Source organism: Ursus americanus, chromosome 26 (assembly GCF_024610735.1).
Source record: "Ursus americanus isolate L20-20 chromosome 26, mUrsAme1.1.p, whole genome shotgun sequence".
Classification (NCBI taxonomy): Eukaryota; Metazoa; Chordata; class Mammalia; order Carnivora; family Ursidae; genus Ursus; species Ursus americanus.
In genome coordinates, this window is record NC_142152.1 from 34,379,612 (window position 1) to 34,610,733 (window position 231,122).

The following is a 231,122-nucleotide window of genomic DNA, read 5'->3' on the forward strand; positions in this document are numbered from 1 at the left end:
TTTTAACGTCTAACCAAGACCCCACAGCAGATGATTTAAACAAACAAACAGAAAAACAATTGTATGGACTTAGGAAGACATTTCAGCAGAACATTTCCTGATAAGAAAACTCTACTTCTAGAAGATCTTCATGTACCGTCAAAGTGGCTCATTATCTCTAAAGCAGAATTCGGGGTGTGTTCAGCCTAGGGCCCACGGGTACTTCACTTGGCAAGTGGTGTCAAAACAGTCATAACTGTCAATGATAGAATTTATATAGCTCCCCTGGCATGCCCCATCAGTGTCTTTGGCTCCCAGGTTTGGTGCTAGAAGGACTTGGATTCAAGACCCACCTCAGCTACTTACTAGCTCTGAAACCTTCAACAAGTCCGTTTACTTCTCTGAGACTTGATTTCCTCATCAACAAAATGGAAACAAATTTATCTACTTCTTAAGGCAGTCTTAGGGCTCTGCTGCTTCCGTGGCACAGCTGTGGTCATGTTGTCCCACTTACACATTTCCATTGGCTTCTTGTCACCTCGCCACTGGTTCAGTATGGTGGCCACTAGCCACATGTGGCTATTTCCATTTCAACGTATGTTAATTAAGATTAAATATAATGAAAACTGTAGTTGCTCAGCGGCACTAGCCACATTTCAAATGCAGTGTGGCCACTGCTCAGATACACAACATTTCTCTAGCTGCAGAAAGTTCTATTGGACAGCACGAGATAGGGCTAGTTTTCAAATTTCTTGCTAAAAGGAAACCTTGGGAGAAAGTCCCCTATGTGAAAGAGGTTCAGAGAGATGTTCTGAGACGCACCTGTCCTCCATCTCTCCTGACAGTCTCTCTGGAGGTTGTAAAGAACCCCGCAGAGCAGTTTGAGGACCACTCAGCCTCTATGTGCTCTCCCCCACCCCCAAATGTCCTCCTCCTCCCCCGCACAGTGAGTTTCCTCTCCCTAACATGCCTTTCCCTCTGCTCTGCCTGTTAATCATATTAACCATCCTCCGGGACGCAATTGCTATGTCACGAAGCAGATCCCACTCACACAGGGGCTTAGTCACTCTCTGCATCCTTTACTAGTGATCGGCTGCCTTGGATTGGGCCTGTCTCCCCAGCGAGGAGGGCAGGGACCAGATCCTGACTTCATTGCATGCGTGGCACACAGGCAATACTCAGGGAATGGTAGTGGAATGGATGAACACAAGTGGGGCGGGACCTTGCAAGGGGCCCATCTCCCCAACTGGACAGTGGGGCCGGGGTGCTATTCTGTTTCCTCAAGAGAGCAAACTCACAATGACCTGTGTGAGCACAACTGGGTCCTGTTGCTGAGCAATGTGGCCGCCTACAACCCTCGGGTCTGTCCTAGTGCTGGTGGGGAAGGACACTGTGGCTGGGCAGGGCCTGGAGCTCGCAGGAGCTCCGCACATTCTTCCCTCCCACATATACTGGTTAGGTACCCACTGTATGCATGGGAGCGGTGAGAACTGGGGACGGAGCCCTGGCAAAGCCACACAATCCCTTGCCTTCATAAAGTTCAAGTCCTAACTCTCAGTGTGACTATCTGTGGAAATGAGGTTTTTAGGAAATAATGAAGGCTAAATGAGGTCATACAGGTGAGGTCCTCATTTGTTAAGATTGGTGGCCTTATAAGAAGAGGGAGACAGAGAGAGATTGCATGGATGAGGTCACAGCAAGAAGACGGCCATTGGCAAGCCAAGAAGGTTCTCACCAGAACCTGAGCAGGCGGGCACCCTGATCTCAGGACCTCCAGCCTCTGGAACTGTGAGAAATAAATGTCTGTGCTTTGAGCCCCCATCTATGGCATTTGTAATGGCAGGCTGAACAGACTAAACCACTTCTGTAGGGACTTTGGCTTTTGCTCTGAGATGGGGGCCATGGGGGTTTTCAGTAAGGGATGTGGACTGACCTCTGCTCTAGAGGGATTTTTCTGGTTTCTGTGCTCAGAATAGAGGGGATGAGGGGACAGGTAGAAATAAGGAGACCTGGGGGGAAGGCTATTACAAACATCAGGCAAAGTCCATATGGCAGGATACCATTCAGCAGTAAAAAAGAAACAAACTGATACCTGCCATGACATGGAAGAACCTCAAAAACATTATTCCCCCCCTGCAAATATTCATTAGGCACCTACTGCATGCATGACTGTAGTTAGTATTAGGGATGGAGCCCTGGCAAAGGCAAAGAAAACCAGCCATAAAGACCACATGTGTATGATTCCATTTATATGAAATGTCCAGAAAAGACATGATGAAAATGTCCCAAAACAAAATTATAGTGATGGTTGCATAATTATAAATTTACTGAAAATCATTGGTTTGGACCAGGGCCGTAGTGGGGTGGGGTGAGAAGCAATCAGATGCTATTTTGTGGGTGCAATACATGTTTGCTGACATATTGGACATGAGATGGGAGAGAAAGAGGAGCCCAAGATTGATCTCTGTGCTAATACTTGTAGCACTTACCCTGTTGCAGACCCGGGTCCAAGCCTGTTGCAAATATTAACTCCTTTAATCCTCATAAAAATCCTATGCGTTAAAAACTATTTTCCCCATCTTTTTTTTTAAAAAGATTTAATTAATTTATTTGAGAGAGAGAGTGGGCGCATGAGAAGGGGGGAGGGGGGAGGGAAAGGGAGAAGCAGACTTCCTGCTAAGCAGGAACCCCCCCCCAACATGGGGCCGCATCCCAGGACCCCAGCATCATGACTTGAGCCAAAGGCAGATGCTTAACCGACTAAGCCACGCAGGAGCGCCCCTCTTTTTCACATCTTACAAATGAAAAGCCCGAGTCACAGGAAGGTCAAAGCACCTTGCCCACGGTCACATACTTAGGGCCACTCCAAGGATCTAGATGAGCGGAGCTGACATGTACTAAGATGAGACAAGGTGGTGAGAGCAGCTGATTTGTGGGCTGAAAGATCGGAAGGGCAGCGTGGACACATCAAGGCTGAGAGGTGCCCGGCTGCGTGCAGTGAGCCGTGGCATGATCAGGTCCAGAGCTTACAGGAGGGGGCTGGGGTACAGACATAAATTTAGAGTCGCCAGTGCATCCGTGGTATTTAAAGCCATGAATCTCAGCCAAAGAGTGAGTGTAGACAGAGAGGAGAAGGGGTCCTGGAGCCCTCTACCATTGAGAGGTTGTTGAGACGAGAAGTGAGCAAGAGGTTGGGGGACCGAGTGGCTGGTGGGGTGAGAGGAAACTCAGCAGAGCGTGGTGCCTGGGCAGCCCAGGGGGTGAGTGTCTCGGAGGACCGAGGGCCTGGCTGCCGCTGGCGCAGAGCTGCATAGAGCCCCTGCTCCAGGGCCCCTCGTCATCGCATGAGCTGACACAGGGAGGTTGGCGACCTCAGAGATGAAGGGACCCAAGCACTCTGAACCCTATGGAGGTTTAGGCAAACATGAGATTCACCAGGGTGGCCCTTTTCTGAGGTCAGATTTAGGGAAGACCACCTGTCCTAGGAACACTCTCGCCTCCTCCCAAACCAAGAGAGGAGAGCAAGGACTCCGAACTTGCCCGTGGCCTTGGCACCAAGGTGACAGGGTCGGAGGGGAAGGCTCAGTGAAGCAACTGGTCAAGGAGCCAGATGGAGGCCATCTCCCAAACTGCCGTGTGCTTTGGGAGAAAGTGTCCGTGGGTGTGTGGGGATGAAAGGAGTTGGAACATTGGGGCTCAGCTCGCCTTGTCGCAGGACTCCCTTGCCTAAGCATTAAACAAAAGGCGTTGTTACTTAGAAAGGCAATTCCGAGCTGTCCCAGACCGAAGGGATTCTGTGGGTTGGGTCAGAGCCCTATGCGTCGAGGAACAGGATGCTAGGGGTGGTAGTGGGTTCTCTCTGGGGAGTCTGCCCATCACAGGGCACCGGGTTTTCTGCCCCACCCTCAGGACAAACAAGATATGAGGACAGAAATTCCAGTTTCCAGACATGAGTCAGCACACCTGGTGATTCTAAGAACTCCAGGCGATGACTAAGTCTCCCTTTAGCCAGACAGATGGAGCCTCAACACAGAGATTTGGGTAATTAATGTAATTTGGGTAATTAATTGGCCTGTTTGGTCTCATCTGGACTACACAGTTCTCCCTAACATTGGAGATACAATTAGAGGTTGTCCATGTTTCCCTATTGACCCGCCTGAGGGAGACTCTTTCTGAGTTTCCCTGGCAGGGTGTGAATGACTTCAGACGGCTGATAGAGTGAAACGCGGTGTCTGTTCCTTTCCGCCCTGTGGTTGGTGTGTGGAGAACAGCAGACAGGAGACCGGCTCCTGGCAATCCCAAGGCGATTTACACGGGGGCAGGCAGTCAGGCTAGACGGTCTTCAAGGTCCCATCTGTATGAGTCGGCTCAGGCTGCCATAACAAAGAGCCACAGACTGGGCGGCTAATACAACAGAGACGTATTGTGTCACGGTCCTGGAGACCAGAAACCTGAGATCAAGGTGTCGGTGGGGCTGCTTTCTTCTGGGGCCCCTCTTCTTGGCTTGTAGATGGCCTCCTCCCAGCTGTGTCCTCACACGGTCGTCCCTCTGCACCTGTGTCCTGATCTCCTCTTCTTAGGACTATATGACACCAGTCAGATTAGTTTAGGGCCTGCCCTAATGATCTCATTTAACTTAATCCCCACTCCAAGACCCTATCTCCAAATACAGTCACATTTCCTGAGGTACTGGGAGTCAGGAGTTCAACACAAGTCAGCCCACCACCTCATCAGTCCTGGATTCAGAGGTTCGGGGTCCACTCTCTTTTGCTAACTCCCCACGAACGGAGGTGCGACATTCCCTCTCTGGGCCCGTTTTCTCCTCTGCTCTGCCTCCCTCACTTGGAAGGCACGAATCAGCGAATGTACAAGAAAGAGCTTTGTCAAGTCCACAGCTCTGGTCCTCGGAGGGACAGCACCACCCCTAGGGGGCACTTTGGAAATCTGTGGCTGTATGCTTTGGGTTGTCACAAAAGTTAGGGGACCTCATCGCACCTAGTGGGCAGGAGCCAGGGAGAAGTCCGGCTTCATGGGGGACGGTCCTGCACCATGAACTGCCCTCTGTGGCTCACAACTTTTTCATGTCCTCTGTGCCTTCTCGTAGGTAAAAACAACAACCCATCATCATCCGAATCTAGCACCGAATTCTATTGCATGTATAAACACCAAGTACTGCTATTTTTTTTTTTTTGCAAAGTTTAAATGTATGCTTTTTTATGGGAATGCATTGCCAGGCAAAGTGAGAGAGGGTTGTGCTTTATTTTGTTCAGAACTTTATCAAAAATTAGCCTACACTTCAGAAAACTCACATTTTCTACAGCACGCATTTAGCCACCGAATCTCTAACGCAACTCTATTCGTGGCGCTTGAGTCATTGATACAATGTCCCTATGCCAGGCTTTGCATATGTGCCGCTGTCTCATCCGTGCTAGTTAGAGACGCAGGTGTCTACCTCATTATGTCTCCTGGTAGAGCCGTGAAATGTATTATTCTAATTTACTGTTCTTCCATCCTGTCTATCACAGACAGGGCATCATATATTTTCTGGAAATTATGAGTTGAGTGGTGATCTTATCTCCAAAATTCACTTAAAGATTTTAAAGGGAGTACAGAATATTCTTAAAAGGGGGCCTATTACACAGGGGTTGAGAAATTCTGCTTTAAGGCACCGTGTGGGGGCTAACTTTAGCTGGGCTGGTCAGCCGTGGCAGCCTTGGGGGTTTCACATTTCTTTTTTAAGGTTTTATTTATTTATTTGAGAGTGAGTGAGCAAGAGAGAGCAAGCAAGAGAGAGCAGGAGTGGGTGGGGGTGGGGGAGGGGCAGAGGCAGAGGGAGAAGCCGACTCCTCGCTGAGCAGGGAGCCCCATGCGGGGCTCGATCCCAGGACCCTGCGATCACGACCTGAGCTGAAATCAAGAGTCAGATGTTTCACTGACTGAGCCATCCAGGGCGCCCTGGCGGGAGTGGGGGAGGGGGTCGCATTTCCTCAGCCTCTTGCCGTAGCTGCACCTGACACGGCCCAGGGTGACCTCGTGTCAGTGGAGCACCTCAGAAGGAAGGGAACCTCTTTACTTCTGCCATTTCTTCTGCCTCCAACACCAGCAAGGCTCTGGCACCTGCATTGGCCACCACTCCTTACTTTAGACAACAGGGCTGGTCACCACCAAGGCTCCGGACCTCTGTCACCCTGCTGCCTGGCACAGGGAGCCTGTGAGAGACAGGGCCTGGCTGAGAGAGCAGCTCCCCTGGCTGGCTACCCTGTGCCAAGCAGCTGGCAGCAGCCTGAGAAGCCAGGTCACCTGGAGGCCCCGAGCTGGGGCTCAACCGTGGGACTGTGTCGTCACTGGCAACGTCACCAGGCGGAGTGGGGCATCAGCACGGCCGGCGCCCTGGGGCGGGCCAATTGCTGCCTTTGCCACTTGTTTGTGTCCCAGCTTTGCTCCCAGCCTGGGTGCCAGCCCCTCCCAGGCTTGGGGCCTCGGGCTTCATTAGTGGCGCGGTGCACAAATGAGGTCTGGCTCCCCTGGGACAGCCACCCTCCCCCAGGCGCTGCCGACGAGCAGGCAGGCTCTGCCCCAGCCTCTCCCCCTGCTTTTCCTGGTCTCACTGCAGCAGGTGGCATGGCAAGTCCACTAGAGACAGGCCTCCAGGGTGCCACGACAGAGGCGGGCCTGTGGGCACCCCCCCACCCCCCGAGCGCCACTCTGAGTTTCTTGTACTTCTGTGACAATCCAGTCTCCACTCCCTCCTCTTCCAGGTCATTTCCCACAGGCCTCCAGCTGAGAATGGCCAAGCAGAAGCCGTGCCCCTTCCTCGACGTGCACCCCATCCGCTCAGCAGTGTCCCAGCTCTTACTGAGACACACTCCTCAACTGTGTGGGCCACCTTCATTGGTGCTCATCAAAATGCAGGTTTCCTGGCCACCTTGGACCTAGAAAAAGCACAATTTCTGCAGCCGTGGCCCCGGAATCTGTATTTTAATATGAGCTCCCTAGGTGATTCTGTGTTCCTTAAATTTGGGAAACCCTGAGCTACAGAATACAGCCTAAATGTCTTTATGGCACCGGCGGCTTCCACAACTGGGCTCTGGCCTACCTGTGTAGCTGCATTTTCCATGGCTGGACTCACACTGAACTGCGAGTATGCAATAAATATTTATTGGATGGGTACAAGGATGGACGGATAAATAGTTGGATGGATGGGTGAATAGTGGAATAAATAAATAGGTAAGTGGATGAATGGCTAGAAGAATGAATGATTCAGTAAGTGGAGGGAGCCAACTTAGAAATATTTAGATCGATCAATCAGTCAGTCAATATCTAGGGAACGTCTTCCATACCAGTATTGTGCTGGATAGTGGAGAGGAGTGCTAGGGGGAAAATGAGCTGCTTACAGAGAAGTAGGTACAACCTTTGTCTTAATGTTTCAAACATGCTGGACCCAAAGCCATGCAAACAGTGTCCTCCTTCTCTAGATCTGGTATTTATTGACACCTGTCATACCCAACATCGTGGGCTCTGCCCCTCCCAGTTCCTCTACCTGCACGTGCTCTTCCTTCTCCCCAGAAGAACACTTCCTCCTTTTCCCCCTTGCAAACTCCTACACACCTTTTAAGACAAGATCAAACAGCACCTCTTCTGGAAGCTTTCCCTGATTCCCTCCTGGTGAGATATATTTTCACAGCACAAGGTCAGACCACGATCATAGCACATCTCGCCCTGTCCTGTCCTCTTCCTTTTAACCTCACCTGGTAACCCCACCTGTACCCCACATCGTCAAACCCCAGAGGGCAGGGAGCGTGTCTTACTTATCTTTAAAACCCCAGCAATCAAAACTATTCCTGGTACCTTGCAGGTGCTCCGGAAATATTTATGTAACCTTAAGTGGTCTCTTGGACACTAATTTCCCATCTCTTCTTAATTGGGGTTCTGCCTTCGGCTGCTGGGCTTCATTGAAACCTTGGTCATTAAAAAGCAGTTCCTTTGTTTCCTCTGCATGGTTCATATTTAGGCAAAGAGATTTATTTCTCCAATAAACCTCGCTCTCCAGCCGCATTCATCTGCTCCTCCTACTGAGAAATGAAAGGAAGTCACTAGAACTCTGGTGCTGGGGAAAGCAGAAGAAAGGACCAGAGAAACTTGTTTAAACCTCACTGCCAGCTGTTGATCAAGGTCGTTTCTCTGTTATTTGCCTCCTGTGTTTGCAGAGTTCAATGAGATTCTTTGGCAGGGGGGTGGGAGGAACCTCAGAATTCCTTTCTTTGTTCTATTAACTGCTTTAATTTTTGAAAAAAAGGAACACTCGGGTTTATGTTCCAAGAGGGTGGCTAACCCCTCAGGAACCGTAGAGATGACAGGTGTGGTTGTTAGCAAACCCAATAGGCTCCAAGCTCCAAGCTTCAGAAATGCAGGTGGGGGATGTGTCCCAGCTCTTGGTGACCCAAGACCGCTGGAGAATTTCTGCCCGACACTGTAAATTCAGGTACAAATTCAGTCTTACGGGGTGGGCCTGAAATCCATCTGATTTTTTTTCTGTTTTCCTGGTTAAGAATTTTATATCTCTAAGGATTCTTGCTCCCAAACTTCTTTCCTAGATGCAGACCAACTGATCTGGTGGAGAGGCTACTGTGTTCTCTGCCAACTTAGCTCCCGTAGAATTAAGGGGTTTAGGGGGAGGGGAGGATGCCAAATGCTAAGTGGGCTGTCTGGGCACTGAGTTGGACACAAACACTATAGTCTTGCTCCTAGAATTCTGAAATTCAAGGTGAGAAGGAACTTTGAAGGTCACCTTGTCCAATCCCTCCTTTCCATGCTTGAATTCCCATTGTGACATTCCCAGCAAATGATGATTCTCTAGCCCTCGTACAATCGCTTCCAGTGCCAGAGAACTCATTACCTCTCTGGCAGCCCATCCTGTTTTCTGATTGCTCCACTAGCCAGCTTGTTCATATGTTAAGTGGATATCCATGTCTCTACAACTTCTACGCCATGGTGGCCTTGCTGTGCCTGCTTGTAGAGAAAGTGTTCAAAGTCTCAAGGTTCCGCTTGTTCAAGCTAATCATTCCTGATTCCCATAGTCTACTTCTGTGGGAGATAGGGCCCTACATTATTTTTACCTGTTTCCCACGTTAGTGGAGAGCTCCTCAGTGGCATCGTTCACTTACTTCTCCCCAGGATGGGCACATGACATCAAGTGGTGGCTGTCACTACGTCAGTACTTGACATAGTGCTGGGCACATAAGGGTATGCAACAATATTTATTGAATGGATACAAGGATGGGAAGATAAATAGTTGGATGCATGCGTGAGGGTTGAATAAATAAATAAGTGGATGAACGAATGAATGAATGAATAATTCAGTTAAGTGGGAGGGAGCCAACTTAGAAATATTTAGATCAATCAATATCTATGGAACGTCTTCTATACCAGTATTGTGCCAGGTAGAGGAGAGGAGTGCTGGGGGAAAATGAGCAGCTTACAGAGAAGAAGGTACAATCTTTGCCTTAATGTTTGAAACAAACTGGACTCAAAACCCATGCAAACAGCCTCCTTCTAGACCTGCCATTTACTGACACCTGTCATACAGCAAGTCAGCAGCAGCATAACGTGGTTCCCAGAAATCCCATCCTATGATTTGGGAGTGAGAAAGTTAGAGCTAGAAGGGATATTAGTGATCAGTTGGTTGAGCCCTGTCTCTTACAGGGGACATGGAAATGGAAATGTCTTAGCCTCACTCCAGAAGGTTAGTGCCAGAGCAAATTTTCTGGATCTCCCAGACCAGCCCCTCTTTCCAGTATTTATTCTTTGTTCAGAGATTGTCTTATTCCACATTTCATATGTATTTGCTCCAAAATGTCTGCTTTGCATTGACCTTGCAGACTTGGCTGCTTTTGGATTCCATAGATATCATTTGTTCATTCATTCACTCATTCATTTATTATTCACTCTCCCTCCAGCCATACTTGGAGAATATTTATTATGTATCAAGCCCTGTGCTAGGCTTTGAGGGTAGATGAATGAGACAGGGTCCCTACCATGGGAGAATCTAGCAGGGGAGAAAGACCCATAAATAAACAAAAGGCAATGTACTCAAGCTATAAATTGGGAGTGAGTGCCAAGAGGAAGAAATAGCTATTTCTGCTTGGGACATAGAGAGAACCCCTTCAGGCTTGATAACAATGAATGGGCCTTGAAAGATCAGTAAGAGTTTGCTAATGGATAGGTAGGGGTAGGCATTTGAAGCAGAGAAAACTATTTGCTAAGGCAAGAAGCTTGGAAAGAGCCAGCATCAGCTATAGCCCAGGGTGGGAGAAGTGGTGTGGAAGGCAACAACACAGGTAGACTAAAACCACTACTCCCAAGGGTCTCCTAGGACCCAAGGAGTGGCATAGAATGGCTTAGCCATTCCATGATGATTTGTTCTTGTGTCCTGATGAAATGCTGATCAGCAAGAGCTTGAAAAATGAGCTCATTAGAGGGAGAATTCTCTCAAAAACCTCAGTATAACTTAGCAGTTAGGGAGTGAACTACAAGTCTTCTAACTAGTTGTGGGAAGTGCAATGTTTCTGCAGAAATTATTTAGATTTTTTTGGCATTCCCTTTGACCATTAGTATTAAGGATAAACAATGCTTCGTGTGTATATTATAAATAACTTTGAAGTTAGTCTCCTTAGTTTTTATGCAAGGCTCACAACAATCTCTGTTGGAAGCCTGTACAGAGTTGAAGAAAGATACATACGATTTAAATTTAAAGATGAGCCAGATATGACCTGTGATCAATTTTCAGTGGCTGTTGTGCACTTGGGTTGCAGAGACATTAAGGAAAGCTTGTAAACTACCTAACAGAGCACTTAAAAATCTAATAAATAAGAAATACAATGCCACTGTCAGAAGTCTTGATGGAGGTCAGAGGGAGCCCGAGAAGTAATTTGTGCAATAAATCCTGTGAATTCCCATTACTTTTTTTTTTTCCTTCAGACAGGCTAAAAATAGAAGCCCCAAATAAACATATATCAGAGGTAGAAAAAAGAAAATGGTGATTTGGAATGAGCTGCTGGATAGCTTAAGCTGACAATGTAGAGATTAGAATCAGAGATTACAGGCATGGGGGATTCCACCATCTTTTTCAGGGACCCATATTTGATTTGACAAAACTTCTGAAGAGTCAGTTGGAGGAAAATGTGTCCGCTAGAAGCAAATCAAAGCGAACAGGGTAAAGATCCAGACGAGTATAAATTTAGTCCCTCCTTGGCTGAAGTCTCCTGGACATTCCATGGTCTGACTTCTTCTTTACGACCATTAATGACTATGACTATGACTATCTCAGTTCAGATGTCTCAAACCATCTGGCTTCCCCTCCCATCAGGCAACTACTCTTTTGATGACCACCAATGACCTTCTTGTTGGTGAGGCCAATGGAAACTTGTTTTATTGTACCCCTGCTACATGTGGCTTTGTTATTGGCCCCTTCTTTCTTGAAATGTGCCGCTCTTAGCTTTCAAGATACCCATATCTTATGTTTTTCTTCCTGTTTCTCATTCCCACCTTCTCAGCATCCTTTGCTGTTTCCTTTCTTCCACTTGTACTCGAACATCGATACGTGCTGTCCCTCACTCTCTTCTCTTTCCACACCCTCTGAGAAACTTTGAGACCCCCAAGTTTCTGTCTTTGCCCAACACGTGTCTTAACTTCATGTTTTCAAAGTCTTTCTAGGCCTGTGCCATTCAATAGAGTTGCTGCTAACCACACGTGGCTATTTAAAATCAAAATCTTAAAATAAAATAAAATTTAGCATTTAGTTCTTCATTCCCATAAGCCACATTTTAAGGGCTTGATGGTTGCATATGGCTATCGTGTGGGACAGGGTAGCTATAGAACGTTGCCATCCCCGCAGAAAGTTCTATTGGACAGCACTGTGCTAGTTACGGCTACCTGAGTATTCCACAAGCACCTCAAACTCATCATGCCTTGAATATATTATCAGAAGACTGTTGGTGTGGATGGGAAATGTGTCAGAGAAATAAGGGAGGGGAAAAAGATTTTTTCACTTGTAAGCAATATAAAATCCATCTCAAGAGGCTTAAATAATAAAGGGAGCTTATTGAGCTGTGTAACTAAATGGTACAAAAGAAAGATACGTTTTGCACGAGGCTTGATCTAGCCTAGGGACCATCTCTCTACCCTCCGTAGCTCTGACTTCATCCGAAGTAGCAGCAGTCGTGGACACAAGATGGCTGCCAGCAGCTCCCAAAGTCAAAGTCTTCCTCCCTCCTGTCTAAAGGGGGATAGAAGATCTTTGTCTTAGCATTTTCAGTGTAGGTCTTGAGATCCACTCTGCTTGGACTAGCCTAGGCCATAAGTCATGTCCGTGCCTGAACCCATCACTATGGCCAAGGGCACAGAAAGCATTGACAGGCTCCGTGCCATGGTCCATCCATGGAGCCCACATCATTTGGGATGAGATTGTCCTGACTCACAAGGCTGCTCAGACAGAGATTGGAAGCTGCAGGGAAGAGAGAAGGGGAATATGGTTGCCGAGGAGACACCTGCAGATGTCTGATAGCAGGGGGAAAGCATGATTTTAGAAGGAGATTGAAAAGTGGAGTTTACATTGAATTACCATTGTCTTCAAGTTTTAGAATCAGGAGGTAGGTACTTGGGGTTGCCTGGAGGGAAGGAGCAGGACCATGTTTCTTTCATGTGACTCACTGTTGACCCGGGGCTGGACAGCACACCTTCTATCCTGTGTCTTGTCTTTTTCCTTTCTCTTTTCTTTTCTTTTTTCTTTTTTCTTTTCTTCTTAAGATTTTACTTATTTATTTGAAGGAGAGAGCAAGCACAAGCAAGGAGAGACAGAGGGTCGAGCGACAAGCAGACTTCCTGCTGAGCAGGGACCCTGGGATCATGATCCGAGCTGAAGGCAGAAGCTTAACTGACTGAGACCCCAAGCGCTCCCATCCTGTGTGTTTCTTAAGGAAAGTTTTTTGCTTTGCAGCTGCAGAAATGATCACATTTTCTGGAAGGGGTCAGAGGACTAGAAAATGGGGTTGTTTTTTCAAAGCCCAAAACCAGGTGGAGAGAATGGGTATTGTCCATCTACTGCAATATTTTTTTCCCTCAAGAAGGGAAGAAAAATACAAACAATCAGGGGAGGGGCTGGAAGCAGAAAGAGATAACACAAGTGAACACAGTACCATACATCTCCTTTGAGACTGTCCAAAGGTAAAACTGCTTCTCTACCAGCACAAGAAATTAATATATGCCCAAACTGGAATAGACAGCTTTTCTAACGTGTTCACAGTGCTTTATTGGTTTGCCAGTGATCCATATCACCTGTAAGGAAGGCAATATGTTCTTGAAAGTTCAGGCAGAACTGTACTTCCTTTCATGGAACAGAAATTAATAAAGTCATGCCTTTCCAGCAAGTGTGAATTAAGACCCAAACTGCTTTTTCATAACTACACATAATGAGCGTCTTAAGTGCGGAGTGACAGCAGTCCCACAAACTCCATTAACACTTTATTCAGGGAGCCTTATAAACTGCATTTAACTTGAAGTATATCGTCACACCTGGAGCGTCTCCAGTGGAAGGGTTTCACCTTTGTTTAAGTGATGTGGTACTGGAAAAACCGTGACCACAGCATGTTGAAATTCTCTTCCTGCACAAGTGTAGAAAAATATTTTTTTCCTGACTTAAGGTTTTTTTTTCCCCCCAAAGCCAAAGCACTTGAAATGTGTCCACTGAGGGAAGCCCTCCTGATAATTATTTATGAAACTCAGAAGTGAGGGAGGAGGGGGCAGCCACCTGCTCTGGGTTACATTGTGTTCCCCCCAAAAGATATGTTGAAGCCCAAACCCCCAGTATCTGTGAGTGAGACCTTATTTGTAAGTAAGGCCTTTGCGGATGGCAAGTTGAGATGAGGTCATACCAACTTGCGGTCGGCTGTAATCCAAAGACTGGCGTCTTTACGAAGAAGAGATCATTTGGACACAGAGACGGAGAGAAAAACATATGATGGCAGAGGCAGAGAAGGGGGGGGTGCGCAGGGCAGGCCAAGGAAGGCTGAGGATTGTCTGCAACCCTCTGGAAGCTACGAGAAGGCAAGGCAGGATTCTTTCCTAGACCCTTCAGATGGCGCATGGCCCTGCCAACACTTAGATCATGGACAGGTGGCCTCCAAAACCACAAGTGAAAGAATACGTTTTTGTTGTTTTAAGCCACCCAGTTTGTGGTACAGCCACCGTGAGAAAAGGCCCCAGAGCAACACCCAGATCCTTTCCCTCCCTGCTGTTGAGAGAGGCACAGGCCCTCAGTTGCCAGATGGACTCAGAGCGACTCGCCAATATCCCACATTCTTGCAAGACCGCCTGCCAGAGTCTCTGTGACACTTTCTGATCCTCAACCTTGAAAACCCCCTAACCTTCCGAGTTACGTCTCCCCAGCCACACAGCACAACTCAGTTAGGAAAGGGGAGAGAGCTAAATGGAAGAGTAATACAGGATCTGGTTCTCTGGGCCTGAATTAACTCCTGAGCCCAAGGAGTTTTGCATGTTCTGGCCAAAGAGCCATGAGACCTGCTTCAGAACTCTAATTACCAGGGTATTGGATGAGGCACTTAAGCCCAGTGAACCTCAGGCTCCTTGTCTGTAAAATGGGTCTATAACGCCCACCCTGCCAATTTCCTAGGGTTTTTTGGAATCAGATGAGAGAGAATGTGCGAGAACCAGTCTGAAATAGAAATTGAGTACACGTCTAAGGCATTGACATGCCCGGGGTGGGGGGCACAAAACCCGGTTTCTTAGCGAGGGAGGAAGTGGGCATGGGAGGCTCCTGAGATTGAATACCAGTGGGGTTCTAGAGTGGGGCTCAAACCCGAGGGATCTGCTCAAGGACAAGTGGCAAAGCCAGAGAGCTGCAACCAGAATTCGGGTCTCTAAAACCGAATCCTCTGTCTTCTCACTGAAACACCTCCCCCCACCCCAATGGGCCCAGTGCATTTTCTTCTCTAAATTATTTTTCTAATTTAGGAAATTTCTGTCTCACTTCTCCCCATCTTAATTCTGGTCCCTCTGTCTGTCTTCCTCTTTTTCTCATCCTCTTTCTTTCCCTCTCAAACCACATCTTTCTTTTGAAAAGTTTCGAGTAGAGTGAATGCAGTGTTCTCAGCCATCTGGGCATAAAGAGCTCACTATGCACTTCGAAATTATGTCCTTTGAAGAATCCCCTCTTTAATCTCCTCCAAGGCAGGTTTTTGTGGTGTTAGAACAAAATGACACAATACTCTTCAAACTAAAAGCCTCATTATGTAGCATTCAGAAAATCTGGCAACTTCCTCTTCTTACCTTCCTGATCACCGGAGACCTACTTAATTGGGTGAGTTTAAAAGATTTTTTGATAGCATTTGATAATTAGGACTAATAAAATATTCCAGAATAACTGTCTCAACTTTTGGGAGGGACAATTATTATCTTTAACATCATGATGATGAAGAAAATACATCTTGGTTAAAGCATTGGTCTATATAATGCATGTCTCAGGGGGTTGGAACCATATGTGCTGAGCCAACAGCCTTTCATGGCAGCTACGGTCACAGCAGGTGACCCCAACCTGGGAGAGCATCTCTTTCCTCTGAGGTCTCTTGTGATGCAATGAGAAGCTTGATTGTTTCGGGGGGACCTGTTTCAAGACCTGATTATAGGTGTGGAACAGAGACAACTGGATTAGACCATGTTATGTCATCTCACCATGGAGATAATAAGCACCATCCCGGACTGGAAACCCCTCCATCCCTCGATAACTGTTGGACTTCAAAAAGTGTGGGGGAGGGGTCACTGGGTTCTCAGCTGGGGAAATAAGCACAGTAATTCCTGTCTTCACCTTCGTCATCCGCGTGAGAAAATGAGTGTGAACCTTAGAATCATATTGCAAAACTCTATATGCATGGGAAATGCTATTCTCAGCGCCGAAAATGCTCCTAGAGAGACCCAAATGGGGTGGGGACAGCCATGTACTATCGCTTTCTTTGACATAAACCTTAAATGAGGCCCTAGCCCAGCCCCTTCTCGGGAGCCGGCCTTGGCATTCCAACCCAATGGGACCCTTTAGTCCTCTTGATACGTCCTCCCCCACTGTATTTGCACCACTCCCAAAGACAGCGTACCCCAGGGTCTCCCTCGGTGAACCTAGTCCTCTGACCCCCCGAGGTTCTACTGCTCCCACGGCATCTCTGACCCTGCTCACTGAAGGGTCTGGCGCTCTCAAGCACCTACGGCACCTGCTGGACTCTGCTGCCCCTCCAGCCAGGACCTCACCCGCAGTCCAAGCCACGGCTGCCTACCATGCTCTGATTTCTCAGACCAGAAAGGTGAGAACAAAACAAAGCTTGGCCTCCCGAGCACACACCTAACTCCTGTCAAATCGTGCTTCTTTCCTAAGGGCAGAGGAAACGGGGGGCCCTGTGCTTGGCTCTGGAAGGTTCCAGGGCCTTGGTCCCCAGCAACTGTGAGATTCCTGCTGTGCGGCTTTGACCTGGCCTTCCCTGCAGGGGTGGGAGGAGCATTCCTCCAAGGTGCTCTTGCCACCATTGCTGGGGCTGTCACTCTCCCTCATTGGCACCCTGATCCATGGGGCCAGTGTGGGCAGAAGCAGCGAGGACACAGTGGACCTGGGAAGATTTAGGGTGACTACTCTGTAGGCAGCCTTCAGAAGGAGAATGAGGCATCTTCACCCCTGCCAACTCCTGCCTCCACCCAGACTCCTGAGGGCAACCTTCCAGCAAATTCCTCCTTGGGCAGCTCTGGTCCAGCCTCTGAGGGCACGTGAAAATCCCCTGAGCCCATCCCCTTCCCCGCGCGGTTCTAGACTGGGGATTCCATTGCAAAATTTGTACAATCAAGACAAGACCTATCTCTCTCGGTCACAGTGGGACCCGTTCAAGGGGCAAGAACTGAGCCGAGGCTTCGGCATCTAGGAAAGAGAAGGTTTCCTGAGAGCCCCTCAGTCAGAGCATGTAGCCGGTTCTTCCAGATGCCCAAGACAGGAGCCTGGGAGGCATCCCGACACCGCCCTCCTCTCCCTCTGCCCTGGGCTTCTCAATCAGTCAGCAACTCTGCTCACCTCATCTCCGAAATTTCTCCTGAGTCCACGCCCCCGCGTCCTGCCCCACTGTCAATACCCGCTTCCTTGGTCTGACTCTCCTTCCAGAAATCTGCCCCTCTGCACTCCCTCTCTCCACACAGGCCGCCCGGTGGGCCCTTTAAAAGCCAGATCCGACCACGTCACTGGCCTCTTCACGCAGAGTCCCTCAGCCTGTTATTGTCTCCAGGATGATAGTCGAATGCCGTGGCCTAACTCCCAAACCCTCGAGGCCCTGGCCGCAACTGGCTTCTCCAGGAGCACGTTAGCCATTATCCCTCACCTTCTCTGCTCCCCTGATCCTGTCGGTCCTCAATTCAGGGCTGTGCCTTATTTTTAACGTGTGTAACATTTCTGAAATTCTGATGTGTTTGAAATTGACATATACATCTAGTGTTTTGATCCCTTCCCCAGAGAAATTGTCGATAAATCAGTGGTGCTTTATATAATCAATAGTGTATTAGATCAGAGGAGCCACATGGCAAGCGGCAGAATCAAAGATCAGTTTGGTGAGTGAGGCAAGGAAGATGTACTCTGGGATTTGGACTTTATCTAGTGCAGCCCCCTGAAAAGGATGGAAAGGGTCAAATTGGTGTTTCGATGTTAGGATAGGAGAGGGAACTGCACCTTAGAAATAGAAGTCTCTAGGGGCGCCTGGGTGGCTCAGTCAGTTAGTGTCCAACTCTTGATTTCGGCTCAGGTCATGATCCCAGAGGCATGATCTCAGGGTCATGTGATCGAGCCCCACATTGAACCCTGCCTCAGGCTCTGCGCTGGGCATGGAGCCTGCTTAAGATTCTCTTTCTCCCTCTGCCTTCTCTCCATGTGCAAGCTGGCTCTCTCTCTCAAAAAGAAGAAGAAGAAGAAGAAAGAAGAAGAAGAAAGAAGAAGAAGGAAGAAAGAAGGAAGAAAGAAGAAGGAAGAAGAGAAGGGAGAAGGAGAAGGGAGAAGGAGAAGGGAGAAGGAGAAGAGGAAGAAGAGGAAGAAGAGGAAGAAGAGGAAGAGGAAGAGGAAGAAGAAGAAGAAGAAGAAGAAGAAGAAGAAGAAGAAGAAGAAGAAGAAGAACTTTCTAAAAGACATTCTGCATGGGGCGCCTGGGTAGTGCAGTCGTTAAAGCGTCTGCCTTCGGCTCAGGGTGTGATCCCAGCATTCTGGGATCAAGTCCCACATCGGGCTCCTCTGCTGGGAGCCTGCTTCTTCCTCTCCCACTCCCCCTGCTTGTGTTCCCTCTCTCGCTGGCTGTCTCTATCTCTGTCAAATAAATAAAATCTTTTAAAAAAAAATAAATAAAATAAAAGACATTTTGCAGATGGATGTTAAAGTAATGGCCTATTAATGTAGAGTTAGTGCAAAGCAAGGGCGGGAGGCAAACTTTTTCCGTAAGGGGCCAGATGTAAATGTTTCAGGCAGTGCAGGCCACTCTGTGTGTCACAACTACACAATTCTGCCAGTGCAGGGATTTGGAGGCAGCAATGGACAATCTGTACATGCATGGGTGTGGCTGTGTTCCAATAAAGCTTTATTTATAAAAACAAGTGGCATTCCAATAATTTAAAAAGTGTTTTGATGATACTATATTTATAAAAGATATGACCTCTGGGTTATAGTTGGCTGGCCCCTGGGTACAGCAGAGTGATACCCAGCATTTTCGTAACCAGAATTCCAGAGAAACTAAAATCTCGGAGTCGTACAGTGGGTATCAGTCAAGGTTTTTAATGGATCTTTTGAAGCCAAAGGGCCCATTCATAAAGGAATGAGTGAGATGAGGGAAATAACAGGGGGTTGAGACTCCCCAGGGACACACGCAGTTGGAAGCCATCACCATCCCAGTGCCTGAGGGGACAAGGGGAGAGAATGGTGTTCCTGGAACCCAGATCAGAGCTGTGGCCTTGGGGCAGGAGCCAGCTGGCAGAAACGGTGGCCATAGGAGGACCCAGCCACCATGGGGACTGTACCCAAATCAAGAAGAGAGGGAGGAGGGGAAAAAAATAGACTGGGCTTTCTCTCTATGGTTTGTTTTTTCCAGAGTTGATATTTACCCAATCGCCCATCCTCACTGCCATTCTGCTTTTGGTCATTCTGCCTCCAAGCGCTTCTGTATCTCAAACCAAAGAATGTCTTTAAGATACACCTGAAAGGCTGTTCCATAATCCTGCCTTAACAATCGAGTGCAATGTCCAGTCTTTTCCACCCAGCTAGCAGTCCCCCCACCCCAAACCTCACATTTGATTGGTATTTATATCCTTTTGCTTTAACATTCACAGATGCCAGACACACTTTTGGGTACACGGTGGATCACTTGAAAGTAATTAAGACCCAAGGAATTCAAAATCTAGAAGAGATAGACCGCTAACTAGCCAGAAGAGGGATTCAAACACGCTACCTGTGAGGTCTGAGCCGAGGGCCATGAGAATTACAGAGGAGGGAAGGCTTAGTTCCATCTGGTCCAAGGGAAGGCTTTGCCTTGGGGGTCACATCTGAATTGGATCTTGAAGGATGGAGTAGAGGTTTTCTAGGAAGGGGAAGCAGCTCAAGCAGAGGCACAGAGCAGAAAATGGCATGTTCTGGAAGACAGGGGACTGGGGGGGACGGAGCAGAGCTGGCGCAGTGAGCTCAGTGCCTGGTGGGATTAGCAAGGCAGGTGGCGCTGGGCCCTGAAGGGGCCCGCATAGCCTCCTGAGATGATTAAATCTGAGTCTGAAGGCACAGCAGACTGAATGGAGACAGATGACAATTGGTCCCCAGACCTTGAATACTCAACTTTCATCTTACAATTTTAAAAAAATATATTTTTCTCTAGAACCCACTTCTCTTGCCTTCTCTGCTCTGACACTTACCTGAATGTCAGCTTCAGCTTTGTCTCAGAAGTAGACCCTGCCCTCACCAGCCCCCCGTTCTGTTCAGCTGCTTTTTTTCAACGAAAACTGTTCTTCCAAACAGTTAAATGTGAATTTGGGATCTCATTTATCAATTTCCATTTATTACCAACTGTGGTTGAAAGATTTGCATGATGAGAAGTGGGAAGACGGAATTGTCTTCTCCTTGGAGAAATAATTTGTGCACCTGTCATTTAGAAATTATTCCAAGTTCATGCTTCATGAGAAAAGTTACAAATTGCTCCCTGGGATGGAGCTAATGTACCCATCCACAAGCGACCTCAGACGCGAGTCTGGGTGTGTTATTAGCTGGAACACCTTCTCAGTGTGGCCTCGGGGAAGCGAATGAAGAGTCATAGATCAAGACCACGGTTAGGGCATTTATTCATTCACTTATTAAATATTTATTCACCACTGATTAGGTATGCATCCCTGGGCGAGATGCGCTGGGAGGTACAGTCACCTGTGTGGAAAACTCAAGTCTTCCCATACTGGAAGGTAAGCTCCGTGGAGCAGGAACTTTATCCACCTGATTCACTGATGTGTTGCCAGCCCAAAGTGGTGGCCAGTCGATATTTACTGAATGAATGAATAAAGGAACGAAAGCATGTATGTTGTCAAGGAAAGAATGCTAGGTGCCTGGGTCTGAATCCTAGAATCTGATTATAAGCAAGCTAGTTTCTTTATGTATATAAGCGACTTGCTTGACCTGTGAAAAGTGACAGCTTTGATCCTAATGCTGTTGAATACATATCGTGTCCCCCTCTATCTTTATCCTTCTGAACAGAAGAAACCCATCTAACAAAATATGACAAACATCATGGTTTCTAAAAAGCCATCGTTCACTCTGTGGACCCCAGATAATACTAACTGATCCTGGAAACAGGGAAAGTGGAGAATCCAGCAGAATGGAGACAGTAAAATATAGAATGAGTAACTGCTTTTTTTTTTTTCCTTTGTTGGCATGGTTTTCAAGAGCCAGGAGAAGAACAGAAGCCCTACCCATTCCCACTCTGCCACAGACGTCCAATGCCAGCTGATGGAACTTTCTCTAGTCCCCTCATTATACAATCAGCAAAGTGAGGTGATCAGCAGAGAGCTGGCCTCACCACCCCACCCCCCTTTGCTTTTTGGTCAAGTGAGTCCCGTTGGTCAGCAAGCCTGCTCTTCCCGGGGCAGTTAAAACAGTGCAGATAATAGGCCCACAGACGTCAGCCCTGCATTTATCCGCTTACAATGGCTCAGTTCTGCACCGCAGCATTATTCGAAGCCCACTTTGAAACAAACGCGCCTTGAAACACAGGCGACTGTGCCCTTCCACCCCCACCCCTGCTGGGAACTTTAAAAGACACCTCAGCGAAACCAAGCCGGGCTGTAATGAGAAGGGGGTTTTTCTGAGCACGAGCCGGAGGCCGGCAGAATCTTAATCAGTCAACTCCGACGTCAGATGAGTGTCGGCTTGGGGGGCAGAGCGGGGCTGCCACGGCCTGCGGAGCCCCAGCTGGTGTGGCTTCTCCCAGACTTGGTCGCAAAGGGAGACGCCTGAGATGTTTCACGATCTCCTGTTCAGATCCTCTTCCTGACCATCTCCCTTCATGCCTGAAGGGTCTCACTCCCAGGAGGCCCTGGGTTCCCACACCTTCGATCTCAGTAATCGAAGTAGCAGTTGTGCCACCACACTGTCACCATCATCCTCAGCTGTGTCTTCGACTAGTACGTGCAGTTACAAGGGGCTTTCACGGGGCGCTGGGTGCCTCACTTAGCTGAGCAGCTGACGTTTGATTTTGGCTCAGGTTGTGAGATCGAGCCCGGCGCCGGGCTCTGCAAGGGCTCTGCTTGAGATTCTCTCCTTCTGCCCTTCCCCCCCAAAAGATAAATAAAATCTTAAAAAAACAAACGAGGGGCTTTAGCTATTTTGTTATTTGACCTAAGTGATACCCAAGAATTGCATTTCTAAGGAGTGATTTCCCACAGGCCAGGCTGCTCTGAACCACCCCTGAAGATTGGTGAGGCAGGGAGACGAAGCTCTGTGGAGCAGGGCCGCCCCACCGGCCTAGGCCGGTCATACGACGAAGGAAGAGAGAAATAAATCTCTCTTACGGTTGCCAGATTTAGCAAATTAAAATAGAGAATGTCAGAGAATCAACAAATAATTTCAAATATGGCATGAGATAGATTTTCACGAAAAAAATATTTGTTCTTTATCTGACATCCAAATTTAACTGGGTGTCCTGGGTTTTATCGGACAGCCTGGCTCTTCTTTGTAAATTCGGGCCGGTGTGGTTTGGAGGTTTCTTTGGCCCCGATGAGCCTTCCCCTTCACTCACACAACACCATGGACAGGGGCTGAGTGCTGGCTCCCACAGCGGGGGCGGGGGGGGCGGGGAGGTCCTCCGAGCATCACACCTGCTCTTGCATCGTGCTTCTTGTTCTTGTCCGTCCTGGGCCCCACTCCTTATCCCTGGGCTTGTGCTTTCCTCTCTGGACCCACATCTTGCTCTAGGAACTGCCTGGAGGCCCCGTTTCTGATAGAACTGGGGCCATGGTCGTCCCTTAGCACCGTTCCTGGGGTGTTGAGGACCTGGCCCAAGCTCCCATTCTGTTCCTTGTTATTGCTTATACCGTCTCCCTTCTTAGGCGGTGAACATCCCGAGGGCAGAAACGTGTCTTTTTAGTCTTTGGCTCTGCAGGGCCCGCCAAGGCCTAGAACAGAATGAGGAGACAGCACTGGTTTAAGTGCAAAACACTGGATTTTATGCCTCCCGCACCCGCAAATTCATATGTTGAAACGTAATCCCCAACGTGAGGGGGCTGGGAGGTGATTAGGTTATGAGGGACGAGGCTTCAAGAATGGGATTAGTGTCCTTATAAAAAGGGACCCCGGAGAGCTCCCTTCCTGTGTGAGGACACAGCAATTAGATGGACATCTCACCAGACACCAAATCTGCTGGCACCTTAATCTTGCACTTCCCAGCCTCCAAATATGACAAATAAATTTCCGTTGCATGGTCATTCGTTTAAGATCTATTTATTTATTTTAGTAATCTCTACACCCAACACGAGGCTCAAACTCATGACCCTGAGATCAGGAGTTCTCTGCTCTTCCGACCGAGCCGGCCAGGTGCCCCGTGTATGGTGTTTTTCTTAGAGCAGCTCAAACGGACGAAGACCTGAAGTCAGTAGATGCCACCAGTGCCCGACAGGTCTCCTGCTGGCATGCTGGAGTTCCAGGTTTACCAGGACAGGGGACCTAACCTGGGCTCGTGTTCGGACTCCCGGAGCAGGTGCCATGCCCCCAACCCAGCCATCTTAGGCCGAGCTGGGAAGTTGCCGGGGAGACCTGGGAAGGAGCAGGGTGCTCCGTTTGAGGAAAAGGGCCCAAACCCCTGACCCTCCCCTTTGGGGGTGACTCTGATCAGGTGGCAGGAGTGGCCTCTGCCATCGAATTCTCCAGAAGGGTGGTGCAGATGGTATCCACAGGCTGACCCTTGACAAGGGCCAGAGGCCAAAGGGTAATAGAAGTTCAAGCTGTACAAGACAACCATCCCAGTCAAACTGTGGGGGGTTGGTGCCCAAGGGAAGTGGTTGTGGAGGCGGCTCCGCAGGACCGGAACGCTGGCGGGGAGGCCGGATGTGCAGTAACTGCAGGCGGAACATCCCGCCTGCTGGCGGGCTGGGGGGGACCTGCCGCAGCCCGGCCGCAGAAAGCCCTCGGGGTCCCCCGCAGCACTGTGGGCTCTGCCTGCCTGGGGGGCTGCCTGGGTTTATGGGCACGAGACGAGGACAGCTAGGGCTGGGCCTCAGGCCTGGGTACACAGAGTCAGTCACCTCTGAGGGATTCCTGAGCCTAGCAGGGCAGGGGCCCAGGGCAAAAGCCTGGGCATGCTGTCAAGCTGGCTTGTTGGCACGTCTTCCTAAGTTGGCCTGGAGAGGTGTGAGCTGTGCTCTGGCCGTTGCTGGGCAGGGAAGCTTTTTTGCATCCCAGAGCCTGTGAGGCAGGACCTGCCCGTGACTCGATTTTGTTCGTTTCAATTCTGTGAGGCTGGGTTCTGCTCGTCTGATGGGACCTCGGGGAATCTCACCTCGGACGTGGGGGGCCGGCCACCCTGACCTGCAAGGCAGAGCTGCTGTTCCTCTTCCAACCAGCAGAACATCAGCTGTCAGCCCCTTTTTGGTCCACCCTGGGCTGTCTATGGCTCGCCTGGCCACAAGTCCCCCACACTGGCTTGCTGGGGCACTTGTCGGGAATCACCAGGAGCAGGGGCCTGCGGCATGCCTCCTCTGCCCCCGGGTATCATGCCGAATGTTCTCTGTACTTCCTCCCATTTCCATCCTGTTGTTTATTCTCTTCATACAGTTATATGGATTCGCCTCAAAAAGATTTTAAGGTAAATTTGTTTTCCAGCCCTCACTAAAACCCTGTGAGGTAACGAGTATTATTTCTAAAGACGGTGAACTGCAGCTTAGAGAGGGGACATCACACAGCTAGTGGGGACAGCTAATGGCAGGACTGGATGACAACACAGCCCATTGTGACTCCAAATCAAAGTCTCCGCCCTCGCATTACAGACTGAATAGCTATGAAGGATTCGACACATATAAAAGAACACATACAATGTCTGTGAAGGTTGTAAGCATAACAATAAAGTGTCCCTCTGTGAACGCGCCCCTGGGGCTCTCCATGGGCCAGACTGCTTCTGGACGAACAGGGCAGGGTCCCGCCAGGAGCCACACTGAGCCCAGAGCTTTCCACGCTTTTGTCCTGTGACTCTCACCGCCCCTGGGGGGCAGGGGTGGGCACTTCGTCCTCGATGTACAGATGGAGAAACTGAGGTGCTGGGGCTTTTCCAACCAGGCCCTGGTGCCTGCCAGGACAGAGCTCAGACTTCCACATCTGGCTGCTTGTCACACTCTCTGGGGACATTTTTCAAAATGTAGATCCCTGAGCTTTATCCCTGACCTTGTAGAATGGAATTTCCAGAGCTGAGGCCCAGGAAGGCATTTTTTTCCAAAGTCTCCCGGCGACTCTGAGGTAGCTGGCCCGCAGCCCGGGTTGGGGACTAACGTTCTCCAGCACCGTGGTCGGGAGTGGGGGACAGAGACGCAGAGCTGCAGACACACCTGCTTGGCTTTGCCTGCTCATGATTCTCAGTGACCTGCAGCCCATGGGAGGGCCTCGGGACCCTCCTGAAACAACGCACAAACCCTTGCCCCAGGCAAAGGGCACTCCTCCCCGAAGCCTTTCCTTGTCACAGACCATCAAGATTACCTAATAAAAGAGTATGGAGGGTTCCTAATATCTGGTGTTTATAAGGTAAAAGGAGTCTGTCGCTAGCATTTACTGAGGACTCTAATTCCGCGTTCTACTAAGGAGTCTGGCTGCCACCCAGCTCTTGGCAACAGAAATGGCTGGGAATCCTGCAACTTCAGGGAAGGATACCCACTGCCAGCGTCCCGTCGGCGCTGCCTTGTGTTGCCTGTGCTTTCCGGCTTCACCAGTATCCATGGAGCTGGTGGCAGGCTGTGCGGTTAACCCTGCAGTGTGTCGCGATGTCTGTTTGCATTGGCCGTTCGGGGAGTCTATAATTTTCCAATAACTAGATGCTAACATTTCAGATGTTACAATTCATTTGCAAATCATCCACACCCCCGGCCAAAGGCAGGTGCGTTCGTGCACCTCTGGCTCCGTCCAGTTTGCCTGGCTGGTGGTGTTGCAATAGCAACACGGTTCCTTTCCCACTGGAAATCGGGAAGGGTCGCGGCAGGTGGACCACGGGATCTTTAATCCAAGCAGGGCCCCAATCGACCAAGTTTGAGAGCCCCTGGCCTAGAGGCACCAGCTCTTATAGCTGGAAGGAATCCTGGCCCCAAATCAGGGAGCCTCAGAATCGGCTACGGTTTCTTTAACAAACTAGACCCAGGAGGTAGTTTCTTCCAATTTCGAAGACGAAGGCTGGCCACACGGGCAGTGGCTGCCCGCCCGATAACATGATATTTAATTTACAGCAGCGCAAGAGCATAGCTTGTGCGTGTTAATATTGGATTATTTCTCTTCATAGTTAGCTGCCTCCTCACTTCACCGTTTCCATGGCAACCCTTCTCAAACACCGCTTCGTACTCTGAATACACAATGTAAACAATCTGCAGTTGAACATTTCCCAATTTAGGGGTTTGGAGCCAGAGCCAGCAGGCCTGCCATTAGGGAGAAAGGTGAGCCTCCGATCCCAGGAAGCCACGAGGAGCTGGCGGGGACTCCTCTGTCACTTAGCAATGAGGGGCCAGAGGCTCGGAGAAGGGAAGTGACTTTCTTATCGCCACGCAGTTTGTGAGGGAGCCCCCACCAGAACAAGGGCGTGTCCGGGAACTGCAAATGCTCCCTCGCATGCTCGTGGCACACACCGTTGGTCCATCCTGGTCTTCCTCCCTCTCGAGCCCACTCTCTCTCTCCTCTGTCTCAGCGCGACGCTCTGGGAAGTCACCGCCAGTTGATCAGAAATGGTGTGTAAGACAAAGTTCCTTGGCCATTCCGGAAGAACCAATACTAGACCCAGTATCGCAAAAGGAATGGCATGTGTGTGGGTCACTGGTAGGTTCCAGAAGCCAGGAGATCCAAGAACTAAGAAGATAAAGCAGGAGGAAAGCGACTCAGTGAGCATCTTCCGTGTGCCAGACATGACAGAGGTTAGTGCTTCCGTATGCATGACCTTGTCTCACCTGCGGAACTCACCAAATCCCCATTCAGGGGGAGTCAGGGGTGGGCTCAGGGCCAGACAAAAATCAAGTGGAGGGGCAGAGCCAGGTGGAGAATGTTAGACACTAAGGGTGGCCAGAGCCAGAGGCGTCCGTCAGAACAAGTCCATAAGGTGCTCCAGGGAATGGGTAGGGAAGCAAGACCCACTGATTAGCCTAAGGACAGCAGCGGGAGCCCAAGCCCCGAGCTGGGAGCTGAGCGCGGCCGGAGAGGAAACACGAGTTTGGGAGCACAGCCGGTGCACCCCGGGGCTGTGTCGTGAGTGTGGCTGGTAGTGTCCGTAGATCACCCTCGAGGGCTTTGGGGCGTGTGGCGTAAGAGAGAGGCTCCTACCAGATGTTCAGAGCTCAGTGATTGGAGACAGAGCTTTAAGGAGAGACCAACCCCATTGTTCACAGCCAGGAAACTGAGGCACAAAGAGATGAAGGGACGCTTTCAGAGCCACCCAACCTGTGAGGCCCATGTGAGGCTGGGGCACAGGTCCGCACACCCCAAACCCTGCTTGCTGTCTTATGAATCACTGCCTTGTTGCAGATCTTCGTCTTCCGGTTCAGAGTCATGAAAAACTAGGTGGGAGCGGACAGCATGGACAGTAACTGGGGGGTAGGGTCTGAGAAGGAGTACAGCGGGCAGGCAGAAGTGGGGAGGGGTGCGGTGGAGTGGAGGGACCCTGAGGAGGCAGGAGGCTGGCCAGGGAGCCCCCTTTTCTCCAGGGATCTCGTGCCGGGGCCATAGTGATTGTCCAGAGCTGCCTGACCCGGGACTTCTCCCGCGGTTGGTGGCGACAGTCTCTGTGCCTCTCCTTTTGAGATCTGCCTCGTCTTGGCTTGCTGGCTGCAGAGCTGATCCCTGACGCAGCCCAGACTGGCACCTCTCCCTCAGGGAAAGGCACTGATCCATCCAGGCAGTGGTGCCTGGAGAAAAGGGACACCTCTTTCTCCCCACTGTGCATCCTTCCAGCCCTGAGGGCCACCATCGCCAGGGGCTTCTAGGGCCTCCGTGGGCTCCACGTTCAGGTAGTTTCATCCGAGGAGTTGTCTCTACTCAAGAGAACAGAGACGCAGCCTGCGGTCCAACGAATGGCCCAGAAACCCAGGGAAGCCATTGATATTTTCTTTTTATCAAAGGAGCTATTTTGACTTCCAGTCTCTGCCCACACATAGTAATGCACACATTTTCTTCATAGTTATAAGCATGACAAGGAGGATTATTGTTTTTTTTTTTTTAAATAGAAAAATCCCAGACCTTTTCCTGTCAACTTCATAGCAACTCTTAGCATCTTTTGATTTCTGAGAGAATGAATCACATGATTGCTGCATCTTTAGGAATGAACCAGAGGATGCTCTTGGCCTCAGGAAGATGAACAGAGGCTCAGATGGCATGTTTGGGAAAATGCCACCGGTGGGTGTCCTATGGGAGTAGGGCTTTGCCTAAGGGTCAAGATTTGGGGAAGTGATAGGGGAGGGCTCCCCATTTCTCTGCCAAGCAGGCTTTGGAGCAGTGTGTGTGTGGGGGGGGGAGGATGCAGTCCGTCATTTGTAGGTTTTAACAAGCAAACAGAAAGGGAGGTTCATTCCTAGCCCAGTCGGTGCAGAGTTTCTGCCTTTCCGCCCACATCCTGGGACCCAGAGCAGCCCCACTCACCCATCGGAGCCCTGGCTGTTCTTTTGAATTTGCTTTCACTGGTTGCCAAGGTGTGCTCTGGAGGTGGGGGCTTGCCTGCTGTCTGTACTCCTAGGGATGGCCCATCGGGTTCCCCTGGCGACGCTAGTAGGGTCACCAGATCTGTAAGAGTGTCCCTGAGAGCCAGGGCTGTCCCCCAGGTCCCATTCTGCAGCCTGTGCTGAGCTGTCAGGCTTTCAGAATATTATCATGGAGCAAAATCCACACACACTTCCAGGCTCTGGGCTGTAAACCTGGGGCCCTGAAAATGCTCTTCTCTGCTACCCCCACCCCCTCCCCAGCCTCTGTGACTAGGACATAGTTGTTCTGCCTTGTTCTGCAGTCTCCTCAGAGGGAAGAGGGGGCTGAGAGCTGCACCGTGCCTCCAGTCCTTAGAGGAGTCCTCATTACTATGGCCATTTGCTACATGGAGAGAGCCACAAACCAGGAGACCAAGGACTGGCTCCACCGCTGACTCACTGTGACCCTGGGAAGGTCATGCCCCTTCTCTGGGCCTCAGTCTCCCCATCTATAAAATGCAGGGATTAGGCTACATCAGTATTCCTCAAAACACCAGTTCTATGGGAACCTAACTGGGGATAGGAGCAAAAGGGGTTCCAGGGCCAAATAAGTTTGGGAAATATTGGATTTGGGAAAATGAAAGATGCCCATGGTTGCAGATCTTCTCAGAGCCTTTAATATACCTTGTAGATTTCCAAAAGGGGATTGTAGCATAATTTCGAAATTTATTTGAACGTAGAACATCTCAGTCTTTCCAGCATGAGCGTCGGAATTCTCTCTCTCTCCTTGGAGAGGCATTCACTTCTTCGAGCATCTACGGCTGTTTGGTCTTTCAGTTTTTGTCTAAACTACGAATAGGCCTGGTAAGGTCTTGGAAGTAGGATGAGGGTCCTTAAGGGTTCTTGAGAGTCCTTAGAAGAAGGGTTTGGGGGAAGGGTTCCAGTCTTCCAGAATTTGTATTTAAACTCCCATGTGTATAGTTTCTATACTTCCCAGGGGGCATAGGGCCTCTAGCATTCAGCAAATTACCCACTGCCTTTAGACTCTTACCTTGGTAGAGAGGAAGCTTGACTACGTAAGAGTTTGAATGTGAAACAAACCAGGTGGGACTTTGCTATCTTACTGGGAGTCAGGGCCCTGGGAACAGGGAACAGAAATGACAGGAAAGTGGGCAGAGAATGGGGGCAAGGAGAGAGATAAGCAGCACCTCCATCCCGGGCAGGCCCTGGCGCCCCTAGCTTCTTCCCCTGTCTTGACACTCACCCCCTGGTTCTTAGGTATGCAGCTTAGCTGCTGAATACTCATGTTTGTGGCAGGGAGAAAATTACTGCTGTCTCAGAAAGGCTCCATCTCTTACAGGTCAACAGGGCTCCATTCATGAAACCGTTGCTCCAGGGTACCAATGTCCTGAAAGTGTGTGTCTCTTCAAGGCCAGACACTTTCTCTCATTTCCTCAGAGACGCTAAGGCCTCCATCTTGGACTCTCTCCACGCGAACCAGAGACAGATGTTCAGAAGCCGAGAACTGGTTGCAGGAAACCACCTCCTCATTACCGAGCACAGCCCGCATAGACAGACGTGTCCCGAGGCAGTGGGGCATTCCCGAGGTGACCAAGAGGAGGTTCTGGTGGAACCGGGACCCAGAGGCGTGAAGTCTGGATCCACAGAGGGAGCCTGTGAAGACTTCATTCAGAAGCTGAGTTCTAAAGTTCACCATTCTGGCCGCCTGCTGTCTTTTGATCACTGGCCTTTGAAACAGAATGCTAATCATAAGTTTATACATTATTATTTACGGGCAGCCTGAGGGATTAGAATTCTCTCGGCTCGAAGGGCCTCATGACCGCTCACACGCATGACCCAGCCGAGGACGGTTCCGGCAATTGTCAGAGGGGAGAGCAGAACTGTGTGCTGGTCACAAAAGCTCTTTTCTTTCCTTTCTCGGATATCTTCTGAAGTATCTGCGTGTCCCTACCCGAAATATCTCCACCCTGCAGGTAAGAATTTGCTAGAGAGTTTGCTCTTAGAGCCCAGCTAAAAGGGGGAAAGAGAAAGGAGAGGCCCCAAAGCTAGCTGACCGCATTCATCAGAAATCCTTTAAATTAATTTAAAACGCTGAGTCATACAGGCCCATCCACATTGCGTAACAGCCATTAAAGTATTAGTACTACTTTGGGGGGCACTTTATTATGCAACACAGTGGTAAATCTCCTCTGGGCCTTTTTTTTTTAATTCCCCAAAAGACTTGCAGTTTGCGAATTTATTTTTCAAATGGGTTGAGTCTGTTGTTCCGGCTTCCTAGTCAGCCTTTCGCCTCAAAGCAAGGGTCGTGGTCCATGTGAAAGCTAGTAGCTAACATGAAAACCTTCCTTGATATTTTAAGAGCACTTTGAATCATGCACAAAAAGAGAACCACCAATCCATTCATTTAACAAGTGTTTGCTGACGGCTTATACGTGTGGGAGAGTAAGCTCTGCACCTGAGCTCCCTTTGTCTTTTCTGGGTCTCTGTTTCCTCACGTGTAAAAGGGGGGCTTGGATAGGAAGGCTCGTTCTTGAGGCAGGACGGTGAAGAGCAGGGATCCTGGACCCAGACTGCCTGGCTCTGAATCCCAGCTTTGTCACTTAGTCGCTGTGTGACTTCTGGCAAGTTACTTAACCACTCAGAACCCTTGGGCTCCTTCACCTGAAAACAGAAGAGGATAATGGTATTTACCTCCCAGAGTTGCTGGCAGGATTAAATGAGTCAATAGATATAATGTACTTGGAACACTGCCTGGCCCAGACTGAGGGGAGGTGAATATGATACCCTGTTAGGATGGTGTTTGTTGAGGCCGGGGCCAGACGACTGCTTGTGCATGGCCCAGACTATTTACCACGCCACTTCCTCTTCTCCCTGGGTGCACAGCTGGACCTCGTGTCCAGCCTCCCTTGCAGCCGTGGCCATGTGGCTGAGTTCTAATCCATAGGGGGGACGTCGCCACGTCCAGGCCTGACTTATGAAAACCTTCCGTTTGGGACTCTCCATGTCTTTCCCCCCTGCTCTCTCAGTGCAGACCAGCTTGCACCCCCCCAACCTGGAAGCCACATGCTGAAGATGGCATGGCCATGATGGAGGGGACCGTGATTCCTGGCCAACCGCATGGAGAAGGGCTGCCGCCCCCTATACCCGATTTGGATGTCATTTGAGTGAAGAATAAACTTCAGAAGTGCTAAGCCAGTGCGATCTGGGGGCAGCCGAGTTACTATAGCAAGGCACCGGGCTAGGTTTGGAATTCGGTGAAGACCTAGACGTCTTTCCTGAGGGGCTGAGCCTCGCTGTGACTATTCAGTTGCTTGACTCCGAGTTTCGGATGTTATCTGGGTAACCGAACCAAAGGACGTCCAGTTCTCTGGCTGGGGACAAGAGCTTGCGTGTCCAGCAAGTGCTGGCCTGGTATCTGGCAAGTTCCCTGCAGACAGCTGCCCTGGCTGGCCGCCTGGGCTCACTACTCTTGCTTTCTGGACCATGCGTTTCTGCCCAGACGCCGCAGGGAGCGCCTCCCATTCGCCAGGCGGCACACCATTTCGGTCCTCGGATCTTGGTCTTCTCCCGACTTTCCAGCCGCGGAAATTAGCAGGAATGTTTGTACGGGAGCCTCTGAAGTGGGCAAAGTGAAACTTTCCCTCATTAAAACCCCAAAGCACAGGCTAGAAGGATGCTCACCGAGCAGAATCGGCTTCTGGTGCGGAGTGATTTGTGGAAACGCACCTGGACGGGAGACGCGCCTGCCAGGCTGTCCCTTCGGGATTTAGTGACTCCCCTTGTGGCAGATCTGCACTCCCTTTGATGAAAACCTCTGACACTCTATCTTTCCTTGTCTCTCACCACTTGTCATCTTACTTCTGGCATAATTGTCATTTCTTCCCGTATATTCAGGCCCTTCCAGAGCTACAGAGAGGCTGGGGCTCCTGAGGCTCAAGCCATTAGAGAGAAATGAAAAAATGTGAAAATAGGGCACATTCACAGGAAAACAAAAACCCATGCTGCTCTCACCTTTGGCTGTGCAGTACGCTGATTGTAAAGGAAAATCTGGCTTTTGTGCAATGTCATGGCTCCTACTGAGCACGGAGAGGCCGATCCAATAGCAGAAAATTAGCAAGGGTCTACACCGGAGGCGTCTTTGGAGCCATGTCCCCTGCCAAATAGCCCTTCCTACTGTCCCTTGTGGCGATCCGTCCCTGCCTTACGTCTACTCTCAGGCCGACAAGAGCTGAATGACCAGAGGGGCAATGAGTAGACGGCGCCCAGTAATCCGCGTCCTGGGGAGGAGGCTTGCATCTGTGACTTACTACCTGGGGCATCTTGGACAAATCCCTTATTCTCCTTGGATCCCCATCCCCTCGGCGGTGGAGGCCTGTAGCTGTCCACTGAAACCCCCTCCTCGGCTCCCGCCATCACAGATTGTCCCGGGCACACGCTGCCCAGCCAAGCATTTCGTAGCCTTCCTGGGTGAGGTGTGCTTATGCGGCTAGGCTTCCACCGACAGGATACGAGGAGTGATAGAGCCTGGGGCTTGAAACACTGGGCTCTCCTCCTCCTTCCTGTTGGCTGCAACCAGGAGTGGTGGTGAATTGGCTTCAACCCCATAGCTGACGACCATGCCCGAGGGGATGGCAGAGCCACTAGGTGGCAAGAGCCTGGGTCCCTGTGTGGTGATGAGGTGCTGAGCCACCTTACAGACCTGGACTGCTCTAGCGGACTCTCGTATTAAAGAAACTGATTGTCCTTTAAGTCACTGTAGTGCTGGATTTCCTTGACACAGCCGCTCACTGCACTCTCACGGACGTATTCTGCGGAGGCTTGCGGCGTGGTGAGGTATTTAAGCCTGAAGCGATACTGAGTTAGGTGCTCAGTGAATGTTTGCTGAGCGGTGAACAAAGTGGTTTGGTAGTTTTCATATTTAAATCCAAAGAATCTAAGAAGCAGACTTGCAAAGCGTGGAGCAGTGACATGGGTTGACTTTAGGAGACCCAGGTCTACTCTAGCTAGGCATCTTTCCTCCTCCAATCGGCCTGGGCCGGGAGTCCCCCCCATTAGTCAGTAACCAGGAGATGACCCAGGCAGGACATAGCGCCATGACACGTAGCCTTCTGTCTCTCCTTAGAACTTATCCAACAAGCTAGTTAGCATGCCCGTCAGGAGGCAGAGCTGTGGCGTGCTGTAGTGGTGAAGGGTCTGGCTAACGGGCAGCAGCCCCGGTTCAGATCCCGGCTGTACCTCTAACGCCTTGTGCGAGCTTGAGCAGGCCGCTTCAGTGTGAGGGACCTTATACAATGGGGGTGCTCCTTCTGGCTCTGCCTCCTCGTGGGGGCTATGACGGGGATCAAAGAATGCAGCAATGAAAGCACTGTATAGGACAGATGCCGGTGGGAGCAACACAATGGGCCGAGTCACACATGCTGAGTGTGGGCCAGGTATGCTTTCTCTTCCCTCCATGAGCATTTATTGAGCACCTAGTATATCCAGGTCGTGAGCATGGTAGGTGTGGCTCCCATCCCCACAGAGCTCAGAGTCTGCGGGAAACTATACACAATAGGTCATTAAATATGGCCTGATGAATTATTTGATAGAAATACAAGGCACCATAAAAACACAGAAGAGGGGGGCTCTTAACTCAGACATCAGTGGTCCTGCAAGGCTTCGTAGAGGTCATGATATCTTCCTCATGATTGGATGCAAAAGAGTTAGCCCGGTGTCTTAGTTCAGGCTGCTCTAACAATCCCACAGAGCGAGTGGCTTATAAACAACAGACATTTAGTTCTCACGGGTCTGGAGGTTGGAATGTCCAGGATCCCGGTGCCAGCGATTTCGCGTCTGGTGAGGTCCACTGCCTAGTTCCTAGACAGCCATCTTCTCATTGTGTCCCCAAGGGCAGAAGAGGAGAAGGAGCTCTCTGAGCCCCTTTACTAAGGGCGATGATCCAACTAATAAGGCCCCACCCTCACAATCACCTCTCAAAGGCCCCGCCTCCAAATGCCATCACATCGGGCAATAGATTTCAACATATGCATTTTGGGGGGGAAACAAAAACATTCAGTCCATAGTGCCAGGTGAAGGGGGCTTTGGAGGCAGGAAGGCACGATCCAGAAAGATGGGACAAGGGTCACCCCTGAAGAACAAGAAAGGGATTCTGAATGGCTGGAGCCTGGAGGGAAAGGAAAGGAATGATGAAGGATGGGGAGCAAGGGGCCGTGAGGGTCTGGAGCAGGGTTCACCACCCTGGCTGCGGTTTGGATAAAATACCAGTGCCTGGGGGCGCCTGAGTGGCGCAGTCGTTAAGCATCTGCCTTCGGCTCAGGGCGTGATCCCGGCGTTCTGGGATCGAGCCCCACATTAGGCTCCTCCGCTGGGAGCCTGCTTCTTCCTCTCCCACTCCCCCTGCTTATGTTCCCTCTCTCGCTGGCTGTCTCTGTCAAATAAGTAAATAAAATCTTAAAAAAAAAAAATACCAGCGCCCAGTGCCCAGCCCCAGGAGCTGAAAAGCTCTCCAGGTGAATCGAATGTGCAGCAAATGTGGAAAGCCCGGATTAGGTCACGCAGGATCCTATGTCAAGCTAACGAGCTGGCAGTCTACGCTGAGAGCAATGGGGAGTCTCTGAGGGTTTCATGGAAGAAAGGGACATAATCGAATTTTCCTTCTTTGGCAAGATTACTCTAGCGCCCAGTGGAGACAGGAATGTGATGGACAGGCTGGCCTTCAAGATACTGGTTAAGAAGGCCACTGCAGGGATCGGGTGAGGCCCAGAGCCCGTGGTGTCCACGGTGATGGCAAGAAGCGGACCCATCTGAGGTCCTAGTGGTGACAGACCGGGCTGGGAGAGGAAGAGGCGGGAGGACAGGGTGAGGCCCAGATTTTTGGTTTGGGCAATCTCCTGAACACACAGGTCTACATTCCTCAGAAGGCCCAAGCTCTGGACTTCTGAGTCAGCAGCAGAGGGCAAATCACGCCATGCAGAGAACTGATGAGCTCTCCGGGGGAAGAGAGGAAAGAGCGAGAAAGACGAGGCCAGGACAGAAGCCCAGAGGGCTGAGGGAAGAGCTGGTCAGAGAAGGAAGAGAAAACCCAGAAGCAGGTGCCATCCAGAAAGTTACAGATGTGACTACTGATAGAAAGGTGCGTTCGAGCACGTCAAATTCCCCTGAGATGTAGCCACAGGTCGCTGGTGACCTTGACAGTGACCGTGAATGGAAACTTAAGGTGGCACGAAAGGCTTCATGAGAGCAGGCGCCACCCCACAGGGGCAACTCTTCTTTATCTCCTTCACATTGTAGCCAAAATGTGTTTATGTATTCACTCCCTAAATATTTATTAAGCACCTAATGTGCTGGGCACAGTGTTCAGAGCGGCAGATAAGACAGCAAGTCCTTGAGGCCTTCACTCGCCAGCAGGAGATGGATACTGTCACTCCTATCACAGGCCATGTCACGGAGATGCACAACAGCGGCTTTGCAACACGCTGCCCGTTCTGCCAGGGAGCGGCGAGGGGCGGGCAGGAAAGATCCTGTCTAGCAGGGGAGAGGGATGTGAGGTCTGCACTGTGGTTTTCACTGGGGCCATCCACTGCGGAGTTCAGATGGCAGCCAGCAGGGGAAGAATGGCACTGCAGGACCTCCTGGTGCTTTGGTGGGCACCTGGGACTGGCTTTGGCTGATGAGTGGCGGGTAGCAAGCAGTGAGCATGTCCCTTCCAGGCCAGTGTGCATATTCCCGTGCCAGTGCAAGATCCTCCAGAAGTCTCCCTCTGGCTGCTCCCAGGTACCTGAGCACAGCGCAGGGGAAGAAACACTATTTCCCCTTTACCCATCTTAGATTCATTGGCTGCAGGCCTATAAATTAGATCAATGAAAGATCAACGAGAGAAAGACAAACAGAAGCGTATGAACATTCGCATCGTGCGTACATACAGGAGTGTGTGCACTCAGTAATGAGTAACTCAAAGGGGTGATTAGAACTTAGGCTTGTATCACCTCTGAACAAAAGAACAATACATTTTTAGCAAAGGGACAAGACAAAGGAAAAAAGACCGAGCTTCTAGGGGTGGCAAATTGTGGGAAGGCAAATAAATGGTGGAAGATAAGGGCTAGTTCTAGCAAAATTTGTTAGATCCCTCTGGCGCTGTCTCTAGGCTGATAAGAATCTAGAGTTGTCACCTGTGATTAACTTCTGTCCTTCCTGGTGGGGGGGGCACCTTTACAAATTTATGTCCTGCTTTTATACAAACAGGGGAAGGGCAGAGAGTTTTTCATGTATCTGCTTCTTCCCATTTGTCTTCAGCACAAAGTAATCCTTATGCCAAAGTGGCATATTTGGGGGTTGCGGATTTTCCACCAGAAGGAAACTTTCATTGTTTGCTACGGTCACCATGACATAACCTAGCCCAGTGGTTCTCAAAGTGGGGTTCTCAAAGCAGCCTGAGTTCCACCTGGGAACTTGTTAGAAATACAAATTATTGGGCACCAACCTCGAACTTATTGCACCTGACTCCCTGGGGTGGGGCTCAGCCAGGTGAGTTTTAATACGCCTTCTAGGAGATTCTGAGGCATGCTCAGGATTGAGAACCCTGCCCTAGGTGGTGCTGACTGCCTCCAGTCATCTGAAAGGCAGAGCGAGGGGAATTAGAATTGATAGGGAAGGCCGTTCTAGTAAACTTGAAAAAACCAAGTAAGACAAATGGTGAGGTTCTTCCCGTCACCGGGCAGAATTTTTTAGAAAAAGATGTTGTCTCTATCCCCCACCGACTGAGCCTTCCTACTAAAATGGCCAAAACCATTTGGCTTGTGGAGAGTCTCCCACTATGCCACCGCAGAAGAAAACAGAGGGGATTCTCTGAATCCAGTGGCATGGAAGCCAGACCGGGGTCTGAGATAAACCCAGAAATGCATTTTCCATTTGTCCCAATAGCCTTGCTGACTTAGAACATGCTCCTGAATGCTTTGAATCTGAAAGGTGTATAAAACCCAGTTATCTCTTCTGCAGGGTGAGTCCTTAGAGCTGGAGTGGAGGCTATTTGGTAATGGGCACTATTTCAATGAAGCAAAAAGTACAATTCAAATGAATTGCTTTTTAAACTGTCAAAGAAGAAGAATCCATTTGTGCATGTGAAATTATTCCAAGGTTCTATTAACTGAAAGCAGGTGGAAGCTGTCAAAGAAAACAAATGTTCTGTAAAAGAGCCGGCTAAACGTTTAAAGGCAGACACCTGATGACTCCTTTGGCCTGTTTCGGATTCAAAAATTTGTTTTAGGGGCGCCTGGGTGGCTTAGTCCTTAAGCATCTGCCTTCGGCCCAGGGCGTGATCCCGGAGTCCTGGGATCGAGTCCCACGTCCGGCTCCTCCGCTGGGAGGCTGCCTCTTCCTCTCCCACTCCCCCTGCTTGTGTCCCTTCTCTCGCTGGCTGCCTCTCTGTCAAATAAATAAATAACATCTTCAAAAATTTGATTTAAACAGCCCTAGGTGGGCTCCACGGACAGACGTTTTAAGAAAATACTAAATCCTAGTAAGCAGGTGCCATTTGATTTCTTGGAGTTGTTTCAGTCAATGTGACCCGACGGCTGTCTTATGGATAGGACAACATGTTAACATTTTAACTTTTTCCTTCGGCTTCCATTTGATGCCAAAGGCTCTTGGCTAGCTTTCCAAATGATGCATTTCCCACATTCTAGGGTTTTCTATTTGCTATTGATAAATGCATCCGTGTATGGCCAAGTCAATGAGAAGAAAACTGTCATCGTATGAAAAGTTTTGATCCCTGGCACGCATGCTTGGTAACAGTCACGCACATGGAGGAGAAGCCTCCATGGTAGGTAAGGTGTCTCTACAGGCCACACAGAGCCTGCACTGCTCTATACGAGACCAACACTGGCCTTTTCCATTTCATTTCCTCCAGGGGTTGCCGCTGCAATTAGTCCTGTGTTCATGCCTTCAGTATCTGTGTAGGCACTGAACTGGGGTTGCTAAAAAATAATTAGTGAACCTTCTCCCTCCCCTTGCCCTCTAGGTACCTCTTATTTGTGCTACTGTGCCAGACTGACACAAACACAATTATCCCTGCTTAGACCAAGAGGAATCATGCAGATGGTGACCAGGCTCCATGCACGAGGACAGGCTCAAAAGGGCCATGCTTCTCATACTTGGGTGTGCCCACAAATCTCCAGGAAGTCTTGCGAAGAAATGCACATTCTGGCTCAGTAAGTCTGGGCTGCAGCCTCAGAACCGGCATTCCTTGCAAGTTCCCAGGCAGCGCTCACGCTCTCGCGGACCACATTTTGAGTAGTGAGGGAATAACGCATGTTGTGCATAACAGTGACTTTTGGAACTGACCTATTAAATAGAGGTTTAGACTATGTACTATGAGAAACAAACTGAGGGCCTCAGAGGGGAGGGGGGTGGGGGAATGGGATAGACCCGTGATGGGTAGTAAGGAGGGCACATATTGCATGGTGCACTGGGTGTTATACGCAACTAATGAATCATGGAACTTTACACCGGAAACCGGGGATGTACTGTATGGTGACTAACATAATATAATTAAAAAAAAATTTAAATAAATAAATAAATAGAGGTTTAGCTGAGGGTCCTGCTCCCCTTTGAGTTAGGGTTCCTTGAAAGCAGGGACTGGATCTTACACATTTGTTTTGTTTTGTTTTGTTCTCTGGCTGGCACTTGGCACAGGTCCCTGCACTCGGTGGGTATTTATTTAATTAAACAGATCTGGCCTTGTTCCAAAAAGGATTTTAAGTGGACTTAACCCCTAGCAGGTCCTAACTAGGTGCGTGCTGAACTGGCCAGGGAGGGAAGTCCGTCCCAGCGTGTAGTCACAAACCCTCCGGGCTGAAGCCCTTTCTGGGCTGGGCCCCACCGCTTGCTTGCACCTGGATTCCACTCCAGCTGCTCCTCTTCTGAAATTCTCCCTTCTGCCCCATTTTTAAAGCGGTTTCCACTAGAGAGTTGATCAGAGCCAAGGAGGAAAAAACAACAAAACAAAACCAGAGAGCCCTGCGAAGCGGCGAGGCTGCAAGAACCTCAGAAGCTCAACTCTGGGCGGCGGGGCCGTGGAACTCTTGGGTTTCTGCCTCTGCCTGATCTGGAGCGTTTTGCAGGTCGGCGTTGCGCCCCAGCCGCCGGCTCCCCCGCCCGCCCCGAGAGCCCTGCAGGAGCGGGTCCCGGCGGGCGCGGGCGCCTGTTGGCTTGGTGCAAGCCTGTTTGTTAGCTCTGTTCGAGCAATTAATCTTCTCGTGCATCTCCCGCCCCCAGTGGAGGGGGGAGGGGGGCTCGGGTCGCCTCGGGGGTCGTGGGGAGCCTGCATAGGAGCGGCCGCGCGACAGAAACCCTTGTTCCGAGAGTCCCTGCGTGGCCAGAACCCGTTCCTCTCTGCAGCGGCCTTGGAGGGTAGAGAAGGGATTGTTTCGGCTCCACTGGGGAGGGAGGGGGCGATTATATTGGTCAGTAGTTGAGCCTCACGGGGGGAAGGGAGGAGCGCACGGGCGAGTGCGCCCTCGGGGAGGAGTACACGTGCTGAGGAGGGGGGTGAGAGGCGGGCGGGAGGGGAGGAGAAGGGAGGCGAGAGCTGCGGGCGGGAGGCGCCACGGCCTCGCAGACGCAGGCGCCGGCAGCCAGAGAGAAAGTTCCCGGGGAGAGCTCGCCCCCGGGAGGGCAGACGTCGAGGCCATTCGCCGCGAGGGTCGCAGGTCCCGTGGGGGCCAGCCTGCCTTCTCCCCGCGCGCGCTGGGCCGCCCGGGTTTGGCTCGCGGCGAAGCAGGGGAGCGGTGCTGTTCGGCGGCCGCCGCCAAACTTGGAGGGGGAGAATGCTGCGAGTGGGAGCGGCGGCTCGGGGCGCGGGGGCGCACTGAGTGCTCCCCGCGGACGCCCCCGGGCACTGGTCCCGGCGCTGCGGCCGAGCGAGCGCTCAGAGGCTGAGCGGGCAGGTAGCGGCTTCGGCGCCGGGACTGCGCCAGCCTTACGAGCCAGGGCCGCCAGCGCCACCGTGCCGGCGTCGCCTCCTCGCCCCGGAGCCATGGTGCGCGGAGCGCGCACCCCGCGCGCGGGACTCTGAGCTCCGGCTGCCCCGCGCGCCCCCACCGCCCTTCGCCCGGCTTCCCCGCCGACCTTGCCCGCGGGCCATGAAGCTTTGGCCGGGAGACTCTCGCCTCTGAGCTTCGCGTCGCCCGCTCCAGCGCCGCTCCTCCACAGATAGCACTCCGCCCGCCGAAGCTCCCCATCCTCTCCCAGGAACGGCACCTAGGCGCTCCAGGATGGTCCTCCGCGGGTCCCTTCGGCCGCGCAAAGTTCGCAGGAGGCGAGAGATGCTGCCGCAGCAAGTTGGCTTCGTGTGCGCGCTGCTGGCCCTGGTGTGCTGTGTGTCCGGCCTCTTTGGCAGCTTGGGTAGGTGCCGGTGCGGGCCCGCCCCGGGAGTTGAGGGGCTTGGGCTGGGAAGCCGCCGGGTAGCTCCGAGATGTCTCCCCTTCCTTCCCCGTCAGGTTGGTCCCAAGGGTTCATCCAGCCCCGTCCCCACCCCACTGGGCAGGTAGAGCGCACCCAGGAGGGCTGACAGCGACGCTTTGAGCTGTGGCGCTCTTTTCCCTGAGCTGCGCGCGGCCCCTGGGGGCTCAGGACGCGGCTGCAGGTCTGTGTTACCAAGATGAAAGCCTGAACATCGAGCCCCTCCGTGCCAGAGTTCTGTCCCCAGAGTGCGTGGGGGAAACGGGCGGCGCAGAGGCGGGCGGGGTCCAGGTGTGAATTCTCTTAGCCTGGGGCGAACCAAACTGAGTGGCCCGGTTCCCAATTTTGCGGAGAGGAGATGGTTGTGCTCCGTCGAAAACCCAGATACCGAGGCTGGGAACTGAGTCTCAGCCCTCCCCTCGCCCCTGCCAAAGGAGTGCCCTGGGTGTCCTGACACATCGTCTCCAAACCCTAAAAACGTCGGGGGCAGTCGCCTGGGGAGGTTGCTGCCATGTTTCAGCATCGCTTAACTCCTCTTAATCCCCACGGTAGGAGAGCCCTGGTGTCTGGAACCGCAATTCACACTCCTTCATCCAAGACTGAGGGATTTGGGAGTCGCTTAGGATATGCAGATTTGAGAAGAGAGAAAGAAACTTAAAAAAAAAAATTGGGGGTGGAGTGGGGGATGTGAGCCCATGCAGAATCTTCAGAAGACATTCACTTGGCTAACACTCCCAGTTTTAGGTGGACACTGTGGACGTTTTACTTCTTTACATTAAAAAAAAGCAATAGAGGTGATTTTGCAATCTGGACATGGAGATAAAGCAGGGGGTGCCTTTCTGAGCAATGAGGGACAATCTAGAGAGGTTTATAGTGATAGGTAAAATCAGGTGGAACTGGATTAAACTCTTAAACTGCTTTTCAAGCCCCCAACTTGTGATTTGAGGATAGAAGATCAAAACCTGGCTCTTTCCTACAGAAACCCAGAAAGGTTATTTGAACATCTTAACCTGGTGCTTTGCAGTTGGGCAAGCCAGTGTATTTCCCCCCCTCAGTTACACACCAGAAATAACAAAATACTCAGAGGCTCTTCAGTGTCAGCACTATAGAAGAGGTATTGTTACCCAGCTGAAGCAGTGGGCACATCAGGAGAGGTAAATGAATACTTGGAAGCTCTTAAAAGCGAGAATCGTTTGTATTTGCTGGATCAGGAATTAAGTTTAGAAGTTTAACTGTGTGTGGTCACTGGCATCCACACCACTGCTCTCCCTTGTTACTCTGTGGCCCTTGGACCAGGAGAATTAGCACCACCCGGGAGCTTGTTAGTACAGAATCCCGGGGCCCAGCCCAGCCCTACGGAAACAGAATCTGCATTTTGACAAGGTCCCCAGGTGGTTTCTGTGCACATTCAGGGGTGAGAAGCTCTGGGCCAGACCCCATCAACCTTCTCCAACCTATTTGCTGACCTAATAGCCACCTGAGCATCTTTATGGGACAGTTACCTCTCTAAGCCCTTGGCCAAGGTCAGATTTCGGGCTGACGCATCTGGGACTAGAAACAATGGGCCAGATCTAGGAAACAGATTACTATGTGTGAAGCAGGTGATACTGTGCTTCCAATCCTTGTATCACTCCCAACAGGTGGCTCTAAATAGTCACACAGGGCTGTTGCTGGTGCAGCCCGATAAATACATGTAAGGTCATTGGAAGAATGCAGGCCCCATATTGACCTAATGGTATTTGTGACTTATTTTCCAATACAGGGCATAAAACAGCTTCCGCTAGCAAACATGTTCTGCCAGACACATGGAGAAACAGAAAGCTGATGGCACCTGTGAACGGGACTCAGACAGCTAAGAATTGCACCGATCCTGGTAAGAAATCGATCTCCCCCTTGCCTCAAGGCATTTGGCCTGGAGCTGGTGCTTCTGTGGACATTACAGCCAGAGCTGAGAAAGGTGGTTTGATGAAATCGTGTGGGAAAGGGTAGCTGTAAGGTGTAGAGAGGTAACGTACAGACATTAATCGGTTGTGCTGCTAAGCAACTCAAGTACTTTCTTTACCCAGCGATGGAAAAGGTCACATTGGAGAGTTTAAAAATTTCATTTTTTGTTCTCATGATGCTCCTAAAGGCTCCGTGTTTCCCCTGCTGTCTTGATTTTGCTCGCCCGGGTGTCTTTGTTTTCTTTCCCTCTTGCTCACGGTATCCATCTGATGGAACTCGAGGGGCAGCAAGTCCAGCTGCTCTGGCAGATGGCTGGCACTTTGGGATGACCCACTGACCAGGGTCGCAACACGCTGGGGCACCCGCAGGGGTAGGACACTCTGGAGTGCCTGGGTCCTATCTCTGCAGTGGGAGTTCCCAGGGTATTTCCAGATCCCAGCTCGGGGGATGGATTCTGCTTGCTGTGGGAGGTGGTCTTACCGTTCCCCTTCAGAATTCTCTAGAGGGTCGGAGGCTGTAGGGACCCAGAGATGACCTCTTATCTGTCCTGCCAGAGACAGATTTTGCTTAAATGGGTGAAGAAGATTCTCGGGAGTGTGCCAGCAAGCAGTGAGGCAAATGGAAGCTGCCCAGGCCTTAGACAGGGCAGTCCTGGGCCAGAGCTCTGGCTCCAACACCTGGGGTTCTTGTGGGAAGGGTCCAGTGGGCTGGAGCATTCAAAAGCCCTCTGAGAACTCTGTCTTACTGTAGATGGATACCACTTGGCTCTTCCACCGCGTTGCCCGGCATGTCAGAGCATATTTCTGGGTCTGCTTTCCCACCTGTGAAATGGGCAGAATAGTACTTCCTGTTCTGGGGTTGTTGGGGGAAATCTGCTATGGCCCTGTGTGGGGCTGGGTGGGAGTGGGAATGGAAACCCAGGTTTCGATGGCATTCTTCACTTGTGCTCATAGGTAGATCTTCTATGCATTCTATGGGTCAGGAGACCTGTAGGGGAAGACATGAGTTGCTCAAGTCCTAAGTCTTGTAAGCGGTGAAGCATGGGGACCTCGGCCTGTGCTTGGTTCTATGGGCATAAGGAGGCCAGGGCTCTCCCTCAAAGCCTGACTACTACACCATCAACCCCCCTTCCCTGGAGATGCCTTCTAAGAAGGGCTTGTGGGGCATGGAGGGTAGGTGAGTCCAGGCTTGCAGAGAAGCTGCAGGGATTCCCTTTGAACTTGGACCATCCATTTCTGAGAGATTCCTCGTGAGTGACTCTGCAGGCGCTGTGCCCATCCCATCATTTAACCTCCCTCGGGCATCTTTCATTACCAGAAGTGGTGGAGGCATGGGCTGGACTGACAGGTGACCTGTGTAAGGCCAGAGGCTAACATTGGGGTCCATGTCCTCCAGGGACCCGAGACGTGAGGGTCAGCACCATCCGTGGGGGCCGGGGACATTTTGCTACTGTGGGTAGAGAATCCAGGGTAGTGCCTCTTCAGTTTCTGGCTCTCTGGTGCCCTCGCCTTGGACAGGCTCTGCCCTCCTCCTGTAACTTCTGTCACCTGTAGTCTGGCCACATTGGCTTAGACAGGGCCCTGTTTCTTGGGATAGAGTCTCGTGGGCTTCCTGGTTGTCCAGTCTCTTCAGTGTACTTTCTCATCAAAAATTACCCTACTGACTGTGGAGCAGTCAGTCCCATTTGTCAGGAAGACCTGGCCTTGTCCCTCTTATGGAGAAGGAAACAGAGGGAAACCGGCCATATCTTTAGCAATAGTGAACGCTTGGGTTATGCTTTTTTTTTTTTTGTATTTTTCTTAAAGATTTTTCATTAGAGCATGCAAGACAGCATAAGCAGGGGGAAGGGCAGTGGGAGAAGAAGAAGCAGACTCCCCACCAAGCAGGGAGCCAGACCAGGGGTTTGATCTCAGGACCCTGAGATCATGACCTGAGCCGAAGGCAGACCCTGAGCCACCCAGGTGACCCAGGGTTATACTTTTTTTTTTTTTTTTTTAAAGATTTTATTCATTTATTTGAAAGAGAGAGAGAGTGAGCACAAGCAAGGGAAGGGCCGGAGGGAGAGGGAGAAACAGACTCCCCTGCTGAGCAGGAAGCCCAACGTGGGGCTTGATCCCAGGACCGCAGGATCATGACCTGAGCCAAAGGCAGCTGCCCAACCAACTGAGCCAACCAGGTGCCCCCCCAGGGTTCTGCTTTTGTTGGTTGTTTCTGGGATAGGGCCCTGCCTATAGAAAGGACTCCATAAAGTTTGATCGAATGATGGAATGAAAGTATGTTTTGAGGGGCGCCTGGGTAGCGCAGTCGTTAAAGCGTCTGCCTTCGGCTCAGGGCGTGATCCCGGTGTTCCGGGATCGAGTCCCACATCGGGCTCCTCCGCTGGGAGCCTGCTTCTTCCTCTCCCACTCCCCCTGCTTGTGTTCTCTCTCTCGCTGGCTGTCTGTCACATAAATAAATAAAAATCTTAAAAAAAAAAAAGTATGTTTTGAGTATGAAGCACTTTTATCCTTTCAGTGTTTTTTTTTTTTTTAAGATTTTATTTATTTATTTGACAGAGACACAGCCAGCGAGAGAGGGAACACAAGCAGGGGGAGTGGGAGAGGAAGAGGCAGGCTCATAGCGGAGGAGCCTGATGTGGGGCTCGATCCCAGAACGTCGGGATCACGCCCTGAGCCGAAGGCAGACGCTTAACCACTGTGCAACCCAGGCGCCCCCTATCCTTTCAGTGTTTTTGCAAAGATGAGGAACAGGGGGGCTCAGAAGTTTAGTGACTCCCCAAGACCTCTTGGCGGGCAGGCACATTCCTGGTTCACCTGGGTCCAGATCCCATGGCCTCCCCCCTCCATCGCACCTGCCCTAGCTTTCTTTCCTGCACAGGTGGGGCTGAGACCTGACTTCCCTTCCAGCCACCTGGTGCCTGGGCCCCCTTACCAGTTCACAAGCATGTACATAGCACGCATTCGCTGTTGGCCTCTTGCCCTGTGGTGGGCATGTGGGGGGGTGGGGGCGCGGTATAAGCAAGCATATGAGGCAGCCCTTGTCATCAAGTAGCTTACAATTGTGGAGAAGACCGGCTCCTGACACAGGGAAAACTCCATGATGATGAAGAGGGACACAGAGGTCCTGTAGTCAGCAGCCCCCCGAGGGCTACTGTCAGGGGCTCAGAGGAGGATGTGACCAGGTCTGATGCGGTTTGTGGAGTCTTCGAGGCAGGCCTCGAAGGCAAAGACTGAAAACTTCCCCAGACTGGGTTTAGCGAAAGAGGGAGCGCGTGAGACCAAAGTTTAAATGTCATGACTCAGTTTCCCTCTGTCTCTGGACTCCGGAGTCCTGTAGTGTGGGAAGGTGGTTAGCACGGCTCCAGCCTTCTGGCCTCCCAGGCCTCAGGATGTGGGCAAGTGGGCCAGTGGCTGGGGGGCTTCTGTAGGAGTTCTGGAGTCTTGTTGGCTTGGGGCGCATGGCCCCCTCAGCTACTTGCCGGGGGTGGGGGGACGGCTGGGTGTGGGCTGGCTTAGACCTGCATCTCAGGCTCTGCTCCTGGAGGGTGCAGCACTCGGTTCTTTCTCGCCGTTCGCTTACAGAGTCCCGTCCTAGGGCTGCTGCTTCGGTAAAGGTGGACCCAAGCTTCCTCGTGCTAAGTTTTGGAGTGTGAGGGACGGTGACATCCACTGGCTGCCCTCCTCCCTACACGGGGAAAGGAGCTGCCCATGAAGAACCATGGGGGGGGGGTTCTTGCACCCTCTGAGGCTTCTGCTCTGCACCTGTTTCTCCAGCTCGAGGGCCCCCGGTCCTGGTCTACTCCGTGAGCTCTTCTAGGGATGGGGGAAGATGGAGCTTGAAGAATTTCCGCTGTGTCAGCATCCCGAACTAAAGTGTTCCCCGTGTCCCCTGCCACAGTAGGCTTTCAACAAAAGTCCGTTCACGTTTTTGTAAGAACCTCTAGGGTGGGGACCATGTCTTATTTTCGGTAGCCTGAGTGCTCCTCCTCACCTGTGAGAGGAATAGCTTCTCGTGGGAAAGGCTGCAGGGCACCCTGGAGACTCGGTGTGGAAAATGGGCTCTTTGCTGCACCCGGGGTCACTTCCCCAGGTCCTGCTGGTGTCCATGTCCCGTGAGCTGTGTTGCAGCTTAAGCGCCTCCCCCATCACGTTATCCTATGTTTTTAGGACCTGTATCACCGTCTAAAAGGAGCTTACCTGTCATCTGTTCCCTTCGAGGGCTCCCTCGCTCACTGTGCTCTGCCCAGAAGAGTGATCCCTAACCCTGCCCGCATCTTTCAATCAGGGAAGAGGTTCCGAAACACCCAGGCCCTGGCCCTGGAGTGGCTGCTGTCACTGGTCTGGGATGGGGCCCGGGAATCTGTACTTTTTAAGAGCTCCCAGATGAGTCCAAGATGAAGCCAGGGTTGCTGCTCGCTGGGCCAGAGTCCTGCTGTCCGGGGGGGTTGGCATCACCTGGCCGCTTGCTGGGAATGCAGAGTGTCAGGCCCACCCCGGGCCTCCTGCATCAGAATCTGCATCCTAACAAGATCCCGGGGCGACGCGCACGGGCACCACAAGCAGAGGAGCACTGGGCGAGGTCGCTGCCTGACCCTTCGTAGGAGTCCAGCAAGTGTTGGGATGTTGAATGAAGGCCAAGACTTGGTGTAACAGAGATTTTCCTGAAAACCAGTTTGGTCTTGTTTTTGAATGTAGAGAAACTATATAGATCTATATCTGTATGTATATATAAATCTTCATTTTTAACTACTGAGGTCTGTGGGAAAGTCATTAATTTATCTTCCCCCAGAGATCTGTGCCTCTAGGACTTAGATTTTTATGTCATGGTCTGCGAAGAGCAAGCATTACAGGAGAGAAGTGGGTCCCTCCACGTAAAATGCATGAACGGGTGAGAGGCTGCGACTTTGAGTCTTCGGGGATCTGTGTTAGCTCAGGCTGCCATAACATAGTGGAGACGGGGTGCCTTAAATGACAGACCCGTATTTCTCACAGTTCTGGAGGCTGGGGGGGGGGTCCGGGGTGGTTCCTGTTTTGCAGATGGCCCCCCCACCTCACTGTGGGCTCACTGGGTAGAGAGAGAATCTGAGCTCTGGTCTCTCCTCCCCTTCTCATGAGGGCACGAATCCCATCATGGGGAGACCCCACCCTCATGACCCCCTTCAAACCTAATTACTTCCCAGAGGCCTCACCTCCAGGTCCCACCACCTTAGGAGAGGAGAGCTTCCACTCAGGAATTTGGAGGAGACACAAACCTTCGGGAACCAAAGAGTTTCCGCGCATCTCTGGCGGTGGCATCGGGGGTAAGAAGGCAGCTGAGGGAGGAACCGGGGATTCTGCTGGTGAGAAACCCCTGGAGGCTCTGAAAAATCCAGATGCCTGGGCCTACCTCCGAGCTGTGAAATCAGAACTGGTGGTGAGCACGTTCCGGGCTGACTTTTGGGGCTTCGGGGAACCATGTTGTTCCCCCCACCCCGAGATCTTCCAAGATGGGCTCATCATCGACACATCCCAAGGGGCCTTCTCTGATCATCTAAGCCAAAGTAGCCTTCCGGTCGCCAGTTCTCTTGTTCTAGCTCTTTGCAGACCCAGATGTGCATTGTGACATTGTTGCTTTGCCTCCTGACTAGAATATAAAAGGTGAGCATTGTTTGCTCTTGAAACCCAGCGTCTGCTTCAGTTTTTCCTTCTGGGATAGGAAAAGGGGGGATAATTGCATCCATCTCAGAGAGTTCTTAGAAATAAATGAGTTGATACCCACGAAGCACTTACACACATGCTCAGACGTGAGCTTCTGCTTTCATTATTTTTTTTCTTATCTGCTTACCTCAGGCATGATACAAGGCCTAGGAATCGTGGGTCCTGGAAAACTATTTGTTACTTGAATTTTACGAGGACAAGTTAAAAAGTAAGCATCTTGCCAAACACTGGGTTTTAGTTTTAGTTTTTTCTTCTCCTGGAAACAAACTTTTTGTTTTGTTTTTTAATATTTTGAGGATTTGGGACGTTGGAGGATGGCCCACCTTGCAGAACACGCCTCTAAATTGAAAAACCATTTTTTTTTTTTCCTGTCTTGACAATGAGGCGTTACTTTACAGGTTGGCTGTGAAGCTGGGGTGGGTATGTCTCCCCCCTTCTCCCGCTGCCTTTTCCCCTCACATTTGAGGCTGAATCAATGGTCTGTCCTCCACGATGCCACACCTCTTCATTTGGGTTCCCAACATCCTATGCCCATATTCGAAAAAAGAGGGAAGTTTGTCCCCTACCACCCCCCCATCGATGTTGGAGGGATTTGCTTCATCATGTTTGGTTTTCTGCTTTTCACATAGCCTTTGGAAATGCCCGCTGGCCGTGTGTCTGCCTTTGCTCAGACTGCCATAACGGGATTCCGTAGACCGAGCAGCTTAAACAGCAGAATGTCTTTTCTCACGGTTCTGGAGGCTGGGCGTCTAAGGTCAGGGTGCCCGCCTGACCAGGTTCCGAAGAGAACTCTTACTGGCTTGTGGACTGCCCTCGTTTTGCTGTGTCCTCCGTGGCCAGGAGGGAGAGCTAGTGAGAGACGGTTCTCTGGCGCCCCTTCCTGTAAGGCCCTTGATCCCATCGGACCAGAGCCCTGCCCTCATGACCTGGTCTAGCCCAGATCCCCTCCCAAAGGCTCCATCTTCAAATGTCATTACTTCGGGGCTTTGAGTTTCAGTGTAGGCATTTAAGGAGGACACAGACTTTCGGTGTCCATAGAAGGAAGGCTAGGAAGAGAGGGCTGCTGGGGTGAGGGGTGCTTGAGAGTGATCTGAGGACGGGGTGGTTCCTAGGCTTTCAGGGGAGCAGAGGAGGGGATGTGGGTGTTGGATGGAGGATCTTCTGTGGTCAAGCTGGCTCTGATCTACCCTCACCTTTCGTTCTGTACCAGGGCTGATGCACGGCCACAGTGGGAAGAGGGGGGGAGGTAGAGGCAGTGGGGCGGGCCCACGCACAGGAGTTGGTGTGGAGGCTGGGTGGGAGGAGATGAGGTCACTGAGCAGGTGGGCGCCACGGTGGCTCTCTGTAGGCGCCCCTGTGTGGGGAGCAGAGGTGCAGAAAGCATGAGAAAGCCGGGGTGGGAGGCACGGACCTAGAGCTGCAGAAAGTACATCAGGATGTGGCTGTGGGGGTGCGGCGCTCCTGGGGACATGGTGCAGCGTCTGCGTTCTGAACCGGAGTCTGTTCGAATGCTGCGTCAGCACGCTTGGGAGATGAGTGGCACATCTGAAGTTTTAAAGTCGTTATGTAAAAGCAAACCCCGACTCGGAGAAGCAAGAATTGAACTCGCTACTTCGGGCAGCGAGCTCGCAGTCTAGTTACGGTCCGGGAGGGCGAGAAGGGAGAGGAGTTCCAGCCCGAGGAGGGCGTTTTCTGGGTGGGGCAACCTCCAGAGAGCCAGGTGGCTTCTTGGGGAAAGTGTCACCAGCCACCTGGGGACGGTGATAGGCTCGCATGAGACACCAGCCTGATCACAAATGGAGGCCAAGGAAGATGGCAGCCCGTCATCTGTGATCACTTTTCGTTTTCTGGGAGCTTGGGGGTAGGGATGCTTTACAGAGGATCGAGTGGCTCAGGGACCAAAGATCTGGGTTCTAGTATTGGCTCTGTCTCCAGCAGCCAGAAAGGGCTCCTGTCCCAGCAAGCATCCGCTCTTTCTTGGAGAAGACAGTTCGATGTGGTGAAGGCAGGTGCGTGGGTGTGAGTCCCAGCTCACCCTGCTGGCTGGCTGTGTGACCTTGGGCCCGTTACATAAGCTCTCTAAGCTTCACGTTTTCTCTTTTGTAAATTGAGGATAGCAGCAGTTCCTACCTGCCTCACCAGGCTGCTGCAGGACTGGAACCACATGATGTGTGGAGGCAGTAAGTATTGAAGGCCTACCGAGCACATGGCAACTGCTGTTGTCATCGTCATCACCGTCATCGTGGCTACCACCAGCATGCCCGTACTGGGTGCGGTGCTAAGTGCTTTCCCTGCATTAACGCACTTGCTCCTCCTGACAGCCCTTTAGGGGTGTGCTGTTAGTATCTTTATTTTGTAGATGAGGACAGGAGACCCAGAGAGATTAAGTAACCGGCCCAAGGTCACCTGGCCAGCAAGAAGCAAGGCCGTGTGTGTGTGTGTGTGTTTAACAGACTACATTTTGGTGCAGTTTTAGGTTTACGGAAAAATTGAGTGGGAAATAGAATTCCTATATGAATCCCTCCCCCCACCCCAGCTTCCCCTGTCTTGCATTAATGTGGTATATTTGTTGCAATTGTTGAGCCAATATTGTTATTAACTGACGTCCACAGCTTACATCAGAATTCACTCTGTGTTGTACTTTTGATGAGTTTTGATAAATGTACAATGACCTGTCTCCACCCTTACAGTATCCGGCAGAATAGTTTTACCGCCCTCAATACTCCCCGTGGAGCCTTTTAATTTGGACGGCCTGAACCATGAGCTTGTAGACGTCTCCATAATTGTCAAGGATGGGTGGAAAGAGACCATTCGGAGATGAGGCCTCCTATTGTAACTTCTAGTCTCTGTCTGGCTATCCTACCGTCTGGGTACCCCTCTGAGAAATGGGAATGCCTGTTCATTGCAATGGCAAACACCTGGCTGGGCCCTGCTTCTTGGTATGTTTCTTTTTTCTTTCTTTTTTTTTTTTTTTTTTTAAGATTTTATTTATTTATTTGACAGGGATAGAGACAGCCAGTGAGAGAGGGAACACAAGCAGGGGGAGTGGGAGAGGAAGAAGCAGGCTCATAGCGGAGGAGCCTGATGTGGGGCTCGATCCCACAACGCCAGGATCACGCCCTGAGCCGAAGGCAGACGCTTAACCGCTGTGCCACCCAGGCGCCCCTTCTTGGTATGTTTCTAATACTGATTTGTTTGCAATCAAAGCTTTCCCCTTCCTACTTTTACTTGAGAAGTAATTGACATACACCACTGTGTAAGTTTAAGGCTTCAGCATGATGGTTTGATTTGCATATGTTGTGACATGATTACCATAGTACGTTCAGCTAACATCCATCTTCTACAGATAAATAAAAAGAAAAAAATTTTCTCCTTAGGATGAGAAGGCATAGGATTGTCTCTCTTCCCAGCCTTCCCGTATATCATGCCGCAGAGTTTGCTGAGGTCATCACATTGTACACTCCATCCCTAGGACTTAATTCTCCTTTAACTGGAAGTTTGTACCTTTCGACCACCTTCCTCTGATATCCGCTGTCCCTGCCTCCACTTCTGGTAACCACAAGTCTGGTCTCTTTTTCTGTGAGTTGGGCGCTCTCCTTCCCCCACATGTGAGATCGTACAATATTTGACTACTCAACTTATTTCATTTAGCACAATGCCTTCAAGGTCCATCCACTATCACAAATGGTGGGATTTCTTCCTTTTTTGTGGCTGAATAATATTCTGTTAGATATATTCCATATATGCCTATATATGCAACTTTATCCATCCAGCCATGGATGGACACTTAGGTTGTTCCCATGTCTAGGCTCTTGGGAATAGTGCTGCTATGACCATGGGGGTGCAGATATCTTTTCGAGTTAGTGTTTTCATTTCCTTTGGCTATATTCCCAGAAGTGGGATTGCTGGATCCTATGGCAGTACTATTTTTTATTTTTTGAGGAACCTCCGTACTGTTTTCCACAGTGGCTGCACCAGTTTGCATTCTCCCAACAGTGCCTGGGGTTCCCTCTCTCCACATCCTCGAGGATACTTGTTACCGCTTGTCTTTTGGGTAGTAGCCATTCTGACAGGTGTGAGATGGTCTCTCGCTGTGGTTTTAATTTGCATTTCCCCAGTGACTAGTGACGTTGAGCATCTTGTCATGTACTTGTTGGCCTTTCATTTATCCTCTTTGTAGAAGTATCTATTCAGGGCCTTTCCCATTTTTCATTGGATTGTTGTTGTGTTTTTTTTTTTTTTTTACATTGAGTTGTCTGAGTTCTTTATGTCTTTTGAATAGTAACCCCTTACTTTTTTTTTTAAAGATTTTATTTACTTATTTGAGAGAGAGAGACAGCCAGCGAGAGAGGGAACACAAGCAGGGGGAGTGGGAGAGGAAGAAGCAGGCTCATAGCGGAGGAGCCTGATGTGGGGCTCGATCCCGGAACGCCGGGATCACGCCCTGAGCCAAAGGCAGACGCTTAACGACTGCGCCACCCAGGCGCCCCAGTAACCCCTTACTTTCTATCTAGTTTGCAAATATCTTTTTTTCATTCTGTAGGTTGCCTTTTCACTGGTCGATAGCTTCTTGTGTTGTGCAGAAGCTGTTTAGTTTGATGTAGCCCCTCTCGTTGATGTTGGCTTTTGTTGCTTGTGCTTAGCTGCTGTATCCAAAAAATCATCGCCAAGACCCATGTCTAGGAGCTTTACTCCTGTGGTTTCTGGGAACTTCATGGTTTCAGGGCTTACCTTTTAAGTTTTTAATCCATTTTGAGTTAATTTTTCTGAGCGATGTTAAGATTCAGGTCCAGTTTTATCTGTTTACACATGAGTATCCATCATTCCAGCACTTACTGAAGTGCTTTTTTTTATTGAAGACACTCTTTTCTTTCTTTTTTTTTTTTTTTAAAGATTTTATTTATTTATTTGACAGACAGGCAGTGAGAGAGGGAACACAAGCAGGGGGAGTGGGAGAGGAAGAAGCAGGCTCATAGTGGAGGAGCCTGACGTGGGGCTCGATCCCATAACGCCGGGATCATGCCCTGAGCCGAAGGCAGATGCTTAACCGCTGTGCCACCCAGGCGCCCCTGAAGACACTCTTTTCCCCCATCAAGTATTCTCTTTATTTTCCTTAAATATTTTATTTATTTATTAGAGTGCTGAGAGAGAGAGAGCAGGGGCAGGGGGAGAGGGAGAGGGAGAAGCAGGCTCCACGCCGAGCAGGAAGCCCAACATGGGGTTCAATCCCAGGACCCTGAGATTATGACCTGAGCTGAAAGCAGATGCTTAAATGACTGAGCCACCCAGGTGCTCCCCACCATTGAGTATTCTTGGCTCCCTTGTCAAAGACTCGTTGTCTGTATATGTGTAGTTTACTTCCACAACTCTCAATTCTGTTCCACTGGTTTATTTGTCTGTTGCTATGCAGTACCATACTGTTTTGATGACTATAGCTTTATAGTTTAGCTTGAAATCGGAAAGCGTGATGCTTCCTGCTTTATTCTTCTTTCTCAGGATTTCTTTGGCTATTAAAAGTTTTTTTCTTCCCCCTTATCCAAACTATTGGGGCCATCTGCTAGCAATCTCTCCTCCCTGCTGGGCCATCTGCTACCCCCTGACTTCCAGATTCTCCGCTCTTGATGCCATGCGGGCGTCCCGCAATCCTGAGCGCGCCCACTCGGCTTCCTCTTGAACTCTGAGAAACGTTCCTCCCTGAGTTAAAAATGGAAATCATTAAGCATTGCCATGTGTTGCCTTGGGTGGAAGAGAGAGAGTCCTTCAACTCAACAGAAAAGGTTTAAAAACTTTTTTTTTTTAAATTAAACATTGTCCATTATTGAAGAGGACATTGGAACATAGCATTTTACTAAAAAATACGAGAATGTACTAGAACAATTTACAAAAGTTTCTCCTGAAAAGACAATGGATATCCCCCTTGGGAAAGGGACAGAAGTCACTGTGTGGCTGAGAAGTGATGGTGCTCCCTGCTCAGTGGGTCGTTCTACCCGGATGGGGCCACACAGCCAGTCCGTTGGTGGGCCTGCAGTGCCCTTTGCTCATTGAGCGCCAGGGGTCCAGCCCTGGGTCTCCTAGTAATCACCTGAGGAATCCAGTGCAGCATGCATTTCTGAATGTCTCCACACACTGCACCCTGCTGGGCTCTGAAGCTGGGAGGGACCCAGGGCTCTGTTGTCAGGGAGTGTGCAGCAGAACTGGCGGGGGGGGGGGGTTCAGGCTGGGGTCTCAGATAACACAGAGCCACCTGTGGCAGTTACCTCGAGGGAGAAAGGGGGGAAAGAAGGCCCTGGTTCAGGGGAAGGTGTCCTCCCTGGAGATGACCTCTGATCCCAGCCTCTAAGGGGAGGAGGTGGCGGTGGAGGACATTCTAAGAAGGCACAGTGTATTTGAAAATGCTGCCTGGGAGATCGCTGCATCATGTCTGTACCTGGAGCCGTGCTTGCTAGCAACCGCTGCGTCTTGCTCGCTGGCTATCCGAGGGGAGAGAGACAACAAACACCTCCTAAGATTACCATGCAGGATAGTACGTAATTAGGCTTTGGGGATTTAGCAGGAGTCAGTGCTCAGCCAGGGCTAGGGCTGAATCAGATTACTTTTTTTTTTTTTTTTTTTTTTAAGCAGAAGGAGGGGGGCTGGGAAATGTACTGGGGCCCCGGGTGAGGTTGGCAAACTGGTTTGCAGTGGCCCCGCTGAGCCGCAGGTAGGGCAGTCCCCCAGTTCCCGGGTCGTGCCGGACTCTGCGATGGCTCAGGACAGACGGCAGTCGTACTAACGGAGATGTTTGCCAGCCTTTCCCCACTAGCCTGTGAGCTGCTGGAGGGCAGGGCTGTGTCCCTGGCATCGTTGGCTCTGGGGCTGAGGCTGGAGTCTGGCGTAAATTGAGCTTGCAGCAAATGGTGTCTAGCAGGACAGACCCTCTCAATCTACCTGTCAGGGAGCTGTGCCCCACAAAAGTGGCCACGGTCTCCCTGGCTGTCCCTGCCAGCCTGATGCCATGGGACAGATCAGAACATGCGGCGGGAGGGATTAAGGGTTAAGAACGTGGCCTCTGGAGCCAGACTGCCTGGTTTCTAGTCCTGTGCGTCCTTCCTAGTTAGGCGACCTTGAACTAGTTACTTGCCTTTGTGTCTAACCTCAGGGAAGGGGCAGGCTTTGTTTTGTTCACTGAAGTAGCCCAAGCTCTAGAACGGTGCCTGGTGTGTGTGTGGGTGTGCGTGTGTATGTGTGCACGTGTGCGCGTGCGTGCATGTGTGTGCGAGGCCGTGCAGTACCACTCACTGTGGTTAAGCTAAGTAAACTGCTCACTAGAGCGCCTGGCACAGAGCAAGTGCTATACAAATTTTTGCTGCTGAAATTACCTCTGAAAAATAACTTGCATTGAACTATAACTTTATAGGATAAATTTTTAGAACGGATCTCTGATGAAGGATTGAGGGTGAAATTTGTAAATGCAGTACTTGCTTTATTTCTTTTTTTTTCTTTTTTTGATTAAAGATTTTATTTATCAGAGAGAGCACAAGCAGGGGGAGCGGCAGGCAGAGGGAGAAGCAGGCTCCCCGCTGAGCAAGGAGCCCAATGCGGGGCTTGATCCCAGGACCATGGGATCACCATCTGAGCCAAAGGCAGACGCTTAACCGACTGAGCCACCCAGGCGTCCCAGCACTTGCTTTATTTCAAGTTCAGATTAAAAATGAACATCTGGACTTACATTTGCTTCTTGTTAATTCTTAGAGGACAAGAAGCTGTTGACTTTTGAATGGCTAACGTTGAGACTGCCCAGCCCGTGCAGGCCGCAGCGGGCCTCCCCACGTATTCTAAATCTGGTCCCCCTGTTGGTGATGGGGGATATGATGCATGAGGCCTTTGGAGACCAGTTTGTGTCCTGGCCCTGATAGAACCTGTGTGTGTTTTGCATAAGCCACTTTGCTACGGGAGGCTTCGTGTCCCACCCGTGAGCTGGGCAGAAGGATGATGCTCTTGATTCTGCAAGCTTCTCAGGATTCAGTGCAAAGTGCTGTGTGAGTATCATTACGACCGTTCGCACAACTGTGGTGGGTGCTTGACCCTTTGAAGAATGTTCCTTCCTTGTGGAATGGAGAAAATCAGTTATTTGGGATTTTTCAGAATGGATCCATGAAACCACAACGAGGATTTGGTGAAAGGATTGTGTTTGTCTCGGGTGAGGCAAAGGGCGTATCGATGGAGGGTCTGGCCGGAGGTCATTTTGATCACCCCCCCCTCCCCCCCCACGGCAGCTCGGAGGAGCCACCATCGCTTTCTCTCATTTCACGCTAGAAATGTCTCCTTGGAATCCATGATACATGCCAACTTCAGGGACCGGCTTTTTAGCTGGGCCGGCTCTTTACCTAAGGCCTGTTAAAATAATCACATGTTTGAAAAAATTAAGTAGACCTCCTGAGGGCAGCTTGGAGCTCAGCTAGGAAGCCATCCCTTGGCTTTAATATCTGGTGGCTGAGTGAGTGCTGACCAAGCGTCCATGTCTGCTGGGCCCATGGGGAAATTAAACCCGACCCAGACGTGGACCCAGCCTCCAGGGATCTTCCATTCTCACTGAGAGGATCAAAACTGGGAAAGCTAACCTGTAATACGGGGGAGTGGGGTATATTAAGTGCCGGAATCCCTGTGCTAAGAACAGAGGAGGCACGGTAAGTCCTGAATGGCAAGATCAAGAAGGACACCACATTCAAGGGGTCACTGCTGATGGGCACGTCGGCTTTTGAAGGATAATTATGGCGTTGACACGTGGGTAGCACTGGTCTCCATGCCTTATGTGTACCCCCTTTGCTGGCCCCTATAGGCCTAGGAGGGTAGGTACCCGTTTTACAAAAGATGTGAGTAGTAGGGATTTGAACTCGGGCAGCCTGTCCCCAGAGCCTGTGCTCTTTGGGGGGGAAGATGAAGGGTCCCCTGACTGCGGGACAAGTAGGAGCCAGATAAGCTTGGGGCACAAGGCATGTGGGCAGCCATGGGAGGCGAGTTGTCCTGTAGTGAGCACGTGTTGGACCTCGAGCCTTAAGCACCCGGAGGCCCTTCCCATGCTCCCTTCTGAGCAGCTCTGTGTTTTAGGAAGAGGCCTCTGCTGGCGACATGGGGGGGAGTAACTTCAACTGAGCTATAGGTGAGAGTTGTTGGCATTATGCTTGATAAGCTTTTGAGGACTCCCCCCCCCCCAAAAAAAAGAAGTGAAGACCAAGAGAACAATTGGAAGTATTGCTCCAGTATTTAGGCAAGATGTAGGCAAAAGTAATAGTCTTGTGGGGGAGGTCGAGGAATAGATTGGGAGCCCGAGTCTACAGATCTCAGCAGATGTTGGATTTGCCAGCTGGAAAGGGGGAGTTACCTCTGCTCACGGATCCAGATGGATGGTCCCCGGTACAGGGGTGCAGATGGGGGGATGGGAAGCACTCCTTCCTTCTTTAGATTCAGACCCCTCTCTTGGGGCCCCTCGCCCAAGAAGAGCCTTGTACCAGGCACAGTGACTGGTTTGTGTCCTGTATTTCATTATTCCTAAGTACACCTCTGACTCTTGGGACATCTGTGGGTGGGGCACTGGTGGGATGTTGGCCCTGGGGAGAGAGCTCCTGTCCTCGGTGAGCCCCCGGGTTAGGAGGAGAAAGTGGACTTGTAATCGCCACGTGTGACCTGGAGTGACCCCCCGGAATGCCCAGCATGGCTGGAAGGCGTCACGACGCGTGCGGCCTTTGAGCGGCGCTTTGATGCAAGTGGGTATTTGCTAGACAGATGGGAGCGTGAGAAGTTCCTGGCGGTGGATACGGTGATCGCAGAAATAGGGTGCTAGGAGAGAACCTGGCCGGCGCGGGGATGAGGGTGGCATTTTCAGTTGGCCTTAGGTTTGGGTCCTTGAGGGGACATGGGAGGCCCTGTGGCGGCATCGTGCCAAGCCCGAGGTGCACCGCTCCGGGGTCTGGACCGCCTCTGGCTCAGGTAGGGTTTGAGGAGTAGAAAAGCTTAGCCTTCCCTCCCTAGTAACTGCTCACCCTTCTTTCCACCCAGGCGCCAGGACTCTGGGCACCTGCTGGGCAGGGCGCTGAAGGGCTGCCGAGGTGCGCTTAATGCCCTCAGGGAGCAGGGCTGAGAGGAGCGCGGGCCACTACCGTTCTCATGGGCCTTCTGCACATTGCCTGGAGTGTTGGGACACCCAGTTCATTACACTCTTCATGTCAGCGTGGCTCATCCCAGTAGGACTTCACAGGGCCTTTTACTGTAAGCAGCATGTTGGCATTTAAACAGAACCACAGGGAAGAGTCTATAAAACGCCGAGCGTAGTCCATACCTATGCAGGGGAAGGCTCTGGGGTCCTCTCTCGGGACAACTGCTACTCAGAGTCCCATCCTGGTTTCCTCTTCTCTCTCTCCACCCCCTCTGATGAACAGGAAGGGGGGAGCAGCAGGCTCGAGCTGAAACAGGATTCCCGTCACCACATGGGCACCTGGCTGAGGGGCAGTGGCCCAGCCTCCCTGTGCGGTGTGTCGTGGTGGCTCTTGTGCCTCACCTTATTTGGAGATGAACACCAGAGCCCCGGGGACCACACGTGCTGTGCTCCTGGTGCGGAGGGAGCCTCCCCGTGGTGGCTGATGAGGGCGTGGATGCGGGGCTGGGTCCTGCAGGGCAGGAAGGGTGGACGAGAGCCAGAAGTAGTCCCAGCCCGGGCCTGCAGCCCGGCCTGCAGAAACCTGGTACCGAAAAGAGGTGGAAATGCCCCCAGAGGTCCCAGGAGTATTGATAAAGGCGATTAATGGAGTAGATAGAATGATTTACAAGTGAAGATTAGGGAAGCTAAGTGGATCTGGGCAATTAGCTAAGCCTCCACGAAGGAGCACTGTGGGAAGGGGCCCTGGGATGGTTTCGCAGTGATTTACTGGGTGGCAAGAGGCTGCACCTAGGGAATCTGCAGACCAGGGAGGGGAAGAAAGAGGGCAGCTCGCCTCCCCTAAGTGCCTCTTAAAGGAAATCTTGGCTCCTCCGACAGCCTCCCCAGGAAAATGGGGGAAAATCCCATGCCCTGGGGTATTTAGATTGGGCAGTGGGCTGGAGAGAGAGAAACCCCCACGCTCAGTGGCCTGGCTGTGCTCTTGCTTCTTTTCTCTCTCGTTTCTGGGTAATTCTTCTGCAGGCCTCAGAGAGGGCAAGCCCTTGAAAGAACTGCTTTGAAATCATTTAAACTATGCTTGTTTTTCCTGAGCTGGCAAAAATCTCACTGTAGTGTGGTGTGACTAAGTGACTTGTGGGCTTTGGGTGACCCAAATGCATTAGCAGGACGAAAGGAAAGGGGGAGGGGGTGCAGACCACGTGCCCCGGGAGGGTGTTGCTGCTGCTTCCGCAGACACCCCCCCACCCCCAAGCTCACAATGAATGCTTAGAATCACACAATCCAGTTGGAAGGGACCCGAGAGGAAGGGGAAGGCAGCAGGTTTTAAGCTCCAGCTTCTGCGTTTTTCATGTGCCCAAGAGCACCTGGGGGCCTTGTTAGCATGCTGATGCAAGGAGGAGGTCTGATGTGTGGCCTGAAGCTGTGCATTTCTGACAGGCTTTGGGGTGGTGTCAGTGCTGCTTCTCTGGAGACCACACTCAGAGCAGTGAGAGCCTGGAGTCCGCCCGACTGAGCTTTGGGTCCCAGTCCTGCCTCGGGACCCAGTCGAGGCCTGTGGCCTCGGGCACGTTTCTTGGCCTCTCTGAGCCTCTGCTTTCGCCATCAGCGAAATGGGGGTCCAGATATTTACCTGGCAGGATTCTTGGCAGAAATAAGAGAGCATGCCTGTCGGCCGCTTTGCTTGGTGCTGTGACGGCTGCATGGCCAGAGCCCGGTGATGTAAGGCTCGTACTCAGAGCTCGATCTGGCATTCCCCATGCTGCTTCGAGGGGCCCTGGTCCGCAGCTGGTCTGCCCCCTCTCTCCATCTCCTGCTCAAGAAAGCTTCCATGATCAGAGAAGTCCGGGGAAGACTTGTAAAATCTGCCTCTTGTGAGGACGAACTGGGTCACAGTAACATGTTCAAGGTTCTGGAATATTCTGTAGTAAAGAGCCCTTTACGTGTACAAGCGTTCTATTGTGATAAAATGCACAGAACTTAAAAATTACAATTTTAACCATTTAAAAGTTAAATGCCACTGTAGTTGGGTGGCACTACGTACATTCGCGTTGTTATGCAACCATCACCACCATCCGTCTCTAGAACTTTACCTTCCCTAACTGAAACTCCATACCCATTAAACAATGACATCCCTGTTTTCTCCTCTCCCTAGCCCTTGGCAGCCACCCTCCTCCTTTCTGTCTCTGATTCCCACTACCCCAGGCACCTCATTGTAAACGGAGTCACGTGGCATCTGTTCTGTTGTGACTGGCTTATTTCACTTAGGGTAATGTCCTCACGGATCACCTCTGTTGTCGCACACGTCAGAATTTCATTCCTCTTTAAGGCCGAATAATATTTCATTTGCTGTGTATACCATATTTTGTTTATCCATTCATGAGTGGACACTTGATCGTTTCTGCCTTTTTACTATAGTAAATAGTGTTGCTACAGACATGGGTGTACGAGTATCTGAGCTTTAAACTCTTTAAACCCAGTGTTTCCCAAATATTTGGGGTGGGTGGGTGGGTGTGGACGGAGAAATGCCTAACAATCCAGCCCAGGATCCCCACCCTTGTATGTTTGTGTCCCCACACCCTTTTACGTTAGAGGATCCCCACCCTTGTATGTTACAGGATCCCCCGCACCCTTGTATGTTATAGTATAAGGGGAACTCTCAGGTCTGTAGCTGAGGGGTTCAATCCTGGCTGTGCTTTAGACTCACCTAGGGAGCTTAAAATTTTTTTACCCATGCCTGGGCTCTACCCTGGACGGATTAAATCAGAATCCGTAAGGCTGGGACTTGGGTGGGGGTATTCTCAAAGTTCCAAGGTGATGTTAAGGAGCTGCGGGAGTAGGGAGCCATGCAGAGCTTCACTCCCAGCTGCAGCACGGCGCCGGGTCGAGAGCAGCCCTGGCAAGCCCCGTGACCTTGCCTGCTGCAGCCTGCCAGGAGTCTTCCTCACCCAGATCAGGCTCCTACACTGGAGGTCCTGCCGCGGGCCTGCAGGGTACAGGGTGGTGAGAACGGTGTGCCCAGGAGCAAGGGCATGACCTTGTGGTTAGCAGCCCTCGGCCTCAGGCTTCTGTAAATCCAGACTTTGTTGACAAGTGTCAGTTGTCCGCCTCTGCTCGGGAGGTGACAAAGGTCCCGTCCTCCAGGAGCAAACCCGATCAGGAGGCAGGCCCACATGTGCATGAAATGACCCACGACACCACTGAGTGCCCAAACGTGGACTTGCCTGACCACAGTATGCAGAGCTAAAGGCAGATCAGATGGGCCATGTCTGATTTTGGGGTTTTATGTACAGAGGGCGTTAAGAGCACCACATTCAAATATTTCTCATCCAGGGAGATCACACGGTTGATTCTCCTTGTCACTCGATCGAGAGAGGGAGTTTCTGGCCTTCAGGTTATCAGGCAGATGGCCTCGCGTGTAAATGCTGCCCCTCCCTGAGCCCGGGATTTGTCTCTGCAGGACTTCACCTCGGGAGCTCCTGTTCAGTGGCCTGCTGTCCCTGTTTAATTTCCAGGGCTTAGCAGTCTTGATTGCCCAATCTCACTTTGGTCTGATGTGCAGTAATGTGGAGGAAAGACTTAAAGATGTTTACATTATTATTATTATTATTATTAAGATTTTATTTATTTATTTGACAGAGACAGCCAGTGAGAGAGGGAACACAAGCAGGGGGAGTGGGAGAGGAAGAAGCAGGCTCCCAGCAGAGGAGCCTGATGTGGGGCTCGATCCCAGAACGCCGGGATCACGCCCTGAGCCGAAGGCAGAGCTTAACGACTGCGCCACCAAGGCGCCCCTACATTATTATTTTTTAAGTGTATCATGGGCCTGGGAAAACAAGCCGCAAGTCCGTTTTTGCTCCAGGTTCAGTCTTCAGTCTGGCTTGCTCTTCTCTTTCCAGGAACGTACGATGCGGCACTTTGCTTGATAGCGTTTATCATGGCTCGTCTCTTCATTCACCTCTTTCTGTTCTAGAATCGTATCTTAGGAGTCGTCTTTGGATGCAGTCCCATGTCTTAAATTGTACCCGGCCGTCTTTTTCCGGGGGTAGTTGGCAGACAAGGTAAAAAGCAGTTTGCAGACGTATCAGAAATTCACTGTCACTCCATTTCATCGAGTCATCATTATTCGGAGTTAAGCTAATCCTCGAGGCCAGATCTCCCCCTCCCCCCCACCCCTCTGCTGCCCCCTGGCCTCTCAGGCTGATGGGGTTCTCCACTCCTACCTCTGCTCCCTCTGGGCTTGAAGTCTGTTCTGGCTCTCTGCTCACTCATTTATGTACCCATTTGTTCATTTATCCAAGAAATTCAAGAACCTCTGATGTGGGAAGCACTTTGGCAAGTGTAGACGAATCAAACAGGGCTCACCCTAATACAGGGCGGGAGGGGGGGAGGCAACGTGAATCCAAATATCAGCGGGTTGTCATGAGGAAAGGAACTCTTTCTGCCAAAAAAAAAAAAAAAACAAACCCAAAAAACAAAACAAAAGCCCCAAACCCCAAAACTCTCTAAAGCCAAATGGGAATCCAGCTCTCCGTAAACTCATTCACTGAGGATACACAGCTTACGTGCCTCCTTTATGCAGAACAGCCCGGTTCAGAAGACTGACTCCGCTTCCAAAGATGCTAAATTATCATCCAACAGGGAAGGTGAATTGCCAAGAACTGAAATGCTCTCTGGGGCTTGAGGGAGATTGCCATCTCCATGCGTTCAGGGGCTCAGAGCCCAGAGAAGCAACAGGCGCTTCCTTCTGGGTCTTCACGGAGGGTTAGCCTTGAGGGTATTGCCAGCCTTTGACCCTGTGGATGGAGGGACCACGTGGACTGAGGCCTCTAGTAGTGCTTTCTGTAATGGCTTGTGTGACTCCATTTACCTACCTGAAGAGGTGGGGATGTGACTTGCATGATAGCGTGTTCAGTCCATTGACGTTGGACATGGACACCTGACGTACTTTGGCCAAGGGCATGTGTGCAGATGTGGCTTAGACCATGTCTGAGTGGGAGCATTAAAGCCATGTGTGTTTCTTCCACCTCTTGTTCTTTTCCCCTTCTTTTCCATGAGGGTGGAGTGTCCTGGATGGGACTCCTCCTTCTGCTTGGATTCTAGAATGGGAAGACACGAGAAGCCAACCCGTAGCCGCCAGTACACGATGTGAATAAGAGCTGAGTGTGTGTGTTGTGTTCTGGGGGTTGTTTATGACGGCACCATAACCCACAGTTAGCTGGCGAAGCCTGATGGATACAGCCTCAGCAGGACAATAGTGTGGTTTGCTCATGAGTCGTGTTCAATGAAGAAGACTGAGGGGGAAGAGAGAGCATCTCAGAACCAGATGACAGCGGGCTTCTACTGTCCAGCTATGAAGTTTGGGTTTCTCGCAAGGTCGTGGGAGTCGGGGAAGGCTTCTGAGCCAAGGATTGATCGTAGGAGGCACGTGCTTTGGGAAGATGACTCCAGCCTCGGGGCAGAGGATGGATGGTTCTGGGCTGATACTTGACCCCGTTTAGGGCGCACACACAGGGAAAGGAGGGCAGTGTCCGTGGAGAGAGGGTCCGATTTCAGAGAACGGGTCGTGGTCCCATGGAGATACACATGGCAGCTGCCTGATGGTGAACGAGGGAGGCAGGCAGAGGGGCCGGGTTCTTGCTGGGGAGGGAGCTCTGTCTTGTTAGCCCTCCACAAGCGAGGGGAACCCGGCTGACCGCACGTGTGCCTAATGTCTGGCCAGTGCCCTGTGCGGTCTGTTTCCAAAATGCTGTGCTTGGCTGTGTCATCATGAGATGTCTGGTGGGACATGCCAGGTGTTGGGTGGACTTCAGGTTCTGTGCTGGCTTTGGGATGTCCTAACGTCCCGTGGCTGCCCAAACTGTGGTGCAGATAGTATGTGAAGCTTTGATGGTGCCTGACTGAGGAAACAGTGCTGGGGGCCGGGGTCTAGTCAGGGTGCACTGGACCCCAGGTGAGCGTCAGGGCAGCCCCGTGACGGGCCTGCTCCGTTCACTGACTCATTAATCATTCATTCAGCAAAGCGGTTAAGAGGGCAGACTCTGGAGCTGACCTGCCGAGGTTTGAATCCTAGCTCTGCCACTTCCCGGCAGTGACCTTGCACAAGTTGCTTATTAACGCTCTGTGCCTCAGTTTCCCCACCCGTAAAACAGTGCTGACAGCCCCGAGGTGAGTAGTCTCCGTGAGCAGCGTGTTAGCAGAAGTAGATCAGTGGGAAGAGGGTTCGATAACATAACCAGGGCTGTCGCAGTGGTGGGCACCGAGCACCTGCTACGGACATGCCCCGCACTGGGCATATGGCAGGGAACAAAAAGGCCCGGCCCTCGCAGAGTTTCCTTTAGGGCGGGAGGCAGAAAATAAATCTGTGAGTAAGCAGATGCAGAATGGGAGGTGACAAATACCATGAGGAAAAGAAAGGATTAGGAAGGTCGTGACCAGGAGGGGTTTGGGGATCTAGAATAGAGCCCAGGGGAGGCGCTTAGGGGGCAGACGAGTCCTGCATGTGGTCAGGGGAGGGCCTGAGTAGCTCTCTGCCAGAGGAGAGGACCCACTGGGAGCTGTGTTTCTGGCCAGGGGCACAGGAAGTGCAAAGGGCCTGAGGGAGGCTGTTTCTGGGGCAGCCAGGGGGCTAGTGTGGCAGGAACAGAAGGCCCTCGTTGACTGTTTCCCCTCCTTTTGTAAGGAGATTGAAGCTTTCTGCTTCTATTGCTGGTTGGGATTTTAAAGCAAATGGGCTAGAAAGTCTTGCAGGGATGGAAAGAGCTGCTGTTCTCCAACCTTACACTGTTTTGGAGCCTCACTTTTTCCATCTATAAAATGGGGCTGGTCCCCCCGCCTCTCTGGATGGTTGTGGAGAGCACCTGAGGCCACGTGTCCCCCGTCTGTGCAGACAGGAGGTGCCCAGTAAACATTAATTATGGGAGAGCCTGCTCCGAGGGCAAGGACAGAAGGCTGTCTGGAATGTAACATGTTGGGCTGACATCTGAGGTCACGAGGGAGTGAGGGATCATCGTCGTGACCGCCTACTTAAAAAAATTAAAAGGGTCTTAACGTCCAGGCTCTTACTCATATTGCAGTAATGGCTGCTTGCAGGGGTCATTGTCCTCGTGAAAGAGGAAAATGAGCGTGACCTCGTGACTCGGCACTGAGCTCAGGCTGTGGTTTTTGACGTTGGCTGTTCATTAGAGTCACCTGGGGGATTTAAAAACCCTGATGCTGAGGCCAGACCCCAGACCCCAGACAAGTTAAGTCCGAATCTCTGGGTGTGGACCCAGTCTGCGGTGGTTTTTAAGGTCTCCCTGCCCCCCCCCCCCGCCACAGTGATTCAAATGTACAGCCACTGTTAATAAAGCACTTGAGCTGGGTTGGGTGGGGATGCAGCCTCCCTGGCTCTGGAAGATTCCAGAAGGGAGACTCGGGGGCCCCTGTGGTTTGGGACTGTGGTGGGGGTGTTGGAGGGTGAAGGTGGAATAAGAATGACCCCAAGAGGGGCGCCTGGGTGGCGCAGTCATTAAGCGTCTGCCTTCGGCTCAGGGCGTGATCCCGGCGTTCTGGGATCAAGCCCCACATCAGGCTCCTCCGCTGGGAGCCTGCTTCTTCCTCTCCCACTCACCTGCTTGTGTTCCCTCTCTTGCTGGCTGTCTCTCTCTCTTCAAATAAATAAAAATAAAATCTTTAAAAAAAAAAAAAAAAGAATGACCCCAAGAGTCAGGATCCCACCAAGCTTCTTCCTTTGTAATCCCAACTGCGAGTGTGGTTCATTTATGTGGCTGGACATGATTTTACGTTTCACCTTCTAAACATTTTATAACAAATGCGAATGCTTTACAATGGACTCTGTCAATCTCCTGTTTCTTCCTCCTTGGGAGCCAGTATAGTGATAGGAACTGACGGGGTGCATTCCTGCTCCCATTTAGCGTCCCACACTGGGCTCCTTCTGCCTTGCTCGTGCTGGGATGCTTAAGGTGTTTTGAGGAGCCAGAGGCCCTGGGACCCCAGTGTATCACTTTGTGGCCTAAGACCTCACTGATGACAGAAGGCAGAGTTGGGGACGCCAAAGGTTCAACTAAATTAGCAGCCAGGAAGGGATGATTCGTCTCATTAGGTAGCGACAGCCTCATTGTTTACCTTGTTTCCTTCATTGCTTTGGCCGCCAGGAAACTTAAAAGTATTTTTATGCTCACTTGTCTAGGATTCCGTTGGCATTTTTTAAAAAATGTCATGATCTAGTCTGTCTTTATCATTATTTTTGCATCCTGTTACTTGGCTTTCAACCTTTCACTCTGGTCTCAAGCCTTTCTGGAAGTAGCTGGGTTATAAAAATACTCTTGTCTTTTTTTGTTTGTTTTTGAAGAAAATGATAATACAAATTTTATTCTGTGATATAGAATATATACACTAGATAAAATGCAAAGAACCAGACTAAAATATCAAAAGAATCACAACTGTAAAAATTATTATAAAGATGAGGAAACAGATTTCATCCAACTTAATTTTCTCCAAAGTAACGGTTTTCTGATGAAAAATGGCATTTGGTATCTACAAGATGGCTTTTCTTTCATTATACTCATTCTTTTTTTTTTTTTTAGCTTGTTTAATTGAAGTAGAGTTGGCATACAGTGTTACACTGGTTTTAGGTGTACAGAAAGTACTTTTAAAGAACTTGATCTAAGTGTGGACCATTTGGGGCATCACCCTGGTCACTGATACCTGACTGGGAAAGAGTTGTTCTCATTAAATTCAAAGGAGAATAAAATAAATTCAAAGGAGTAGTTGGGGTGTTAGAACTTCATTCGTGACCCTGCCGTCCTCACAGGTGAGGACCTGGTCCCGAGGGGAGGGCTTGCTCAGGAGGTGATGTGATGGAGAGAGCTGGACACTCAGTTATCAGATGCACTGGAATTTCTGTCATCGCTTCTCCATTCACTGTTACCTCCGGGCAGGCTTGAACCCCCTTGAGCCTCTGTTTCCTTATTTACGAGGTGCAGACCATCCTAGCTTTGCAGGTTCATTGTGTGGACTGGATGAGCTAAGGTGTAAAAAGCAGTTGGCATGGTGCCTGGCACTCAAACACTCTGGGAGGGTAGCGAGCATTTTTAGCATGACGACTGCTCTGAGGCAGGGCCAGCTGACTGGTCATGTAAAGGGCCAGATAGGAAATATTTTAGGCTTTGCTGGCACATGGTGTCTGTGGCAACTGTTCAGCTCTGCATAGGGGGAAAAGCCAAGGAGAGTGTGTGGCTGTGTTGCAGTAAAACTATTAACCCTGCTTGCCGGCACCCTGCTTGCTGACCCCTGCTCTGGGTCACAAAGTCACTGGGCGGTTTCCTGACTCCCAGCCCCAGGAGCCCAGAAATGGACGCATGAGAAATGGAGACAGTTCAGTAATTAGTTTTCTGTTGCCTGCGGCTCAGTTTTCTGGGTTAACTTTTTCCCTAAGCTTCATACTAAGGCAGAGTTTCATCTAGAGAACTCCAAAACGGGCTCAGCATGCCTGTGTGTTTTCTCTGGGCCCCATCGGAGGTATTTGAGGAAAATCCTTCAGAAGCTCAGTGTATTAAGGGCCCCCTTTGGTGAGGGCTTTTGGAGCCCAGGGCCACCAAAGTGTGGAGCCAGGCCTCTGTGAATGTGGGAGCAGTGATTACTGAGAATGTCACACGGAAGTGACAACCTCACCTCAGGAAGGAGCCCAGACTTCACAGAGAATTTAGCCACTGACCACGGCTTCTGATTTGGAGTTCCCAGCTCTCAGAGGGGGAGAAAATCCTGCTGCGGACTCCAAAAGGCTCATACAATGAACCATCATGCCACAAAACAAGAGGGAAAGAATAGGGATACCCCCAATTCCAAGTAAGAAGGCTGATAGAGTGATTGCTGTGAACCCCCCACTTGCCAGTTTTCCATGTCCTAAATAATAAAAGTGACTAGGAAGATTTTTTTTTTTTTGAGTATAGAAGTCATATTCTTTTTTAGTTTTTAGGGGTTTTTTTTGTTTGTTTGGGGTTTTTTTTGTTTGTTTGTTTTTAACTAAACTTTTCGAGAACTGTAGGGTCCCATGCAGTTGTAAGAAATAGTACAGGGAGCTTCCTTGTACCCTTCACCTTGTTTTGCCTAATGGAAATATTTTGAGAAACTGTATCACAGCCAGGAAATTGACACGGATACAGTCAAGATACAGAGCCTTTCCATCCCCACAAGGATCCCTCCTGTTGCTGCAGGGCATTTTAAAATATAAGCTTCTGTTGAATTTGGAGGCATTGGAATAGGGTGGCATACCAGTCATTGTTTTAATGACTTGCTTTTTCAAATACTCTCCATGGCCGAGAGGCTTATTTCCAAAGACAGAATGTTTCGTTTCCGAATTGCCGATGAAGGAGCGACTGTCTTCCTAAGAGGCAGTTCTCGGAGGGTGCCACTGCACTGGTCCCACAGGGCAGCCACTTGCCACTCAACCTGGCAGACATGTGACCAAAAGGGATCATTTAGGGCTCATCATGGGGGGAAACTTGCCCAGGCTCAGAATAATTCATTTATGAATGGTAGCTACAGGCTCATAGGTGCACTGGACCCTATTAAAGTCTCTGTATCTAAAAAGACAGCATAGAGTAGTAGCTGGTGGACTGATCCCACCAGTTTCATTTCGTGCAATCCTTTGTGGGAGCTGGCAGTGGTGGATGGGAGCCAGCCCCTCCTTAACACTCCTGTAACCAGGTTATAAAGAAAGCAGTGTTAATACATTCTGCCACATGTCTAACCTTCAGTAAGTGGAATGAAGTCCCAGCACTCTCTTTTCAGGTATTCTGAGCACAGCGTGCAGGAAGGATTGACTCAAGGTAGAATCAATAACATTCAAGTGTCAGGATTCAGTTAACCTTAGAGTCAGGATCAGACAGGCAGAAACCACCCAAGCCAGTGGCCAGACTCGGGACCATTTGGGGAATCAGGTGTTGGCACCATCCCTAAGGACACAGGATACAGGCTTCTCTCCCTTGTCACCCGTGGTGGGGGCTGCGGGTGGGGATGACCTCTGGGATCCCTTATCTTTTCCCCTCATCTCAAAGGCCATCCAGTTGCTCAGGGAGCGTCCATTTCCAACAGCCACTGTGCTAATTATGGGGTCATTAAGTTACCAGCAAACCTGACTCATTATGCAGATTAGCAGAGTCGCTGATGTTGATGGGAAATGGAGGCAGCTGACAGATTTTGGAACTTTGCCAATCATCCTGTTAACTTAGGGCCCCTGTGGTAGGAATTCGGGTTTCGGCAACTGACCTCCCCTAGAGCTTAATTGAAACCACACACACCCACACACCCGTCACGCTGTCCATGTGAAAAGCTCAGGGTGAATTATAGGCATCCTAGAAGTGGTTAGCACAACACGTTGGGCTCCAGAATGCCGGCTAACACACATTGTGCGACTATGGGTTTTTTTTTTTAAACTGTTCTGTTTCCTCATCTATGGAATGGGGATAATAAGACCTACCTCAGAGGGTTGCTATTTGAGTTCAATAAATGTTAGCTGCTCTTGTTAAGTGGGGAAAAAAAGAAATGCCTCTCAGCTTTTCTCTGCCTCCATCCGTATGAGCGAGACAAGAGTCTTTTAGAGTCTTCCTTAGAGGCTCCTTCTCTTCCTGGAAAGTTACAGGCTTCCTGTTAGTTGGAGGTGGGCGTAAGAATGGCAGAGGTAAGCAGAAAGGAGGAGGGTGAGTCGTTTGTGAGCCCCTGCTATTTGGTCAGCACTGTTGCAGGTGGCAATGAGTAAGGGACCTGATCCCCCTAGGGAAGTGGAGGGTCTATAGGGAAAATAGACCTTGAAGGAGCCAGCAGTGAGATGAGCTATGAACCAGTGCAGGAGACAATCAGAGCCTGGATGTGTTCGAGCTAACGAGAGAAAGCCACCCCAAAGCAGGGATGTTCAACTTGAGACATGTTAGACAAGTAGGAATTACTGTGGTGGAGAGTGACAGAAGAGAATGGCAGGTACAAATGCCCTGGGGCAGGGAAGATTGTGGTCTGCTACAGCAACACAGCTGAGTTTGGGGTGTTTGGAGTAGAGCGATGGGGGAAGGAGGAGGGAGGTGAGGCCATAAGGTTGCAGGGACTACGATGAGCAGGACCTTATGGGCCAGAGGACTGAATTTGGCCTTTGATGGAGGGCTCTCCCCTTCTAGGGCTTTTCATTGCCATTGGCTAGATCCTGATTTCAGAAGATGGTGCCAGATGTGTGGCAGCTTCATTTTGCTGAGGAGTTGAGACCCAGGAGGTTCAGTACTTTGGAAGCCAGAGAGCTGTCCCGAGACTCCTTCATTCCCTGGGCCTTGTGTCTCCATCTGCTGAAAAGATGTTGTAGCTGACGTCTGAGGTGCATTCCAGCTCCGTTAGAGCAAGTTAGACTTGCCAGGGGACTTACACGGGGTGGAGGGGGGGATGTGAGACCAAGGTACCAATTGGAAATTGAGGCTGCCTGTAAAGAAAAAATGAAATCTACTCTTAGGAAACGCTATCAGGGATCAGTGGAGGTCAGTCCCTATCTTAGTCTTTTCGGGCTGCTCTAAGAATAGCACAGACTGGGTGCTTACAAGCAACGGACATTTCTCACGGTTGCAGATGCTGGAGGTCCAAGCTCAGGAGCCAGCATGGTGGGGTTCTGGTGAGGGTCCTCTTCCAGGTTGCAGACTGCTGACTTCATTGTGTCTTCACATGCAGAAAGAGGGCAAGAGAGCGCTCTGGGGACCCTTTTATAAGGGCAAGAATCTCCTTTGTGGGAGCTCCACCCTCATGACCTGATCACCTCCCAAAGGTCCCACCTCCTAATACCGTTGGGGGTGGGGGGGGTTAAGATTGCAACATGTGAATTGGGAGTTGGGGGAGGAGCCTTTAGTCCATAATAGTCCCGTTGTCTGAGAATGTGATTCTGCAGAGGTTGGGAAATTGTGAATTAGAATCCCTCAAAATTCTGATTAGGATTTCCTGATGGTGTTTTTAAGATGACCCAGGAGAGTAACTTCAGTTCAATATAGGAAATTTTTAAAAACCTAGTCTTCAAGTAAATAATATAATTCATGCGATTCAAATTCAAAAAGGACAAAAGAGGATATAATAAAAATTCTCCCTCCCAGCTCTCTCCAACAGTAGCCCAGTCCCTTCCCCAAAGGCACCCCATGACCAGGTGTTGCCATGTGTGTCCCAGAGCACGGGGCTGTGAAAACTCCCAGATCACACCCAGTTGCTAGCATAGCATGGCATACATACCGTTCTGTACCTTTCCTTACTGTCGAAGGCCAGCTCCGGTCATCAGTAGATAGACCGCTTTCTTCCTCTAGTATCCTGTTGTATGAGGGCTGCGATCCGTCTAACTGGCTCTCTACCACCTGCCCGTGTAGCTTGTCTGAGCAGAAGGACGCAGAAGCAGTGTTGTGATGAGTAGCTGATAGGTGGAGTTCCTGGGCCAGAGGGCATGTGAACTTGTGGTTTTGATAAACAGTGCCAGGTGTCCCTCCAATGAGCTTTTGTATCAGTTGACAACCTCTGTCCTACAAGCCCGGGATGAAACACACCATGGTATTATCACACCTGTGGTTGCCAGTCGGGAGGGACAGTCCCAGTATCTTGATGGAGTTTTTGTTTGTTTCACTCCCGAGTGAGGTCGAGCACCTTTCCTGTTTGGTACATTTGTGTCCGCTTTCTGCTGGCTAGGGCTGAGGTCCTTTCTGTGCAGACCGTGGAGCAGGGACACTGTGGAGCCCTCACAAATGGGACTCTTGCCCTTATAAGAGGGTCCCCGGGGAGCTCTCTCGCACACTCCTCGGGCTGTGTTGTCGGAAAGGGAATTGCCACCATTGGGTTTCCTGAAGATAAGCTTAAAGAACCTCGGGATGGCAGGGCCTCGTCCAGCATAGCCGGCGGGGAGGGAAGTCCTTGAGCACTAAGTTTTCTGGGGGCGCCATGACCCTATAGCAGATCAGAGCTCCAATTCCACCTGTCCCGCCTGCGTCTCCCACAGCGTTCACACGTGTCTTCCACACAGCTGGCCCAGAGAGGTCGGTCACTCCGATGTGCCCGCACAGCACTGGAGTTAACCAGTCCCTGATGATGAGAAAATGAACCACCTCACCTCCTGGTTTTCCCTGCCCCTGCCAGGGAGCTCGGTCCTAGGGACCCGGCTGTCAGAAACCCAAGGCCGGGTCTCCCACCTCAGTGAGCTCACCTGCCCCCTGGCAAACCCCACCTCGAACCCTACTCTGCATTATCCCGACCTTCACTGCCTTCGGGGTCTTCATTTGTTCGTTGTCCATTAGCACATCCGCAATGCGGCAGCTACCTTTGTAGTTTGGGGACCTGGTAGGGATTACAAGGGACAAATGCCTGTCCTCGCGGAGCTTGCAATCTGGTGGAGAGGAAACAGGCACAATAAAGAAGCAAAGCGTATAAAGCAAAGCTAGAATAGAGTTTTTCACACTCGAGTGTGCACACAAATCCCCTGGGGCGCCTTGTGGAAATGCGGACTCTGATCCAGCGGGTCTGGGGTGGCCTGGGGGTCTGCATTTCTCCCAGGCTCCCAGGGGCTGCTGTGGATATTGGTTCCCAGGCCACACTTGGAGTAGCAAGGCCCTGGAAGGTGCTCGTGGCAATTTGGGGGAAAAAGAGCAGGGTAAGGGGACCCCCCCCAGATACTGTTGGGGGGTGGGGCAGCTGGTGTATCCTATAGACTGCCAAGTCACGGCCCTATTGAGAACGTATGTGAGGCATCTATGGGAAGGGGGCAGGGGACAGCTTGCAGACACGGAGGGGGCAGCCGGCGTGTAGGCTGCAGGGGAGGGCGTGGTTGGTGGGGAACAGCAAGGAGGCAGGCATGGCTGGAGTACGGTAGCAGGCAGTCGGAGAGGGAGTCGTAGATATGGGAGAGAGGGCAGATGAAACGCAGGGTCTAGTGAGCCATGGGAACACGGAGGGACACTTTATTTGGCCACTGACAGCAGTCTGCTGGGGGCGCTCACTTTCAGGGAGAAGCTGGGGCTGGAGAGATTTCACCACTTGCTGACAGCTAGCCCTGTGTGTGGGTCCTCGGACTCCAGGTTTCATACGAGGAGATGCTGACCTGCAGGGTGTGGGAACTTCGTCAGTTCCTGCAGAAATTGGTCTGGTATCTTAAAATACCTCTTTGCCCAAATGCTAGGAGCCAGGACTGGGCTGGGAAAGGGGTAAGGGACAGAGAGGGAAGCTCAGGTTGGCTGGGCCTGGGAGCCCGGCCTGTCTGAGGTTCAGGGCACCTGGCCAGGCCCAGTTCCCGTGTTTGGAGGATCTATCTCCATTCTGTAGCCGGAGGTCATCCAAAGCGGTTATGAGTGACACTGGCCACACGAGGCAGCCAGGTGAGACGTTCTGAGTGTGGGAGCTTGGCGGGAAGCCTTTCTACTTGTGGGTTCTTGTGGAGCTCACCCTCTCCTGTCCCCTGAGTGGCAGGTGTCATGTATGCTTGGGGAGGGGGTGTGCACATGCTATGGAAAGTAGGGGGGGCTGACCCACACTGTATACTTTCCTTGCCCACACTTAGTCCACACAGGAATCACAGAGCTCTGATGGAATTAATGTGACCTTTTCCATGATGGTCTCTCTTCACCGGAAAACGCCTATCTCCATGCCTCTAACGGGCTGTGCAAACTGTTACAAGGTAGTAAAGCTTCATGGTAAGAACACAGGCTCTGAAGCTGGAACAGCTGAATGGGTAGCCCAGATCCATTGCTTACTAGCTGTGTTACCTTGGGTGAGCCATTTGACGTCTCTGTGTCTTCATTCCTCCAGCAGTGATGGGGGATGGCAGTGCATGGGTTGTGAGCATTATAGGAATTAATAGAATAGAATGAATAGAATGCATATCACGTGGCACAGTGCCAGGAACGTGGGACATGCTCAGGAAATTGTCATGGCACACGCCATGTCCTCCTCCTCCGTGAAGCTTCAGCAGGTCCCAGCGGTATGGGATGAAGTCCACATCAGCAGGACACATTTCAGTTCCCTCTGGGATCAGGCTCCTCTCCCCTCATGTCCCTCGCCTCGCTGATAACTCATGTGTGCTGGTCACTGTCACACACGTTATGGCTACTTGTCCTTGACGATTGAACACGAAGCCAAAAAAGGCTCCTCTCGACTCCCACAGGACAGAGATGCGCTCTCCGTGTGGAATGAGCCTTACAGAGGCCACCCGAGGCTGAGCAGGTGTCTCGGGTAACTGGGGGGTGGGGCATCTCTTGGCGCTGGGGCTGAGTGGCGTTGTTGCCTTTGTATTTTACTCTACCTTACGTCTAGCTCTGGGGGAGTGTTCGTTGGATAATTACACTCTCCCTTCAGTATTGGAAGTTCACTTCTCTGAGACTCACTGGGGCTGTCTCCTCAACAGAGGTTACAGATGTTACAGCCTTGGAAGGGTAAGAAGAAGATCATTCCTGGTAGAACTTGGCATCATTAACTCCAGGGAGAAGTTTTTCTGAACTGCATAAAGATCTGTCTAGAAAACTTGGTTGTAAGAAGGAATTGGACATCCTGGGATAAAGCCTGGTGTAACTGGTCAGCTTGGTTAGATGGCGTTGAGGAGACGAGGAAGAATCCATGTTGCGTTTCGGGTTTCTAAGAGACATCCACATCCTGAGGGGTGTGGTTCCCCACAGCCAGAAAGTGAAAGCTGCCCAGGTGTCCTTCAGTGCATGAATGGGTTAAAGGTGGTGCGTACATCCAAGGGAATATTATTCAGCCCCAAAAAGGAAGGCCATTCTGACAAATGCGTCAACACGGATGAACCCGGAGGACATTTGGTTAAGGGAAATAAGCCAGTCACAAAAACACAGTTGCTGGATGATTCCACTTGTATCTGTTACAAAGAACAGTCAAATTCGTAAGGACAGGGGAAGAATGATGGGTGCCAAGGGGCAGAGGGCAGGGGGCATGGGAAGTTGTGGGCGCTGGGGACGGAGTTGGAGCCTTCCAAGGTGGAAAGCATTCTGGAGATGGGTGACGCTGATGACCGCGCAGCACTGTGAACGTACGTTATCCGCTGAATGGAACACTGGAAGCTGGTGACCGGGGCAGATCCTGTGTCCTGTGCGGTTTACGGCAATGAGAAACATTTTTGTGAACGATAGGTGTCGCACGTGGCAATGGTGACAAGGGAAGGCAGTTTGCTTCAACCCGTCTTAGGCTGCTTGCGGGGGAATGAGATAAATGGAGAAGTCTCCTACGTAGAGGTCCTTAAAGCCCGAAAGTGTTTGCTTTCAGAACGATACCTTCTAAGAATCTGCCCCTGGAAGGCCCGCTATCTGGGGCTGCTTTGGCAAAAAGTGCGGAGCAGAGAGAGAAATTAAAGTTGGTTCTTTTCTACTCAAAATTCTCTTCTTCCTAAAATTACGTGTTTCCGTTCTGCATGGAGGGGACATAAGGTGGAAATACTGTGTAGGAGCTGGGGGAAAATGTGCGTTCAGATAGGCCTGTTAAATGCTTTCAGCTGGGATAGGCCCCCCCCCCTTTTTTTGCCTCCATCTAAAGGGCAAATGATGACTACCGTTTTTGAAACATGTTTATTTCTAATGCAGTTGACCCTTGGCCATGATCTAGTACTTGGGGTTTCTGCTGTTTGGGATCCCATGCTCAGATCTCCTCACATAGAACAGTATATCGGTTGGTCCACACACATCTGGGAGGTGCTGGGAGGCTGGTGTGCAGGAGGGGTGAGTGACTTATCTTAGCGTGGGGAGCTCCAGGCTCCACTCTCTGGTGGCCTCCCCACGCCGCCTCTGGGATGTTCAGTAGGGCCCCTCCAAGTTGACATGATGCATACGGATTCTTGATGTCCTCCTGCACCCCTTTCCATGCCTGCCTCCATTCTTGCCTTCCTAGTGCCATTACCAGCTGTCCAGGTGCGCAAGCCTGTACCCCGCCCATCTGACCTGCTTACCTCCAAAACCTGTCCTGTCTCCCTTTCCCTGTCTCCATTGTGATCTCCCCAGTTCCAGCCACCATCCTCTCTGATATAGTCTAGGGTGATGATCTGGTGTGTAGAAAGCTAAAAGCCTAGAGTGCTCGTCCCATCTTGTCTAGGGATCTAGTCTGTTCTAGCCTTAGCCTAGCCTTGGAAGGGTCTGGCCTCCTCTAGCCTCACCTGTTGGGCTCCTCTAGAGCAGAGGAAGGGCACCTTACCCAGCATTCTGCTTTCCCTTTCCCTGACAGTCCACTCCAGATACAACCAGGATGCTTTGTTAAGACCTTCTTAAAACAATGTGATATTACCACAAGCAGAAATGTGCATAAAACAAAAATGTACGTGTAACAAAGTGAAGACCCTTGTAAATGTCACTCAGGTCAAGCAATAGAGCATTACCAGGACCCCCAGGATCTCCCCAGCATGCTTCCTGCCAACCACACCCTTTCCCCTCCAGTAACTAGCGTCCTGACCTACCGGTAATCACCAGTTAAGTAAGGTAAGTAGGTAAAACCAGTTAATTTTGTCTTTAAAAAAAAAAACCTTTATATTTAGGAAGTTATACTAAAATACACACGTCTGTCTGCTTTTACTGGTTTCTAGTTTTGTCCCTGTGTTCCTTGTAGCCGTAGTTCATTGTCGTCATTGTGAATATCTTACACAATGGAATACTAAACAGTTTATCCGTTTGCAGTGGTTAGATATTTGGGTTGTTTCCTGAATGGGGCTAATACCAGTAATGTTCTTAAATACAACTTTGTTCATGTCGCCTGGTACATATGGGTACCCTTGCTTCTAGGGTAGTTTCTAGAAATACTTAGAAATAGAATTACTGGACCATAGAGCCAAGTGGTTTTCCAGGGCATTTGTATCCATTCATTATCCCTGGTATTTATTTTCCTGGTGGCATCTGTGAGTTCCGGTTACTCCATATCCTTGTCAATGCTTAGTATTGCTGGTTTTTGGTAGCTAGAGTCGTTTTAGATGTGTGTGTGGTGGTATCTCCTTGGGGTTATGCTCTTCGGATCTCAGACTGATTTTCTTCAGTCTGATGGCTACTTGCTATCCTCTGTGTGAAGTGCCCGTTTATATCTTTTTAATCCTTTTCCTATAGGTGCTCTGCCTTACTGATTGTAGAAGTTGTCCGTGTATTTCGGATCTGAGTTCTTTGGTTTTTGCTGCAAATATCCCCCAGTTTGTGTCTTGCTGTCTTTCTGTTAAGGGTGTCTTTTGATAAAGAGAAGTTAAGTTTTAATAGAGCCAAATGTATCAGTCTATATACGTAATATTATTGGTGTTTTGTTAAGGGTTGATTTCCCTACATCAAGGTCACAGAGATATTCTTCTACTTTATCTCCTCGAAGCTCTGTAGGTTTTCATTTCACATTCAAAGCTGTAAGTTGCCTGGTGTAGATTTCTGTGACTGTTTTAAGAGAGGAATCCAATGTCACCTTTTCTGGTACATAAACCCAATTGTCCTTTTAACGTAGGGTGATCTTTTACAAATGTAAATCATGTTGTGTTACTTCCCCACCCTTTCATCAGCCGTATTAAACCTTCAAGTGGCTTCTAAACCCCTTACCTTTTGTCACCTCACTCTATAGCCCTCTTGTCTTTAGTTCTGTTTTTCAAATAGGCCAAGCTCATTCCAAACCACTCACCTCTTGGTCACCCCACTCTAGCGCCATCTTGGCTTTGGATCTGTTTTTCTTTTTTTTTTTTTCTTTTTTTTTTTTTTTTTTAAAGATTTTATTTATTTATTTGACAGAGATAGAGACAGTCAGTGAGAGAGGGAACACAAGCAGGGGGAGTGGGAGAGGAAGAAGCAGGCTCATAGCCAAGGAGCCTGATGTGGGGCTCGATCCCATAACGCCGGGATCACGCCCTGAGCCGAAGGCAGACGCTTAACCGCTGTGCCACCCAGGCGCCCCTGGATCTGTTTTTCAAATAGGCCATGCTCATTCCTGCCTCAGGGCCTTTGCACTTGCTGGTCTCTTTCCCCTTTCCCCAGAGTTTTACGTGGTCATTTCCTTTGTGTCTTTAATATCACCATCATCCTCTCAGAATGCCTTCTTTATTTACCCTATAGATACCCCCCAACCATTTCTCCTCTTATATTAAAAGTACTGGTCACTATCTTAATTTTTTTCTTTAATTTCTTTACTCCCCTCCCCATTAGAATATTTTTTGAAAGCCAAGATCATTTGACTTGTCCTCTGCTGTGTTCCTGGTCTCAAAGCAAAGCTCAGGTAACAGTAGATACTCATTCGTTGTTGAATGATTGGATAAATCCACCAGAATTTTGTGAAATGAGAAATTCTGTGAAAAATGACCACCGAATGCCATAAAGGACTCTTGCACATTGAAAAGGTTATTGATGTGTGTTGTGAGGATTTTCTTTATTTAACAAACATGTCGTGCTTACATTTAGTAGACACTTCTGAACTGCTTACAAAATATGAACTCATTTAAATTTTTTAAAATGTAATGCAATTTCATTATAATGACATGGATATTGAATATAAAAACAATCATTTTTCCTCTTTATTGGCTAAATCATAACATTATTCTCTTATTCAGAAAGTGGGATCCCATCCTTTGAAGTAGGTATTCTTATTGTCCTCATGTTGCAGATGAGGAAAACGAGGAAGAGACCATTAAATACCCAGGAGCCTCTGGGATGTTGGGGGCTGGGATTCAAACCCAGGTGTGGGATCCCTGTGAAATGGGAGATACAGTGAAATTGTGACCAGGGAAGAGTGTGGAGGGAGTAAGTACCAGTATCTCTCCAGGGACTTCCAGGGGTCCCTGGTAAACAGCACAGTTTACGGTAGCATCTTCCAAGGTATTCCATGACATTCTGAAGATGATCTGGTGGTAAAGGACATTTGGAAATATGTATCTTTTTTTTTAAAGATTTATTTATTTGTTTGAGAGAAAGCGAGTGAGCACACGCAGAGAGGGGCAAAGGGAGAGGGAGAGAGAAACTTTAGCAGACTCCTTGCTGAGCTAGGAGCCTGAGGTGGGGCTTGATCTCATGACCCTTGAGATCATGACCAACCGGGGCCCAAACCAAGAGTTGGATGCTTAATGGATGTGCCACCCAGGGCCCCCGGGAACTGTGTATCTTTTGTCCTTTGGAGAGTCACAGCCCACCTTCACATGGTAGAAAGAAATTCAGCAGGAACTCTCCTATCGAACCCCCCATTTCTTTAAGCACAGCCCACCTCCCCCATCAATGTAACTATGAACAGATCTGTGTTGTCACAAATGGTAAGATTTCATTCTTTTTTATGGCTGAGTAATATTCCATTGTATATATACTACATTTTCTTATCCATTCATCCATCAATGAAGACTAGCTGTCTCCACGTCTTGGCTATTGTAAATAATGCTGCAGTGCATTGGGGGGCATGGGGGGTGCTGATATCTTTTAAAATTGGCGTTTTTTATTTTCTCTACATAAATACCCCGACGTGGAATTGCTGGATTATATGGTAGTTTTCTTTTTAATTATTTAAGAACTTCCATATTGTTATCCAGAGTGGTTGCACCAATTTATGGTGCATGAGGGTTGTCTTTTCTCTGTACCCTCGCCAGCTCTTATTTCTTGTCTTTTTGATACTGGCCATTCTCATGGATGGGAGGGGACATCTCACTGTGGTTTCGATTTGCATTTCCCTGATGAGGAGTGATGTTGAGCATCTTTTCATGTGTCTGTTGGCCATCTGTTGTCTTTTTTGGAAAATTGTCTATTCAGGTCCTCTGCCCATTTTTTAATCAAATTTTTTTTCTATTGAGCTGTATGAATTCTTTATATATTTTTGGATATTAACCCCCCATCAGATGGCTGATTTGCAAATTCTTTCTCCATTTACTAGGCTGCCTTTTCATTTTGTTGATGGTTTCCTTTGCTGTGTAAAACCTTGTTAGTTTGATATAGTTCCACTTGTTTTTGCTTTTGTCACCTCTGCTTTTGGTGTCAGATCCAAAAAATCATCCCCAGGATCAATGCCAAGGAGCTCACCACCTATGTTTTCTTGTAGGGATTTCATGGTTTCAGGTCTTAAATTTAGGTCTTTCATTTTGAGTTAATTTTTGTGCACGACGTAAGACGGTGGTCTAGCTTCATTCTTTTGCATGTGGCTGTCCAGTTTTCCCGACACCAGTCAATGAAGAGAATGTCCTTTCCGCATTGGCTCCTTTATCATAAATTAATTGGCCATATGCGTGTGTTTATTTCTGGGCGCTCTGTTCTATTCAGTTGATCTATGTGTCTGTTTTTATACCAAAGATTGCTTTGTATAATTGCATTATGTCCTGAAAAGTGTCTACACCATTAAGTAAACTAAACTATTGACTTAAGTCATTAGATTTCTAGGTGGTTTCTAACATTTGCTGTCCTAAATAAAGCATGGAGATAAATGTCTTCCGCAAAAATGCTTTTTAAAAAAATATTTACAATTGTTCCTTTAGATACTTTCCTGAAAACAGAATTACTTGGGCTGAGTACACACACTTTTAAGGCTTTGATCTCTCAGACTGCTTTCCACAAGATGCTAGTTTGCCATCTGCAGGATATAAAATTCTTTGTTTTTAAACAAACTTTGGTGACCCTTTGTTAATTGGAAAATTCTATTACAAGGTGACTAATTAGTGCTATAAATGGTTTATATCCTTACCATTAAACTCGTTTCCCATGTGTCAAAGTAAGACTATTGTTCAAGAACCGTTCTCGGAGTGCCCCTGGGTGGCTCAGTCAGTTAAGCGGCCAATCCTTGATCTCAGCTCAGGTCATGATCTCAGGGTTGTGAGATCGAGCCCTGCACCCTGCGGGGAGTCGGCATGAGATTCTTTCCCTCCCCCTCCTCCTCTGCCCACCTGACCCCACCCCCGCTCCCATGTGTACTCTCCCTCTCCCTTAAATAAATAAATCAAAAAAAAAAATTCTCATTTCAAGTTTTTTAACTTCTCTTTTCTGTAAAGTAAATAACTGATCTGTTTGTTCCTTATCTGTCTGGAGATTTTTTGCTTCTAGAACAAATGTGTATTGTGTCCTTAAACAGAGTATGGAAAGGTCTGACCAGAAGCTGAGATTCAGCTCGGCTGCTGGGGGAGGGGCCTTGGCTCAGGGTGGGAGCATGTAAGAGCTGGACCATTGGTATGGGGGTGCACTGCTTCCAGACCAAGCCCAGTCCAGCATCTGAGACCCACCCCCCCAAAAGGCTCTGTACACAGCTCTTTCTCCTGCTCACAGCTGAGCTGATGAGGATACAAGTTTCTTTGTTCTAAGGCCTCTACTTTTTAATAGTGTCTTGAGGACTCCCTACCCCAAACCAATACCCTGACACATATACTCCCTTCATTTTATCCTCGCTGAAGCCCTGGGAGGGAGAAAATTATCCCTGTCTCCATGCATGGACAGAGCGATGCCCCATTGGACCGGTGAGGAAGTGGCTTTCTGGACTGTCACCTCCACTTGATCCGTGACCTTTCGAGGACGCTCATCCTTTGATCTGTGTGATCCCAGCACACTGCCCATCCATCTGGTTCGCGCGTCGTTTGCCACGGTGACCTGCTGATGAGTGGCAAGCTTGGCCCCTGGCTCTGCCATCCCTCCCTTGGCACCTGCCATGCTCCCAGGTCACCATGGAGCTCTTTGTTTCTGTGGTGCAAAGGTCGCCAGTGCCTGATGCAGCCGCACGGTGTCCTCTTGCATTTCAGAGGACCAGCCATTCCGCATGTGAAAGTCATTAGAATAAAGCAGTCGAGCCTTTTCAGTAAACACTTGAAGTGCAAGGGAACATTTCCATCTTATAAAAAGACATGGTGTTGCCATGCTCCCGGCAAGTGCCGGCCTCAGCTTTCAGGTAGGAGGTGTGGGGATGGAAAAAGCCACAAGTGTTCGTGGCCAAAATCTGCCCATGGCTGTTGAGTGGCTCAGGTTTTCCTATAGTTGGCAGCATTCCCCACACGTTTCTTCTCATCTTGGGGTTGTTGACGGATTATGTAATAGAACATTTTTTGCTGAAGATAGCATTTGAAACTGCAAAAATGTTCCCTGCACTAGCTAAAAACTATTAAAAAAAAAAAAAAAGAAAAAACTCCAGCACAACCTTTGGCTTCAGGCATTCTCCTTGGAAAATGTCACAGGGGTGAAGGAGCAGAGCTGGGGAAGGGGAGGGGGCTTGGGAAGGTAGAAGGGGGCACAGCTTAATTTTCTGAAAACCTTGAGATCTCAGCTGCGTGAATTTCTGGCTGTGAGGTCACTTGGTAAAAATCAAGCAAACGAAGGTTGAATTAGGAAAGACTGAAGGGAGAGAGCTTTCAGATCAAGGGGAGCACAATTAGATTCATTCAGTCAACACGTTTGGTCTTTGCTAGGTGCTGGGGACAGTGATAAGCCCTAACAAAGCCCTTGTCCTCATAATGCTACAATCTAGCAGGCAGGGGGAGAGAAATCCTAGACGAATATGGTGTTCGGTGGGAAAAGGAAGCAGGGTGATAATTGGGGGGGGGGGTCAGAATGACACTTGAGTCAAGGTGTCTAGAGTGGGGGCGGGCTTTGCTCAATGTTAACGTGAGGTTTCCGTGGTCCCCCAAGTAGGAACAGGTGCCTACCAGCTGGTGACTGGACATGGAGCCTAGAGAAATAGGGGCTGGGTGTTAGGATCTTTGGGGGGTGTATGTGTGGGGGGAGTATGTGTTGGGGCAGGCAAAGTGTTGTAGCCTTAGGAAGCCTCTTATTCTGGGGCCAGGAGGAGAACCCTGTGTAATTGCTGGCTCACAGATGCTCAGGAAACATTTCTCGAAGTAATGAGTGCTGGTAATGGCCTAGAACATGGGGAAGTTACAACAGGTGTGGTTCCCTGACTGCGATATGGGCACGAGGCCTGGGACTTTCCTGTCCTTGCTTGGTTGGGCTAAAATAGAAACCCCAGGGCCTCAGCTTCCCTGTCCAACCCCAGCCTGATTCAGGTGGCCCTGGTGTCTGACCTCAGGGGCCTCTGAGTTCACTCGACTGTCCCTCGGGTCCAGCAGGTGGAATGGACGCCCTTGAAAGGTAGTTATCAGTTCAGTGAGCCGATCAATGCACGCAGCCACTGCACAAGTGGGCACCCATAAAAAGGCCTTGGGGGCTCCTGGTAGAGATGGCTTCTAGCTTCCAGGTAAATGGAGTTTCATCTTAAAAATCAGAAGCCGTTTTCTCAAGTTGTCGAGGCCGTCACTGTGGCAAGCCCCATGCAGCACGGACGTCTGTGCTGGGGTGAACATGTTCGCTCAAAGACTTGCGTGGAATAAATGTGCAAAGAGAGGCAGCAGCTCCAGGCCGAATCCATAATGCCACTGATACTTGGTCAGCAACCATGGGATACCTGCTGTATACCCGATGCTGCCCTCGGGGTTCCTTGCTCTGCAAGGAGTACACAAGAAGCAGCTGTCAGCCTAGCCGAATTTCTCTTGGCCAAGTTAATGAAACTTGGAGTGGGTTGGTTTTAAAAAACTAATAAAGAGGAAGGGAGAAGGAAAAATCAGGAAGGGAAAGCTTAGGTTTTTTAGTTCTCCACCGTTCTCCCTGTGGGGCGGGTGCTGCATGGTGATGCGAGGAACACGAACCAGACGGCTGAGCTCCGTCTGTGCCTGGAGGATAAGCCTGTCCCCATCTGAGTCATGGCCGTGGCAGTGACAGGACATGAAGACAGTGCAGGCCAGCTTGGGGCTGAGTGCGGGGTCGGGGCGTCGGGAGCTCACTGCCGGCAGTGGGTGCAGACAGCTGGTCTGGAAGTGAGTCTCTGCCTGCGTGTCGTCTGAAGGCCGGTCTGTGTGCCCTGGTCAGTCGGCTACCGGCTCGTGGCCTGTGGCAGCCGCTTGCCCGACACCCGCAGAACGCGAGGACTTCTCACCGTGTTAATGGCACAGACTGACAGGCTGTCATTCGTGTGCCCACGAGACGGCCCCTCTGAGAGCTCCCCTTGTCCACGCCCCTCCTTTGATCAAAGTCTGCAGAATTCTGCACGGCCCTTAGGACGAAGAAGAAACTTCTCAGCCTGGCGTCTGGAGGCCCCTGCACCCTGGCCCCCTGCTGCCTGTGTTGTGTTGCTTCACCCACGTGGGGTTAGGGCCACCTGAACCCTGATGGCATCACCCTCAGACGCTTCCGTGTCACCCTCCCCTTTCTCCTCTCCTGCGCGGAGTCCTTCCCGGCATCCCCTGTCTGGTGACTGCAACCGCATTCATCAACATCCAGCTTAAACTGAGCCTCCCTGCAACACTCCTGAAGCCCTTGGGCAGAGTTACTCACTCTTTCTGTTTGTTTCACTGCTGCTTTCATGACATAATTATAATTATTAATGTGTCACATAGGTGTTATCCTAATAACTGCCTTTCTCGACACACTGTGAGCTCCTCCGCTCCCAGCCCAGCCCCCAGCCAGTGGTGGGCAGGTGGCGGTCCCAAACTTTCACAGAATGGACTGGATCCATGACCTAGGCGAACCCCCCCCCTCAACCCCACTCCAGGCAGAGCTCTATGGTAGGCTTTTGGGGCCACAGAGGGGTGGGAAGGACAAGGGGCAGGGCAGAGCTACAAAGTAAGGAGGGTGGGATCACCGCCCTTGGGGAGGAAAAGGGAGAGCCAGAGAAAGCACCAGTGGTTATCTGTAAACACATGGCAGGAAACAGGTGTATATACAGAACACCTGCGAGGGCTTAGGGAGGAGACAAGATGACGGTGGGGGGGGGGGGAGGTGACTTTGGAGCACACAGCCCAAGGGAGCATGGCCTCCTTCCTACTCCCAGAGGCCCCTTCCGCCCCACCCCCATCACCGGAGGCTGGAATTGGGGAAGGACGGAAGGACTCCAATGGGCGTTTGCCATTCCCTTGACCAGGCATGGTTTTCCCTGGTCTTTGTACAGCTGCCTCCTCCTTCAATCTCTTGTCCCTGATTGCCCAGAGAAACTCAGAACCTCTGCATCGGCCCCCCTCCGAATGACAAACTGGTGACCAAGACGGTCGTGGCTCCTGCTTGAGTGTATCCAGCAGAATCTCAAACGGTATCTGGCAGGTGCTCAGGAAATGTATGTCGGACGAAGCACATCTCCTGCCTCCTGCCCTCCTCCCCTGGTGCGGCCAGGCAGCCCACTCACGTGCCCTCCTATGGGTCCCTTTCTTCCTGCCTTGCTCTTGCCCTCCCCTGCGCCCGATCCTTCCAACGTTGCCTGTGTGGCCTACATGAAGCCTCCTGTGTACCCCCTGGCCTGAGCTGGGGGCTGCCTGCCTTGGCACAGCCAGGCCGCTGAGCATGGGCAAACTCGTGGTCTGCCCACTGCCTATCACCACCCCTGTGTTGGAGGCCCCCAGGGCAAGGACCACTGCTGGTGCTCACTGGCGCTCGCTGCGGGGAGGCTTGTGTTGACCTCGGTTCACCTCACCAGGCAGTTGGAGCGTTGATGAGAGTGGGTCTGTAGGTCAGACAGATCTGAAAGCATCTACCGGGATTCTGGGCTGGTTCCCATCCTTACAATCCCCATTGGGAGCAAGCTTCTGCACAGGCTCATAGCTTACGCTCAAAGCCTTCGTGTCTGGATGGGCCAACCCAGGAGGGCTTGGGGTGGGGCTCCCCACTCCCCTGAGCGCTGGCGTTTATGAAGATGAATTGCAGCCTGTGGGTACGGGTTTGTGCTTCTCCCCCACTCCTAGACTCTTTCCCTGCCCTCCCCCATCTAGCCGATCTTACGGTGTGAGGCGCTGGTGACCTCCTCCTTCCCACCGTGGGACTGGAGCTGCTCAGCCCTCAGCTCCCAGGGCCTGAAGCTCAGAGGGAACAATCTGAAGAGTGGAGCCAGCCTCCCTTCCCTGGGTCCCACAGTCCCCCGGGGTTGGTAGGTATGGTGACGTGAGGTCCCCAGGAGGTCGGAGAGGATTATGATCGCTCACACTCATTGGTCCCTTGCCATGTGTTGGCCACTGTCCTTAGAATTTCCTATCTGTGAACTATGTTTATTTTTTAGCTTTCTCATATTGTAAAACTCACCCACTTTGAGTGCACGGTTTGAGAACTTCGGCGATTGCGTGTGGTATTTGTGGAACCACTCGATGCTCAAGAGGGAGCAGTTTCCTTCATGCCCCAAATTTCTTCGTGCTGTGTTCCGTCTCTCCCTTGCCCTAGGCAATCACTGATCTGCTTTCTGTCCCTAAAATTTTGCCTTTTCTAGAATTTCGGGTAAATGAAATCCTATAGTATGTAGCCTTCCTCTTTGATTTCCTTTATTTAGCATGAAGTTTTACAGATCTGCCACTGATGACGTGTGCCTGCCTTTTTTTTTCTTTTTAAGATTTTGAAGATTTATTTTAGTGAGTAGAAGCAGAGGGAGGTGCAGAGGCAGAGGGAGAGAGAATTCTCTAGCAGACTCCCCACTGAGCACAGAGCCTGACCCGGGGCTCGATCCCAGGACCCTGAGATCATGACCTGAGCCGAAGCCAAGAGTCGGCCGCTGACCCAGCTGAGCCCCCAGGAGCCCCTGTGCCTCCCTTCCCATTGCGGAACCCCGTTCCACGGTGTGTATGTACCACGTTCGTTAATCTCTACATTGGTCCATGGAGATGTGGGTTTCCAGTATGAACTATTCCTGCAGCAAGACCGTGAGGAAGCTGGAGCAGAGAGAGCGAGAGAGAAACTTGCCCAAGGTCACACGGGGTGAGCGGCAGAGGTGGGATTGGAACCAGGAAGCGTGTGTCAGAGCCCGTGTTCAAACCAGCACACCGTGCTGCGATTCACCAAGTGTCTACTGTGGTCTGGGGACTTCCGGTCCTGACTTACACTTGAAGCTTCCCGCGTGCCGGGCACCGCTGTAAACCCTTCACGTGCATCAGCTGGGTTGCTCGGCCCAGGCTTTTGTGGGATGGGCACCGCGATAGTCCCATTTAGCAGGGGAGGACGTGGAGGCCCTGAGAAGTTAGGTAGTTCGAGCAAAGTCTGACTGAAGTGGGGAGGGAGGCCCACTTTTCCTTCTGGACATGGGGCTGGCCACCTTGGCCTTGGCCTGGGAGCACTTGATCCTGGGGCCAGGCCTCCGGGAAGGGGTCAGCAGAGTGCGCAGGTCTGCCGGTGCATGCAGACCTCTCTGGTGGGCAGGCGGTCACAGGATGACGGGTTGCCAGCAGGTGCTCAGGATAAGCTGCTCTGGTCCCGGCCGGAGGGACGAGGTCGTGGCTGCCTTGCTCAGGCAGGAGCAGGTGCCGGCACAGAAACAAGGATGACCTTGTGCCTATAGCAGATGTATCGACTAGCTTGAGGTTTATGGGGCCACCCCGTGACTTCAGCACTCAGGGTGGAATCTCCTCGGCCTGAACCGTGCCCTCCCCTTTGAATGTCATCAGCTGGGGTTTGGAGCTTAGATGTGAAACAACAAGCCAGCGCAGTCTTAGGACAAAGGCGGGGCTTGCTTGCATGACAGAGTTCATCTGGTGAACTTTGTGGAGCTAGAGGGTACTTTCTAGGAGCCTGTCTCCACAGCCCTCACCACCCCCAGTCCCTGTCCCCACAGCCTAGGTTCACGTGTAAGGGGGTCCCCTCCACAGACACATCTATGTGTGCCCATTGCTGCCACTCCTGTGAAAAACAAAACTTGAACTGGAAGGAGGCCTCAGGCACTGTTTTCTTTTAAACGTGTCTGATGTAAGGAGCACCCGGGTGGCTCAGTCAGTTAAGTGCCCGACTCTCGGTTTTGGCTCAGCTCATGATCTCAGGGTCGGGAGATCGAGCCCCACCTTGGGCTCCATGCTGGGCGTGGAGTCTGCTTAAGATTTTTTCTCCCTCTGTCCCCCACTTTCTCTCTCAAAACAAAACAAACTGAAACCTTGTCTGATTTCAGCCTTAGATTTTGGTGACAGTGGGCAAGTCAAGGGTGAAGTTCCCCAAAGCCAGATTTGCTATTTATATTCCTTTTATTTCTTTAGTATCTGTCTAAATATTACAAACACTTAAACAGTTAAGCAGGGGTACCTGGATGGTTCAATTAATTAGCGTCTGCCTTTGGCTCAGGTCATGATCCCAGGGTCCTGGGATCGAGCCCCACATCGGGCTCCCTGCTCTGTGGAGAGCCTGCTTCTCCCTCTTTTCCCCACTCATGCTCTCTCTTGCGATCTCTCTCTCTCTCTCTCAAATAAATAAAATCTTAAAAAAAAAAAAAAAGCACAACAGGTATAACCCCTCTGTTGGCTGGATTATGAAGATCGTGGTGATAACAAATCTCGCTGTATATTTTCCTGTGAGCTTGCAGAAGTATCATCTTTTTAGGTCTTCAGAATGACCTTGGAGTAGATAGGGAAGAGGTGATTAATTCCACTTCTTTTTCAACCCAAGGCTCAGAGAGCCTGAGTAACTTGCCCAGGGTCACACAGCTGGTGAGCAGTACGCTGGAACTAGACTGAGACCATTTGTTCTGGGTTCAGTGTCTTTTTGGCCACCCTCCAAAACCCCCTGCCTGACTTTGGTTGAGGAATGAACTTTCTGTCTGGCTTTGAGGTGACACTTTCCCAGGAGTGGGGTGAGGGGGCAGGTGGATGTAGGGTGCCATTCAGGAAATGTGGGAGCGGTCCTCACATGTCACCTCAATGCCTTCTGATGCAGCAAGAAGAAAGGACAAGTCATACCCAGGCCTCACTAAGTCAGAGGCTGGGAGGTCTGTCCTTTGACTCTGATCGTGAGAAAGCCAGAGTTTAACCAAGCGTTTCCGCCAGCACTCTGCCGTTTGTGACTCAAGATGGGGATTTCTACGTCCGGGAGCTACTGAGTGCTTGATGGGTGCTGGGCACTGTTTTAACGTGTGTCGTGCTAACTCACAGACTCCTCAATGAGCCAGAAAATCAAGGCAGAGCAAGGTCAAGGTTGCGCAGTCAGGTCAGAGCTGGGCTTCCAGCCCCTATGCCATGATCAGAACCACAGAATGGGATTTTGGTTGACCCCAGCCCGGTTTGGAAGATGATATGATTTGAGGTCCTAGCGAGCAGAGTTCTCTGCCTGAGAAACAAATGAGAATGCAGGGTTATCCGCAGCGGGAAGGGAGCTCTCCCGAGGAGAACCAGCACAGAAGAGAGCACAGCGAGCCGCCAGGGGGGAGGCGGCCCATCGTGCAGGGAATGTTCGGGGGTTCAGAGTGGTAGCATGATGCTCCGATGCTCCGTTTCATGGTGTTTGTAATACCAAGCCTTCGGTCACCGGCCGCCCACGAGGGCCTTGAGGGTTGGGGTGCTTTCAGGGATGAGAAGACAGAGGAGGTGATATCAGAGTGCAGGGAGAGTGGAGAAGAGCTGGTATTCACTGCCTGTGAGTTGCAGGGGAGAGAATGAGCCTTTGAGAGGAACAGAAGCCCTTGAAGGGCTGGCAGTGTATTTTTGAAAAAGTTAAACACATAATTCTCATACAAATAGACAGCCAGCATGTGTCAAAGACTTACTGAACACATTGATGAGGGAACCGGAGGCATGATGAAGCTCGCCCCAGGAAAGATCCAGAAGACCCACCTTATTAGTGAAAGGCTGCTGGAATCCGATTCCCAAGTGAGACACGAAACTTGCCAACATCCTACAGGGCCATGAAGCCATCACCTTTGGGATGGTCTCTTATCCCAAGACAGAAACGAGTGGCAGTTGACAAGTCAGCCGCTAACTTGACAAAGTCTGAGCCACAATGAGGAGGGAATTATCAACGGGATCTTCCCGGGAGAGTCAGATGACCCTTTGCTGGGCAGGTTCGATGATGCTCCCGTGTGACATGGAGAGGACGGCCGACATCCACCTTCCTGCCTTTGGAGCTCTGCATGGTGCTTTTCCCTGTGTCTTTGGAGGCCTCTGGGGAGAAGTTCCTCTGAGTTTAATATGGTAGAGGGTTTTGGGACTCTACCTGTCACTTAAGTATTAAAGGATGCAGGCTCACCATTAAAGGTGGTGGGTTGAAAATACACATCGCCTTGTCTTCTTGCCATTGTGAGTTCACCAAAAAGGTTTTTTGAAAAGCTAAAATTCAGAAGGACAGGAAAGAGAAAATGAATATTTTGGAAGCTGGAAAAGAGAAGTACGAGCAGTAAGTAAGTTATCTTGCAAGCTGGTGGGATGTGCCGCCAAAAGCAGAAGGGTTGGGGGGAGGTCAAGGAAGCCATTTGGTGCCCTCCCTCCCTCCCTCCCCCCCACTGCCCACCTGCCCACTCCCCTCCGATTTAACATAACCAGACGACCCTGTCCCGACTATGGCAGAAAATGAGAATTTACTCTTTGGAAAGCATGACACCAGGTCCTTGGAGAAGAGGGATTAGGAAGAGGTTGGTGTGCTAGGTGGAGACCCACAGCTGTCCTCCCCCACTCAGCTTCCCAAAAGCGGGCGGCCGGTTCTGTACCCACTCAGAGGAGACTGGAAAGTTCCTCCCTGGGGACTCCGATCAGCCTGAGAGGAAGCATCTAAAGACTCTGACCTCTCTTTTTTCCACATCTTTGCCAGCACTTGTTTCTTGTATTTCTGATTTTAGCCATTCTGACAGGTGTGAGGTGATAGGTCATCGTGGTTTTAATTTGCATTTCCCTGATGAGCGATGTTGAGCATCTTTTCATGTGTCTGTTGGCCATCTGGACGTCTGCTTTGGAAACATGTCTGTTCATGTCCTTTGCCTGTTTTTTAATGGAGTTATTTTTTTGGTGTTGAGTTGTTTAAGTTGTGTAGATATTTTGGATATTAACCCCTTCTCGGATATATCATTTGCAGGTATCTTCTCCCATTCAGTAGGATGCCTTTTTGTTTTGTTGACGGTTTCCTTTGCTGTGCAAAAGCTTTTTATTTTGGTGTCGTCCCAAAGAAAATGAAGACACTGATTTGAAAAGATGCATGCCCCTTTGTGTTTATTGCAGCGTTATTTACAATAGCTGAGACATAGAAGCAACCTAAGTGTCCATTGATAGATGACTGGGTAAGGAATATATGTATATACAATGAAACACTACTCAGAGTAGCCATAAAAAAGAATGAAATCTTGCCATTTGCAACAACATGGATGGAACTAGAGAGAATAATGCTAAGTGGAATAAGTCAGAGAAAGACAAATACCATATGATTTCACTCATATATGAAATTTTAAGAAAACAAATGAACCGACAAAGAAAAAAAGAGATAAAATACCAGACTCTTAAATACAGAGAACAAATGGGTGGCTGCCAAAGGGGAGAGGGATGGGGGAGTGGGTGAGATTGATAAAGGGGATTAAGAGTACACTTACCTTGATGAGCAGTGAGAAAAATATTGTTGAATCATATTGTATACCTGAAACTAATATAGCATTGTATGTTAGTTATACTTGAATTTTTTTAAAAAACCACCAAGAAAGAAAAAAAGAAAGACAGACACTGACTTCCAGAGGTCCCCACTGAAACAGCCTGATAGTCCTGTAATTGAGGCCCTCCGCCAGGCAATGCTTCATGCTTCTCACATGAGCCCAGGCAGCCAAGTCACCCAACATCGCAGGAGAGCCTTGACTTTGCAAACCAGACAGAAGAAAAGCAATTTGGAGGGAACCACCTATGCAGGGAAGGAGTCGGCCTCTGTCCCTAGGATGAAAGCAGACTTTGCATTACCTATGTCGTTTTCTTCCCAAGATGTTGAGTGTGGATATAAACATGAGGAAAGTGGAGAATCCATATGGGGAGTGGCATATAAGAAACTTATATGGAGACTTCAAAGATGTGAACGAGAAGAAGAAAAAAGTTGGTCCTCCCCTGGAGCAAAGGAGCCGCGACCACCAAATGCAGTGGTGGGATCCAGAACGGCGGGGGGGGGGGAGATATATATATATAATATAAAATATATAATATAAAATATATATATATTTGCAAAAGACATTTTGGGGACAGCTGTAGAAATCTGAATATAAGCCATATGCGAGACAACATTCTATCAAAAGACGAAATTCCTTGATAGTCATAATAGTGCTGTGGGTAGGAGCAGGGTTTCTCAACTTCAGTACCTTTGATGTTTTAGGCCAGATAATTATTTCCACTGGAGGCTGACCTGTGTGTACATTGTAAGATGGTTAGCAGTATCCCTGTTCTCTACCCACCAGACACCAGTAGCTCCCCCTCAAGCCTTGACAACCAAAAATATCTCTGGACATTTTCAGATACCTCTTTGGTGGGAGAGGGGCTAACATCGCCTTTGGTGAGACCCATTGAAATAGAGGAGAATATTCTTGTTCTAAGAGAAAAGGTACTGAAGTATTTAGGGCAGAATTTTATGATCTCAGCAATCTGCTTTTAAATGGTTTAGTAAAACAGATGTGTGATATAGAGAAAGTGACTATGGCAAATATTAACTGGCCAATAGGTGTAAAGGGTACACGGGCATTCATTGTATGTTTCATTTTATTGAAGTATAGTTGACAGTGTTGTTAGTTTCAGATGTACTAGTTTCGTAGTGATCCCCTAATTCGGTCCATTATGCAGCGCTCACCACAGTAAGAATAGTTACCATCTGCCACCACGCAAAGCTATTACATTATTAATGACTGTTTTCCCTGTGCTGTACTTTACATCCCCGTGACTTATTTATTTTATAACTAGAAGTCTGTACCTCTTAGTCCCCTTCACCTGTTTTATTCATTCTCCCCACACACCCTGCAACCGTCAGGTCTTTGAATTTATGAGACTGTTGTTTGTTTGTTTGATCATTTGTTTTTTAGATTCCACGTATAAACGAAACCATATAAGTCTTTCTCTGATTTATTTAGCATTTACCCTCTAGGTCCATCCATGTTTTCCTGAATGGCAAGATTGCATTTTTTATGGCTGAGTAATATTCCATTGTTCGTATGTACCACATCTTCTTTATCCATTCATCTCTTGGTGGGCATTTAGGCTGCTTTCATATCTTGGCTATTGTAATAGGCATAGCAGGGCATATACCTTTCCAAATTAGTGTTCTTGTTTTCTTTGATAAATACCCAGTGGTAGAATTACTCAATCATTTGGTATTTCTATTTTTAATTTTTTGAGGAACCTCCATAGTGGCTACACCAACTTACATTCCCACCAACAGCACATGAGCGTTTTTTTCTTTCCTCTACATCCTTGCTCACACTTACTATTTCTTGTCTGTTTGATATTAGCCATCCTGACTGGTATGAGGTAATAGCTCATTGTTGTTTTGATTTGCATTTGAGTGATATTCAGCATCTTTCCATGTATCTGTTGGCTATCTATAAGTCTTCATTGGAAAAATACCTATTCAAGTTTATAATTGGATTATTTGGGGTTATTTGGTGTCGCGTTGTGTGAGTTCTTTATATATTTTGGATATTAACCCCTTATCAGTTATATCATTTGCAAATATCTTCTCCCATTCAGTAGGTTGCCTTTACATTTTGTTGATTATTTCTTTCACCATGCAAAAAGCTTTTTGGTTTGATGTAGTCCCAGTAGTTTGTTTTTGCTTTTGTTTCCCTTGTCTGACGAGACCGATCCAGAAAAAAGTTGCTAAGGTTTATGTCTAAGAGATTACTGTCTATGTTTGCTTCTAGGAGTTTTATGGTTTCAGGTCTTACATCTAATCTTGAAGTGATTTTGAGTTTATATTTCTGTATGATGTAAGAAAGTGGTCCAGTTTCATTCTTTTGTATGTTGCTTGTCCCGGTTGCATATTCTTGCCTCCTTTGGCATAGATTAATTGACCACGTATGTGCGGATTTATTTCTGGGCTATTTATTCTGTTCTGTTGATCTATGTATCTATTTTTGTGCTGTACCATACTGTTTTGATTACTATAGCTTTGTAGCATTGCTTGAAATCTTGGATTGTGATACCTGTAGCTTTGTTCTTTTTAAGATTGCTTTGGCTATTTGGGGTATTTTGTGGTTCTGTACAAATTTTAGGATTGTTCTATTTCTGTGAAAAATGCTATTGTTATTTTGACAGGAATTGCATTGAATACGCAAAGTGCTTTGGGTAGCATAGATATTTTGACAACATTCTTCCAGTCCATGAGCGTGGCATGTATTTCCATTTATTTGTATGGTCTTCAGTTTTTTTCATCAGTATCTTATAGTTTTAGGAGTTAAATTTATTCCTTGATTGAATTTATTCTTAGGTATTTTATTCTTTTTATTCTTGATGCAATTGGGATTTTTAAATGATTTCTTTTTGTTCATTATTAGCATATGGAAATACAATAGATTTTTGTATCCTGCAACTTTACTGAATTCATATATTCTAATGGTTTTTTGGTGGGGTCCTCAGAGCTTTCTCTATAGTATCATTGTCATCTGCAAATGGTGACAAGTTTACTTCTTTCTTACCAATTTAGATGCCTTTTCTTTCTTGTGTGATTGCTGTAGCTAGGACTTCCAATACTATGTTGAATAAAAGTGGCAAGAGTGGACATTCTTGTCTTGTTCCTGATCTTAGAGATAAGTTTTTAGTTTCAATGAGTATGATGTTAGCTGTGGGTTTGTCATATATAGCCTTCATTTATGTTGAGGTATATTCCCTCTAAACCCACGTTGAGTTTTTATCATGAGTGGATGTTAAATTTTGTCAGATGTTTTTCCTACATCAAGATGATCATATAGTTTTTATCCTTCATTTTGTTAATGAGGTGTATCACATTGATTTGTGGATATTAAACCATCCTTGCATCCCTGGAATAAATCCCACTTGATCATGGTAAATGATTTTTTTAATGTGTTGTTGAAAATGATTGGCCAAAATTTCATTGAGGATTTTTGCAACTATGTTCATTAGAGATATTGGTCTGTACTTTTTTGTTTTTGTTTTTGTGGTGTCTTTGTCTGGTTTTGGTATCAGGATAATGCTGGCCTCATAGAACGAATTTGGAGATTTTCTTTTCTCTTGTATTTTTTGAATAGTTTGACAAGGATAGGTATTAAATGTTCGGTAAAATTCACCTATGAATCCATTTGGTCTTGGATGTCTGTGTTTTGGGAATTTTTCGATTACAAATTCAACTTCATTACTAGTAATCGGTCTGTTCAGAGTTTCTACTTTTTCCTGATTTAGTCTTCAGAGATTGTATGTTTCAAGGAATTTACCTATTTCTTCGAGCTTGTCCAGTTTGTTGGAATATAATTTTTTCATAGTAGTCTCTCATAACCCTTTGTAGTTCTGGGGTATCGATTGTTACTTCTCTTTCATTCCTCATTTTATTTGAGACCTTTTTTCTTGAGTCTGGCTAAAGGTTTATTAACGTTTGTCTTTTCAGAGAACCATTCTTGTTTTCATTGATCTTTTCTGTTGTATTTTTAGTGTCCTTCATTTATTTCTACTCCAATATTTATGATTTCTTCTGACTTTGGACTTCTTTTTTTTTTCTTGTTCCTTTATGTGTATGTTTAGATTGTAGATTTGAGATTTTTCTTTGTTTTTTGAGGTGGGCCTGCATTGCTATAAACTCTCTTGGAACTGCTTTTGCTGACATCCCAAAGATTTTGAACTATTGTTTCCATTTTTATTTTTCTCCAGGTATTTTTTAATGTCCTCTTTGATCTTTTTGTTGACCCATTGATTTCTCAGTAGCGTGTTATTTACCCTCCACATGTTTGTGCTTTTCCCAGTTTTGTTTTGTTTTTTTGGTTTCTTTTTGGGTGTTTTTTTTTTTTTTACTTGTAATCAATTTCTACTTTTACACCATTGTCAGAAAAGATGTCTGACACAGTTAAATCTCCTTAAATTTATTGAAACTTGTTTTGTGGCCTAACATGTGATCTGTCATTGTACTCTTTAAATTTCTTTTTAGATTTGAAAAGTCTCAAAGTAGGTTAATATAAAAAAATTTACAAAAGATAACCCATAGATTTGCATACAGGAGAGGTGAAGAACTCAGAAAATGGCTAAAAGAGAAATTTGATAAAGTCTCCCAGATATAGAACAAAAAGAAATTTAAGACAGAAGATGCCTGAAACTGCCACATATTAGCTGTGTGATTTTGGGAAAGTCTCTTGACCTCTGTGGATTTCAGTTTCATCATCCAGGAGGGTGGAGCTCATAATTTCTGTCCTGTGTACCACACAAATATAAAAGGCAATTCCTATCCTTGCAGTTGTACGAATTTCTCTGACTCTCTGGAATACACCTGTTTTTCCGTGAATGATGTTGATGTGCTAATTGCTGATTGCATTAATTCACTCATTTATTTGAGAAACATTATTTGAAAATACTTGTAGTGAAGAGAAGGGCCATATGCACCCCAATGTTCATAGCAGCATTGTCCACAATACCTAAATCATGGAAGGAGCCGAGATGCCCTTCCACAGATGCCTGGATTAAGAAGATGTGGTCCATATATACAATGGAATATTACTCAGCTATCAAAAAGAACGATTTCTCAACATTTGCTGCAACATGGACAGCACTGGAGGAGATAATGCTAAGTGAAATAAGCAGAGAATGACAATTATATGGTTTCTCTCATCTATGGAATATAAGAACTAGGAATATCGGTAGAAGAAAGGGATAAAGAAAGGGGGGGTAATCAAAAGGGGGAATGAAACATGAGAGACTATGGACTCTGAGAAACAAACTGAGGACTTCAGAGGGGAGGGGGGTGGGGGAGTGGGATGGGCTGGTGATGGATGGTGGGGAGGGCACGTATTGCATGGTGCACTGGGTGTTGTACGCAACTGATGAGTCATCGAACTTTGCATCGAGGACCAGGGATGTACTGTATGGTGACTAACATATAATAAAAAAAATATGGGAAAAAAATGAAAATACTTTCTATGAATAAAATGTGATTTTCTTATAAACAAAAAACAGAAAAAGTAATAAAATTAGAGAATGAGATCAGAAGGTCAAACATCAGAATAATCTAGAAAGAGGGGGTTGGGGTGGAAATCATTAAAAAATTAATTCTGGAACCCTTCTTGGAACCGAATTTCCAAATGAAAAGTACACTTAGGTCTTCAGCAGAATGGATGAAAAGGACCTCAGTAAGACTTATCATTGTGAACTGTCCCTGGTGTTGAGAAAAATGTCCGAAAGTTTCCTAAGTGAAGAAGAAAGAGGTCCCATACAGGGATGCCTGGGTGGTTCCGTTGGTTAAGCGGTTGCCTTTGGCTCAGGTCATGATCCCGGGGTCCAAGGAATGAGTCCCTCATTGGGCTCCTTGCTCAGCGGGGAGCCTGCTTCTCCCTCTGCCTCCTGTTCTCCCTGCTTGTGCTCTTTCTCTCTCTGACAAATAAGCAAAATCTTAAAAAAAAAAAAAAAGAGAGAGAGAGAGAGAGAGAAAAATCCCATGAAAAAGATCGAGACCCAGAGTGGCTTCTGACTTTTTGCCAGTAGTGCTGGATGCTGGAAGGCCTCAGAGGAATGCCTTGGAAATTCTGAAAGTTCTTCCAGCCTGGAATTCTCTACCCTGCAGAGCGTCTAATCAGATTTGAAGGCAGAATAAAGACATTTTCAGTCCTGCAAGGTCTCCTCTGTATCTCCATCTCCATGGATTTGCAGGCACACACTCTGAAGTCAGGCTGTGCATGAGGTGTGCATTTCAGGGGTCATGGCCACTTCCCACCCCCAGACTGCCACAGTCCATGGCTGTAAATCCAGAACAGAGAGAGCAGTTCCAGAATCCGAGAATCTGGGGTACAAGGATGACATGGAGGGAAACATGGGCAATGGTGTGTTTATATATATACATAAAAACATCAAAATAAAAGTTCCAGCCTGTGGCAGCCAGGGCAGGCTCTTAGGGTCCTGGGCAGCATCTGGACATGGGGGCAACAATTGGGCTGGCAGAAGAGGGGTGCGTGCAGAGGTGTGCTGGTGTGAATTGGTATTGGGGGGGGGAGTTGTCACACGTAGAGAGGTCCTCCATATGTAGGTTTCCTGTCTGCCCCTGTGACTGTCTCAGAGTGTGCGCATCTCCCACCTCCCAGCTTTGAATAAATGAGAACAGCAGAGTACAAGGGAGCCCATGAACTGGCTGGCTCTGACCTTGAGCAGCCAACTGCCCACAGGTGTTTGTGACCGACAGCCTGAGACTGACAAAAGAGAACGAAGATTGCGCGGGGTCCACAGTGCTTGGTCCTGGGGGCAATGCGAGAGAGGCAGCCAGCCAATGGCAGGGACTCCTTTTAGGAATCATAAGACCTGTGCATGTCAGGGCTGTGCATGTCAGCATGCACACCTGGCTCTATTTGAGACTTCGCTTTGCTGAGCTGGGGTGTAACGGCATCCTACAATCAAGTGTCTCAGAGTCTGTGTTTTGCAGCAAAGTGTGCCCAGGCTTCCAGAATCGGAGGATCTGGCTCATTCCCTTGGACCTTCATCAAGCTCTTGGCCTTTCTGAACTTGCTTTTCCTATCTGTAGAGTGAGGATGATGTTGACCTCCAGGTTTCAGAGATGTGGTGAAACATTGACCATCACATCATGTTTGCTTCTGGTCAAGCGCTAGGGAAGACAGGGGGTCATGGTAGTTTTTAAGAAAAATAGACTCCTGGCAGGGAACGAGGCACTAGGCAGAGAAGTGCCTTGCCTGGGTCCATCGTGAGCTAGAGTGAGTGGAGAGGGGTACCCAGGGTGCTCTGGCTTCCATCCAGGTTCTGTGTCCGCCCCCTGCCTTGCCTCATTCGCCCTTTAGGTAAGCTTTGCAGTCACTTATCAAATATCTTGAGAGCGAGTGTGCTTAGACTCTGCGATACTTATTCTTTTTCTAGTTCTTTCACATAGCAGAAGAATGTGCCACCGAGAACAAGGTGGGGGAGAGATCTGTCTCCATATTTGGTGGACTTTTAGGATGGGGACAGTGAATTCTGTAAAGAACATCCTTCACTTAACTCTGTGTTTGTATGTGTTTAACCATGTTTAGCCTTTTCTTATTTTTTTTTAAGATTTTATTTGAGAGAGAGAGAGAGCATGAGTGGGGAAGAGAGGGAGAAGCAGGACCCCAGGATCACAACCTGAGCTGAAGACAGATGCTCAACCGAGACACTCAGGCGCCCCAACCTTTTCTTATTTTTAAAAAATATTTTTCTATGGAAAATCTCAGAAACATGTAAAATCAGGGATAATAGTATAATCCCCGACATTATGCATCATTCAGATTCATGGCCAGTCTGGGAGGTTTTATCAATACCCCTTCCTTTCACCTCTTCCTATAGCACTATTTTGAAGCAAATTCCTTATATGAGATCTCATTCATGAATAATTCAGTACGTATCTCTGAGAGATTTTTTTAAAATGACATAACCACCATTATTGCACCTGAGAAATGACCTGATTTTATTCTTTGTTCACACTGCACCTGGGTCTCCGGAGCCTCCACTGGGAAAAGAAGGCCCCAGACAAAATGCAGAGAGAAGCCCAGGAAGTTCTTTGCTTTTGTTCTTCCCTGGGCACAGGTCCTGAAGATGGAAGAGTGGTTTCAGGGACGGTCGGGAATGTTTTTGACCACGCGTGAATTTGAGCCCACCTTTCCAGAGCCAGGCAAGGCTACTGTGCCACTGTCAGCACAGGGCTTATAACCAGAAGGCCAGGAGGGGGCGCTGGTGTCAGATGAGTCCCTCCTGGGGGAGGAGCACCACACGCCATTCACTTCCAGTGGAGCAGGTGGTGCGGTTCCCGCTGAACAGAGAAGAGGAGGCTCAGAGGCTCGTCAGGCAGTGAGGGACCATCCAGGATCAAACCCATGACCATCTTGAAGAATCTGACTCTGTCATAGGTTTCTTGGAAGGTGGCATCAACTCACAAGCTAATCTCCATAGACAGAAGCTTTTTCCTGCAGGTGTCTTCCCGCATCCAAGGCCGCTCTCACAGATAGGTGCCTGTTGGGTCAGCACCAAGGACTTTGGTCTCGGTTTGCAGAGGGCTCAGGCATTCCAGAAAGAAGTGTCTCCTGCAAAAGTCCCCTAGCTCCGCCTTCTCTTCCTTGACTCTCTGCAACACTGGCTCTGGCCACGTTTTCTCATTATGCTCAGCATCTGAGGGTTGAGTCTGAATTTTAAATTTGTGCTCTCAATATATCGAGCCTTAAAAAATAGAATGTTTCAACATCTTATTACCCAGAGTTAGGGGACCTTTAAACATCGGATGCCATGTTTTGCAATCTGTTGGCTTGCCCTATTTTTGTTAATAGATCTTCAAATCTCTTTAAACATTTGCTCCTATCTTTCGGTTTTATTAAATTTTGAAATGCACATGTGTTTTGGAGTCCTCTGGGTAACAAAACGCCGACAGATTATAGTGTACGTTTTTTTGTTGCCTGCCAGCCCATAGAGTCCTAACAACCCAAATCTGATCAGAAATGAGGTTACTACCCCCCACCCTGCCCCAGATCTTCTGAGAATAAGGCCACGGAAATGAGAGAAGTTAAACCAATGATTATGTTCCCCTCAAAGAGTTACAACTTTTAACCAAAGTTCTTTCTGGGGATTGGATTTGGTAGGATGAAATGTCCTTCGGCCCCATACTGCCATCAGTCTCCTGAGCACTAGAATAAGGTGCATTCGTGTTGGATCAACAGAGAGTTTGGGTGATGCCACTTCGAACCCCCTGGGGTGGCTGTGATTTAAAAAAAAAAAAGTGTTGGTGAAGATGTAGAGAAATTGGAACCCTCGTACGCTGCTGGTGGGAATCCAAGATGGCACAGCTGCTGTGGAAAGCAGTTTGTAGGATCCTAAGTAAGGTGAATCTAGCATTACCATGTACCCTAGTAGCTTTCCAGTGTCATTGAACACAAGTGCTTAGATGGAAACTCGTCCACGAATATTCACAGCAGTACTCTTCATAAAGGCCAGAAGGTGGAAACCACCAGAATGCTCATGACCTGACGAATGGCTGAACAGACTGTGGAATGTCCATGCAGTGAAGTGTTACTCAACCATAAGGAGGAGTGAAGGGCATGCCCTACCACAGAGGAGCCTGGAGAATGTGATGCCAAGTGAGAGAAGCCCCGTATTGTAGGATTCCATCATGTGGAATGGCCATGATAGGCAAACCCAGAGAGACAGTTGCCTGGTGGTTGTCAAAGGCCGTGGGGAGTAGCTGGTTAATGGGTAAGGAGTTTTATTTGGGGATGAAGAAACCGTTTTTTTGTTTTGTTTTTGTTTTTTTGCAACTCGACAAATCGGGGGGGGGGTTGACAACATTGTGAATGTGCTAAATGCCAGCAAATTGTGTACTTTAAAATGGCTAATTTTATGTTGAAGAGACTGAGACAGTTTGAGTTCTTGTAACATACTTACTATTCTACTTGGCATATGATCAAGTTAGTAGGTTAGGGAGGATCTTTAAGTGGGGTGGCTCAAGCGGCAGTCTGGAGCAGTGGATAAGAGAACGAGCTCTGGAGGGAAGTGGGTACGGGTTCAAATCCTGACTTCTCCAAGCTGTGTGATGTCAGGTAAGTAAGTCGACCTCTCTGATCCCTATTTCCCTTCTCTGTAAAATAGAGCTGCTGTAGTGCCTACCTCACGGGGTCGCCAAGGAGACAGAGCTCTCAAGGGCAGCCATGAATGGGTTCTAGCTGCCAGCCGGGGCGTGCCCCTTCTCCAAACTCTAGTTTCCTTTTCTACCGAAGAGTGAACACCCTGCCAGGCACGTCCTGTCATGTAGGTGACGAGATCGCAGGCAGGAATATGCTCGGGCAACTCCCCATCTCTGTCCATGTTCTCAGGCCACACAGATTCTTGGGGGCACGTAGAAGGCGTCTGGTTTTCCTTTCCTCTGTGATCTGTCAATGCACAGGGCATCAGGAGGCTGGGCTGGAGCTGACCGAGGCCCTGGAAGCCCTTTGCCAGGTGCGGGGTGGCCCTACACCTGTCCAGCTCTGCTGAGCGGCGGCAGGCATGCCCGCCCCCACGGGGCATGTGAGTTTCCCAGGCCCCGGGAATCCGTATCCTCTGAGCACCAGGATCAGCTGGTTAAACCTGCTTTGGCTCAGGTGCTGGGAGAGTCTGCGGATTCCTGGGATCGAAATCTACGTTTGTGGTCCCCAACTGCCTCCCGGGGGACTAGTGGCAAGCTCTGAAGACCTTCCTGGTTGCAGGGCCCCTTACTGGCATCTGGGGAGCAGAGTCAGCCTGCAGGGCCCAGGAAGCCCCGGAGACCAAGAACAAGCTGGCCCAGGAGTCAGTCGCACAGAGAAGACCCCTCTGCTAAGTGACCTGTCAGAAGGACAGGTTTAGAATGCCCTGAGAAACGCCCGACGAGGGGACCATTCCTGCCCACCATGGGCACCTCGTGAATGATCTCAACAGCCACAGAGGCATCTCCCCACTTCATGCATGAGAAAAGTAAAATCCACGAGGGTCTTGTCCAGGGCTCACACTTGCCAAAGATGTGAACTTGGGTCTCACTCCAGAATCTGTTTTCTTAACTGCCTGTCCATAAAACGGGACAACAGTACGTGTCCAGGCTGCCTTAGGAAGGCAAAACGGGACCTAGTATGTTTTATTTCGATAAACCAGCATTACTCAATGCCTCTTCTTGCCTGGGAGCCATGTGGCATGGTCCTTGCTCACAAGGCCCCTAGAGTGTATTGGGCAAGGGGGGCAGACCTCAAAACCGAGAACTTACATCTGCTTTTCTAAGGACTGAGAGTTGGAGGGAGAAGCGTGTACCCAAACCGAGGAGGTGCTGCCTGAGCTGAGTACGAAGATAAAGTGGCGGTTGGCAGGTAGAAGACAGACAGGAAGGGTGTTCAGGTTGATGGAACAGCATGAACACAGGGGTGAGGTTGTCAAGCAGTGTAGAGCTGTTGCAGGGGTGGGACCGGACACTTAGCTGGCTTGGGAGGCCCACGGTGACAGGAAGGAAGTGTGGCTCTAGGGGCTGGGGGATGTGTGTGTGTGTGTGTGTGTGTGTGTGTGTGTGTGTATGAGAGAGAGAGAGAGAGAGAGAGAGAGAGAGCCCGCGCTTGCACCTTATCCTGAGGGGGAGGTGAGGAGCCACAGGGCAGGGTGTGTTCTGGATCGGGCATTCGGGCTGCTGGGTAGAAGACAGGCTTGGGGGAGAAATGGGCCATGTTGTCAGGTTGCTTTAAGCCCTGAGGTGGGACTGGCTGGTGGGGGGCGGGGGCGGTGGGAGATGGATTAGAGGCAGAGGTAAATTTGTGGCTGGTCTGCCTTCTGGAAGAGGAGAAGGGAGGGGGTCTGTGGGTATCTCAGGTCTCTAGCCTGGGGGAAGAGGAGTGTTAGTATCTACTTAGAAGGGAAGAGATGGGGTGGGAGGTTTGAGTTTGAGCTGTTGGGAGACCAGCAGGGGGACCGTCCAACACACAGCTGAGTGTGATCTCGGGCCGTGGGCACCTGCAGCCTGGCAGCTTTCCCACATCTTTGAGATTCCTCCGTGTTGTTGTGGGGAGCAATGGTTGTTTTTTTGTTTTTTTGTTTTCATTGCTCTGTCAAACTCCATGGCATGGGCGGGTAAGTGGCTGGTTCATCCAGTCAGCCGTCAGTGGGCATTTAGGTTGTTGGGAGCTCTGTGGAATCATGCTGCGGTGAACATCTGAGAGTTGCTTTTCCGGGGACTTGGGCTTTCATTTTTGTTGCATACAAAGGGGTGGAATTGCTGGGTCCTGGGAATGTGCTTGGACATCTTTCGTAGCTGTGGCTGGATAGTTTTCCAGTCTACCACTTCCATGTGGCCTCCAGAAAGTGCGGGGTTCTCGGTAGTTCACATCTCAATTCTAGTATCTTGTAAATGTCACCTGCCTCCCTGGAAAGGAACGGTTCTGAGCACTTTCTTATGTTAAACATACAATGGCTGTTGGGATGTCCTTTTCTCTCCCCCACCCCCCGTGATGTGTCTTTGTCCAGTTTTTTATTAGATTCTTTTTCTGATTTGTATCCGAAAAAGTCTTTTTATCAGATATGGGCTGTATTCCATTTTCACTCCTACTGGTGTCTTTTGAAAGGAAGTTTTTAATTTTAATGAGTTGTAGTAATGACAGCAATGAAGTAAACGTCTTTATTAAACATGGAGCCAAGCGGTATCTTGGAGAGAGGACGCCTCGTACTGTGGCTAGCATGATTTTTAAGGGAATTAAAAGTCTGCTGGTTTCATGAGTGGAGAAGGGAAACAGCCGGGATGGGTCTTGAGTCTGAGAACTTCTATTGGACAGGTCCCCAGTTCTTGTTCTGTAAAAAAGGGGGCTGTCGGCCAGACCTCTTGGGGTGTCCACAGGGCCCAGTGAGCTCACGTGGGTGAGAAGGCTCCAAAGAAGGATGTTGGCACTGTTCTCAGAGGTTCTGCTCCGAGCCTGAAAGCAGAGGGGAGGCCCCTAACCCATCTCCTGCCTGACTGTGGGGGTGGGCCTGGGGGACAGGGGCATGGTGGGGGCTGCTGGAATCATCTAGGAGGGAGTGGATCAGGCCTGAGTCTGGGTCAGGTTGGGGAAACCGGGATACCCCTGCTTTCTTCTCTTTCCTAGAGTCTCCCCCTTCTCATCTCTTCTCATCTAAGGCCCGTGAGCCCTTGCCTGGCGGCAAAGGACCTCTGGAGGGAGGACACTTCCAGAATGCACTGGCTGACCTGCTTGCCACCTGTGCTGTCTTGGTAGCTGCCGGTTGGATGGGGCTTGGAGCCTGTTCCCACAGGCTAGCAGTCATGCTCAAAACCCGCATTCCTACTGCACAACCCCATTTCCCCCCACCTCCCCATCACACGCTATGCTCCAACCACACTGACCTTTCTGTTCTGGGAACACTTTGCCACTTCCTGCCTGTGCCCAAACCAGCCCATCAGCTGAAGATTCTTCCCCCGGTCAGCACCTCCTCAGGCCTTCTGCTCTCTGTCCCCCCTGTATGGTGGCCTTTTCCCCACCCCCACGTTTGCCCTGCCACGTGTTCCCTGAAGCTCTCCCCAAAGCCGGGTCACATGGCACTCCCAGGGTCCAGCTCCCCCTCGGTCCCACCAGCAAATGCTGCAGGGCGTGGCCCTCAGCCCCGCTTGCTGCATCCCCATGGCCTGAAATTGTGCCCAGCACGGGATGGGAGCTCACATACCCTGAAGGCCGGGGGGACGCAGACACTTGCCAAGAAGTGGGTCCTCTGCGATTGAAGGGGGAACAGGTTGGCAACGACAGGGAGCTCGGAGCAAATTCCACAGTCACAAGTCAGGGCACCTTACATTCCACCCCTGCCCTCTGTCCTCCTTTGCAAGAGGTCTCGGAGGGGAATTTTAAGCTCTAAGGGCCAAGGTGAGTTTCCTAGGAAGTGGCCAGCCATGCTTGCTTATCCTTCATAATTCCTGGGCCTTGGTCAGTTATAGAGGAGGGGGGCCAGCCCTTGGTCACATTTCCTGGCCCTAGACAGGAATCTGCCTTGAGAAGGCTGCTTTCTGCCCCCACTCTGCCCACCCCACCCACCCCAGAGCCACATGTGGCCATAGAGGCCTCAGTCTCCTGAGGGCTTTGAGAAGTGCAAGATAGCGCTCTGCTATGGGCAGGACAGGTGTCCGTGCCAAAGTGACATTCCAGCGTATGGGCAGACGGTTGTCAGCAGCCCGGATCCCGGTAACCTGCGGTTTTGTTTCCAGCGCCCTGCCCCGCACCAGTGGGGCCTCTAGACAAGTCAGAGCGGGAGGTGCTGCGTTGCTGAAAGCCTGGGCTGCCTTGGGGACCACTGTGCAGTCGCTGCTTGGGGCGGGGGGGGGGGGGACTCTGCTTTTGAGGCAGGTGCATCTCGGCAGCCCTGGAAGGAACTTGGGGCTCCTGCCTAGGGTCGCGCAGCCCCCAGAAGGCAGCCTGCAGGCCAGGCCCTTCCCCCGAGGCACCAGGCTGGGTGTGGAGGCCTGGTGGGCATGACAGAGACTCGTGGGGGGTGGGTGTCGGGCTCAGGGCTGTCTCCAGGTGCTGCCACTGGTGAGCCAGTGACGGTGGGGCAAGAGGGGTGGCCCTTCTCGGCCTCAGTGTCTCCTGTGGAGAAGGGGGTGGTTTTTTCTCTGGGGCCTGTTGTGAGGGTTCAGTCAAAAACAGCAGCCCTGAGGGGCGCCTGGGTGGCACAGCGGTTAAGCGTCTGCCTTCGGCTCAGGGCGTGATCCCGGCATTATGGGATCGAGCCCCACATCAGGCTCCTCCGCTATGAGCCTGCTTCTTCCTCTCCCACTCCCCCTGCTTGTGTTCCCTCTCTCGCTGGCTGTCTCTATCTCTGTCAAATAAATAAGTAAAATAAAATCTTAAAAAAAAACAAAAAACAAAACATCAGCCCTGGGACGGGGGAGGCAAGAGGTGGGTGGCCTCACCGGGGAGATGGCAGAGACGCCCACTGAGCCACGAAATACGCTGTGATGGACACGTGAAGAATTTTCAGTTGGGGCGTCCGGTGCACTTAAGTTCTTCAATTATTTCGTGATGCGATTTTGCTCTGATTTTACCCTTTTAAAGACCAGTGACTCTCAACCAGGCCTGCATATTGGAATCACCTGGGGAGCTTTCAAAAATGTAAAGAACTGCCCAGGTGCCCCCCCCAACATTATGATGTCCTCTGGGTGTGGCCTGGGCACCCAGATTTTTAAACCTCCCCAACTGATACTAAGGCCGAGAGCCCCTGTGTTAGGCAGCCCCGTGTGTTCCTTAGTTCCCCACCTCCCAGAAATGCATACGAAACCCAGGATTAGGTTATTGGAAAATGCACGTAAGTTCTTAAAAATTTTTGCCTCATTACATCAATTTAGGTCCGCCGTCTTTATTATTTGAAGTGTATCAGTCAGCTCCCGCTGAAACTCTCCACTGCTTTCACGTCCTCTAAACCCCTTCCTTGCTTCAGGGCTGTTCCTTCTTTTGGAACTCTCCTCCTGGGCCTTGATAGGGCGGGACCCTTGGACTCTCTTCAGGGCCCGGCTTAAATGTCCCCTCCTCTGAGAAGCCTTCTCAGACTTTTCCAGTCTCAAGTCACCCTCTCCCCGGTCACACCCTAGCCTATCACCCTTCCCAGCTGGAGATGCTGTCATTACTCTGTTTCCTTGGTGCCAGCAGCTCTGCTCTTAACTGTAAGCCCTTGAGAGTCTCTCTGTCCTGTTCGCTGCTGGATCCCTGGGCCCGGCACGTGGGAAGCACCCACCAAGTGCGTGCTGAACATAAAGGGGTTGAATGAGCGTCTCTGGTGTTTGTAAGCCCCTTGAGCACAGGCCCAAGGACTGTGCGTCCCTTTGAGGCCTCTCGCGACACAGGCAGAATTGCCCTGGCACAGAAATGGACGTGTTATAGGGGTAAGCCTCTCAGTAGACCAGTCCGCTTTCGGATTTGCTCTAGGTTATTCCACAAGGAAGGAGAAATGAACTAAGTCACAAAATAGTCATGCACAACTTTAATTTGGGGTCCTATACATATACTATAATAATACGTGAAGAGATAGGCCGAAAGTTGAATGGCAATCTCTGGGTCGAAGGATGGCCAGGAGTTTTCTTCTTTACGGTGGTTTGATAGTTTGAAACATTTCTATAGCGGACACATATTTTCCTGTAACCAAAAATACTAAATTTTAAAGGGGATATTTGTATTTTTCAATGCTTCTGGTATAGTGGTTTGAATACTCTGGCTTGCTGTAGGTAGGTAGGTAGGTAAGTGGATGGATGGGTGGGTGGATGGGTGGGTGGGTGGGTGGATGGATGGATGGATGGATAGATATAAAAGAAAACCTTCTGGCTCCAAAGCCAGACCAGCCTGGCTTTACAACTTGCTAGCTCTAGCTTAGGCAAATTAACTTCTCCGAGCCTCCGAGCCTCCGTTTTCCCATCTGTTACTACTGCTAACTAAGGTACCAGGTGAGGCTCTCTTAGGTACAGTATCTCCTGTAACCCTTTCATCCCCCAAACAACCTAGGAGGTAGACAGAACCAGAAACCGAGGGAAGCAAAGCATAACTTGCCATCAGTTGTTGTCACAGCGGGTATGGGACGCAGGTGCAAGCTACCTCCTACGAGGTCATGCATGGACCCTGTGGGGAAACAAAGCAATCGGTCAGTCCTGTAAAATCAGTCCTGGAGCAGTTCTTAGAGTATCCTGTGTCCTCCAAGTGGCCTCGGGGGTTTCTCCATGCTGTGACTCTGAGGGTCCTCCCTTGGGTGCTCTGCCCTCCAGTGGCAGACGCAGGAAGTGCGTCTCTTCCAGGCCACTGAGCCGCTGGGCGGGGTACAAAGAGCACTGGGTTCAATCAGAAAGTCTCTTCATTCGCTAGCAGTGAGAGGCCTGTGGTTCATGTCTCTCAGCCATGGTTTCCTGACGCCTCCACTGTAGACCCGCCCCCTGCCACGGCCCCCCATGCACCTTGTCCGGACTGGTACAGTAGTCTGCCTGCCTCCCTCCCTCCCACAAGCCATCACGGTTGTCTGGATAACCAGCAGATAGGTCTTGGCACTCTCACCCATAAAGACCCTGCAGGTCCTCGTGGCAGGGGGAGAGACCTCATGTTTGCTGAAGGTCTGGCCTAAGCTGGAAGCTTGCCATGTGAGACCCTCTGTCTGACCCCCATCCTGCTTGCTAGCCTCATTCCATACCCCTTCTCCTGCACACCCCTTGCATAGAAACTGGGGGTGGGGGGGGGCACCAAGAGAAGTAGGACTTGGTTATGGAAGTGACAAGCTAGGGAAGGCAGTCACACAGGGGGTAAGACAGAAGGTTCGGAGTGTAGGAGACTTTGCCCACGCCATTCCCCTCCTGGAATGCCCTTCTTCGCTGTCTCCAGACACACACACACCCACATAGCCTTCGAGGCACGGCTCCACGTCCCCTCTTCTGCAGCTCTGCCCGTCGGTGCCCCAGGCGGCAGAAACTGCCTTCTCTCCCGTTACCACTCTGCTGAAGTCCCCGCGGGCTGCACCCCCAGGGTCCTGCCCATGACTGTGTGTTTCCCACTTGCCTGCCAGACCCCTGGGAGCTGCCCCAAGGCAGATGGGAGCCACCCCAGGGCAGAGGCCCTATCAGCCTACCCCAGCAAGGCGCCCTGCCCACACCGGGCTGCAGTGTCTGGGAATGAGTCAGGTGCATGCAGAAGATGGAGAACACTTCCCAGGCACCCAGACGTCCGGTGTCTGTGACCCTGGGGGTCTCCCGCTGCACCGTCTTCACCTGCGCCCGTGCGGAGGTCTTGGGCGCGGCCCCGAGCTGTGCCTGGCTGGCCCCTCCTCACGACCGCAGCCGAGCAGGCAGGGAGCAGCTCGGAAATGTAAGTCAGAATTAGGAGCAAACCACTTAATGACTTCAGCAAGATATGAACCAAGGCAACGCTGAACAAAATGAATTTTTGATTACCACCAGGGCATTGTGAATATTTCTGTCTGACTTGCCCAGTGTTTTTTGTGGGGTTTTTTTGTTTTGTTTTGTTTTTTTGCCCCCAACTCAAGCATGAAATACACGCCGCGGTTCATCGGAAGAGCCCAGCGGCGCGGGCAGGGCCGTTGGGGTAAAGTAACGTTGGAAATTATCAGCATAAGAAAGGAAAATGACAGGCCTCTGTAGGCGGAGGCTGTAGCCTCTCTCCTGTCATTAAAATTTACTTCGGACTTCAGGGCTGCATTTATCAAGACTGGAGGGAGGGTTGTACACTGTAGCGTGATTGCGTTTTAGAGCTGGTGTGTTTTTCAGGGAAATGTAATGGAGGGGGGGTTTTCAGGTCAATTCTGATTTTTAAAAATGTCATCAGCCTGTGCGCCAGGGGCCTGTTCTGGGCCTGTGCTAGGGGTGGGGTAGGGGTATGGGAAGGTCATAGAATGTTCAACTGGGTGAGAAGCCTGCCTGCCTTTAAGCAGACAGCTGTAAATTAAGTAGAAGGGCAAGTCGAATGGCCTCAGGGCTCTAGGAAACGGCAGCAAGTTCAGAGCCTCAGCAGGTCAATCTTGGGTGGCTTCATGGAGGAGGCGGCATTCTAGGCAGACCTTGGGAGACAATAAGGCTTTAAATACGATATTTAAATATTTAATTACTTGGGGTTGGAGAAGGGCAGCCCAGGAGGAGGAATTGTGAACAAAGGCTCAGATACCAGGGAGCCTGTAGCTGGGCTGCGTGGGACCGAGGAAGGCAGAGAGGACAAGCCTGGGAAAGAAAGTTGGAGGTCAAGTGGTGGAGTGCTGACAGCCCCCCCTGCAATGGCTGCCCTTGGTGTGGAAGAGCTGTCGTCACTGGGGGCATTTTTCCGTTAGGGGCTATGGGGACAGCAGTCGACATGAACCTGCCAGCTGGGGCACGGCAGGTGACCACTCCTCCTCCTCCAGCTTAGAAGGCAGTTCATAGGGGTTGGTTACCAAGTGTCCCATGGGCAGGATGCAAAACAAACAAACAAACAAACACCATCTGACTTTGTGTATCTCTATTCCCCAACCCCTGTGTGATGTTTGAAGCCTGACTCCAACTGAGCAGTGTAGGAGAGGAGCCTTGAAGGGACCACGGGTGGTGGGGCACGCTGACAGCGGCCGAATTCCAGCCCTTGCTGGCAATAGCTGTGTGATTTCATGACTTAGCCTCTCTGAGCCTCTGTCCCCCACTGCGATGTAACGGGACAGTGTAGTGGGGGATAGCTCCTAAGTGCTAAGGTGTTCCGAGCAATAAAGGAAGCGTCATACCACACTTAGAGCCATGCCTGACAAACAGCAGGTGCTTAATAAGTGCAGGCTGTGCTGCTCTGCTCCATTTACTCCCTGATTGCTCCTGCCTGGTTTGATGAACGTGCCTCAACTCTTAGCAGCTCTGCTAAGACACTGTGCCTTCCAGCTCCCAGGCACTGTGTCTTATAAAATCCCCAGAGGGGTCTGCCAGGTAGTTCCTGTCACCAGAGAGGGGAGACAAGCTCAAGGGGAGGTGACGTGGTCACGGTTGCACAGCCCCATTTAGATGTACATCCGAGGCGTCTAACAATGGCTCGGCTCCCAAGCTCCTCAGCGACGGGTGGGCCCTCGTCACAGGTTCCAGGTGAGCTGACACCGCAGGCTCTGGGTGCGAATCTGTCTCCCGGTTAGGCTGAGCTAGGTTGTCTCAAGGACAGTGCCTGCCCATCCCTTGTCCCTCTCTCCTAGCCCTCCATGCTCTTCGTGAACTTGATGTCTCATCTCCCTGGGTGCCTGGGGAGAGGGGAGGGGGCTGGGTATCCGCTCTGCTATAGGACAGGTGGGCAGTTACGGCGGGGGAGGAGCTCCCAGATGGCTGGGCTCTGGGCGCTGGCATCCCATGTCCCCCCTGGCTTCAAGGCAGTTGCCCATCTGGTGAGGGTGCTGGGTCCGGCATGGGTTTGGGGGCACAGGCATCTAAAAGACCTAGGGCACCCCTCAGGAGGGGAATTTTCAGACTCTAACTCTCCATTCTTAGAAGTTTAAAAGTAGCTGTTTTTCTCAAAACAGTTTCCTCTTTCCCCTCCGGTAGATGTTTCTAGCCCAGTGGGAAGGCACGTTTGGGGAGGCAGGGTGACCACAAAGGGAATGCGCTGCATGGACTGTTGTGGCAAATGCTAGTGAGGGGTGTTGCGAAGAGACAGGCCTGGGCTCAATTCCTTTCACCTTGGCAGGTCACCTAAGCTCCCTGTGCCTTAGTCTTCTCAGCTGTAAAATGGGATCATAACAGACATACCTCCCCTGGTCACTGTGCAGATTAACCAAATGCACATAAAACACTTAACACTTCTTCCTTCTGCAATTTCCCTGAGTGCCTAAAACCAGCGGGGCACTTGGGGTCCAATTGTAAGCAAGAAAGATTCTGCCCCCTGAGTTTACTTTCTTGGGAGGGAACGGAGTAGCTTTTAGCATAAAACTCTTAAATGATAATTCTGGTTAACAGCACGTACTGTGTGAGTATTATTTAAAGTCAACCTCATTCTCCCCTCACCCTCCCCAACCCTCTCCCCACCACCAACCCCACCCCAAGAAAGGCAGTTAAACCAGCAAAAGTCTGAGAAGAATATAGTCCCCAACAACGTGGCCCATCCTTCTAAAGAGTTTGCTTGATGTTTCCATTAATCCCTGTTTCACATTTAAACAGATTATCTGAGCAGAACCAGGATTTTGGTGCAGAATGTGTCGCTGGCCTGGGCTGCTGGCGCCTGACACCGCCATTGAGGCTCTGTCTGTTCCTTGTGTTGAAATTCCAGGTGGTCCATGGAGGAGAAACATGGGCAGGGGGGAGGGGGCATCTAGAGCTGTAAAAGTGTGTTCTCGAAGATGTCCTGAGCACAGATACACTTCTGCCTTGACGTGCAGGAGGCTCCTGCCGCAAACCTTGCTCTCACGCCCGGCCCCTGTCCTGGAGACCCACCTCGGCCAGCCTCCCGCTGTCCTCCAGGGTCGAAGGGAGGAAATGGGACGGCAGGAGCTGAGGGCTTCCAGGGGCAGCCAGGCAGGGGTGCAGTGGGCTGATATGCCTCAGGAGAGGAGCATTTTTATCATCGATGTTTAAAATTGCTGGCCAAGGGACGCCTGGGTGGCACAGCGGTTAAGCGTCTGCCTTCGGCTCAGGGCGTGATCCCGGCGTTCTGGGATCGAGCCCCACATCAGGCTCCTCCACTATGAGCCTGCTTCTTCCTCTCCCACTCCCCCTGCTTGTGTTCCCTCTCTCGCTGGCTGTCTCTATCGCTGTCGAATAAATAAATAAAATCTTTAAAAAAAAAAAATTGCTGGCCAAGGGGCGCCTGGGTGGCTCAGTCTGTTAAGCATCTGCCTTCTGCTCAGGTTATGATCCCAGGGTCCTGGGATCGAGTCCTACATCAGGCTTCTTGCTCAGCGGGGAGTCTGCTTCTCCCTCTCCCTCTGCTCCTCCTCCTGCTTGTGGACATGCTCTCTCTCTCTCACAAATAAATCTTTAAAAAAAATTGCCAGCCAGTGTGAACCACGAGTAGTCCAACTTCTATGATTTTTTATCTTGGGAAATACATCTAACATAAAATTTACCATTTTGACCATTTTTACCATTTTTCTACGTACAGTTCAGTGGTATTACGTCCATTCACGTTGCTGTGCGCCCACCACCACCTCCCATCCCCAGAACTTGCTCATCTTCCCAGACTGAAACTCCGTTCCCTGTAGACGCGAACTCCCCCTCCCCCTGTCCCCAGACCCCTGTCAACCACCATTCTTCTTCCGGTCTGAGTTTGATGACTCCAGATACCCCATGGACGTGGGATCATAGTATGTGTCTTTTGGGGACTGGCTTTATTTCCCTGAGCGCGGGGTCCTCAAGGTCAGGGTTCGTCTGTGTCATAGCAGGCATCAGGCTGCGTGGCGTTGGGCTGTGTGCGTTCGCTGTGTCGTGTTTACCCAGTCACTCAGAGGTGGACACTTAGGCTTCTGTCGTGGCTGTTGTGAATCGTGCTGCCTTGGGCAGGGGTAGCCATATCCGCTCAAGTCCCTGCTTTCTGTTCTTTTGAGTGTCTGCCCAGAAGTGAAATTGCGGGATCCAGGGGTTAACGCCATGTTTAATTGTTTCGAGGAGCTGCCGTACTATTTTTATTTTTTATTTTTTTTTTAAAGATTTTATTTATTTATTTGACAGAGATAGAGACAGCCAGCGAGAGAGGGAACACAGCAGGGGGAGTGGGAGAGGAAGAAGCAGGCTCATAGCGGAGGAGCCTGATGTGGGGCTCGATCCCAGAACGCCGGGATCACGCCCTGAGCTGAAGGCAGACGCCCAACCGCTGTGCCACCCAGGCGCCCCTGCCGTACTATTTTTAAACTGTGTGGACAGTGCACCCCTTTATTGCCTACACCTGAGATTGACATGCCCAGCCCTCCCCCCTTGGTGCCCCGTTCCTGTACTGGGTTTTCTCTCGTTGCCTGATAAAGCCTTGAGAGAGACCTCAGAAGGACTTGTATGGGTGACGTTTAGGTCTGGAGGTTGTCCCTGTCATGGGAGTTGGGCTTCCCCTGGACTCACTAGTGTGGTCTGTGGTTCAGTGGCTGCCAGCACCCGGTGGGGTTCCCTGCTACGTCTTCTTGGCTTCTTTGAAGCTCCTGATGGCTGGCTTCCAACTTTCTTTTCATCTGGAGAAGGCCCATCGGCATTGATTGGGAACACCTATCCTTAGGAGTGGGCTTTGGCCGGTGGTCCAGGTTGCCCCTCTCTCTTGTAGTTGTGGACAGGGATGTGGTGCCTCCCCTCCCCTTCTAGTACCAAGGAAAAGGGAACATCAGAGGGGTCCTTGTCCCTCTGCTCATGGGGAGCGGCTGGTTCCAGTTCTGGGAGATTGTTCTGGAGCTCACACTGTCCACCCTGAGGGATGTCAAGGCTGGAGATGTGCAGGTGTTGAGGGCAAGAGCTTCAGACCCCACGGTGGCCCCCAGCCCCAAACTGGGGCCTGGGAGCCTCCCTGCCTGCCTCTGGTCAGCCTGTACCTGGAGAAGAGAATGCCTCTGGGCTCTCAGGGACTCCATCCAGATTTTGTACTGAGTTTGCTTTAAAAAGGCAACTTATTTTAGATCTGTGCACTGAACATTTACAGAAGTCCTGTGCTAACTGGGGATCTCCTTCACAATAAACTGGCCGCGGAGCTGGGGATGCTGCGGGGTTGGTGGGGGCCGGAGATGAGACCACATCATCCTGAGTAGGAGTCGATGGCTGTTGAGGCGAGTGATGGCTGCGTGAGCGCGCACCGTACTGTTTTCTCTATTCCTACGTCCCTGTGACATTTCCCACATTACGAGTTAAGAAAAATCCAGCCTTTCTCTCCACCCCACTCCTGGAAGCAAACCTTTCCTGAGCGCTCCTTACGTTTGGACACTTCTCCTGTGTTCTCTCCCGAAATGCTCAACACGAGTGCAGTGGGTACTGTGAGCCCCATTGAGAGGTGAACAGAGGTGCTTTGACGGCTTAGCTGGGATCTGAACCAGGTCTGGTTCCCAAATGCTACTCTGCCCCTCCCCCCCCCGGACCTGCTGCCCTCACCAGCTGGTGGTCTGCCCCTGGAAACCCAGCGCCCAGGATATGGAGGGGGGACCCCTGACCCTCTCCCTGTGGCTTGGCCTTCTCCCTCTCCTATCCCCCAGAAAGTCCTGCCTGCAAGGACCTAGAGAGTGGCATTCAGAAGGGCAGAAGGGGTGATGACTTGGCCTGGGTCCTTCTGCTGCAGGAGCCACGCCCCTGCGCCGAGCTGCTGCCCCAGAAGCCTGCCTGCCCCAGGGGCACACGTCTCATTAGCACACTTTCATTTCCTGTGTCTTCCCTGGGCTCCTGCATCTTGCTGCTCAAACCTCCCCTCGCCCCTGGGCTCCTGCTTCCCGGCCGCGTTGCAGTCCCAAGCATCCTTGCAGCTTGTTTGTTGGTTTCCTAACTCCCTCTAAGCCTCTGTTCTTCTGAGGCCAGCTGGTCCCTCTGCAGAGGTATTTTGGTGTTTTCGTCCCTCCCATCCCCTCTGCAGAATCTCGCATCACCTCTGCTTCCCTTGGGCCCGCATCTCCCCAGCCAGGTGTCCCCACTGCCGTTCCCGCTGGTCTCCAAGCCCAAGTTGGCAGAGTCCTCCTGCCCCCCCTCCACGCTCCCACCAAAGGGAGCACGTTTCTCTCGGTGCCGCCGAGGCATGCCCATGCCATCTAGCCCGCGGCAGCCTTCCCCCGAGCGGAGAGGGCACAGTGCTGTCAAACAGGACCCGGTTCCCGGCCTCCCACTCGGTCTCATCAGCTTGTCAGCCTTCATTACGTTGAAGATATTTTTAAACACTCTTAACACTTTATGCCTTCCTTTTAACCCCTCCTCTGGTTAAAACATGGTTCTTCTTCCAGTTCATTTTCCCCCTCCGATCTCACAATGGATTTTCTGGAAATGTTTTCTGAACGTTTATGTCTTTGCCACCGTAAATTTGAAATAAGAACAGTCACAGAAATCATAAAACCCCTTCCATGTCTGTACCCTGTACCCTGCTCCTGCCAGGGCCGGGGGCTCCTCTGCGAGCCCCAGGAGCCTTCCTGGACCCACGGACCCCATGTGCGTCATTGTACTTACTTGCCAGACAGGCCTGCCAGCGTCTTTTTACAGAAGTGGTTTGGGCACTGGGCCTGCCAGGGAGAACGACCATTCCCGTTTCAGGAACCTTGAGTCGGCCGTGGCCGGGAGGGGGTGTAGTATTAGATAAGATGCCGGCGAGTGTAGCCAACCCTCCCTAGTTCAGCTTCTTAGCATAGTAAAGACTTATGTCTCACTCTGTAATGTGCTTGGGCGTGCTCCTGGCTGGTGGAATAGCTTCTGTGTGGTCATTCAGAGACCCGGGCTCCTCCCATCTATGGCTCTGTCTCACTAGGGCTCAGACTCTTACACATTCATCCAGCAGGTGGGGAAAGAAAAGCATGTAATAAACACCCTTGATGCTTGACGACCGCGGTCTGGGAGGACACGCGTTACTTCCACCAGAGAAGGCTGGTCGCATGCCCTCCCTGATGCAGGGGAGCCTGGGAGGGGTCCTTGGCTGGACACTTACTTCTCAGCAACTACCCTGCTCCAGGAGAGAGAGTCACAGTCTTTGGAGAACAGCTAGCCACATCTGCCATACATGGGAGTGGAGTGGGAAGTGGGAGGGAAGAGGGGGGAATTGGGAGAGGCCCTCGTCGTCCCCATTTTTAGGTTCACTAAAAAAGTGCCAAGTCGTTCACCCGGTTTGATCTCCAGGTTTTGTATCCCCGCTCAACCCTTGTGCCCTCAGGAGCCAGGGTCTCGGTGGGGATCGTTACCATCTGCAATGCTGATTTCCCCTAAGTCTGGCTTGGGGCACCTCTCCACATTGCTCCTGGGAGTAAGCTCCATGTAGACCATCTGTCTGAATCCCCCAGTGCCTGGAACGGTATGTGGTACTTGGTAGGTATAATTGATCGTTGTGGCCATCTGCGGAAAACCCTATCTCCTGTCCCATGTGCTCTTCTGCCGTGTGACCTGGCCATTACCGATCAAGTTCCTTCCTCTCGATTTGGGCTGACCTTAGTAACTTTCTTGACCAGCACAGCGTAGCAGAGGAGATGTTCTGGACTTTTGAGACCAGATCCTAAGAGGTCCTGCAGCTTTTGTCTGCATCTCCAGGGAACACCTGCCATGTTCTGAGAAGCCCAAGCAACACTAGAGGTGTCCCACTCCCCATCCCCAGCTAGGCTCCCAGCAAACTGCCCCTGTCAAGCGCCAGCCGTGAATGTGCGTGTGCCGCTGTGGACACCCAGCCCCGTTGAGCCTTCAGAGGATGGCAGCTTCAGCCAACATCTGGCTGCAACTGCATGAGAGACCCCAAGCGAGATCAACTCTTCCCTGACCCCGGCTCTGCCTTCCGTCTCCCGCCTGCCCTTCTCATGGAGCCCCCAGTCCAGACTTGAGCCACGGCTGTCAGCTCTGGTTGTATTTGGGACTCTCAGGAAGGCCCCTTTCTCAGGTGGCTCTTTCCTCCTTCCCAGTGCCCTGCCAGTTTGATTGACCCCCGCTCTTTTCAACATTATCAGGAACTCTGTCATTTTTTGGAGGTAAGGCAGGATTTCTGGATTTAGGGGTGAGCGTATAGAAAACGAACATCTCTGGATCTGAAAAATACATTGAGTGGTTATCTTCTCATAGTGTTAGAACACCAGAAGAAGAGACATTGGTAGACAGTTTTCCTTTTCTCCCAAGTCCCCAGATTTTGTCTTGCTTGATTTCATCCTGATGTCCCCTCTGCCTGCCACTTCCCTTCTGGACCCCTGGGCCAGTTTTCCATCTTCACAAACAACACCTTGGTTTATGTGTCAGGGCACCAGCTTTCCTCTCTGGGCCATGGCTGGAAGTGGCCTTGTTTCCAGTGATTGCTCTGCAGTGAGATATGCAGGGTTCGGTGGTGGCTTTGTGTGCCCTACTGGCTAGCAGGGGCTCCCCGTGAGGACCACTCACCGAAGGGCACCTTGGAACAGGAACAGGAGGTGGGCACCTGGATGCCTCAGCGATGGAATTGCAGAGCTCTGGTTGGGGGCAAAGAGTAAGAGGGAGAAACAATCAGGATTGATTTTTCCTTTTCCATCATAGAATCTATACTATCAGCAGCTCCCCCTCTGGAGGTTTCTAAGGACCAGTTGGTGCTTGGAGGTTTAGGTATCTCCCGCAGCACTGAGGGTACAGAGGGGAGTGCTCCTCCGCTACGTGGATGCCCCTGTGGACGCCTGTCCCCCCACCCCCATGGATGCCCGCCATCTGAAATAGAAGTTGGGTCAGGTACCAATGGAAACAGTCATCGTTTCCAGTTCCATTCAAGACAAGCTCTTGAAGGAATAATGGCATAATTTCTCATTTCCTCTCATCATGCCCAGGCTTTGATGTTTGTCATTTCTAGATGTTTTTCTTGTTTTGGGAGAATCCATTTGCAATGATTTTTAAATGCAGAAATGCAGACTTCTGCAAGCAATTAAAAATGGCCATCCAGATGGAAAATTACTACCATTGTAATATTATTGTTTTTACCATAATATAAATTTTGTTCAAAACAGTCATAAAGGAGACTGGAATCAGGTGATGTTATTTCAGTGGGAATTCAGATTATTCCTCCTAGAACTTTTAAAACTGCTCTTAACCATAAGTAGCTACTTAACACACACATCGTGCACGATGTCAGCAATACCATTTACGTGATCTCTGTGAAAGGTGTTCTATTTTAAATGACGGGTAGAGTGGGAAAGAAGGTAAATCCTACTCCAACAGTTCAGGTCCTTCTGCTACAAGGCAAGCTTCCTGACTCCCCTCCCCCACCTAAGAAAGTAAGGTACCAATTAAGAGATGCTGTGGAACTTGAACTTAGAGAGACCCTCCCACGCAAGAGCCAGACAGCAGGAATGACAAGGGATGCAGGTAAGTGGGGAAGGGTCTGAGTGGCCTCCAGGCTGGATAATAGTTATGAACTTGACCCCACATAGGCATATAGATTTTTATCCTGTTCTCAATCTTGTGGCCCTGAGCCAAGATCAAGAGTTAGATGCCTAACTGACTGAGCCACCCGGGTGCCCCAGTATCCTGTTCTCTTTAGAAGTGGTAAGAAAAGGGAATCAGGCCCATCATTGCCTGACTTTTACAGCCCCCTGTTTTTGCCTCACTAGAAGGCAGGGTGCTCTGGTGTCTAAGATGAAGGATTAATCTTGGCTGCCGTCCATGTGCACGAGTGGAAGCCGAGCACTGCTGCCCGTGACAGTTCAGTGATGCAAAAGGTCTTTCTCCATCAGCAGTTCTCAGAGCAGGGTTTGCTACTTGACTGGGAGAGTTAGGGGCCCTCCTGAAAGGCCAGGATAAAAAAAAAAATCCTCTCTGGTTCTTCTGGGCAATGATGTATGTATGACTAGCTCCAAAACCTTCCGTGTGCAGAAATGGCGAAGGGTTACTTATCACCTGAGCTCGCTCTTAAGGATTTCAGTGATAGACTGTAAACTAAAATTGGTTGAGTTTCTAGAGTTTGAGGGCCCTAATTCAGGATCCTGTGAGGAGCTTGGATTCCACTCAGCAGTGGCTGATAGTGCCCAGTTCCTACAGACACGTGTACGCGTGGAGAGTTGGAATTCCTTTGACTTAAAGGAAGTGTGTTTTAGGAGTTTGCTTTCTGTTCATTGTCTTGAGATGGTCCCACTTTTTACTTGCTGCTGTTCTTTTCAGCTCTAAGTCGATCACTGTTGGTTTGGCTTTGTTGCCAATTTAGTTTAGTGTAGGTTGTCGGCATCACAGGGGGAGGTCAACCCTATTTGCATATTTTGGCTCGTCATTTGCCAGTATTTAGGCTGAGATGTGTATACTTTAAAAAAACATTTTTTAAATTTTTAGTTGAAGGATAGTTGACCTCTGACATGAGTTTCAGGTGGACCACGTTGTGATTTGACAGTTCTATATGTTACCGTATCCTCCCCTCCGTAAGTATAGTCACCATCTGTCACCACACAATTATTACAGTAGTACTGAGTTTATTCCTTCTGCTGGACTTTTCATCCCCATGACTTACTTAAGAGACGCGTGGTGTGTTTTCATCTGAGTAAGTCACACTCCCGTCTCCCCGGCCCTCCATTTGCTGTTGAGTGATGCTTCGTTCTCATCACGGAGTCCTTTGTCTCCTGGGAAGTGGGGACAGGTGAGGTTGGGGAAGCCCCGAGCGCTCCTTTCCGTCTTCGTGGGCCATGGTGCAGAAAGATACAAAGTGAACAGTGCGGGAACCTGTGATCCCGATCAGACTGGAGAGCAGCGATCGGCACAGAGAGGAATGGGGACCAAACTAGGAATGTGACTCTCTGCATCATTCAGCAGCTCCGGGTTGAATTTGAAGAAAGGTCCCCGGTTTCCTCGTTCCGTTTACTTCCGGGGCATCCGTAGCTCCTTGTCTGTGATGGGGTGGGTTTTATACACAGCAAGCATGCTTCGGCACTCCATTATCTTCTCTGTTGTGTTCTGTGTCTCTTTGGTGCTCAGAATTCTTGGTGCAGTGGTCTGTTGAGTCACGATGCCATACTGACTGATGGCCTGGGGTATTTGAATGGCTTCCTGAATCTGTCATCACCCCCTCTGCTTGTGGCACCTCCTCCACCTACATACCTTCTTGACACCAGTGTGGCCATGAGACTTGGGGACATGTCATAATAATGGGCTTATAGACATGTTCAAAGTGCCAATGTTGTGCTGCCCCAGGGACTGTGACAGGGACAAGCCTCTGGTTCTTGGCACAAATAGCATTTTCTCTTCTTCTGGTAAGAAACTGGAGGTGGAAACCATTCATGTTCTTAATGATCTCCAAGTTTTGATGGATTCTGTATGGAGTCTTCTATAGAGAAGCCTCATGGGGACAGGAACCTGCTACGGCCCTTTCTCTGTTGGCATTTCATACCAGCGGTTGCTCTGAGGCTGGAAGATGGTGTGAAATCTATCACAGTGGATAATCCCAAATGTGCGTTTGGAATGCAGTGGTATCTTTTCTCCGAATCCCATGGAAAACTAGTCTCCCTGCGTGCCCAGCTCCTTCTGCTCCTGCTTGGTTCTCCAGCCTGGGCAGCATTGGGAGGAGTCCCTGAGTCACCATGTGGAGTGGCCATCTGTGACTGAGTGATCACGGTCTGGAGCTATTTGGGTGTCTGGCATTGGCTTGAAAAGGAGTCTGTGATGAGCCCAGTGCTGCTTCCTTAACTCAGTGCAGTGTTCTTTCCCCTGTTCCAGAAGGAAGAAAGGGCTTTTTGCGTAAGAATAGTTCCCCCTCACCCCCCGTAGTGGAGGGGGTTCTCTGTCTGCACACTTAGTGTGCACGCTTAGTGTGCAGAGAGGGGTGCATGAACAGAAGGACAGAGGTCCAAATGGCCAGAGATTGTGCATGGGGCAGTGATCCAACTAGAGTTTGGGGTGGGGGGGTCCTCCTGAGGAGAATGGCTGGCAAGGTTGGAATCGTCCAGAGCCAAGTTCCAGAAGGAACAAAGAATACTTCTGGAAGTTCTGTTTGTGATTATCTAACGTGGCAAGTTGGGATTTAATAGAAATAAGAGCCCACCTGGTAGAGAGGCTTTTCCTACCTATATCCTTTTTCTCACCCTAAAAATAGAAGCAAGTGATATATTTAGGGTCCATAGAATGAGTTGGATTTGACTTCAGAGTGGTTCGGAATCAGAAGACTTGACTCAGGTCAACAGGATCCAAGCCTGACCCCTCAGAGTGTCTTTTTTGAGAAAAAGACACTCAGAGTGTCTTTTTTGAGAACAAGCCATATAGTCTAAATAGGGGCCCACAGGGCCAAACCCTGAACAAGGGGCTGCATTTGTGCCTCCTCTGTCCCAGCCCTGACCCCCACCCCAGGCCCTGGCTTGGGGCTAGACCCCTAGGAGGATGGGCCATTGCTCTCATCCATTTTGGGTCTATATACACCCAGTGTGGTCTCATTTCAGGAGTGTGTGTGTGTGTGTGTGTGTGTGCATGCACGTGTGTGTGTGTGTGTGTGTGTGTGTGTGTGTGTTTTAATGTGTCCCCGGAGTGTGTTGACTTAGGTTGGTTGGAACCTGCAGATGGGCCACTGTGGTTGGTAAATCGGGTCTTGGCAACCATTTGGTGGCAGATGGGCCGTTGGGTGCCACACTCAGGATGGCCTCATCCCCAGGACAGTGGGGACCACTGAGGGTCTCTGAAGAATGGCCTGGCACAGCCTCCATGGAGCTAGGAAGGGGTGAGGGTGGCAGCAGGCATCCACACAGAGCATCATGGGTGCGGCGGGGTATGCGTGAACCGTTCTGGAGGAAGGGCTGGTAAAGCTGTCCAAGCCGGGCAGGAGGCAGGGGAAAGAATGAGAAGTGAGCTCACCTCCAGGGCCCAATTTTATGGACACCTCCTCCTCCTTCCTGAAGCTTTCCAGTCCTGTTAGCCTCAGCCCCTGGCTTCTCAGGACCCGCAACCAGCCTGGGCTGGTAGGATAGGTTCCCTCACATCCATCCTCCCGTGGGTTCAAACACACCCCTCCCCACACGAGCCAAAGTGGGAGGAGGAATTAGGTCACACACGGTGCCCCTGAGAGAAGGCTGCCATAGGTGGAGGAGCCCCATAAGGGACACTTGCCTCCCTCCCCGCTGCCCTCGCTTTCTTATGTAGTTCCGCCTCTTTCCCAAGGTGAGATCCTCTCGGTCAAGGACCGTGTCCATGTGCATCTGACAACACGACTCAGTACCTGTGAGGTGTATGAGGATCATCAAGTGGCCTACTTTGGGGGGATTCCAGCAAGATTTAGGACCTTGATAAATAATCTTAACAACCTAATCCTGCTCAGCCCTGTTAGATGACATTTAAATGCTGGCACTCGTATGAAATACCTGGGGAGAGCCCTGCTAAATTATTCAGACCTTAATTGATCTTAAAATGCATTTTCAGTAGGATACGGAGTTACCTAGACCCCAGTTCTCAGAAAATAGCATGCTGTTGATTTCATGCACACCGAGTTAAGAATGTCCCTCCATGAGGTCCAAATTGCCATAAACTTGCTTATGCTGCTGAGGCTCACCTTGGCTTTGACACCTGCTAGGTAGGGGTCAAGGTTTCCCGTTTGGCACAATGAATACAAACAGTTCAGATTAGCAGCTTCCAGAGCTGATGTTTCTTTTCTCCAAGAAAGGGCAAAACAAATATTTCTCAAAGAAATTAGAAGGAGGCCATTGGATTTTCACAAAATTTGGATGGAAAATAACTTGATGTCACTGTTACTTTTCACAGGCAAGGTACTACCTAAGAATGAAACCAATTCTTTATTTCATGGCGTCGACTTTTAAATGCCGCCCCGTGTTTCCACTGAAACCATTTTATTGCCTTCTGGGAGCATTTGTGAAATGTGGAAGCATCCTCGTCACTTCTGTCCCCCTTTCCCCTCAGTGAGCTGTTGGGCTGGAACTCAGCTGGCTCCCGGGGCTTTGCGGTGTGACGGAGCTAATGATTTCCTCCTCTGGTACCCTCCAGTGCATTCTCCCAGCGAAAGTCTTTATTGCTTTGGTTAATTAAGACAATTACAGTAAAATTTATGAATTGCAAAGGTAGTTAGAGAAGAGAGGTGGCCTACAAAAGCTTTGCAGAAAAGATCTTGCTTTGTTTGAGCTTTGAAGGATGGGAGTCAGGGGACAGCGGAAGGTGGGTGGGGTGCAATTTTAAATAAAATACTAATATTTTGGAACTGATGGTGTTTTGGTAATGATCTGTAATTATGATACCTAAATAAATGGATAAACCTCAAAATGTTGGCTTACAGCTGGGAGAAGCACACCCATGTGTCCACCAGCAAAGGGCAGGCAAACCAGGGGAGGGACGATTCCGTGGAGCTTGGCAAGGAAGCTCTGGCCATAGTGGCCTCCTCTGGGCCATGCAGGACTGCAGGTTCTTTTACTCTTGGCTTGGGATCCTGGTTCATTAGGGGCATCCCCCCACCCCCTATCCCCGCCTGGGCAAGTATTGACCAGTATATAACTGAGCACGCAATTGGCTGTCATAATCAGCTGTGATGAGATGAAGCTAACTCCGTTCAGTGCCTCCAATAGGCCTAAAAGCAACCTGAGAACGCGGGGTCCCCTGCTGTCTTGTCGTTTCCTGCATATTCCTCTGAATATTGGTGTTTAGTGGGAGATGAGTACTTTGCAAATACCTTTTGCTTTTGTCAGTACTCTTAATACCTGACATAAACAAATATGCTTGAAGAGTTATTAACGAAAGGAAGGGAGCGAATCTCAAATCTCATTGGTACTTTGGCCAGTCCCCACTTGGGAGGTGAAACGGAGAAAGGGGAGTGAAAACCTAAGTGGAAATTATTGTTTTGAAAGTACCTCCATCTCATAGAGAGGGAAGAGCTCCTACAAGGCACCCAGCCACTAGCAGGCCTTGCTTCTCCACCAGCAGTGCAGGGGGGAAACAATGAAGAGAAAATTCTATGGCCTAAATCATTGGTCTCCTAAGGAAGAGTCAGAAATTACCTGCCTCTCAGAGTTGAGTTAGCCAGCAACACTTGTAAATTAACAAAAATCTATTTGACCTTATTGGGTGCCTGGTGCTATGTTGGGAACTGGCAGCACCAAATGGAAGAACACATTGTCCTCAAGGAACTGATGCCCAAGGTTTGGTGATAGATCACTGTTTACAGCTGTGCAGCTTGTGCACTGCACAACCCTAAGGGCGCCATTCAAATCCTAGACATTGTTGATTTGTCTCTTTATTATGACGGTATTCCGGTAGATGGAAGCAAAGTGTCTTGAGGAAAGGGGCACCTTATCCTGTGGGCTAATAGGACCTAAATGTGGACACAGAGAAACAATTAAAGGGCAACAGTGGCCAGAGTGGACATGTGTGCAAAAGACAGAGGGACCATTAAAAGGATCCCTCTGTGTCTGAGGGAGTCCTGGAAAGGTTTGCAAAGGGCAGTCCTTTGGAAGATCATCCCCCAGAGCAGAGAGGCAGTGTTGCATAGCAGCAGACAGATTGCGTTCAACATCCAGACTGCCTGGGTTCACATCCCAAATGGGCCTCTTACCGTGTGACCTTGGGCAAGTTCACTAACTTCTCTGTGCCCTGCCTGAGTGGCCACTAATTCTGCAATACCCGAGGGTTTGTATCCAGCCAGCCAGGCAGGTGGTTCAGTAGGAATGAAGCCTGGGGGCAGGGAGGCATCTCAGCCCCCCTCATGTGGACTAGATGCACTCAGACCTCAACTCCCCAAAATGCTCCAGCCTTTTCCTGGGGTGCAGACCACACAGAGGCCAAAGACGCTTGCTACTAATAAGACACATTGTGTTTTCCTCTAAAGAGCGATGCCCCTTAAAGTAAGAGAGAAATATGGGCAAATACATCGAAATTCATCCAGGCCCATTGCGTGATTTCCTTCATGATGGGCTCATAAAAGTGATGGGATATATGGTTCTGTAACATTTAAGCACTTTGTAGTTTGCTGATTGTGGTCCTCAGATAACATTTATCAACTTATACTCTTGTTTCAAGGGACAAGGGCAAAGCTGAACAAGATTAATGTTCGCTGGAATAAGTAAACCATATGTCAAAAGCAAGACATAACGTTGGTTACCCCGGCTTCTAAAAATATCCGTGGGCCAGGCAGAATTATTGAGTGTTAAGTATCATCATAATTTAGTCTGGCCACTCACTTCCTAATTGTGCTGGTCCTGAAATATACTGAGTTTTATATCTACGGTCCAAACTTTTTCCTTGTCCGGGAGACAACCCGATCCTTTACATCTCCTAGCAGGGTCCCCGTACTGTGATCCAAAGCCCCAACCGGACAGTGTAGATGGATGCCTGAAAAATCCGGAAATGTGACTCTTTTGGAGGCTGGTTGGGATAACGATCACAAAAGTAACAGAGAAACCCCCAAATCTCAGTAGCTTCACCCAGGACAAGGTCACTTTTGAGTCCCACCACAAGCCAGTGTCTATGTTCAGCAGGAAAGCTGCCCAGGTGGTGACCCAGGGACCCCGGTTCCTTCCTGCTCTGCTGCCATCAGCAGGTGGCCTCCGGGGCCTCGTGAAAGGGGACGGAGGGTCGGGAAGACAGGCCTGTTTCTGAAGCTCTTTGGGGAAGAACGGACACATGGCGCATGGCCTGGCTGACCCCCCCTCCCCCCACTGTCTCAGTCAGCAGGCAAGTGTGAGAAGTTACCCCTTCTCCTCCCCCAGCCCCCCCCCCCCCCCCCCGCCGGCTGAGTTGGCTCGCAACAGCAGACTATCGAAAGCTCAAAGAGTACTGGCCTGCATTTGAGGTTCTGGAAGCTGGACCTTGTAAGTCAGGGAGAATCGCCCCTTACTGTTTGGATGCAGTGAGAGCCAGCCTTTAGCCAAATTTCAAAGGAGCCATCTTTTCTCATCTCTTTCTCCTTTTTTCTGCATTCTTCTAATGCTTTTCTCTGCAGCGCTGCTAAAAATGTCCATTTGGGCACTGCACCCCCACCCCCTCCACATATGCTCCGTTCGTACATTACGTACCTAGCTTCTCTTTCAGCCGAACTACTCATTCCTCCAGTGCTGCTAATGCTCAGTATTGAGAGGTAAAGCTGCTGGGGCTAATTTATACTACTGTGTAGTTGACTGACAGCTCTTTTTCTCGGGGAAATAATTGCATTAAAACAAAAAAAGATGTTTGAATAAGCTTTGATCTGGGTTTGCCAGAGCCTCGGTTCAGTGACTGTTAGAAAAGAGCAAGTCGTGTAAATTTAAACAGAAGTAAACAGAAACCCAGTACTGTCTCCTATGCTGTGTGCCCTGTGCATGCCCTCCCCGAGCAGAGGGGAGTACAGTGTAACAATGAAGTGCTAACTATCTGGGTATAAACCCCTACTTTATCACTTGCTGCGTGACTGTGGGCAAGTTATGTAACCTCTCTGTCCCTAAAATCAGCTGTTGCAGAAGAGGAGAGGTATGGGTCCAGCCAGGCTGGCCAGGTAGATCAGTTAGCCCCTCACTTAGAAGTCGGATCCCCTCCAGAGAAATGACAGGATTTAGGAGTAGGGCCTTAGGAACTGTGTTTATAGGAGAGAAGTAAGTCTGAATGTTCAGTCGGAAGCTTTTCCATCAGCTCCCGAGTGGTCAAGATGGAGACCCAGGGGCTCTTTAGCACACACCCGCCCCCAGTGGTGTCCAGCGTTAAGGATGGCCTACAGTAGTAGAACCAGTTTGCAGGCGATCCGAATCAGCCCATGCATGGGGGTTGTATGTACCGTGTGTTGGGGTGGCAGGCTTGTTCCCAGCGTGGATTCAGCTAGAAATGACTTTGTATGAACCCAAGTGCCGAATTGCCATGGGACGTTCCTATGGTGTGTGTGTGTGTGTGTGTGTGTGTGTGTGTGTGTGTGTGTGTGTGTGTGGTTGTTGTTGTTGTTGTTGTTGCAAGAGTGTGTGTGTCTTCTTTCACATCCGCCGGGGGGGATGAGTCAGGATGGAATTAAAAGAAGGGGGTGACTAAATCGACCTGGGATTCGAGTCTATTATTGTATCTGTTGTGGTTCCATTGAGTCTTCTGGGTTTATTTGTTTAAGGAAGTAGCTTGCTTCATTATTTACTTGGTTATCCCAGAATAGCAAGCAGTAAGTGCCTGTGTGTTGGAAACATAGGTTGCGGATGCGCACGGGGGCGGGTGGGGAAGGTCAGGGCAGCTGGGGCCTGGAACGGGGCTAACGCGCTCTGGATCTCCGCAAGGGTGTAAGTTTCTGTTACTTTGGAAGCCTTTGTTTTAATTTTTTTTTTTATTATGTTAGTCACCATACAGTACATCCCTAGTTTTTGATGTAAAGTTCCATGATTCATTACTTGCGTGTAACACCCAGTGCACCATGCAATACGTGCCCTCCTTACTACCCATCACCGGCCTATCCCAATCCCCCACCCCCCCTCCCCTCTGAAGCCCTCCGTTTGTTTCCCAGAGTCCACAGTCTCTCATGGTTCATTCCCCCTTCTGTTTACCCCCCTTTCTTCTTCCCTTTCTTCTCCCACCGATCTTCCTAGTTCTTATGTTCCATAAATGAGTGAAACCATATGATAATTGTCCTTCTCTGCTTGACTTATTTCGCTTAGCATTATCTCCTCCAGTCCCATCTGTGTTGCTGCAAATGTTGAGAAATCGTTCTTTTTGATGGCTGAGTAATATTCCATTGTATATATGGACTGCATCTTCTTTTTTTTTTTTTTTTAAGATTTTATTTATTTATGTGACAGAGAGACAGCCAGTGAGAGAGGGAACACAAGCAGGGGGAGTGGGAGAGGAAGAAGCAGGCTCCCAGCGGAGGAGCCCGATGTGGGACTCGATCCCGGAACGCCGGGATCACGCCCTGAGCCGAAGGCAGACGCCTAACGACTGCGCTACCCAGGCTCCCCTGGACCACATCCTCTTAATCTAGTCATCTGTTGAAGGGCATCTCGGCTCCTTCCACGATTTAGCTATTGTGGACAATGCTGCTATGAACATTGGGGTGCATATGGCCCTTCTCTTCACTACGTCTGTATCTTTGGGGTAAATACCCAGTAGTGCAATTGCTGGATCACAGGGAAGCTCAATTTTTAACTTTTTAAGGGGCCTCCACACTGTTTTCCAGAATGGCTGTACCAACTTGCGTTCCCACCTACAATGTAGGAGGGATCCCCTTTCTCCACATCCTCTCCAACAATTGTTGTTTCCTGCCTTGTCCATTTTTGCCATTCTAACTGGCATAAGGTGGTATCTCAGTGTGGTTTTGATTTGAATTTCCCTGATGGCTAATGATTTTGAACATTTTTTCATGTGTCTGTAGCCGTTTGTATGTCTTCATTGGAAAAGTGTTCATATCTTCTGCCCATTTTTTTTATTTATTTGTTTCCCGTGTATTGAGTTTGAGAAGTTATTTGTAGATCTTGGATACTAATCTTTTGTCTGTAGTCTCATTTGCAAATATCTTCTCCCATTCCGTGGGCTGCCTCTTAGTTTTTTTGACTGTTTCCTTGGCTGTGCAGAAGCTTTTTATCTTGATGAAGTCCCAGACGGTGGCTATGAGAGGTGGGCCAGGGTGGAAAAACCCTAGGCTTTGGAGCCAGGCCCATCTGGCTCGGGATGAGCTCTGGTGCTCCTGCTTATGGGCTGGATGGCTTCAGACAGGTCCCTGAGCCTTCCTGGGCCTCAGTCTTCTCATCTGCCAGATGGGGATAATGAGACCGCCCCTTCAGGTGCTTCATTCGGAATTAAGATCATGACTAACGAAGGTTGGTGACTTTATTTCTCTGCTGGTGTTCATTACAATTTGTTTTCCTCTTCCCTGGTCCCGGAGCAGGTCAAGCTATGCCTGTTCTCCCGACGGGAAGCTCTCCTGCGGGAAAATGTAGTTAGTGTGCATTTATTATGCCTTTTCCTCAGTGTGAGAGCGCGGGCAACTTTGATTCCAGTCTGTGAATTGCAAGTTGCCATTGTCGGGCTAAACAGACAGACAAAGGGCTGGAGTTTTCTGAGAGATAAGCTGCAGGTAAAGGAAATCTGGCCCTAGATTGACCAGGCTTCACCTGGCTGAGTCTTGGGGTGAAGGGGGGGTGAGTGGGCCTTTGGCTGGGGTTGCTGCAGGCAGAGGCAGGGATCGGTCAGGATGGCTTGTGGAAAAAAGTGCCTTGGCTCCTGCTGGGTAGAGGCCAGTCCCCTGGGCCCTTCCCATCTCAGTGGTTCGGTGGAGAGCGCCTTGGTTTTAGAACTTTTTATTGAAGGATAACATACATCCAAGAAAGTACACTTCATAGATTTTCACAAACTGAACTTACCCACGTCTCCAGCGACCTTGATCAAGACACAGACTATTACCAGCCCCAGGAGGCCCCCGGGCCCCTTCCAGTCATCCCACCCGCCACCCCCCAAAAGGGGACCCCTCTCTTGACTTGTGACAGCACAGGTTCATTCTATAAGGGCAGCTTTTTTAAGGAAAAATCCACGGACACCCACAAGAGTGTCCTTGTTTTGGTGTCTCCGATTACACGGACTAGTGAACGTGCACTGAGCCCTCGCTGACTACTGAGTCTCTTCCACTCCTTTTCCAACGTCCTATCACTCCTTCTTCTCGATGAGTCTGAGAGTTTGGGGTAAATACTGTGCCTGGTTTGCAAATAGGAAACCGAGACATTGCAAGGTTAAGAACCTGGTTTGCCAAGGCCACGCCACCAGTAAGGGGCGGAGCAAGAATTTGAAAGCAGTGAAGGTCCTTGCCGTGCGCCCCTGGGGGAAGTGGGGGCGCGTGTCATCTGGATGTAGTGGACTGAGAAAACAGTGTCAAGTGACTGCGAGTTTAGTACTTCGATTTGGAAAATATACTGCCTCCAACAGCAAGTACCCACACGCTCCTGGTGCTTGTGCACATGGGAGGTATGTTCACTCTGCATTCTCTCGTGGGTTTAAATGCCTCTTAGATGAACTCTGAGTTGTCCCCTCTGCTGGAGAACCGCTTCTCTGGTCCAGCTCTCTCATGTACAGCTGAGGGAATCGGGTCCCAGAAGGTAGAACTGACTTGCCGCAGGTCACGCATTCGATGAGCACCAGGGCTGGGACTCCGTGTAGACTCGCTGCACAGTGCTCTCGTTTCTGCCCTGCCATCCCCCGTTCATCAGCTTCTCCATACACTTATTTCATGGACAGTCACAGTTGAGTTGAATGTTCTGGAGCCTCTGGGGGCAGGGTGGGGGGTGGGCACAGGTGTGGCATCCCCAGCTGTCCACCCACGTCCCCACCTCTGGGCTTGGAGTCGGGGTTGTGTTGCTCCACGGAGCCCCAGCACCCATGTCCCCTCCTTGCCCGGTGAGCTGCTTCGCACAGCCAACGTTTTCCATGCCCCGCTGGAGGCCTGCCCCTTTCCTGAGACCAGGTATTCCCTTCTTTCATTAGGCGTTTACCCGGCATGCACTTAGAGCTGGCGCCCCCGAGCCTCTGCTCCCCCAGCAGGGGCCTGTCTTGGTAGGTTGGATGAGGCAGAGCCAGGTCCCCGAAGCTCAAGACGCTCATGGGTTCTCTGAACTCTCAGCCGGTGGAGAAGGAAAAGAAATCCACGCTTGCCTTCTGACGTTCCTTTTCAGAGTTTCCGCTAGCTCAGTGTGTCTGGTGCCCTGGGATTGTGTGCCTTCATTCTTACACCAGCAACTATTGAGCACCTACTGTGTATAAAGGTGCCATCTAGAGAGAAATACAACAGGTGCAAATGCTTTGGATAAGGTCATTTGTCAGTCCTCTCGGGAGCTTTGTCTCACATGATCCCAAGATCCAGGCCTCTGCCCTCTGGGGTTTCATTCTAACAGCAGCCAGATGTTTTAGGACTTTGGTTACAACTGACCAAAACCCAGCCTGGCCTGGCATGATTGGCTCCTGAATTGGGAGGTCTGGGCTAGCTTTAGGTATGGCTGGGTCTAGGGATCAGTGAGTGGTAACAGGACTGACTCCTTCCAAGGTCGCTTCCTTCACGGCAAATCTCTCTACACAGAGGCCCTGGGAAGTCCTGGCCTGCATTTTTTACCACTTTCAGGTTCAGCAGAAAGAATGCCTTTCCCTTTCCCAAATTCCTGAGATTGGCTCCCGTGGGACCATTCTCTTACCTCTGAACCAACCCTGCGGCCCTGGGGCGGAACCAGCCCCACTCAAATCTTGGGGACAAGAACAGGGGAGGGGACAGTCCCCCAGGGAGAACCAGGGTTATAGGATGCTGGGGAGGCAAACAGCAACGTCAGCTCCTTCACCTGCCCCAGTCCTCTGCGTAGCTGACTCAGGACCACCGGGCTGTCTCTGAGACTGGCCAATCTGCCCTGGAGCCAGACGCTTCTGTCCCCTTGGGCCTGGATGTGTTGCCACAGCCACAAGCCTTTCTGACCCACACCAACCCCAAGTTGCCACCCATCTAGATTGATGGCATCATGGTGCCCTCCCATCACTCTAGCTGGACACCCATCGGCGCATCCCTCTGGGGCCCCTCAGCCCGCCACGCTGCAGCCCAGGCTGTCCCTCTCTTGCCATCCCCATGTTACCCCAGCAGCTTCTGCTTGAGGTCCCTGTCCCTCCCCACCCCCTCGAGGGAGGTTTCTAAAACTGGCATCTGCAAACCACAGCCCGCAGGCCAAATCGAGCTCATCGCCTTCTTGTAGGTGTCCCGCCAGCTTAAAATGGTGTCTTCATTTTTGATGGTGGGAGAAAAAGTAAAAATAATAGTAGATTGGGGTATATGACAATTACGTGATATTCTGATCTCAGCGGACATAAATAAAGTTTTATTGGAACACAGCCATGCTCGTTTGTTTATGTGTTATATACAGCAGCGGCGGCTCCATAGCCTCAGAGCTGAGTAGTTGCGACACAGACCATATGGCCCACAAAGTCTAAAATACATACTATCTGGCCCCTTACAGAAATCGGTTTGCCAGTTTGGGGTTTAAAATACTCTAATCCTTGTCATTCCTGAGCTCAGAAATCTAGTGTTCCCTGGTGTCGTTGAGACACAGCGAGGCTCCTATCCTGGCACCACAGGTCCTGTGACCTAGTTCAATCCCATGTCCCAGTATCTCTTCCCAGTCACATCCCTCACCTCCCGGAACGCCCTGGGTCCTGATGGCCCAGAATTCCCAGCCTCCTGGGCTCCCTCCCCCTTCCCGCCTCAGCCTCCAATTCATTCCTTGGCCTTAGAAAGCCTCTCTCCCCTATTCCTGGGGCATCCCTGGAAATCCTCCAGAGCTCAGCTCTCCCGACTCTGGCTCTTCCCTGAATCCCCTTTGCTGAGTTGGAGTTCATGGTTCCCTCTTCTGTGCCCCCCTGAAGCTCCCTTTAAACTTGTCCCAGTGCCATTTGTCTTACTACAGCCACCATCCACGCCCCGCCTGCTTCGCCCTCCGCGGTCGGCTGCAAAGCCCTCCTGCCTTATCCCCGTTCCCTTGCAGCCCCGAGAGCAGGTCCTCCCGGTGGATGCTCGGCGCTGGTCCGAAGGAGCGAAAGTCCAGCTGTGGGCTGGGAGCAGCTTCTGTTCCAGGCACAGACCCGCTGGCCGTACAGGAACCCACACGTAGGAGAACCACAGCTGGGAGAATAAAAATACTCCGCGGTAGCAGAACAAGCCGCGAAGTTCATTCTGTACCGTCCGTGGGTAGAACTGGGCAAGAGATGTGCCACTATTGAAAAGTGTGGATTTGAGTTGACTTAATGAGACTAGAACGAGAAGGTGGGGCGAGGGGGAAGGGGTGAGATTACGAGTTTTCTGGCATGTTCTCACCGCCCAGTTTGGGAGGAGAGTTTCGTGAGCGGGGAGGACCTGCGCTTTAGATGCCACGTGTGAGAGGCAGCAAGTGGGCGGGTCTTAATGACAAGCAGGTGTCCGCGTTCAGTGGACAAAGGCAGCAGCTATCACTTTGTTTTTTTTTAACTGGGGTGTTGACTCTCCAATGTTATGTTAGCTTCAGGGTACGACCTAGTGATTCAGTGACTGTGCGTAACTCTGCGTTTGGCTGTGCTCACAAGGGTAGCTCCCCTCTGCCACCGTACGGGGCTGTGACAATGCCTCTGTCCACGTTCCCTGTACTGTGCCTTTCACCCCCGTGACTTACTCGTTTCCACGACTGGAAGCCTGTACCCCCCAATCCCCTTCGCCGGTCCTCCCACCACCTTCCCCTCCAGCAACCATCGGTTCTCTGTATTTGTCTGCTTTTTGTTTGTTTATTCCTTTGTTTTGTTTTTAGATTGTGCTGACGGTGAAATCATATCGTATTTGTCTTTCTGGGTCGGACTCATTTCACTTAGCGTAATACCTTCTGGAATGTGGTCTGGGGACTTCTGTTACCCATCCGTGACAGGAGCAGAACAGAGTGAGAATGAGCATTTAAACACTTTGAAGCGATTTGACATTGTGACAGCCAAGTACGTGGTCATTTTTTTAGGGACTCCTTTTTCTAGTGTTTACAAGAGGGTCCGTCAGATAAAGAAATGAGGTTGGGTTTTTTTTGGTTGTTTTTTTTTTTTTTTTTTTTTTTTTTTTTTTACCACAGAAAGTGTGGGAAGAGGTCATCTGGGGAAGTGGTTATCAACTGGGGGCGATTGTGTCACCTTGCCTAGGTGACCTCTGGACACATTTTCAGTTGGCAAAACTGGGGGTAGCGGTGCTCCTGGCATCTAATGGGTAGAGGCACCTTACAGTGCACAAGGCAGCCGCCCAAACAAAGAACTATGTAGCCCCAGATGCCAATTGTGTCCAGGTTGAGAAACACTAACCCACAAACTGAGGGCTACAGAGGGGAGGGGGGTGGGGGAATGGGATAGACCGGTGATGGGTAGTAAGGAGGGCACGTATTGCATGGTGCACTGGGTGTTATACACAACTAATGAATCATCGAGCCTTACATCGAAAACCGGGGATGTACTGTATGGTGACTAACATAATATAATAAAAAATCATTATTAAAAAAAAAAAAAAAGACTAACCCAGGGAAGAAAATCAGTTAAAATGGGGGGCTGCTGGCATTTTTCTAGGTATGTCTTCTGAGGCAAGGGAAACGAAAGCAAAAATAAATTATTGGAACTATATCAAAATAAAAAACTATGCACAGCGAAGGAAACCACCAATAATGTGAACACACAACTTACGGAATGGGATAAGATACTTACAAATGATATATCCAATAAAGGGTTAATATCCAAAAATACATAAAGAACTTCTATAACTCAACAGCAAAAAACCCCACCAAATAATCCAATTAAAAACGGGCAGGCAACCTGAATAGACATTTTTCCAAAGACCTATAAATGGCCCACAGACACACGTAAAGATCAACGTCACTCCTCTCAGGGAAACGCGAATCAAACCCACAAAGAGATCTCACCTCACATCTGTCAGAATGACTAGAATCAAAAGGACAGAACAACCAGTGTTGGCAAGGATGAGGAGAAAAAAGGAACCCTCGTGCGCATGGTGGGAATGCAAACTGGGGTAGCCACTGCGGAAGACAGTACGGGGGTTCCTCAAAAAGTTAAAAACAATTACCATAGGATCTAGTAGTTCCACTACTGGGTATCTACTCCCCAAAAACGGAAACACTAATGTGTCAGAGAACGTTCTCCGCTCCTGTAGAATTTGCCGTGTGCTGGGATTTTGTCACTCGTAGGCCCTTGGTAGGATGTCTGTTCATCATCTTGTGCGGTGACTGACCCTCTGAAGAGCACATGGGAGGATGCTGATCAGACTCCCCTTGAAAGGTGACATTCCTCTCGTGCGGGGACAAGTTCATTGGCCGCTTCCTGGATAGCACAACTCTGTGGAGACGGCATTGCTCAGAACTCTCCTGAGGAAGGGTTGGAGGCCTACTTTTCCCCTTGCCATCTCGTAAGTCCTTCCTCTCCCTGACCGTCTTCCAAAGCCTGTGTTGACGTGCTGCTCTGCCCTTCTCTCCCTGCAGACAGGCCGCGTGCATTCCCAGTTCTGGCCCACAGTCTAATATGGCTTCTTCCCGTGTTGGGTGGTCAGCCCGGAAGTTCAGGGCCCCTGCCTTTCATCCTATGGCCCAGCCTAGGCTTGTAAATGGTGGAAGATGCAGTTGAGGGCCGTATGGATTTTAAACTGGAAGCCTTGAACTCTGTGGATATGTGGAGAAATCCTGCCAGCCTTTCTGGGAAACAGAAGTGTTCAGTGTGTGTGTGTCTGTCTGTCTGTCTGTCTGTCTGTCTGTCTGTCTCTCTGTGGCAGGGCATGGCGGGTGAGAAGTGAGGAAGGTCAGTGTCTTGTGTAACATCATCATTTTTAACTTTTTAATCTAAACACAAGATGTGGTAAAAGCCTGCAGTGTTGGGCAGGTAAGTGGAGGAAGAGAGGGGCTGGCGGGAAAGCCAATAGTTGTTTCCCTGGATTAAGGATTTGCTTCCTTCCTGCCTCGTGCTGGGCCATCTCCAGCAAGGGGACTCAACACATGTGACCCTGAGCTGAGAAACAATCATGGTCCATGGTTCTGATGACCTCTGCTGTCCTCTTACTGAGGAGGAAACCGGGCTCAGGTCTGTTAAAGTTCATGGCTGCATGAACTGAGCCCAGCACTGAACTTTCTGGACTCCCAATGCAGAGCACGTTGTCTCATTCTTTTCTGCCTCCTGGACCTTGATTTGTGTTGATGTTTTGAAGAGGGAGGATGGGCCTCGGAAAACATCTAAGCAGAGCAATGGCCACAAGTGAAATTCAACGAACTAATGTGGTTTATCTTAGATTTTGTTCTGTGATTCGGCTGAATCTCTCGTTTATAACAAGCTAAGAGCTTCCTCAAACCTCACAGTGTTTTGTGGAAATTAAGGAGCTAAGTAATTTTCCACAAGCTCACAAAGGAAAGCCAAGAATAAAATTCAGACCCTAGTGACTCTTTATTGGAAATGTTTTGACAGAAGCCAAGGATGAGAATAAGCACAGAGCCTAGAAAGAATTAGGCAGACGTTTTTGTTCTGAGATCTTAGGAAAGTGAGGCTGTATGGCCAAAGCCCACCTATCAGTCATTCAACAACTTTTTAGTTAAATACCTACTACGTGAGACCCACCTGGAAACACATGAAATGTCCAGTTCCTTCCTTTCTACTTGTAACTTTGCTTTACCCTCTTAGTTGAACAATAGCAACTAGGTGGTCTTGTTAGAAGTGTAACAAGTAATCCAGGTAAGAAATGGGCAGAAGACATGAATAGATACTTTTCCAAAGAAGACAAGAGATGGCCAACAGACACGTGAAGAGATTCTCAACATCACCCATCATCGGAGAAATGCAAATCAAACCCACAGTGAGATCCCACCTCACACCAGTCAGGATGGCTTAAATTAACAGCACAGGAAACAACAGATGCTGGCGAGGGTGCAGAGAAAGGGGATCCCTCTTGCACTGTTGGTGGGAATGCAAGCTGGTCCAGCCACTCTGGAAAACAGCATGGAGGTTCCTCAAAACATTAAAAATAGAGCTACCCTATGACCCAGCAATTGCACTACTAGGTATTTATCGTAAGGATACAAAAACACTGATTCGAAGGGGCACCTGCACCCCAATGTTTGTAGCAGCCATGTCCATAATAGCAAACTATGGAAAGAGCCCAATGTCCAAGATGTGATACACACACACACACACACACACACACACACACACACACACAGGAAAATTACTCAGCCATCAAAAAGAAGGAAATCTTGCCATTTGCAATGACATGGACAGAACTAGAGGGTATTATGCTAAGCAAAATAAGTCAGAGAAAGACAAATACCATATGATTTCGCTCACATGTGGAATTTAAGAAACAAAACAGGTGAACATAGGGGAAGGGAAAGAAAAATCAGAAAAACCGAGAGGGAGGCAAACCATAGCAGACTCTTAAATACAGAGAACACCCTGAGGACTGATGGAGGAGAAGGAGGTGGGGGATGGGCATTAAGGAGGGTACTTGTTGGGGTGAGTCCTGGGTTTTATATGTAAGTGATGAATCACTAAATTCCACTTTTGAAACCAATACTGCATTCTATGTTAACTCACTTGAATTAAAGAAGAAAAAAGAAGTGTAAATGTTTCCAAGGACCACATATTTCCTCAGCCAGTGCTCATTGAGGGACTGCCTTCAATGCCTCTCTCAGGAGAGGAGAAGCCATTCTGATCTTTCTGGGAGGATCGCACTGTGCCTTCCCAAACAGGACTGATGAACTCAGTCCCTCTCTGCTGAATCCTGGCCGGATGCTTCTTGTCTTGAAGCCACCTGGGAGAGAGACAGGATTGTGCCAGAGAGAAAGATGGTCAAACAGGGAACCCCAGGGGTTGGGGTGGGGGGGACAGGATAAGAATGCTGAGGGGGTGACCCTCACCCACAGTAGTGGGTTCTCAAATGGTGAGAGCAGCCTGGCAAGTCCCTCTGTGAACTCTATGAGCTTGTCCCTCTGTTGCCTGGGCTCTCGCTTCTCCCTCATCTAGAGGACAGGAATGGCTTCTCACTTTCTACCCCAAGCCCAGTTGGCCAAAGTCCAGTATATCAGTCAGAATTCTCCAGAGAAAAAGAACCAATAAGAGGCATGTGTACACACACACCCATAAAGGGATTTATGTCACGGAATCAGTTCATGTGATTACAGGGACTGGCAAGTCTGAAATCTGTAAGATGGCCCAGCAGGCTGGAAACTCTCAAGGCAAGAGCTGATGCTTAGTCTCGAGGCAGAATTTTTCTCTAAGGGCCTTCAACTGATTAGATGAGGCCCACCGATGTACTTGAGGGCAATCTCCTTAAAGTCAATTGAAGGTAGGTGTTAAGCACATTCACAAAATATCCCCACGGCAGTACCTAGATTCGTGTTTGATTAAATGACTGAGCGCTATAGCCTAGCCAAGTTGCCACACAAAATTAACCATTCCATCCACAATCCAGCTCAGCGGTGATCTCAGGACCAGGTAGAAGTAAACAGAGGGACCATTCCAACATTCCTCCAGGTCCATTACTGGTTAGTGGGGACCCTGGGCCACTCTTGGCAAGTCACCCATCCTCGCCTGGATCTGAGCACCCTTGGCAGGTGTCCCTAGGAACTATTCACTTACCTCATTGAACTTGAGGCTGACAAGGGTAAGGTTGTACCAAGCGTCCATGTTGGAAATGATGGAGGTCTTTCTTGGCATGTCAGCGCAGATTAATTTGAACTCTCTTGGCTAATTGGCATTAATTTTTACTCCAGGTCACTGGACTCTTAATGAACAGAGTGGCCATGAAATTTATCATCCAAACTAGGACACTTTTGAGAGTGAAGGGACACTGTTAATCATTCTGGAAAGCAGATGTGAATCAGGATGGTCCTGGGAAAATCAGAGCATATACCAGACTTCATCATGGCCATTGGGGCATTTTCTTAAGAGCTCTTTTACAGGGAGTTATTTTCTGTGCCTGTGTTCCATAGATCAGGAGTTAATCAGGTCAACAACATGAGCGCTGTTGTGGGTTGAATTGTGTTCCCCCAAAAGACAGGTTGAGGTCCTAATCCCTGGTGTCTCTGAATGTGACCTGATTTGCAAATAGGGTCTTTGCATAATTAGGATGAGGTCACGTTGGGGTGGGGCCGGAGGGGAGCATGCGAGAGAAAGCCATTTAGGATTCCTCCACCCCCTGCACCCACTGGATTGATTTTGGTGTGTTTGTTTCCAGTTCTTTGCATTTGCTTATTTGTTCGTAGCTGCAAACAAACCACACGCAATTTCGTGTGTTCTTTCATTAATGATTAGATTTATTTTCACATCCGATGTCTTCTTTTAATGACACTTGATCTAAAATGTGCCACGAAGGCAGCGGCTTTGCCTGTTCTTGTTCATGGATGTATTCCCAGGATACAGAACAGTGCTGGGGCATGGCAGGTGCCAGTAAACATTTCTGGAAGGACTGGAGGAATGTGTCATGACCACAGAACCAATTCCTTATTACTGGATGAATGAGTGACTTAGTGTTTTACCATTTGAAGTAATGAACTCTTCACTTCTATGGTTTTCCCCTTATATGTTGAATGACACACTTAGAACACAAACCAAATGGTGAGTTGTGTCAAAGAGAAGAAACATTTTCTGGTTCTTGATACACAGTCAAGTGCTATTTAGAGCTGAATTACCCGGGTATCGGCCTTGGCTCTGATGCTTGCTGTGTGTCCTTGGGCAACTTCCTTAACCTTTCTGTGCCTTAGTTTTCCCATCTGTAAAATGGGACTAAGGATAATATTTCACAGGCTCATGGTAAGCATTAAATGGAATACTATGTGTGAGGTACTTAGAGTGATTAGTATACAGTAGGCCCTATATATGTTTTTGCTCTTTATGCTTTATACATAAAACATATCATGCTACCAAAAAGTTACATCTCTGTTCCCAAGTAGAAATAGCGTACCTTAATAATCACTGTCCTTTTGATGAATTCAGTGCCTCCGTGTGCCCCCTGGTGAGCACTCAGAGCTGATTGTTGTACCATGAACAAGAACCTTGGTTACTGATTCGCTGGAGGTATACGGTGTGCGTTCTTGGCCCAGTCCTGTAGCTGGATGCCGTCTGGTAGAGGTGGGGGCAGGATTGATATGAACGAATTGACCCCACGGCACGCTGAGAGCACTCAACCTAGGGTGGGAGAAATAGACACGGAGACACAACCAGTGGCTGTTGGAATTGTGGAAATCAACAAAGGCCACCCAAATGAGAACGCATCCCTGACATTGACTCAGTTTACCGCAGCAAGGGAATCCCCCACCATCACTTGTCTTTGGCAGAGACGCAATGGCAGGCAGGGGAGTAGGGAAGCTTTATAGCGAGAGCGGGAGGCTGGGGGTGGGCCGCGGCGGGAGAGGATTGGCATGGGAAGCTGGCTGCAGGCTGACTAGAAGCGGGGCATGTCAAGGCATTGGTTTGGGGAGTATATTTGTTTCCATTCGTTACAACAGATGACCACAAACTGGGTGATTTAAAACAACAAATTTTTCTCTTCTGCTTCCGGAGGCTGGAAATCTGAGATCAAGGTATCTGAAGGGTTGCCTCCTTCTGGAAGCTCTTGAGGAGAATCTGTTTGCTGTCCCCTCCCTGGCTTCTGGTGGCCGCCAGTGATCCTTGCCGTTCTTCGGCTTATAGACCCATCGCTGCGGCCTCTGAGGTCATCATGAAGCCCTATCCCCAGTGTGACAGTATTTGGAGACCGCACCTTGGTAGGTAATTCAGCTTAAATAAGAGTATAGGGGGGCCCTAATCCAATGGGATCGGCCCTTAGAAGCGGGAACGATAGCAGAGCTCACAGTCTCTGCACACACACAGAGGAGGCTACGTGAGGACACGGTGAGAAGACCGCTGTCCACAAGCCAGGAAGAGGGGCCTCACCAGACACCAACCCTGTAGGCAATTTGATCTTGGTCACGCAGCTTCCAGAACTGCGAGAAAACGATTTCTGTTGTTTAAGCCCGCTCCTCTGTGGCATTTTGTTGTGGTAACCCTAGCAGGCTAATATATCTAATTTCTTTTTTTAATATAAAATCAATTTAATTACCGTATACCGTATTATTAGTTTCAGAGGTAGAGTTCAGTGATTCATAAGTTGCATAGAACATTCTGTGCTCATTACATCACGTGCCCTCCTTAATGCCCATCCCCCAGTTACCCCATTCCCCTCCAACCTCCCCTCCAGCAACCCTCAGTTTGTTCCTTATAGTTAAGAGTCTCTTACTGGTTGTCTCCCTCTCTGATTTTGTCTTATTTTATTTTTCCTTCCCTTCCCCCATGTTCATCTGCTTTGTTTCTTAAATTCCACATATAAGTAAAATCATATGGTATTTGTCTTTCTCTGACTTACTTCACTTAGCTTAATACCATCTAGTTCCATCCACGTCATTGCAGATGACAAGATTACGTTCTTTTCGATGGCTCGGTCATAGTCTGTTGTATATATAGACCACATACATCTTCTTTATCCATTCATCTAATTTCTAAATAAGGTTCTTGGTGGATATAAGTTTGGTTTTTTTTTTTTTAAGATTTTTATTTATTTATTTGACACAGAGAGAGACAGCCAGCGAGAGAGGGAACACAAGCACGGGGAGTGGGAGAGGAAGAAGCAGGCTCCCAGCAGAGGAGCCTGATGTGGGGCTCGATCCCAGAACGCCGGGATCACGCCCTGAGCCGAAGGCAGACGCTTAACGACTGTGCCACCCAGGCGCCCCCTCGGTGGATATAAGTTTTATTCAACCCATTTTAGGGAGCATATTTAGCTTTCTCTGGCTGGTCTGGAGTGGGAAGAGGCGATGAGCAGTAGGGAAGCTGGCCCTCGCTGACCAAGCCTTGACCATCTGGGTCAGTCGTGGTTGGGCTTCCTGGATTGTCTGGCCACAGACACATGGGTCAGAGTTCTGTTGTCCTGTATGGTGTGGCCATTGTCCATTTGTCCATTTGGGCTCTTCATTCTGTTGCTAAGTAGCTGTGATACTGAGTAAAGCACTTGATGTCTGTGGACTTCAGTGTCCTTTTCTCCCCCTTTAAAATGGGGGGTTAAGTGGTTCTCGTGGGCAGGACAAGGACGGTTAGCATCAGGCCGGGGAGGGAGGTGGGGATGGCAGTGTCGGCTTAGAAGATGTTGCCCCTGTGATTTTGATAAGCCAAGCCCTGTCCTGGGTGCAGGACAACAGGGCCAGGTAGCATCTGCAGCCTCTTCTGGCCCTTAAATTCCACGGTGGTTGCTCCTGGAGAGAGCAGTCCTACTGCTGAATCTTCCAGTCATATCTTTATTTTTCGTGGTGTTTAATCTCTTTTGGAATGTGCTGGGAAAAAAAAAAAGATAGGATTTTTAAACTCCTTTTCATGCTGGTTAGGCCAATGATTTAATAATTTTTGCTCCTGGTTGAGACATGAGGGTGATGGTATAAAACCTAGACATTCCAGCTATTGCCCATGAAAGGTATAAAGTTCTTCGTGAAGTTATTTTAAACCGTAGAATTTGGGGAAAATCACGATTTTTTTTTTTTTTTTTTGCTTTTGGTTTCTGGCACTCGAGTGGTTTCTAAAACACATAAGTTGAAATGATGGAAGTTTGAAGCTATTTAAATTACTTCCCCAGCCTTACAGTCTAGCTTACATCGTTTCAGAATAAACGTCAGTGCTCAGAACGTGGGGCTATTTTTAACCAAGGGAGAAAGCAGAGAGAGAGAGAATGGCGTGTTTTGAGGCAATTTTTTTTCTGTTTTGAAAAATTCACTTCACAGTTTATATTCCGTAAAGAGAGTCGACTAATTGAAAGGTTGAAGAAAGATCAGCTTTTAATGGAAGCGCATCTCTGTCAAACCCTTTCCTTCTGGGAAAGGTCATGGCTCAGCATCCAGGCGACACCTTGGAAGGCCAGAGCTGAGGAAGCAGGGCCGGCCAGCCCATCCCTTGGGCATCCTTTGGGCTGAGCTCATTCTAGTGGGTTTGCGTCTGAAGGGAGGTCGAAGGTCAAATACTCATTCACTCCACGGACAGTTACTGCCCACCCACCAGAGCAGAGCCAGCGTGGGAGGGCAGGTGACAGGAGGAGATGAAAGATGGTGGGGCCACACTGTGCCCACGGGGGCATTTATCCTCAGAGCAGTTGGGAACCGTTGAAGGGCTTCAAGCCCTCCGTGCCGGTGGAGGAGCTGGTCTGGCTGCATGCAGAACACAGAAGGGGGCAGATCAAGAGAAGACATGACCTGGAGAGGCTGGCAGAGCGGGAGAAGTGGGTGAACACAAGCCGCGTGGGAGGTGAGATTGCCAGGACCCCGTGGAGCACTGGCTGAAAGCGGGCAGAGGGTAGCCGTCAGCGTTCCATGCAGGAAATAGAAGCCCCTCTCCACATTTTAAACAGAACGGACTTTAATTCAGGGAATGATGTGCTTATGAAATTGTAAGAAAGGCTTAAAGAACGGGAGCTAGAAATGGGAAGATCGAGTTCAAGGACAACCTTGGGGAGAATAAGGAAGTGGGTGCGGTTGCCAGGAGAGTCTCTCTACACTTACATCTCTGTAACATGGGTTGCCAGACGAAGAACCCCTCTGCCTCTTCTCTTTCCTCCCATTCCCCTAGGTTGGAAGAACCTACTTCTCATGCAGAGCCCTAGCTTCAAGGTAGTCCAGACTCCACAGAGCAGGGAATAAGGCTGGTATATGTCACTGTGCAGTGCACTGCCTCGTGCACTGTACTAGTGTCCCTGACGGGGAGGCTCATGGAAGGAAGTCGAATTGGAAGCTGGGTGCCAGTTGGCTCTGTCCACCCATCACAGAGCATGGAGGAGGAGGACGGACCAACACCAGGATGTCTTTCATACGGACCAACATGGATGGTGGGCCACTCACTGGGGACAGGTTTAAGGTACTCGTAGGATGGCAAAGGTGTGACAATCAGTTGGTAGCTGGGTGTGTTAGGTCTTGAGCTCAGGAAAGACTGGGATTTGGGAGAGGTCTGCAGAGATTAGGAAGTCAAAGCCAAGATCATGTGGGGAGGTACATAGATGGAGAGAAAAGAGGGCTTGGGAAGAGCTCTGAAAACCACAGTATTCGGGGTTCCATGAAGGAAGGGAGGCTCTAAAGGACACCGGGCAAGTGAGGATAGTGGGGGAGAAGCTAAGTGAGGACATTGCATGGAGGTGGGATCGCACAGCAGCGTGGGTGAATCCTAATGCATTTTGTCAAGTGGAAGAAGCCAGACCAAAGCAGGCAAAAGAGACCAGAAGGAGAGGCTGCATATTGTAGGACTCCATTGATAGGACGTTCTGGGAAAGGCAAGCTGTAGGGAAAGGAAACACATCAGTGGTGGCCAGGAATGGGGTGTGGGGGGGAGTTGATTATAAAAAGTCAGCACGAGGGAATTTTGGGGGTGATAGAACTCTGCTGTCTTGGGATGTGATGGGTGGATCTCAAGACCCACGGCAGTGTGTGCCCCAAAGAATGGATTCTATATGTAATGTGAATTGGTGGGTAGGTGGATAGATAGATAGATCATTCATTCATTCATTCATTCATTCATATGTTCATACATCCATAAATAAGAAGTGGTCAGTGTTCTTAAATGTTTCAAGTAGGTTGAGGAAGAGGAGTGACAGGTTTCCCTGGATCTGTGGAGTAACGGACAAGACCTCCGCATGGGTGGGCCATGGACTACCAGCAGAATTGGCCTACGGCATGCGTGTGCAGTCCTCTTTTCAGGAGTACTTCTTGCCCTGGCCCTTAGAGCTTCTGGGGTTACAGAGCCTATCCTTGCCCTGGCCCTTAGAGCTTCTGGGGTTACAGAGCCTATCCTTGGGTAAAGGAAACCTTCACGCCGATGTGCACCTGTTGCGGGTAAAATGCTCTGGCGAAGAGCCTGGTGTTGCTTGGGCTCCCGCCTGGGCCCTCCTCTCGTTGCCTGTGCCAAACCGTGGTTGTGTGACCGTAGGCCAGTCTAGCTTTTCAGATCCGCCATTTCCTCATCAAGAAATGGGGATAGTGGTCTTCTCGGGGTCAATGTGGTGGATGGGAGGTTTGCAACGCAGCCTTTGAAACTTGATGCAGGTGCCCCTCACTCCATGGGCTTGCTGCTCGCACCCCCTCAGGTCGGTAAGCGGCCTGGCTTGCTTCCCTCCCCACCATCCCTGCAAGCTTCTCACTGTCTCTCAATCATGTTTGCTTGTCCTACTGCCCCCAGCCCCTCACGGGCACATCTGTGAGACTCAGTAAATGCTTGTGCCTGGCACACAGTAACACTCAAGAAATACGTATCGATCTGTACGCTCTTGGGATTGGGGTATTTGCCATCTTGACATCCTGCTGCTTTCTGGAGAACTTTGGCTTTCTCTGAAAGTCAAGTCACCCTCCGAGACGGGGAGCGGCCAAGCCCACGGATGCCTCAGGATCCCATCTGCCCTCTCCCAGAAAGTCCGACACCTATTAGCAAATACCTTGTTGAACAAATGAATACATTTTGAAAATGAGCGGCAATGTTGGCAGAAATACAGAGCTTTGAAAGGGCAACACTGACTCAGGGTTTCTGAACTATAATGACGTCATCCATGTAAGTTTGTCCACGAAAAGTTCAAGTGTGCCTAGGGGTCTCGTTTATAGGCTGTGGTGGAGAGGGGGGTTGCAGATGCTTTTGTCCCCAGGGGCCTTACAGTTTCCCTCCAATATTCAGGTAGGCACCTAGTGGGAAAGAACCCCTCCCCCACATACACAGCTCCCACCTGCCCTGCACACAGTGGAGGTGGGTGGATGGGAGGGAGGTGGACATCTGAGAGGGGTATGTTCAGGACCACAAGTAATGGAGAAGCTAGTTCTGGGCACCAAAGTCCAAAGGAAAGAATCCTAAAAGGGAGGTGGGCAGAGGCTGCTGGGTCTTGGGCAGCTTTCCCTCCCCTCCTCTTCCCTGGGCTCGCCCCACCCCATCCCCCAGCGTCAGGGTGCCGGCTTCGTCCCTGGTTCCCCGAGCTCAGTTCCACCCACAGACACATCTCTTCCCTTTTCCCACACCCACCCCTGCCAGATTTCTGTAGCTTAAAGGCTTAGGCGTGACCTCAAAAGCCGCATGTGCCTGTCCCCTTGATTCTTCCCTCCTCCCTGGTGGGGATTTGAGCAGAAGGGACGGCTTGGCCCCTCACAGACGTGCAAGTGCAAGCATCGTGACCTTGAACAGGGCCTGGGGGCTTCTGATCCCAGCAAGCCCGGGAGGAGAGTTTTTCTCAGGAAGCCGGGATTAAGGGGCCCCAGCATCCACATCCCGATGTGGCTGGTCTGATCTCAGTCACCGTCTCCCGCTCTTCCCCACTAAGCTGGTTTTGTCTTCCCTTTTGCTTTCACAAACCCAAGGCTCATCCCCTGCGACAATGGGGATAGCCTTGTATGCAGGGTGGGGTCTGTAAGTTAACCCTCCTGGGTGACAGCCGCCTGACTAGGGCTAAGCGCTGTGCCTCCTTTAAACTTTATAGCAGCCTGGGCGGGGGGAGGGGGGTAGGTGCTTAGTGATCCCCACTGAGAGGTGAGGGAACAGTCCCTGAGGTGTTAAGCAACTTGTGAAGGTCCTGCGAGTAATAAACAAGGGGCGGAGGCCCTTCCTGAAACCCCTCCATCTGCTTCTAGAACCAGTGCTCTGAGCAGCTGCATAAGCTGTCCCTGGTTTAACGTTGCTGCTGGTGGTGACAGAGGTGGGATGGATCGGGTTCCTGCTGTGCATGCTCCGTGGCCCATACCCCAGATGGCAGTCTCTAGAGGATTCGATTCCTGAACCAGGGAGCGGACTGGTCTCAGCTACCAGCCACCGACTGGGGAGGGCAGCATGGCCGTCCACGTGTTGCAGCCACACACAGTCACAAATGACCGTTCCTCCACCTCGCGTGGCAGCAGAGTGCCTGAAGAAATGGAGGGACAAACTCAGGTGGGGTCCCACAAGCCGGTGGGTAGTTGTGCCAAGACTCCGATCCAGGTCTTCCCTCCCCCTTTGCAGGGGGCCGTCCCTCCGTGTGAGAGGCAGCCCCTACCCCTAAACAAGGAACGTGCGGTTCCGCGGTGAGTCCTGGCTTCTATGGCGAGGGTCCCCGAACTGGTCACTTTCCCCTCTGAGCCTCTCCTGCGAAACAGGGAGGGACATTTACGGCTGCAGGGCCTGCCTCGTGGGTTCAGGATGTGTCCAGAAGATTTGGGTGGATACAGAGGGCAGTGGGTCATGAGCAGCTGATAACTCTGCTGGTTACTCCGTCTTGCCTGGCGAAATTAAGTCCTGGATGGCGTGCCCTCCCCTCTGCCACCCTCCGCTTTCTATGTGGGGTTGCAGAGCAAGCAAGGCCCTATGGCTGAACGAGTAGAAGCCTGTTCCTACCAAGGACAAAGCCGTTTATAATCCATATCTCCTCCCTGCTGGAGCCCAGATGATACGTCCTCCCAGCAGAAAGGCACATTACTCTAATTTTCAAAGAATTCCCAGGATTGAATAAATCACCGGCTCTCTCAGCACACTGACTCGGAGAATCAGGACGGTCTTGAATTTTCAGGGCAGAAACGTCTATTGATCCACCCTGAAATATCCCAGACCATTCCATTTCTCCTGGAAAAACAAGACGTCAGCCACAGGAATGCCAAGCCTCCCCTTTACAATGACCATCTCTGAGCCGGCAGACCTGGAAACAGACACCCCCCGCCTCTTGGAATGACAGCAGCGGTTCTATTACAGAATTTTGATTACAGGGGGGGAAAAAAAGTGAAAGAATCCATATTTCATTAAAGGCTGCTTGTTTTAAAGTGGGAACATTTTCTGGGTGTCTGGGGAGCTGATGTTTTCTAGGTCTTGCAGGAGAATCTGGTCTTAAAAAACAAGATTTTCCACATAAGGGAGAAATCATTGCTTTCAGAGCTTAAGGCCAAATTATATTTACAGAGAAGGGATTTTTTTTTTTTGTCCTGGAAGTTTCTTGGTGAGTATTTATGGAGCACCCATCACGAAGCTGGTGTCATTCTAGGTGTTTAAGCGGTTTATGAGAGCATTCTAATAGGATGAGAGGATATAGATTGGTATTTTTGTATTTTATCATTTTTTAATTCAATCAACTGTTTAAGTGTTTTGGGAGCCCGCTGTGTGCCAGGCCTGGCTAAGGCACGGAGAATGTAATACAGAGCAGTGTGGATCCCCGCCTTCTAGAAGCTTCCAGTCCAGCTGATGTGCTGAAGGCATGGGGCTGTGGGAGTGTCCAACCAGGGAAATGCAGAAATGACCTTCACAAAGTTCTCATCCATTGGTCATCTTGGATGGGGGAGTGGGGTGAGAAGGAATTATTCCTTCATTCCCTGTCAACTTTGAGGCCCAAGAAGCAAATGAGTTGCTCCGATCCCTCGGGAATTTCAAGGGTGATACCCCAAAAGCTGAGTGTTTGATTCTTAATGCGGACGGCTCTGCACATCACAGGGCCGCCCACCATCCAGGATGTTGAGAGCCCATAACAGGAGCAGTGGGGGTAACACCCCAATAGGGGCATTCTTGGGGCCAAAGGAGGGACTGTGACATGGTACTTGGTGACCCAAGATGGTGGAATGCCAGTGGCAACACACTTGGTACCTGAGTGGGCCTGAGGGGTCCAGCAGATAAGAGGACAGGGGCCAGTGCTCTCGGCCCTCATTCCCTACCTTGCTGTGTCTCAACCTAGGGTCCTGGTCCGAGACCACGTGGAGCCTCACTCCCATCAATCGTGTTCCCGGTGTGTGTGTGGTTCCACGGAGAGAGTATGCAGCTGGGGGGCTTTTCCTCCTCATGCCAGCACCGCTATCCCCAACTCGGCCGAGGTCACGACCTCTCTGGGATCTTGGCTTCCCCATCTGGAGTGACAGATCCATCATGGGCAGGAGGAGAGGTTAAGACGAGGGGCCGGTGGGCCTGGGAGAAGCTGGAAGTGCTTTGCAGGAGAACACCTGTCCTTGAGCTCTGGCAGGGAGACAGGGGACCAGAAATGACTCCGGTGTGAGCGGTGAGCCTGCTTCTCAATTCTGACCTGGCAGTGGCGAGGGAATCCTATCCCAGAATCCTGGGAGGGCAAGTTTGAAATTCACCACAGCGTGGAGATACTTTAAAAAGTAAGGCATATTATTAAAATCAATCTCACCATTTTACCGATGATGAAACTGAGGCACACAGAGGTTAAGGAACTGTCCCTGTTGGCACCGCTGCAAACGTTCGAGGCAGGATCTGAACCTTGAGGCAGCGTGACTGCAGAGAACCTGCCCTCCCGAGTGGGACGGACCGTTTCCCGCCGCAGCCTGGCTGTCGACGGGGATTGCGTTTTTAACAGATCCAAATAGGCGTTGAAGCCACTCGGGACCCAGCTCTCTGCTGGGAACGTGATCAGACTCTGACGAAGCGAGGAACCATCCCCTGATTTCTCCGTTTGGTGTATTTTGACATTTTTCTACTTTTTTTTTCTAGTAACATCTTTATTGAGATAGAATTCACATACCATACATCTATTTCAGGTATATAACTGGGCGGCTCTTAGCGTGTTCATAATTGTGCAAACATTAGACAATTTTAGAACAGTTTCATGAACCCCAAAAGAAACCCTGCACCCTTTAATGGTTGGCCCCCAAGCCATCCTACCTTCCAGCCCTAGGCATCCACTAATCTACCTCTGTCTCTTGATTTGCCTCTTCTGGACATTTTATAGTAATGGGATCTTGCAATATGTGGTCTTGTGTTTTCCTCCATAAGGGCTCCTCCATGTTGTAGCCTGTGTCCGTGCTTTGTCTTTGTATGGCCAAATATTCCCTTGTGTGGCTAGACCACATTTTATTTATCCATTTGTTGGTGGATGCTTGGGTTGTTTCCATATTTTGGCGATTATGAATATTACCATGAACATCCCCGTCCAAGTTGTGTGTGGACGTGTTCTCACTTCTCTCGGGCAGATATTTGGGATTAGACTTGCTGTGTCGTGTGGTAACTCGATATTTAACCTTTTGAGGAACTGCCAGACTGTCTGTCCACAGCAGCTGTACCCCCTGGCCAGTTAGGAGGGCTCCAACCTCTCTATGTCCTTGCTACTATTTGTTATTATTTCTCTTTGCTATCCTAGTGGGTAGGGAGTGCTTCCTACTTAAAAATTGCAAGGATTACGTTAAATTTGATCAACCCCGAGTTTCTAGAACATCCGTGGATAATTCAGTATTCAGCCATGTTTTCTGAAGAGCGTAGGCGTGCCGTGGACTCAGGAGCGGTAACTGGCCAGCCCCCTCCCAGGGCAGTCCAAAGCCTAGCAAGTTCTACAGTTCCACGGGGGACTCCCACGCCACTAGTGAGGCCGTCACGAGGCCCGCTGATAACAACCTGCCGTGTCCTCTTGTCTTCCAGCGATTCACGAGTTCCCCGCAGACCTGTTCTCCAACAAGGAGCGACAACACGGAGCCGTCCTGCTGCATATCCTCGGTGTAAGTGGCCCGGGTGGGATGGGCTGTTCCTACCCCTCAGACAGGAGAAGCGTGTCTGCAGAGCATGGCCGAGGCACAGCGTGTCAAAGATGCCCCGTCCTTGTAAGACAGTACCTGGGGGACAGGTGCTGGACCCATTTGAACCACAAAATACCAGAATCTTAAAGCTGTCGGGTGACTGGCTCCGTGTTGCACAGCAAGTGACCCCAAGAGCCGAGACGAGATTCCAGGTCTTCCCGGGCCCCATGTTCTCCTTTCATAAAAACGGAGTGACAGCATCTTTCCCAGATGTGTGAACATGCGTGAATGTGAGTCAAGTGCCCTAGACCTTGCACAACACACAAGAAGTGCTCTGTGCGTGCTTGCTGTCATGACTCCCATGATCCCCCACCCCAAATCTCACCACCTTGACATAACTATAATTTAAAACTCCGGTGCACTCTTCCTCGAATTTCCCTCTGTCTTCAGATGAGCCTTGGGGGACAAATGGTGGAAGTCAAATACCAATTCAAAAAGAAATAGCAGGTCCAAACCTAAATTATAGGCAGAAGTTGCTCTTCTCTGCCAGGAGTAAGTAAACTGCAGCCTGAAGCCACTGCCGGTGTTTGTAAATAAAGTTTTATTGGAACACAGCCGTTCCTATCACTTCTGTAATCTCTGCGGCGGCTTTCGTGCTTCAATCCCAAAGTAGTTGTAACACGGTGGTGTGGTCCACAGAGCCAAAAATATTTACTCTCTGTCCCTTTGCAGAAAAAGTTTGCCAGCCCTGTTGTATGGTGTGGGGAAACGAAAGTGCTTTTCTACCTGGGACATGGCAAATTGTCCTCTAATTAGGTCCCCAACCACCCAGCACCATTTGCTTCTATGAGCCCCACCAAGTATTAGTCTTTGCAAGAGATAATTCAGAAAGTGGAAGCTAGGATTCTGGCGGAGATAGTAGCCACCTGAGAATGGTGAATGAGTGAAGTTTTAATTAACAGGATAAACCATTAATGAAAATGAAGGTTGTAGGCAAATATTGAATGACAGGCCTGTGTATTTCTGTAGTAGAGTTCTTATCTTTCTAGTTCCTCGGGCTTTCCCACACCCTCCTCTTTGACTAAGAGGGTGTGGGTTTGGCGAATGAATCCCATAGTTCTGTGGTTCTGCCTTGGGAAAGTCTTGGCAAGTCTTGGCGTTGCTAAGATAAAACCTTTTCTCCCGAACCTGAGAACACCTCAGGACTTTTGCAGGAGCCCTGTAGGGCAGACACTAGCCAAACCATGGCTAGAGGGCCAAATCTAGCCCACCTCCTGATTTTATAAATAAAGTTTTATTGAAACTCAGCCACGCCCACTCCGTGTTCTTTTCTACAGCAGCGGAGTCCTTGTGGCAGAGACGGTGCGACCTGTCAAGACTGAAATATTTACTGTCTGACCGTTTCAGAAAATCTTTCCTGACCCCTTCTTTAAGAGCAAGGAAAGGCTCAAGCTTTGAAGCCAGTTTCTGTCTGCAGTGTTGGGAAGCTTCTCAGAATTGCCCAGCAGAGCAGTGTGGGGCCATCTTGGCCTCCTTTTCTCTTAAGTGTTTCTGAGGGCATCAAGAGAGCTCCAGCCTCCCCTTTGTGTGGGATTTAATGTTGGGGGGAATTTCTGGGGATGTGAATTCAAGTCCGTATCCTGAGATTTTTATAGCAGGTCTCTCTCCCCTCGTTCTCTCTCCTTCACCCATAACCCCCTATATTTGTTTCTTTTTGCTTCCCCCCACCCCCAAAAGGTAATGAGCCCGATCCAGGGACAGCCATGCCTGGACTACAGTAGACACCTGCCTTGGAGGCCATGGCCACAGCTCATAGATCTTCCAGTTTCTTTAATCACAGTTCATTAGTGAGCTACTCCGACAACTGCACAGGTGTTTTTGCTGAAGCAGCCCAGCCTTTCCCATTTTTGTGAACAGAGCAGCCGTATCACTTTGTCTTTGAGGAAAGAAATGCTTCCCTCGGCATTCAGCACAAAGTCCCATCTGTCCATGGGTCCTGGGCCTGGCCTGTCCTTCCAACCTCACATCCTCTGTTTTCCACTTCAGTCTCACTCTGGTCTATCTGCCTTAGTGTTCTTGCTGTTCCTCATGGGCATCAAGCACACTCCTGCCTCAGGACCTTTGCACTTGCCTTTTCCCAACAGCTACATGTTATTTGCCTATTTGCCCCACTAAGGTAAGTTACAGGAGGCAGAGGCTTTTCCTGGCAGGTGAGCCATGGATACCTGATGCCTAGAATAGCACCTGGCCCATAGGATGAGCTCAGTGAAACCATGTTGGATGAACAGGACAGGGAGGGGTTCTGTATATAAAACCATTTGAAAACTACTGATCTGTCCTTACTCTGTCATCAAACAGATGAAGAGACTGAGAACTGGAGATGTGACTTATCCAAAGTCCTGGCAACTAAGTCCCAGAATCAGCATTAGAATCTGGACTCTCTTGGTACCATGCACCTCCCGTGTGAATGGCTGGTGTATTTTAACCTTTGCCAACATTAGGCAGCATCCCGGGAACTGCTAGCTCTCCACCTGCCATTCATTCCCGCAAGGGGTGGCCAGGTGGGAAGAAGGAGATGGCACCTTCACTAAAAATGAAAGGCGAAGATCAGGATTGTTTATTTTGAACTCTTAAAGTGGTGATTCTAAATGCTTTCCTTCTTAGCCCTAAGGGTTCGGTTGGCCTTCCGAGAGCAGACTCTGGTGCCGGGGAGAGAGCTGGTGCTTTAAGCAGAGAGAAAGGAGCCCAAGACCATGTGGCCTGAGCTCTCGTCCCCTTTGCTGCCCAGCACATCACTTCCCCTCCCTGGGCCTCGTTTTCCCTGTCTGCTTGTGAGGGGATTGATGCAGCAAATCTCTGCGTTGCTGGAATAGTCCTCTGTGTGTCTCTCTGTGCCCTCGGCCTCTGCCTTGGCAGGGCATGATGGCAGCCTGGTTCGGGGCGCGACGGCCGGCCAGCCACACCTCCTCGCGGCAGGTGCCTTCGCTGACGATCTCCCGTTTCCTCCTCAGGCTCTGTACATGTTCTATGCCTTGGCCATAGTCTGCGATGACTTTTTCGTTCCGTCTTTAGAGAAGATCTGCGAGGTACGTAGGGGAGACATGGGATCCCACAGCCAAGCCGGGCAGGGGGACGGGGGGCCTGGGGCGACCAAGCACACAGGACACGTCAGGGCCAGGCCGAGAAGGACCGAGCAGGGAGCACTGTGGTGGTAAAGTGTGGCCATGGCAAAGCCTGGCTTTGAAACCCCCGAGTGGAGTTGGCAGGGGGCGTCCTCTCCCCGATTGGGCAGAAGAAAAGGCTCCCGGTGACGTGTAGTCACCACCCAGAACCTCTGGTGGCCCAGCAGGCTGTCACCAGTGAAGGCAAACCTGCTCGGGCAGGGAGCATTTCCCATAACAAGCTGCAGGTGGCAGGGGCCAGGTGGGGGTCCGTGTCTGGGGGGAGGTTGCAGGTCTTGAGCAAGGGATGCCCTTCGCTCCAGTGTTTGCAGGCTCACATTTTCTCCTTCTAACTGTTTCATTAATTTGTGACTTTCTTGTCTTCTCTTTCCTCGCATGTAAGAGAGACTCCAGGGCTGGGGCGCTTGGCCGGCTTAGTCCATAGAGCCTATAACTCTTGATCTCGGGGTTGTGGGTTCAAGCCTCACGTCGAGTGTAGAGATTACTTAAAAATAAAATCTTTTTAAAAATTAAAAAAAAAAAAAGGCCCCACTGTATCTCTCTTCTCTGCCTTACCCTTGGCCTCAAACCAAGGGAAGAAAACTACCTCTGTTTCCAGCACCTACTTGTGTGCAGGGGGCTCTGGGCTTTGGCACATACTCCGTCCCTGTGAAATCTCCCAGCTACTAGAGGCCATATTGTTGTTGTGACATCTGCAGCCGGGGACACAGCTGGTTAGGACAGGTGCTTCCCTGCTGCTGAGCACAGAACAGGGACTTTTTGACCTGGGCCTCCTGAAGAGTGAGGAAGGTGGCAGTGGGGTGCAAAGGCCTTCCCCTCCCCTGGTCTCCCCTTGCTTTCACCTTTCACCCGGCTCAGACCGGACTGGGGGTCAGTGAGCGGGTTGAGCCAGAGAAAGACTGTATGGAGAGAATCAGGAAATGGCCTCTGGGAATAGGCGACCAATGCACAGGACGGTGGCCAGTGGAAGTGCCCCTCCAGGTTACCTGTCTCAGTAAGGACACAGATGTGAGTGAGGGGGATGGTCCTGGCCCTGTGGGCAGATCCACTGGAAGGGGCTCAGTAAGAGCCATCAAAGGCCTGAAGAGCCAAAAGGAGGGATGCAATGTCTCTGCTGAGGAGAAGCCTAGGAGGGCTTCATGGAGGAAGTGGTATTTGGTCTAAACTTTTGAAGTGGTAAGGATTTCTCCTAGCAGAGAGGGCAGAGAAGGGCATGCCAGGAGGACAGAATAGCCCAGGCAAAGACAGAATAGGAGGTAGCACGGTTTGTATTGTGCTAGAAGATACTGGAGATGCTCTGATGGTAGGACATCTTCTGTGGAACCCTCTCCTAACTGATGAGGTTAGGCTGGCCGGGCTTCTGCCCTGGGGGGTCAGTGCTTGACAGAAGCCCAGAGTTCCGACCCCTCTGACGGACCCCTTCCTATAACCCCAGGCCGCCCAGGGTACTTTGGAAAGTGGATGCAGGAGGACACCGAGCCCCACCCAGAGGCCTTCTGAGTATCACAGAGTAGGTGACTTCACGTTGGTATTCAGGGAGACCCAGAACCTTTTTGGTTTCTCCCAGCATCAGAAGCCCCCGGCACCACATTCTTGATCAGAAGATGGGCCTCTGTGGCTGGAGCATGGCCTTGCCAAGCAGAGCGTGTCTTGACAGAGCTCCAGCTCTACCCCAAGCCCTCATCCCCGGAGAAAGGGTGTCTGGGTCTTTGTCTCCGTGAGCAGCTGGGCGTCGGGCCTGCCGTGGAGAAGGCCTTCTGGAATGCAAGGGCCAGACGTCCAGGTCCCACAGCCCTGATGTGTAGAAGTCTGTGTGGTCCCCGAAGTCTGCGTGGGCTCTGGAGGTGGCTCCCCCACTGAGCACCACTGGAAATCCAAGGGTGGAACAGACCCTCTGCCCTCATCGTCCGGTGGGGAAGGCGAGAGCATAATCCTCAGACCCTCGCTCGGTGATCTGCGTTTCATTAATGGGAAGACTAGACTCTTCTACCCGTCCCGGGGACCCGCTGGCTCTGGGTGTACAGCTGGAGAGGAGACCTCGTTTAGCGGCATGAGCAGAAACTGGCAGGGGAAGGGGACAGGGGACTCTGGGTCCAGTGGCCGACAGAGTAGTGAGAGGCGTGTGCTCAGGGGGCCGGGAGGCGACACGGCCAGCTCAGGCCCCTGACTCTGGCCACGGCAGCTGCCCACGCTTTTCCCTGGCTGCGGGAGGGTCCAGTGGGCGTGTCCACTGTCCCCACCTCACAGCCTGAGTGTCTATGGTCACTTCTGTTTCAGAAACTTCATCTGAGTGAAGACGTGGCTGGAGCCACCTTCATGGCTGCGGGAAGCTCGACGCCCGAGCTGTTTGCTTCCGTTATTGGTAAGAAATCCCACCAGCCGGGGACACAGGGTCTAGAGAGAACCCAGGTTTGGTGCCCTGACCAGGAGGGCATTTGTCAGCTCTGAGCCTCTGTTTCCTCGACTGTAGAACGGGAGAGCTGGGGAGACAGAAAGTGAAGCCGTGGTTCCCTGGGGCGTGTGATGGGGTGAAGGGCTGGTGGGTAGAGGCTTTCTTTTGGGGGTGATGAAGATGTTCCGAAATTGGATTGCAGTGACACTCGCACAATTCTGTGACTATACCAAAACCCTGGATTATATACTTTAAATGGGTGAGTTGTATGGCATGTGAATTATATCTTGATGAAGCTGTTTAAAAAAAGCAGGAGGAGTGGAGTGGCTGGTCCCCCAGGACACTTTCTCCTCTCTGGTTTTGCCGTTCCGCTCAGCCCCACAGGCATTGCGGTGGTGAGAGCAGCTCCCTCCGACCGTGGGGCTGGGGACACAGACCTCACGGCGGCCTGGGGCCGGGGCAGGGCAGGCACAGGGGGATCTCCGCCTTTCCTGTTCCAGGCGTGTTCATCACCCGCGGAGACGTCGGGGTCGGGACCATCGTGGGCTCCGCCGTGTTCAACATCCTGTGTATAACTGGCGTTTGTGGATTATTTGCGGGGCAGGTCAGTGGTTTGTCTCCCTTCCTAGCGTGACGTAAGGGACCGCAGTGGGGGAACCTGGGGCCTAGCCTTCGATGTGCCCCTGACCAACTGAGGCTGTGAGCAAGCCCAGGTCCTCACGTGTACGAGTGGTGTCTGACGTTCCTTCCACGTCCAGCGCCGGTGGCTCCAGGGGCAGGACAGCGTTCGCTCTCTTGTCCGGGCCGAGGGTGAGCGTTCACTCAGCAGCACCAGGTAGTTGAGAGGTGCCTCCTGTAACCCTGACCCTGAGCTAGATTCCGGAAGTGCGTGAGGCCTGCCTTTGGCCTCCTTAGCAAGGAGCAGGAGGCTGACGTGTTGTCGACACCCCATCAGCATTTTCCTGGTCCTCAGGGCCATGGGGGGGGGCATTAGACTCGTCCCCAGAGAGTCAGGCTCGGGAGTAGGCCCTACCTGGCCAAGGGAGGTAGAGGTGGGCAGCTAGTTTACCCCCAGAAGCTTCCGGCATTAGGGGGAAAGCTAATGCCTCCGGCCTGTGCCTTGACCCTGGGCTTCTGCTGTGCGACATGAGACACTGTTATCTCAGAGGAGCAGGGGACAGCTTGGCCATCACTTACAAACATTCCGTGGTTCTGTTCCCCAAATATAATAAAGGACACTGGGTGGCCTTGAGCTGCCAGGAAAGATTTATTTCCAGTGGCACAGTTCAGAGGAGCTCCACGGGCACATCCCTGCCCCTGTGGGGCTCTGGGGGTGGTGAGAAAGCCCCTCCCCGCACCATCCCCCCCCATCTCCCCAGCCAGCAGCAGCTGACAGCCCTTTGCTTGGCAGGTGGTCCGTCTGACGTGGTGGGCTGTGTGCCGAGACTCCGTGTACTACACCCTCTCTGTCATTGTGCTCATTGCTGTGAGTTATCGCCCCTGCCCCTCTCTGTCCCCTATAACTGGTACATGCTATAATCCATTCTCTCCCCACTGCGCCTCCCTTGCCTGACACCCTGGTTAAGGAGCAAATCCAGGGACCACCCTGAATGAAAAAGGCCTTGGAAACGTCAAAGCATATGTCACATGGTCCATACGGTTAAGTTCAAGCACTTTGCTCCTCAGGGGCCCTCAGAGCCTCCCTTAGAGCCCATCACCTGAGAATCAGAGTTTCTGGGTTCACCACTTACCACAGAGCAGGAGAGAGAGAGGCTGGCTGGAGACAGGCAGGGTGGGCAGCTGGGGGAACAGGGAGAAAAGCAGAAGAGCTAGAACAGAGATTTCTAGGGTCTATAAGTATGGGGGTCATGAAGGGGTCCCCCGAGGGCTAGGATGACACCATGGCCCGTGACATTGAAGCACATGACACCGGCTCCCGCTGAGGACTGTGCCATCCGCAGGGGAGCTGTTTCAATTCAAGTGGTGGCATGAGGGCAGACGCACGTAGTGTGCCCAGATTTTCTGGAATGTGCCCCAGAGAGACAGTTCTCAATCTTACAAGATCTAGAGCCAACTGTATAGGACAGTCCCATCCTTTGTATGAATTATCTCTTGCTGCATAACAAATTTCCCCCAAACTCAGCAATTTAAAAGAGCAAGTATTTCTTGCTCTTCTTGTCCATGGATCAGAATCTGGGGGTGGCTTTCCTGCGTCCTCTGCTCCAGGGTTTCTCACAGGTGTTGGCCAGGGTACACGACTTCCCTGGGGGAGGATCCGCTTTGGGGATCCCTCGTGGGGCTGCAGATGGGCCTCCTCCGATCCTTCCTGGCTGGCTGCTCCACAGGGCAGCGCCCACCGCGCACTGGCTTCCCTCGGAGCAGGGGAGAGAAGGCACCAGGGTGGAAGGGAGTCTGTAACCTAGTCTGGGAGGCGGTAACCATCACTTTTGCCATATTCTGTTTGTGAAGAGCCAGCCCCTAGGTCCCGGCTGTAGATACAGGTGCAGCGGCATGAATGTCAGGCGGGGGCTTACTGGGACCATTTGAGACCACTGGGACCCCTGCCTACCACAACCCCAAAAACGAAAGTTACAGATAAAATAATTTACCTGTACTCCATTTAAAAAAAAAAAAATCAACATGATGCCCAAACAATTAAAGACAAAAGTCATTTATAATAAAAGAACACATCTTTCAGCATGTGAATGTTTTGGCACGAAGATGCTAGAACCCTGGATGATGTAATCTCTTGCCCCCATATGGAAAAATCTCTGAGCCTGAAAACTACCCACACAGACTGAGGCCGGGTGCTGGGCGGGACCCCGTGAGCGATGCCGATATTGACATGATTTTCCAAAATTATGAATGATTCCTGATAAAATCCTAGCCAAGTCCACCTGTCCCTCTATTGGCCTGATATCTACCTCACTAGAAAATGACATAATATTTATTAAAACTGTGTAAAAGTACTTTGATTTGTACAGTGGAGTTGAGTTCTGGGCTCAGGTCTTTCCTCACCCCCCCCCAACTTGTCTGAATATTTAGCAAGAGATTTATTTTATTTTTTTTTAAAGATTTTATTTATTTATTCGACAGAGATAGAGACAGCCAGCGAGAGAGGGAACACAAGCAGGGGGAGTGGGAGAGGAAGAAGCAGGCTCATAACGGAGGAGCCTGATGTGGGGCTCGATCCCATAACGCCAGGATCACGCCCTGAGCCGAAGGCAGACGCTTAACCGCTGTGCCACCCAGGCGCCCCTAGCAAGACATTTAAATAAGATGTGGGCCACATGTGGGAAAACCTTCTGATAGCCATATTTCACATGTTCTGGGCTGGTCAGCCCCTGGCCGTCCCTGCTTCTAAATGCCAGTAGCCCTCCACTGGGCTGTATAAACTTAAAAATATCCCCCGCCAACGTCCTCATGTTCCCCAGGGGGGCGCTGGGCACCGCTCTGTTGAGTGCCACTTCCTCAGAGCCTAGAGTTTGGGGAGCCTCACAGTGATGCCCTGCCAGGATGACCCCTCCCGGAAGTGGCCTCCCCACGGCAGCTCCCATGTATGCCGCCCACCAGGAGAGAGGGGCACCATGGGTCCCCTGGCTTCTGCTTGCATCCTGTGCAGGGCCCCTTGGTCTCCAAGATCAGTTTGTGGGTGCAGCCCTTCCACCTTCCTGTCCGCACTGGACCTGGCTGGGGTGGTCCTAGGACCCCTCCCCTGGACCATAGGGACATCATTCATCTGTGTCTGTGTCAGAGAGGTTGGGTGGGATTGTGGGGCAATGTCCGTGCCCTCTGCAGAAAAAACCGTGGCATCCCCACCATCAGCCCTGGGCTCCTTTCAAATGGTACAAGTGGGTCCTTTGCCCTGAGAATCTCCAAAGAGGTCTCTCTCTATTTTAAGAAAATAATATCCCTTGGAGCACCTGGGTGGCTCAGTCGGTGAAGCATCTGACTCCCGCTCAGATCGTGATCCCAGGGTCCTGGGAACAGCCTCCTATGTGGGATTCTCTGCTCAGCGGGAGTCTGCTTCTCCCTCTGCCCCTCCCTCCTGCTCATGCTTTCTTTCGCTCTCAAATAAATAAATAAAATCTTCTAAAAAATGAAAATAATATCCCTTACTGTAGGGAGACAGACAGGTAGGTGTCTTTTCAGTTTTTAGGAGTGTTGATTTCAGCAAGCCTGTTCCCTTACTGACGGCAGCCCCTGCCAGGCTGGCCCCGTCCATGACTTGGAGCGTAATGAAGCGTGGGCCATTTCTCTTAGGAGGCCCACGCCAACCTGGGGCCACACACGGTGGCATTGGTGGGATGGGTTTCGGCTAAGGAAAGGTCCCCTGCAGCTGAGAAACCCAGAAACAGAGAGAGGAGCCCAGCTTTGTGTGAAAATAACAAGGCAGCGTGTGTGAGCTCCAAGTGCTTAGGGGTCTGTGTGTGTTCTTTGGGAATAAATCTGTGCCCCCCTTTGTTTCTTTTGCCTTCCAGTTCATATACGATGAAGAAATTGTGTGGTAAGTTTTAAACGTTTGTTTCTTGTTCCTTTTTTGTTCCTATCCTTCCTCATTGGGCTCATTGAATCTTTTTTGAGATTATTTTTACAAACATGAGCTTATGCACTTGTGAAAGTAAAAAGACATGGTGCAAAGCAATCACGCCTTTATTCTTTCAAAGTGACAAAGATTGTTTCCCTAAGTGTTCCCACTCTACCAAATAACGAAATATAACATAAAGCTAAAATAATGAAAACAGTACGGCATTTTTCCACTGGGATAAGCATAGACCAGAATGGACTGTGGAGCCAAGAACCCAGTCGTGGGCCCATGTCTTGGCCAGGGGATGTGACAGGTGTCACGACAGGCAGTGAGTTAGAGAGAGGGTCTCAGATACTGCTGGGGAAACTAGGGGTCAATAGAGAACAAAATAACATCAGGTCCCTTCCTCCCACCTTATACAAGAAGAGAATCCAGATGAATTAAAGATCTTACTGTAGGGGCCCCTGGTGGCTCAGTCGGTTAAGTGTCTGCCTTCGGTTCAGGTCATGATCTCAGGGTCCTGGGATCAAGCCCTGTGTTGGGCTCCCTGCTCAGTGGGGAGTCTGCTTCTCCCTCTCCCTCTGCCCCCCCCCAACTTGTACTCGTTCTCTCTTTCTCACTGTAAAAAGCAAAGTTAAACAAAACAGAATAAAATGTAGGGACTCACCTTTATGACATCGAGGTAGGAAATGATTCCTTAACTAAGATACATAAAGCAGAAACTTGAAAGGTTGGTGTATTCATGATATGCATGTATCATACATCCATAAGCCACAGAAATGTTCCCTTCATGACAGTGATTCACAGTCAGCATCCCATGGGTGTCTGTTTGTGGGAATGTGCTCAGGAGGCCTCGCTGAGGACACGAGCAGACAGGTGCTATGGGCCCTGCTTTTGGCCCCGACCTGGCCGCTAAGCCACCATGTGGGCCAGGCAGCCACTCCTCATCGGGGGTCTCCTTTCCTTAGATGGAGTTGGGGGTGGTGGCAGCGGGGTCACCTACAAGTCTCTCCACAGCTCTGCTGGACTGCAGGCTCTGTCAGCAGACGGAGGGCTCCAGAAACAACCATAGCTCTCGCCTAGCACACAGTAGGCCTTCAGTATGCATCTGTCAGATGACCAAACAAATGAAGCTCGGTACCTCCTTAGAAGCTTGTGGTCCGAGCTGCAAAGATCCCGGCTGTGTATGCGGTTGGGCACCGCGTCTGCCGGGCAGCAGGGATGTGCGTCCCAGGAAGGCCCCTGCCCTGCCCTGTCGCGCCCCAGGGCTCAGCCCTGCAGGCTCCTGTGCTGGCCCCTCTCTCCGGGCAGTTCTTCAGGTCCCTCCCCACCTGTACCCACAGCCTCTCTGGTCCCCAGCCAGAATCTCTGGTGAGCATAAGGGTCTCTTAGGACCAAGTCAGTATGACTCCAGGCCACTCCCTTCTGTGAGTCCTGGGAGGGGGTGGCCCTGCTCCCTCAGCTTTCTGGGTGGCTGTGGGTACGCTGTCTGAGCCCTGAAGACCCCGTGTCACTGAAGAACCCAGCCTCGGCCTTCTCTGTCCCCAAGATGGCTTCAGATGACAGCCGGCCACAGGCTGGCATGGCTCCCCCGCGTGCCTGGGGCCGGGGCCAGGGAGGGCCACGGGACCGCCTGCCCTGCTGCCCCGGCCTAGCCGTCAGTCCCGGGGCGGGCCCGCAGCCCTAACCACAGTCTCATTCTCTCTTCGAGGTGGGAAGGACTGGTGCTCATCATCTTGTACGCGCTTTACATTCTGATCATGAAGTAAGTAGCTGTTCTCGGCTCCCGCCGGGCAGGCTGGCGCCTCGTTCCGCTTCCTGCTCTAGCCTTCTGATGACAGACCTTCCAGTCACTTCCAGCCAGCTCCGCTTCTCTGGGGGTACCCGCTGGGGTGCTCAGACACTGTTTGGGGGGTTCTATCCACACCTGGACCAGGGGAGGCAGGGCTGGTGGGTGGAGGATGAGGCCGCTCCGAGACGGGTGGCAAGCAAGATCTCTTTCCCCGGGGCTCCTGCCTGCCCCGGCTGACCGCTCTTTCTCACCGTCGCTGTAAGTCTCCCGATCGTGTAATGCTCTTTTCAAAGAGCCGGGCTGCCTCACTTCTGCACCAGGCTTCATACAAGCCAACTGCCAGGGCCGCGGCCTGGCACAATGGCAGGGGGCGCCACTCAGGAAGGAGGGTGCAGACCGTGGGTCAGGGATGTGCACCCTGGAAGCAGTTCCAAAACTGCCCGGGTCAGCGTGATCTCAAAAGTGCCCGTGAGGAATATTATTCAGCCCTAAAAAAGGAAGGGCCTTCTGTCGTATGTTGTATGCTACAACGTGAATGAGGCCTGCAAACGTGCTGAGTGAAAGGAGCCGGGCACAAAAGGACAAAGATGGTATGGTTCCACTTAGGCAAGGTAGCCAGGAGAGGCCAAGCCGTAGAGATAGTAAGTTAGGGATTAGTGGGGGAGGGGGTAGGGGAGAGGGTGATTACTGGTTAACTGATGAATGGGCACAGAACTGTTCGGATGCTGCAACCGTTTTGGAAGTAAATAATGCTGACGGGTCACCCGACACGTTCTGGGACTGTGATTAATGCCAGTGAATCAGACACTTAAACATGAAAAAGAGTTAAAATGGCAAATTTTATGTCCCCCCAATTTTTCCACATTAAAAAAAAACACACACAAAAAACCCTCCCTCCGAGCTGAGTTCTCTTTAGGTTTTGTCTTCTTGTCCACACCCCCAGAAAGAGTTAAAAACAACACTGAGTTTTAGGGGACTCTGAATCCCTATTATTATGGCAAATGTTCATAGTGTTCGGTGAAAGTGGGTGATCACCTGTCCAAGTCCGGGAGGCTTGTCCTCACGCGAACAGCTCGCTCTCTGAGCACCTTTCAGTGAGACGGGCGGCCCGGGCTCAGAGCTGGAGATGGTGTCGTCTCTGGGGTCAGGGGTGGGGGGGTGCACGTGGCTGCAGGCGGTGTAGGCGTGGCCCACCAGGCAGCCCACGGGAGCAGGACTCGGGGCTGGGGGAGCGAAGTCCAGCCTGGTAACACGCCCTTGGAGCTGCCCTTGGCGCTGGCCTGAACTTCTGTCGTTAGGACAAGCTTGGGACGGGCATAAGTAGGCATGGGTCGTGCTCTTGGACCAGAGGTTCCTTATGCCTCCTGGGAAGCCACTAATAGCCCAGTGGGGCAGGCCCTCGGACCGCACAAGGTTCTAGGGGTCCTGTCGGGGGACGGTCAGCTCTGCTAAGAGCCCTCGGCTCCCCCTCGCTGTCTCCACGGGCCACTCCCAGGGCCTTCTGACTGTGTGTAGGGGGTGGGGAGCCCCACACATTCCTGCCAGGTGTCTCCCCCAGCTCTGACCTCCTGCCTTAACTTCCAGGTACAATGTGAAGATGCAGGCCTTTTTCACCATCAAACAAAAGACCATTGCCAATGGCAACACTGTCAACAGTGAGCTGGAGGATGGTAATGATTACTGTGATAGTGGCTCTGATGACCCCTCCATGCCATTGCTGGGGCAAGGTAAGGCTGAGCAGACAGGAGTGGCCCAAGCTGTGCCACCGAAACCACTCTCCCGCTCTCTTTCCTGCACACACACACACCCCTAAATTGTCACCCTCTTACCTTTGGTCCCAGGGCACTAAATGAGGAAACGTGGCTCGGATTTGCATTTGCGTAGAGGAGAGAAGGATGAAGAGTCCACAGTAACGCCCTAGGGACTTTTCCTGAGCCTCCTGAGGAAGGTTTCAGGCCTGCTGGGCTCCTCCGAAAAGCAGCGAATTCCCTCTCTGACCCTTGGAAAAGGCCAGTGGCAGGAGGCTGAGGACTTGGGGTGGCAGACAGGAGCAGGCCTCCCTGTGATTTTTCACACGCCAGGCCCAGGTCTCATGGAGAGCTCCGTTCTGGCAAAACCTCTGGCTCGTCACCCAGAGGAACGGCAAGGCCTGGGGCGGGCAGCCACAGAGCTGAGCAGGAATGCACAGACTGGCGGACTGGCCCCAGAGAGCCCTGCTTGGGAGCCCGGGCTGGGGCCTGCAGCCTTGCCTCCTGGGCTTCACTTTGGCCCCCTTGTCTGGGGTACTGGGCCTCCGGAGCTAGGGCGTGTTGCTTTGCTGAGTTCCCCCGATCCTCTAGGCCTGACCGGCGGCTGCTTTGGCAACCGCATCTTAATACCACCAGTGACTCAGTGATTCCCTCTGCGGGTGGGGGGCACTGCCAGCAAGAGGAGAGCATTTCCATTCTTCCCCACCCAAGCCCCCAGGGAGTGTTAGGGCCTGACTAGTTTTCTGTAATGAGGATTATGGAAAAACAGATTAGGTGGGCATCTCCAGTTCCACCCACGCTGTTCAGAAAGGCCTTCTTCACCAGCGTGACAGGTGGACGGGCCACGTGAGGGTCTTTCTTCCATGCTCCCCCTGGCCCTGGGCAAGCCACGTCCTCTTGGAGGCCACTTTAACTCCTTCGTGGTGTCTGTGACAGCCCAGGTGGTCTCAGGGGCGGTTTGCTTGTGTCTGGGACACATTGGGGCTGAAATCTGTCCCCCTTGGCCCCTCACTAGTCTTCACCCCGGGGTGGATCAGGGTAGGGGCTCCATCCCCTGGACATCAGGCAAGTTTGTTCTGTGCCATCTCAGGTAACCCCCTGAGGGAGGCACCTGTTGCAGGTGCTTGAGGGAGGAATGAATCTTTCCGTATGGAAGAGAAGGAAGAAACCCAACTGGGGGGGGGGGCAGGTACCAGTGTAGTCATGGTTACGGCCCAGCTGCCAGACACCCGTCCCTGATGGTCGGAGAAGGGAGGCCTATAGAGCTTGGGGCTGTGTGCATGTGTCCTGTTGCCAAAACGCCGAGCAGCCCACCCAGGGGAGAGCCCGTTTCCAGGCCAACCTCCTCAGAGGGGAGGGCTGGATGTGGCGGCTGGCTTGCATTTCAGCTCCGCAGATGCAGCAGCTCTGAGGTCCCAATTGCAGATCCCCACACACGATGCCTCAGGACAGAGGCTGACTCCTGCCCTGTCTTGTACCCAGAGATCAGTGCTCCGGGGCCCTCGGGACCTTCACAGCAAAGAAGAAAGATTCCAGGTGGGGGGGGGGGGTCATGCATTCCTCAGGTGCCAGCCCCGAGAGCTACTCCCACCTGTGTGGCCGAGGGAGGAGGCCCCTCCCTAGTGCCCCGTGGGAAGCATGTCTTACTCAAAGTAGAGCTGTGTGGGCGGCTGTCCTGAGGCCGCAGCCCACGTGGGGCCCCTCCTAGAGCCCTGTCACGGCGCTGTCTCCGTTCCTTTGGTACCCAGGACAGTAGGACCTCCCCCACAGGTTTCTTATTTTCACCCAAATATCTAAGTCCAGGAAAATTTCTAGAAAATTGGAAGATTAGACACAGAGCTGCCCGCCCCCCCAACCACGGGACAAGGAGGAAGATAGACCTCCTTCCAAGTTTTATCAGGAAGAAGGCATTTCGATAAAGGTCAAGGAGATAAAGGTGGGGGGGAGGGAGGGGGGCTGCAGGCCTGGAATTGGACAAGTAGGAGTCCCGGAGATGCAGCCTTCAGGGTTTTGTAGCCCCCGCTGGTGGAGGGCCCTGTGTGCAAGTCACCGCAGGGCACTGTCCCCCCGGAAATAGACTGAGGCAGGAGGAAGCAGCTCCCAGGAACCCTGCAGGGACTGAGAAGGGGGCCTCAGGAGTTGGCTTTTCCTAGGGGTGTTGTTGTCACGAATCTTTCCAATGCAGAGCTCCCCTCCCTGCTCCTTGGCCTGCAGGCAGGTCCCCATCTACCCCACACCCCCACCCAAGGAAGCCCAAGATTGCTGGCTCGTGAGCTCTCTCAAGAACTCACGTACACACACACTGGCTTTCCTGTTACCAGTTTCGGTGTTTCCCTGTGTCAAATCAAAATTTTTAACCTGGCCTCTTCACAGGCGTTTGGCCTTGCTACTACCGCTCCTGTAAAATGCCTTTACGTACTTAAATGTTCTTCAAAGGTCATGCGGTTCTTTTTACCAGATCCTCTCAGGCCAATTTTTTGGTTTTTTTATGGTTTTCTTTTCCTTGAGGGTGGGGGAGAAGAACATCCTCAGCTTTGTTCTTTGTTCAGGTGTTTGGGTTTTTCTAAAAGTCTTAGAAATTTTTCACATCACACTTCAATTCTCCAGAAAGCAGAGCCCAGTACGCCCAGAAAAGTCCCTGGGACAGAGGAGGAGGGCACCTCCCTCCCGTTTCCCACTGCTGCGGGGAGTCCTGCCTCTCTTCGCTGGTTGCACACAGCCTGACAGCCGGGGCCGCCGCAGCTAATGGCTAGGCTCCCAGTGGACCTTTCCAGGCTGCCCTGGCCCTGCATCCAACTTTGGCTTCGAACAGGGAGGAGGGAGGTGGACACCTGGCCTGGGGCTGAATGAACCGCCAGAAACACTTTCGGTAATGGAGTGACCTTCCGGCAGCCACCTTTGGCTTGGCCGTACCACCTCGTGCTGCCACTTGGTGACAGCACTAGGGCAAGAGGCTCCCCCGGGGGGCCAGTTAGCGTGCCTTTTGGCTCAGCGAGAGGATGCTACATAGGTTCCTTCCTTGTGATCCCCGGGTTCCCCCAGGGAAGGCCTGTGTCAGGGCTGGTTCGAAGGACTGGGCAGAGCCTGGAGCCTTCAGGTGACTCTGCTGGTCTCCACCTCCCTGAGAGTTGGGGGGTCCCTGCGAGGGAGGGATTCAAGCTCTCCAGCAGCGAGGGACGGTGGGCCCAGGGGCTCCTTCTCCTCCAAGTGGGATGGAGCCGTGGAAATCGGCCAGGAGAGGGGCCATTCCCAAAGCCAGAGGCCCTGAGCATGGAAACCCCCTGTAGCAGGAACCCCTCTACTAACTCCTCCTTCAAATAACCCCCTGGCACCTTGGCCACCATCGAGAATGCTGCCCCAGTCTCTCGGCATCCGCCGCACGCTAATCACCTCCAGCGAGCTCTGCTGGCCTCTGTCTCCTTAACTCTTCTCTTCTAAATTGTAAGTAATCTGCTTTCATCCACGCAATAACACATGCATTACAAAAATAAACCACCGAGGACCTCTGGCACGCCTCCTTGGAGGTTAACGTCTGTCCCCTGACAAATGCACGGTCCTCCTGGCTTCGTTTCTAACCGCCATACCTCCTGTCTGCTGAGCCTTGCTGCCTGTTGGGTGAGGTGTGCGTGTCTGGTGTGCATTTGTCCGTGTTGGTGCCATTAACTCTCACGAGGGTGTGCTCTTGGCTACTCCAGCCCGGAAAGGCCGCTCACTGGGAGCTGGTGACCAGTGCAGACGGACGGGCCTATCTGCTTTGACAGCCTCCCTGGAGGGGAAAACGCCCCCTGCTTCTGTGTGCTGTGTTCCTGAGTGGTTCCATGACTGGCCCCTCGGGGGGGGCGGGGAGTTAGATGTCAGATCCCCTGGGGATGCCGGCCCCTGAGCGAGTCCGTGAAGGTGGCGAGGAAGAGGCCTGAGACCTGGAGACATGGGGCGGGAAGGTGGGGGGGGGGGGGATGCAAAGGGTCAGGGCAGCCTCCCTGCTGGAAGGGGTGTGTTTTTTCAGAGACACTGGATTCGGCCAACAGCTCACCATGTGCCCTCGGCAAGTAGGCTCACCTTTTGGGTCTCTCTTGCCTCATCTGGGGCCTGTAAGCCTCATCTTCACCCTCACTGCGGGCCTCAGGGAGAGCAGAGTTAGACGTATCCTTCTCTGCCAGGTGGAAACGGTTGTTCACACAGAGCGGGTGGCCTGGTGGGAAGCTGAGAGCCAGTGCTATCTGGTGCTTTCTAGAATTTTCCATCCTGGAGAGCCCTTGTCAATTTCCAAAGTTTCATCTGAGCCTCTCTCAACAGAGGGAAAGGAAGGTCCCCTCACGGCCATGGGCTGGGAGGTGACAGGGACCATCTGAATTGTAGCTGGGCTTCCCAGTGAGGTGTGGATGAGGAACTGAGAGACCTGAGTCAAGATGGGCCCCCAAAGAGAGGGGGCATCACCTGATGGAGGGGCTAGGCGTGGGGCATCTGCTCGTGAGCAGTCCTGTAGCACGGGGCCTCGGCTAACACTCCCAGAGGGCAGGTGGTCCCCTTGGGCTCAGTCAGGCTCCCCAGCGCTGCCAAGACCATAGCCCCGGGAGGTCTGCAGCCTGAGGGGAAGTCAGCTGGCCCAGCGCTGGGGTGTCGTCCCCAGGGAGATCTCAGCACTAATCATGGTGTTGTGTTCAATATAGTGAAGGAGGAGCCTCACTACAGCAAAAACCCAGTGGTGATGGTGGACGAGGTCATGAGCTCCAGCCCTCCCAAGTTCAGCTTCCCGGAGGCGGGCTTACGTATCATGATCACCAATAAGTTTGGGCCCAGGACCCGGCTGCGGATGGCCAGCAGGATCATAATTAACGAGGTCAGTTTGCGTCAAGGGCCTCGGCTGTGTTCCTGTGCTTTGAGGACACTCGCTGGTATTGGGCCACCAGGACATCCTCGGCCTGGCTGGCCTTTATTGCTGTCCCTGCTTAAGGAGGGAGACCCGAACGTTACCCGCGGGCAGCACATAGTCCTATCCGGGGGTGCATTACTAGGCAGGCAGCAATCAAATACGGTTTCTAAGATGTGCCACTAAGAAGGAAAGCTAATTGGAGAAAGGCCAGTTGGAAGTATGGGTTGTTTCTTTAAAGTGTTATTTAGGACAAAAAGAAGGGAGAAGATGGGGCGCCTGGGTGGCACAGCGGTTAAGCGTCTGCCTTCGGCTCAGGGCGTGATCCTGGCGTTATGGGATCGAGCCCCACATCAGGCTCCTCCGCTATGAGCCTGCTTCTTCCTCTCCCACTCCCCCTGCTTGTGTTCCCTCTCTCGCTGGCTGTCCCTATCTCTGTCAGATAAATAAATAAAATCTTAAAAAAAAAAAAAAAGAGAAGAGCACACACCTGTTCTGAACGGATAGAACAACTCTAGAAGACCAAGAACACTGGCGGAGATGGCTTATCCCTGGGGACTTCCTTTTCCCTCTGCACCCTCATGTTCTGCTTGAACCTTGTGTTCTCTTTCTCATTTGGGGGGAAAAATCAGTTTTAATGTTATTTCATGTACAGACAGCATAGCAGAGATGCCCAGGCTCAATGGCTTACCAGCTTTCTTCCAGTCTTTGCCACGTACGTGCACGTCGGAGTTTTAAGTCCTTATCCTCACATCCAGGTAGTTCTCAGAGAGCTTGAGACTTTGATAACTAATAATCCGTGGTTAGCACATCAGACGTACGCACAAATGATACCACCCAGGGCTTAAAGATTCAGTATTTTGAACATTTCTGCTTTCATACCTAATATGTCCTTCCTGTGGAAGGTGTAGTAGGAAGAGAAACACTGCAAATTTTGCATCATTCTGAATCCTTTTGACCCAAGTCAGTAAAATAGGAGTCAGTGAAATTTTACTGGACCCTGGCTGTTTTTCATGAGCATGATAATTGTACCCATTGAGTGGGGGTGGGGACACCTCTGAAGGATTTGGGTTTATAATATCTTTATCATGGCATACGCACTAGGGAAATAATCGGGGTTTTGATGAGCCGGTAAAATATTGACGGTCACGCCCCCAGATGTTTTAGGCTGCTGAGAACACCTTGTTTCCCCCTAGGCTGGGATTGAGGGCCCTGGCAGGCAGCATGGAGAGCCAGAGAGGCCAGGCTCAGGAGAGGAAATTGAGTTTTAATCTCACATTAGCCACTAACTCGCTTCATCTTCCTGGGCCTCAGTTTCTCTAACTGAGGATGTTTGCCCAGATGCTTACAGCACTAAAAATTTCAGTGACACCAACTGATAAGCGATGCATGGAGGAGGCTAAGCCATATCTTGGGGTAAATTCATCAGGGAATGGGAACAGGCGGAGGAAAAAACAAAAACAAATGCCCAGTTTCAAAGTTGTTTCCTAAGACCCTGGGTCTCATTAGAATGTTCAGTCATTTTAATTCCAAAATGTTAGAGATGTTTGCAGAGCCTCAATTAATCCGTGGTAGATTCTAGTGCCTGTGGGACAGGTGCTCTCGTGCGTTCATCGGAGAGGACGGAGCAGCTGAGTGGGAGTTGGCAGGGGGTGGGTGCATGGGGGAGGGCGTGTGAGGGATTTTCCTTCACTCCAAGGCTATGCCTGGCTGTCCTCACCCACAGCCACTGCAGTGAGTCGCCGAGGGGCACAGACGTTCACCCACCCTCAGTTTCCATGCATCTCACATCTGGGCGCTGGTCGTTTTGAGCTGGTCTGTCCAGCTGCTGAGGGATGGGCAGGTGCGGGATGTTTTAACTGCAGTACAGAATTAATCCTCTTAATGACCTTCTGAAGCAGATGACGAGACTTCCTGTTTATCAGCAAGGCAAAGTAATTTGCCCAAAACCACACAGCTAATATGAGAGCAGAACAGGAATTCCCACCCAAATCTGAGTCCAGACTGCAAAAGTGGGACTGTGTAGATTATCAGGGGTCAGTTAGTCCACCTCCTCGGCCCCTTCTTTCTATATCTTTATTCCCTCTGTAATGTTCAACCCCTGCTTGAGTTGCTTTTAGTTGCCTCTTTCAAGTGGCAGTGCTTTGAACATCGCCACCCCCTGATTTTCTCCTTGAACCTAAACATCCTTAGAAACTCCCACCCTCCCTGATGTAACATGGTTCCAGTCCTCCCCATCTTCCAGCTTGTATTTCTCAGCGTGTGGATCCGTCACCTCCTTTGTGTTGCAATCTATGTCGCTTTTAATACAACCTCAGGTAACTTGAGATATTTTTCCAGGTACAATTCTCTGTTGATTCCTATTAAGCTAGAATCATGACCCCTTCCCATTGTTGCCATTCATGTTGCCATTAAGTCATGCCTCCCTCCTTACAATTCTGTCCTTGCTCAACTAGGTTTTTTTGTTTGTTTGTTTAACTACAGGAATGACCTGTCATTTAATACTACTTGGGTTATGCTTCCACATCTGAACTTGAGTCTCAGGCGTAGATCTCTCTGCTCTTTTTGGTAGGCTAAGTGTTGTGAACACACTTGTAAGAAAAGAATTTTACAATTTGCACCCCACCCCAGACTTCATGATTTAGGAGTCCCTGCCTAAAACCAACATGAAGGCGGTTAAATGGTCAGTTCCTTTTTTTTTTTTTAAGAGAAATAACATGTATCTATTTTAATAATGATGTTTTAAGTTCCAGTAACCACGAGGATAGGTGTCGCGCACACAGGTAGAGAATAGTGCCTTGGGGACACATTCACGCACACTTAGTCTCCTGGTGAAGAACCGGGAGGGATATATATCTGTCTGTTGTGTGACAGTCCTTACCCCCAACGCCTAGCTCAGACCGATCCACAGGTATTTATAATCGGAACCAGATGAATGGGAGCTGGGCAAAGGCAAAGGAAAGTGGAAACCTGATGATTTCTTGAAATGTGGCCTCTGCCTTTCCCTGGTTTCCAGAAGCCCATGGATTTGGTGAGGAAGATCAGCTTCTGCTTGGGCGGAAAGGAGGCGGCCTTTGTCAGTTGCTACAAGATGGGGCCAGGAAGGGGACAGGTTGGTTCGGGGCGTACCCATTAGATGTGGCAAAGCGCTGGGACAGCAGAGACCATCCCAGTGGCCAGCAACCCAGTAAGGGCTCAGCATCGTTAGTCGGTGGGGAAATGCAAACAGCTACGATTAGATACCATCACATGCCCACCAGAATGGTCCAGAGTAAGAGGACTGCCAGGGTCAAGCGTTGACAAGAACGGGACTCAAAGGAAATTCTAATCCATTGCTGATACGAGTATGAAGTGGTTCAACGTGCATCTGCTGTATGACCTAGAAATTGCACTCCTAAATGCCCCAAAGAAATGAGCGCGTTTGTCTAGAAAAAGACCTGTGCATAAATGTTCATAGCAATATTCTTCATAAGAACCAAAGAAGGGAAACCGCACGATGCGTTGTGGGTTATTCATGCGAAGGAGTACTTGACAGCCATGAAAAATAGCCAGCTACTAGGTCACACAACACCGTGAATGAATTTTACAGATATTGAGTGAAAAAACTACACATAGAATAATACATATTATTTGAATCCACTTATATGAAGTTCAAGTTCAGGAAAAACGAATTGATGTTTATAAAAGAATAGCGGTTACTGTGGTTACCTCTGGAGAGAAGGGGCTTATACACCAGGGGGTACCTGAGGGAATCTTCTGAGGGGCTGGAATGTTCTGCATCTTGACGTAGCTCATCATGGAGCTGTGTGCTTCATTTAAGTATACTTTTTGCACAACAGACCTGAAGAAAATTAAACATTTAGAAAATGATGCAGGATGTTTCCTGGGACTGTCTTCAGGTGGCTTATAAATGTCCACTGAAGGATGTGGAATGGTCGCCATCATCCGAAGCCATGGGCTGGGTGGTCTGGTCGGCATTAGGAAGGGGAGGCCCAGGCTTCCCCAGTGTCGGTCCACCTGGAAACGAGCAAACTTAGATGGAGTCCAAGGTTCTTGGACCATTTCTCAGGGAGACTGATCTCTGGGACGGTGTTCTAGAAACCTTCCAGGGCTGTGCACCTGTGAGGCACAAAGCCACCGTGTGACACTTTGTAACATGTCTTGGCGTCTGACTTGCCTCCTGTCCACACAGCGGCAGAGACTGATCAACTCGGCTAACGGTGTCAACAGCAAACCAGTTCAAAACGGGAGACACGAAAACATCGAGAACGGCAATGTTCCCGTGGAAAACCCCGAAGACCCTCAGCGGGAGCAGGAGCCACAACCCCCCCAACCCCCGCCACCACCCCCGGAGCCGGAGCCGGTCGAGTCTGCCTTCCTGTCCCCCTTCTCCGTGCCTGGTGAGTTCTGGGGGCGCAGGGGCCTCGGGCTAAGCTGAGTCTTCAGGATGGCGACCTGGAGCCTGAGGGCCTGGGAAGCCTGGTGCAAAGGGTCGACATTAGGTCACCAGAATTATTTGGAGGCACTAGATAAATACGTCCTGAGTATTGAACTGTGGGTTAGAGCCGCAGTGAGGCGCAGGTATGCCCGGTGTGGGGGAGCCTGCCCACCAGACAGCAGGCCAGCTGGAGATATGGGGAACGCCGGGAACCCCTAGTGATGGCCCTTAAATGCCCAGGGCAACTGTCTTTCTTTTGCAGTAAGAAAAAGCAAGTATCACTGTTATGTGTGTGGGCCTGGTCAGACTCTCCAACCCGACATTTGCTGACAGGATATTCTAAGGCCACAAATTACCCATGGACAGTTACAGCTTCTACATTTGACAACATCTCCTACGCATATGTAACCCCTCTGCTTCCTCCATCTCACTGGAGTGTGACTTCTGAGGCCTAGTGTCCTCTGACTACCAGCTCCTTGCTGACCTCAATTTCTGCTCTTCTCCTTCCTGTGCCCTCTCCTCCAGCCACACTGGCCCCCTCACTGTCCTTAGAACACACCAGGTATGCCCTGCCTCAGGGCCTTTGCACTTGCCATCCCTAGAATGCACTTTCCCCAGTGGCCCATATGGCTCACTCCGTCCCCTGCTTCAGCTCCCTGCTTAAATGCCACCTTCTCAGGGTGGCCTTCCCTGACTACCCTGTTTGAAATATTTTATATAGTTTTTTCTCTTGTGTGTCTCCCCCAACTAAAATGTCACCTCCGCAAAGGGTAGGGGTCTTTGTCTATTTTGCCGCTGGCACACGGTAGGTGACTAGCAGGTATCTGTCCAGCAGGTTCACATGCGAGAGGAACCCCAGACACATGCAGGGTACCTTCCTCTTTATCCAACTTTCTGTGCGGGCCTTTGAGTCCTATGTGGGAGATGAAGGCCCTGGTCTTGGCGTTTTTGTCTTGGTCTACCACTGTCCTGACAGGCAACAGAATTACAGGATTTTCAAGTTCGGAACTTGCTGTTTTTCTGGAAAGAATTCTGTGTTTAACACCAGGCTGACAGAGCACGTAACTTAAGAGATAGCTCTGTGGGGAGAGAGGCTGTCCAGTCCCTCGTCCCCATGTCACGGGAAGACTCCTGCCCCCAAGTAGGCGGCGGGGGCCTACCCAGGCTGGATTACTCTGCCACCATGGTTCATCTTGAAACTTCGGCTCCATTTGGGGTCACAGGGCTGCCTCGGAGTTACTAGATGAGAGTCTCCAGGGCAGGCCGATCACAGCTACCTGGCTCTTCCCAAAATTCAGGGTCTGGTTCTAAAACACAGACATGCCAAAGACGGGTACATGACCTGGGAATCAGCATTTTCCAACCTCCTCTGGGTGATTCCTGGGAACCGGCCAGGTTTGAAATTGCCAATCCCAGTGAGCAACTCCCAGCCTTCTTTCACATGAAGGGCAGACCAGGAAAGTGAAAAATTTCCCTTCACTAAGGTCACAGAGGGTCCCAGCCCTGAGGTTCAGCAGCCCCCCTCCCCGGACCTCCCCTGCCAACCAGAAGGCTGAGGGGAGCTGTGTCGGACACATCCCTGACATGCTGGCACACCTGTTGGAAGGTTCTGGGAAGCAGAGGTCATGCTCAGGTTGCTTGTCTTGTGGGCTAAAGGTCACTCTGTACTTGGGTGGGAGCTTGGCGTCTGGGGCCAGGTCTGCGCCACTGAAAGAAGGGGTGTTCTTCTCCAGATCCTGGGAATCGGTATCAGATTACCCGTTTGGATATAGTGGGGGAGAGAAGATATCTGTGCGACAGGATCCCGGGAGGGCAGTGTGTCCCCTCAGAGCAGAACGTCCAAGTCTGAAAGGCCCACCTTGCATTTTTCACTTCTGTGTTCATGAGAGGTCCAGACACAGCCGTGGAGTCCGGAACCCCAGGTTCTTCCACACAGCCGTGCATCGCAACACCACCAGCCCACTTCCCCTCTGGCGTCCACACAGGGCGAGCACGGGGACTTGGGGTGGCAGGCACACCAGGGGTTTCGGTTCCTCTAGGGCCAGAGCCCGATGCAGTGGGGGCTGGGATGTGGAGGGAGAGGCCCGCCGTAACCCCGCCAAGCTTTCCGGGGAGGAGTTCCCGTGCCGTGAGTTGTCTTCTCCTGTCCCAGGAGGTGGGTGGCAGAGTCCCCATGTTGCAGATGTGGGGCCTGAGGGGGCCCCCAGCCACCGCCCTCCGCTGGCCACTTCATGTGGGTCCTTGTGCGGGCGTTGCCCACTGTCCAGGGCTCTCTGGGAAACCATAGAAGGGATATGCCCTTCTTGGCAGTGGCCGTGCAGGCAGCCACATGTCGGGACCACTCACCTCTGCGTTTCCTTGAAACCTTAAAGTTTGGCAGGACTGGGTGGCCTGGACCCCAAGGCCTGCCGTCCCTCCCTTGTTTTTGTCCCTGGACCTGGTGCTTCCCAGAGAAGTGGCCCTGGGAAGTGGGATCTAGCTCCCTGGGGACCCTGTCTGGGTGGCTCAGCCCCGGGGGTGGGGTGGGGGGCTTCAAACGCTGCTCTCTTGCCAGGGCTGGGCCCAGGTAGCTTGTAGGCTCTGTGGACCTGTGAGTCGTCCTGCTTGGAGCTCAGCCTGCCTGGCAGGCGCAGGCACTTTGATCACCTTTCTCCTTTAGCCAGAGGCTCCAAGACCTTCCCCAGGCTCAGCTTAGAACGGAGCCACCTGCCAGGAGCTTCCGGCCTGTGCTGGCCTCCTCTTGCCCTCAGGAACAGGCCGGGCTTCCTGCGTCCCTGCGGAGAGCTCCCTCTCCCTTTGTGTCCCTGCGGATGTGCGCGTCCAGGTGTTGCCCTTGGAAACCAGGAGTTACTTCCTGCTCCTCCCCCTCTTCCCTCTGCTCGCCTCCTTTGAGGAGTGGGGTGTGGAAAGGGAGCCGCGTGGTTGCTGCCGGTTTAGGTGTATATACGGCGGCCACGGGAAAGCGAGGCCAGTGTGGGCAGAGGTTTCTAGGAACTTAGTGGGACGCAGCGCTTGTGAGAAAGTCCGTGGGTCAGGCTACAGGCCCTGGACCAGCCACTCTGGATCACCTCGTCTTTTCAGTTCATCTCTGGTGGTGGTCTGGCAGTGATCTGGGGCTAATGGGTGGCCCCGAGGGCACTTTAGGGGCAGCAGGAGCTCACCATCCCCTAAGCTGGGCCCAGGAAGGAGCGCTGGATAAGAAAAGTGGTAGCAGGGGTGGGGATGGGAGGAGGGAAGGAGCCATTCCTCTGGTCGGCTCGGACCCAGCCTCACAGGCAGGATGAATCGGGGCCTGCCGGTTCTGTGCATGATTCGTCTGTGTCATTGGGGGCAGCCTGGGAGGCGGGCTCTGGAGTCCAGAAGTCCCGAGTTCAGGCTTTGGTTCTACCACTCACCGGCAGGTAATGCTGGGAAAGCTGCTTCGCCTCCCTAAACCTGTTCCTCAGCCACAGAATGGGGGCAGTGGGGCTTATGCCCCCGGGTTGCTCTAAGTAGTGAATAAGGTACTTTGCCACGGTCTCTGGGCGCCGACTGACGCATAGTAGGTGCAAAGAAAATGCTATTCTGGATTATGTGCTTGAATCATGTTGTTTCTGTTACATCCAGCTTTTCACATCTTTCCCTGTTTGGACTACAAGCTGTGTTCTAGAAGGGTCATTGGTGCCAGGATCCCTGGATCCCTGGACCGTGGTCATCCTGAGGGCCAGGGAGCACCTGCTGTGAGCCAGGTGCCCGGTTCTGGGCACTTGGGAGACAAGATCATTCTTTTTAGGAAATATTTGGGTACGAGACCACTGTGGGCTTTGGGGATGCAGGTGGGCACAGGACAGCCATGGTCCCCGTCCTTTGAGAGCTTGCAAGTGTGCTGGGTAAATCCAAGCAATTAACTACAGGATGCAGCTTATGCCTCATCTTCCTTTGCTACACGGCGGACGGGTGGAGGAGGTGGCCCCAGCCCGTGGCCCCCGTGCTCTGCCACCCACATGCGGGATCACGGGGCTTGTGGACGAGAGCCCAGGGACATTCAGCAGCAGCCTGTCCCTGGTGCCCCCCTGGCATGCTGCTGGATTTACATCAACATCCAGGACGACCTGCTCTTCCCACTCTGGGCCGTGGAGCCTGGTAATTAGGCTTCCCCAGGCCGGCTGTTGGCTGGGGGAAGAGGAAGAGGAGAGAAGCTTTTTCTCCCATGGAAACTGTGGTCTGTAACCCAGGGGAACTGCTCTGAAGTTGCCAGCTGGTGACCTTGAGTCCCGGCCTGGCCGGGGAAAGCCCATAATGCAGGCTGTTTGTGGTTGATTTGTGGTCCGGGAGGCTCCCCCAGCCCAGGTGGCCAATGGGACTCCTCTCTTCTGCCCCCCGAAGTGTAAGGGAATCCCATCGTGTGTACTGGGACGCTGGCCTTCATGTCTGCCACTGTTGTAGCAACACCAGGGACTGGCTGTAGGTCAGGCCTGGAGTGAAAAGTCAGGAATCCTTACAGGGCTCTCGGGGGCTTCCGGGTGCTGTGCCCTGTTCTAAGAGCTTTATGTGGTTTTTCTTTCATTGAATCCTCCCATGAAGTGGGGATGTTGATCTCCATTTTGCAGAGAAGGAAAGAGAGGCCAGAGAAGTTAGGCTGCATGTGCAGTCACCCAGCTTCTAGGTGGAGAGGAGTTCCCGCCTGGGCAGCCCCTGCTCACCACTCTGCAGTCCTGCCTCTCTCTACTGAGCTTTTTATTTATCCTCACGGCTTCCTTGAGATTAGGCATCATCTTTATCTCCATTTTGCAGAGGGAAACTGAGGCCCCGAGAGGCTGAGTGACTTCCCAAGTCACATGGCCATTAAGTGGCAGGAGCCCCTCTTCCATCTTGTGCCTCTCAAGCTGTAAACACCATCACAGGCTGGTCCAGTGGGGAGCAGAGCCCCAGATCATGAGCCCCCGGGATGTCCTAGAGCCGGCAGATGACCTCAGATATATATACATCCGGGATCTACGAGGCCGTGCAGCTCCTGGCAATGGAGAGACTGGGATGAATGTGCGTTTCTCAGAAGTCTAGGCCCTTGGAGATGCTTGAACAGTCACAGGAGGTAAAACTCACCGACCACTTACTCCGGGCCAGGCGGGGGGCTTTGTACGTAGTCACCCATTGAGTCTACACGACAGCCCTAGTGGGTGGGTGCAATGCTCCCCATTTCCCATGTGAAGAAACTGAGGCACAGAGAGGTGTGGTTGCCAAGGTTATCCAGGAGGAAGGGGCAGAGCCAGGATTTGCACATTGGCGTTTGGACGCCAGACGTGCTTCGGGGCCAGCACTGTATAGTCCGACCAGCGGATTGCCGAGTAATGTGTCTGTGGGGAGTAAACTGTTGGGGACCTCACATGCCCTCATCAGGCCGTGGATGGCACGGCTCTACCTTCTCTTCCTTTATTAGAATGAAACTCAGCACAGGCAATCCGGAGATTTCGGGATGTTTTAAGGCTTATTCTCCCCACCCCAGCCCATCTTCCCCACTTCTACATGGCACTCGAGCGAGCTATCGCAGGTGGGAGGAGAGCAGTCTGTTTAGCCTCTTTAAACCCCGTGGGGCGAGGGGTGCTGCAGAAACGGGGCTCTAGAATCCCGTGGGCACGTTCTCACCTCGGAGCCCCTTAGCACATCTGTGAATGTGGCGGAGAAACCAGGTGTCGTGGGCTCGCGTATATGTGACGGTCCAGGTGTGGTTCCCGTCTGTTCCAGGCCCTCAGAGACATACGGCTCTTCACGGTGGAAAGCCGTGGCTTCTCCAGAGCCACCAGAGAAATTGTCTCGTAAGTCAAGGTCCGGATTTCAAAGGAACATCCTTGTCCTCGCTGTGGAGCACTGAGCTGTCGGTCTGTCAGTCCGTCAGTCCACAGCCCAATCAGAACAACGCTGGCAGAGCGTTTTTTGTTTTTTAATGTAACAACTTCATTTTTTTTTTATTTTAACTCCAGTGTAATTAACATACGGTGTTCTATTTGTTTCCGGCGTGCAATATAGTGATTCAACATTTCCACACGTTGCTTCGTGCTCATCGTGCTGAGGGTACCCTTCGTCCCCTGTAACTGCTTTACGGATACAGAATTCACTTACCCTAACGTTCACACCTTTGAAGTATACAGTCGAGTGGCTTTTAGTCAATTCCCAAAGCTGTGCAACCTTCACCACAGCCAACTTGAGACTCTCTTTACCGCCACCCCTTCCAAAAACGCCCCTCCCCGCTAGCAATTATCCCCATCCCTCCTCCCCCACCTCCTGGCAACCACTGCTCTGTCTCGTTGGGTTTTTCTGCCTGGACATTTCATAGGAATGGAATCAGCTCGTAGGTGGCCTTTTGTGACTGGCTGCTTTTCCTCAGCGTGGTTTCAAGGTTTATCCATGTAGTAGCCCGAGTCGGTGCCGCGTTCTTTTGTACGGCTGAATAATCCCTCGTATGGATACACCGCATTTATCCATGTGTTGCTAGACGTTTGGATTATTTTCACTTTCAGGCTATGGGTGGTTTATAAAAACATAATAGACGCCTGGGTGGCACAGCGGTTAAGCGTCTGCCTTCAGCTCAGGGCGTGATCCTGGCATTCTGGGATCAAGCCCCACATCGGGCTCCTCCGCTGTGAGCCTGCTTCTTCCTCTCCCACTCCCCCTGCTTGTGTTCCCTCTCTCGCTGGCTGTCTCTATCTCTGTCGAATAAATAAAAATAAAATCTTAAAAAAAAATAATAGAGCACAGTAGAGAAGGAAGCTCAATTTTTTAAAAAATCTAAATGGAAGCAATTTTCCTCCAGGTCCCTGTGGTTCGTAAGAAATGGTGTCTGAATACTGGGATCAGAAGGGATGGTGGGAATTTAAGACCTGCTGCCTCCTTCTACAAAGTGGGAAACTGAGTCCCAGAGAGGGGCACCGGCTTCCCCAAGGGTCAGTCTTGACCAGAAAGAACCAAACACCGGCTTCCCCAAGGGTCAGTCTTGACCAGAAAGAACCAAACATCCAGGCCATCTGCCCTGGGTGCTGCCCCATGGTGTCCCTGCAGCCAGGCCAGCGTGGTGCAGGCCGGGAGGGCGGGGGTGAGGGGACCCGGGCCTATCATGTGCTAGGGTCCGAAGCCTCTTTACATGGCAGCAACACGAAGCCCACACAAGCTTCCACAAACTAAAAGGGGGGGCTTTTTTTTTTTTTTAAGATTTTTATTTATTCGACAGAGAGCACAAGCAGGCAGCGGCAGGTAGGAGAGGGAGAAGCAGGCTCTCCGGTGAGCAGGGAGCCCGATGTGGGGCTTGATCCCAGGACCGTGAGATTATGACCTGAGCAGAAGGCAGCCTCTTAACGGACTGAGCCACCCAGGCGCCCCAAGGGGGACCTTTTTAAAAGTAAGGATATAGGGGTGTGTTATGGATCCCAAGAGCACAGAAACAGCTGGAGTCATCCAGGGGCAGGACTCGGGGCCTCCGTGGATGTCAGGACTCTTCCTGGTCCTTGTCTTCATTTCTCCACATACGCCTGTCAGACTGGCATTTGAAGATTCGGTCAGTCCGCACGGCAGACTGTGGCCTCGCATGGCCCCCAGACTGGCCCATGACCATGCCAGCCTCCCTAACTTGGCACACTGGTACCGTATCTGAATTCCAGAGTCTGGAGAGAGAGAGAATGCCATGGGCCCACAGGCCAGGGGTCCACCCCTGGTCAGTTCGCTCTGCTAGCCAACATGGCTTTGGTGGCCCCTAAGAAGGCGGCTCTGGGGGAGGAGGGTCTGAGCACATACATACCTGCGTCCCTTGTGGGACCCATGACTGCTGCCTCTGGTGATATCAGGAGACCACGGGTGTAGCCCATCTCAGACGCAGGAGAAGCGGATTAATACAGAGATATAGGTGCCTTGAGTGATCATGGGAAGGACACCTCAGTCTGGGCACCAGCAGTGACCCCAGAGCTCCCCACGGAACCTGCTTCCACGGCCGCCACACCAGAATCGGGGCAGTGGGAGCCAGGATGCGACAGAACCGTGAATTCAAGATCTCCCCATCAGAGCCGTGTTCCAGGAACCAGGAGGCTACTGCCACCGCTGTGTCTCAACCCCCACTGCAATGCAAACTGGGCACTGGATGGTGGCCAGGCCTCTGGACAGTCCCTGATGTCCACTCAGCGACTGCCTGGGCTCGGATCCCCTGCAGAAAATCCCCGTATCCCCAGAGCCCTGCTTGACAGGAGTGCATCTAAAGCAGTAGGAAGGGAGCCTGGCCCCGCCACCTCCATTCTTCTCACATTAAGGAGGCTCTTTTGAGTCCAGACCTGGAGCTGCAGGGGGGTCTGAGAGATGCCTCTACAGAAACCGGGGGGAGGTTGGAATGGGGGCTGATGGCCATGACAGCCATAGTGCAGGGTGGACAAAAGCAATAAAGCCAGTCTTTACTGATGACTCAGACCAGACCTGGTAAGGGACCCGCGTGGCTCTGCCTCAGGAAGACCGAGGAGGGGCAGAGGCCCAACCCACAGCTGCATCAGGCACCTGCCCCAGCCCCAGCACTGTACCTAGCACCTTATATTAGGTACTAGGGGTACTGCAGGGCAGCCCTGCTGGGTGGCTGGTGTTGGTCCCCATTTCCCAAATGAGCAAATGGGGGCTCAGGTAGCTGGGGCTGGCACCCGGTCTGCCCAGCTCTGAAGTGTTCTCCTTTGGTGCCTCTGTTGACTTTGGCCAAGAGGCCTCTCTGCTAAGCTGGCATGTTGGCTCTAGGGTGCCAGGGGCAGCAGGAAGGAAGGGGAGGGAGGAGGCCAGCTGCTGGGTCTGTGTGGTTTTCAGACACCGGGAACCCAACCACCCCACCCTGTCATTGTAGTGCTTGTGGAATGTTTAAGGCCAGAGGGCATGCCAGCGGAGGGGGAGGGCCAGTGAGCGTTCTTTCTCAGTATTTCTGGGATTAGCGGTCTCTCATTTCATGCTCCTCAGGACTTCCAAATTCTGACAAGGCCCTCCGAGGCTGGGCAGTGAGCTCTGTACTTTCTGCTTTTCTTTGGTCTTTCCACAGTGCCTGGAGGGGGAGGGGCAGTTCCCCACCATCTCAGAGGAGGACGTGGAGGCTCAGAAAGGCTGACTGTCCACCCACTGCCACATTGTGGAGAGTGATGGGGGACAGAACAGCTCTCTCCGCTGGATGCCCTGAGATCCCTGAAGTGGGGTGCAGAACTGGCCATAACTTGGGGTCTTTAGAAGGAGGGCATTGACACACCAACCCCAGATGACCTTCTAGCGCTGAGACCCATTACAGCCAGTCTGAGTTGGTCACGGAGCCTCCACAGAGCTGGGTGGGGGCCATGGGCACGTCCGCAGAACTGGGGTGGGGGTCCCAGGGATCTGCACCAGCCAAGGGAACTCAGCCCCACTTCTCTATGGCCTGGGAGATCTTGGTCTGCGGATTGGATCTGTGCCCTCTTCCCCAGGAAGGCAGCTGCTTCTGTCGGGGAGCAGGAACAGGGTCCTAGTGACCAAACCGTGTTCCCTGACTCTGCCAGTGTGGGTGGGGGGAGACCAAGCCAAGTCCTCTACCTCGGAGAAAGCCTCCCTCAGATCCTATGCACCCTGCAGGCCTCTACCCTGGACTGCCAGATACATCTCCCTGGGCCTTGAGTCCCCGTGTGCCCAGCCCCACCTGCGTTCTAATGTCAGCCTTCAGCAGGGCCTGCCTCTGACTTTGCTGAAGCCTAGTGTGTACTTTCTTATCCTCCTTACATTCTTCCCCTCCCTCCCAAGCCTTAGCCTGGCCGCTCAGCGTGGTTGTAGGCCTGACCTCATCTGCTTCCCGTAGAGCCTCTGCTCGCCCCCTCTAGTGCACTCAAGATCAAAACTCACCTTCCAGAATTCAGGATGGGGTCTTTAAGAGGCTTTGGTGTTGGACTTGTGAGTCTGCCATTTCCTAGCTGTGTGACCTTGGGCATGGGGCCTTACCTCTCTGAGGCTGTTCTCTGTAAAACCACCCAGCCCAGTGCTTGACAATAGTCCTTGTTGATGTGGTCGTTAAGATCGACAATAGCTAAAATTTAGTGTTTACTCTGCACCAGGTGTTATTCTAGACATATCATGTGAACATATAGTTCATTTTCCGTTTTACAGTAGCACTGTGAGGCAGAAACCATTGTTCTCCCCATTTTACAGATGAGAAAACAGATACAGAGAGGCTCAATACTTGCCCAAGTTCACACAGATAGCATATGTCACAGCTGGGGTTCGAACCTGGCAATCTAGTTACAGTTAACCATGGAGCTACTGTGCACCTCAGAAAGCAATCCATTTAATGGTAAGTCAAAATTTAAGGATAAAACAAAAACGTATTAAAAACTAAAAATTATTCTGAAGTTCGTTTGCCGCAAGGAACAAGAAAGCTTTAATGGTTCCCTTTCTCGAGAGGAATTTTCTGTTAAGTTCAGAGCCATGAGCTAAGAGTAGGAGGCTCTGGTGGGAGAGTTGACCCCTCTGCCAGCTGTCAGGCAGCAAAAGGACCTCCACGGGCCTTGAAATCATGGGACTCAGAGGGCAGGCAAGCAATACAGCACAAAGGACTCTGGATTTTTAAACTTTGAAGACCTGCATTCAAGTCCTGTCACTACCTCTCACTTTCTGAGATGTTTAAGTCAGTGAATTTCACCAAACCTCATGAAATAGGGAAAATGTCCCCTAAAAGTTGACGAGAAGAACAAAGAGAGTGTGTGTGAAAATCACTTCCAAGATGTGAGGCGTGCTACAGATGTTGGGTAATGGTGAGGTCGTCTGTCATCAGTCCTGCCTTGACAGCACTCCAGCTTCCCCTGCATTCCCCCACCTCTCCACAAAGGCCAGCCTGGAGGCCGCTGGCTGGGAAAGCAGAGTCTGTTTGTGGCTCTGGCTCTAATTATCTGTGAGATTTGGCACGGCTCATTAACCTTCATGGAACTTTGTTTCCTTCTTTATAAAAAAGAGTTAACCAAATGAAACTTATGCCAGGAATGCAGGGTTGGTTCAACGTATGAAAAATGATACACCACATTGTTAATAAAACCACACGATCATCTCAATACAGAAAAAGCACCTAACAAAATCCGACATTGTTTCTTGATGAAAAACCCCATGACAAACTCGGGAATAGAAGCAAACTTCCTGAAGCTGATAAAGGGAATCTACAGCTAACATCATACTTCGTGGTAAAGACTAAAAGCTTTCCCCTTCAGACCAGGAACAGGACAAAGATGTCACTCTCACCACTTCTATTCAACATTGTGCTGGAGGCTCGAGGCAGGGCAAACGGGCAAGACAAAATAAAAAGCATCCAGATTGGAAAGGAAATATAATACTCTTCATAGGTAATGTGATCTTGCATATAGAAAATCCTAAGGAGTCCACAAAAAACCGTAAGACTAAACTTGCAGGATACCAAGATGTACAATGTACAAATTTCTGTTGTATTTTGGTACATTAGCAATTAACCTGAAATTGAAATTAAAACAATCTCATAATAGCATCAAACAGAATAAAATACTTAGAAATAAGTTTAACAAAAGGTAGTACAAGACATGCACACTGCACACTACAAAATATTGTTGAAAGATATTAAAGGTCTAAATGGAAAGACATCCCATGTTTATGGATAGGAAGACGTAAAAATCTTTTAAATGACACAAGTCCCCAAATTGATCTTCAGATTCTGAGCAAACAAAATCACCACTAGCTTTTTTTTTTTTTTTTTTTTGCAAGAGATTGATGGGCTAAGCTTAAAATTCAGATGGGAATGTGGGAGGCCCTGAATAACCAAAACAATCTTGAGAAAGAACAAAGATGAAGGACTCACACTTCCTTATTTTAAAACCTACTACAAAGATGTGGTAATCAAGACTGGTACTGGAAATAAGGACAGAAGTATAGATCAATGGAATAGAATTGAGAGTCTGGAAATACATGCATACACTTAAGGTCAAGTAATTTTTGACAAGGGTGCCAAGACCATTTGATGGGAAAAGAATAGTCTTTTCAACAAGCAGTGCTAAGAAAATGACCGCCACATTAAACAAAAAAAAAGTTGGATCACAAACTCACACCATACACAAGAGAGAATTCAATACAAGACAGAGATCTAAATGTAGTAGTTAAAAATGTGAAACTCTTAGAGGAAAACAAATGTCCATATTCGTGACTTTGGGTTAGACCATGGATTCTTAAATATAACAAAATCATAAGTAGCCAAAGGAAAGCTATAAATTGCACTTAATCAAAACTTAAAACTTTTGTGATTTATAGGACACTTAACATGAGACGACAACTCACAGAATGGAATGAAACATTTGTAAATCATGATTCTAATAAGGATCTCGTATCCTGAATACATCCAGAACTCTTAGAACTCAACACTGAAAAGACAACCTAATTTAAAAAACGGGCAGAGGATTTGAATAGACCACTCTCTAAAGAAGATATACAAGTAGTAAGTCCATGTTAGAAGATGCTTAACCTTATTAGTCATCAGGACTAATTCCATTTGATTTAACGCAAATCAAAACCACGATGAGACACCTCTTCACTAGAATGGCAAGATTCAAAAGAGACAGCAGTGTGTTGGCAAGGATTTGGATCTGTTGGAACCCTCAAACGCTGTTGGAAATGTGAAATGGTATGCCTCTTGGGAAACAGCCTGTCAGTTCCTCAAAGAGTTAAATATAGAGTCACTGTATGAGGCAGCAATTCCACCCCGAGCTATATGTCCAGGAGAAATGAAAACCTATGTCTACACAAACACTTGAATGTTCATAGCATCAATCATGGTAGCCAAGAAGTAGAAACAATCCAAATGTCCCATCGAGTGATGAACGGAGAGGCAAACTGGTGGTTCCGTATAATGCAATATTATTCATCCCTACAGAGGAAGGAAGCGCTGTGTGTGGCCACATGGATGGACTTTGAAAACCTGTGTAGGTGAAAGACAGACACAGAAGCCGATGTACTATGATTCCATTTATATGGAATGTCCAAGAGAGGTAAATCTGATAGAGACAGGTTAGTGGCTGCAGAATGTGAGAGAGGAGGGGAATGGGGGATGATTGCTCATGGGTTCAGGTTTTCTTTTGGAGGTGATAAAAACCATGAGGGAATTACATGGTGGTGATTGGCTACACAGCTTTGTAATCCATGAAAACCCACTCTTACATTTGAGTGGGTGAATTTTTAATGTCAATTGTATCTCAATTGCTTTTAAATATAAAGCTAGTTAGAAGTGGAGGTGCCCAGAGTGTGGTCCCAGCACAAGCAGCAGCACTTGGAAACATGTTAGAAATGGAAATTCTTGGACCCCTGTTCCAGACCTGCCAAACCATTAGCCCTGGAGAGCATCTAACAAGCTCTCCAGAGGATTCAGATTTAAACCACGTTTGAGGACCACAGGTCTAGAGCTATAATCCCTAGATCTTGTAGACGCCCCTTATTCCAGGGTTCATGAATATCTCGATTGTGCAGCAACATAGCCCCTCATGCCACAAGTTAACGCTCCCTTAGGTGGAGTGCCTAGTGAACTGTCCGAATTAATCTGAAGTCTTGCATCAACAACTGCCTCCATTCTTAATTTTTGCCTCCAGGATGATTAGTCATCTGTTTTGTTCATTTTAAATTTTTCACATATTGTAATTTTCTACTTCAAAAGAAAAACCTAAGAGCTTAGTGACACAAATAATGGCAGCCCTTCTCTTGCTTGTGTTTGCACATCAGTCAGAGTCCATGAGGAGCATCTCTCAGATGTCCCTGACATTGAACTTGAAGGAAAGGCAGTGGGGGCCAGAAGAGACTCACGGTGGTGGGGGGAGGGGATGTTCCTAGGTATAGACACTGTCCCATTACCCCTGTCCCTAGCCACACACCCTCCCCGAACTCATTTTATCCATGAATTAGTCCAGACATTTTTTTTTTTTTTAGAGAGCATGCACATGCAGTGGGGGTTGGGGCGGAGGGGCGGAAGAGAGAATCTTAAGCAGGCTCAGCACCCAGCGTGGAGCCTGACACAGAGCTCAATCCATGACCCTGAGCTTGTGACCTGAACCAAAATCAAGAGTCGGACACTCAACCGACTGAGCCACGCCGGTGCCCCAGTCCATTATCTTTTTATGTTAGAGAAACCCAATTCTGGCTGGTTTAAGCCAAAAAGCCCATAGTGGCAAGTTCACCGGGAGAATGGGCAGAGTGGAACATTGAGCTCAGATGGTTACAAGATGCTGTCCATGTCTCAGCCGTGCTCTCCTGGGTTGGCTTCATCCCTGGACAGCTTGCAAAGACGGCCACCAGCCGTCCAGGCTTACATCCCATGGGGGTAATTCCATGCACGGGTACGGATTGCATTCAGCTGCATGTGACAGAAAATTCAAGGGACAGAACCTTTGCCTCACGGAATTTTTGTTACCTAACAAGAAGTCCTGGAATTAGCCTTGCAGCTCTATCCTACCACCAGTGTCCATTTCTGTCCTTCCATCCTTAGTGGGTGGCTTTGTCTTCAAGGTTGCCAGTCGGTCCTGCAGCTCCAGTGTGCCCATGTTCCAGCCAGGAGCAAGGAGGAAGGACAAAGGGCAGGAGACACATGTCACTAAATCTTGTCTCTTTTTAAAGATTTCATTTATTTGAGAAAGCAAGAGAGGGAGCATGAGTGGGGGGTGGAGAGGCAGCAGGAAGGGAGAGGGAGAAGCAGACTCTGTGCTGGGCAGGGAGCCCAATGCAGGGGTCGATCCCAGGACCCAAGGGCTTCTAATGCTTGTCTCATCACAAAAATATTCTCTTTCCTGGAAGCTCCACCGTATAGACTTCCAATTAGATCTCTGTTAGAGCTGTGACCACTCCTACCTGCAAGGAAGCCTAAGAGATTAAGGTTTTTAGCTGGACAATGACTGTCACAAGCAAAATAGGGTTCCTCTAAATAAGGAAAGGACAGTGGATCGTAGAGGCAGTGATTCCCAGCAAAATCCCCAGGGTTGACGCTCTAGTCATGTGCCCAGCCCCAAACCTATGTAAAGCTCTCAGTGGCCAGGGTTGTTGTCTAGTTCACTGCTGGATTCCCAGGACCTAGCGTAGTGCCTAGCCCGGAGAACGCACGTGCCAAGTGTTTATGGGATACGTGATTAGCCAAGCTTGAATCACACTCCCACCCATAGAGCCAGAAGGTGGAGTCAGCCCTCCAAACCACACGGACCGATATGGAATGGAGGGTTGGCTCCCAACAGGAACATTAGCTTGCTGTTACCAGTAGAGGAATGGATGCTGGCCAGACGAGAGCAGCGCATGCCCAGTACAACCCAGAAGTGCTCAGACTTGCCAATTTTTTTTTTAAAGATTATTTGAGAGAGAGTGAGCGAGCGCGCGCGAGAGAACACAAGGTGGGGGGAAGAGCAGAGGGAAAGGGAGAAGCAGACTACCCGCTGAGCAGGGAGCCTGATGTGGGGCTCCATCCTGGGACTCCAGGATCATGACCTGAGCTGAAGGCAGCCGCTTAACCGATTGAGCCACCCAGGTGCCGTATTAGACTTGCCAATTTTTAGAGATCGCAAACTACTCATCCAGGAGCACAAACTAACCAGTCCAGATCCCAGTGCTCTGAACCACCTCCTCTGTCTGCCTCTCCCACTCCAGGAGGGGGTTTTCCTCTGCCCCCATCACCCCAGGGTCAGGTACCAGATAACTAGAGATGGCCTCTACCCCCCAGAGCCTGCTGAAATCATTCAAACTAGCCAACCTGAAGCCTTCCTACTGCGCCTTGTCTTTTCCCATGGAAATTTCAATAAAGGCTCCTGCCCATGCTTTCCTCCTGTTCCTCCTGCCTCCCGACTGACCCGGGTGCTTCTCCCTGTGACTCAGCATGGCATACCTTGCCTTCTGTTTCCAGGGATCTGGGAATATGAAGACTTTTTCATGACGATCATTTTTGCGCGTCTTACCGTAGCTGATCAAAACCAACACTCGGTGCATTTTACAACACGCTAGATGTGGTTTTGGTAATATACGTATTTGGGCACAGCCTTAGAACTTGACCACATTAAAGGATCTTGGCAGGACTCGGGAATCTGTCAGCAACTCCTCCCACCACCCCCAGGTGCTGTGGATGATCAGTGAGAACTGAGAACCAATGGTCTAGTCTCATCGTCTGACTTTGCAGATGAGAAGGCTGGGGCCCAGCCTGCTGGACATGTCAGGAGACCACATCCTGGGGCGGGAGGTTGTGTGGTGAGCACAGAATTAAGGAGGGAGATACTTCCGGCCAGGACAAAAAGTCCCTCCTACAGCGGGTGGCTCCTATCTTCATGACTCTATTGCCTTGGACTCTTTGGTTACAAGTAACAAGTGAGCTAGAGCTCCCTTGAGCAGGAAAGGGAATAGTATGAGAAAGGTACATAGGGGTTTCCTGGAGCTGGTACAGGTGGGTCTCAGGACCAAGCAGAGCCAAGAACAGGCTGGCCCCACTCTCCCTGCCCCCTTCCTCGTCCCTGTGTAAGCCCTTGCCCCTCAGACCTGCTTTCTCTGCCTGTCCTAGCCTCACTTCACAGTTCTGCCACACACACTGTCGTCGGTTCAGTGTCCTGGGAAACAGGCTGTGATAACTCAGTGTGATTAGAACCACCCCTGGGCCGGTCCCAGGCAGGAGCACAAATGTGGCTGGCAGAAAATGGCCCCCTGATTGGGATTGCTGCCAGAGTTGTCCCAGGAACCTCATCGAATCCCGAACTTCCACACCCAGCCACCCAGCAAGGTCTGGGGTGGTGGTTCCAGGACATTGACATCTCCTTTCCCCAGTCAGGTGCGACTGGGTTCTCTATTTCTACTCCAGTAACACATCCTTGTGATGTGTCCTCTTCTCTTGGAGATGTTCAGGAAATTTCTCATTTCATCAGCATGATCTAGAGAAATCCTCTTCTGAGAATGGGCTTTCAAATGGGAATTCTCATGTCTGCTATGTGAGATTTTTTAAATTCGTTTTTATTTCTGATGGTCTTTTCCTGTTCTTGTTCCTATGTCCTGGGTGGTCCTCCCATTCATTTCACACGTACTGGGGCTCTGCCATGGGCACAAGCATGTAAGGATCCAGCAGGGCCCTGCCTGTGAGCAGCTCAAACTCAGGCTTCAAAACTCATCCACATTGACTGTGTCCCCCAAGCCAACATCAAGAGCCATGGTCTGATAGCTCCCTAAAATATCCAGAACCGGGTCCGTATTAGTAGCCCCAGTAGCAATGGTGAGATGTGCACTGACAAATGCTGTCTTGTTCCCAAGCCCCCCAGTTTGCTATCGTCACCCCCATTCTAAGGTAAGGAAAAGAGGTTTGGGGGCCTGCTTGCCCTGTGACCTGTGGCTGATGAGTTCCCCAGCGGGATTGGATCCCCGTGTCAGATGCCAGAGCTTTGCCCGCTGCCTGTCTTGTCCCTGACCTTTACTGCCCTTCAGCGTACACAGCAATCAGGGAACACGACGGGAAATAAAGTGCTGAATTACACAGTGCAGGCCATTAGCAAACAGGACAGCGTGTCACCTCCAGACGAGCGTATGCTCGTATGCTAATTGTATGCTCCGGATGAGTGCAGAAGGCACCCGGAGCTGTTACCAGCTGTGTTTGCACCCTGTCCTGGAAGAGCGTGGGTGGGAGAGTCGGGCAGTGAGGTCATAGGTCAGCTTCAGTAGTTTCAGTAGTTCATGAATATATATATATATGTTTTTTAGATTTTATTTATTTGAGAGAACACAAGCGGGGTGGGGGGTGCAGAGGGAGAGGGAGAAACCGACTTTCTGCAGAGCAGGGGGCTCGATCCCAGGGCCCCGAGATCATGACCCGAGCCGAAGGCAGACGCTCAACCCACTGAGCCACCCAGGCACCTCTCATACGTAGTCTTAAAATTCAAAGCAGTTACAGAAGAAAGAGATCACCATGGACTGAGTTAATGAGGAAAGGCTTTCCAGAAGAGTCAGAACAATGGGGAGGCTGCAGACGGGGCGGCGGCGGGGGGGCACAGAGGGGAGGGGTGGGAGCATAGCATGAGCAGCGTGGAAGTTTTCCACATTTTGACCATGATCCATAGCGATAACTATTTTACACACAGATATCTGTAAAAGGGAAGCAGAAGTCTGTAGAATAACACATAACTCTTAACTCCATACCATAGCTCTACTATTTGCTTCTCTTATAGAAAACGCTACTTGCCATCCACTCAGTTGCTCTCACAGTCCATTAATGGAGCGTATCCAACCGTTGAGCACAGCAGCGGCATAGCATAGGTCTGACGGAGCATTGTTTTATAGAGAACAATGGTGAGCCGTGAGGCTTGCCAGCTGGGTGGGGCCCGATCAGGGTAGATGTCCAAACCAGATGTGAAACCCATACCAGGCAAAAGCAACACCATTGTGTGTCTGTGAAAATAAGAAAATGATCTTCGTGCTGTGGCATTTGTATGTATCTCCAAAGATGCCCTACGCATAGACGTGTTCAGGGTTACAATTCCCCGAAGTGGATTCTTCCCACATGGAGTTTTAGGTCAATTCTGGAGAGGCCCGGCAGCCTAGATGGGTTGGGGTGTGGGCTGACGAGGGAAGAGCCAGGAATTTTGGCCAAACCAATCAGGCGGGAACCCTTTCTGCTCTTCATGCAAGGATTACAAGGCACAGAAAGATATGTAGAGAGAGATCTGGGAAGACAGATGTTTTTCTGATGAAGTTTCTAGGATGAATACCTGAATGGCTTTGCTGATTTTGAGCTAGCCATATTCTGTTGGTTCATTATTGTAACCAGGCTGGGTTTGGGGGTTTTTTTTCTCAGTAAATATGCTTTTAATGATTTAGGAAGATTCAAGCCCAGATGTCTGGAACTAAAACAGCTCCTGCCAGCCTGCTTTGCAGGGTTTTTTTTATTGAGATGTAATTCATATATCATGACATTCACTCTTGTGAAGTGTCTAGTTTAGTGGTTTTTAGTGTCTTCACAAAGTTGTTCAACCATCACCACTGTATAATTCCAGAAAGTTTTTTTAAAGATGTATTTATTTTTAGAGAGAGAGTATGCATGCATGTATGAGTGCGAGGGGCAGAGGGAGGGGGAGAGAGAATCCCAGACAGACTCCATGCTGAGCTCGGAGCCTGCCTCGGCTCGATCTCACAACCCTGAGATCACGACCTGAACCGAAACCCAGAGTTAGACCCTTAACCGACTGCGCCCCCCAGGCACCCCAATTCCAGAACATTTTCATTTCTCTGCCCCCCAAAACCCCACACCCATGAATAATCACTCCCATCCCCTCTCCACAACCGTTCATCTTTCTGTCTCTGTTGGATTTGCCTCGTCTGGACATTTCGTATAAATGAAATCACGTAACACGTGGCCTTTTGTGTCTGGCCTCACTCATTTTGCAGGTGTTCTATGTTCATGCATGTTGTAGCATGGTCGGTACTTCGTTCCTGCTTGTGGACGAATAACACTGCATTGTGTTTACATGCTGCATTTTGTTCATTACTTGATGGATATTTGGGTTGTTTCTCCTTTTTGGCTATTACAAGTCATGCTGCTACGAGCATTTGAGTACAGATTTTTGTGTGGGCATATTGAGGACCGGCCAAACTATTTTCCAAGAGGCTGTGTGCGCCATTTTACATTCCCACCAGCAGTGTCTGAGGGTCCGCGTTTTCCCACATCTTTGCCCATATTATTGTCTGTCTTTTTGGTATAGTCATACTTGTGGGTACAAAGTTTTATTTGCCATTGCCTAATGACTAGAGATGTTGAGCACCTTTTCACATACTTATTGGCTATTTTTATATTTTCTTTGGAGAACCATCTATTCAAATCCTATGCCTGTTTTTCAGATTGAGATTTTTTTTTTTATTGTCGAGTGATGAGTTCTTTATATATTCTGCAAACTAGACCTTTATGGGATTTCCAAATATTTTCTCCTATCATATGGATTGTCTTTCACCTCCTTGATAGTGTCCTTTGAAGCTCAAAACTTTTAAATTTTGGTAAAATCCAGTGTATCTTTATTTTTTTCTTTTGTGTTTTTTGGTGTCTTTTAGGAAACCATTGCCTGATCCAGGGTCATGAAGACTTATGCCCTTGTTTTCATCTAAACGTTTTGTAGTTTCACCTCATGTTTAGATCTTCAGTCCGTTTTGAGTAAATTTTTGTATGTGGTGTGAGGGAGGGGTCTAATTTCATTCTTTTGCACTATCCCAGCACCATTTGTTAAAAAAAAAAAAAAGACTGTTCTTTTCCTATTGAATAGTCTTGACACCCTTTTTAAATATCAGTTCGCCTTAAATGGACGAGTTTATTTCTGGACTCAAAATTCTCTTCCATTGATTTATAAATCCTTATGCCAGTAGCACACTGCCCTGATTGCTTGTAGCTTTGTAGTAAATTTTAAAATCAGGGCATGTAAGTCCTCCAACTTCGTTCTTCTTCCAAGTTTGGTTTGGCAATTCTGGGTCTCTTGCATTTCCGTGTAAGTATTAGAAACAGCGGGTCAATTTTTACTTTAAAAAAAGTCAGCTAGGATTTAACAGGGATCACGTTGAATCTATAGATCGGTTTTGGGGGCGCATTTCCATTTTAATATTAAATCTTCTGATCCAAGTACAGAATATCTTCCCATTTATTTAAGGCTTTTTAAATTCCCTTCAATGTTGTTTGGTCGTTTTCAGCATATAAATCTTATACTTCTTTTCTGACATTTATTCCTAAGGGTTGGTTAGTTGGTTTGTTGGCAGCTATTGTGAATGGAACCGGTTTTCTTAATTTCATTTTTGGATCACTCATTGTTACCATGTAGAAATACAACCTTATTTTGTATATTGATCTTGTATCTTGCAACTTGGCTAAATTCATTTACTGTGATTGAGTGTGTGTGTGTGTGTGTGTGTGTGTGTGTGTGTGTATGGACTTTTTAGAACGTTCTCTCTACGAGATCATGCAATGTACAAATAGGGGTAGTTTTACTTTCTCTTTCCGAGCTGAATGACTTCTTTTTCTTGCCTAGTGTTCCTGGCTAACACCTATAGTACAGTGTTGAATAGAAATGATCAGAGCAGACATCTTCATCACATTGAAAGATTTCAGTCTTCCACCTTTATGATGTTAGCTGTGAGGCTTTTATAGATGCCTTTTAACAGGATAAAAAATCCTCTTCTCTTCCTAGTTTGCGGAGTGTTTTATCATTTAGATTTTGTCAAATGCCTGCCTTTTCTTTTTGCCTCAGTGGACATGGGTTGTTTTGTTGTTGTTTTTTTTTTTTTCCTGTATTCTATTGACATGGTATACTGGATTGATTGAATTTCATATTCAAACCAAGCCTGCATTCCTGGGATAAATCCCACTTGGTCATGGTACATAATCCTTTTTGTATGTTTGCTGGATTCAGTTTGCCAGAATTTCATTAAAGATTTTTACATCTGTATTCATAAGGGATATTGGTCTGTGTTTCTTTTCTCTTCATGTCTGGCTTTGCTACCAGGATAATACTGGCTTCATGGAGTGAATAGCAAACTGTTCCTTTCTCTTCTACCTTTTGGGAAGAGTTTGTGAAGGATTCATGCTAATCCTTTTTTAAACATTTGGTAGAAATCACCATGAAGCCATCTGGTCCTGGCCTTACTTTAAGTAAATTTTTTTTTGTTTATTTGGTTTGTTTGTTTTTTTACTATGTCAGTCTCTTGTTATAAGTCTTATTGAGTTTTTTTTTTTCTTTTTTAGCTAGGTTTGATATTTCTGTCTTTGTAGGATTTTGTCTGTTTCACCTAGGTTATGTAATTTGTTGGCACACTGTTGTTCATAGATTCTTTAATAATTCTTTTTTTTATTTCTGTGAGGCATATAACCATCACCCTCTTTCATTCCTGATTTTAATAATTTGCATCTTCTCTTTTTTTTTTTCATGGTCAGTCTAGCTAACAGTTTGTCAATTTCATTGATCTTTTTATTTTTTTAAAGATTTTTTTTTTATTGAGAGAGAGAGAGTGGGGGGGGGGCAGAGGAAGAGGGTGAAATAGACTCCCCAAGGAGCAGGGCTTGATCCCAGGAGCCTGGGATTATGACCTGAGCCAAAGGCAGACACTTAACCAACTGAGCCACCCAGACACCCCTCATTGATCTTTTTAAAGAAACAAATTTTAGTTTCATTGATTCTCTCTTTTTAAAATTTTCTGTTTTATTACACTTTAATCTTATTTCTTTTCTTCTGTTTTCTTTGGGCTTAATTTGCTCTGTTTTGTTTCTTAAGGTGGAAGATTAGGTCATTGATTTAAGATCTTTCCTCTTTTTTATATAGTCATTTATAGCTATAAATTTCTAAGCACTGTTTTCCCTGCATCCCGTAAGGTTTGGTATGTTGTGTTTTCATTTTCGTTCATTTCAAAGTATTTTCTTTTTTTTTTTTTAAGATTTTATTTATTTATTTGACAGAGATAGAGACAGCCAGCGAGAGAGAGAACACAAGCAGGGGGAGTGGGAGAGGAAGAAGCAGGCTCATAGCGGAGGAGCCTGATGTGGGGCTCGATCCCATAACGCTGGGATCACGCCCTGAGCCGAAGGCAGACGCTTAACCGCTGTGCCACCCAGGCGCCCCCAAAGTATCTTCTAATTTCCCTCGTGATTTCTTTTTTGACCTAGTGGTTATTTAGGAACATGTTCTTTAATTTCCGCATATTTGTGAACTTCCAGTTTTCCTTCTGTTACTGATTTCTAAGTTTTTTCCATTGTGAGTGTCTGTAGGACCTACTTCACATAATTTAAATCCTTCTAAGTGTGTCTAAGCTTGTTTTATGACCTAACTGGTGTTTATCCTGGAGAATGTTCTATGCGAGCTTGAGAAGAATGTGTCTTCTTCTTGAACGTATATGTTAATTTTTTCATCAGATTTGGGAACTTTTTGAACGTGATTTCCTTGGGTATTCTTCGTGCCTTTTCTGCCTATTTCTTTCTGTTTCTGAGACTAGATCATTTCAGCTGGCCTCTCTTCAAGGTCATTGATTGATTTCTTCTTCCTGCTCAAATCTGCTGTTGAGCCCCAGCAGTGAATTTCTCAATTATTTTACTTTTCAACTCCAGAACTGCTCTTTGTTCTTTTTTATGGTTTTTACTTCTTTATTGATATTCTCTGGTGAGAAATCATTCTCCTACTTCTCTTCAGTTTTTTTTTTTAGACATTTTGAAAACTCGTGAATATGTTTAAAACACCTGATATAAAGTCTTTGTCTAGGAACACCAAGCTGGCTTGGTCAGAAGAGCATGCTATTCTTGAGCTTGGGGTCATAAGTTTGAGTCCTACGTTGGGTGCAGAGATTACTAAAATGAATGAATAAATGAGTAAATAAGTAAATAAACAAACTTTAAAATAATAAGTAAAGTCTTTGTCTAGTAAATCTAATGTCTGGAATTCCTCAGAGGTAATTTAGGCTGATTTTCCCCCCTGTGGATGGGCTATACTTCCTTGTTTTTTTACACATCTCAAAATTTTTTGTTGTTGTGGAAACTGGGCATTTAAAATAATATAGTTTGACAATGCTGGAAATCAGATTCTTCTCCCTTCTGCTTGTTATTGCTATTTATTGTTGTTTGTTTAGTCAGTTTTCTCAGCTAATTCTTTAAAATCTATATAATTCATTGTGTGTGGACACTGAAATATCTGGTAGGTTCTCTTAAGGTCATCTAATGATTGCGCAGAGATTTCCTTAGATGCCTGGACCAATTAAGTCTTTCAGTCTTTGCCGATAAGTTCTGTGTGAGTTTGGGGGCACACCTTCAACACTGAGGCAGACAGTTTACAAATCTACCTTAGTTTTTACTTTCTTGCTTGCTGAGAGCTTCAACATTAGGCAGAGGTGAAAGCTTAGGGCATCCTCAAATTTTTACTGAGCATACAAATATCCGTGGGCACAGTCCTATGCGTACTCATAGTCTTTTAGATTCCCCAGTGTGTGGGAGGTTTGCAAAGCCCTCTATAGATATCCTATTCCCCAGTTTTTCCTTTAAAGCTGTTTGACCAGTTCATTGTTTGTCTCAACTGTTATCCACCACCTTGGACAGTGTGATGTTCAACAGTTGCCTCTGATTGTTTTCAACAAATGCCCCCAAGGAAAAGGCTATTCATACTGGCTGAGCTCTGATTCAGGAAAAATAAAGACAGCCTGGAAAGTGGGATCTTCCAGGAAACCACCAGACAGGTCAAATAATGTCAGTTCTCCAAGAATGGCCTTGGAAAGAGCTCCAGCTCTGCCCCCTGTGGTGGATGCCAGGATGCTGGTTCTCAAGGCTACTCCAGAGCTGGTGGAAGGGAATGGAAAATAGAGCAAGTTAAAACTCCATGAAGCTCACTATTCTCACTGAGATCCAGCCAATTTTCTTAAAGTAAACTCTGCTGGAATTACTACACGCCTTCGTTTAATTTTCAGAGTTCTGAAAAAGGCTGATTCTGACCATTTTTGCCAATGTTCTCATTGCTTTTGTGGAGGAGAGAATCCTCAGAAGTCTGTCCTCCACTATTCATTGGTGTAGCCAACAAGCTAATTTTGAGGCTGCATGTGCACACCATATTCAGTGACTAATTAAGGACACTATGCTTGCACTCAGTGACTTAGTGAGGCCATTTTCTTTGGTTGAATTGTTTGTGGATTCTGTTGGTAAGGGCCAGTGAGGTCACGCCTGCCAGCCAGGACACTCACATTTTAGTCTTGTATCTACAACAAGCTGAGTATATGACCTTGGAACAAAGGAGCTGAGATTTCCACAACCATATGCCGCAGTGTGTGCTGGGTGTTTTATGTACGTTATATCATGTCATTCTTGCAACAACCAAGAAAGAGAAAATGTTCCCATTTAACAGATAAAGAGACTACTAAAACAACAGACTAGTAGACCAGCAGGTGTGTAACCCGGTATGTGTTTCTCTCCTCCCCCTTCTGGCTCCACCCCATCCCTCTGCAGAGGCAAGAGGGGACAAAGCCAAGTGGGTGTTCACCTGGCCACTCATCTTCCTTCTGTGCGTCACCATCCCCAACTGCAGCAAGCCCCGCTGGGAGAAGTACTTCATGGTCACCTTCATCACCGCCACGCTGTGGATCGCTGTCTTCTCCTACCTAATGGTGTGGCTGGTGAGTGGCGGCAGCAGGGGTGGGTCGTACAGACAGCGCCTGCCTAGCACCTGCCGGAGGTGGGAGAGCTGGGTTCAAGAGTGACCTCAGACACGGCGGTGCTCCTTCAGCAAGTCGCCTTGCTTCGCAGACGTTGGCTTATTTCTCAGTAGAAAGGAGTTTCAGCAGAGGTGCCTGGGGCTGTGCTCGGCACCAGGGATACCCGGATGGACACAGCATGGCGCTGGTCTTCAAGGCAGGAGTGGGGGCAGGCGACGAGATTCTAAGACCCGCTGCCCAGGTGCGATGGGAAGAGGAATATGGCAGGGTGGTGAGGGTGCTCTGGGAAGATCTCTGGAGGGCTAGTCACTAGTCCCCCTTCCCTTCCAGGGGCCCTGGGGGAATGTGAGGGAGACGAGTCAGTGGGAGACGAACACAAGGCAGTCTTTTCTGTTACCTGCCAGTAAACTCTTTTAGCCCCCTAACAACCCAGTGGAATAGGTGTTTCCACTTTGCTCATTTTACAGATGAGGAAACTGAGGCATCCAGATTGAGTAATTGGCCCAGTTGCACAATTACCAACTATTATACATTTAGTTACATAAGCAGTAAGTTCTAGAGGGGGGCTCCTGAGTCCATGATTTCAACGACTATCCTGAACTGCCCCTCAGTTTCTTACTGGAGTTTTCAGATGCCATTTGGACTGAAGTGTTGCAGACAGAGAGGCACTGGCCTAGCTCCTTGTGAGCTCCTCTGGCCACGTGTGGCAGCTCCCTGTACAAACCTTTCACTGGCTGGGGGAGGGGGCGGGTAAGCAGGAGCCCCTTTCCCTTTGCTCCGTGTACCAGCCTGTGGGGAGGGAAGGGCTGCGGGGTCACGTGGAAATGCATTTGAATCCTAGATCTCCCACTTATCAGCCACGAAACCCCGGCGGGTGACTCAGCTTCCCTGAGCCACGGTCACCCCCTCTACAGAAGGGGGACGACCCCCTATCTCACAAGGTCATTGGGAGGATGGAAGTCTCTGCTCAGGCATTGTGCTCCGAGCTGGCAGCATGACTGATCGATCATAACTGTAGATAGCAACCGTTCTCACCATGAGAGGCAGCCAGCGCTGCGTCCATGCTTTGTTCAGATAAAATCGGTTAAAATCCTTATGAGATGCCTCTGTGTGCGTGTGTGTGTGTGTGTGTGTGTGTGTGTGTGTGTTTTGGGGTGCGGGAAGAGTTGAAAATAGTTACTATCTGACCTCCCGAGTAAAGGACGATCAAGGATCATGGAAACAATGTCTTATGTGAATTGCACTTGTAAATTGACATTTTTCTCAGTAAGGTTAACACCAGCCCATCTAAATATCAGATAAAAGGATCCAGTGAATTCTCTTACTGAAGTGCATTCCCAAAACAACACTGCAAGGAAAATTTAAAAAGTATTGCGTGACATTTGAGTAGGTATGAGAATTAGGAAAGATGGAATTAATGAATGGGTGAAATTTTTCTTCTCCAATTACTGGAAACAACAGTATTATGAAATCAGCTCTGTTCATTCGCCATGAAGCGAGACATTTAGCAACACTCGCATCCCCACCACCTTGACTCATCCCTCCTGTGCTTCTTAAAGCAGAGAGAGTCATGGCAGAAGCTTGGCTGGGGTCACAGGAACTGCTTGGCTGGCACACCCTTACCTGTGACTTTGAACTTCAGCCTGCCTCAGTTTGGGGGGAATGGAATGACCCTGACAGTAGAAATTGGTCAAGACAACAGCACCCTGTGTTAGCCTTCATTTTGGGCCACGAGTTTGCTTTGCTTTCCTTGTGCCTCGACAGGGACCGCCAGGGAGCAGTGACGTCTCACCTGCCCACCCCTTACTCCTACCGCCTTTTATATCTCTCACCCCTAAGGCTGAATGATTCTTGAATGTCAGTGTGAAAAGGGAGGGACCTTGGAAAGGGATCGTCCTGTCCAGCACCCTTACACCTTTGGGGAGACTGAGGACCAGAGGGGGGCCACAACTTCCACGAAGTTGCACAAATAGCCCCAGAGCTATGGACTCAGCTCTGCTCCCATATCCGAAGCCTAAGTATCAGGTGGGCCCTGAGGGCCCAGGGATGGAATCCAGGGCAATGCCACACTCAGATGGCATTGCTAGTCCGAAGCCTCCTGGATGATGTGCTCGCGCGTGCACACCACACACACACACACACACACGACCTTCCTTCTGTTCTTCCATCCGTCAGCTTCTTAGCCACGTAGTTCAGTGAAAAGGGGGAAAATGGAGGCATCCCCCATAATGCCAAAATACCCCAGGCTCCTGTATTCGCGATGTCTGGCATCCCCCACTGAAAGCATGTCAGCCACGGCGTGGCTGTGCTTGCAGAGATCTCGTTCATGGCCAAGGTAGACTGAACCTCGATGGATCGGTGGTTCATTTTTGCCCTGCTCGGCGTCTGAAAGAGAAGGGAAACATACATCTGTGAACATCTTGCACAGGCCAGACACCGTCACCTCACATTTTCTCACTTAATCTTTATTAGCAAACCCATTTTACAGATGAGGAAACTGAGGCTCAGAGACTCGAACCAGCTTATCCTAAATCACATGACCATTCACTGGGACTGGAGTCATCAGTCGAGATGTGAACAACCCTAAGAGGTGCCACGGTTCCCATTTTAGAGATGAGGGGGCAAGCCAGAGCTAATGGGGTTATCCACATGCTTCTAGGGCTTTCCATCTGGCTGCTGCTCAGGGCCCCAGCCATCTCTCGAGTGTCAGGTGTTTGTCAGGAGAGTGTGTGACTGCATCAAGATCCTTGGGTCCGGCAGTTCTCTTTCACGGAGCTTATGCTAAGAAGGCAGTAAGATAAGGACCCAAAGATACACACACAAGGTGCGTGATATTGAGGTAGGAGCATGGCCTTTAGAGTCGGTAAGACCTGGCCCAGAATCCCTGCTCCACCGCTCACCAGCTTCTTGCCTACAGGCAATGCTGCTTAATCTCCGAGCCTCAGTTTCCCTGGGCGTAAAGTGAGTGTAACCACGGTGCCCCGTCCCCCGTGGGTGCTAATAATAAAGCACCTGAGATTGTGTGCACAACATACCTGGTAGAGCACCTGGTATACAGTAAGTGCCCAATACATGTTATATGCAGTGAGCTCCTAAGACCAAAGAAAGAGACCCCCTCACTGTCCAATGGTGAGGGATTGGCTAGAGCCACACAGCCGCACCACGAAATCTGCATGTCGGTTGAAAATGGTGTCGGAGGTGACGACGTGAGGTGGAAAGGTATCCACGGCGTCTTATTACGTGAAACGTGGAACTGCAAACTATATATTGATGGTATAAGCGGATTCTGTTTTTTTCTAACACACCCTCCAAAAAGGAGGTCAAGGATATATTCTAAAGCAACAATGTTCGAGGGTGGTTCCCAGACCAGTAGCCGGAGGGTCCCAGCCACCTGGGAACTGGGTAGGAAGGTAAATTCTCGGGCTTCACCACAGGCCCCCTGAAGCAGAAACTCGGGGTGGGGTCAGGGGGCAGCAGTCTGCCTTGTAACCAGCCCACCAGATGCTGTTCCACGTGCTCAAGTTTGAGAACCACAGGCTGACAGGGTAATAGTGGTCGTCCGTGGGTCTTGTTTTCATTTTCCTTCAGTTTCTAATGTTTGAAAACAGCAGATAGAACAGCAGTCCTGCGTTCCAGTTAAAAGCACTCAGGGTAAGCAAAGGGCCTGGGGGTTGCTCCCGGAGTTCATGCCCCCCACCCCGGACTCTTCTGCAGGTGACTATCGTTGGATACACGCTTGGGATCCCGGACGTCATCATGGGCATTACTTTCCTGGCAGCGGGCACGAGTGTTCCAGACTGCATGGCCAGCTTAATCGTGGCGAGGCAAGGTAAGCGTGGCTCCCCTCCAGCTGTGAGCAGCACCACGCAGGACCCCGTGCCCCTGCTGGGGTTAGAGTTCATGGCCCTTCTGGCTGGTCTGTTACGTCCTGCTATGGAGACGGCTGATGAGGGGAGAGCATCACGCATCAGAGTCCATCCGCGGAGAGAATATGACCGCAGGAAACACCTCGAGATCCCTAGAAGCATTTGCTCGTGCAGACTTGGATCAAAAGAACTTGTTCTGAAATCACCAGTGTGATGTTGAACAGAGCCGAAGCTCTGACTTCTTACAGCAAATACAGTAGCGTTGAGAAATGCTCAGGTTCCAGGCAAAGGGGGGGTTATCTTGACCTCCAACTGTTTTCCTGGTCTTAAGGTTCTAGAACATGGGTATGGGTTTCGTTGCTTGGTTGGTTGGTTAGTGGTTTTTCTTTGAGGCTCACTACATGACACGGGTTAAGCAAGGTAAGGAGTACCTGTATGCTCTTTAATGGCAGAACAAAAGCCCCTTAAAGGGCTGACCTTTACTGATTGTGGTGTTTCTGCTGGTGAGGTCGCAACCAGCATGGACCTCCACATGTCCTCCTCCACAGATGAAAGTGTGAAAGTAGGGGGGGCGGGGCTGGGGGCCAATAATAGAATGACACCTCGGGGGAGGCGGGAGAGGAAGAAAGCGGCCAAGGGGAAAGTGGGCTCTGGAAAGCGGGAAGTGACATTTTATTCCTCCCAAGTTAGGAGAAAGGGTTGACTGGGGAGGTGGGGTCAGTCGGTCCTGAGAGGACCTGAGATGAGGGGAGAGAAGTGTGGGAATGTGGTTGACATAGGCCGGAGGCTTGTGGAGAGTGGGGACAGTGGGGACAGCAGCTGAGGGGAACGGGGTTTAATCGAGTGATCTCTGAGGTGAGTGTATTCACTTCCTAGGGCTGTCATAACCAAAACACAGCAACGGGGTGGCTTAAAACAAGAGACTGATTATTGCATAATTCTGGATGCCAGAAGTCCAAAATGGAGGTGGCAGCCGGGCCACGCTCCCTCCAAAGGCTGTTGGGAAGGGTCTGTTCCAGGCCATTCTCCCAGCTTCCGGTGGTGGCCAGATGGCTTCTGGCTGCGTTACTGTTGTCCCTGCCTCTGTCAACACGTGGTGTTCTGCCCTCCACGTGTGTCTGTGTCCAGACTTCCCTCTCCTTACGAGGACACCTGTCCTTGCATCAGGGCCCATCCGAATTCAGTATGACCTCGTTTTAACTTGATCACATCTGCAAAGACCCTATTTGCAAATAAGGCCCCACGCACAGGCACTGGGTGGACACAAGCTGCGGGAGGGGCACTGCTCAACCCGGTTCAGCAAGGGATAGGAGAGCTGCTGAGCCCCAAGGGCCTGGCTGGTGTTCAGTGGCAGGAACTTGGACAAGCGACACTCAGTCATACCCAGCTCCAGTGACTCACGTGTGAGAGATGACAAGTTCACCCAGAGCTGGGGTTGCCGGGTAGATGCAGGGAAGGGCAAGGGGACAAGAGAATGTGCCGTTGAAACAAACAACCCTGGAGTCCAGGCCGGCTGGGAGCCGGGGTCAGGATGCTAGAAGGGGAAGAGCTGGGGCGTGAGGTCAAGAAAGAGCTCTGTAGGAAACAGGGCTAAGTCAGTTTCTGAAGGGGGGACATCCTATCAGAGTGACTCCTATGGAATGTGGAGGGCACAGAAAGTGAGCAAGGGCAAGGCGCAGTGCCGCCGGTGTCATTGGCCGAGGATCCGGCAGACGTGGTTAAAAGCATGGACAGTTTCTTCTTGGCAAAGGGTCCAGAAGCCTCTGCCCAGAATCTGCTGCACAGGCCGACCATGCCACGTGCTCTAAGGCAGAGATCCTGCATCCTGGGCTCCCCGAAGCCTCCCAGCTCCAAGTGTGGTCCGGGCTGGGAGCAGCAACAGCAGCCTGACCAGGGAGCTTGTAAGAAATGCACAATTTTAGGCCGCCGGCATGGCATGGTCGGGGAAGCATCCGCCTCTTGGTTTCGGCTCAGGTCATGATCTCACAGTTGTGAGCTCAAGCCCCGCGCTGGGCTCTGCACTGAGCTGAACGTGGGGCCTACTTAGGCGTCTCTCTCTCTCCCTCTGCCCCCCCCACCCCCTGCTCTTGCTCTGTCTCCTCCAAAATTAATTAATTAATTGATTGATGAATTAAAGAGAAAAGAAATGCAGACTCTCAGGCCCGTCCCAGAGCCGCTCGATCAGAATCTGCATTTCAGCCAGGCCCCCAAGCGAGTCCTCGCTCTCGAAGTTCGAGAAAGATTGCCCTAAGGTTCCTCGACAGGCAGCACCTGTGCAGGGTGGGAAGTCTGCCAAATCTGAGGGACCCCCTCTCTCCTCTCAAACTCGGGAGTTCACGTACCTCCTGACCCCCCGAGCGAGGGCTGCCTGCTCACCAGAGGCGAGGGGCTGGCCCAAAACAGCCGCTTCATGTCCCTGCATCGTTCCAAAAGCTGAGACGCTGGGAGCTGATGCCAGAGTCAGCGCCCCAACAGCACCAAGATTTTTCTGCCAAGATTTTCAAGTCACTTAGGACAGTGCCGAGGCAGACAGGGAGGAAGAATGTGCGGTCCTTGAGGAAGGCACTATGTCTTGGAGGTCTGCAGGTGACAGCAACAGGGCAGGAGGAGGGCGTGGCCCAGCTTCCACCTGCGGGGTTGGTGCTCAGATGGACTCGAACTAGCCGTCCAGGTGCTGCGCTGAGTGGCTGCAAGCTTCTAGATTGTAAAGCATTCTCGGGGCTGCAGGCATTTGTCTTCCAAGCTCGTTCGTTGCACAGACACTTGTGTTTGTGCCGGGTTCTGACGGTCATGTCAAATTAAAGCTCGGTGGCCCGGTTAGAACAGATGGCTGCCAGCAGGAGTCTTATTTGTACAAGTTTGTTTTCTAACTTTTAATACCCCTCGAGCTGTTAAGTCCTTCGATTGTGTGGCCAGTTGGGCAGGAAGCAGAGGATGATGGCGAGGCCCCTAGACTCTAAGATGCTTCTAGTCTAGTTGGGGCATGAGACCCGATGCCTTATCCTCTGAGCCCAGGTCATGGGGCCATCACCTGGGCCCCAAGGATGCATCGTGGCTCGGTGTGAAGGATGCTGAGCCCCTCACAAACTGTGCGACCTTGGGCATGCTTCAAGCCTTGGTTCCATCATCTGCCATGAGAACAATGCCCCCTCCCTCCCAGGGTAACTGGGAGGATTCAGTGAGGTGTGAAGCACATAGTGGGTCCTCGGAGCACATAGTAGGTCCTCAGAGAACCTCAGCAGAGCAACCCAGCAGGAGAACTGATGGAGGGCCCTGTATTCATTTCCCAGGGCTGCCATACAAAGCACCACTAACAACAGAAATGTATGGTCTCACGGTTCCGGAGGCTTGAAGCCCAAGGTCAAGGTGTTGGCAGAGTTGGTTCTTCCCGAGGGCTACAAGGGAGAATCTGTCCAGGCCTCTCTCCCTGGCTTGTAAACGGCCATGCTCACGCTCCCTCTGTGCTGTGTCCAGGTGTCCTCTTTCGAGAACACCAGTTGTATTGGATTAAGGTCTGCCCTGATGGCTCCTTCCAAACGGATGATCCCGTCAAGACCCTCTTTCCAAATAATGCCACGTTCTGAGCTGCTGGAGGGGGGGACTCTAACATATGGCTCTTAAGGGTCATCATTCAGCCGCTGTGAGACCCCTTAGACTTCATGGAGTAGATTTAGACCTCATAAGTTTCTGAAGTGTGGGGTCCATGAAGAAGGAGTTCCTTTCTGAAGAATAGCGCTAGTAGGCCTCGAATGGGGGTTTCCGGGAAACTAATCTTGGTGAATGACACTTGTCAACTGTCTGCTCTAGGCCTTGGCGACATGGCAGTCTCAAACACCATAGGAAGCAATGTGTTTGACATCCTAGTGGGACTCGGCATACCGTGGGGCCTGCAGACCATGGTTATTAACTATGGGTCCACGGTAAGTTCCTCCCATTGCCTTATATGCCACATGGATGCCAGACACGAGCACTTGATGGGGATGGACAGTGGCATTGGCCCTGTTCCAGCAGAGAGCCCCAGGGGACACACTGCCCTCCCCTCTCCTTGGCACCCTAGCACCCACTTTCCATGAAGGCCTCTGGAACGGCCTGAGGGACACCTGAGGGGGGAAGCGCCCGTGTGCAGCCACCCCTCCTCGTCCGTACCCTCACAGGCAGAGTGGAGACTTAAATCCATAGTTAGCTGACTCTCCCCCCACCATGAGCTCACCGTGAATACCCGCCCATGCTTTCCAGAAGGAATGCACCAGAGTGCCCTGGGCTCTCAGAACAGGGCCCCGAGCAGCCCGGAGATTCAAGGCATGTATGTACGTTTTTCCAGGTGAAGATCAACAGCCGGGGTCTGGTCTATTCCGTGGTGTTGTTGCTGGGCTCCGTCGCTCTCACTGTGAGTCTTTCCGGTTCCAGAATTGTACTTCATTCCGTCTGATCCTGCATCGTCACTAGCAATGTCTCTGAAACCCCTCTGTCTTCCCCTGGCAGTGAGGGAGGACGCTGAGAAAACACAAATTCACAGATCCCTCCAGATGCAATTTGTGCCAAGAACGTTGGCACCTGCCACTACATTTTCCCCTGAGTGACTAAGAAGTCTCTAGAGCAAGTGAACCACAGCCCTGTCTCCCCACTGCCCATCCGTCTCCCCTCACCAGTGCCAGGAGGAGAGAGATTCTCCCCTGCCTAGCTGAGCTGACACGTGGGGGGACATGACGGTCGGGCCTCAGGATTGGCACATGAGTGATACTGAGGCCGCCTGACTCCACGCGCCCAGGCCTGAGCTGCACAATGTCCTTCTGCTTATTTTAGTCAATCCTTACAGCCACCTGATGAGACCATTCCCATTTTGCAGAAGAAATCGAGGCTGAGGGGGAAAGTAACTTGCCCAAGGTCACAGGGATAAGAAGTGGCAAAGCCGGGATTTGAACCCAGATCGGTCTGTCTCTATAGAACCCATGGCGGTGCTCTGATGGGGTAACTGTGATCCAGCCCTTAGGAAGTCTCGATCCAGAGATAAGAAAGAAAGGCATGAAGTGCGGGAGAGTCAGAAGGAACGTAGAATGAGAATGTGCTCCAAGCCCATCTACACACACACACACACACACACACACACACACACACACACACAGAAAGGTGGTCCAAGCTGAAGTTAGCCACGCTGTGAGCCAGTAGACGCCTTGGAAGTTTTGCCTGCGAGGGCTGAGGATGCCAAGCTCTGCAGCAAAGGGAGGACTCTGAGAATGTCCCTGGTTGTCGCTAGAGAAGGTCTGGGCAGGGAGGACCTCGGTGCTGGACTGGGCCTTGAGGACACTCGGGTCCCGAGGAGGCGGGCCGTCCTGCGGGGGCAGCTGCCGTGTGTCCCCGAAGCCCGCGGGCCTGGGTCAAGGGCTCGCCCTTCCATCAGACAGGCCTTAAAGCCCGCAGGGCTCCCCCTGACCAGACCAAGGATGAGCCTGGCAGCGCCACTCTGCCCTTGCCCACATTTTGGAGAAAGGTCGGGGATCCGTAGCATGTGTCTAGTTTCCCAGGTAGAACGCCTGGAGGACTGCATGCGTTCCTCCGCCCCCAAGGCCTACCCATGCGCTCTGTCCCTCCAGGTCCTTGGCATCCATCTCAACAAGTGGAGACTTGACCGCAAGCTGGGCGTCTGCGTGCTGGCCCTCTACGCCGTCTTCCTGTGCTTCTCCATCATGATAGAGTTTAACGTCTTCACCTTCGTCAACTTGCCCATGTGCCGGGAAGACGATTAAAGCCCAGCCGCTGCCCCCCCCGGGAGCGGTTCTGGACTCTCTGGCGCCGGGGTCCCCTCTCTCTCCCCCTCCCCCACCGCGAGTCTCTCCTGCCTCGGTGGCCACTGTCTGCTCTTCCACACGCTGGAAGGAAGAGCCATCGTGGTCTTTGTCTGGTCACGAGCCAGGCCACTGGGCGTCCTCCTCCTCCTCGGAGTGCTGCCCTCCCCGCACGAGGCAAGGGTCAGGGGCCGCTGTCTGAGCCGCTTGGCAGACCCCTGCGCTGGCAGCCCGGCCACAGGGACGTGGCGTGCGCCTCGTCTCTCTCAGACACTTTAGTGAGGAACTTCTGTGTGCAATGTGTCCTTCTGTCACCCGGTGGCCTCAGAAGGGAGGTGGCCGGGAGAACACGCGGTCCCCTGGGGCGAGTGCAAAAATCGGAATGTTGTTCTCAACTGTCACCTCTAGGCCAGAGGGTGTGAGTCCCTTCGGCCTCATGTGCTCCTCAGACCCTCCGACCTCTGCCGGGAGCACTCACAGTTCGGAGGGGGGCAAGGCCTCACCCTGCTGAGGGTTTGGGGGGCCCCAAGGGCAAACATTCCACCCCTTTCTCTGGAAAAAATCAGAAGAATGGCGAGAGTGTCTCACAGCCGAAAGGAGAAACCCGGGTGAATTTTCTTGTCACTTTGAGGCATTCAGAGAATGAGCAATGAAATATTAAAAATAAAATGTCCTATAGATCATCATACTTGAAAAAAATATCATTCCATACAAAAAGGCCACGCTAGGGGCCAAACAGGAAACACTGCCTGGAAAACGAATCCTAGGTGTATCGTGTTGCATGGACACGAAGACGTTTGGTTTGGAATATAGAAAAGCGTGAAAGACATCTACCTGGGTGCTAATTCAGAGACACAGCGGAGACGGTAGTTTACAGCCATACATTCCAGACCTTCCGTGTGATGCACAGCGTCCGTGCGGGGTTGTCGCCCGTTTGTTAAATGCTCTCCTCTCATAAGCCACCCTGTTGCAAGACCCAATTGTCTCTGTGCCCAGCAAATTTCATAGCCTGGTGAACTGCAATGAGTGTGCACACGTCATGGGTACGAACGAGGAGCGAGATTTCCTGAAAAACAAAGAATTGCTCTCTGTTTCCAGGAGGCAAGCATGAAAACCATAACTTGGCATTTTTAGAGCTGAGTTTCTTGAGCCTGAGAGTTGGCTGCCCGTGAAGGGCCAAGGATGGGAGGCGGAGTCACCAAGAGATAGAAAAAATATTAAACAATTTTCACCTGCTTCGTAGCTCTCAAATCTGTATTAAAAAGATTCATGAACACCAACCATCCGTGGTTTCTAAAAAGAAAGCACAATTCATTTTATATAGAGGGTTTTTTTTCTTATTTTTTTAATATTTCTGTTGCAAAAGTCTATCGGATTTGATGCACTTTAATAACTGGGGTATTTTGCACAGAAGAATGTATGGAAACTGCCCTGGATAGGGTGAGGAAAGAAGGTTTTTAGCGATTTGCCAATAATCAGTCGTGGGTGAAGAGCTGAAATGCAATAGCCGATTCCTTCCTGAAACCCCAAGGTTGTGACCTGAGGTGGAATTCATGGCTGTGCTTGCTAAGGCCTCCGGAATCTCAGAAGGAGGAAGAGCTCGCGTGCTCGCGTCTGTGTCTTTTCAGGGAGCGTGAGCCTAAGACAGGAGGGAACGCAGTCACCAGGCTTCTGTTCGGGGTCCGCATCAGTGTTCATAGCTACACCACGCTAAGGGTCCTCTTTTGTTTCTCTACCTAGATTGGGCTCAGTGAGACGTCTTCAAGTTGAGGGCAAAGGTGATTTTCCTAAGAAATTAGCTAAGTAGGACGCCAGGGAACCAGTAAGATCATCGGTATAAACTTGGCATGCCCAGGATTTCAGAGCCCCCCTAGGACCTCTCAGCATGGCTCACCTGGTCCCTTTAGTCCTATAGACTCATCCGGGCTTCAAAGTATGTCCATCTCGACCTCAATTCTCAGAATTGCCCTTTGATGTAAGTAGGGATGATTCTCCCCGTTTAACAGAAAATGTAGTCTTAGGAGGGATCAGGTGACGTTAGATCAATTGTCAGTAAGGAGCAGAACAGGGGCCAAGCTCCCAGTCATCACTCCTCTCTGGGTGGCCAGGGGTTGGCCATCCTTGGTGGGGGGCGGGTGGTGGCATAGCTTTGCCCTTGTGGTGGGTTCTCATTGTTTAAGTTAAAACTTTAGCAAATATTTAATTGACTCCTGGTGCTCCGGCTCGAATCCTAACAGCAGTCCCTCTCTAGTGCCCCTGTTTTTTTTTCCTGGTAAAGACCAGAAGATTTTTTATCTACAAGGCACCAGCGAAGTCCGTGCTGGTGTCCACGTCTCTGAATCCTTGCGTAGCTTTTCGAGAACACATCCTAATTACCTGCCTCTCCCTCAGGAGAGTCCATCTGAGATGATACACTATCCTACAGTTGCAGTTCGAGACTAAAGAAAATAGTGTTTCTAGTACTTAGAGCACTGCTGCTGGCTACTTCTCTTTTGACTAATGTGCCAATGTAACTTCTTTAAAGGACCTATGTATTTATTGTACCTAGGAAACTATATATACACTGTAGGTGAATAATCCTCTTTTTTAACTATTTTTCCATCACAAGTTTAAAGAATTGCTTGATTAATTAGGCCTTCATTTAAAAATAATGCTTTTAACACTATACAGGATTCCGTCCTTTATTTTATTCCCAAAGCTAATTAGCATGGGGTAATTACTCTGCTTCAAAAATAGGCAATAAAAATAAATAAATTTAGCTCTTCTGTTGGGGAGCAGAAAAGAGAAAATGAACCATTGCACTGAGATGGAGAACGACTGTAGAATCGGGAGCAGATGGTTCCTGTCCGTTTCTAGTTTGGAATTCGCTCTTACCAGCTCAAGCACGGACAGGGTTGTTAGGTGTGTGGCGTCTTGAAAGCCTGACCCTGGAGGAAGGTTCTGAGTCAGCTGGGGGAAAGACGAATGGTGAAGGACACCTAGGGCAGGGCAGGGCAGAGTCGTCATCCTTCCCGTCACCTGCAGTCTGCTGGTCTCTGAATCTCGCCCAGGTGCACAGACCTCGCTGCTCATCGCCCCTCCCCCTACCCCCACCTGTTCGGGCTCTGTCTTGCTTCTGCATGTCCCCTGCTTTTACAGACCCAAGCAGTTGATAAGGCAGAACCCTCCCGGAGCCAGGTTAAGCCAGGTGGGGGGACATGCACATCACTTTAAGGCGGTCCTGTAGACCCCAACCAAAGACCCCTTCCTGGGCTGCCCAGGGGTCTAGGTCCCCAAGGAAGAAGAGATCCCCCTCTTCCCTTTTGACGAGGAGTCGCAAGCCTGACCCATCAGCAGGAGCCCAGCAGTCAGGGAATGCCGGACTCCACGCACAGCCTGGGAATCTGGGAAGTGAGCGCAGCTCCTTGCCTGAAGCCCTTCCGTCCTCCTGACATTTCTCCCGCCAGAGCCCTAGAGCCCCGCCTTCTCCTTAAGGTGGGGGTGGACAGAGTGAGATGGACTGGGAGAGGGTCAGTTCTGTACCCCCTGGGGGGGGGAAGTGGGGAAGAACCCCAGCATCAGCGGCTGAAGCTGCTGCTTTGCCCTGCCCTCCTTCCCCTGCATATGAGATGGGCCAGTGGGGTTTAGACTCAGGAACGGTGCAGGTGCGGCCTGCCACTTTTGGGGACTTTCTCCTGTGGGTCCTCAGGAGGGAAGCAGAGACCCTGCAGCTGGGGCTGGTGCTCCTCAGTGGGTGTGGTGTTCTGATGGTGCCATGGCCCTGACCCTGAGTGGGCACCAAGGGCGGGGGTTGGCCCCTTCTCTTCCACCCCCACGCCCCCCTTTCCTTCCCTTGCAGGCCATGATTCTCCTTGACTGGAAAAGATGGCTGGCTTGCATATGTGACAGGCTCTCAACAAGAACTTGTAGCTTGACTACACCAGGAACTTTCCTGTTAGGGTGAAAATCTTTAGGCAATTGTTCCTACGCTCCGTGATTTAAATATCCCCAGGTCTGATGCCCTCTGAACATGATCTTTCTCCCCTTGGGGCAGTTAGCAGATGTGTCCAGGGCACCTGAGATGGTTCACATCTTGGCAGCTTTGTTGCCACGTTGTGCTCATAGAAACTTCCAGAAATGTCTGAATATGCTCTCTGGGCAGCTCTTGGGTGGCAGGAAATCCATCATCTCCCCCCACCCCCAAAGTGCTGCCTCCTTAACCCATACGTCTCTATGTGGATTCACCCAGAGTGGCTGGACACCCCCACCAGGTGTGGACAAGTACTTTCCAGCTCTTTTGGTTGCTGTAGCTGATTATCTGAGCCCCTCAAGCATGGAGGCTCCCTCTGGACCTTCTCAAAGCACAGAGAAGGGGCCCCTCCAGCACTGGGTAAACCTTCCCATTGCATCAGTCATGTGGGCGGTAGAACAAGGGGGTCTTTCCATGGATCCATCCCTACAAGGCAGAGAGCTGGAGAAAACGTTCCCGCAAGGGCACAGACCACAGGGGCACGGATTTTTTAAAAGACATTTACGTTGTTGTATTTGCTTCTTAATGAGAAGTATCAGACCAGGAGACTAGCTTTGTGTCAGGCCATCCCTCAAGGCTAGCAGCCGACGGGAGAACACCCAGCCCGTCACAAGGCTACCCAACCTCAAGGAGCCGGGTGTCCGCATAAAATCGGGAGAAGAAGCACTTTTCTCCCATTCTGCCCCCTGGCTGGAGCTGCTTTTTCCATCGCACCAAGGAAGCCAGCTGGCTGGTATTAGAGCTTTGACAGTTTATGGAGGTTTTTTTTAATTCTAATTTTTCAATGACAAATGGCACCCTGGTTCCGTTTGTCTCTGCTAAATCCTCACACACTGCCAGGGGCCGATGGCCCTGCTTTGTGTCATGTTTTATCTTCGTGTTTCCAGGGTTTTCCCTCGCCTCGTACAGGTGTGCGTGTCCTGGGCTCAGGGGCAGGTGTCCTCCACACGCTTCGCAGCAGGGGCTGAAAACAAGGTCCCTTCCAGTCTGTGGCCTGAACACCCTGAGACAGACCTAGGGGCTGAAAGTGCCCCCCGCACCCCCGTGAAGGTCAAGCCCTTGGTTGTGTAGCTTTATCCATCGTTAGATTCGTGCCTCTGGGATTGGTTGCTCCTTGGTTAAAAGCCTGAAGACAGATTTGGGCATAATCCACACCTATTCCCACTGTTGCCAGAGTTTAAACAGTTGCTTTTTATGCAACATGTTGGTTGGGACTTTTCCATGGTCCAGGCCAATAAAACCCTTAATGCTGGAGAAGATGCGTACCCTCCCTACCCCACCACTGGAAAACAATTTTTTTAAGCGATCGAAAGAAAGTATGGGCCGTTTGGGGTTTCTAGTTGCGTGGTCTGGTACGATCAGCCTTTGTGCATAAAAGGAGGGTCCCGGACAACAGCACCCTCCCTGCTCCCACTCCAGAATTCCCAAGATAGGAATTCCCAATTATCCAGATGGACTGTCTCCTTTAACAGAAGGAGCAAGGCCTTTCCTCACACTGAAAATGACTGGGATATGAGCCAGGCAGCTCTGTTTTTCCAAATCAAATGTTCTAGTGGGGTTTTTTGTTTTGTTTTCTGGCCACTGGGGCATCCCTGTCCTCACCTCCAGTGGTGCCCTTCTGAGCTATAGAATGCTTCCTGGCACTTCCTACACATGGTTCAGACCACGGATATTTGGGGACCCAGCAGACAGAGCTGTGGCTGAGCCTCTGGGGGTCAGCTCTTGGGGACCTTAGTCTGGGAGGCCAGATGTCCAATTCAGAGCAAGGTGCCCTCTGCATGTGTCTCTTGGCCAGCAGCTGCCAGCCAGGAGTAGTTGTTGGGTGAGCACAAAGAGAGCCTTGAAGACCTAAAAAGGAGAGAGGGCTGCCTGCCGGATGGGGCCGGGCCTGTGGGCAGAGGCAGGAGCTGCCAAGAAAAGGGCCAGGCAAGGAGAGGCTGGGCACATCCCAGATGCCCAAGAGGCAGGCTGGGCACAGTTGCCACAGTACCATGGGATTTTCCTAGGGTCCAGCCATGTCTCTACCAAACAGCAGGTAGATACAATCAAGGGGCTCTTTTATGCCACTTGAGTTTAACCCCCAAGACATTTCTGGCATGCTGGGCTGAATGTCACCATCCTTGTTCATTCTAACAGGCAAAGCAGGAGCGATGAGTTGAAAAGTTGTAAATAATAAATATATTTATCTCACTATTTATTTTTTCAATAACTGTGACCTCCCGCACTGTGAATGCTCTGTGATATAAGATTCTTAGTTTAATGAAACTGTCATTAAATTTGAATGAATTGATATTATTGGTTACTAAACACTGGCATGAGTTTATTTTTATTGTGAAGAAAAAATCTAGAGTAAATATCAACTAAATATAAGAAATCTAGCAGTCAGTATTGTAATTCAATATATCAAAATCTGTACACCGTCAATAAAATAAATGAGCACAAGTTGTCTTTCCCAATATAGAGCTTCCATCCACATTTTAATAAACACATACATATTTGTATTTTTTGGAAGGATTATTTACATTGGAATAACAACCACTTAAAAGCATTTCTATTTGCATATCGAAAAAAAACTTCAAAAAGTATGAGGGTTGGACCTTTTTAATTGTAAAGTTTGGTAATGAATAAAAACAAGGCAGAAATTTTGTGACTTATCTTGGCTAGCACGAATGAGTCCAGAATGACCCCAACCACTTCCTCCGTCATCAGCAGGGCCATCCTGATGGGCAAGGGACCCATGCAGTCACAAAGGGCCTCACACTCAGAAGGGCCCCAGGCTTGGTTGTCACCATTTTGGATTTCTTAATGATTTTTTTGAAAAAGGGGCCCCACATTTCATTTTTGCACTGGGCCCTGCAAATTTTATTTTTTTAATTTAAATTCAATTAGCCAACATATAGTACATCATTAGTTTGAGACGCAGTGTTCAGTAATTACTTATTGTTCATGTGGAATAGGTTAGGCCAGCAGCTCCCGTGTTATGACAAATTGAGATTAGGAGGAGAGGTCCTGGTTAATCATTCTACAAATTTCCTGAGACCCAGCTGCCTCGGGGGCCACCACAAACTTAACGCCCATGAATCACCTGGGCGTCTTGTCAAAAAGCAGATTCTAGCTCAGTAGGCAGGGGATGGAGCCAAAGATGCCACATTTCTAGCAAGTTCCCAGGTGATCTACTTTGAGAAGTGATGAGACAGACCAGTCCTACTCAGAGTATGACCAGGGCACCTGGGCAGGTTACGGACCATTACCGATCTGCAACAAGACGAGAACAGAAACAGACTATGAATATTTATGGCAATAGGATGGATAATGTTATGCCCCTGCTTTTTCATTGCATTTTTCTATTTACTTTATAAAATATCCACATCCACAATGAATTAAAATTAAAAAATATGTTTTAAAATTCTTTCCCATGGGTAGAAATTCTACTTTAAAAGAGAGACAGAAACCCCTCTTGTTTTAACTCTTTCTTGTTGAAAGTTGATCCATGAGTGTCTTGGTGATTCCAGCCCAATAATCTCAGTGGGTCGTGCAGCCCACGAGTCCCTCAGCCTGTCTGGTGCTTCATGACTTAGAAAGCCAGTGAAATACCGCCAGGTGTTGCCTCCATGTCACAGGTGGGGAAACGAGGTACAGGGAGCACCCCTGTTGTGCACGGGGACTGAGCTACTCACCAGGAGAGCTGGCTTAGAAGCCAAGTCCCCTTCCACTGCGGCTACCCACACTAGGCCAGGTAGCAGGTGTTGGGCCAAATCTGTCCCCTCCTGGGGGCCCGCCTCCTAGTTGATTTCAAAACTTGGGCTCTGTCAACCTGCTTTTGATGTTTTCTAGAAGTGGCTCCTGGCAATTCCAAGTTCACCCGTGGGCCTGGTGCAGGTGGCCTGATGGTCCACTGATGTGGCCTTTGCTAACTGGTGTCCACCAGGCAGTGCAGAGGGGAGGCATAGATTCTGATCTCTCTCCGTCCCCACGAAAGGCGCTCTCTTCTGAGACCCTGCTTCCCCTCACTACCTCCGAGGTCTCACACCCCACCCTCTGCCCTGGATGTGTCATCAGACCACGATATCCCTGGGCTGTCCTTCTGCTCAATCATTCTGCAGGTTCGAATACTGTGGATTTTGTCCTTCCTGATAAACGAATTCACTCCTTTGGTTCTCCAATGTCTTTATTTCTGCAAATCTCTTCTCCTGGCTTCTCCTCCACCTGTTCCTTGAATGAAGGTGTTTGCCGGCATTCCGTGCTGGAGCCTCTCTTTCTTCTGTGCAGTGGTTCTCAAGCCTGGCTGTCCACTGGAGTCATCTCACGAGCTTCAAAACACACAGCTGCCCAGGGCCGCACCCCACAGGCGATCAAGCTGGCCCGGGCAGCAGGGTTTTAGAAGCTCCCAGGCGATTCTAATGTGCAACCAAGGTCAGACACCATTGATCCCGCTCAGCCTTCCCAGATGCAGTGAGGATAACCCCCTCCACAGCTGTCCCCCAAAGCGCCAGCCCCAAGGCACTCAGTCCCTCCAGAGCCCCTCACCTGCACTTCTAACCTCCCATTGGACTCTTCAGCCTCCCAACTGCCTCAAAGTCAGCGTGGTCAAAAATAACCCAATTTTTTAAAGTGGGTAAGGGTTCACAGCAGCTTTATTCAAAAGAGCCAAAAACTTGAAACGGCTCCAATGTCCATCAATAGGCGGTTGGAATAAAGGAGAATAACGTATAAAGGAAGAAATGCTGAGATTATCCATAGCAGGGAAAAAAGAACCTTAAGCAAATATTGAACTCCAGGAAATGACACGCAGGCTAAAGAGTTTGCGGATGAAGGGTCCTGATGGCTGCACCTTACTTCGAAACGCTCTGAAAGCATAAGGTGGATGCACGGGTGGCCGATGGGTGTTAAAGCGAGTTCGGTCAAGGGCTAAAGGCAGGTCAATGGTGGGTATGTGCGTGTCCACCGTATGCTTTTTGGACTTTTCTGTATATTTGGAATTTTTCGTAATAAATTGTTAGGAGAAAAAAGCCAAGCTCCTTCTGCCACCCCAATCACTTTCCTGCTCTGCCCATCTCAGAGGTCCTACTATCTCGCCGGTCATTGGCTGCAAAGGTCAGCTCCTCCCAACACCCCCAGTGCTGGACACAGTGACCAGGCTTCTCGTTGCCTCCTTTGCAGTCAGTCTTACGACCTCTCACTCCCCTATGGCCCCTGGCCAGACCTTCCAGTTGGTCCCTACGTCTGCACTCTCCCTCTCTTCCCACCCCAGCCTCCTTCGCCCAGCAGCCAGAGGAGCTTCTAAAGCAGGAACCAGATTTGTCCCTCTCCTGCTTGGAAATATTCAGTGACTCCCAGTTGCCTCAATGGGCCGCTTCAGACCTTCCACGACCATCGTCATCTCCCCCTTTATCTGCCTGTCCTCATGCTGTTTCCCCTACTAGAAAGAGTTCCCCCAGCGCTTTCCTGCAGCAGAGGAAACTTCACTTCTGCCTTCAAGGCCTTCCTAGACAATTATACATTTGGAATTTTCTAGAATAGTCTCAATTTGAGATATACTCACTCACGGCCCCCACCAACTATAGAGGGGCACCAACTTGGGGATGTCTAAACTTGATCTCTCAGGTGGGCCCTTGAAGCGAAAAAGAGCACATTTTGTCATTCATTGATTTATTCAACAGACACATGTTGACGAAGGCCTGCTCTGTGCCAAGCATCAAGCCAACTGCTGGTTGCAGAGATGGGAGGCCCACCTCCAACCAGTGCAGGGAGCCCCCAAGTTCTGGGCGGGAGTGAGCTCAGGGGGCAGGAGCCCAGAGAAGGGCACCCAGTCATACTGGCAGGCAGAGAAGACAGAACTCACGCGGCGGCTCAGTGGACGAGGGGAGTCAGGAGCGGTGACAGCAAACAGCACACACACAAGGCATGAGCCACGCGTAAGGGATCACATTTGAATCACACCAAAGAGTTCCGATTTGAAAAGAGGTGATGAGGAAGGAAAAAATACGACTTGGAGATATTCAAATATGCCCAAGTAACTCAAGCTGGAAATGCGTGGGGCCCATGAGAGGCAGACCAATGCACCCCCCGCCCCCCGCCAAAGAAGTCCACATAGCAGCGCCCAGGACCCGTGCATCTGGCACCTTCTGTGGCACAGGGGACTTTGCAGAGTGACGATGTTAAGGGTCCTGAGATGGGAGACTCTCCTGGACTGTCCAGATGGCCCTGATATATTCACGAGGGTCCTCATCAGAGGGAGGCAGGAAGGTGACAGGGAAGCAGGGATGTGAGGATAGAAGCAGAGGTCAGATGGATGTGGGGCCACGAGCCAGGGAATTCCAGCAGCCTCCAGAAGGTGAAGAAGACAGGACACATTTTCCCCTCAGGCCTCCAGAAGGAAAATGGGCTGCTGAGGCCTTGATTTTTGGCCCACCGAGACCCGTTTTGGATTTCTGAGCTCCAGGACTGCAGGCTAATACAGCTGAGGTGTTCGAAGCCGCTAGCCTTGCGGTCATTTGTTCCAGCAGCCGTAGGAAGCCCGTGCAAAGCCTGAGTGACACAAGGAGGGGAGGTCGAGGGAGGCTGAGTCCGCCAGGGCCCCTGGGGGTCAGGCAGTGGGGGAGCCACTGAAGGCTGCCCGACAGGACAGAGGCTGCTTTGCTTTCCAATCTCTGAACTCTCTCTGCAGATGGAGAAGCGCTGGCCCAGGGGCGTGGTGGCGAGGCTGGAACAGGAGCCATTGACCAGGAGTCCAAAACCCAGAGAAGAAGTGAAGGACACTGGTGAAGCTCGGCGAGGGGGGGCTGGGGGGGTTGGCTAAGCACAGGTGCTTGTTGCTCACTGCGTGATCTGTGGGCCCATGTCATCCACAGGCCCCTGAAACTTATTATCAAGAGAAAGGAAAAAGTCGGAGAGGAGGCAGGAAGCATGGGGAGGAGGTGGGAGTCTGGGCGTTGGCTCAGTGACTTAGCCTCTCAGACAACGGCCCCTCCTCTGCCACGCTAGAGAGGCAAAGCCTATCACACAGGGCTATTGAGCCCACTGTGTGAGACGGTGGGTCCCACCCTGCACCCAGCGCCTCCAATCCAGCCCCGACCCAGGAAAGGCAGCTGGTAGCGCAGGCGGGACAGACACCTTGCTCTTCTCGGGAACCCTCCATCCAGAGCTGCTCCCCCACGGCTCTCTCTGCAGGAGGGCACACACTTGACCTCGTGCAGATGGAACACGGGCTCGGGAGAGCTGAGGATTTGGGGGTCTTCGGTTAGGACATCAAGAACCAAGCCTGCAGGACAGGAATCACGGCCCCCCTGCCCCCCCGACCCCTCACAGCGGGGAGATGACCTGCTTGCCTGAGGTTCATCCCTGGGACCAGGGAGCGGTGGGAAGAGGACAGGGAGAGGGAGGGTGTCAAGCTGCCTTCTTGGGGATCTCTGCCCTGGGAGGGAGAGCACCTGAGATAAAAGCTATGGGAAGCCAAGAGGGCCAAGGGCTTTTGTGACGGCCTCTCTCTGGACGAGCTTTGGTCAGGCTCCTCTGAATTCTCTTCTCCTCAAGGCGCGGACCTTTGGGGCTCCATGTTTGTCTCCACCTTGTCCAATTTTAGGAGGACTCCCGCTAAGTCAGTCTAGCCAGAACCCCACCTCCTCCACACGGGTCACCCCCTACCTGTGAGCGGGCTCCTTGTTCCCCACCAACCCCAGGTGGTGTTGACTGCCCTGGCCTGCAAGAACTCTATTAGGTCAGTCTAGCCAGAAACCCTGGTGCCCTTGATGTGTCCTCTCAGTAGTTTTCCACCCACTGACCCCACCCTGCTCCTTGGATGTAAATCCCCATGTTTTCTTGCTGTTTTCAGATTCAGGCGCAATCTCTCTCTCCCACTGCCGTGATCCCTGCACCCATGGCGATGACCCTCCTTGAATAAAGTCTGCCTTGTTCTTTAGCAAGGGTCATGAATAATTTTTTCTTTAAAGCTTGCCAAAAAAAAAAAAAAAAAAAAAAGCTTGCCACACTCCACCCTTGGGGCCGCTGGTCCACGCCAGCCGGGCCAGCCTGCGGGGTCCAAGGGCGAGCAGCACCTGCACATGGGGCTGACCCGGGCGTCTAGGCCAGGGAGCTGGACCCAACAGAGGCTGAGGGGTCGGAGAGCCACCGAGGCTCCCTGCGAGGCTGAGCCAACCAGAGTGCTGGGACCAAGCTGGGACCGTCCAGCGTGGCACTGAAAGCCCCATGTCCTGGGAAAGCCATCAGGCTGCGGCAAACTATGATATGGGTCACCCTCCATCACCCGTGCGGTCGTGAGCCCACGCTTAGAGGGTCCCACACGTGGAAGGGTCTTGTGCTTGCTTTCATGTTCTGCTATTGCTGCCTTGAAATCGGCAATCCTTTTTGAGCAAGGGATCACAGATTTTCATTTTGCAGAAATCTCGTAGCCTGCCCTGCCCTGGGCCAAGATCCCTGTGAGTACCATGGCCTGCAGGGTCAGCATCTAAGGCTTCCGTGGATGAGACCCTTGGGGAGCACAGATGCAACTCCTTCCTTTCTGGTCCCCAACATCACCTTGTCTCAGGTGGCATTAATTCCTGGCAGCTGAATTGAACTCCAAGTTCCCCAAACACACCTCTTGGCACCCCCGGCAGGGGCAGGGCCCATGGTGGAAGGCACTGTAGAGCCCACGGAGCTGGGCATCTGGTGTGCTTTTATATAAAACCAATAAAGGAAAAAAATTTTAGAAAACAACAAAAAGATACACCAATGGAGGGAAACTGACATTTGTCACAAGCCTACGAAGCAGACACTGTCAGCCACTTTCCGTATCATCTCCACAAGCAGAGGTGAGATAGGTATGCCTCCACTTATCTTTCAAAAGAGGAAACTTGGGCCCAGAGAGGCTAAGAAACGTGTCCAAGGCCACACAGCAGGCAAGAGTGGAGCTTCCCCAGAAATCACGTGGTGTGGTTTGAAGCAGCCAGAGCATCGTCATGTCCCACCCCCACCCCCAGGCACCCTCACAGCAACTCCAAGGAAGTGAGTCCATGTTTGGGAATGTTCTTACTTGAAGTCCCAAGAGACTCCTGTTCAGTGCCCCCACGTCTGTGGACTCTGACCCGGGATGGCAGCAGAGGCCCAGGCTGGGACTGGAAGACCAGTGTTGGGTTAGATTTCCTTCCAAAGTGACCAGCCTGTTGCCGCCGCATGACTTTCCCTGGGTTTTCTCCCAGGCTTGAGGACACCACACTTGAGTTTCGGAGGAACTGAGTATGCCCTAAAGGGAGAAGTGAGATAGAAATAAATCACGACCTTACCGCCAAGTAGTTAAGGAACATCTTTTTTTGCCAAGCACACTCTACCAAGACGTGGAAGATACAGGCCTTGTCCGTGAGACGAAAGACAAACAAGGGAGATCAGTAATTATCAACAATTACAGCGCCCTCAATACGGGCACTCCAGCTTGCTTCGGCCGCGACTCATTTTTCCCTCTTCACTGTCTTGAGAGGTAATAGGGTCCTCCCTCCAGGCCTTGACTCATACAGTCACCTCCCCTGAGATGCCCTTTCTTTATTGCTACCTATTGAAATCCTACTCCAGAAGAATGCCAAAGACCAGTAGCTTGAACAGGATAGGATTGTATTGTCTCTCACGTAGAAGAAGACAAAGGTACTCAGTCCAGACGGGTCTAGCACTCCAATGTGGCAGAAAACCCAGCCTCCTCTGTTTTTGCCCTGTCTTCCTTAGCATATAGCCTCATAGCACAGAATGGCTGCCTACCTTCATCTTGACTACAACCTCATGCGAGATCCCAAGTCAGACCCAACCAGTGAGGCTGCTCCAGAGTTCCTGAGTCATGGAAACCATAAGATTATTAAAAACAAACAAACAAAAAAGTGTTTATTGTGTGTTTAAGGTTGTTAAATTTGGGGTAATTTTTTATACATCAGTGGATAGGTGATATACTCCATACACAGGTTTTATCTCATTTATTCAACTGTCCTGAACCCCTAATCTGGGACCACATGGATAAATCAGACATGGTTAAAGATTCCCTACCCGAAGACGAGGAGTTCCCAGGGGAGGGGGAGGAAATCATGTTATACGTGTCCTCACCCTTGGAGCTCTCTCCCCACCTCGATGCACAGGGTCGCAGTACTTGGTGCACAGTAGGAGCTCCCCTTCCCAGAGAACAGCCTCAGCCTCCTGGCTTGCTTCTGGTAGTTGAGCCAACTCAGATCTGATGAGCTGCTAATGGTCAATCATCTGGCCTCTTGTCAAAAATGTGGATTTGTTTCCCACAAGTCACTGTTTTAAAGGCTTTCCATTCCTGCTCTCCAGGTGCTGCCAAGAGGGACATGATAACACGGCAACTGAGTCTCTTCAGAGCCAGCTGCCCTCCCCCCACCTGCAGCCACGTGAAGGCTGAGTCCTTCCAGACCCACCGAGGCCACCTCCTCCTCGAAGCCTTCCTGGTCACCCGTCCCTTGGGGGGAGGGAGCAAAGAAGATGATCTCGAAAAATGATTCCCTCGTGCAGAATCTTTAGGAACCATATTGTTAGAGCAACTTGAACAATAATACTTATAATTCATGGCCTTGTTCTCTCACATAATAACATATATAATGCTCTACGGTAAATTCCACACAGCCAATGGATTCTCATAGAACGTTTGCTCTAATTTTTGCCAAACTCTGGTATCTCTAACCAACCTATTGTTGCAGCTGATGAACAATAAGAATGCGGGAAAGTATCGCATTTTTGTTTACACTAATAGGTACAACCAAAGCGAAACAATAAAGACATAAGTCAGAACTTCACTCGCTTATCGATGGCATGAATAACTCTGCAGAATCAAACAATAGCTTTTGAAAACTGGAAGAATGTTTGCTTAATTTTTTGTGCTTTTCACAACATAATGACGAAAAATATGACACACTTGAAAGCCGCATTTTCGAAGTATAACTGACACACAATAATGGTGTGTTGAAGTGTAAAATTTGATGTTGTTATGTATGTAAATATCCATGATACTTCCACCACAACCAAAATAATGAATATAGCAACCCACCCCAAATGTTTCTTCACACACGGTCTTGTTTTTCTGGCCATTTCTATGCAGATGTTGTGGACCCTGTTGGCTATCTACCCAACATCGATTCTCTCCTTCCTTTCCAACAGAACCTTAACTTTGATCAGGTTTCGACCCCTTCCCGCTATGGTGTGGGGGAAGTTCACCTCCAAGCCCAGGTCCGAGTATGGACCCTAATTAAACCAATCAGCACATGACATTGTCTAGGTGACTGGTGCAGGCATAAATGGCCTAAGATGGCCAATCACACTACATGGACTTCTAGGCTTAGGAGAGAGGCTTTTCCCCTTTTCTGCAGGATGGATGTAGAGAGCATGATCCCAACTGCCCCCGAACGCTGTCTTGGAACCATAAGAGAACCAGCCTAAGGATGAAGTCAATGCTGAGGAGGTCAAAGCAGAGAAAGGGACCAAACGTGAGTGACTGACGGCAACATGGAGTCCCTGACTGCTTCGCACATGGAGCTGCCTATAGTACGTCGCTTCAAAATGGCCCCAATAATCCCTGCCTTCTGGGCTTCACACCTTCATTGCATCCCCTCCCCTCAAGCATAGGCAGGACCTGTGCCTTTCTTTCTAATAGACTAGATCCAAAATGATGGGATGCCACTGCCATGATTAGGTTATATGAGGCTGTGATTTCCATCTCGCCAGCATACTTGCTGTATTGTCTTCTCGGCTTCACACTTTGATGAAGGACACTGGTCACTGAAGGTGGCTTCCAGCCAACAGCCAGCCAGCAACTGAGGCCCCTCAAGGAACTGGACCCCACCAACAGCCATCTGAGTTTGGAAGCAGATCCTCGCCTAGTCGAGCTTTCAGATGAGACCCCAGCCCAGGCCAACAACTGGAGTGCAGCCTTGTGAGACTCTGAGGCAGAGCCAACCATCAAAATTGTGCGGAGTCTCCCAACTCACAGAGTCTGTGAGATGATAAATGTGTGCTGTTTTAAGCTGCTACACTTGGGGGTCATATGTTGCACAGCAAGATCCCTGACACACATCCCTAACTCTGCGTGTCAAGTCCTATGAGACAGTCCATTTCCTTTGTACTCGATCCACTTAGACTCAGAGTTTTCTGTCACTTAAACCCAAGAGCAACCCCCTGTGGCTTACCTCACCCCACTTGAGTGAAAAGTCCTCAGGCACAAGACTTCCATGACCTCCCAGTACCTCCCTGGTATGATCACGGTGTAGACAGTATGAATTAAGAACATTCTTGGCCCCAGCTTTTAGCTCATCTTCTAACAGCACGGAGCAGGGATACATAATCCTCACAATGGCACAGAACGCAGAAATGGAGAAGCCTTTCTCCCTGGTAGCAGCTCATTTTCATTTAGCCAATGAGGGCTTCTGAAGCGCCTACTGTTTGCAGGGGCCTCCACTGGATACTGGTGGGGCGAGGTGTAGAACACAATTTTAAAAGAAGGTGCCCTCCCCACTCTGCAGAAGCCTGTGCTCACACTCGGGATAATGGAAGCATGAGAACATGAGTGTCTAGAAATATGTAACAAGTGCAGGTGAAGAGGGCACTTCAGCTGGGAGCAGACAAGCCTCGGGGGCAGATCTTGGAGTCAGATGAACAAAGGCAGCTGGTTGTCTGGGCGGGAGAGGGATTCCTTGAGGAAAATCTTAGAAGCCTCCAGTTTCTGCCTCACTGATGAATGGGGCTGGCCCAGTGGCAGTGGGATACCAGACAAGAAGCTGTCTCAATAATCCGTGCTGAGGGCGGCTTTAAAAGCCTTTTGGGGTGTCTCACGAGCACCCTCTCTCTGCAGAGACCAGCCCCGAAGGTAGCCTGCACGGTGTCAGGCGAGACACCCAGAACTCGTCTGTCAGGGCCGCATCCTTTCCAGAACGTGGGGAATCCCTGCGTGCCCCCGGGTCTCCTGAGGCCCACCTCCACCCGTGGCAGCGGTACCTTCCTGGCATATGGCCTCTCAGAGGAGACAGACGGAAGATCCCAAACCAGCCCCATACAGTGACGGGGCTCCCAGAAGTGTTTCACCAGTACGAGGTCCTAGAAGTCTGAAACAGTCCTAGAGAATTCCAGATTGCCGGTATTTGTTTTTTTAACGGTAAGGTCTTGTGTCCCCAGACCCTCATTCCTGCTCAGCTGCGTGGTGAGAACCGAGAGAGGCTGCTGCTCTCTCCAGAGCCTGGCTCCCAGGTCACCCCAGCCCCTGTCCAGCCCGTGCAGACAGTTTTTTCCTGGCTGACCCCTGAGTATACAGATGGATTTTGCAACAATAAAGTGTTTTCTCCCCTCTTTTGAAAGATTTCTCCAAAGTAACGGGGAATGAGATGAAGGGGTGTGTTGGGGGTTAGAGGATAGAAAAGGCCACAGAAAGAGCTGTTTTCTGTATTTATTTTTACAGAACAAAATATCCCAAATAGTGATTATTTCATTCTGTGTCACCATTTTACCAGTCCAGAGTTCAGGCAGGGCCTGCCTGGTGACCTCCTGTTCCATAGGACGCTGACCGAGGTCACTGCATGGTATTCAACTGGCAGATGGGCTGGTCTGGAGAATCCAAAACAGCTTCGCTCACATGCCCGGTGCCTGGGCTGATTTGCCAGGGTTCCCAGCCAGAGGCTGAGTAGGATGTGAACCACTTTGTCTCATTCCCCGCCTTTGCCCTCCTGCCCCTGTCCCTGCCCCCAGCCCTTCTCCACACTCAGCAGGCTGATCCATAGGGACCCCACACCCACAGGGACTGCCCATGAGCTCCCAAGCCCTCAGGCTTTGGCTACTGAGCCCCCCTCCAGCCCCCACTCCCACTGTAGGAGATTGGAGGCAAGGAGAAGCGTTAGAGCATTTATTTTCCTGGCTGTCTCCCTAAGGGTCGCTGTGAGCTGGGTGCATCCCTTGACTGAGGGTCCCCGCTCCTCTCCCCTGGCAGTCTTTCTACAGCACAGGACTCTGCTTCTGGGTCTAGTAACCACCCCTTCTCCCCATCTTTGGGCTGAGGAAGGTGACGGTACTCTCCTTTGAACTTCCTCAACTACAAATTCATTAAACCCTCCTCAAATTATCCTAATTGGATATGCCATTTGTTTCTGGTGAGATTTGACTGATACAGTAAAGACCTCAGTCATGGTACAAATAACAGGTAATACTTACTGAGCACTTCCTATATGCCAGCTCTGTTCTGAGCCCCTTACCTACATGAACTCATGCAAGGCTCACAGCAACCCTATGAGGTAGGCACTATTTTTTTTTTTAAGATTTTATTTATTTATTCGAGAGAGAGCAAGAGCGAGAGCGAGAGAGCACAAGCAGGGGGAGGGACATAGGGAAAGGGAATAGCAGACTTCCCGCTGAGCAGGGAACCAGATGTAGGGCTCAATCCCAGGACCCTGGGATCATAATCTGAGCTGAAGGCCAAGGCTTAACTGACTGAGCCACCCAGGCGCCCCTGAGGTAGGCACTATTATTCTCCCATCTCACAGAAGAGGAAACTGAAGCACAGAGAGGCAAAGCAGTTCGCCTTAGGTCACACAGCCACTAAGTGACAGAGCTAGGATTTGAACCCTGGCAGCCGGACTCGAGCCCCTGTTTTCATCAATTTTTTTAGGCAGAAGGAGAATTTCTGTGGAAATAACACACTCTATTTCCTCAAAGTCTCTTATCCAACTCAGAGCAAGGTTTAGGGAAGTTTTGAAAAGCAAGACTGTGCTATTAGATTTTTTCTTCACTAATAGTCCCTAGAAACTCCAGCAAGGCTTGAAGTTGACCTCCTGGGCGTGACTTTTCCCCGGAAATTCCCACAATGCTCCTCGGCACTGAGTCTATGTGCCCTCACCTGTGTGGAGGGAAAAGGAGGCTGAGGAGCAGGTGGAGGTGAGAGCCGCCCCATGAGGACCCCGGTGATGCAAATCAGCCTCTTATATTTTGGTGCAATAAGTTGAAGTGTTTACCTGTTCGTTTCTATAGCCCTGCCACAACTAAACGTCTTCCAGGCCCAGTGGGGAGTGAAGAGAGAGGAGGGGCTGCAATCCTGGGGTGACGACTAACAGAAGCCTGACTCCAATTATGTTTGAGCTTTTTTGAAAAGGAAAGGAAAATAAAAAGGACTGTATTCGTTCATGCAACAGAGATGTTTAATGGTGCAGCTGGCTTTAAGCACATCAGAATCTAGACCTTAAAGGGTGTCACTAGAGCATGGTCTCTCCCCACAGTGCTTTTCTCCATCTTGGCTTTCTTCCTGAGTACCACTTTGCCACATGGTGGCCCAGATGGCTATTGTGCTGCCCCAAGTTGATACTTTCTTAGCTCCGCCAGCTAGGGGTGAGTGGGAGACTGCCGTTTTCCCCTGACAGTGCCAACAAAAAGTCCCAGGGAGGGATTTTATTGGCCCAACTTGGGTCATGTGTTCATCCATGAACCAATCACTGTGCCTGGTGAGTACAGGGCTCTGATTGGCTGGGCTAGAACATGTCTTATTGGCCCAACTCGGGTCATGTGTTCATCCATGAACCAATCACTGTGCCTGGTGAGTGTAGGGCTCTGATTGGCTAAACTAGAATGTGTTCCCTCTCAAATGGGGCTGGAAAGTTGTCAGCTCCACCTGAACCCAAAGGTGAGGAGTCGCAACTTAATTGGAAACCAGGTACTGGGGTACTATTAACAAACAAACACAGGCTAGGGTAGGGGGAAGGAGCCTCCAGGCCCAAACAGCAGCAGATGTACGCTCCCCAGCAGGAGTCCTGAGATCCGTGTCCGGGGAGAGGAGTGTTGGGGGGAGGGTACTTGGGTGAGTCAAAGGGGGACCCAGGAAGGACACTCAGGGCAAATTTAGCAGAGGCCACAACTAATAGAGGCTGCTCGGATTTCTGGAATCTTGGCAGTTACTAGCCACAGGGGCAGGGTGGGACCTCATCTGATGTCTACCTGAGGAATTCTGTCTTCACAGAGCAGGTAAGCAACGCGCCTTGTGGAGACCTCCGTGGGGATGTGGTGAGAACGTTGTGGCTGGTCCCGTGGAACCCAGGCTTTGAGGGGCTCATCCGTGTCTCAGCAGTGGCCCAGGAAGCTGAGGGAAGCCTTTATTTGTGTGTGTGGGGGGGGGATATGGAAGAGCGGGGTTAATCACAGTCCAGATCAGCATGGTAGGGTCTGAAGGATGGTTCTAGGGGTGATAGTTGCATAGACCTCTCCCCTGGGGCCCAGGGAGGCCTGGGAGTAGCCCACAGGCTTGTTTTAGCAACAGCAAATGACTAACAATGGGACCTGGGGTGGGTGCCCATTTACACACATCACTTTTACAGATGACCGAGTTATGGCACTAGGAAGTGGTTTGCCCAGGGCTGCACAGCCGGAAGGTCCTGGGGTGGGACTTGAACACAGATCTGCCCTCAAAGCTCAGGTTTTCAAACAGGAGCTACGGTCCTATCCAGGGAGATGTGGAGAAGAGTCTCATCCGGGAATGAGACAGGTGAGTCTCCGGAGAAGAGGAATGTTCTGACTCTATGATCTAATGAGGGAGGCCCGCAGGGATCTGGGCAGAGGAGGAAGTGCTGTGGGTGGAGCAGTCAGCACAGCCTCCTGGAGGCTGTATTTTTAAAATAAAATAAGTTTAATTGAGATAGAATTCACATACCATACAATTCACCCACTTTAAGTGTGTAATTCACTGGTTTTTAGTTTGACCACAAAGTTGTGCAACCAGCACCACAGTCAATATCAGAACATTTTCTTCACTGCCCGCCCCCCAAAACTCCTATAGCCTCTAGCAGTCGTTCCCCCACCCCCGGCTTCTGGCAACCACGAGATTATTTTCTTTCTCTATGGATTTGCCTGTTCTGGACATTTTGTATAAATGGAACCCTCCAGTATGGGGTCCTGGGAAAAGCTGCAGCGTTCTTGTCTCACAGAGTCGAGGAATGAATCTCGTGGACACAAAAGGGTGAAGTGCAGTGAAAGTTTATGAAGTGAAGGTGAGAACAGAAAGGAAAGGAAAAAGCTCTCTAGAGTGAGAGGGGTCCGGAATGGGTTGCCCCTGGGGGCTTCGCCTGGCAGTCTTCTGATGAGAACTGACCAGAAAGCTCCTGGCCTTGAGATTCTTGTGTCATTTTGGTTTGAGCAAAGACTACTGATGACATCCTGAATGGCTCACTTCTCTGAGGTCTGGTCATTTTCTGCGATTACAGCGTAGCTGCCCAAATATTCTCCCTTACATCCAGGGCCAGGTGGTCCGATTTGTTCCCTTACCTCTGGTTTTGTCCACCTCAGCATTTCTCCACATTTGGGGTTTCTGTGAGCCCCTTGCAGTAAGCCCAGTCAGGCAAAGCAGGGGTCTCCTCTCTCTCCCTGCCTACACATTAACCGTTTCCCTACTCAGTCCTCTGTAACTGGCTTCTTCTGGAAGCATCTTTGCCGGGTTCATCCATGTTGAAGCCTATTATCAGTACTGAATTCCTTTTTATGGCCTAATAATATGCCACGGCTTGGACAGACCATGTTTTGTTTCCCACGCATCTGCTGATGGACGTCTGGACTGTTTCTGCTTTTTCACTGACACGAACAATACTGCCACGAACATTCGCGCACGAGCTTTCATGTGAACACGTGTGTTCATTTCCGTGGAACTGCTGTATCATATGGTAACTCGATGTCTCACCTTTTGAGGAACTGCTGGACAGATTTGCCAAGTGGCCGCATCATCTTCATTTCCCACCAGGAGGCTGAGCTTAGGTTTATGCATAGACATTCTTTCCTCTCCAATTTCTGCCAGGCTGATTTGGTGGACATGTCAGGAAAGGTGGAGGGGGGGGAGTGAGGGGAGCAGCAGGGCAGAAGCAGGGCAAAGAGTCTTCATGGTGCTTGTACCAGAGCCCTGGGGCTCAGTCCTGTCTGCACCCAGCTGGCTGTGTGGCCTCGAGCGAGTCTCCTCCTCTCTTTATGGCTCACTTTCCTTATCTGTAAAATGAAGGCGTCAGACCAGTAGGTCTCAGCTGGGGACATCCGGCAAAGGCTGGAGATATTTTTGGTTGTTACAGTGGACCAGTGATGCTCTGGGTATCTAGTGCATGGAGGTCAGGGGTGCTGCCAAGCATCCTACTATGCCCAGGGCAGCCCCCATAACAAAGAATTGCCTGGCCCCAAATGTCAATAGTGCCAAGGCTGAGAAACCTTGCCTGTATTAGACAGAGATGGCCCTGTAAGGTCCAGTCCTGTCCAGTCACTGGGAAATGCTCTGAGGGCAGTGTGGACTCAGGAGGCATTTTTGAGTGCCCAGGCACTTAGAAGAGAGGCCTCCTGGTCCCACAGGAGTTGCTGCGGCTGCTGTATCTGTGTGAGCTCACTGGCTTTCCCACTCTGATCCCATCTAGGTGTGGTACCCAGGATGGGTGAATTGCATGCCTGGCTTGGTAGATGAACAGACTACCTTGTGAAGT

At 50.3% G+C, this 231,122-nt stretch overlaps 1 protein-coding gene across 2 annotated transcripts; it reads left to right on the forward strand.

Annotated features, from left to right (window-relative positions):
* Positions 1-40,095: 40,095 nt before the first annotated feature.
* Positions 40,096-211,310, forward strand: SLC24A4 (solute carrier family 24 member 4). 2 transcript variants are annotated; one of them, XM_045807978.2, is made up of 17 exons: positions 40,096-40,842; positions 42,662-42,772; positions 150,819-150,895; positions 153,925-153,999; positions 156,373-156,457; positions 156,988-157,091; positions 157,899-157,973; positions 160,969-160,994; positions 162,727-162,780; positions 164,392-164,534; positions 169,226-169,395; positions 173,618-173,825; positions 198,804-198,970; positions 202,724-202,838; positions 206,683-206,795; positions 207,197-207,262; positions 208,467-211,310. In XM_045807978.2, exons 1-17 carry the CDS (start codon positions 40,713-40,715, stop codon positions 208,617-208,619), a joined length of 1,872 nt encoding a protein of 623 aa, XP_045663934.2. In that variant the 5' UTR covers positions 40,096-40,712; the 3' UTR covers positions 208,620-211,310. The 2 variants fall into 2 exon arrangements, with proteins under 2 accessions (XP_045663934.2, XP_045663935.2); XM_045807979.2 differs by having other exon boundaries at positions 164,392-164,477.
* The last annotated feature ends 19,812 nt before the right edge of the window (positions 211,311-231,122 follow it).

Bases quoted from the DNA above. Each gene is read 5' to 3' on its own strand.
- SLC24A4 (XM_045807978.2), top strand. From the start codon at position 40,713: ATGGTCCTCCGCGGGTCCCTTCGGCCGCGCAAAGTTCGCAGGAGGCGA. The intron at 157,974-160,968 runs GTGAGTTATCGC...TTTGCCTTCCAG, and splicing joins CTGTCATTGTGCTCATTGCT to TTCATATACGATGAAGAAAT. The intron at 169,396-173,617 runs GTCAGTTTGCGT...CTGTCCACACAG, and splicing joins GCAGGATCATAATTAACGAG to CGGCAGAGACTGATCAACTC.